The sequence below is a fragment of the Saccopteryx leptura genome, chromosome X (assembly GCF_036850995.1).
Source record: "Saccopteryx leptura isolate mSacLep1 chromosome X, mSacLep1_pri_phased_curated, whole genome shotgun sequence".
Lineage (NCBI taxonomy): Eukaryota > Metazoa > Chordata > Mammalia > Chiroptera > Emballonuridae > Saccopteryx > Saccopteryx leptura.
The window spans coordinates 76,976,726-77,265,083 of NC_089516.1; the positions used below are offsets into that span (position 1 = coordinate 76,976,726).

A 288,358-nucleotide genomic window follows, 5' to 3' on the forward strand; every position below is an offset into this window, starting at 1 on the left:
CTAATGAAGATGAGCATCTTTTTATATATCTGTTGGCCATTTGTACTTCCTCCTGGGAGAAGTGTCTGTTCATGTCCTCTTCTCATTTTTTTATTGGATGTTTGTTTGTTTGTTGTTGAGTTTTATGAGTTCTTTGTAATATTTTGGATATTAAGCCCTTATCTGAGCTGTTGTTTGAAAATATCATAAGTAAATCAGAAAAAACTAAGAACTGCATGGTTCCATACATAGGTGGGACATAAAACGAGACTAAGTGACATGGACAAGAGTGTGGTCATTAGGGGGGGAGGTGAGGGAGGAAGAGGGGAAGGGGAGGGTGAGGGGCACAATGAAAACCAGATAGAAGGTGACGGAGGACAATCTGACTTTGGGTGATGGGTATGCAACATAATAGAATGACAAGATAACCTGGAGATGTTTTCTTTGAACATATGTACCCTGATTTATTGATGTTACCCCATTAAAATTAATAAAAATTTATAAAAAATAAAGAAAAAAGAGGACTCAAATAAACAAAATTAGAAATGAAAGTGGAGAAGTAACAACTGATACTGCAGAAATACAAAAGATTATAAGAAAATCCTATGAAGATTTGTATGCCAAAAAATTGGCCAACCTAGGTGAAGAAGATAAATTTCTAGAAACATATAATCTTCCAAAATTCAATATGGAAGAATCAGATATCCTAAACAGACCAATTACAACAAATGAAACTGAAACAGTTATCAAAAAAAACTCCCAGCAAACAAAAGTCCTGGTCTGGATGGCTTCACAGGTTAATTTTACCAAATATTCAAAAAGCTAACACCTATCTTTCTCAAGATATTTCAAAAAATTCAAGAGGAGGGAAGACTTCGAGACTCCTTTTATGATGCAAGCATAATCCTCATTCCAAAACCAGGTAAAGCCTGATCAGGCAGTGGTGCACTGTGTAGAGCTTCAGACTGGGATGTGGAGGACCCAGGTTTGAAACCCCAAGGTGCCAGCTTGAGCACAGACTCACCTGGTTTGAGCAAGGCTCATCTGCTTGAGCACAAGGTCATTGGCTTGAGCAAGGGGCCACTCTGCCCGCTTTAGTCCCCTGGTCAAGGCACATATGAGAAACTGATTAATGAAAAACTAAGGTGCCACAACAAAGAATTATTGCTTCTTATCTCTCTCCCTTCTAGTCTGTCTGTTCCTATCTGTCCCTCTCTCTGTCTGTCTCTGTCACAAAAACAAAATAAAACAAAAACAAAAACAATAAAGACACTACAAAGAAAGAAAACTATAGGCCAATATCCCTGATGAATTTAGATGCTAAAATTCTCAACAAAATATTAGCAAACCAGATCCAGCAATACATAAAAAAAATCATACATCATGATAAAATGTGATTTATTCTGGGGAGGCAAGATTGGTATAATATTTGCAAATCAAGCAATGTGATTCATCACATAAACTAAAGGAAGGACAAAAATCACATGATCATATCAATAGATGCAGAAAAATCATTTGATAAAATCCAGCACCCATTCATGATCAAAACTCTCTGCAAAGTGGGAATACAGGGAACATACCTCAACATGATAAAGGCTATATATGAAAAACCTACAGCCAACATCATACTCAATGTGCAAAATTTTAAAGCAATCCCCTTAAGATCAGGAACAAGGCAGGGGTGCCTCCTTTCACCACTCTTATTCAACATAGTTCAGGAAGTCCTAGCCACAACAATCAGACAAGAAGAAGAAATAAAATACTACTCAGCCATAAGAAATGATGACATTGGATCATTTACAATAACATGGATGGACCTTGATAACATTATATGGAGTGAAATAAATAAATCAGAAAAAACTAAGAACTATATGAACCCATACATAGATGGGACATAAAAATGAGACTCAGAGACATGGACAAGAATGTGATGGTAACAGGGGGTAGGGTGGGGGGTGGAGAGGGGGCAAGGAAGGAGGGGGGGTGGCGAGAAGGGAGGGGCACAAAGAAAACCAGATAGAAGGTGACGGAAGACAATTTGACTTTGGGTGAGGGGTATGCAACATAATCAAATGTCAAAATAATCTGGAGATGTTTTCTCAGAACATATGTACCCTGATTTATCAATGTCACTGCATTAAAATTAATAAAAATTAAAAAAAGGCATCCACATTGGAAAAGAAGTAAAACTGTCATTATTTGCTGATGACATGATATTGTACCTAGAAAACCCTAAAGTCTCAGTCAAAAAACTACTAAACCTGATAAATCAATTTGGTAAGGTGGCAGGATAAGAAATTAATATTCAGAAATCAGTGGTATTTTTATACACCAACAATAAACCGTCTGAAAGAGAAATTAAGGAAACAATCCCATTCACTATTACAACAAATAAATAAGGTACCTAGGAGTAAATTTAACCAAGGAGGTGACAGACTTCTACTCATAAAATTATAAAACATTGATAAAAGAAATCAAGGAAGATACAAACAAGTGGAAGCATATACTGTGTTCATGGATAGAAAAAATAAACATCATTAAAATGTCTATATTACCCAAAGCAATCTATAAATTCAATGCAATTCCTATTGAAATACCAATGACATACTTCAACAACATAGAACAGATATTCCAAAAATTTATATGGAACCAAAAATGAACACGAAAAGCCTCAGCAATCTTGAAAATGAAGAATACAGTGGAAGGTATAACACTTCCTGATATAATGTTATACTACAAGGCCATTGTACTCAAAACAGCTTGGTACTGGCATAAGAACAGGCATACAGATCAATGGAACACAACAGAGAACCCAGAAATAAAAACCCACACCTTTATGGTCATTTGATATTTGACAAAGGAGGTAAGAGCATACAATGGAGTAAAGACAGTTTCTTTAATAAATGGTGTTGGGAAAATTGGATAGATACATGCAAAAAAAAAAAAAAATGAAACTAGATCACCAACCTACACCATTCACAAAAATCAACTCAAAATGAATAGAAGACTTAAATGGAAGTCATGAAACCATAAACATCTTGCAAGAAAACATAGGCAGTAAGCTCTCCAACATCTCTCACAGCAATATTTTTTCTGATTTATCTCCACAGGCAAGGGAAATAAAGGACAGGATAAACAAGTGGAACTATATCAAAATAAAAAGCTTTTGCACAGCTAAAGACAATATGAACAAAATAAAAAGACAACCCACACAATGGGAGAATATATTTGCCAGCATGTCTGATAAGGAGTTAATAACCAAATATTTATAAAGAACTTCTAAAACTTAACACCAAGAAGGTAAACAATCCGACTTTAAAATGAGCTAAAGAACTGAATAGATACTTCTCCAGAGAGGACATACAGATGGCCAATAGGCATATGAAAAGATGTTCAGCCATCACTAATCATCAGAGAAATGCAAATTAAAACCACAATGAGATATCACCTCACACCTGTCAGAATGCAGTTCATTAACAAATCAACGCACAATAAGTGCTGGTGAGGATGTGGAGAAAAGGGAATCCTCCTGCACTGCTGGTGGGAATGCAAACTTGTGCAGCCACTGTGGAAAACAGTATGGTGTTTTCTCAAAAAATTAAAAATGCAACTGCCTTTTAACCCAGCTATCCTACTATTAGGAATATATCCTAAGAATACCAAATCACGGATTCAAAAGAAGATATACACTCCCATGTTTATTGCAGCATTGTTTACAATAGCCAAGATCTAAAAACAGTCTGAGTGTCCAACAGTGGATGAGTGGGTTAAAAAGCAGTGGTATATAGCCTGACCAGGCGGTGGCACAGTGGATAGAGCATCGGACTGGGATGCGGAAGGGCCCAGGTTCGAGACCCCAGGATAACCAGCTTGAGCACGGGCTCATCTGGCTTGAGCAAAAAAGCTCACCAGCTTGAACCCAAGGTCACTGGCTCGAGCGGGGGGTTATTCAGTCTGCTGAAGGCTTGTAGTCATGGCACATATGAGAAAGCAATCAATGAACAACTACGGTGTCACAATGAAAAACTGATGATTGATGCTTCTCATCTCTCTCCGTTCCTGTCTGTCTGTCCCTATCTATCCCTCTATCTGACTCTCTCTGTCCCTGTAAAAAAAAAACAAAACAAAAAAAACAGCGGTATATATACATAATGGAATACTACACAGCTGTGAAAAAGAAGGAAATCTTACCTTTTGCAATGGTATGGATGGATCTGGAGACTATTATGCTAAGTGAAATAAGCCAGGCAGAGAAAGACAAATATCATATGATCTCACTTATATGTGAAATCTAAGGAACAATGTGAACTGGGGAACAAAATAGAGGCAGAAGTGGGGTCACAAGGACCAGAGGGAGAGCTGTCAGAGGGAAGGGGGATAAGGGGACGGGGCCTTAGAAAGTGAAGGGATTAGTGAAATTATATATACATAACACAGAGATACAGACAGCAGACCCTATGTCCCAGAGGGAAGGGGGACAGAAGTTGGGGGAGGGGAGTGAAGGGAGTAAAATAGGGATGGGGGTGGGTGTTGAATTCAGTGGGATGCTTGAATCCATGTTAACACAATATATTAAAATTAATTTTAAAAAATAAAAAAAACCTTTAATATAATGTACAAGGCCCTCCAAGATTCCAAGAACTAGGGTCTCTGTTTGTGTCTCTGTATCTATCTTTTTATTATACTTATCCTTTTATCTATCTATAACATGTACCTATCACCTATCAATATGTATATCTTGTGTGTGTTAATGTGTAATATTTATAAAGTACTAAGATGTAAATGAAAAATATTTTATATGCATTATCTTATGTGGTCCTCACAGAGTCTCTATGAGGTGATATTATTTTTCCCATTTTACAAAGAAGGAAATTGTGGTTTTAAGTAGTTTAGTAACTTTCCCAAGGCCACACCATTAATATCAGAGCCAGGATCCAAATACAACCAGCCTAAACCCAAAGTCGGGAACTGCTACACTATATTCTTTCTAGTTTCCTTACACACCATTCTCTCTTGTTCTCTGCTCTCATCATACTGGACTTTTAGTTTCTCTTTTATGGCCTGTCACACTTATTCTTCCTCTATCTGGATAACCTAATCACTTCTTCTGTGGAAAATATGGCTCTCTCCAAGAAAATACAATGAGGTCAATACAGTCTCTTTTAAAATGGTGTTGAGAAAGCTGGACAGGTATACTCAAAAAAATGAAATGTTTACAACATACACAAAAATAAACTTTGGCCCTGGCTGGTTGGCTCAGGTGCAGAGTGTTGGCTCTGTGTATTGAAGTCCCAGGTTCAATTCCTGGCCAGGGCACACAGGGGAAGCGACCATCTATTTCTCCACCTCTTCCCCTTGTCTCTCTCTCTCTCTCACTCATCCTCTCCCATAGCCATAGCTCAAATGGTTTGAGCAATTTGGCCCCAGGCACTGAGGATGACTGCATGGCCTTGCCTCAGGCGATGAAATAGCTCAGTTGCTGAGCAATAGAACAAGGGCCCCAGATGGGCAGAGTATCACTTGGTAGGGGGCTTGCCAGGTAGATCCCAGTCAGGGCACATGTCGGAGTCTGTTTCTGCCTCCATGCCTCCCACCTCTCACTTAATAATAAATAAAAAAACTTAAATGGATTAAGGATTTAAATATAAGATGTGTACCATCATCTGGAAAAACCAACTTCGGACTAAACTAAGAGGACTCTTCAACCAAGGAACACTAAAGAAGCTACACCGAGACTGGTAGGAAAAGCAGAAACGCGGAGAGGGCTGCCCAGCTCCCCAGAGCGAACGGCAGCAGGGAGAGACTCGCATGGCGGGAAGCAGAGGAGAACAGAAGCTCCATATCCACGCATGCTGCAAATGGCTTTTCCAGTCTACCTGAATCATTACCAGCTAGAAGCAGCGGTCATTGGGACTTGGACATGAGCTGCAAAGTATAGAATGGTGACAACTCCAGTGCCATGCGGACTTTTCCTGGATGTGGACTTTTCCTGGACTCCTGCTCCCTGTGACAGCTCCTAACAGACTGAACTGTGGTTGGGTTGCATTTTTCAGGGATTTGGCATGGTGATGGGGCCAACTTGGACTTGGTGAACATGTTAAGGACACTACTCTTTTATGGATTCTTGCTGTATTGGCCAAGAGTTTGCTTAAAGGCTTTTAATCACGGTAAAAAAAATAGAAGACTGGATAAAGAAGATGGGGCACATATACACCATGGTATACTATTCAGCTAGAAGAAATGATGACATCGGATCACTTACAGCAGAATGGTGGAATCTTGATAACATTATGCGGAGTGAAATAAGTGAATCAGAAAAAAACAAGAACTGCAGGATTCCATACATTGGTGGGACATAAAAACGAGACTAAGAGACATGGACAGAAGTGTGGTGGTTACGGGGGGTGGAGGGAGGGAAGGAGTAAGAGGGGGAGGGAGAGGGGTACAAAGAAAACTGGATAGAGGGTGACGGAGGACGATCTCTCTTTGGATGATGGGTATGCAACAGAACTAAATGACAAGATAACCTGGAAATGTTTTCTTTGAATATAGGTACCCTGATTTATTGATGTCACCCCATTAAAATAAAAATTTATTTATAAAAAAAAAAACCCGTGAAACTATTGGAAGAAAAAATAGGCATTAAACTCTTTGATGTTGCTCTTGGTAATATTTTTTCTTGACTATGTCTCCTTAGACAAGGGAAAGAAAAGAAAAGATGAACAAATGAGACTACATCAAACTAAAAAGTTTTTGCACAGCAAAGGAAACCATCAACAACATGAACAGGTAATTTGCTAAATGGGAGAAGATATTTGCCAATAACAAGGGATTAATGTCCAAAATATTTAAATATCTCACCCAACTTAACAAGAAAAAAAAACAAAACAGTCTGATTTAAAAATGAGTAGAGGACCTGAATAGACACATGGCAGAGAACCAATAGACATGAAAAGATGCTCACCATTACTAATCATCACAGAAATGCAAGTTAAAACCACAGTGAAATGTCACTACATACTTGTCAGAATGACTATCAATATATCAACAAACAAATTTTGGTGAGGGTGTGGAGAAAGAGAACCCTTGTGCGCTTTTGGTGAGATTACAAATTAGTGCCGCTACTATGAAAAAATGTATGAAAGTTTCTCAAAAAATTAAAAATAGAACTACCATATGACCCATGAACCCCATTCTTAGGTATTTGGCCAAGAAAATCCAAAACACTAATCCAAAAAGATATATGCATCCCTATTTCACTGCAGTATTATTTCCAATAGCCAAGATATGGAAGCAAACTAAGTGTCCACCAATAGATTTTGGATAAAGAATATGTGCTACATATATGCGGTGGACTATTACTTGACCATAAAAATAATGAAATCCTACCATTTGTAACAGCATAGATATACCTAGAGGGTGTTATGCTAAGTGAAGTCAGATAAAGAAAGATAAATACCATATGATTTCACTTCTATGTGTAATATAAAAAGCAATATAAATGAACAAACAGAAACAGTCATAGATACAGAGAACAAACTGATGATTAACAGATGGGAGGGTTTGGGAGGCTGGATGAAAAAGGTAAAGGGATTAAGAAGTACAAATTGGTAGCTGCAAAATAGCTATGGAAATGTCAAGTACAGCATAGGGAACTGAGTCAATAATATTATAATAACTATGTATGGTGCCAGGGGTACTAGACTTATTGGGGCATCACTTAGTAAATTATATAAATGGATCATCCCTATGCTCTACATACACCTGAAATTAATATCATATTGATTGTCAACATAATTGGAAATTTTATTTTTTTAATTGACCATCAGAAAAAGAAACATAAGCTTCTAAATTAGGCTGGCCCTGAAAGATTTCTTGGATGTGTGCAAGTTTTATACAAAATGCCACATAGTCCAAAACAGGAACAGACTTCTGGTTGTAGAAAGCTCTCTTTAATCATCCTGAATCATGTAAGACCAGACCCTATAGTCTGATTTCTGTAGGTATTTAATACAACATAGGATCAAGCTCTAGTTAGCTCCTATAGGTCTAAACAGAAATATATATTGTGGGCCCTGGCCTGCTGGCTCATTGGTAGAGCATCAACCCAGTGTGTGGGTGTCCTGTATTTGATTCCTGGTCAGGGCACACAGGAGAAGCAACCATCTGCTTCTCTTTACCTTCCCCTCCCCTCTCTCTTTCTTCCTCTCCCAGAGCTATGGTTCAATTGATTTGAGCATGTAGGCCCGGGCGCTGAGGATAGCTCCCTCGAGCCTCTGCCTGAGGTGCTAAAAATAGTTCAGTTGCAAGCATAACCCCAAATGGGCAGAGCATTGACCCCAGACAGGGGTTGCCAATGGATCCCAGTCAGGGCACATGCAGGAGTCTGTCTCTGTCTCCCTTCCTCTCACTTAAAAGGAAAAAAAGAAAAGAAAATTAATATACATTGTATTGAGTGTCAGTTTATTCATGATGAGGCTGGCATAAAAACATCATCTGGATTCTTATAGAGTTTGTTTATATACATTGAAGCATTCCCAAATTGGCAGTTAACTTTACTCTAAGTTCTCGAGTCAGAGCAACAAAAGATCAGGTTGATCAAAAGCATACTTTGTGTATGGGAGATAATGCAGCACAGTGGGTAACAGCCTAGATAATTCTGTAGTCAGTCTGCTGCATTAAAATCCCAGCTTCTCCACTTACTAGCTGTGGGACATTGGCACATTACTTACCCTTCATGTTCTCAAACTACAAGGAACAAATATCACATTTGAACTTACAGTATATGCTTGATTACACATTCCTTAGTTGACTTTTCCAAACACACACACACACACACACACACACACACACACACACAAATGGTTTACTTCCAATGCTGTCTATTCCTTTTATGTATGCCAATTGGATTGCCTGATTTAACTGCTCAATTATAAAATTATGATCAGGTCTGTTTTGTTGACTCTTAACATCTATCTCACAGTGACAAAGGCAATTTGTTTTTTAATTGCTTCCTGTTAGGCACAGGAATGATTTTGCTTTGCCTTCTTGACACTGTCAAGCAACCATCATAAGTCCTTAAATCCTTGGCTCCATGTGACTAAAAGAGACAGGAAATAACACAGATAACAACAGTTTAAGAGGATAACAGGGAAGAATTTTTTAGTGAACTTGTAAAAAAAAAGATTCAACTTTGTGTTACTTTTCTAAATAGAAGACTCTAAGGTTACTTTTAAGTTTACACACAATAGTTCTTGTTTTAGCTATCACTGAAATAAATACAACTTCAATGTTTTCTATGCAAAGTTGCTCATGCTGTTCTTAGAAAGGAAGTTTCATCCCTTTTGGGAGTCTTTTTAATCAGTTTCAGAAGAAATTTCTATTTTTCTTTTACTATTAAACTTTTATCTTAACAGATGTTTAATTACATTGTATATTTAGTTATTCTTGCTCTAGGTAGTACATGTTCAAGGTCTGTGCCTTCATACCATGTTTGAGATACTGTCACAGTAGAGAAATTTTATCTTGGGCATTATCCCATGTCCTTGTCCACAACGTTTGGTAACACTTGTAATTTAGAGACTTGGAAAGATTAGGTATGTGCTGCGCTAAGATTTCTATTCAACTGGAAGAGGGATAATACTTTGAGGCACAAAAGAGAATTTCAGGGAAGGCAGCTAAGACAAAGAGAAACAGGCAGATATGACAGGTCCAGAGAGAAAAGAGAGGTCAAGTTTTTTTGTTTCTTCTTCTGTAAAATGAAGAGGTTAAAGGTGAGGACCTCTCAGCTTTCCTGTAGCTATGGTTATGTTGCATCATACAAATGCTGCAGGGTGAGCTGAGATAAGGAGCCTAGGTTCAGACAGTGGGTAAGAGTTAGGAAGACAAGCAGCAGATCAGAAACCCTGGCTTACTGATGGGGGAATAAATTCTCTGGGTCAAACAAGAACAAGGGCCACAAAACGTTGCTATCTAATTATGGGATCTGAGTGATAGGCACAGGGTAGCAGCAACAAAGAGCCTATTGATACAGAAGCAAACACCTTTCTAGGCAGGAAGTTCCTACATTCCTCTTGCTCAGGGTCACCCAGAATAGTTTTCAACATACGTGTAGGCTTGAGTGTATAGACAGAAAAGTGGGAGCAGACCATTTGAAGTAATGGACTAAAGCAGCAGAGGAAAGGGACGTTCTAGGCAATGACCATCAGAGCAAATTACCTTTGTCAGAGCTTGGGGATAAATTCAAATGAAAAATTCTTCCCTAAACATTATGCCCCGAGTGAGTTCTGCAAAGCCTGAAAACTCACTAGATCTTATTTCTGGAATGAAAACTATTTTCTTTAACAATAACTTTCTATTGAGATACATTACAAGATATTTTACATTGTCATGCATTCAATTTCGTAGTAGGCCATTATAAATGGATTTGAAAAATCTGGAGCTCTTAACATGTAAAAAAATCCAAGAACGTTTTGTCCTTTTCAAAATTTCTTGAAAATCTGAAGTCTTGATAAGCTTACCAGTCTTTCCATTTTGTGTTAAGTCAGACAAAGCTCCAGTTATGGTTCCTAAATGAGAGAGGGAAAAAAATCTCTGTTTGTCAGAAGCCTGCAATTCACAGAATTTTCCTTTTACAATAAGAAAGCTGACAGTTGGCAATAGCATGCTCACTTTTCAAACGCAGGACTAGTGTATATATTATGATATTTGATGGGAACCTCAAATTTTAAGTGTTGAATATCTGTTTAGGTAGATCGATTTAGAGTCAGCTATAATACAGTTACCGGTACATTACCTATTTTTGAATCATATAATTAAAATAAAGTATTATACTATATATTAAATTAATTTTTTACCCAGACTTCCTTGCAGCAATACTACCACCCACTGGTATCCCATAAATTAACAATATTATGGGATAGCTTTGGGAGCTGTAATAGGCTAGTATTTCAATGCCTAGAGTCTTCGCTTAAAAGATATAATATATCTGTCACTACGTTAACATTATGATATTTTCCCTGTCAATATTGAAAGACCATGTATTCAGATATAGAGGAAAATAATGTATCCTTAAATGTAGGAATGAAAGAGGCATTATATACTTTTATGTCCCTGGAAGTAGAAGACAAACGCAGGCACAAATCACAGTAGGAAGTATGGGAGTATACTGCCTACTGCTTTCAGATCAAAAAAACAAAAGTGAGCTGTTCTTTATGGAAATGATAACACTGTGAAAGAGATAGATAGAGAGAGAGATTATATACTAATGCCAGTGCTTTTCTTGCTTTCCTTTGTAGTTTCGCCTCTCTTAATAACACTAATGGCTAAAAGCTAGTAAGTGATTACTATGTGTCAGGCACTGTGCTAAATTTTTTTTTTTTAAGATTGTGCTGCCATTTCAAAGATGAGGAAATTCAAATATCGAAAATTTCAGTCACTTCTCCAAGATCATAGTCCTAAATAGTTGAGAAAGGCCTTGAATCTAGATCTGACTCTAATATCAATACTCAACAATTGTGTTAGTTTCCTACGACTGCCATAACAAATTACCAAAAATTGGGAGACATAACGATAAGGTATTTATTTTTTCACAGATATGAAATACAAAACCCTAAATTCGAAGTATCAGCCCTGGTTGCATAGCTCAGTTGGTTAGAGCATTGTAGCAAAGCACAGGGATTGCCAGTTCGATCCCCAGTCAGGGCACACACAGGAACAGCTTGGCATATAGATCAATGGAACAAAATAGAGAACTCAGAAAGAAACCTGCCTATATAGTCAATTAATATTTGACAAAAGTCTGACCTGTGGTGGCGCAGTGGATAAAGCATAGACATGGAAGTGCTGAGGTCGCCGGTTTGAAACCCTGGGCTTGCCTGGTCAAGGCACATATGGGAGTTGATGCTTCCTGCTCCTCCCCCTTCTCAATCTCTGTCTCACTCTCTCCTCTCTCTCTCTCTCTCCTTTCTAAAATGAATAAATAAAATAAAAATAAAAAAATAAAAAAAATGTTTGACAAAAGATGTAAGAAAATACAATGGAATAAAGATAGTTTATTCAATAAATGGTGTTAGTAAAATTGGGCAGATGTGTGCAAAAAAAAATGAAACTAGCCCAACTTCTTAGAAACACCATGCACAAGAATAAACTCAAAATGGATTAATGAGCCTGACCTGTGGTGTCACAGTGGATAAAGCATCGACCTGGAATGCTGAGGTCGCCGGTTTGAAACCCTGGGCTTGTCCAGTCAAGGCACGTATGGGAGTTGATGCTTCCTGCTCCTCCCCCCTCCCCTTCTCTAAAATGAATAAATAAAACCTTTAAAAAATGGATTAATGACTTAAATGTCATCTCAAAACCATAAAAATGTTGATACATCTCCTGAAGAACAAGGTGCTCTGTGTCTGGTTCCCTGGTTTTTTGAGACATGGAGAGTAGTGTTCAGAAAAGGAAAAAATAAAATAAAAAAATAGGAATACATCAAAATAAACATTCAAAGGAAAGCATCTGTAAAATGAAAAGAAAACTCAGTAAAGCAGAGAATGTGTTTGCCAATAATACATCTGATAAGGGAATAATATCCAAAATTTATAAAGACCTTATACAACTCAATGACAACAACATAAAAAGAAACAAACAATTCATTTAAAAGATAGGCTAAGAACCTGAATAGACACTTCTCCAAGGAGGCCATACAGATGGCCAATAGACATATGAAAAGATGCTCAAAGTCACTCATCATCAGAGAAATGCAAAGTAAAGCTACAATGAGATATCACCTCACACCAGTCAGAATTGCTATCATTATAAAGCAACAAACAAGGGTTGTTGAGGATGCAGAGAAAAGGGAACCCTTCTGGACTGTTGGAGGGAATAAAGAATGGTGCAGCCACTGTAGAAAACAGTATGGAGTTCCCTCAAAAACGTTAAAAATGAAACTGCCTTATGAACCAACAAATTCAATTCTGGGAATTTATCTGAAGAATCCTAAAACACTAATTCCAAAGAATGTATGCACCACTAAGTTCATTGCAGCATTATATACAATAGCAAAGATCTAGAAAGAGTACATGTACCCATTGATAGATGAGTGAATAAAAAAGCTGTGGTACATTTACATAGTGGAGTACTATTCAGCCATTAAAAGGAAGGAAATCTTACCCTTTGCGGCAGCATTGATGGATCTGTAAAGTATTATTCTAAATGAATAAGCCAGTCAGAGAAAGACAAGTATCATATGATTTTACTCATATATGTAATCTAATGAACAAAATGAACTAACAAGCAAAGTAGAGATAGATTTGTAGATAGAAAGCAGCTTGATATTTGTCAGGGGGATGATGAGGGAGATGGAGGCATTGATCAAAAAAGAAAATAGCCCTGGCCGGTTGGCTCAGCGGTAGAGCGTCGGCCTAGCGTGCGGAGGACCCGGGTTCGATTCCCGGCCAGGGCACACAGGAGAAGCGCCCATTTGCTTCTCCACCCCTCCACCGCGCTTTCCTCTCTGTCTCTCTCTTCCCCTCCCGCAGCCGAGGCTCCATTGGAGCAAAGATGACCCGGGCGCTGGGGATGGCTCTGTGGCCTCTGCCTCAGGCGCTAGAGTGGCTCTGGTCGCAACATGGCGACGCCCAGGATGGGCAGAGCATCACCCCCTGGTGGGCAGAGCGTCGCCCCATGGTGGGCGTGCCGGGTGGATCCTAGTCGGGCGCATGCGGGAGTCTGTCTGACTGTCTCTCCCTGTTTCCAGCTTCAGAAAAATGAAAAAAAAAAAAAAAAAGAAAAAGAAAAAAAAAAAGAAAAAAAAGAAAATAAAGTATATACTCACGGACACCGACAACAATGTGTTAACTTCCAGGGGGTGAGTGGGAGAAGGTGGAGGATGGTAAAGGGGGATAAATGGTGATGGACAGAGACTTGACTTGGGGTGGTGAACACACAATACAATATACAGATGATATATTGTGTGATTGTGCATCTGAAACCTATATAATTTTGTTAACCAGTGTCATTCCAATGAATTCAATGAAAAAGGAATATATATATATACATATATATCTACATATATATACATATATACATATATATACATATATATACATATATATTCATATATATATACATATATATGGGAAAAGAGAGCTTCTTCAATAATTGGTGTTGAGAAAACTGAATAGCTACATGCAAAAGAATAAAAGTGAGATGACGTCAGAGTAATGGCGGGGTAGGAAGCGATACCGATAAATCTCCCCCAAAACTCAACAAGATCTTCAACCAGAAACAGAAAAACCTATACTTGGAGCTTCCAGATGCTTCGCAATACACCCAAAGGTATGATTGAGTGAAAAATTGGCTAAATATATAACCAAACCCCGAAGGAAATAGGGAGTAAGAAATGCTCCGCTTTCCTCACTAACCTAAACAGGGCGGCTTTCTCTGGTAACTGTGAATATAGAAACTGAGGCGGGCAAAGGGGGTGAATACATCCAGGCCGCGACACAAACGGCCGAACCAGGCTGTGGCATGGAGATCCAAGCCAAGGAAAATCTGATCCTGTGGCAACCCGGGCAATACAAGCTAACACTCGTGCCAAACCCAAACAAAGAAAGACAAGTGGCGCGGCCATTTTACCCGGTCTCCTGGCTGGTGCGCAGTTAGTGGGCGAGAGATTTCTTCCTAGGCCCCGGGAGTCAGTGCCCGTGTTGCCCCACGGAGAGGCAGGGTCAGAGGCCTTTCTGTGGGCTGAGGGCAGAGTCTCTGGGCAGCCCCAGCGCCCTGGGAAAGCCACGCATGGGAGGGAGTGAGAACTAATTCCAACGGTGGAGATTTTCCATGCCGGAGGGTGTTTCACTCAGAGGGAAAGCGGCCGGCCTCATATCCTGGTTTGCGCGCGCAGATAAGGAGTGAGCGATTCCTCCGAGTGCCTCGGCAGTGCGCGCCCGTGTTATCGCATAGAGGAGCAGAGTCAGGGGCCTTTGTGTGGGCCAAAGCGGAATCTCGGGCCGCCCCAGCGCCTTGCAAAAGCCGCGCACGGGGACGGAGCGAGACTCAATTCCAACGCTGCAACTTTTCCCTGCGGTTGGGGGTTTCACTCAGAGCGTGAGACTGCTGGCCGGATATCCTGGTCTGCGCGCGCAGCCAGTGAGTGAGAGTTTCCTCCAAGCGCCCCGGAAGTGGGCACCCGCTTGTGTTACCGGACAGAGTGGCAGAGCCAGAGGTCTTTGAATGGCCGGAAAGCCCGCCTGATTATGCTAGCAGCTCTGACTGACTGAGCCTTACCCAGAGCCCTGTGCTGAGTGGAAATAGAGTGGGGAGTTGCCAGCTCTTTGAGCCTCTTACTATCCAGGCAGAGGCAGCAGCAACCCCATAGCTGGATTATCAGGCTACTAATTGAGGAAGGAAAGACTAGAAGAAAGGCTCTAGGAACACGGACTCTCTCACTGTCGGAGCCTATAAATGCTAATAGCCTAGACTGCCAACGAGACTAAAGCACAATACATGACATTGCCATAGAGACTTATCAACTGCAAACCTCCACCTGAGCGTGGCAAAGGGGCAAAACCCGGGGTACAGAGTCACCGACCAGGAAGAGGGAGAGAAAAGAAAAAGCAAGAAGATAACCTCTCAAAATCAAGAATAATCTGCAGACTTTATAACCTATCCCATTTTATTATATTTGTTCGTTTGTTTCTCTTATCTTCATTCTTGATACTTTTTTTTTCCTCCTCCAATTTGGCCGATTAACTCTCTGCCGGTCTTACTCTCTCCTCTCCTTGAACTACACTACCCATAAGTGTTACATCTCCCATTATCTTTTCTCTTCTCTTCCTTTCTCTCTATGAGGGTTGCACTCCAAAACCCTTAACTCTCTCTCTTTCTCTCCTTTCTTTTTTCTTCTTTTAGTGGTTCCCTCTTTTTTTTTCTCTCTCTCTCTCTTTCTTTTCTCCCTCTATATTAGTTTCTTCCTTGCTCCTTTACATCTCCTCTCACTCAAACCTCAATAACAAACAAATTATCTTATCTGGGACTCAAACTTATGTTTCTGGCATTCTGGGGGGTTTTTACTTCACCTTTTTAACTCACTAGCAGTGCTCCCATCCCTGGCTCTCCATATTATCTAGTTCTTGTTCCACTAAATACAATAGTAATTTTTTAATTTGTCCCCCCATTTTTCCGTTTTCCTCTTAATCCTCTCATCATAACTCTTAGACAACCAACACCTAAAAGCAAATCATTTTATTCTTGACCCAAATTTTTTCCTTATTTGCTTTCTGTGGGTCCATATGCTCTTTTTTTTTGTTTGTTTGTTTGTTTGCCCCTTTATTACTTTTCCCCAATTCAGGCCCTCCATCACAGGCATTGTTTGTTATAATTCACAGTCCACCACAAGATTTTATCAAGAAAGAGGGGAGAGGAGAGGAGAGGAAAAAAGGAGGGGGGGAATAATTTCCTTTTTTTTTTTTTTTAATTTTTATTTTATTTTATTTTTCTTTATTTCATTATTAATTTTTTTTTAAAAAAAAACAACTTTTTTTGATTTTTTTTTATTATTTTTTTAAACTTTTTATTCTTTATTAAATCTCATTAATACTATCAACAAAACCACCCTCAGATGCCATTAAGGAAGAGAAAATCGAATATCATGGATACAAAAGAAAGAGAGGTAACACAGCTAGATGAGGAAAAATCTATGGAGAAAAAATTTAATATATTGGAAACCTTGGAGCTAAATGACAGAGAATTCAAGATAGAAATCCTAAAAATCCTCCGAGATATACAAGAAAACACAGAAAGGCAATTTAGGGAGCTCAGAAAACAACTCAATGAACACAAAGAATATATGTCCAAGGAAATTGAAACTATAAAAACAAATCAAACAGAGATGAAAAACTCAATTCACGAGCTGAAAAACGAAGTAACAAGCTTAGCTAATAGAACAGGTCAGATAGAAGAGAGGATTAGTGAAATAGAAGACAAGCAACTTGAGGCACAACAGAGAGAAGAAGAAAGAGACTCAAAAATTAAAAAAAATGAGATAGCCCTACAAGAATTATTTGACTGCATCAAAAAGAATAACATAAGAATAATAGGTATATCAGAGGGAGAAGAGAGAGAAAATGGAATGGAGAACATACTCAAACAAATAATAGATGAGAACTTCCCAAGCCTGTGGAAAGAACTAAAGCCTCAAGTTCAAGAAGGAAACAGAACTCCAAGTTTTCTTAACCCCAACAAACCTACTCCAAGGCATATCATAATGAAATTGACACAAACCAACAGCAAAGAAAAAATTCTCAAGGCAGCCAGGGAAAAGAAGAATACAACATATAAAGGAAGGCCCATTAGATTATCATCAGATTTCTCAGCAGAAACTCTACAAGCTAGAAGAGAATGGACCCCAATATTTAAAGTCCTGAAAGAGAGGAACTTTCAGCCACGAATACTATACCCATCAAAGCTATCCTTCAAATATGAAGGAGAAATAAAAACATTCACAGATACAGAAAAGATGAGGGAATTTATCATCAGAAAACACCCACTCCAGGAATTACTAAAGGGGGTTCTCCAATCAGATACAAAGAACAAAAAAAAACAGAGCCACAAGTAAAAGCTCCAAGAAGAACACAATAAAACCAAATTTAAACTGTGACAACAACAAAAAGAAAGAGGGGGAGAAGATGGAGATTAACAGTAGCAAAGGACGATGGAGTGCAAAAGTACTCACAAAATAGTTCGCTACAATGAACAGGGTAGGGACCCTTTTCATTATTCAAAGGTAACCACCATTGAAAAAACCACCACAGAAGCACATGAGATAAAAAAGATAGCAACAGTGGAAAGATGTATGGAATACAACCAAATAAAAACAAAAGATAGAAAAACAAAAGAGAAGGATCAAACAAGACACAAAACTAACAGAAAGTAAGATATAAAATGGCAATAGGGAACCCACAAGTATCAATAATTACACTAAATGTAAACGGATTAAACTCACCAATAAAAAGCCACAGAGTAGCAGAATGGATTAAAAAAGAAAATCCAACTGTATGCTGCCTACAGGAAACTCATCTAAGTAACAAGGATAAAAACAAATTCAAAGTGAAAGGCTGGAAAACAATACTCCAAGCAAATAACATCCAAAAAAAAGCAGGTGTAGCAATACTCATATCGGATAATGCTGACTACAAGACAGGAAAAGTACTCAGAGACAAAAATGGCCATTTCATAATGGCTAAGGGGACACTGAATCAAGAAGACATAACAATTCTTAATACATATGCACCAAACCAAGGAGCACCAAAATATATAAGACAGCTACTTATTGATCTTAAAACAAAAACTGACAAAAACACAATCATACTTGGAGACCTCAATACACCGCTGACGGCTCTAGATCGGTCATCCAAACAGAGAATCAACAAAGACATAGTGGCCTTAATCAAAACACTAGAGCACCTGGATATGATAGACATCTACAGGACATTTCATCCCAAAGTAACTGAGTATACATTTTTCTCCAGTGTACATGGATCATTCTCAAGAATTGACCATATGTTGGGCCACAAAAATAACATCAGCAAATTCAGAAAAATTGAAGTTGTACCAAGCAAATTTTCTGATCATAAAGCCTTGAAACTAGAATTCAACTGCAAAAAAGAGGAAAAAAATCCCACAAAAATGTGGAAACTAAACAACATACTTTTAAAAAATGAATGGGTCAAAGAAGAAATAAGTGCAGAGATCAAAAGATATATACAGACTAATGAAAATGACAATACGACATATCAGAATCTATGGGATGCAGCAAAAGCAGTGATAAGAGGGAAGTTCATATCACTTCAGGCATATATGAACAAACAAGAGAGAGCCCAAGTGAACCACTTAACTTCCCACCTTAAGGAACTAGAAAAAGAAGAACAAAGACAACCCAAAACCAGCCGAAGAAAGGAGATAATAAAAATCAGAGCAGAAATAAATGAATTAGAGAACAGAAAAACTATAGAAAAAATTAATAGAACAAGGAGCTGGTTCTTTGAAAAGATCAACAAAATTGACAAACCCTTGGCAAGACTTACCAAGGAAAAAAGAGAAAGAACTCATATAAACAAAATCCAAAATGAAAGAGGAGAAATCACCACGGACACCGTAGATATACAAAGAATTATTGTAGAATACTATGAAAAACTTTATGCCACTAAATTCAACAACCTAGAAGAAATGGATAAATTCCTAGAAAAATACAACCTTCCTAGACTGAGTCAAGAAGAAGCAGAAAGCCTAAACAGACCTATCAGTAGAGAAGAAATAGAAAAAACCATTAAAAACCTCCCCAAAAATAAAAGTCCAGGCCCTGACGGCTATACCAGCGAATTTTATCAAACATTCAAAGAAGACTTGGTTCCTATTCTACTCAAAGTCTTCCAAAAAATTGAAGAAGAAGCAATACTTCCAAACACATTTTACGAAGCCAACATAACCCTCATACCAAAACCAGGCAAGGATGGCACAAAAAAAGAAAACTACAGACCAATATCTCTAATGAATACAGATGCTAAAATACTAAACAAAATACTAGCAAATCGAATACAACAACATATTAAAAAAAATACATCATGATCAAGTGGGATTCATCCCAGAATCTCAAGGATGGTTCAACATACGTAAAACGGTTAACGTAATACACCATATCAACAAAACAAAGAACAAAAACCACATGATCTTATCAATAGACGCAGAAAAGGCTTTCGATAAAATACAACACAATTTTATGTTTAAGACTCTCAACAAAATGGGTATAGAAGGAAAATATCTCAACATGATAAAGGCCATATATGATAAACCATCAGCTAACATCATATTAAATGGCACTAAACTGAAGGCTTTCCCCCTTAAATCAGGAACAAGACAGGGTTGTCCACTCTCTCCACTCTTATTTAATGTGGTACTAGAGGTTCTAGCCAGAGCAATCAGACAAGACAAAGAAATAAAAGGCATCCATATCGGAAAAGAAGAAGTAAAGGTATCACTTTTTGCAGATGATATGATACTATACATCGAAAACCCCAAAGAATCCACAAAAAGACTACTAGAAACAATAAGCCAATACAGTAAGGTCGCAGGATACAAAATTAACATACAGAAGTCAATAGCCTTTCTATATGCCAACAATGAAACAACTGAGAAGGAACTCAAAAGAAAAATCCCCTTCACGATTGCAACAAAAAAAATAAAATACTTAGGAATAAACATAACAAAGAATGTAAAGGACTTATATAATGAAAACTATAAACCATTGTTAAGGGAAATCGAAAAAGATATAATGAGATGGAAGAATATACCTTGTTCTTGGCTAGGAAGAATAAATATAATCAAGATGGCTATATTACCCAAAGCAATATACAAATTTAATGCAATTCCCATCAAACTTCCAATGACATTTTTTAAAGAAATAGAGCAAAAAATCATCAGATTTATATGGAACTATAAAAAACCCCGAATAGCCAAAGCAATCCTAAAGAAAAAGAATGAAGCTGGGGGCATTTCAATACCTGACTTCAAACTCTATTATAGGGCCACGACAATCAAAACAGCATGGAATTGGCAGAAAAATAGACACTCAGACCAATGGAACAGAATAGAAAGTCCAGAAATAAAACCACATATATATAGTCAAATAATTTTTGATAAAGGGGCCAACAACACACAATGGAGAAAAGAAAGCCTCTTCAATAAATGGTGCTGGGAAAACTGGAAAGCCACATGCAAAAGAATGAAACTGGACTACAGTCTCTCCCCCTGTACAAAAATTAACTCAAAATGGATCAAAGATCTAAACATAAGACCTGAAACAATTAAGTACATAGAAGAAGACATAGGTACTCAACTCAGGGACCTGGGTTTTAAAGAGCATTTTATGAATTTGACTCCACAGGCAAGAGAAGTGAAGGCAAAAATTAATGAATGGGACTACATCAGACTAAGAAGTTTTTGCTCAGCAAGAGAAACTGATAACAAAATAAACAGAAAGCCAACTAAATGGGAAATGATTTTTTCAAACGACAGCTCAGATAAGGGCCTAATATCCAAAATATACAAAGAACTCATAAAACTCAACAACAAACAAACAAACAATCCAATAAAAAAATGGGAAGAGGATATGAATAGACACTTCTCCCAGGAAGAAATACAAATGGCCAACAGATATATGAAAAGATGCTCATCTTCTTTAGCTATTAGAGAAATGCAAATCAAAACGGCAATGAGATACCACCTCACACCTGTTCGATTAGCTGTTATTAGCAAGTCAGGTAACAGCAAATGTTGGAGAGGCTGTGGAGAAAAAGGAACCCTCATACACTGTTGTTGGGAATGTAAAGTAGTACAACCATTATGGAAGAAAGTATGGTGGTTCCTCAAAAAACTGAAAATAGAACTACCTTATGACCCAGCAATCCCTCTACTGGGTATATACCCCAAAAACTCAGAAACATTGATACGTAAAGACACATGCAGCCCCATGTTTATTGCAGCATTGTTCACAGTGGCCAGGACATGGAAACAACCAAAAAGCCCATCAATAGATGACTGGATAAAGAAGATGTGGCACATATACACTATGGAATACTACTCAGCCATAAGAAATGATGACATCGGAACATTTACAGCAAAATGGTGGGATCTTGATAACATGATATGAAGCGAAATAAGTAAATCAGAAAAAAACAGGAACTGTATTATTCCATACGTAGGTGGGACATAATAGTGAAACTAAGAGACATTTATAAGAGTGTGGTGGTTACGGGGGGGAAGGGGGGAATGGGAGAGGGATAGGGGGTGGGGAGGGGCACAAAGAAAACAAGATAGAAGGTGACAGAGGACAATCTGACTTTGGGTGGTGGGTATGCAACATAATTGAACGACAAGATAACCTGGACTTATCTTTGAATATATGTATCCTGATTTATTGATGTCACCCCATTAAAAAAAATAAAATTATATAAAAAAAAAAAAGAATAAAAGTGAATGCTGTGTTACACCATATACAAAAATAAATTCAAAATCAATTAAGGAGTTAAATGTAAGACTTAAAATGATAAAACTCCTATAAGAAAACATAGTGCATAAATTCTTTGACATACTTGTTAGCAATATTTTTCTGACTAGTCTCTTCTGTCAAGGGCAATAAAGCCAAAATAAACAAAAGAGATCACATCAAATAAAAAAGCTTTTGCACAGTTAGGGAAACCATTGCCAAAATGAAAGGCAACCTACTAAATAGGAAATAATATTTGCAAATCATAGTTTGATAAGGGGATAATATACAAGATATATTTAAAAAAAAAAAACATTCAAAACTCAATAGCAAGAATACTAACATGCCAATTAAAAATGGGTGAAGAACTTGAATAGACATTTTTCCTAACAAGGCATACAGATGGTCGTCAGGCACAATAAAAGATGTTCAACATGGCGAATCATCGAGAAAAGCAAATAAAAGCCCCAATGAGACATCACCTCACACCTGTCAAAATGGCTATTATCAGAAAGACAAAAAAATAATAAGTGTTGGCAAGGATGTAAAGAAAAGAGAATCCTTGCACACTGTTTGTGGGAATGTAAAATGGTGCAGCCACTATGGAAAACAATTCAAAATTAAAATATAGAAATCAAAAAATTAAAGTAAAACTACCACATGACCCAGTAATTCTACTCCTGGGTATTTACCCAATGAAACCAAAAACATTAATTTTAACAGATATATGCAGCCCTATGGTCATTGCAGCATTATATAAAATAACCAAGATATGAAAGCAATCAAAGTGTTCATAATAAATAATAGATAATAAATAAAATGTCTGTATATATACATACCATTAAAAAATGAAATCTTGCCATTTGCAACAACAGAGATGAACTTTGAAGGCATTATGCTAAGTGAAACATCAGACATAGAAAGACAAGTACTGTATGACTTCAATTTATGCATGAAATCTATAGAATAAAAGAGATGAAGAAACAAAATGGAAACAGCCTCATAGATACAGGAAATCGGAAGGAGTAGCGGTTGGTTCACAGGTGAAACAGGTGAAGGAGTCTGAGAGGTACAAAATTCCAGTTGTAAAGTAAATAAGTCATGAGGGTGTAAAGTACAGCATATGTAGTATTGTCACTAATATTGTAATAACTTTGTATGGTGACAGTAACTAGACTTATGGACATCATTTCATAATGTACATAAATATTGAATCACTATGATGAACACGTAAAACTAAGAGGATATTGTATGTCAGCTATACCTCAATTTAAAAAATATATAACTTCCTTTGGATAAGCTAAGACTGGTCATATACTTAACAATATTTGGCAACAGTTGGCTTTTTGTTATATTTTAAAATATTTCACTGTTTTATCATATTTCATTTTGATACTGATCCATATTCCTTCAATTTAGTCAAAGTTAAATCAGTGAATTTCATTTACAAAATCTATAATGAAGTAAAAATTATTTGTTTCATAGGATTCAGAAATAAACAATGCTGTTAAAATATCAAAAATAAAATAAAATCAGAAGGAAAAAGAAATAATAAATATATAATAATGCATGCAGTCTGAATTATATCAGTTTTCTACCAACACAGTCGCAAAATATAATTTTTAGCATATTCTCATGGAAGAAGGTAAAAGTGTGTAAAGCTCACGAAAGTCATGATGCACACTACATTTTACAGGACTAATTAAGGAGTTGAACTTTATTTTGTGGAATAAAATGGAACTATTGAGTAAAGTTTAAAAATTTTAAAAAACTCAGAGAAGGCCCAGCAGAAGAGCAGGCCAGGTTTGCCTAGCTCTCTGGGGGCTGGGCCTGAAAAATGCCTGGAATTGTGAGAAAAATAAATAAATAAAGAGAGAGCAGAGTGAGTCTATTTGTGTTTTTAAAAGATCTCTTAGATGGAAAGAAAGGGACAGAACCAGTTAACAAACCTGTTAGGGAACTTTTGAAATAATGAGAAATGGTTTGAGCTCTAGGGATGGAGAACGCAAATAATATTTAGAAGGTAGAATCAATAGGATCTTTCAACAACTTCTTATGTTGAGAAATAAAATCCAAACTCATTACAAGGCTCGGAATGACCTGGGCTCTGCCTGCCTTTAACTCCATCTTCTGTTGTTCTTCCGTTCACCTACCACGACCCAATCACACTGGCCTTCTTTTAATTTTTTAAATACACAAGCATTTTTCTTCTGGACTCAGGGACTTCATGTGTGCTTCCCCTGACCCCCAGTGTTGCTTCTACTCCGAGTTTTCTGACTAAAATTTTCTCAAATTTTAGGTAGGTCTCAACCTAAATGTCACTTCCTCAGAGGGGCTGTACCTGAGCACTCACTCCTTTTCCTTCACAGCACTTTCTATATTTGCATGCTAAATTTAATTTAAAAAATTAAATTTAACAGGATGACATTGATCAATAAGAGTACATAGGTTTCAGGTAAATATTTTGTAGTATTTGAACTGTTGATTGTGTTGTATACCCATCACCCAAAGTAAAAATTTTTATTACTTAAGTTGTTTTGTTTATTATCTGTATTCCTCAACAGGAATGTAAGTTCCAAGAAGGCAGAGATACAGTAGAAATGTGTCTGGCATATAGTAGGCCCTCAAAGAATATGAATGAATGAATGAATGAATGGATGAATGAATGGATGAATGAATGAATGACTTCATAACATTTGTTTACAGTTTGGGGGTATTTCAAATTAATGTTTCTACAAATGTGTACATGGTTTTTTTTTTTTTTCGTTGTGCTTATGCATACATTATTGAGGGGTATACACTTATGAGAGGAATTGTTAGATATCAGGATATGTACATGTACAGCTTTTGTAGACACTACCAAAGTGTTTTCCAAAGTAGTTGTAACATAACAGCAAGTAGTACTTAGATGGTCACAGGTTGCTTAAATTTTACTTGGTTTGAAGTGAGTTGGATTCCCATTATAGAAGTTCAGGAAATAGTGAGGGTATTTCAGTGGTATATGAGAGCCAGCTGGGTACATCTCTTTTCAAGTCCACATTCAATGATGTAAATTTGGTAGCTAAAAATTGCCCGTGATGGGAGTATTTACGCCATGGAAATCAGAAAACACCATTCATCAAGGTTTCAGTCTTCACTAAGACTGTTTAGCAGCATGCCACTGGATAATTCTAAAGCACACAGAAAAAAGTTAAGCTAGTGTACAGCTACTCACAAATATTCAGCCATGGGTAAAGCATTTCAGATTTCCAGCAGAGACTATAGGAAAGGGACATATTCAAGTTGTTCTGTTAGTAAAGATGATAATAAGGTTAATAAAAATAGCTAATATTTATTGAGTTTTTACTAGGTACTAAGCATTGGACTATGTTTATAAGAACAATCACTTTAATTCTCACACCAATGTGCACAATGCTTTGGGTAAAGAATCCTTTAAATTCCCATTTTACAAAGTTTAAAATATTTGTCCATGGTCCCTAACGTGGTAAGTGGTTCATGTGAGTTCACACTTCCTGTAGCTTAAATAGATCTTTCTAAGCATGCAAGTTCCATGGGGGCAGAAACTGTCTTGTTCACATCTCTATTGTCAGTGTCTACAAACATCTCGTTCAAAATCTTTATTGGCCCTGGCCGGTTGGCTCAGCGGTAGAGCGTCGGCCTGGCGTGCGGGGGACCCGGGTTCGATTCCCGGCCAAGGCACATAGGAGAAGCGCCCACTTGCTTCTCCATCCCCTCCCCTTACTCTCTGTCTCTCTCTTCCCCTCCCGCAGCCGAGGCTCCATTGGAGCAAAGATGGCTCGGGCGCTGGGGATGGCTCCTTGGCCTCTGCCCCAGGCGCTAGAGTGGCTCTGGTCACGGCAGAGCGACGCCCCGGAGGGGCAGAGCATCGCCCCCTGGTGGGCAGAGCGTCGCCCCTGGTGGGCGTGCCGGGTGGATCCCGGTCGGGCGCATGCGGGAGTCTGTCTGACTGTCTCTCCCCATTTCCAGCTTCAGAAAAATACAAAAAAAAAAATCTTTATGGAATGAATATGAGGATGAATGAGTGAATGACTGCTTGACTGAATGAATAATGATAGGCCTTTGGGACTCAGGTCTCTAAAGTTTTAACTAATTAATTCAAGTTGTTTCTAGTCGTTATATTTACATTTCTCATCCAATTCTGTCTTGAACTTATTCCAACCAAGCTTTTGTCCCTACCACTCTCCAAAATGTTGTTTGGTCAAGACTGTCTTCCCTAATGATCAATTATTTGCTCTTATCATAGTCAAACTGTTTGTCAAGAGCTTTTGATATAGGTGATCATTCTTTGCACTTCTGGTTTCAAAAGCTTTTTAAATATGATTTTTTTAATAAATTACAAACAATTTAATATGTTTCCTTTGCAACTTCTGCTTCCAGGTAAGATTGAGTAAACATATGCTTCTCTTTACCTCCTACTGAATTCAAGTACAAAATCTGAACAGATTGTATGGAAAGCTGTTTGAGAACTCTGAAAAGTAAACATCAGCAGGAGGCTCAAAAGAGAAAACCAGAACTCAAAGTACCACTGAAGTAGCGGTACTTTCACCTTTGTTTCCCTCTCCAGGATCCCCTGACCTGAACTCCATGTAACTTGAAACCCAAAAGTGAGCACTGGGAGGCAGAGATACCCCTGCAGACTCCACTAATTCTGGCTGGAGGTGAGGAAAACAGAATTCTTGAAGCTCAAAGGGAGTAAAGAAAAGCACATTTTTTCTCTCTCTCATTTTCCCCCATCCATTTGACCTAACCAAATCCAGTGCCTGTTAAAATAAAAATCAATAATACTTAGCCTGGCCGGCCAGTGGCGCAGTGGATGGAGCTTCAGACTGGGATGCGGAGGACCCAGGTTTGGGGCCCTGGGGTTGCCAGCTTGGGCGCGGGCTCATCTGGTTTGAGCAAAGGCTCGCCAGCTTGGACCCAGGGTCGCTGGCCAGCTTGGACCCAGGGTCGCTGGCTCAGGCGGGGGGTTATTCAGTTTGCTGAAGGCTCGCGGTTGGGGCACATGTGAGAGGGCAATCGATGAGCAGCTAAAGTGTCACAACAAAAACCTAATGATTGGTGCTTCTTGTCTCTCTCCATTCCTGTCTGTCTGTCCCTATCTGTCCCTCTCTCTGACTCTCTCTCTGTCCCTGTAAAAATAATTTTTAAAAAATTAAAATAAAAGACTTAGAGATTCACTGTACTATTCAACATGGACAGGACACAATCCAAATTATTCAGCATGTGAAGAAGCATGAAAATTTCATTTAACATGGGAAATAACCAGCAGATGCTAATGGAGAGATGACAAATGTGTTGGAATTTTCTGATGAGGACTTTAAACCAGCTATGGGAAAAATGTAATCAAGAACATTCCTGAATCAAACATTAAAATAAATTACCAGTGGAATTAATGCTCCATTTTATAAAACAATGGTGTATTTATTAATCTTAAAGTAAATTAATTTCTTTTGTAAAAGGAGTACACAAGAAAAACAGTATGTAAACTATGTCTCTGTATAAAAAGTAAAACAAAGTATCAGTAAAATAACAGACTATACAGGAAGAACCAAATGCAAATCTTAGAAATGAACAATCTTCTAAACCTCTTTTAAACCTTTCTGGCTTCAAGAGAAGAATAGAAATGACAAAGGAAGGAGTCAGTGACCTTTGAAGTTAGACCAATAGAAATGATTAACTCTGAACAGCCAGAAAAATAAAAAAGATTGGAAAAACAAAATCTTAGAGACATGTGAGACAACATCAAAATGTCTTACCTTCAAGGCCCTGGGCAGTTGGCTCAGTGGTAGAGCATCCGCCTGGCATGTGGAAGTCCCTCCGGCCCAGGGCACACAGGAGAAGCGCCCAGCTGCTTCTCCACACATTCCCCCTCCTTTCTCTCTATCTCTTCCCCTCCCACAGCCAAGGCTCCACTGGAGCAAAGTTGGCCCGGGTGCTGAGGAGGGCTCCATGGCCTCTGCCTCAGGCACTAGAATGGCTCCAAGCACATCAGAGCAATGGTCCAGATGGGCAGAGCATCACCCCCTGGTGGGCTTGCAGGGTGGATCCCAGTCGGGCGCATGTGGGAGTCTGTTTCTCTGCCTCCCTGCTTCTCACTTCGAAAAAATACAAAAAAAAAAAAAGTCTTACCTTCATATAATCAAAGTCTCTGAAGAACTGGAGAAAGGTGATGGTGCTGAAAGAGTGTTCAAAGAAAAATGGCTGAAAATGCCACAAATTTGGCAAATAATCTGATATAAATACACAAATGAAAAGAAGCTGAGGCCCTGGCCAATTGGTTCAGCAGTAGAGTATCGGCCCAGCATGTGGAAGGCCAAGGTTCGATTCTTGAACAGGGCACACAGGATAGGTGACCATCTGCTTCTCCACCCCTCCCCCGTCCTCTGTCTCCCTCTGTCTCTTTCTGTCTCTCTCTTCCCCTCCCACAGCCATGGCTTGATTGGTTCCAGCAAAGTTAGCCCTGGGCGCTGTGGATGACTGCATGGCCTTGCCTCAGGCTCTAAAACAGCTCAGTTGCTAAGTAAGGGAGCAGCTGATGGGCAGAGGATAGCCTGGTAGGTGGCTTGCTGGGTGGACCCCAGTTGGGGTGCATGTGAAGTCTGTCTCTGTTTCCCTACCTCTAAATAATAATAATTAAAAATAGAAACTGAGTAGATCCCAAACACTATAAACCCCAAAAAATCCAGGCCCAGACATATTAGAATCAAACTCTTTAAAAGTAAACACAAAGAACAAATAGAAACAGAAAATTAATAAACAAAACATTTGGGCTCTGGCTGGTTGGCTCAGTGGTAGAGTGTCGGCCTGGCGTGCGGGAGTCCTGGGTTCGATTCCCGACCAGGGCACACAGGAGAAGTGCCCATCTGCTTCTCCACCCCTCTCCCTCTCCTTCCTCTCTGTCTCTCTCTTGCCCTCCCGCAGCCAAGGCTCCATTGGAGCAAAGTTGGCCCAGGCACTGAGGATGGCTTTGTGGCCTCTGCCTCAGGTGCTAGAATGGCTCTGGTTGCAGCAGAGCGATGCCCTGGATGGGCAGAGCATCACCCCCTGGTGGGTTAGCCTAGTGGATCCCGGTCGGGCGCATGTGGGAGTCTGTCTGACTGCCTCCCCATTTCCAGCTTCAGAAAAATACAAAACAAACAAACAAACAAACAAAAAAACATTTGCAATAGTCCCCCTCAAAAATGAAATACTTGGGTATAAATTTAACAAAATATGTATAGACTCTGAATGCTAAAAACTACAAAATGTTGATGAAATAATCTAAGAACACATAGATAAATAGACATACTGTGGTATATGAATCAAAATAATTCATATAAGTAAATATATCCATTTTCTTCAGCGATCTATAAATTCATACAATGTCAATAAAAATTTCAGTAGAATATTTTATGAATATAGGCAAGGTGCTACTAAAAGAAATGAAAATAGCTAACACCATTCTGGAAAAAAAAAATGTTGAAAGAATCACACTACCCAGTTTCAGAACTTGCTAAAAAGCTAAAGAAATCAAGTCAGTGTGGTTTTGTTGAAGGGATAGATACACACAGACCTATGGGACCTAATAAATAGCACAGATATAGACCCACATAAACATCATAAATATGAGCATTTGACTTTTTACAAAGGTGCAAAATCTCATTAGAGAAAGGATAGTTTTTATTTTTTTTAACAAATGCTAGAACCTCTCGTCAACCAGAAGTATAAAAAAGAACCAAACCTAAATCTCACATTTTATAGAGAATAACTCAAAATACTGTAGTGCAAAGATGTAAATATAAAGTCTAAAATAATAAACCTGTTAGAAAGAAAACATAGGAGAACTTGTTTGTGAGCTAAACATAGGCAAATAATTATTAGAATCCACACCAAAGCACAATCCATATAAGAAAAAAAATGATAAATTGGATTGCATCAAAATAGAAAACTTTTGCTCTGCCGAGGTCACCATAAAGAAAAAGACCAGGTGATGATGGGTACAAACGTATCTATTAGTTACACATCTGATAAATGACTTGTATCTATAATATGTATTTTTAAAACTCTGAAACTCAACAGTAAGGAGACAATCACATTAAAAGATGGGGGAAGAACTTGAACAAGCACTTAGCAAGAGAGGTTATGGCAAATAAACATATGAAAAGACATGCAACATAATTAGCTATCAGACACATGTAAATTAACACCACCTTCAGATAACACTACACATCTATTAGACGAGCTTAAGTAAAAAATAGCGATAATAACAAATACTGGTCAGGATGCCGAGAAACTGGTTAGAAGGTTCAGGTGTTGACAGGTTGAGAACCTTCGTAAAGTTTACATCTACGATTTCACCCGCTGATGATCACTACTAGATCTTTTGCTTCTTTAGAGGCTATAAAATTGTGATTTTCTATGTTTCTATCTATATTTTCTACACTTATTAATTGCATCCCTGTGCAAAGAAGAACTTGCTCTCATCAAATAAGAGCTATTTGGCAGTCCTGAAATAGTTTGGATAAGAAAAGCAGAATAAAATACTGAGTTCCTTTAATTGGTAATTGTCAGAATAAAGAGTTGGTCTTATTTGCTTCAAATAGTGTTTTCTTTGGGATTGGTGGAGTGGCTTTTTCACTATTTCCTTCTTTCAATATTCTTAAACTCGGGGTTTTGTTTTTTTAATATATTCAGTGTATTTCAATCACTTGCAGTTCGTATTATGTTTCGATGCTCTGTATATTTTGACAGGATCCCATTAGTCTGATTGTTTTCTTGCTCAATAACACAAAAACACAACACAATCTCATCTGATTTATTTCCTATCTCAAATCTGGAATTAACTATTCCTTCCATCAAGCGCTGATACTTTTTATGCAGGATAGTATTTAGAGACCTTTTTTTAAAAAAATATTAATTGTTTTTTTTTTAGAGAGAGTGGAAGGGAGAATGAGCAAGAGAGAAAAATGGGAACATAGATGTTTCCCTGTATGTGCCCTGACTGGGGATCAAACCGGTAACCTCTGTGCTTCAGGACAATGCTCTAACCAACTGAGCTATTTGGCCATGGCTAGAGACTTTTTGTGGATCATTCTGTATTGTTTATTACAGGCTAATGTAAAGGGGAAAAACTGTACCCTCAATGTTAATTTAAATAGTTTTATTATAATATTTTTAAACACAAACAAGAGTAGAGCTATAAATCAATGAGTGCCTTAGGTGTACAGTGCTTACCAATTAATTTTTTTTAATTTTTTGATTGATTTTCAGAAAGAGAGAGAAAGGAGAGAGAATTGGGAAGCCCGGAGCATCAACTCGTAGTAGTTGCAAAGATGTAAATATAAAGTCTAAAATAATAAACTTGTTAGAAAGAAAACATAGGAGAACGTGTTTGTGAGCTATACATAGGCAAATAATTATTAGAATCCACACCAAAGCACAATCCATATAAGAAAAAAAAATGATAAATTGGATTGCATCAAAATAGAAAACTTTTGCTCTGACCAGGCAAGCCCAGTGTTTCAAACTGGTGACCTCAGCATTCCAGGTTGATGCTTTATCCACTGTGCACCACAGGTCAGACGCTTATCAATTATAAAACCAAAACAATAAGAAACTAATAAATTAACAGCATTAATTAAATTTTATGCATTATACTGTTTTGCCAAAACTAAATCACAGTTCAGAACACGAATGGCATATTGAGTGCAGCTTTTCTTATTCTGCACTACGGGACGACTTACTTCCCCCACCAATTTATTATAACGACCAAGAAACTGTATTGTGTATAGCAGTGATTTTCAACCTTTTTTGAGCTGCGGCACATTTTTTACATTTACAAAATCCTGGGGCACACCACCTACCAGAATGACACAAAATGACACTCTAACACAGTACATATTATACATATAGTTAATAATATAGTTTTTAAATGTATTTATACTCACACCTGACCATGTCTCACGGCACACTAGTGTGCCGCGGCACATTGGTTGAAAAACACTGATGTATAGCACACCTGGTATCAGACCATGTAATTACAAAGTCTGACTCCATTTCAAATCAACCCAAAACAAGTAAAGTGATACTCTCTGGCGTCAGTGTGCATGTAAATACAAAAGCAACTGTTGATAATGTATGCCAGTGTTCAGCAATAAGGGGTTCTTCTAGATGACCCAGAATGTGCTTACGTTCATTTATTTTAGATTATTTGCTTGGCAGACGGTCAGGTGACTATTAAAGTAAAAAGGCTAAGGGTTTTCATAGAAGAGGTTGAGGTTAAAGAAAACAGAGCTCGCAGCAAACCGTGATTCCAGAAGCACGAGGAAGAAGAGACAGCAAAACATTGTTAGCCAAAATCACTGAGTGAGTAGAGGCAGTGAAGTGAGCAGGCTATGAAACAAAGCAAGATACAAGTTACAAAGGGTTTACTTCACCAAATAAATGTTATTGGTCTTGGGGCTAATATGAAATTGTAAAAATGCTGAAGCATAGATGTAAAATATATATATATATATATATTTAAAATAGTGGCACAAATAGCCATCCTTAACATACCATTCAATACACTTACTCCTTTACATAAATGTTGACCAAATATCTAATCAGCACATGTTGGCTGATCTTCCACAGTGTTGCCCAGCTGAGATTCCCAGAAGTCTCCTTCTGTTCTTGCCAGGATTTGAACCTTGACTTCTAATGGGAATTGACAGCAATGTTTAAGCAGGATAGTGAGATAATCAATTTTGTTTATTTTGTTGTGCAAGTAATCTGTGCGGTAGTGCACACTACACTACAAAAGACACTCAATAGAGTAAAGGGAGACCTGAAGCAGAGGAGTGAGTCAGTAGGCTATCGCACAACCCCATTTGTTGACGGCCTCAGCTGAAGTGAAATCAGAGTGAGGAGACTTGATTTGAGGTACTTTTCTGATTTTGGTGATTTCTGGGTTCAGGATCTGATGAGCAAATGGATAGAGAAACTAGTTTGGAAGGTGTCACAGCAATCCAGGTAGGAAGGGATGTGAACCTGAGGGAACAAATGCTAATAGGAATGAGAGGAAGGCGATGAATTCCACAGATATTAAGGAAGTGGAATTCTGAAGATGTTTGGAGAAAGAGGGGCGAGCACCGAGCACTGATGAGGTTGGAAATATTGTCTGCTACGATGTACCATTCACAAAGGTAATAGATGTCAAAACAGCACATCTTTCTTTGCTTTCTTCCATCAACGTCCTATTGAAATCGTTACGGGTAGATCTTTCAAGTGGTATTTGCCAGAGTATCCATCAGAGGAAAACGTCAGGTATAGGAATACACTCATGAAAACACCTTTCTTCATGTAGGATGGAAAGTAAAGGTGTAAATATATGACACGTACAACGGTCAGCAGAGTACAGCCCGCAGGGGAAATCTGGCTGGCTGGCTGGTTTTCTTCAATTCTTGTTTATACTTTATTTTTGTCTTTTTTAATGACCGAAGAAGCATGATTTTTACATTTTGAAATGTTTGAAAAATAGTCCAAGAAGAATTTTTCATGACACGCTAAAAGAACATAAAATTCAAATGCCAGTGTCCTTAAATAAAATTCTACTGGGACACAGCCATGCTTTTTGTGTACTTACTATCTATGGCTGCTTTTGTGCTACAATTGCATGCTTGCAGAGTTGTGATAGAGACCCTGCCGCTTACAAAGCCTGAAATATTGACTACCTGACCCCGTGCGGAGAAAGCTCCAGGATCTGTCCTCAACTAGGAGCCAGGTGCTATGCTAGGGCTTTAACATCGTGTCTCTATTTTTCTCAAAACCTTCCGTGGTGTATTGGGTTAAGAGACCTGGAGAAAGTCTCGCTAATGGAGAACAATAACATGCTTTATTTGTAAAATACTTAAATTATGTAGGCAGGGGTAGTGAGTTACGGTCTTTGTTTTTCCAAGGATCCTATCCCTTCCCTGCTTAAAGAATGCTATTTATTTCAAATGCTCCTAGCACGGAAGCTCAATTTCCAGAAAGCAGTGTGTGGCTCTTTGCAAATCGAACCTTTCCCTCGCGTTTCATCACTTTTTCTCCCCACCCGTAGCCACGGAATTGTTCCCTGTCCTCCCATTTTGTGCAGACACAAGTTGAAAGTGAGGCATTCGAGAGAGGTTTCGTGTTCACTTCATTTCGGTCCCTTGTCCACCTTTGCCTTGTATGCCTTTCTTCCCTCTACTGTCTTCAAAGAATCGTCTACCATTACGGTATAGAAAAGGAATGAGGGAGGGAGGGAAACTGCAAACACACTTGGGTCTGCTGCGGAGAGGCGCACCTCTCATCACTCTGGTCAGCCGAACAGGTCAGATTCTCGAGGGCAGGCTCGATTTTGTTTTAAACGAAGTCGGGCGGCTACTAGAGGTTCCGTGAGAAGCCCTGCAGTCACTGATTGCCCCCTCCCGCCGCGCCCCGCCCCGCCCCGTCTTTGCGCTCCCTCGGGAAACCTGGAAAACAGAAAAGCTTCCCCAGGAAAGTCCTCAGGGGCGCGCCGAGCTCAGGCGTGCGCACTCGGACTCGCCCGGCGCGGCGGGCTGGCGGGGGCCCCGCAGCCGGAGCCCGCGCGGGCTGCTCGGCTTCCAGCGCGCGCCTGCGCGCCCCTCCGGCCCCTCACCCTGCAGCATCGCCGGCGTGACGTAATGCAACCTCAGCAGTCAGCGGCGCTATAAAGCGGGACGAGGCGGCGCGCTCCCAGACGCAGAGCTGCCTGTGATTGGCTTTGCCCGCGGAACCTCGGAGAGCCGAGCGCGGGGATCCGGGCGAGCCCGGGCGGCTGCCCCCGGCGGACAGCCCGAGCGCGGTCCGGCTCGGCCGGCGGCGGCTGCCGCAGGTAAGGCGGCCCCGGGGGCCAGGGCGCAGAATGCGGGGCGGCCGTGCTCGGCGTCGCGCCCGCCAGGGGAGGAGAGGCTCGCACCCGGACTGTACCATGGGGCGAAGGGAACAATGGAAGTGACGTCTAGTCCCCGAGCCTCCCTCCCCCTCGGGCGCGCGGCTGCCCTCCCTGGCTGCGGCCGGCGGCCGGAGCACCCGCGGACAGGGGCTCCCCCGCAGAGACCCGGGCGCGCCGGAACCCCTGGGGCCGGCCGTCCTCGGCGAGGCCGTCGGTGCTTTGGGGTGACGGGAAAATGGCGGAAAACAAAACGGTGAAGTGAGGAAGGCGACGTCCTCCTGACATTTCTCCCTGCGACCCCCTCCCCCATATTCCTGCCATTCTCGCCCCCCTCGCCCCCGCCCGCACCCGCCGCGAATAGTCACCTTGGAATGCGCGAGGGAAGGCGGCGGTGGCGAGAAGGTGGCACGGAATCGGGCATTTTAGGGGCTAGGGAGCCATCGGGGGGGGGGGGGCGTGTGCTTCAAGTGTCGCCTCCGCGGATCTACCACCATTTTGGTTCTCGGCCGTCTGCCGAGCCGCGGGGCCGGGGGGCGCGGGGCTGGGTGTCTCGGCGGGCGCCAGCGGTGGCCACCGCTGCACCAAGTAGGAGAGGGGAGGAAGGGAGCTTGTCTTCTTGTCCCCTCGCTCTCGCCTGTCCACGGCGAAGGTGCCGTGTCTGGTTCGGTTCAAGATTCAGTCGGATGGGTCGTACAGGAGGGGACACGTGTGTGCGTGCTGCTGGGAATGATTGAAACTTGGTGTGGTCTCGGGGAAGGGAGACTTTTGCAGGAGGAGGGTTGCGTCCAAAGCTGCAATACTGCTACTTGCCAGGGCTCCTTTGTCTCCTGTTTCTGCAAATACTACTTTCGCATTCTCTTGCTCTGCCGCCTTAGGATGGATTTCTCTTCCATCCCTTGCCCTCTTCACATCACCGAGAAGCTGAGTCCTAAAGGAGCTGTGCTTAGAGGAGATTGCTGAGAGTAACGTGTGTGTGTGTGTGTGTGTGTGTGTGTGTGTGTGTGTGTGAGAGAGAGAGAGAGAGAGAGAGAGAGAGAGAGAGAGAGAGAGGGAGAGAGAGGGAGAGGGAGAGAGAGATTTCTGCTCCCCGTGCAATTGCTGGAAAAATGTTTACTTGGAGCGTACTTGGCGGTTACCTCCATTCAAAAAGGATGGGAGACAGACTCTTGGGAAGATTGAGAAGCCCGGCGATCTATTCGACATTGAATAGTTCACTGCTGTTCTGGTACCCTATTTATTATTGATCTTATTGAAACTTCCTATATGGCGAAAAATGGGGCTGCACATTTATTTATTTGGTATTCGTACAGCGTGGCACTTCTCATAATAATTGTACTACGTGTTCATTTTTTTTTTTTTACACTTCACCGAGCGCTAGTGCAGATTGTTCTCTGTGGATTTGGCAAGGATAAAGCTTGCCCTTGGTTGGTTCTCTTTCACTTTCCAAAACACAGTGTTGTTAGTGATTTTTACAATGTGCTTTAGAGAAGATTTTGGTTTAATCAAGTTGTCGGATTCAAAGTGTAGTAATGTTGCTTATGTCATAACTGGGTAGTTGTTTCTGTTGGGATCCCTTTGGTTGCTTTTTAGATGAACAGATTTGAGCATATCAGCCCAAAATAAAATTGTAAAGAAAAACTCTTAGTTGTGTAAGAGATTTGGTTTAAAATGTTGAATAATATCTAATTTTAAATGTTTTTACAATAGGTAAAGACAACATTTTTCCAAAGAAAATAATATAGTTCGGAGGGAGCAATATAAAGAAATTGCTGCAGATTTTATTTTACAGTATGTAAGAAAACCTACAGTTTCTTCAAGACTCTATATTAAGGTGATTAACAAATTATACTGCTTTATCTTTATTAACAAAATAAAATTAAGTGTTTAAAACCTTTAAAAGACAAGATTGTTCTATTAGTGATAAAGAGAGCAATTGCTCTGATTAAAGTTGAAACGGTATATTCTTTTTAATTTTAAAAACAAGTCCTCGTGGGATTCTAATTTGTTTCTAAACAAACAAGTAGTTTATTGTGAAATCAACTTCATTTTGAAGCCATAAAGCAATTTGCTATCTTTAAAAACAAAAAATACTCCCAAGAATTTCTAAAACTTTGTAATTTTGCTCATGAAATAAAATAATAATAATCTTGTCTGAAACCTTTGATACAAAGAAATATCACCTACTGCTGTAAGATTTTTATAAGCATGACTCAAATGGTTAGTAGAGGTTCCTGTCTGAGACGCTTCTGCATCCTGCACACCTATAGAACCTGAAGGCAAGGGAAAAAATTTTAGTGATCTCCCGTACTTAAGGATCAAGTTATTTTATATGGCAGCTTTCTAAAACGTTCATTAACCATGTAACCTCATCTTTTGGGCAGTATAGCCCCATTCAACACTGTTATCTAAAAATGAGATACACGTTTTATAAAATCCACAGATTTTTTTTAGTTGGTTTACTTACAATCTCATGTTTGAAGGGGAAATACGCTGAAGTAGTTATAAGAAATATGTTGAGTGACAGCATCTAACTAAAGTTTCATTCTATCTGGTGACCTTAAATATAGGATAAGTCATTTGAAATGAAAAATGTTGGATCTCTTGCTTCCAAAATTAGTGTCAGGTTACCATGACTTTATGAATCATTAATGGCAAAATCCATTGTACGATTACATCTATATCTGGAAGAAACAGTTTGCTAAAATGCTGGTATGTGATTGATCTTATCTCTACCATATTTAGGAACCAGTCATGTTTCATGAGTCCTCAAAACTGGGAGACAACAGAATGTCGTAGAGTGTGCTCAGAAATCTTGACTTGCTCCAAGAATTCCAGGGAAAGTGGGATAGAGCATTTTACATTATAAGTAGAACCCTGGAGCCAGAGGTAAAAAACAAGTTTATCTGCAGAGTTCTGCTGCAGGGCTGATGTGGATCTGGAACAAATGATTGAGAGCCACTGAATGAAATTCACTAATACTGGGCACCTGGGTCCTCTAGTAATGTATAAATGTCCCAACTATTGTCTGTTGTCATCTTGTTCTTCTTTTTCTTCTGCTTTTATAACCTATATTTTAACTGGAACTTCAACACTGGTTTTGTTCTTTTTGCTTGCTTCTTTCATTTCTCTATGGCTCATCACCCTTTCTGTTTTATTCCACATGTCTTTGGTTCACTTCCATTTGACCCTTTAATTATGGTTGTCGCATAAAATATCTAATAAGGTTTTTTGTTTTGTTTTCCTTTGTAATAAGATTTGCACATCTAGTTGAGAGGCACATACTCAGTTGCATTTCTTTTTCTCAAGACAACTGACTGGCCTCAATGTTTTAAAACTATTTTAAAAATCTTTTCTTTTACAGAGATTTGTGAATGAACTTTGCTAAGCATGGATGCAGGCGGAGGAGGCAGTCTGGGATTGCACACAGCAGACGCTAGAATGGCCCACACCATGATTATGCAGGATTTTGGTAAAGCATTTTCTTTGTTGTATTTTTTTTCCTTTTTTAAAAGTCAGAAATATCAGAACTACATTGAGGAAGGGGAGGGTTACAATGAAAAGAATGTGCTTTTTGCTAGGAAAATACATTTGTAGTATTTATTTCCTCAAAGTAAAGCTATATTTCTATAGTTTACTTGAAACCTTTCTTAAAATTTTGTAGGACAGTTGAGATAAGAAAACTTGTAATAATAGAGTGGTATTCTGTCATTGGAAACATAAAACTCAGTTTGCATAAATAACTATCATTTCTTACATATAGGATTATTAAATTAGCTTTTCTAAAATACGTTTTACTTTGAATTTTTAATAAAGCTGGACAAGGAATATTTCAGCCTTTTAAAAAAAGTTAGATGCTTATATAGCGATACAGGAAAATGATGCACTAAGTGATTAATTGTGTTCTGATACTATATTCTCAGAAAGTTGTTACTAATCACATTACATTTTTAAAAATAAATGAAATTATTCCCTGTTTTTGTGGACGTCTTTCAGTAGCTTCTTTTTTTCTTTTTTTTTTTAAGTGAGAGGAGGGGAGATAGACTCCCGCATGCACCCAGATCAGGATCCACATGGCAAGCACCTTCTGGGGTCTAAGCTCGAACCACCTGAGCTATACTCTATGTTGGGTCCACAGTTGAGCTTCGAGAGTGGAAGAGAGAGAAGGGGGAGACGGAAGGGAAGAGAAGGAAATGGTCAGATGGTCGCTTCTCATGTATGCCCTGACTGGGGATCAAACCCTCAGTAGCTTCTTAAAAGTATCAATTTGACGATGCTGAGAATCCAATGACAGTCCATAAAGAAACTGAATTTGGGCAAGGTCAACCTGAATTATAGAAGGTAGAGGTATCTGAAATAAGTAGAAGAGGCAGGAATAGGGTAGTAACAATTGAAGAAAAGAGCAGAGTGAGAATATGAGAGTAAAAAAGAAATGGTTTATTGGGATAAAAAGTAAACAAAAAACATGACATATTATGGAACTGTCAGAGGTGCAAATAAGGGTGAGGACTCTGCTCAATTAAAAAAAAATGCTACTATTGTTTTCAGAAACTATGGTTGAATACATTATTTTGTCCTGTTATAAAGCCCAGAAAAAATTGGATTCTAGTCTTGGCAGTCTTATTAGCTATCGGCGCAAGCTTGAGCCAATTACTTAATTCACTTTTATAAAGGGGTTGGATAAGATAATATTTAAGGTCCTCTCCAGTTCTTTCATTCCTTGACATATCTGCCTGATGAATAAAGGTATGGTGCGTGGTTCAAGATCAGATGTGCCCTGGCCAGATGGCTCTATTGGCTAGAGCGTTGCCCCTAGCACTCATGCTGCTGGTTTGATCCCCGGTCAGGACACGTATAGGAACGGGGGTCGATGTTCCTGCCTGTCTCTCTGCCTCTCTCTCTCTCTCCCTCTCTCTCTCCCCCTTCCTTTCTCTAGAATCAATAAAATAAACATTAAAAAGAAAAAAGGTCAAATGTGGTGGGGATCAAGATGATTGCGTAGTTAACTGATAAAATAGAAAGGGAGCATGGATTTATCCTGTTATGAGTCACAAGTGAGTTGTGTTTGTTATGAATGACTTAAAAGTGATTTGGGATAGTAAAAAAAAAAAAAAAAAGGAAAAGAACAGGAATAAATTTTAGTAGAAAAGCAAAGGGCTGAAGAATAAAAGATTTTACAAACAATTTTGTGAATTCTTTGCTAGAGATATTTTTTAAAATACTGGAATACTTGAACTTCAATATGTTCAGTAAGTTTTGCTTGAAGTGTTAACTTCAATTTCTTTACCTCTTAAAAATAGTTTAAAAATGGAAGAAATACAGTATTTTTTCCATTTAATACAGAATGCTACCTACATAGTAGCGTTTGGTCGAGCCCAGACCCCCCTTCATTCCTAAAGAAGTTGCCTGTTAGTAAGTAAAGCACGGTTCCTCCAAAGGTTGGAAAAAAATGTCTGATTGCTGTTGATGAATATTTATTCGGTGTGCTCTTAATTTCCTTTTCATCATTCCTCCTCGGTGTGTTTTATTTTTAGGGTTAATTAATCCTTTATTACAGCCAATACTTGATTTCCTTTTAGTTGCTAGGGAAATAGAACATGCATTATGGAAATATTTCATGTATTTTTCTTTATTTTTTGAGATATGATTAACATACTATAAAATTCACCCTTGTTAAAGAATATAATTCAATGGTTTTTATTATAGTTACAAAGTGCAATCATCATTATTACTTAATTTCAGGACATCTTGTCATTGTAAAAATAAACCTCATTCTCATTAACAGTTACTCCCTACTTCCCCCAACCCAACCCTGGACATAGGCAACTACTAATCTACCTGCTTATGGAGTTACCTACTTTGGACATTTCATATAAGTGGAATTATACAATATGTGGCCTTTTGTGTCTCGCTTCTTTCACTTAGCATAATGTAATCAAGTTTCATTCACGTTGTAGCGCATGTTAATACTTCATTCCTTATTACTGCCAAATAATACTCCACTGCACGGCTAAACTACATTTTGTTTATCCACTCATCAGTTGACAGACATTTGACTTGTTAAAATATTTTTAATGCATTAGATTTCTTTTGTGTTCAACCTAAAGCTCTGCATCTTAGACTGTAGTCTCAGTGCCCTGGAGGCATGTGGCAAGGTGCCAGCCTGTACCTGAAACCACAGGATAAACAACACATTTTGGAGTACCTTTCCTTTGAATAGGGGAGAACACACATAGACACAGTTATACTCCTGTAAACGTACTATGGGGTAGAAAGCAGCACTTTCGTTCACTATCCCCTTTCTTTTTCTGATTGATAAAATGGGAAAATTTAATAAGTACTTCCAAACTTTTAATTTAAATTCCATTCTAAAATGAATTTAATAAGATAAATCAACTTATTTATACCACAGAAAATTTAAAGCAACCGTTTTTTTTGTTGTACAGCTGTACATGATTCCATTTCCTAGTAGTATTTTGTGATTATTGGTTTTTGAAATGATACATTCTTTGAAAATTCATTTTTTATGCTACTTTAAATTTAGGCAAAAATGATGGCAACTAAATTGCTTTAACATTTTTGGTTAAAATTTTGCTGAATATTCAGTTAAATCAGAAATGGCTAATATGAGTAATGTTCACTCATTTTTGCTTAGGAATGATGTGGACCTGAAGTATAAGTTAGTTTTCCATTCGTCTTTAGTAAATAAATTCTGATGTCTTAGAAGATGGGGACTTTTTTATATTTTATTTTTATTTTTTTGATGTGCAGTTCTGAGCTCAACTTCATACATATATGTTTTTCATTTTTTGTATGATATTTTAAGAAATGTAGAGGTATCGAACAGGTCTAACTCTAAAGGAACCTCCATTTGGAGGGTTTTGGACAAGGACACTTTAGCCTTGGTAACTTAGGTTTCTGTCTGAAAGCAGCCTCCATCCAGTAAACTTTCCAAATTCTAAAATTTAATTAGAAATTAGATACATTCTCTTTAAAAATTTCGGCTAACATAAAAACTTAGATATTTGCAATTCCAGAAATTAATGGTATTTTTGAAAGAGTTTAGCAGACGTAGGTAGAGCTAAATAACCAAAAAAATACACTGTGTGGCACAGAAACTTGAAATTCTGTGGGAATTTCGGTTGGGATGGGATGGCTAATATAGTTAGAATCTAAAACATGAATGTAATTCAGAAATTCATTATGCTAGTTTTTTGGGGGAAGGATACTTGAGATTTAAATTTTTACAACATTATGTAATAATCTTGCTCATGTCTCAGTATGATGGTTCTGCTTGGAATCTGTGCCATTGAGTTTAATAGTTGTTTAAGATTTTATTGCTGCAAAAATACGTCTTGCTTTGAGATTTAAGAGGAAAAACAACATTAGATAGTGGCCCAAGACAGAACCAACAAATACTGAATTTTACAGTACCCCAAAGTGAAATTCCAAGTATTCACATTTAAATGAAATCACTTTAGTAAATAGAAAATGATTGAAATTATGACTTGGTTCTTACTGTTATCTGGTTATCTAATTGATTTCACACTTTTTAAATTATTTTTTCTTACTGTTCATAATTTTGTTACCTAATCAGAGATAAATTCAATACCTTTTAATACTGCTTGTTAAATGTTTTGAAATTTAAATGACTGTAATAGATCAAAATTTACTCTTAAGTTATTCTTTACTTGGTTACCCCTTTAAATCTCCTTTAGAAAGCAGTCTCTAAAATAAATTCTATTCTAGGTTTTTAGACAAGTGTTAAAAAAATCCAATCTACGGTCAAACAATGAGATCAGATCCCAGCTTAAGTCTAGGGTAAGCTTATTTAAACGTTCTAAACCATAGTTAATTTTAAAATGGAGATAATAGCAACTCACCTTATTATACAGTTGTTCTGAGGCTTAAATGGGACAATATGTGTAAAAGCATTAGCAAGTTGTTTGGATCTTGGTCTGAGTAATTTGCAGTACCCTGTGGAAAACTCATTGATTCTTGACCTAAACTCAGATTATTTAAGTCAGAGTAACCAAGCATATTTGGATTTCTTTTGGTTTAGATCTGATTTATCTGACCTGTCTATTCCTACTAGAGTAGGGGCTAGGTGAACTGGAAAAGTACTTATTTTGTCTTTTTTAGAATCTTCTCAACCAAGTTGATCTGAACCTGGGGCCAGTTCTCGCGTTATTCCATCTTTTCCTAGTGTTTTTACCCTCAGGAACCAAACTGACATCCAGCAGTCGAAAAAAATGGACTTTCCCATCATTTAAACCTGACTTGTGAGAAGGTTTACTAAAATACTAATTTCATTATTTATATACATAGCACTTCAATACTGTGAATTTTGTAGGTTTGACACTTGATTTTTCCCTGCTAGAAACCATATTGTCAATCTGGTTAAATGCTAAATGTGAACCCCCCTGCCCCATCCCCCTCCATCTCCAAAACGGCCAATGGAGGAACAAATGACGAGGAAGTGCTACTTGTATACACAGCCCCTTTGGCTACCAGATTTTCAAGATTGAGGCCATGTTCTTTTGGAATAATGCTGTAATTTAGGTGAGAGTTTGCAAACGGTGGGAAGGATACAGGAGGGTTGAAAGAAAGATAAACTTGAAAGGCAGCTTTCCCTTCACGCTTTGTTTTTTGATAGGTTAGGGTGTTAACAGTCTGCACTGGTCTCCATCCAAACTTAACTAACTTCCATAATGAATTGGTTAATAATAATAATGAACATTGTATAGCAATTGGCATTACTTTCAGGTATTACTTTATAGAAAGTGATCATTATATGGAGGATTTTTTATATAGATAATTTTGTTATAACCTGGTCCACAAACTATTAAATTGTTGACTGTACCACTTTAGGGAAGTATATTTTAATAGAGTTCTTTATGAAGGGATTTTGCACTCTCAAAATATTTGCAAAGGAAGTGGGAGCTGGTGTTTACCATGGTGCCCAATAAAATGTTATTTAAAACTTTTTTCCTACAAATTAATTTAGAATTTAATACAATTTAGAGTGCATATGTATTATTTTTTATCAAAAGAAATCTTTGTCTAAAAGGAGTTTGTTTTATTCCCCAATATCAGATGTTATAAGGTGCCTTCCACTTTTGAATGTAGTGGTTCTTATAAGATAAAGAAGTTCAGGGACTTCTATGCTTATACTACATATTTTATAATATATTAAGTTTATACTTTTTTTCTTTTTTTAAGTTTATAATTTTTAACTCACCTAATTAAAAAAATTAGCTAACACTCTGTTATGTTTATGTGTTTTGGGGTTTTTTGTTTTGTTTTGTTTTGTTTTTTTGTATTTTTCTGAAGTTGGAAACGGGGAGGCATCAGACAGACTCCCGCATGCGCCCGACCGGGATCCACCCAGCATGCCCACCAGGGGACGATGCTCTGCCCATCTGGGGCATTGCTCTGTTGCAACCAGAGCCATTCTAACGCCTGAGGCAGAGGCCACAGAGCCATCCTTGTCAATATGTGCCTTGTCAATATATTCACACACACACACACACCCTTGGCAACTGCTAATTTATTTTCCATCTGTATAGTTTTCTGAGTTTGTGAATGTTATAGAAGGGATTCCATTTATACATTCTATAGCATTGTCAACTCTGATAATTGGCTTTTTTCATTCAGCATAAATTTCTGGAGATTCATTCAGTGTGTTGAATGTTTCAATAGTTTGTCCCTTTTTTATTGTTGAGTGGTATTCCACGAGGTGGACACACCTGAGTTGGTTTAAGCGACCATTCCTGGCTGAGGGACATTTGGGTTAGTTTCAGTTTTTTGCTGCTATGAGTAATAGTTACTATGAGCTGTGATGAATATTCACGTGCAGTTTTTTTCATGTAAACGTGTTTTAATAACACGGAGGGGAATGCTGTAGAGTGCAGATATTAGGCTTTGTGATAAGTGCATGTTTAGTTTTGTAAGAAACTGCCAAACTGTTTTTCAGAGTGATTACTACATTTTACATTCCCACTAGTAACATATAAAAGATCAACTTTCTCCACATCCTCATCAACCTGTGCTGTTACTACTTTTTTTTTCTTATTTCAGCTGTTCTAACTGGTGTATAGTGATATATTACCGTTATGTTTTACTTGAAAATAAAGCACACTATTTTAAGGTCCTAATTTAGATTTTATTAACATTGTTTTCACCTGCTTTCTGGTTGGTGATGGTTTTTATTGCAAATTGTGATTTTTTTTTTCTAAATGATAGTTTGGCTAGGAAAATTTCATACTTACAAATATTTGATGTCATCTAATATATTAAATACAGTACTTTTAAATATTAAAATAACTTTATTTTTGGCTAATTGTTTGTGTTATAGTGGCCGGGATGGCTGGAACTGCACATATCGATGGAGACCATATTGTGGTTTCAGTCCCCGAGGCCGTGTTAGTTTCTGATGTTGTCACAGATGATGGCATAACTCTCGATCATGGCCTTGCAGCTGAAGTTGTTCATGGCCCTGATATCATCACCGAGACAGATGTAGTAACAGAAGGTGTAATTGTTCCTGAAGCTGTACTTGAAGCTGATGTCACCATTGAAGAAGATTTAGAGGAAGATGACGGTGATCACATCTTGACTTCTGAGCTAATTACAGAAACCGTTCGAGTCCCTGAGCAGGTTTTTGTGGCAGACATTGTCACTGGTCCTGATGGTCATTTAGAACATGTGGTCCAAGATTGTGTTTCAGGAGTTGACTCTCCCACCATGGTGTCAGAGGAAGTTCTTGTAACTAATTCAGATACAGAAACTGTGATTCAAACAGCTGGTGGTGTTCCTGGATCTACAGTTACTATTAAAACCGAAGATGACGATGATGATGATGATGAGGAGGAGGAGGAGGAGGATGTCAAGAGCACTTCTGAAGACTACTTAATGATATCATGTAAGTGAAACATAAAGTTCATAAGGACTCGAGAGATTGATTTGTATATAACCTGGAAAGGCTCTGTGTGCCATGGGGATAATATTTTTGAAAAATATTTTTTTCAAAGCTGTATTGCTGAGATGCTTTTTTGAATTAGGTCATTTTTAATTTACGCAATTGGAAATTCAGACCCAAAATCAAGTAAAAGAATGCAATTTAGTAATATCTTAGACAGAAATACAGATTTGGAAGGTTCGACAAGATTGTGTTCTGCAATTCTCTGTGTGGGTTTTTTTCTGTTTGTGTAAATATGTGTTTATTTCAGAGTGCTTTACAATCTCCTTAACACACTTTTATCTGAAGGAGGAAGATAAAAATATTTTGTTCTCGTTCTAAGTGGTGGGTTTGCCTGAACAACAACAATAACAAAAATCTAATGATAAGTTATTGATGGAGGTACAGATAAAAGTGAGCCTATACTTATAAAATTTGAGGGTATCATGCTGGAAGTATTAAAGATTAGGTAAGGCCTTAACTTTTCCATAGAGGATTTTTGCCCTTTTCTTTTCAAAATAAAAAATGGCTGATTGGGAACCAGAGCACGTGTAGGTAAGTATATATACAGTGATTGTAAGTTATATGTGTGTATCAGTAAATTTAAAGGGAAAAAAATAGATTCATTTAATTTATAAATAAAATTCTGAAGTCCAGTGTGTTAATTTTTCACTCTGTATGCAGTTTTGAAAGTGAATATTTACATTGTTTTTAAAACAATGATTTAAGCCACTAAAAGATTGTGCAAATGTTATTACTTCTTCTTAAATTAATGTGGATTACTAAAGCAACTCTATATTTACACCTTAACCTGATATGTAAAAAAAAAAAAAAAATCTACGGTTATTGATTGTATAAAATAGTGTGGCAAAGTTGGTAGTCTTTCTGTGCCAAAATAAATTCAATATGCCTTTAAAAAGGTACTTGTCAAATTAAACTCTTGGGTATTAACGTGGTAAAATTTAGACATATGTATTGTGAATAGTTATACCTTAACATAGCTTCTATGATTTGAGTCTATGAAAGTTTCTAGAATATTTTAATTTAAATTATTTATCTTGATATTACCATATATTTCAAAGAATACCATATATATTACTATATATTTTATGTCATACTCCAATAGATTGAAACTTATAAAGTACACTGTATTGCTTTAATAATATTGGAACTGCAGCAAGGTCATTCTAAGGGGAATTTAAATGGGGATTAATCAACTCCTTAATTATTAGTAAAGAAATAGCAACGATTTTTTTAAAATCCCCTTAAAACCTAAGCATTTTTAATTTAGGAAAATGGGTTATATAAATATATAAAAATTAAATATTTTTTAATATCATTCATTTTCCCACCATTCAGATCCTTGACTATTTTTTATAATGGTTATAATACTCAAATTTTGACTAGGTACTCAATCTTACTATTTTTATATATTTCATTCTATTTTAACATAGCTATTTTTTTCCACCTCTTAACCTTTACTTCATTTTCTTTACCGCTTTGTTTATATGACCGTTAAATCTTTCAGAAACTGGAGAATAAATTGCCTTGAAAGGATTCAGTGTTACCTTCAATAGTCCTCTTCTTTATTTATTTTTGTTGTTCTTTTGTTTTTTTTGTTCCAAGATATTTTTAAAATATCTAAGGCATAAAGTAGAGGTTTTTAAACAGACTTCCGTCTTCTTCTTGAATCACTGAATAATCCTCTAAGGAAATCTTGTCAGTAGCTGAATTTTAGAGGCAAAGAGTTTATCTTCTCTAAATATCTGAATTTTTTTTCTGTTTTCAGGCCAGACTTCACAAATTCTTTAGCCTAATAGATGGTTAGGCTCTCCCACGTATGCCGAGTAACTTAGATATTAATACAGGATAACTATCTGTCTAAAGTTACCCTAGATTATTTTTTTAATACCTAATACTTGGCCTGACATGGTTTCAAATGTTCTACTCAATATAACACCCTCTACACACCATATGCCCCATGCAAAGTCTTTCTCCAGCCCCGTTTCTCCCCCTTTGCATTGTAAAGCAATTTCTGATTTTTTTTTTTTTTTTTTTTTACCATTTTGAAAGGCAAAATGCCTACTTTTGAAAATTCATAGATCACATTTGAAAGTGAGGTAGGGAAAATCTAGACTTTGCCCCATTTAGACTTCTTGAACTTCATTTTTTAAGAGTTCTGGGTTAATAACTTGACAGTGTCACTTTTTATTCTGTTTTCAGTAACTCTGGAATTGTGTAGAGGTAGTCAGAATCTTCACAGTTTCATGATTCGTATATGGTACGATGATGTACATAAGAGCAGATTTTTTATTTTGATTACATTTCAGATTTTTAGGGACACACATTGATATAAAAATTGGTATGCATTTAATATTTGGGGAGAATATATTGTTTAATATTTATGATCAAAAAAGAAAGTTTATTAATATAGTCATTACATAATTTGTGCATAGTATTCATATGAAACTAAATATTATTATTAAAGACTATAGCAGAGAATCAAATTTTTAAGGTATACCTGAAAAGTAATATTCTCAAATAATCTTGCTTTACCTATTAATATGATTTTGAGGTGAAGCATACGTTGGTAAATCTAGAAGTGTACAAAATTTCTGGTTTGAAGTTGTTGTCCCTTGACCCAACAGAAATTAAAAGTATTAAGGTTTTATTTTTGTAATGATTTCTGAAAAGCCCTTTTATAAAAATTATTTAGGAGTTTTCTGTGTTTCTCTTTTTTTCATTCCTAGGTTTCATATATTAATTGGTTTTAGAAATACGTGTTTTTTTTTATTTGCAAATTGTTAATTTGAGCTTATTTTATGACCACTGTATATTTTATGTTCTACTCTTCATGTTATTAAGTTTGGTATTAAGATTTAGCTTAAAATGTTGAAAGTGGTAGATTATTTCATCTTTCCCCAAAGCATTTTAACTAAAGCTCTATGGTTATTAAATGTTATATATGTAAATGAAAATCAGTGAATAGTTTTTTATATAACTTTGATCATGTATATATGATTTTGTATATCGTTTCTTTTTTCATGAAACAAGCCACTTGTAACACAATAGGTCATTAAGTGAAATAGTGAGTAGGTGGTTAATGCATTATTTCATGCTGCACTTATGTTTACCACCCACTAAATGTTAATTGTCTTTTCTGACGGAAATTGTTGCCTCTTGGTGTCTTACAGTGGATGACGTTGGCGAAAAACTGGAACATATGGGGAACACACCATTAAAAATTGGTGGTGATGGTTCCCAAGAAGACGTTAAAGAAGATGGATTTGGTTCAGAAGTCATAAAAGTGTATATATTTAAAGCTGAGGCTGAAGATGATGTTGAAATAGGTACAAGAACTAATGGCAATTTTTTGCATTAACGTTAGGAATTAGAACTTACTCTCATCTTCTCTGGAGACTACTGAAATTGACTTAAAAGTGCAGACTTTTTAAAGGTTTCTTTGGGGAGGGAATATAAATAAATTGGGTGTGAATATAAAGCAAGAAGGCAGAATATGTCATTCTTAGATTCTTTCAAACATGAGTAGAATATTACAGTTGAAATATCAAAGCAAATGAGTGGCAAAGATTTAGTTTCGAGTGGGAAATTATAATAAGAAATTAAGGGCAGGCTAGGCTAGAAGCTACAGAAAGCCTACTTGCACTTTAATCCTAGTTCTGCCATTTAGCTGAGTGATCTTTGGTGGTTACTTAACCTCTTTCTGCCTCAGTTTTCTCACCCCTAAAGTCACCATAATTATAATAACTACCTCATAGGGCTGTTGTGAGGATTAAATGGGTAAATACGTATAAAAGATTTACCCAGTGCTTAGCATGTAAGTGTGATTGATGTATTAACACTTGTTATTTGTCAGTGATGAATAAAAAAAGTGTAAATTATAAGAAAATTCTCTTGACACTTAGAAACTTATATTGGAATATTGGGGGGAATACTTTTTGAAAGGACAGTATTTCTTGTATTTTCTTCTTTAGTAATTCAGGAAATTATTCCGTGATACTTTCCAGTTCTTGATATGTGTCTGAATTTTCCAGGCGGAACAGAAATTGTCACAGAAAGTGAGTACACCAACGGCCATGCCGTAACTGGAGTGCTTGACCAGGGCCGGATGCCACGGGAGAAGATGGTATACATGGCAGTGAAAGATTCTGCCCCCGAAGAAGATGATATCAGTAAGAAAACACAGGGTACTAGCATTCACTTACTAGCAGCTGTCATGTGTTCCTTTAAAAAATAAGCAATCTCAGAGATACAAGCACAATATAGGAACAACGGTCTCTGAAATAAGCTGGACCCTTGGCTGTAATTAATGTAAAAGGGAAGGGTCCTTTTGACCATTCATGCATAGATGTATTGTTCCAATCAGCAAACGTCAATACTATGTCTAGATACAGGGAGCCAGAGATCAGCCATGTCCTGTTGCTGACGTCATAGAGCCCACAAAGATAGAGCAAATTATGGAGAATGGAGAATCTGTTTTCTGTGTGTTAATGGGTGTGTCACATGTATATTATCTCATTTAATTCTCACAGCTCATCTCTGAGGTAGGTGATGTTATCCCTGTTTTATGCCGGAAAAAAGTGCTCAAGGAAGTTAAGTAATTGCCCAAGATCATTTTGTTGTTAAGTAAGGAAGGTAGGATTTGAACTCCTGTCTGCTAACTCTGCTGCCAGTGTTCTTTCCACATAGCAATTAACATTGTTGGTCTCTCTCTGGATTCAGCAGTGGAAAGGCAAACTGATTGTTTGCCTTCTGTTCCTGAGGGATTAGCTGAGTAAGTATCGCTCCAAGTCAAGCGGCGAGGATCCCTACTCATTCCGCCTCCGATGGTCTCCAAGTATTCACTGCTTAAGGCTTCTTAGGGCTGAGCGCCACAGTGTTGACAGCCTCAGATTTCCTTCCTGCTCTTTCCTTATCAAGACATTTTATTCTCCACCTGCCCTTTCTTTGCCTCTTTGGAGGGATGTGGCCCTTCCTAAAGGCTGCTTCTGTCTTGCCATGCTCACAGAAAGGGCTTTGTTTTGTCCTAGGAGAGCAAGGGCCTCCACCACGTGCATTACCGTGTAGTGCCCGTCTTTGCCTGACCTGTGCTCCCATCCTCTCCCCTCAAATTTCCTTTCCATGGAAACCATGGGGAACTGAACTCCAATCTCAGACATGACTAATATGCCACAGCTGAAAATACCAAAACAAATGAGCCCAAAGGATTTGATTGGAGAGGTAGAGAGCCAAATGAAATCACTTCTATTTGGTTCCTAGATTCTTTACTTTTATTTTTTTTAACCACTGGTAAACAAAAGGGCACAGTAGAAGGTGGGGGGCAGAAGCTTAGGTTAGCCAAGTCAGGAAGGCCATGGGGATGTGGAAAACACTGACTAGTGACTCTTTCTGGTTTGTTGAAGAATGGAAACTTAGACGAAGAGGAGCCCCTTCCACATTTTTCCCACATTCCTTCTACAGTGAATAGAGGAGCCCATTATGGGAATCAAGAGGAAAAGCATAAATCCAAACCAATTTTGTACTGTACAGGTTAAATCTAAATGCATTATTTCACATGAAATATATTAATTGATCCTCTAAGTTTGAACTTTTTAAATGTTTATTTTTATTGATTTTAGAGAGAGAGGAAGGGAGAGAGAGAGACAGGAACATCGATTCTGTTCCTGTATGTGCCCTGACCAGGGATCGAATCGCCAACCTCTGTGCTTCGGGACGATGCTCTGACCAACTGAGCAATCCGGCCAGGGCATAAGTTTTAACTTTTTTTTTTTTACATCAATGCTATATTTTTAAAAATGAGTCTCACTTACTGCTTTTTTCCTCAGTAAAGTTTCAGGAAATCTTGCCTCTTGAAGTCTACATGTTCTTGAGCACCAGCATTATATGTGTGTGTGTATAAATAACATGTAATATTGATATGATTTTAATAATCTTTATTTTAAAATTTTCCATTAGTAGTTTGACTATTTTTCACTGCATGTACAGTACTGCATTTAAGTTACAGTATGTGAGCTAGCATGGACCACTTTCTAGGATTGTTTCTATGAGAAATGCTTTCTTCGTTTCAAAGAACTATCAGGCAGAATTACGGAATACAACCTTTTAATAAAGCTGTAATGCCCAGTGCACTGTAAAATCAGTCAATATATTTCAAGGGCACATGTTTTATATAATCTAAAATTTGTTTTCATAGAACTAGGTTCTAAAAGGAGAAAAATAATTTTGATAAATGATTGTCTCCTAGTGGCACTAGCTTCCAAAGTGCCTAATGTCATTTTTAATTAACCAAATTGAAGTCTTGAAAGTTGAAAGAAAATTGTTTGGAATTTTTGCCCATTTCTTAAATATTTGGGGTTACAAATAAGCAATTATTTCTAAAATTTAGGTTGTGCTGAAATAGCAGATGAAGTTTACATGGAAGTCATTGTAGGGGAAGAGGAAGGAACTTCTCTCCCTGAGACTCAGCTTGAGGACTCTGATGTTAATAATACAATTGTCCCTGTTGTCTGGGCTGCGGCATATGGTAGGACACTGGCATTTTCTCACCTGCTAAGTACATAACGTATCGATTTGATCAGGCTTTAGGTCAGTAAATATGCTGTGCTAATGCCCTTTATTAGCTAGCTAATATAATAAAATGTTTTGCTGTGAACTGGTTCATCGCTAGTTGCCCACATGATTTTTCTATCATATATCTTGTGTTATCTAAAATAAACCTTGCTTAATGCATGGTGTTTCTCAAGTAGGATTTGTTTTAAATCCTACTTATATAAGCAAGTGCCATAAAAATTTTTGTTTTTCCAAAGTAGGAATATTTTTTTGCAAGTTGATCCTTCCCCTTTTGGAAAGTCATAGTTTTGTGTAGTAACACGATAAATAATAAGATTTTTGGGTTTTGAAAAGGAACAAAAATCCAGGTGGGTTTTTCTACAAAATACATAATAAAAGGTAAATGTATGAAGTTATTTTTTCCTTTATATTTTATCTCATTTCTGCTTAATTTAAAAGATGGTCCAGGTATATTCTTGACTTTACAAAATTTTGGTGTTCAGATGCATTAATTTATCTTAACTTGGTTTTTCTAAAGGTTTATTCATTCAAATCTTTTATTGAGTATCTTCAATTTTGAGAGTATGCTGCAAAGATATCTATCCAGTTTATTTAGAAAGTAAATTTTTGCTGCACATTAACAGTTCCAAGGATGTTGGCAGTAGGGTTTATTTTCAGTGTATGAAATTATCTAATCATTGGGAGTAGAACTTGACAAAAAATTTAATCAAAGCAATGGTGGGCAAAGTAAGATTATTTTAGATTAAGATGTGATCCATTAGTGATCATTATAATCAGCATATCAGTGTTTAATTAGTCTATTTTTTAGGAGATGAAAGAAGAGTTTCACGCAGGTATGAAGATTGTCAAGCATCAGGTGAGAGAGCTTTATATGTGAGTTCTAAGTGAAATGGCCAATTTTGTGCACTGCTTGGCAAATGAAGAGTTATTACTTTGTATGTATAGACACATTTGTCGGACCCTTATTGCCTGATCATATCTAATTCATTACATAGGAATTTGCCTCTTTTGGGGATTGATTAATCTATAGACAGACATCATTATGTGTTATTCTGTGAAGGCAGTTAATTTAAATCTACCTCGAAGTATAAATATCAAGCAACATACCACATGTTCCATAAATGGCTGCTATGGAAAAATATGAAATAGAAACTATTTTAACAGAAAGTGTAAAAGTTTTTATGATATCAGCTACTTCTTAATATCTTCCTTGGGGCGTAACTGTTTTCTCATTTTTTATTGCAGTCAGTAGATTTATGTAACATACATAAAACCCATGTGTCAGCTTTTTCTTTATTTTAATACACTTTATAAACTGTTACACCATGGTTAATAGTTCATTTTATTTTCTAAGCAAGGAGAATTTCTTATGATAAAATGTATGCCTGTTCTTTTTCTACCCTTAGGAGGTATTTGACATTCAAAATGAAATGTAGATTTCAGAAGAATTGATGAGAGGCAAAAATCACAGCATACAAGCTTAAAGGGTTTTGTAGGCCTACATTTTTAAACCAAATTGCATAACAACAGATTTGTAAGGACTGTGATTTTATTAAGGGCTGTATTCTGAATACACTGATTCTACTGAAATTGTAGTACATTGCCTGCCACACTGATCTTAAGATCCATCTTAATACTTTTCACGTCAAGTAAACTATTCTAAAGCATATATACAAGATATCTGTTGTTCCTTATGTGATACACATAGTCACCATGACTACGTAGGTTCCTGCCATGTCTATTTCTAAATCTCTTTAATTTCATCAGCCTTCACTAGTGATAAATTAAACTGATGCCAAGATTTTGTTTAGGGTCATAACAATTTTTCTTGTTACATTCACCTTATCAGTTTATTCCTTTAGGATGACTAAATTGGGTTATTTTTAAATTAATTTTATGTCATATCCTATTGAAAGTGTTTGCATAAATGTGTGTGTGTAAAATTATAGAAGAGAGTAATGTAGGTATAATCTGTGAAAGTTACTACCATGGTGTTCAATTCAGTACCATGATGGCAGCCTGATGCCATGTCACCTGTAGTAACTCACCTCGCCAAAATGAAAAATGTACAAATATATGTAGTATAATTGGGTAATAATTTTTTCAGCCAATACTTTGGACGCAACATTAGAAAACAGAAGTAACACAGCAGCACAGTACCTTCAAATCTGTGACAGCATTAACACGAATAAAGTACTTAAACAAAAGGCCAAGAAGAGGAGGAGGGGGGAAGCAAAACAGTGGCAGACAGGTAAACTAGTAACGCTTTGCCCTATGAATATTATCATGATTTGAAATGTGGCATTATATTTTGGTAACCAAAGGGTAAAATCAGTTGTTTATAGTATAGCTCTCTTTCCATATGCTCGTTTGTGTTTTTGTTTGATCAAAATAGTTTTGTGGTGTTGTTTTTTTAACGTGTTTGGTACTTATAAAGCAATGTTTATTTGCTCTTTACCCAAATAATATTTTAAAAGGGAATTTTCAGGTTGGTTTAGCAATAAAGGGTTCCTGGTTTTAGTTTACAAAGTCCATGTGATAGAGTATCTTGACAGATGGGTAATCTAATCTATAGTAGAGTGCTGCTCATTAATTTTTAGGGAGCTACTTTATCATAAATTACTTTGAATATTCATTCTATCTTACAAGGTTTTATTCACTAGTTTAGTTCTCACATTGTGAATATCAGTTCATTTTGTTGTAAAATCCTTTTAAACAGTCTGGCAAAATGTCATAACTTCCCTATTTTTTTTAACCTAGCTGTCATAATAGGCCCTGATGGACAGCCCCTGACAGTGTACCCTTGTCATATTTGCACGAAAAAGTTTAAATCAAGGGGATTCTTGAAAAGACACATGAAGAATCATCCTGATCATTTGATGAGAAAGAAATATCAGTGTACAGATTGCGACTTCACAACCAACAAGAAAGTGAGTTTCCATAACCACTTAGAAAGCCATAAGCTGATAAACAAAGTTGACAAAACCCATGAATTTACCGAATATACACGAAGATACAGAGAGGCTAGTCCACTGAGTTCAAATAAACTGATACTACGAGACAAGGAGCCGAAAATGCACAAGTGTAAATACTGCGACTATGAAACTGCAGAACAAGGACTATTAAACAGACATTTACTGGCTGTTCACAGCAAGAATTTCCCCCACGTTTGTGTCGAGTGTGGGAAGGGCTTTCGCCATCCTTCTGAACTCAAAAAACACATGAGAACCCATACTGGGGAGAAGCCATATCAGTGTCAGTTTTGCGTTTTCAGGTGTGCAGATCAATCCAACCTGAAAACACACATTAAGTCTAAGCATGGCAACAACTTGCCATATAAGTGTGAGCACTGTCCCCAAGCATTTGGCGATGAGAGGGAGCTTCAGCGTCATCTCGATTTGTTTCAAGGACATAAGACACACCAGTGTCCTCATTGTGACCATAAGAGCACCAACTCAAGTGACCTTAAGCGGCACATCATCTCTGTCCATACTAAGGACTTTCCTCACAAATGTGAGGTCTGTGATAAAGGTTTCCATCGCCCTTCTGAGCTCAAAAAGCACAGCGACATCCATAAGGGCAGGAAGATTCATCAGTGCAGGCACTGTGACTTCAAAACATCAGATCCATTTATTCTTAGTGGCCACATCCTTTCAGTTCATACTAAGGATCAGTCATTGAAGTGTAAAAGGTGCAAGAGAGGGTTCCGGCAACAAAATGAGCTGAAAAAGCATATGAAGACCCACACTGGAAGGAAGATTTACCAGTGTGAGTACTGCGAGTACAGCACTACAGATGCGTCTGGCTTTAAACGCCACGTGATATCCATCCATACAAAAGACTATCCACACAGATGTGAATTCTGCAAGAAAGGATTCCGAAGACCATCAGAAAAGAATCAGCATATTATGAGGCATCACAAGGAAGCTCTTATGTAATGAGACCAATACAAAGAAAGAAGCTAATTGGAAAATACAATATGCTACATGATGGGACAATTTCACAAACTATTTCATCTGATTACGAACTTGATCTTAAGTCATAACTTTACATTCTTTGTATTAAAGATATTTGAATTGACAAGGGATCTCATAGCCCTTTGAAAACTAAGAATTTGAGAAACACCATAGAATGGTTGTAGTAAAACTTATAAGTAGGACTATATGTATAAACTACAGAGGGGAAGAGCAAAGACAATGACTTTCTTTGGCTGGATATACTAGAATCATAATTCTGAAAAATATCCTACTTAACTAAGGAGGTGGGCAATGCTTTGCTATGACAAGCCTCACTTTTATGTGATTTTAGAAATGGATGGGAAATAAATGTAGTCATCCATCAGTCATTTAGTCATTGAGCCTTTTATATGGTACCTGGAAAATAAATTCCAGAAATACAAAATTTTATGTATTCATTAAAATAAATTTCACTAGAAAACAGGTTAAATTGATTCAGTAGTATTAAAAAGACTACAGACCTACTAACTTTTTGTCACAGGACAGGATGTTTGAGACACAGCATTCTGTGCTAAAGTCTAAGGTGAAGTCTGAGGGTTCAAGTTCCCTTTTCTCCGATGTTCAAGTTGCTTGCTGTTCAGCACGGCCTATGTGACAAACATGTATTTGAGTCACATACGGCTTACTAAAGCGGGGCAACCAGTAGTGTTGCAAACGAAGTTAGCACTATATTTCTTAACGATCTAAAGATGAAATCGAGAGAACAGTTTTCTTAAATATTTTAATGTTTAGAAGGTTTTTTTAGGACAGTCTTAGCAAGTATGATGGTTCTAGTCTTACTTGCTCTAATGTTTAAAGGTGCAATTTTATGTCATTATTGAAACTTTTGATTTTTAAAATCTATATACCATATAATTAACATGCATTTTCAATATGATGCAGTGTTTATGCAGTACTTAACACTGTGCTGCGAGTAGAGTTCAGAAGTGGATTTCAGTTTACAGTGTATAAATTGAAAATATGCATCCCTTTAACAACGCTTTGTGTTAGCATGCTGCAAATCAAAATGGCGCTTAATATAAAAAGCTGATTTAGGGAAATTTAATAAAATTCTGTTCATAAATGTAATGCATATGATGTGTACTTTTAAGTTTTAGTTGCTTCATGTTTACACTCAGCTGTTCAACATAATTAAAAAGTAATTTTACTTCATGCTATATTGTGGCTTTGTGTTTCAACTAATGTTCATCTTTCTGTTTTTGCACCAGATAAGAATCAGTTTCTTGAGAATAAATTTTTTATCTTTCTTAACTTCAGAATATTAAATTTGGAAAATCTAAAATTGTGTGTAATGTGGCTGTAAATGATGTATACGCTGTAAAATAAGATTGTCACTGTTACGTGGGATTATTATTTCTAAATGTTACTCATTGAAATGAGCATACAATAAAAAGCATTTATTGCACTTCAAGGCTGGGTGGATTTATTTAAGTTTTTGCTATAATGTTTATTCTTTATTAAGAGACTTTTCCCGTAAAATTGCTCTTTGGTAGTTTGGTCTGCAGTTTAACGTGTTGGAGAAGATTGTGCATTAACAACACAAGTTAAGAATTTAAACAATTATAATGACTGTGGCATGACTATTCCTCAAAAACATATAAGTTTTTGCTAAAACCATTACAGAATGCTCTAAAGGTGCCCATCTTAAGACTCGCCATTTATAGTATAGAGAAAACTAAAGAAGCTTACTCTGCTTCAGTAACATAAACCTGAGAAATGAATCCAAAATTATGTTCCTAATAGAGGAATATGTATTCAAAAGGAAAACAAATCAAGTATTTGTGAATGATTTCTGCAAATGAGAATAAAAATAATCTGCTACATTCAAACTAGTCATTTAGTAGAGTTCAGGTACCTAGATACTGTTTTTAGACTCTGTCATTTGCGTTCATTCTTTTTTAAAATTAATTATTTAATGATCACTGACAAGAGTGTTTTTTTAAGCTTTAATATCTGTAGATTTCACATCTCAGATCATTAAAATACATATTCTCATTCAGTAGACCTTTAATTTTGCATTTCTAATAAGGTCCCATGTGTTGCCACCATGAAAGTAATAAAATGTTAGACAAAAGTCCCAGTGTGATGCCACTACACTTTGGCAACTTTGCTTCAACAGCAGCTATGGGTGAGTTGACAGAGGCAGTCTGTACTAAGGTCCTGGCATTTGAGCTGAGAGTGGCAAGAAGGACCACTTCACATGAAGGTTTGAACCATTCATACGAAGGTTTTGGTGGAAGAGCATTCAGGGCAGAGAAACATGCAAATACAAATAACCTGAGATGGATCATGCTGAGGGGACTGATAAGAGATGAAACCTATGAGACTGAAATGGGAAGCCATTGGAAAGTTTTAAGGAAGGGGACCTGTGATATGATTTACATTTTGAAGATCACTCTGAAGGCTGTGTAGGGAAAGTATGGATGAGCTGAAGGAAGTAGGGAGCCATGTAAAGAGGTTATTCCCATTGGTCACGGTTATAGTGGAGCTGGAGAAAAGTAGATGGATTTTCTTCCTTTCACTTATAAATGGGTCTAGAAAACCTCATCCAAGACAGAACAAATAAAAATTTAGTCCACGTTAACAAAAAATTGTTTTAAAAAGACGCATTTTACTCGCCCAGGTTTGTCTTATGACAAAACATATTTCACCTAAAAAGTGTAGGTCAAAGTGCATTCATAAGATAGAGAAATAATTTGTTAATTATTTTAAAAGCATTTTCCACAACAGTTCAAGACCATTTTGTGGAAATGAATATTTCTGATTGTGACTTTTGAATGGCCTACACTGTGATGGAAAGGAAAGGATTGGTAGTCAGTTGGGATTCTTACAAGGATACAGCTCTCAAATTAAACTCATGTTGGTACAGGACAACCACCAGTTTAAAACTTGAACTGCCCTTAAAATATATATGATATAGCCCTGGCTGGGGGACTCAGCAGATAAAGCACTCGGCGCACTGAGGCCATGGGTTCAATCTCTGGTCCAGGCACATGTGAGAATCATTCACTGAATACACAACTAAATGGAACAACTAAGTGGAACGAGTTGGTGCTTTTCTCTCTCTCCCTTCCCCTCCCTTTTCCTCTTTTAATTGAATTTTTTAAAGTGAGAGACAGACAGGGACAGGCAGGAAGGGAAAGAGATGAGAAGTATCAACTCATAGTTACAGCACCTTAGTTGTTGTTCACTGATTGCCTTCTCATATGTGCCTTGACTGGGGGCGGGCAGTCCAGCCAGTGATCCCTTGCTCAAGCCAGTGACCTTGGGCTCAAACCAGTGACCACAGGGTCATGTCTATGATCCCACACAAAAGCTAGCAACCTCACGCTCAAGCTGATGAGCCTACACTCCACCTGGCAACCTCGGGGTTTGGAACTTGAGTCCTCATCTATCCACTGGGTGACCACCTGGTCAAACTTAATGAAAAAATTTTTTTAAAAATATGAAAAGATGCTCAGCTTCATTAGTTATTAGAGAAATGCAAATCAAAACTACAATGAGATACCACCTCACCCCTGTTAGATTAGCTATTATCAACGAGACGGGTAATAGCAAATGTTGGAGAGGCTGCGGAGAAAAGGGAACTCTCATCCACTGTTGGTGGGACTGTAAAGTAGTACAACCATTATGGAGGAAAGTATGGTGGTTCCTCAAAAAACTGAAAATAGAACTACCTTATGACCCAGCAATCCCTCTACTGGGTATATACCCCAAAACCTCAGAAACATTGATACGTAAAGACACATGTAGCCCCATGTTCATTGCAGCACTGTTCACAGTGGCCAAGACATGGAAACAACCAAAAAGCCCTTCAATAGAAGACTGGATAAAGAAGATGTGGCACATATACACTATGGAATACTACTCAGCCATAAGAAATGATGACATCAGATCATTTACAGCAAAATGGTGGGATCTTGATAACATTATACGGAGTGAAATAAGTAAATCAGAAAAAAACAAGAACTACATGATTCCATACATTGGTGGAACATAAAAACGAGACTAAGAGACATGGACAAGAGTGTGGTGGTTACCAGGGGTGGGGGGAGGGAGGACGAAGGAGGGAAGAAGGGAGAGAGTTAGGGGGAGGGGGAGGGGCACAGAGAAAACTAGATAGAGGGTGACGGAGGACAATCTGACTCTGGGCGAGGGGTATGCAACATAATTTAATGACAAGATAACCTAGACATGTTTTCTTTGAATATATGTACCCTGATTTATTAATGTCATCCCATTAACATTAATAAAAATTTATTTTAAAAAAACCAAAAAAACAAAAACAAACAAACAAAAAAAACAGAAGTGAACTTATTCTACCTGTCAAATGATCTGGTAGTTTTGGGGTAAGCAAAGGAGTTAAAAAGGTAAAATACTGCATCTATAATAATCTGTTCTCTCATTAAAATTATGAGGAAAAAAATAAAAATATGAGATATATATATCTATGTATAAGATCTAACTTTTATTGCAGAATACTTTCAAATCCATATAAACAGAAGAATATTAGGAAACCCTACAGCAGGGGTCCCCAAACTTTTACACAGGAGGCCAGTTCACTGTCCCTCAGACTGTTGGAGGGTCGGACTATAAAAAACCCTATGAACAAATCCCTATGCACACTGCACAGATCTTATTTTAAAGTAAAAAAAAAAAAATGGGAACAAATACAATATTTAAAATAAAGAACAAGTAAATTTCAATCAAGAAACTGACCAGCATTTCAATGGGAACTATGCTCCTCTCACTGACCACCAATGAAAGAGGTGCCCCTTCCGGAAGTGTGGCAGGGGCCGGATAAATGGCCTCAGGGGGCCGCATGTGGCCCGCGGGCCGTAGTTTGGGGACCCCTGCCCTACAGTATATAACCACCACCAAGGTTCAACAATCATCCTTTTGTGGCTGATCTTGTTCATTTATATTCTCCCTCACATCTCCCTGCACCCACCTACCCAATTGGTTTACTTCAAAATGCTCTAATCTCATTGGTTTAATATGAAGTAAATCCCAGACATCTTTTTAACAATTTTTGAAAAATATATAGCGAAGTTCTTAATCTTAAATATATCAACTTCCAGAAGAAAAAGACTCATCTCACATGAAGTCAGAGGAACAAAAGTATTCTCTTGTTCAGATCTCGTTGTGGTGATGATGATGATGATGATAATAGCGGGCCCTGGCCAGTGGGTCAGTGGTAGAGCGTCAACCAAGCGTGTGGATGATCCAGGTTTAATTCCCCGTCGGGGCACACAAGAGAAACGACTATGGGCTTCTCTATTCCTCCGTCTCCCCCTCCCCTCTCCCACTCCTGCAGCCATGGCTCAATTAGTTTGAGTGCATCTGCCCCAGGTGCGGACGATGGCTCTATAGAGCCTCTGCATCAGGCACTAAAAATATCTTGGTTGCGAGCATGGCCTTAGATGGGCATAGCATTGGCCACAGACGGGGGTTGAGCCCAGTTGGGGCACATGTGAGATTGTCTATTTCCCCTCTCTCCTAAAAAAAAAATGCTGGCTAGACTTAGAATTCTAATCAATAAGGTTTTTATGGCCAATAATGTTTCTTTTGGAGAAATGCAGAACTTGATTAGTACCCTAGAATATCACTGGATTAGAGAATGTTCCCAATTTTGTTCAGCTCCACCGTGTGCTTCCAAAATCGATTGTAAATTTTATACTGGTTTAAAAAGGTCTCTTAGAACCTTGGATCCTAGATAAGAATTGGCTAGTGTTATTGGCAGTTCAGAGGCCCTGGAAAAAATATTGGGACACTAGTAGGGTCAAGACTGCAGCACTAGATTACCCCAAATGAAAAATGTTTTCACCTGCCTTGTTCTAGTTGCTAAGCCTTTGCTTCTGAACATTACTTAAATAACTATTTCAAAGGGAACTCTACTTCATTTTAAATTTTGGACCAACTGGCAATATTTAAACTATCCCATAATGTCTCAGTCACCTGACATCTAACTCCAAAACCTTGTTATCCTAGATCCCAATGCCACCTACCCATTATAACATGGCTGATTCACTGGCCACCTTTAAGGAAATACCTCACAAAGCCTATATATTCTCTCATTTTAAGAAACTGGTCTGATTCATTATATCTTGGTACACATGAGCTAGGGGGTGTTCAACACTGACTACATGGCATTATATTGCAAAGGCTATCCCTTAACATGAAGGATCTCTGGAAAATAAAATTTAATAACAAAAAAAAATATTTTAATGGAATGGGAAGGGAAACCAAACCAAAGACCCTGGACTTCATCTTATCTACAAGAAAACAATCCAAGAAGATTACCAAGACCACCTGGCTACCATGTAATTTGTCTTAGAACAATTCCAGTGCACCTTTGTTGACTTAAAAGACATATGTCTTATCTTGTCACTATTATTGAAACAGCTGCATTTTTATTACATTATTTTTTAAATTATATTTGTCACTTTATCCTAGGATGAGCATAAAATATTTTGTATTTTTTGTTGGATAGAAAGTATTATGGAAATCCTGGCAAGAGAAGTGAAGGCAAAAATTAATGAATGGGACTACATCAGACTAAGAAGTTTTTGCTCAGCAAGAGAAACTGATAACAAAATAAACAGACAGCCAACTAAATGGGAAATAATATTTTCAAACAACAGCTCAGATAAGGGCCTAATATCCAAAATATACAAAGAACTCATAAAACTCAACAACAAACAAACAAACAATCCAATAAAAAAATGGGAAGAGGACATGAACAGACACTTCTCCCAGGAAGAAGTACAAATGGCCAACAGATATATGAAAAGATACTCATCTTCGTTAGTTATTAGAGAAATGCAAATAAAAACTGTAATGAGATACCACCTCACACCTGTTAGATTAGCTATTATTAACAAGACAGGTAATAACAAATGTTGGAGAGGCTGTGGAGAAAAAGGAACCCTCATACACTGTTGGTGGGAATGTAAAGTAGTACAACCATTATGGAAGAAAGTATGGTGGTTCCTCAAAAAACTGAAAATAGAACTACCTTATGACCCAGCAATCCCTCTACTGGGTATATACCCCAAAAACTCAGAAACATTGATACGTAAAGACACATGCAGCCCCATGTTCATTGCAGCATTGTTCACAGTGGCCAGGACATGGAAACAACCAAAAAGCCCGTCAATAGATGACTGGATAATAAAGAAGATGTGGCACATATACACTATGGAATACTACTCAGCCATAAGAAATGATGACATCGGATCATTTACAGCAAAATGGTGGGATCTTGATAACATTATACGAAGTGAAATAAGTAAATCAGAAAAAACCAGGAACTGCATTATTCCATATGTAAGTGGGACATAAAAGTGAAACTAAGAGATATTAATAAGAGTGTGGTGGTTATGGCGGGAGGGGGGAGAGGGAGAGGAAAAGGGGGAGGGGGAGGGGCACAAAGAAAACTAGATAGAAGGTGACAGAGGACAACCTGACTTTGGGTGATGGATATGCAACATAAGTGAACGACAAGATAACCTGGAGTTGTTATCTTTGAATATATGTATCCTGATTTATTGATGTCGCCCCATTAAAAATAAAATTATAAAAAAAAGTATTATGGATATCCAATAAATTTAATAATAGTGTGTAGCGGAGGGGGAGGTGCCTTGTAGGGAAATCTTACTTTCAAAAGAATTATGTCCACAAATCATCGTTGTAGATTACAATAATGAGGAAAAGTGGGAAAGGCTTCTTATTAAGGTAATCTAAGTAGGGGGGTGGATGAATTTTTTAAGCTTCATTTTGATCCTTTTGTACTGTTTGTGTTAAGAAAAGATGTTACAGCTAAAATACTATTACAGTGATGGGAAGAATGCTTTACAAAATCATGTTTGCAAGAGGTGAGTTATGGAAATTAGAAGACTAGATATGTAAGACTAGGTTTTTAAAGCAAAAACCTGTAGCAACCAGAGGTCCAACTATGTTAAATTGTCACTAGTAGTCCACACAGGCCTTTTTTAAAAAAAAAATTAGAAGGGTGTTTGTAGTTCTAACATAAATATTTCACATGATAATAACTTCCTGACAAAAATGTACATCTAAGCTAAAAATTCACCCTGCATGTTTCTTAGTAGAACTTCCATTAAAATCATACAGATACTTCACATACTTTATTTAGACACTTAAATAGATTGTTTTGCATTTCTTGCACAATCTCCATTTTATTCAACATCTAAAGTGAAACATACTGGAACAGAAGTTAGATAATCGTCATGTCTCACCTGACAACATCTTTGCAATTTTCAGATAAGCTATGTGAAACTTGCGAGAGAAAAATCAATACTATTTTTTTATTGATCTTAGTCACAAATTGTAAAAGAAATACATACACTTAAGTTTATTAAGTGTAATAAGTACCTTGTTATGACAATCCCATTCAGTCATTATACATGGACGCAGTGAGCCAATGATGTGCTGACTTCTTAACTACCCCATGTTACAGACTGTTATTTTGGATTGTTATTTGGGGGAAATTACACTTGTTCTAATTTTCAGACAGTTACAGTGATAGTTTTCTATTAGGCTACTAATAACTTACATTGATGTTACATGTATTGAGTAGATTACAATGACAATGTTAACAGTCACACATATGAGTAGTTAGCAGAGGAGAAATGGCCCTGTTGTTCCCACAGCAAGGGGGAAATGTAAAGAGTATATAGCTCATGGAAAATATTTACATTTTCTGTCACAAAATATTGATAAAATTGGAATTGTATCAATCCATATTATAGAGTTTAACATTTTAGTCAAAGTATTAAGATAACAAGTTAAGGCTTCCAGCTTCATATCAAAACTTATTTGAGAAGTTTGAGTATTAAAAGCACTTTTCTCATTGATGGCTTGATTTAGTGTAGTGCATCATTTGTACCTATCTTAACAGTGTCTCAGTATAATGAATAATTATTAAAGTATAGTTATAGAGTATGAAAGATTTCTATATAGATGTTTGCATACATATTTCGGTGTAAAATCTCATTCAAATGTAACCCAAATAAATTTGTTACCTTAAGTCTATACTTTCTCAAATGCAAACATTTTAATTTTTGCTAATTCTTAACATTAAGCAGAGGACTTGAAATTGAGATATTTTGTTCTTTTCTAATGCATTTAAAAATACTTTTGTTCACTTTGTAAGGTCATTAGAACCCAATCAATCAACCAACTTCTAAGTACATTAAATACTCTAATATAAAATGTCTTCCATGTAGGATACAGATATCAATAATGTGTTGTTGCTATTTTTATTTCTTAAGCTTTTATGCAATATTTCAATGATACATTATGTATTCTCCTATAAAAATGTTTACCTTCTTTCTATCCACTACTACAGTATACTGTGATATGTTTTTAAAGAAGTAGGTGGGCTCAATTGGGGCTGATATGCTTTGAAGGAACAGGTTCTCCAAGCCACTGAGATGTACTTAGAACCTTAATAGCATAATGTGCAAATTAATGGATTTAAGGAGACATTATCCCACTTCCCTACTTAATGAGGTTAACCATCACCCTTGATTTAGTTATGTCTGTAAGAGGTATAAATAGCATGTAAAGAAGTATCACTGGTAGTTATAAGGTTCAATGTGAGAGAAGCAAATATATGCTGAATATACCATGCAATAAACTTTTAAAAAAAATTCAATAGTCTTTTGCATAAGCATCTATCCTTGTAGCTGAATTGCATATTTTGTAATGGAATAATTTGTAAAGTCTCTATCCCAACAAATTACTTCAGTATATAAGAAGCATCCTATTGAAAAACAGTGAATTATGTCCTAAGTTGTCTACAATGGAAGTTTAAGCAGTATGTTGTTATATTGAATACAAAAATGTGACAGAAAGGATTTAGGCCTCATAAGTGGCTGGAGAGAGTCAGTTGCAGAACTAATTCATTCTATTCAATTCACTGGGTAGTGCCACGGTTCAAAATGTTGATTGGCCTTTAGTTACGGAAAGATAACGAAGTACCAGCGCAGACTCCCCAAAACCTTCTTTGACTTAGAGCGTCATTCATGGCTAGGAAAAAAAGAAAGCAAAAAGTTAGTTTACATAATCAATTTTAGACATTGTCATGGTATAAACATGGTTTTGAAAAATTATTTACATTGATAGATATAAAACCAAAGGCAATGTACTGCACTTTTGTGGTGCTCTTTTATATGCATATTCAATGAAACAATAGTTTGTCTGACTTATATTAAGGGATATATTTAAAATGACTTTAAGCAGTAGGGAGTAAGGATTCAGTATTTTTCTTCCTTGGTCTGTCATATTTAGAGGCTAAATATGTCCAAACATCTCTAATTTAATATATATATACATATTTCATTTGTGAATTTACTTAAATATATTTTGAACTTGTTATTAGTATCTATCCCTCTAAGATGTCCAGGTTGATACATTGCTCACAAAAATTAGGGGATATTTTATCACTTCATATTCATTTTGAAATATCCCCTAATTTGTGGGAGCTGTATATTTACTGCTGTACAGTTTTAATGGAAATGGTGATGACTGCCATTCTGTAGACCCTTGATCTGACAGACCTTCACTTGATGCCGCCTCTGGGTACATGTGGGTAGTAGCAGCAATAATTTTCAGTCTTAAATTTCAACATCAAATAATCTGAGTGACAAATTTTAAATCCTATACTGACTTTCCCTTGCTGCTCCTCTGGTTCATGGGCTATTGAGTACCCTTTATTACTTAACAATTAGTAATAAGCAATTCTCAACTAATAAGTGGCCTAGGAAACACAACATATGTCAATGCTCACATTATTTTTATTTTGGGGTTACTAAATGTTGGTTGCTTTTATTGACGATAGTCAACCATGTATACAGGATCAGTGGATTGATTGTAGTTAGAAAAGGGCTTCAGAGCTAAACACATTCTGAATTCTTTTTTTACTTATATACATTTGAGCTTGTTCAACTAAAAGGTAATTTTTAAGGTGAATTACTTCATAGAGTCTTAATTTTATTAACTATACATCTGCAATAATTTAATAACTACATACATCCATAATATTTTATTAACTATATATCTGTGATTCTAAATTTTCTTCAAACAGTTATGCAAATGATTGAATGGCATTTGTATATGTACCGGTTGCTCATTTTGCTTAAGCATTTTAACACTTTTATTGAAGTATGATAAACTTGTAGAAAAACGTGCACATATAAGTGTACAATTAACATGAATTTTCCCAAACTGAGCCACACAGACATCACCCAGATCAAAAAATCAGCATGCTAAGTACCCTAGCAGTCTTCCTGATGCTCCCTTCCAATACCTACCCTCCTTCAAGCCCTCAAGGGTAACCTCTTTCTGACTTCAATAACCATAGATTAGTTTTATCTGCTTTTAGTAAGCAGTTATTAACAAAACAGAGACTGTCATTTTCACAGTGGTAAAGTCAGATACTGTATTGTTTCAAAGCTAGAATTCTCAACCTTTTTCTGTCCATTGCAATTGGGGGATGTCATACATTCCCATCACTCTCAGTGGCTTACTGTTACAATTCCTTGGCAGTGCGATAGGAGAATATAATAGGAGAGAAAAGGAGCCCCAAGGTCGTTCTGTTATGTTCCAAGAGTTTCTCAACTCAGCACTATTTATTAACATTTTGGGGTAGATAATTCTTTGTTGTGGGGGATGTCTGCCCTGCACACTGATTGTTTCACAGCATTCCTGCCTTTCTCCACCAAACGCCAATAGTAACAAACTCTTAGTCGTGAGAACCAAAAAATGTTTCCAAACAGTGCTAAATGTCCCCAAAGGGGAAACATTGCCCCTGATATCGAACCACTGAGCTAGGAAAATGTATCCTCTGCCTGATGTTGATTATTTTGAAAGGTTAATGGTTCAATAAGTAGAAGTTTTAGGAGAGTAGCTCTCAGTCCTTTAGAAGAAAGTTTTAGTAATCAGTACCCCCTCTCCAATAATGTATTGGACTATTGAGAACGATGCTAAGGTCTATATCATCTTGTCATTCCTTGAGAATGATGTAGAAGGTAGTTATTAGAGTACATGACCTTTAAAGTACTCTTCATCAGCCTAACTATAACTATGGGACTTAAAGCTAGAGAATCTTATAATCTAGTTAGAAAGACAGACACACCTCCTGCCTTTCAAAAATCTTAATTTAAAATCTACAGGAATAAGTACTATGTACAAGATTGCAAGGAAATTATATTAAAATCTGCTTTTCTATCTTCCATTCCTCTTCATAATTGTGTATGACATTTTGTACCTGATTTAAAAATAATAGGTTTTTGAAAATTTGAATAGAATTGACTCAATAATTCCTCAGATGTGCAAGGAAATAAAATTAGTACATGGCCAATGTTAACTGTCTTCCTCTTTGGGGTAAAATCATATTTAATTTATTATAGTTTGATAATTATAACCCCCCTTGTATGAATCATTGCAAAGTTTCTTAATTCTTCCTATATCTCAGTAAGGGAAGTATGGAAAATTCTTGAGAGGAAAAAACAAATACTGTACGATTTTAGTTCATTCTGATATTTTATCAGAATTTTTTTAAGTTGTTATGTATAGGATCTGTATATATTTTAACACTACAAGGAGTAGATATGCCCAAGTGAACTTACACAATTCCATTTGTCTTCTTTTTTCTCAATCACAATCGTCTGTGTGTCACTACCCGGGGGTATGTATTCATAGTCATCATACAGGAGGCCTAAGATTGGATATTGTGTCCTGTACCTATACAGACAAAAAATTACTTTACAAGCTGAACAAGAAAATAACTTGCATTCCTATTTAGCCACTCCTAGGTTGATTTCCCTTATTAAATTAATTTGGTTCTGCATGACTCTGGGTCCTAGCCAGTGCAAGCATGTGAAAAAGTTACCTAGCACAGGGAAAAAGCACTGAAAGGGATTCGTGTGGTAATGGAATTCCTAGAGTCACATGGTAATGGAAATACCTGTGTTCTACCAACCAGAGTGGAAATAATTCTTCATATGGGAGAAAACAGGCAGAGCCCACCAAAAAGAACAGGCTTAGTTGACGGATGCACTAGTCTTAGACTGCAGGTTGTGATAATAGAGTTTAAAAGCAAGACTTGAAAGTAATAAACTGTTTCCAAAGAACTCTCTCTCAGAACAAAACTACAAAATACTTAGAGTGATATAAAAAATATTCACAGCTTTAGTATGTAAAGTTAAAATGTATGGCCTTCAGTGAAAAATGTGTACATGCAATGAAGCAGGGATATATGACTAATAACAAAGTGAAAAATAAATTAGCAGAAACAGGCCAAGAAAAGATAGATAAAAGAAACAAGTAAGCAAAGATACAACTATTAGAAGTATAAAAATATAAACTTTATGTTCAAAAATTAGAGGAAAGCATGAACAATATAGAGAACACTATAATATGAAGGATATCAAGGTATACAGTGAACTTCTATAGATGGAAAATACATTGTAATCATGGGATTAGCAACATTTCGGCACTGAAGAAGAAAATACTACTAAATTTGAAGACATCAAGAAAATTTGTCCAAAATAAAACATGAGAATAAAGAGACAAAAAAATATTTAGATTATGTGTTAGCTATGAAAAATACTAGATGCCAGCATTATATGTGTAATTGAATTCTTATAGGATGGACAAGAGACAAAAATAATTGAAGAAATAATGACCAATTGTTTCCAAAGTTGTTGAATACTGTAAACGCACAGATCCAAGAAGCACAATGAACATCACGGAAAAGAATATTAAGAAAGAAACCACACACAGAGATGCACATTATCATATTGTTGAAAACTAGTGATAAAGAATCTTACAAACAACCAGAGAAAAACATTATTAAAAGGGGGAAGATAATCATAAAATAAACAGCAAACTTCTTATCAGACAGTGAAAGTCAGAGGGCAGTAGACTGGCATCTTTAAAGTACTCATGGAAAAGATAACTATCAACTTACTACTCTATACACAGTAAAAATAACTTTGAATAATAAAGACAAAAGAAAAGATGGGTTTCAGACATAGAAAGCAAAGAGAAGTCTTCACCATCATAGCAGTGTGGCAAGAAATGTTAAGGGCAGTCCTTCTGGCAGAGAGAAGATGGTATCAGATGGAAATTTGGAGATAAGCAAAAGAATGCATAGCAACAGAAAAATTTAATATGTGGGTGAATTTAAAACAGTTTGGGTATTATTTTTCTCATTAATATTTCTTTAAAAATAATCGGCTATTAAAGGGAAAGCAATACTGCACTGGGGCTTTCTAATATATGTAAAAGTAAATATATACAGCAAAATTAGCAAATAGATCATGAAGGGGAAATGGAAATATGCTATCATAAAGTGTGTATGCACCTGAGTAGGTGGTGGTGCAGTGGTTAGAGCGTCAAACTGGGATGCCGAGGACCCAGGTTCGAGACCCTGAGGTCGCCAGCTTGAGCGAGGCTCATCTGGTTTGAGCAAAAGCTCACTAGCTTGGACCTAATGTCGCTGGCTGGAGCAAGGGGTTACTCAGTCTGCTGAAGGCCCGTGGTCAAGGCACATATGAGAAAGCAATCAATGAACAACTAAGATGTCACAATGCACAATGAAAAACTAATGATTGATGCTTCTCATCTCTCCATTCCTGTCTCTCTGTCCCTGTCTAACCCTCTCTCTGACTCTCTGTCTCTGTAAAAAAATAAAAAATAAAGTGTGTATGCTACATGTGGTGAAGTATAGTATAATAATACAATTTGGGAGTGACATCAGAGAAATGGCACAGTAAGGAGTGATACCGATAAATCTCCCCCAAAATTCAACAAGATATTCAACCAGAGATAGAAAAATCTATCCTTGGAGCCTCCAGCAGTTCCACACTAAACACAAAGGTATGATCGAGCGAAAAATTGACTAAATATATAATCAACCCTGAAGGAAATAAGACGGAGGAAGAAACACTCTGCCTTCCTCACTAACCTAAATAAGGGCTGCTTTCACTGGGAACTGAGAGTATAGGAACTAAGGCGGGCATAGGGTGTGAATAGTACCAGGCTGCGGCACAAACATCTGAACCAGGTTGTGGCACGGACATCAAAGCCGAAGAAAAACTGTGCTTTGTGCCAAATCCAGACAAAGAAAAACAAGTGGGGCAGCCATCCTCCCTGATCTCCTGGTCAGCGCGTGCAGATAATGTGAGAAAGATTCCTCCTAGAATCCCGGGAGTGGGCGCCCATGTTACTGGACAGAGGGGCAGAGTCAGAGGCCTTTGTGCGGGCTGAAACCGGAGTCTCAGGGTCGCCACTGCGCCCTGAAAAGCGGCGCACGGGGAGTGAGCAGGAGCGAAATTCCCTACGCTTGAATTTTTCCATGTGGGCGGGGTGCCTCACCTGGAGTGAGAGGTGGCTGGCCTGATATCCTGGTCAGCGAGCGCAGATAGTGGGTGAGAGATTCAACCAGGAGTGGGTGCCCGTGTTCACAGACAGAGGGGCAGAGTCAGAGGCTTTTGTGTGGGCTGTCACCAGAGTCTCAGTGTCACTGACCCTGTGCTCTGAAGAGCGACACATGAAAGCAAGATTCCCTATGCTTGAACCTCTCCAGGTGGGTGGGGCGCCTCACCCAGCCATACAAGCTAACAGACTCGTGAAGGATTAGCTTAACCCACAGTCTGCTCGCCTCCCAACTGACCTATGCGACCCTAATTGACAAGATCTCTCTCAGGTCAGTGATATAAGAAAAGAGGGGAGATATTTATAGTACTTCTTGTTATGCTATGCACATAGGGGTGGGGGCAACCTCTGATTGGCAGAGCTTGCATACTCAGGGCTATATGTTAAAAAAAAGGGATTCGGCAGCTTGTAAGTCCTCCTGCTTTGCAAACAGTGACTAGGGCATCTTCTACCCAGCCAAAACAGGTTAGGTTACAAAGTGCCAAAAGCCTGGGGAAAGGGGTCCCACAGAGTGCTGAGGCATTCGGGACGTCCTAGAGGCACATAGAAAGGCACCTTGAAAACAATCGGCTCCCAGCCCTGCCTGATTATGCTAGAGGCTCTGACTGATTGAGCCTTAGCCAGAGCCCTGCGCTGAGGGGGAATAGAGTAGGGATTTACCAGCTCTTTGAACCTCTTACTCTCCAGGCACAGGCATCAGCAACCCCATAGCTGGATTATCAGGTTGCTAATTCAGGAAGGAAAGACTAGGAGAGAGGCTCCGGGAAAATGGATTCTCTCATTGTCGGAGCCTACAAATGCTAATGAGCCTCGACTGCCAATGAGACTGAAATCCAATATATGACATCGCCATAGAGACTTATCAACTGCAAACCTCAACCTAAACATGCTACAGGGGCAGAACCTGGGGTACAGAGTCACCGACCAGGAAGGGGGTGAGAAAAGAAAGAGCAAGAAGATAACCTCTCAAAATCAAGAATAATCCACAGACTTTATAACCTATCCCATTTTATTATATTTGTTTGTTTATTTCTCTTATCTTCTTGTCTTAATTATTTTCTTCCTTTTCCAATTTGGTCGTTTAATTCTCTGCCGGTCTTACTCTCTCCTCTCCTTGAACTACACTACCCATAAGTGTTACATCTCTCATTATCTTTCCTTTCCTTTTCCTTTCTCTCTACGAGAGTTGCACTCCAAAACCCTTAACTCTCTCTCTCTCTCTCTACTTTTATTCTTTTTTCTTCTTTTTGTTTTCCTCTTTCTTTTTTTCTCCCTCTATATTAGTTTCTTCTTTTCTCCTTTACTTTTCCTCTCATTCAATCCTCAATCACGAACAAATTATTTTATTTGGGACTCAAATTTTTCTTTGTGGTGCTTTGGGGGTTTTTTACTTTGATTTTTTAACTCACTAGCAGTGCTCCCAATCCTGGCTCTCCATTTTATCTAGTTTTTGCTCCATTAAATACAATAGTAATTTTAATTTTTCCCCCATTTTTCCTGTTTCCTTCTTATTCCGCTCATTATATCTCTTAGTTAACCATCACCTAAAAGCAAATCATTTTATTCTTGACCCAAATTTTTTCCTTTTTTGCATTCTGTGGGTCCATACCCCTCCATACCCCTTTTTTTTGCCCCTTTATCACTTCTCCCCAACACAGGCCCTCCATTATAGGTAGTTTTTGTTCTATTTAGCACAATATAATTCACAGTTTACTACAAGATTTTCTCAAGAAGAGGGGGAGAGGAGAGGAGTGAAAGAAAAGGGAAATACTAATTTTTTTATTTTTTTAACTTTTTATTCTTTATTAATTATCATTAGTACTATCAACAAAACCACCCTCAGTTGCCATTAAGGAAAAGGAAATTGAATATCATGGATACAAAAGACAGAGTGGTAGCACAGATAGATGAGGAAAAATCTATGGAGAAAAAATTTAATATATTAGAAACCTTGGAGCTAAATGACAAAGAATTTAAAATAGAAATTCTAAAAATACTCAGAAATATACAAGAAAACACAGAAAGGTAATTTAGGGAGCTCAGAAAACAACTCAATGAACACAAAGAATATATTACCAAGGAAACTGAAACTATAAAAACAAATCAAACAGAGATGAAAAACTCAATTCACGAGCTGAAAAACGAGGTAACAAGCTTAGCTAATAGAACAGGCCAGATAGAAGGTAGGATTAGTGAAATAGAAGACAAGCAACTTGAGGCACAACAGAGAAAAAAAGAAAGAGACTCAGAAATTTTAAAAAAAAAAATGAGAAAGCCCTACAAGAATGGTCTGACTACATAAAAAAGAATAACATAAGAATAATAGGTATATCAGAGGGAGGAGAGAAAATGGAATGGAGAACATATTCAAACAAATAATAGATGAGAACTTCCCAAGCCTATGGAAAGAACTAAAGCCTCAAATTCAAGAAGCAAACAGAACTCCGAGTTTTCTTAACCCCAACAAACCTACAACAAGGCACATCATAATGAAATTAGCACAAACCAACAACAAAGAAAAAATTCTCAAGGCAGCCAGGGAAAAGAAGAATACAACATATAAAGGCAGGCCCATTAGATTATCATCGGATTTCTAAACAGAACTCTACAAGCTAGAAGAGAGTAGACCCCAATATGCAAAGTCTTGAAAGAGAGGAACTTTCAGCCAAGAATACTATACTCATCAAAGCTATCCTTCAAATAAGAAGGAGAAATAAAAACATTCACAGATACAGAAAAGAGGAGGGAATTTATCTTCAGAAAACCCCTACTCCAGGAATTACTAAAGGGGGTTTTCCAACCAGATACAAAGAACAAAACAAAACAAAACTACTAGTAAAAGCTCCACCAAGAAAACAATAAAACCAAATTTAAACAGTGACAAGAAAAACAGAAAAAAAGGGGGGGGAGAGGACTGAAATTAACAGTAGCAAAGGACGATGGAGTACAGAAGTACTCACAAGATAGTGCACTACAATGAACAGGGTAGGAACCCTTTTCATTACTTAATGGTAACCACCCTAGAAAAAACCACCACAGAAACACATGATTTAAAAAAGATAGCAACAGAGAAAAGAAGTATGAAATACAACCAAACAAAAACAATGATAGAAAAACAAAACAGAAGAATCAAACAAGACACAAAACTGACAGAAAGCAATGTATAAAATGGCAATAGGGAACCCACAAGTATCAATAATTACACTAAATGTAAATGGATTAAACTCGCCAATAAAAAGACACAGAGTAGCAGAATGGATTAAAAAAGAAAATCCAACTGTATGCTGCCTACAAAAAACACATCTAAGCAACAAGGATAAAAAAAAATTCAAAGTGAAAGACTGGAAAACAATACTCCAAGCAAATAACAACAACAACAAAAAAGCAGGCGTAGCAATACTCATATCTAATAATGCTGACTACAAGACAGCAAAAGTACTCAGAGACAAAAATAGTCATTTCATAATGATTAATAGGATGCTGAATCAAGAAGACATAACAATTCTAATATATATGGACCAAACCAAGGAGCATCAAAATATATAGGACAGCTACTTATTGACCTTAAAACAAAACTGACAAAAATACAATCATACTTGCAGACCTCAATACACTGCTGACGGCTCTCGATTGGTCATCCAAACAGAGAATCAATAAAGATATATTGGCCTTAAAGAAAACACTAGAGCACCTGGATATGATAGACAACTACAGGACATTTCATCCCAAAGTGACAGAGTATACATTTTTCTCCAGTGTACAAGGATCATTCTCAAGAATTGACCATATGTTGGGCCACAAAAATAACATCATCAAATTCAGAAAAATCAAAGTTGTACCAAGCATATTTTCTGATCATAAAGCCTTGAAACTAGAATTCAACTGCGAAAGAGAGGAAAAAAAACCCACAAAAATGTGGAAACTAAACAATGTACTTTTAAAAAATGAATGGGTCAAAGAAGAAATAAGCACAGAGATCAAAAGATATATATAGACAAATGAAAATGACAATACAACATATCAGAATCTATGGGATGCAGCAAAAGCAGTGATAAGAGGGAAGTTCATATCACTTCAGGTCTTTTTGAACAAACAATAGAGAGCCCAAGTGAACCACTTAACTTCACACCTTAAGGAACTGGAAAAAGAAGAACAAAGACAGCCCAAAACCAGCTGAAGAAAGGAGATAATAAAAATCAGAGCAGAAATAAATGAAATAGAGAACAGAAAAACTATAGAAAAAATTAATAGAACAAGGAGCTGGTTCTTTGAAAAGATCAACAAAATTGACAAACCCTTGTATGCTACTGGTGGGAATGTGAGTGGTGCAGCTACTTTGTAAAACAGTAGCAGTTACTCAAAAAGTGCAACACAGAGTTACCATTTGACCCAGCATTTCCACTTCTAGGTATATTAAAAAAAAAAGAAAGAAAAAAAAGACCATATATATCCACACTCATTTGTACACATTATTAATAATGGCCCCAAATTTTAAACAGCTTGAATGTCCATAAATTGATAAATGGATAAGTAAAATGTTGTATATCCATAAAATGGAATGTTATTTAGTAACATAAAGCAATGAAGTTCTGACACGTGCTCAAATATGGTTCAATCTACAAACATTATGCAAAGTGAAAGAATCCTGTCACATAACCCACATTTTGTATCATTCTATTTATGTGCAATATCCAAAATCGACTTTTGTTGAAAATATTTCTTGGGTAAAGAGTCACTTTCTATTTGGTTTTGCTAATTGTTGGGATATACTGTGGTCATATTTATGCCACGATGGGAGACTCTGCTGAAGAAGGACCTGAACACAGGAAGGAACACAGCCAAGAGACAAAGAAAACTTTCCAAAGATGCATTTTGAGAACAAGAGTCCATCTGGGCACCAAGCGATACCAATTAAATACACTAACTAACTTCCAACTTAAGCTGGGTTCTTGGCATATGCATGTGAAAGAGCCCTGACTCATATAGTTTGTTAAAAAACCAATGGTTTAGTTTTTACTTCCATTGTATTTAATATATTACAGATATAAGAAATGGGTTCTACAGAATTTTATTGATTGTAATAGTGATATCATTTTGTGAATATTTATTTTGTAGTAGAATTACTGATCAGCAAATGGCACTAGATTCTATCTAGGGATACACACACACATAAATTGTTACATAATTTTTTTTCTTGAGATGAGAAATTTTAATATACATATATTTTTAATATATATAAATATATAAATTATATATATAAACTATAATGCTATAACTTCAATTATATAATAATCAAAGTCATATTAAATTAAATACATATACATTGCATTGGAGTGATGTCAGAAGAATGGCAGAGTGAGAAATCCCTTTATCTCTGCCTTGGAAATTTCAACAATTTGAACAGCTATAATGCAGCAGAGGAACCCCAGCTGGGCTCACAGGTGTGCCTGAAAGATGCATGCACTGAAGCAACTACAGGCATGCAAGGAGTGGCTGGGGGCAGAGAGGGAAGGATAGCCAGGAGGAGCAGCAGAGAGATATGGGGATGCATGCTCAGGAGTGAAATACTAGAGCTGTGGCTGAGTGTGGAGACAGAGCAGGTGACATAACTTAGGGACTCTGCAGGGCCTCCTGCAGTCTGCCCACAGCCCGCACACTGGGGAAGAAAATGGAAATACAAAGTGTCACTAGCTCCCAGTTTCCCAGAATTTGCCTCCCTTCTCTCTTGGTGTCAGGGTACATTTGTGGCATACACAAGAGCTAACTGCACAGAACCAGTTTCCCCTGCACAAAGGGGGTTCTCTGTGTCTGGTCCTTAGTCTGCCAGGGCACAGGGGAGAAAATGCAGGGGGCCTAGGTCACCATTGCTGAGAGAAGAACAAAGAAGGTGACCTGGTCCCCTCAGTCCACCTCACCCCCAACATCATAGCATCACACTGAGAGCCAGCCAGGGATTTCACAGAGCTGAAATGAATAATCCAGCACTGCCTACTGGAAAACAATTTTAAAAATCTCTTGGAAATTAACTACTAAGAGCCACTCATAAACACCTACACAGAGAAAGAGTCCATCAAATACCATGAATAATCAAGAAAGAAATTCAGTTCAGAAAGAAAATGAAAATCTCCAGAAAGCAATCTTAAACACAAGGAAACTTGGGATATAAATGGCAGAGGACCCAAAACTGAAGCTTTGAAAATACTCAACAAAATACAGGAAAACATAGATAGTCAATTTAATGGACTCAGAGAATAAATTAATAAACAAAACAAGTACTTTACCAAAGAGATTGAAATTTTTAAAAAGAACCAAACAGAGCCTGACCAGGAGGTGGCACAGTGGATAGAGTGTTGGACTGGGACACAGAGGACCCACATTCAAAACCCCAAGGTCACCAGCTTGAGCACAGGGTTGCTGCCTTGAGCCCAAAGGTTGCTGGCTTAAAGCCCAAGGTCGTTGGCTTGAGCCCAAAGTCACTGGCTTGAGCAAGGGGTCACTTGCTCTGCTGGAGCTCCTCAGTCAAGGTACATATGAGAAAACAACCAATGAACAACTAAAGTGCTGCAACGAAGAATTGATGCTTCTCATCTCTCTCCCTTCCTGTCTGTCTGTTCCTATCTGTCCCTCTCTCTGACTCTCTCTCTGTCAAAAAAATAATAATAATAAAGGAACTAAACAGACATCCTCATTATCTAGAGGAAGAACTCAATAAGCAAAATGAAGAATGAACTCATAGGTATAGCTAATAAAACTTGCCAGGCAGAGGAAAAAATAAGTGATGTTGAAGATAGGCACTTAGAGATGATGCAGAGGAAAGAAAAGAAAGACTCAAAAAATTTTTTAAAAAAGAGCATTTCAAGAATTGTTTGACTCCATCAGAAAGAGCCATATAAGAATAATGAGTATATCAGAAGAAGAAGAGAGGGAGAAGGAATGAAGAGTCTATTCAAACAAATAATTGATGAAAACTGCCCAAACCTATGGAAAGAGCTAGCTCCTTGAATCCAAGAAGCAAACAGAACACCTAATTACCTCAATCCAAAGAGGCCCTCCTTTTCCAGGACACATGGTATTACAACTGTCAAAAATTAATGACAAAAATAATCCTCAAGAAAGCCATGGGAAATGAGAAAATAACAGAGGAAAGCCCATCAGGTTATCATAAGACTTCTTAGCAGAGACTCTACAAGTCAGAAAAGCATGGCCACAGACATTCAAAGTACTGTAAAAGAGGAATTACCAGCCAACAGTTCTATATTCATTGAAGTTATCCTTCAAATATGATGGAGAAATAAAACCTTTGCAGACATACAGGATCAGAGGGAATTTATCACCAGAAAAACCCCTTTTCAGGAAATACTAGAGCTGCAGCTGAGTGTGGTTATTCTACCTGATACAAAAGAAAAACATCACAAAACTATGAATAAGATTTTCAACAAATTTGCTAAGAAATGACTGGGTCAAAGAAAAATAAAAGCAGAGATCAAAAGATATATAGAGACAAATCAGAGTGACAACATGACATACCAAAACTTCTGGGATGCAGCGAAAGTAGTAATAAGAGGGAAGTTTATATCCTTACAGGCTTATATCAAGAAATAAGAGAGATCCTAAGTATACAATCTAACATCACACCTTAAGTAACTAGAAAAAGAAGAATGAAGACAACCCAAAGTCAGCAGAAGAAAAGAAATAGTAAAAATTAGAGCAGAATCAAATAAAATTGACAACAAGAACAACAACAACAACAAACCTATAGAAAAAATTAATACAACAACAAGCTGGTTCTAAGGAAAGCTTAATAAAATCAACAAACCTCTGGTTGGACTCACTTAGGAAAAAGAGAAATGACTCATAAAGAAAATGAGAAATGAAAGAGGAGGAGTTACCACAGACAGATATTCAAAGGACCACAGTAGAATACTATGGAAGATTATATGCCACCTAGAAGGAATGGATAACTTTTTAGAACTATACAATCCTCTTAGACTAAATCATGAAGTAGAAAACTTAAATAAACTGACAAACAGTAAGGAAATTGAAATAAATATAAAAAACCTCCCCCCAAAATAGAAGTCCAGAACCAGATGGCTACACTAGTGAATTCCACCACACATTCAAAAAAATTTGTTACCTATCCTTTTCAAAGTCTTCCAAAAAATTTAAGAAAAGGCAATACTCCCTAACTCATTTGATGAGGCTAACTTATATAACCCTGATACCAAAACCTGGCAAGGATAACAAACAAAAAAAGAAAATTACAGACCAATATCTCTGATGAATACAGATGAAAAATCCTAAACAAAATACTAGCAAATCAAATAAAACAAAACATTAAAAAAGTAATACATCACAATCAAGTGGGATTCATTCCAGGACCACAAGCATGGTTCAAAACATGCAAATTGATCAATGCTATATACCACATTAACAAAACAAAGGACAAAAATTATATGATCTTATTAATAGATGTTTTAAAAACATTCATTAAGATACAACATCCATTTATGATTTAAACAATCAGTAAAATGGGTATAGAAGGAAAATATTTCAACATAATAAGTACCATATATGACAAACCATTAGCCAATATCATAATGGTGAGAAGCTAAAAGCTTTTACTCTAAAATCAAAAACAAGAGAAGGATGACCACTCTTGCCACTCTTATTCAACATAGTTCTGGAAGTCCTAGCCAGAGCAATTAGTCAAGAGAAAGAAATAAAAGGCATCCATACTGGGAAAGAAGAAGTAAAGATATCACTTTCTGCAGATGACATGATTCTGTATATAGAAAATGCCAAAGACTCCACTGAAAAACTATTAGAAACAATAAACAAATACAGTAAAGTCTCAGGATACAGAATCAATATACAAAAATCTACTGTTTTCCTATATGACAACAATAAAACCTCAGAAAGTAAAATTAAAAAAAAAATTCTTTTACAGTTGTAACAACAACAAAATAGGAATAAACTTAACAAAGGATGTGAAAGACCTATGTATCCTGAAAACTATAAAGCTTTATTAAAAGAGATTTAAAAAAACAATTAAATGAGGCATTTTGTGTTGGTGGATTGGAAAAATCAACACAGTTAAAATGGCCATATTACCCAAAGCAATATGCAAAGTTAATGCAATCTCCATCAAAATCCCAAAGTCATTTTTTAAAGAACTAGAACAAAAAAATCACCAGGTTTATGTGGAACCATGGAAGACCCTGAATAGCCAAAGCAATCTTAAGAAAAAAATACAAAGCTTGAAGTAGCACACAACTGGACTTCTAAATTATACTTCAGATCCACAATAATCAAAACAGCATGGTGTTGGCAGAAAAACAGACATGCAGACCAATGGAACTGAGCCCAGAAATAAACCATATGTATATGTGCAAATAACTTTTGACAAAGGAGCCAAAAATATACGATGGAGAAAGAAAAATCTCTTAAATAAATGGTGCTGGGGAAATGAGAAAGCCTCATGCAAAAGAATAAAATTTGATTATAGATTGTCCTCATGCACAAAAATTAATTCAAAATTAATCAAAGGCCTTGGCCGGGTGGTTCAGTGGATATACTGTTGGCCCGGCATGTGGACATCCTGGGGTTTAATCCCCAGTCAGAGCACACATGAGAAGCGACCATCTGCTTCTCTCCCTGCTCCATCTCCCCATTCCCTTGCTCCTCCCCTCCCGCAGCTAGTGGCTCAATTGGTTTGGGCATCAGCCTCAGGTGCTGAAAATAGATAAGTGGATTCAAGCATCAGCCCCAGATGGGGGTTTCCAGGTGGATCCCGGTCAGGGTACATGCCAGAGTCTCTCACTATCTTCCCTCCATTCCCTTAGAAAAAAAAAGAACAAAAAACCTAAATATAAGATCTGAAACAATAAACTACATAGAAGAACACCTAGGTACCAATCTTAGGGAACTCAGTCACAGAGAACATTTTATGAATTTGAACTCAAAGGCAAGAGAAGTAAAGGCAAAAATAAGTGAATGGGACTTTATCTAACTAAAAAGCTTTTGCACAGCAAAAGGAACAGACAGCAAAACAAAAAAGCAGCCACCCAAGTAGGAGATATTATTTGCAAACAACAGCTCTGACAAGTGGTTAATATTCAATATCTATAAAGAACTCATAAAGTTCAACAACAAGCAAACAATCCAATTAAAAAATGGGGAGAGGACCTGAACGGACACCTCTCTCATGAAGACATACTAACAGCAAATAGATCGATAAAAAGATGCTCATCTTCCCTAGCTAATAGAGAAATGCAAATCAAAACTACAATGAGCTACCACCTCACACCTGTTAGATCAGCTAAAATAAGTCAATCAGAAAAAGCTAAGAACTGTATGATTTCACTCATATGTGGGATCTAAAACTGAGACTTATAGACAGAGGCAGAAATAAAGTGGTTACCAGGGGGAGAGGGAAGGGAAGAGGACTAAAGAGGGCCAAACATATAGTGATAGAAATTGTTTGACTTTGGGTGATGGGCATACAACACAATGAATAATTCACGTGCCATTGAAGATGAACACTTGACACTTATATGTTCCTATGGACCATTGTCTTTCCATTAAATTTAATTTCTAAATAAAAAAATGCATTACTTTTTAGTGGTAATTGTAGTCCTTCCACAACTGGAGGGTTGGTTATGAGATGAATATATTTCTTGTCTCAACTTCGATAGTTCCTTACAAATAAAAGGCATTATAATTATTTAACAGTAGAAACATGAGGTAAACTGTATGTCTGATCATTTAATAAAGTTACTAATAATAATTACTTGTCCTGCTTCCTTGTAAGCCTTAAAATAAAAATGTTCCAATCCCACTTGTTGATACTATACAGGGGTAAGCAAGAGTAGGTATAGAGTTATGAGTACAAAGGTTTATGCTTGTATTATCATTTATTAATTATTGTATTATTTTCCATATGAACAACTGTAAACCTACTTTTTCCCACCCCTGTATATTCTTACTTCGTGGTACCCAATAAGTTACATTATACATCTATGTAGGAATCCATGAACAACTCTAAAATTTCTATATTTGAGGGATAACATGAGATTGATTGGCATGGTTCTCAAGATGATGTGAAGGTTTTTGTCCTAAAAATCTTGACAAGTATTGCCATAGCAGAAGAGTTCTGAAACTTACATATGGAAACCGGTATTGTTTCCTAAAAGAAAGTCAATCACAGAACTACAATTACCATTTGTTCAGTGACAGCAATGTAACGTTACCACCATTGTTGGTAGTTCCTTCCTTCAGTGCTGATTTTGTAACAGATCCTGGCTTCATGGTACAGATACAGAGAGAAATAACAGTCCCTTGTTGAAGCAGCTAATAATCTACTAAGGTGCAACAATCTTATTGGGAGGTTTGCTGATAATGAGTTATAAAATCAATTATCCTAAAAATATTAAATGCACAGTGGCACTGATTTTTGCTTCAATTCTAGCTTTTGTTTGAATTATTTTCTCTGAAATAGAAATCTTCTACCTCTTCACATTCACATTCTACTTCATGAAGAAAATGAATCTCGGAAGTGTGTCTTCCTCTACTCTCCCTGGAAAGCATTCATCCCACAGGACTGAGTCCCACCCCACCCTTAGCCCTTTTGGCCTTACCTCGGACTGACGCTTTATAAGGGCATCTTTCTCTTCCAGCAAGCTTGTCAGTTCATGAAGCTTGAATTGGAAGTCACTGCAACTTCCTTCTCTTCTCGAAATATCTTTTTGGTATTGATTTAATTGAGTCTACAGATTTGAAAAGAAATGAAAATTATTTTGATTCTCATTCACAAAACAGGTAACTGAGTTCCAGAGAAGTTAAACGACATGAAGTCATATAGCCAACTATGAAATGAAGAGCAAAATACCGATAAACATTTATAGAGCTTTATGAGTATAAAATATGAATTCAAATGCAAATTTAACCATTTTTCATTTTAAGAAGTGCTTTTACTATTTCATAAAGGCATTACTTTATTCACAGTCTTAGGTCATAATAATTAAAATAAAGCTGAGAGAACAGGCACTTTGGATTCTTTCAAATTCTAATTAAGGAAAACTCGGTAATGATGACTGATATTAGATCACGATTTGCAGTTTACAAAATATCCTGCATGACTTATCTCAGGATTCACAGCAGCCTTGTGAGATGAGTATTATTATAATACTTATTTACAAAATAAACAGCTGAGATCCAGAGACATTAAATGACACCGTTATATACCTAATAAGAAACATAGCTGCATCTCACTCAAGACAAGTCGTCTAATACCCCTAATCTTGTCCGTTCTCCTCTGTAGTATATTATGTGCGCACAGATGGCTATTAGGTTGAAGAGTAATTAGTAATGTTGGGATGAAAAAGAAACTAATGGAGGAGATGTGCCGAAAAACCAGTAGGCTTTTGAACAAATTATATTTTGTTTTATTTCTATTTTTGTTCAGGATTTTACAGCAATATTTGGAGAGAACAATCTGTGTTCAGTTATGCCATTAAAATACATGTATTTAGCTACATATAGGAATTATTAAATTGAGTTAATCAATTTGATCTAAAATTTCAAGGTCAAGAAATGCATACTGACTCTCATATATATCACCCTTATTTGATGCCAGTTACACATACATAATTTAACATTGTTTTCCCTTTTATGTTTGACAATGGTCTCACTATGCATCACTCCTCTAAGTCAGGTGAGGATATTTATGAAACCAACTGTTGTTTTGCTGGGTAATCTCAAATGTTTCTCTTGCCTGCATAAACATGCCTTAGTTAAAATCATAAAGGGTCTCCCTGCTATCAAGTAAATAAATATGTAAATATTAAGAGCCAAACCCTAAGCTTAATGGGTTTTGTTATTCCTTAGAAAAGATTAAGCTAAATTTGAAGACAATGTAGCAATATCCTTATGTAGTCACATGTGTTCAAACAAAAGGTTCTATAGCATATTCTTAAAACTCTACCTTTACTTGATTTTTCCTTGTAGCTTTAAACTTGAAACCATTATTATCTTAGAAATGTTGTGCTAACCTGGGTATTTATGCAGTGTAGGATCAACATACCCTTAGCTTGCAGATCTCTCTATCTTTCTCCATTCTTAAGTTTTTTAGCATCTCCATGTAACGGCTGCCAATTTCATCCATTTTAGCCTGGAGCACTGGGCTCGTGCAAGTCTCAGAAACCTATACAAGACAGCATAACTTTCTGTAATTGGATTGTTATAAAGGAAACATAGTGTGTTATAAGATTTAATAGGTGAAAATCACATGATTTCATGAGAAATCGAAATAATGAGAGCAATTATTAAGAATGACATTATACAGCGCAAATGGCAGCAGGAAGACTTGCATGTGAGAACATCAAAAAGTTGTGCATGCATTTGCTCAAAATGAATAGGAACACATATACACACACATATATAGTTATACAATGAAACTACAAATGTATATATGTAAGTGTATATTTGTCAATCCTAAGATCACAATAGTTTAACTAAGGCAATAACATATATTTGAAACAAATTTTAATACCTGCATTCTAAGATTTTTATTTTCTTGCTCTAAATTATGTTTACAGTATTCCAGTTCCTTTAATCTATATTCCATGTCTGACAGTGTATGTCGAAAAGAGAGATTTTTTTCTTCTAACACTTGGCATTTTGAGGTTGAATCTTGAAGTCCTTGCTGTAAAGAAGACACAAATAAATAAAGACACATGTGTTCTACTTTTGGGAAAATAGTGCATTTTTTGGTGATTAGTTTTATAAAATAAAGCAAATATTTTTCCAGGCCAAGTTTTATTAAATATTGACCCCTTAAATTACAAGTTAAGTCAGCCATGTCAATATATGAGATCCATGCCATTAGTCTGACTTGCCTATCTAGACTGAGAAATAATCAGATCTAGATAAAGTTTCAATGCACCAAATTAGCAACATACTATTGATCATCTTTGACAATACTGTACCCTGCTTTCTATTATGCACCAAAATGACTCCATTCCTGATGATTTATGTGACAACTGGAAGCTGAGCAAAAACTTGCGACTTCTTTGGGAGGGAAAATTAGTAAGGGGTCAGCCTTAGAGACATATAACTATTCCCTAGGCATCAATTCTGCTCAGACACCTGTAGAATAACTGTAGAGTTCATTCTTTCACTTCTTCATTGAACAAACACATGTTAAGGTATATAAAAAAATTTTTCATGACATCATAGTAAATTAAATCAATGAGTGAACTTAGAGTTTCAATATTTATGTAATTCTTGTCACTCAACAGCACAGATAATATGGATTGTATAAACTTTATATCTAAAATATGTAAGGTTATCTTTTTCTGAGAGACTTTTCAGTTGTTAAAAATATTTAAGGTTACTCCATTCTCAAATGAATGAACTATCCCATCAGATTTTAACTATGTCTGGATTGTATCGCGTCAGTCCAATAAATACACCAATGATCCTGCAGAGGAAAGGTTGCCGATCTAGTTTATCATCAATGGAAATATCCAGTTACCTGCTGCTGACGATTATTGGCTCTCACTGATGCCAAGAGTTCTTCATATTCTTTTATTTGACTTTCTTTGAAAACCAGGTCTTTTTCAAGTCTTAACTTGTCATTTTCCAGGGACTGAAACAAAATTCTTTATTACAACTCAGAATTACAGAAACTTGCCCAAAGTCACGTAATACAAACATTGGTTTGCATTGGAAGGTTAACATAAGCACTTTTTATTTGCAGTTGCGTAATGAACAGAATTCTTAGAAGTTAAACAAAATATGAAATACAAATGTATAGACTCTTTAAAAACCTGCATATTGAAAGACACAACTTGATGGATTGACTAATTCAAAGTGCAATGAAGCAAAACCTTCTGAATGATTGGAATGTTTTGCGCCAATCTAGAAAGAGTTCTTGTTAATCCCAGCAGGTGGTAAATTTTTAAAGTAGAGTCTAAATGTGTTCATCAGAACCCAGAAACAAAACAAAACAAAAAATCCCACTCCAAAGTCCTCAACGAGTTATTCATTGTCCAAAAAACATTCTGAATGTAACTTGGCAATTGGAATCAAGAACACCAATTAAAACAGAAAGGGCAAATTCTTGGAGAAAGAAGTTTTCAAAGATTCAAAGAAATTCAGAGTATGCTTTATTATTCTGGAAAAGAAGGAAATTCTCATTTAATGAGTCAGATTAGCCTAATTTTACAAGATACTCCTTGGCTTTCAGAAGTAAATTATCTTCATGGCAAACTAATGAGAAAGTGCATTCCCAACTTTCTATCTACACAGTAGAGCTATTTTCTTCCTCTCAGCCTCAATTAACTGTTTCAAGGAAATAAGTATGTCTGGTTCAGTATAATGTTGTGTAGTACTAAATTTTAAAAAGGTGGACTGAATGCCTTGGCTTCTATGTCAGAAAGGCGGGAACTAGAAAGACTTTGGAAAAAAATAAAGATAAACATTACTGTCAAGTCATTTTGAAGATGTCCAAGCTCCTCCCGTATGTTGCTGAATGTGGACAGCACTAGCCGGAGTGACTTGTCAGACATAACCCTCATCTGAAGGAAGAAAACAATTAATAGTTTATTGTTACTAGCATTTAGAATTAGGTAATATCAATGGTAGTGATCTCATTTTTCTGTTTCTATAAGCAAACTTATTAACAGTTTTTATATTTGATGTGTTTATATTGTTAATAATGTACATACATAATTCAAGAAATTCTCCTGGGGATCATAGCTATGTAATTAGAACAAAATCTATTATTTTTTCCATGATGAAATGTCATCTTTTTCACAAGATAGAAATTAATCAGTAAATTCTCAGATTTACTTTTATTCTTTCTTAAAAGTTCAGAAGAGATAGGAAGTCAACCTTCAGATACTAAAATGCATCATCCTAAGTGTTCTACGAAATACATGAATTTCACCTCAGATGAGAAGCAAACGACACTACTTAAATTTAACCTTAAAGCATAGAAACATCTCATATTTTAAAGTGGGGAAAAAGCCATTTTACTAAGTTGAACTACCTTCTTCAAAGAAAATGTTTTTTTGTTGCTGTTCTTGTTGCTTTAGATAACTGTCATTTTTGGAAAGATGAAATAGAAATAATTTTCCCTATTTCTGCTAAAGTGTAATAAAAGCTCTGGGTGTTAACCCACAGTTATAAAAATACTCAAAAATGTAAAGAGAAAGAAGTCTGCTTTGTAATACTTCATATATCACACACTGGTGGTGTGGAAATCACTAACCCAGAAACACCAGTGGGTACAAATAATAAAAGTCCCTAGAAAAGCCTACTCTCTTGAGCCAAAGGACCATGAAAAGGGCAGCCTGACAGGCAGAGAACTTTTGGATAATACTGTATTTCCCCATGTATAAGACACACCTTTTTTCTGAAAAATTTGGGGTCTAAAAACTGGGTGAGTCTTATACAGTGATTGCAGATTTTTTTACTTGTATTTCCCACTTTCTTGTGCTTGTTTTTGCACTCATTGTTGAAGACAGTGATTCGTCATCAGACACAGATGAGCGCAAGCTAATGGATGGGAGCTTTGACAGTGATGAGGAGTTGTATGAATTTTATAATGAATAAAATTTGAGTTTAATAACTTTATGTAATATATTTTTTTCCAAATTTTGGGCCCCAAAATTAAGATGTGTCTTATACATGGGAACATCTTATACATGGGGAAATATGGTAATTACTATATTCCAGCTAAATACCACATTTAAAAATCCTGCAATTCTACTCCCCACCACAACCATCAAAGGCTAAAAAGGAAGCCTAGATTTTTCTCCTCACCAGGCTGTAAAAAGTTTCACCAACACCACTCACCACATTGGTGTTAGAAAAGGTCAGGTGGCCCTGGCTGGTTGGCTCAGCAGTAGAGCATCGGCCTGGCGTGCGGGGGGACCCGGGTTCGATTCCCGGCCAGGGCACATAGGAGAAGCGCCCATTTGCTTCTCCACCCCCCCTCCTTCCTCTCTGTCTCTCTCTTCCTCTCCCGCAGCCAAGGCTCCATTGATGGCCCGGGCGCTGGGGATGGCTCCTTGGCCTCTGCCCCAGGCGCTGGAGTGGCTCTGGTCGCAGCAGAGCGACGCCCCGGAGGGGCAGAGCATCGCCCCCTGGTGGGCGTGCCGGGTGGATCCCGGTCGGGCGCATGCGGGAGTCTGTCTGACTGTCTCTCCCCGTTTCCAGCTTCAGAAAAATACAACAAAAAAAAAAAAAAAAAGAAAAGGTCAGGTGGAGCGATGGGATTTTCATCCCCACTGGGCAAAAATTAGACCACAAATACCGTGCCATCAGTTGAGAATAAAAAAGGACACCACTCGGCCTCCCTGGTAGGGTGATGTCAGAGAACGCTTAGTGGAGTGTAAAGACTGTTATCACTGCCTGATGGAAATGAGACCACTCAACTTGCAGTGTCAGTGGAAGCCAAGTGGGGACAAGTAATGAGGTATTCCTTTCTATCTAAACCAGGCCCTGAAAAGGTGGGGGCCTAGTAGAGAGCCACAGTTCTTACCTCTGCTCAGGAAGAACAATAAGCTCTTTTCCTGATCAGTATCAACAAAGGCTAAGCAGGGAATGTGGCAAAACCAGATGGTGCCCTGCTCCCCCTGTTGTTTCAATATCAGCAGAGGCCCGCTAATAAAGAAGATCTGAAGAAGACCCAAAGTCATAACAGAATACTCGTAATGTCCAGGTGTTAAGTTTTAAAACATCACTCATCATTCCAAGAACCAGGAAAAACTCAACTTGATAAGAAAATATATGTTAATAGATGTTAACATCAAGATACCAGAAATGATAGAACTGACTAAAAAGAATTTTAAAGCAGACATCATAAAAATGCTTTAGCAAGAAATTACAGACTTAAAATAAATAAAAAAATAGGAAGTCTCAGCAGCAAAATGGAAAATCTTGAAAAGAAATAGAAGATATAAAAAATAAAAATGAATATTTTAGAATTGGAAAGCTCAGTAACAAAAACAAAAGCTTCAATGGACTAAAAAACAGAAAGGAAAGTACAAAGAATTAGTGAACTCGGAGACAAAACAATAGAAAGTACTCATTCTGAATATCAGAAAGAAAATAAATTGGAAAAAAATTGAACAGAGCCTCAGAGACTTGTGGGAGTATAAAACACATTTAACATTCATTTCATCAAAGTCCTAGAAAGAAAAAAGAAAGAGTGAAGCTGAAAAAGTATTTGAAGAAGTAATGACTGAAAACTTCCCCAAATTAGCAAAAGCCATAAACATACATATTTAAGAAGTTGAGCAAAGTCTAAATACAATGATCCAAAGAAAGCCATGCCCAGGCATATGGGTCAATTTCTTAAAACTAAAGATAAACTTAAAATCTTGAAAGCAGCAAGACAAATCTTAACTATTGAGAGTAACTTTCAAATTACAGCAGATTTGTCATAGAAACCATAGAGGTTAGAGGAAAGTAACACATCATTTTTAAATGCTGAGAAAGAAACAATTAACAACTACAAATTCTGCACCTAATGAAAATAGCCTTTAGGAATGAAGGGGAAATCACAATATTTTCAGATGAAGAAAAAATGAAAAGAATTTGTCACTAAAACCTACCCTAAATGAATAGTTAAAGGAAGTTCTCTGAAGAGAAAGAAAATGATAAAACAGATTTGGAGCACCAAGAAGGAAAAAAGAACACACACACACACACATATATACATACATACTTATTATATACATATTATATATATTGAAAGTAAAAGGTTGGAAAAGTTATACTGTGCAATTATTAAGCAAAAGAAAATAGGCATATTATATTTATATTAAATAAAAATTACTTCAGACCAAAGGAAATTACCATGGACAGAGAGGGTCCTTACATAATGATAAAAGGGTCAATCCACCAAAACAACATAGCAATCCTGAATATTTATGCATCAAACGACAGAGCTGCAAAATGTATGGAACAAAAACTGGTAGACAGAAAGGAGAAAGAGACAAATCCATAGTTATGACTGAAGAATTCTATACCCTTCCTTCAGCAAGTGATAAAGCTAGTTGGCAGAAAATGAGCAAGAATATAGAAGAACTCAACAACAGTATTAACCAAATAATCTAATCACCATTTATAGAAGACTCCATCCTACAACAGACACACGTTCCTTTCTTGTGCCCATGGAACATACAACAAGATAGACCATATCCTTTACTATACAACAAAACTTAACTGGGCCCTGGCCGGTTGGCTCAGTGGTAGAGCATCAGCCTGGCATGCAAGAGTCCCAGGTTCGATTCCCAGCCAGGGCACACAGGAGAAATGCCCATCTGCTTCTCCACCCCTCCCCCTCTCCTTCTTCTCTCTCTTCCCCTCCCGCAGCCAAGGCTCCATTGGAGCAAAGTTTGCCCGGGCGCTGAGGATGGCTCTGTGGCCTCTGCCTCAGGCACTAGAATGGCTCTGATTGTGGCAGAGCGACACCCCGATGGGCAGAGCATCGCCCCCTGGTGGGCATGCCGGGTGGATCCCGGTCGGCACATGCGAGAGTCTGTCTGACTGCTTCCCTGTTTCCAACTTAAGAAAAATACAAAAAAAAAAAAAAAAAAAAAACAACAAACAAAAACTTAACTAAATGGTCTCATATAGAATATGTGCTCTGACCACAATGGAATCAAACTAGAAACTGATAACAGAAAGACAACAGGAAAATATCGAAACACTTGGAAACTAAACAATACTCTTTAAATAATCCACCAGTCAAAGCAGAAATCTAAAGGGAAATAAACGCACCAGAGTGCAAGAGGGTGGGGAGGCAGAGGACAGTGAGGAAGTGATAAATACTGATGGAAGGAGACTTGACTTTAGGTGGTGAACACACAATACAATGTACAGATGATGTAATATAGAACTGTACACTTGAAACATATATAATTTTATTAACCAATGTCACCTCAATAAATCCAATAAAAATTTTTAAAAAGGTTGATAGAAAATGCATACAACTGAAAGAAAATGAAAATACATATCATAATTTGTGAGATGCAGCTAAAGCCATATGAGAGGGTATTTATAGCACTAATGCTTACATTAGAAAATAGGAAAGGTCTCAAATCAATAGTCTCACTTCCTATATCAAGATACTGGACAAAAAAGAGCAAAATAAACCAAAATCAAGCAAAGGAAGTAAATAATACAGACAAGAGCAAAAATCAATGGAAATGTAAACAGGAAAACAGCAGAAGGGATCAATAAAACTGAAATTTAGGTCTTTGGGAGAAAAATCAATAAGTATGATAAAACTCCAGCAAAGGCTGACAGGCAAAAAAGGAGAAGACACAAACTACAAGTATCAGTAATTAAATAAGAGTTAGTAATACAGATCCTGCAGACATCAAAGTGGTAATAAGAAAATGCTATGAACAACTGTAGTCATCTAAACTTGCCAATTTAGATGAAATAGACTACTTCCTTGATAGTCACAAGTAACCACAACTCACACAATAGGAAATAGATCATTTCAATAGAACTATAACCATTATGGCATTGAATTTGGAATTTCGAAAAACATCTACCAAAACAAATATCCAGGTCCAGATATTTTCACTGAAGAATTCTACCAAATGTTTAATAGAAGAAACAATACCAAGTATTCCAGAAAACAGAAAGGGAAGAACCATTTCTTATTTCATTTTATGAAGATAACTAATCTAAAGATAATACAAGAAAACCACAGACCAAAGTCTTTCATAGTCTTAGATGCAAAAATCTTTATAAGGAGTGAAGTTTTTTGTAAATACAGGTCATGAATGCACTTTGGATGAACATCCCACCTCCAGAGACAATATCAAGAATGTTTCCAAAAGTCAAGTTCTGCAGAGTGCATTTTTCCCCATACCGCTATCTCTAACACAGATGTGTGCGACTAAAAATAATAGTTCATTTAAGTTTTACAAATATGACACCAGGTTAAAAATTGTGATGATCAAATTGAAAGGTTTGAGACCAAATATAAAACTTAGAAATTGTCTTCACTAGACAACACAAGATTACCTTCAGAATCCTTCCTTGCAAGTACATGTATTCTTCTTAGTCATAGTCCCATGGCACCTACTGTGGCCTACCTCTCCCTTCTTTGTAGGGGAATTCACTGCCCCAGTGGTCTCAAACCATTCACAATTGAGGAAAAAAAGGTGCTTGCTTTTCCATCTCTCACCGCCAGGGTTAGAATGGGAAGGGGTAGAAATTAGGAGGGGAACAGATATAAGTTAGAGTCAGGTTTTGCTACAGCAGTGAGGGAAGACTAAAGACATTTAAAATTAAGGAATAATATTATTTCTGGAACGCTTGCCTGACTGCTAGTCGTGTAGTACTAGTGTTTGATGATCTGACCAAACTATAAGGCAACCTTTTTTTTCAATCAAAATATAATCGATTCTTGTAAAAAAGGATTTTTATTTGAAAAGTTCTGTTCTAAATTAAGGAAAACATTCTAACCTAACACTTTGTTACTGTTGTTCTTACACCCTCTCTCGCCACCCCCCCCCCCCACCACCTCACCTGCAGAATGTAGCGAATTTGCTGTTTTGTAAACTCTGACAACCCTTTAGGAATCAAGGATTCAATGTCTTCTGACTGTAAGAAAAGAGAGGCTTATCCATTGAGCAGTTAGTATTTTAAACTTGGTGTCAGCATTCCATAGACTTTTGTGCCTAGGGCTTATTTTTAGGGACAACAAAATACAGATGTCACTTTTCAGGCAATAGTTGCTACAAATTTCATTTCTAGCCTTATCAGTTCTTACTTTGAAAAAATGGATTATGCTACAGGCACTATGGAAAGAACCCTGAATTTCAGGCATTTTAGGGAAAAGCTTTGGGCAACCAATTTATGTTCTATTTGTAATTTTTTAAAAGAACAATTTAAAAACAAGATAGCCTCTTATATCCCATCAAGCACTTTATTTCAGTGTATCTTTTAACAACCAACTGGAAATTTTCTTGTATGGTACATATGACATTTTATTTAGAGGCTGATTTTACTGAAAATTTGGAGAAGTAAAACAATATTAAGCATCTATTGAAAATGTACATAGAACTCTGGTGGCTTGTGAAAGATGATGTTGCCACAGCAACATTGAGAAGCTTCAACCAATTTGAAGAACCTAAATTGAAGCCAGTGTTTTTTAAAGGCACTTGAGGGCTTACTGAATAATTGTAATAAATGCAGCACATCAAAACATTGGAAAGATAAAAATTAACACAAAAGAGACCACTGTGCTTTATTACATTAAAGTCCATCTTTATTTGATGACTTATTCCATTAAAATAATTATTAACAAAATGTGCATATGTAAAAGAATTAATACTTGAAAGAATACTTCAAGTTGCTGACTATTTGTCATGGGGCATACATGTTTCAAAATACGTTAAAGCTGACTTTGTTACTGATTTAGTTAATGTAGATTTCAGTTTTATGAAGCAGAGAATATGTGACCAATGAAATTTTAAATGTTCTGATAAGCAAAGAGAATTAAATCATAAAGTGGCAGCTGATAAAATATTTTTATGTGATGATTTAAGATTATTTCTTTTACAGCTTTTACAAAGATATAAATGGCTATATTATTTTAAAAACAAAATGATCATTATGTATTGTACCCAGTTCAATGAAAATATCAAATTAACCTGCTTCAGGTCTAATAAAGGTTCAAAACAAAAACAATACTATTAGTGCAAATATCAGAATTTGCTTTGCTATCAACTACATTTGTTTTTTAACTCTCTATACACTTACCTCATCTGCGGACTCAAAGTCCTGTTTGCTGCAAGAATAAAACAAAGATAAGACAAACTTAGGAAAAATGCATACCTTGATCATATGTGAATGCTAATATTCTAATTACTTTGTCTCAGTTTTCAATATATTATAATAACACAAGTTCAATTTATCATCCAAATGATAAAAATTAAAATAACTAAAATGGCCCTTCCAAAATATAAAGATAATTTTCCTGTAACTAGCATTTGTTAAAAATAAACAATATCCAAATAGAAAATTCGAAAGACTATGCAGAATCAGTTAGAACCATCCATTAACACCAGTGTGTCTGAGGCTAAATGTCAAAGTCCTCAGTGCCTGGCAATAAATGCTACTTGAGTGAATAAAAAAATAATAGTTGTTCTCTATTTACACCTCCTCCCTTTCTCCTTGTGATGCTCCTTTTCAAGGCTGGTTTCAACTTCGTTCTACAGTGCCTTCAAGTTTTATCAAAATCCAAGACTGAGTAACTCATCCAACCTACACAACTGTGTAAGTGGCAGAGACAAAGCTTACAGCGAATGTGAGTGTTTTGCATAAGGACAGACCTTAAGCAGCATGACCAAAATTTTCAGATAATAATAGAATTTCCAGCATCAAAATGAAGGTTTAGCAATGAGGGTTGGAGGCCAATTTTGAAGCCACGCTAAGTAGACAAATGAGGGAAGTGAATTGCTAGTGATTATGTCAGCCTGGCACTCGTTTCTTTGGAAAATGGTGAGAGCGGGAAGGATGCAGGGCTCGTGTTGTCCGTGGCAACAGACAGGCTTTTATTTTTACCTAAGTGCTCTCTCTGCACTTAGTGGATGAATTTGGCCCAACATACATGTAGGAAACAAGCTTCTCAAACAAAAAACCAGTACACACATTCTAACAAAAATATAGAATATTTTCAAGCAAGACAGTCATAGAATCAGAGGTATAGGATTTTGCCATAGCCTCAGTAAATAGAAAAGCATTTTAGAGGTATTAAGCTAGTACATTAGCTCTGGCATTTATCTTCTAAGTAAGTGCTTCTGAGTAATATATTGCTTATTGAAATAAATGGGCCACCCACTGTGCCTCAGCTCTTACCTCCATTTATAAAAATATGCCAGCTAATGTGGGGAGGAACCAAAGATACCATATCCCAAGACATGACTGCATGTGTGCAATCACATGTATGTGTGTATGTATGTATGTATGTATGTATGTGAGATTTCCTGTGTTGCCCCAAAGAATAGAAATTGTGGGGAGGCACTAGCAAAACAAAATGGAATATCTCCTACTTCTTTAATGTTTGACTAAAGTAACTGCATGCATATATTGGAAGGTGAAACAAGTTAACATGTGAATCACAATATAGATTTAGTAGTCTTGAATTACAGTTAACTGGAATCAGCACTGCATTAACAGGTCTTTTTGGTTTAAAATTCCAATTTCAATGCTGACCTGGTACACATGTCTCTAGTCTCTTACTTTTTTCTACAAAAAAAGTAAGCAATACAAAGAAACAAAACAAGAAACGGTCATAGCCCTTCATGTTGGAAGATTAAGCAATCACCAGAATGATTTTGTGAGCCAAGCTTCTCTAATTTTGACCCTGGAACCCACGCCTTGTTGAATTATAATGTGGACAGAAAAGTGGATACAAAGAGGGAGAGAGAGGGAGACGGAGGGAGGAAAAAGGAAGGAGAGCAGAGCAGGCGAGAAAGGTCAGTGTGGATTACATCCTCATTCAGCACCCGAGTGTCGGCTAGAATTACACCGGGGGAGATGGAGTGCCACTCACTTCATACAGTCTCCTCTCCTAGGAAGACAGAAATGTAATATGAAAAAATAAACAAAGAAATGAGGAAAAGAGGGAAGAAATGGAGAGAAAGAAACCCACAATCTTTTGACAAAGAGAAACATTTGAACACCAATTTTTTGAGATCCTTTTCGTCCTGCAGTGTTTACTGAAGCGGAGACACTAGCTTTTGAATTTTTTTTTGTATATTTAGCTACTCTAGAAATTAAATTCAGAGCTTTGCAGTGCTTAATTATACATTTAAGTCATCCATGTATATTTGTCAAAAGCCCTAAATGACAGGAAGTTATTGCAAAACCCCCAGATTACAGTTTTACCTGGATGGTTATTGTGAAATAAATGAACTTTCCTTGCTTGCTTACTTTGTCTACTTCTATTTAGTATGAGACTAACAAATTTAGAGTATATTGGCCTTTCTTTAAACTTTTATTGACTAGAGACTTTGCCAAGGTCACGTGCTCTGAACTGTTTTGCGGCAACACAAAACAAGGATTATAATGTCCTGTACTTTATACAACTTAATTGTTTCAGAAAAAAATTTACACAATATAAAACTGATCTAAATCTTGTGACATTTCAAATTATATGATTTAACATTTTGATAATTTCTGAAACTTGCTAGCAATATCTTAAACAATTTGGGGATATACCTAGTATAAAAATTTAAGCAATTTGCACAAGGATTAACCTTCTCAGAGTAGAGGTACTAGTCCAAGGGCCTGCCACTTTTGTCGCCCTGGCTAAGTGATTTTCAACCTTTTTCATCTCATGGCACACAAACTAATTACTAAAATTCAGTGGCACACCAAAAATATCTTTTTTTGCCAATCTGACAAAGAAGTAAGTATAATTTTAATCACTGGACAGTTATTGTGTTGGCTGTTGCCATTTTTTTTCTAATTTGACAATCTATGGGAAAAGACGTCAGTGCCCCTGACTCAAATAGTCAGGTAGTACATGTTTTAAAATTGCGTGTGTGACGCCAGTTGAAAATCGCTGCCCATAGTCAGCGCTGCCCTAACTTGAGAATGTATTGAAACCCTCTGAGGAGCTTGCTGCTGGGCTCAGCCCCCAGACCATCTCAGTAAGTGTGTTTCTAAGTTCTCACATGATGCTGATGCTGCTTGTAAATAAGTGTGTGGAATTATTCATCACTTATAAGAAATTTATGAGATAAGCATAATTATAACCCTTATTTTACAGATGAAGAAACCATGGAACAGAGAGGTTAAACTAATTACCTGATATTATACATCTAGTATGTAACAAAAGCTGGGATGTGAATTCAACATATGAACGCTGGATCTAGAATCAGGGAACTTTAGACTATGTCTCTCTATGCTCTTTTTTATATTTATTTATTCATTTTTAATTTTTATTTATTGATTTCAGTGAGAGAGGATGGAGGGAGAGAGAGAGAAAGAGAGAGAGAGAAAGAGAGGGGGGGAACATTCTTGTATGTGCCCTGACCGGGAATTGAAACAAACTGGCCACCTCTAGCTTCCGGATGGTGCTCTAACTAACCAAGTTATCGGGCCAGGGCTCTCTATGCTCTTGATTTTACAATGTAATACTGTGAGAGAAGTGGACATTATTAATGCACAGAAGAGGAGCATTGAGGCCAAAATGAATATCTAGGGAAGACTGCAGAAAAGCTACCTCATGGGTTGTAGCCAAAGAGTACTTAAAAATATTTGAATTCATCTCAAGCACTTAGAAGGTGTGTGATCTTGAGCTAATAATGTACTCTTTTGGCATCTTCATTTGAAACTTTGTTGGGTTACTGTGCAAATTAGAGACTACCATATTTCCCCATGTATAAGGCCCACATTAATTTTGGGGTCCGAAATTTGAAAAAGAATGTATTACATAAAGTTATTGAACTCAAGTTTTATTCGTCATAAAATTCAATACAACTTCTTACCCACACGAAAAAGCAGGAAATGCAAGTATAAAATCTAAAACCACTGTATAAGTCGCACCAGTTTTTAGACCCAAGGTTTTTGAGAAAAGGTGCGTCTTGTACATGGGGAAGTGCAGCATAAATAAAGCACAGAGTGTGGCACATAGTAGACACTCAATAAATAATTGACTACTTTGAGTGAGGGATATGATTTTAAGATAGTGATATAAACAAATGGATGAATCTGTGAAATAGTTGCTTGGGCAATCAGAGAAAGTGTTTATTAATATAAACAGTAATAAAGCCTTTGCTTCAAAGATAGGAATTATACATTTATAATGATCCCAATTCAAATAAGTGGCTGTGCTTTGCTGTAACAGTACTTAACTGTTCAGTGGATGTAGCAGTAAACAAAGCATGCATTCACTCATTCACCGAATATTTATTGAACACTGCACTAAACCAGTCACCAAGGAAACTAGGGTAAATACAATAGCCCTCATGGAACCCCGGGAAATCTAGGGGTAGTGGAGGTTGGGGACTGGATGGAGGAAATGGTGATAAAAAGAAACAATAAATAAGGCAAAGCACTAAACTAATCCAGAGTTGGGATTTTTCAAAGTGGGAAGGACAATAAGATAAGGAGGCAGGCAGTTGAGGGTGATGATAAGAGAACAGTTGCCTTCATGAAATAGAAAAGCAATAAAAGTCAGGGAGGAGGGAGCAAATAAATGGAGAAAGAAAAGTAATAAATGTAATAAATGGAAAGGAAAAGAGATACATGACAGATTGAAGATCTCTAAGAATCTTAAGAATCTAGCTAGTGAGTCAGAAGCAGAAAAAATTCTACTCCAGATCTTTATGACTTTGTGAAGCTTTCCTGGATTTTGCCTGCTAGATGACCACATACACAGGGTGGAGCTAAATTATATTGAGTTGTGAGTGTGTGAAACACAGTTTATTCTTGTATTATTATTTATGAATAATTGTATTATTTTTCTTACAAACAACTATAAACCTACTTTTACCCCACCCTATGTAGCAGAAGGCAACTTTTAGGGGGTGGCTTATGGAAATTCCTGACATAATATGCTTTCATCTATACATGAATAGTTGATAAATTGTTTATTTGGATATATAAATATATAATTATGCACTGTTTATTGTATATTACTGTGTAACACACATATTTCTATTTATATTACTTTATATTTATATAATTTTATTTTTGATATATTTTATGACATATATTAAAGTAATATATAATACTGAGTATATTGAACTCTGACCTTCATATGCTGAACACACGTCAGCAAAAGAGAAACGGTACTTGCTGGCCATGGAACTGTATCTTGCCTCATCAATGTAATAATATCTTAAAACAAATCAGAGTATATCATGCATTTTTTGAACTCCTGGCCCAAGAGGCTGCATTTGCCATCAAACTACCTTACAAAAGAAGGTATAGAAAATTCTTTACTGATTTTAAAAGGGCTGCTGTGATCTCTTTGATGATTATCTTTTTTTTTTCTTTTCCAAGTAAGAGGAGTAGAGATAGAGACAAAGACTCCCGCATGTGCTCCAACAAGGATCCACTCAGCAACCCCTGCCTCAGGCTGGAGCTCAAATCAACCAAGCCATCCTCAGTGCCCGGGGCCAATGTGCTCGAACCAACAGAGTCATAGCTGCAGGAGCAAAAGAGAGAGAGAGACAGAGAGAGAGAGAAAAAGAAGGAGGAGGGGGAGGATTGGAAAAGCAGATGGGCGCTTCTCCTATGTGCCCTGACCAGGAATCAAACCCTGGACATCCATATGCCAGAATAATGCTCTACCACTGAGCAACCAGCCAAGGCCTTCTTTGATGATTTTTATAAAGTGCATTAACTCTTAAAATGAGATGTTTGCTTATATCTGCTCAAATAGTTGTGCCATTTTCCCATTAAAACTACTAGAGTTTTGCTGTGAATCTAAAACTGTTCTAAAAATAGTACACTAAAAATACTCGAGTACTGTAAAATGTTTAGTAACTACACTGTTAAGGCAAGGGATATATTTACTGCACCTTCCTCCAATTCTCTGCAAATGTTCTAACAGGCAGTGATATAGGTCTGCATTTTTGCGGCTCAGATCAGCAAGTAATTCTCCAAAATACTTGGGGTCCAATTTTTCAGGGTCATCATCTTGAATTATCACCTGAAGAAAAATATCAACCTCAATTATAAACAATATTAACTGTTTCTAAAATCACAGATGTTTTTTAATATGAAATGAAAAAATGAAATAATCTATTAATACATATAACTCATTACAAAGTCATCACGTGAATCAAGCCACTAAATTTTTTTTGGAGTATATATTTTTCAATATGGGAGGAATTTAAAAGGAAGAACAACACTGTAATAACATTTTTTATTTCATTTCACATAAGTCTAAGTGACCTAATGAATGGCAAACTAGAGTAATTTATATAAAAGTTCTGGATTATAGATGCTTAAATTAAACAGTAAAACAAGCAAATCAAAGTCCCTGAATTTCACATTATTAGCATATGGCTTGCCCATCTGTCCCCTTTTGGAAAAGAAAATGTGAATTATTTGAATTATACTGACTATAAAATAATTCATTTCTTTTGGAATAATTTCTTTCTTCTCAGTGAAAGTCAGCTTGATTTATTAGTATATCTTAAAATTGGTTTAAATAAACCTCCTGAATTCAATGTATTTTTGAGTATTTCTTGTTAGATTCCCTTCATTTATTATTTGGACTGAATATGCCGTCTGACATTGGAAAAAGTATCTCAGGGCCAAATGTTGAAAATTCTTAGACTCCAGAGACTTTTGAAATCCTAAACACAAATTATTATAAATAGTGTACTAAATAAGACCGAGTCTATTATTCATATCCTTTGGTACCAATCTTTTCCATATTGTTACCCACCTTGTTTTGGGAGGTATCAAACAACACTACCTGGAGGTTAAGAACTTAGGTTGCATTTTATACCATCTTTGATATTGCACTTGGGACCAAATGTGCCCTACAAACACACATATTCCTAAATATGTGTATGATAAATGGACTTCAGATTTGACCAATGATACTTCATCTTCAAATTGTCCTCTGGAGGCTGACCTGAAGAAATCACACATGCTGAGGCAAATGCAAGGATTGTAAAGTAAACAAAGATGAGCTTTCAAAATTCCATCTGAGATGTTGCATTACATTTGTAAAATACAGATAAATGTAAAAAGCCACATTCAAGATACAGTATAGTGCCATCATGTTTTAATTTTTTTTTCACATTTAAAAAAGTCTAAATGAATACATCACAATGTTATCTTGTCCATGTACCCTTTCAATGTGCTATCTTAGAATGGTAATGATTGCATCCTAAACAGAGTAGTCTTCTATATGAAGGCTTAAATATATAGATAATCTGGTAAAGTCAATATTATTACACAGTTTATTTAAATGCCATAGAATTACTGTATTTCCCCACATATTGGACACTCCCATGTATAAGATGCACCTTAATTTGGGGGCCTGAATTTTGAAAGAAAAATGTATTATATAAAGTTACTGAACTCAAGTTTTATTCATCATAAAATTCATACAACTCCTCATCACTGTCAAAACTCCCATCCATTAGCTTGTCCTCATCTGTGTCTGATGACAAATCACTATCTACAACAGTGAGCACAAAACCAAGCTTGAAAAAGCAGGAAATGCAAGTAAAAAACCTGCAACCACTGTTTTTAGAAAAAAGGTGCATCTTATCCATGGGGAAATATGGTAATAAGTTATGTGTATTCAGTATAAAACCTTTGAATGCTTACATGAAGACATTCTATTTCTTAACAGGTTCTCTGTCTCAGCAATAGTAGATTTCACTTTCTGGGGCACAGATCACATTATCCTAGCCTCTAGACTTTGCTGACATTCTCATTGCTTCAAATACTCTGTAATTCCTGCTGTGTATCCAAATCTTACTTACCCTTTGAAATCCACCCTAAGATCTACCACCACCATGAAAACTGAAACCATTCTAGCTAATAGACTAATTTAATTTAGCTCTTTGGGCTCAATTATCTTGATTTTTTAAAATATTATTTACATATGTATATTGTGTTCTCTCAACATCTTCTTTCTCCCAAAAAGAAATAAACTTAAGAGTAAAAGAATGAGTCATACAACTTGGTCTATCACACATTATCTAGCACAATACTGATTGAACAACCTACAGTGGCTCATAAAGTACTTGATAAATTGAAATAAGTCATATACATTGTTAGAAGTAATCCTAGATGCTAGCTGATTCGGGAAATAGTTTGTTGGGTTTTTTTTTACAGGTTTCTCTTTTAGAGTAGTCACCCAAGAATAATTAATAAAGCCAAAAAGAGCATAGGCGACACTCAAGAAGACTGAGCCATTATATACCATTTCCCTAAGTTTGGACAAGTCTATTTGTAGCAACTAATCTGAACTCCTTGTGGAGTTGGAAACTGACATTTGAGTTCTCCTTAGATTTCTAGATCATAATATGCTTGTTTTGGCAGTACACATACTAGATTTCCAGATCTTGGCAGTCAGATCCTCAGTGGCAGACCCCTCTCAGGAAACAAAAGTCAAATTAAGCAAATTTGTATTCAGAATAATCACAGATACTTTTGATTTCATATCTCATTCATATATTTCTCCCTTATGGACCATCTATATATTCACCAAACTGGGACTGGCCTAAAAAACATGGTTTCAAAAACGGTTTTAAGAATTAAGATTGACTATAACTGTGGCAGTTATGGGAGGAAAAGGGAGGAGGGTGGTGGAAGAAAGTAAAAGGGTTTAATGGTGAGAGAAGGAGAGTTGACTTGGGGTGGTGAATGCATGGTGCATTATACAGATGATGTGTTATAAAGTGGTATGCCCAGAACCTATGCAATTTTATTAACCAATATCACCCCAATAAATTCAATTTTAAAAATCAGGATGAATTGTCACTCTGGTCCCTATGTATGAGTTGGTTGCAATTTTGTTTGGTGATTGCAAGAATAAAGAGGGCTTGGGGAACTGGGTGAAAAAAGTTCAGGGATCAAGAAGTACCAATTGGTAGTTACAAAAACAGTCACAGGGATATAAAGCACATCATAGAAAATACAGTAATTAATATTGTAATAACTATGTATTGTGCCAGGTGAATTCTGGAAATATCAGGGGGAACATTTTCATGATTGTCTAACCATTATTCTGTACACCAGAAACCAATACAAAATAATATTGAAAGTAAACTCATTATACTGAGTGAAATAAGTAAAATGAAAAAGCTAAGAACTGTATGATTTCACATATAGGTGGGATATAAAATTTAGACTCATGGACATAGAGAAAAGTGAGTGGTTACCTAGGGGAGGGGGGTGTGAGGGAGGAAATGTGGGGGAGGAGTGGGAGAAGGGTATAAAGAGGGACAAATATGAGGTGATAGAAAATTATTTGACTTTGGGTGATTGATATACAATCTAATCAACAGTTCAAATGCTATTAGAAATGTTTACCTGAAACATATGTACTCTTATCGATCAGTGTCACCTTGTTAAAATTAATTTTCTAAATAAAATTAATATATATATATATATAATAAACAGCCATTATAAAGAACTTTTTAAGAAAGCCAAGCTTAACTGGAAGAGGAAAATCTAGTTGTCCTGTCAATGTCATCCCATTGGTCTTTAGGTTATTTTTCTGCTGTAGCCGTCCAGGTAGGTACCATTTTCTGGCTTCGCCTCTCTATGTGTGCCCCTTCCAAAACAAAGTTTCCCAAGTAGAAGAACACAGTTATTTAGCTAAAAATGTTCAAGTACTGAGCTCCTGTTAGAATCTCCAAACAAAGAACTTGATATGCTTAGTGTTTTGCACATTTTTCTCATAGCTGATTATAGTACCCTCATCATACTGTGAAAATTATGGCTCTTTTTTCCTTCAAGTTTGATTCATTTGACCTAGTACTTTCATAGTTACAAATTGTCTTAAAATATTTATTTCTTTTTAATTTTTGCATACATATTTTCCTGTAATTGCACGGTATATCTAGTAGACCTTTTAGGTATGCAAGTCTTTACTCACATGAATCTTAACACCATTACTGAAACTTTTACTCATGTGATTTCTGAGGTGGAAAATTTAGGATGCCCACATGAATCACAGACTCCAAGACAAGGAATGATTTATATTAACACTGTGTTTGTTTTCATAGCTATAAAGAAGTGTTAAGTTACCCAAGGTAAGTAATTTTATTTTCAGAAATTAAAATAATAACCAATATTTATTAATCTCTCACTGTATGTCAGGCATTGAGCTATAAGCTTTATGTAAAGATTAAATGAAATACTGATGTCTTGTAACCTCTACATAATATTGCCTCTGCAGATGTCACTTCTGTTGCTTTTCTTAGTTATTTTGGAATTATACTGTTCCTAACCACACTATTTTGGAGGTTAGCTTTTGAGTTTCTTATTATGAAATGACATTAAGTATGCCTGAAGTTCAGATAGTAAATTTTAATCACCAGAGAAAAGTACAAGCGTTACAATTAAATAATTGTTTCTTTTGGCAAAACACATGTCACAGTGGAAAAGTAGGAAACAAAATCTCACTCCTCAGTGTATATATTCCCTCTTCGCTTTGTACAGCCTAAAATTCACAATAACTTATGAGTATTGCTCAGTAAAATTCAAAACCCAGTTGGGTTCAAAAGTTTGGAGGGGAGAGGAGTCAGCTTCTCACCCACTGTTTTCAATGACGGGACAATGTTCAACCAACACAAGATGAAATTTCTGTACCATAAATGGAATGTGCCACATTTAGCAATATTTTCTATTTCCTAAATCACAGGTCTTTAGAACTTTTTAGTTTTATTTTAACTGTTTGTAGGTGTGTTTTGAGATATCTTGTAGCATTGGCTTAAAACCATGTACTTGTTTTTATAATTTAATACTTTTTTTAAAATTCTTGAAGAGGAATAATGAGGGATAAAGCCATAATACAGTAACATAACCTTATGAAAATGTAATCTGCAAATGGAGCGTAATAAAAGTCATGCTCTTGTTGCCTTGAAAAAACAAATCGAGGGAGCCTCTCGAGCCAACATGAGTTTTAGGTCAGAATAACGGTAGCTCTAATGGACAGAATTTTTTTTTCCTGTTTGACAATAATAAGTTGAGAGCATACTTGAGATATACACATACTCCATATCTACTTTTCTGCCTGGTGAATGAGAGCTATTTTGAATGTCAATCTTGGATAATAGCTTTAACATTTTATATATAAAAAGGGCAGGTATACAAACTGTGCTTAAGAATAGTTGTTCCCAGATACACAATATGTGATATTTCTTTAAAAATTACAAAAAAATAAAAGATTCATTAGCATGCATTGATCAAGTACCTTTAATTAGATCATTCTTTGATTTTAATAGCCAAGCAGTCCAACACCTTGCCTCTAATTGCAGGTGAAAAAAAAAAAAAACAGGAAAACCTTGATTAAAATTGCTGCCACAAATGCAAGGCAAGGCAACAATGTTTAGGTGTAAAAGCAGAGGTAAATTAGTGATCATTCCTTAGAAAATTTGTAGAAAGAAAATGTTTTATAAAGGGAAACCATGGCCCTCACCTCACTACTGCTTTGAAAGTTCTTCTCTCAGTTCTAATTTTGAGTTTTGTTTCGTATTTGTGATCTATGAGATTCCAGGAGTGGAATTTTCTTGCTAACACTTACATTATATTAACTTTGTTATTCAAACATGATATTTTTGACCAACCATATTTACAAAGTTCAGTGGTAATACTTTTAGAGCCTTACAAATAGCAAGCACACAATAGTAATGGATTTTGGCTGTCTATATTTTCTTGCCAGTCCTTTCCCCACAAATGTAATGTCACATATTTGTGACAAATGTTGCTCAACTAGGGATAGTTTATGAGCAAGGTACAGTAACAGCCTAATAGTATATGTCACTGGATGAATTAAATTGATTCTCATTAGGTAACTGGCTTAAGTATGTGCGTTTTTCACCTGTTTAGAAGAGTTGCTTAGCACATGATAAAGTGCTTCAAATGCGATGTTATATAAAAGGGATTATACATAAATACCTAACCCTCTAAAAGGATATGAATATGTTAAGGAACAAAGTCTGCTCCACTTAGATCTTAGTGGGTAGTAACTCTTTGTTTCATGAAAACAAAACAATCACTATTAGTAGAAAGGTTACAATGTATAGATTGTTATCCTGCAAAGCTCATAATGATATGGTAATATTTTTAGATAAATCAAGTTATTGTTTCATTTATTTTTCCTTGCTTTGGGACATTTAATAGCTGTTAGACTGATTGAAACCACAGTTAATCATGTGGGTACTAATCTCTGTGAAATTAAATACATTTTAGGCATCATGTCATTTGCTTAACAGAGTGAAGAAGGAAAAAAAAACAAAAAACAATGGTGTTCTATTTTGTACCACAAGAAGAAATCTTAACAACAGAAAATGTTAGAATTTTAGGTTCTGAAAATTCTCATTATTTTAATCTCCATAGATGTTTTTGTTATAAATGCTACATTATACAGTACCTGGTACTGAGAAGATTTTCAATAAATGTCACTGAATTGATTATACACAATTTTACAATGAAGATTTTACACTTAATGATAGTGCTGTACTTGAAATAAAGGCTTAATTTAATTTTCTCTGCAGCTGCCGTGAAAAGGGAACAGACATTGGAGCCAGAGGCAGGGCTCTCACTCCCAGGTGCAGATAAAAGTAGATTGCCCAGACTCTCTGAATCTCACTTTCTCCCTAGAAAATGCAGGTAACTAAGTACCTACTTTATAAAGTTGTTATAGGCCTGGCCTGTGGTGGCGCAATGGACAGATCATTGGCCTGGGACACTAAGGTCACTGATTCGAAACCCTGGGCTTGCCTGGTCAAGGCACATATGGGAGATGCTTCCTGCTTCTCCCCACTTCTCTCTCTCTCTCTCTCTCTCTCTCTCTCTCTCTCTCTCTCTCTCTCCTCTAAAATAAACAAATAAAATCTTTTTTAAAATAGTTATATTAATACACGAAGCCAAATAGTACAAAATGGTTCAACGATAAATATTTTCATTGCAATAGTAATATAAACACTGAATATTGATATAGCCAAAAATGGGGATTTATGGAACTAAATTCTATGTAGCAGAATTATCAAGAGATAATATATAACATAAATGAATCAAGAAATAGCAGCACAAGTATGTGCACACTACTGAGGTAGACGAAGACAAGCACCATAAGGAAAGCTAAGCTGAGAATGCTAGCCTCTGGGGAGCAGGTGCCCGGGAGAACCGTAACAGGAAACTACTGTCTCTTAATACCTCTTAGTACTATTTGACCTTTTAAGCTATAAACATGCATTACTTTAATTAAAAAATGAAAAAACTTGTTTTAAAAGAGCTAATAAATATCAATTCTTTTTCTGCTACAAAAGTTCAAAAGGACACCCGAGCAGGTGGTGGTGGGAGGCGTACACGGGTGGTGTTGGGTGAAAATGGACCCAAAGCAGATACAAATTAAATTTTTGGAAGGGAGAGCAGGTGACAGAAATCTTCACAAAAGACCTTAATTTTCAATAATGGGAGCAAAGAAGGCAATAAAGAATGGAGAGAGGCATAAGCTATGGGTTAGTAAGGAAGAGACTAGGCATAGCTGCTAGTTTATTGAGCTGAGTAGCACAGAGACTCCGTCGTTAATGAAGGGCTTGTGTTAAATAAACACTGTGGCCAGCTTCCTACGTACTTGTCAAAAAGCCACCTGACACCAAGACCTCTGTTGTCCTGACACTGACTAAAATTAAATTTTCAAATGAAAAGCCTCGCAAGTTGGAGTATTTTCCTTTGGCAAGAACACTATCCAAGTAAGCAGAACTGTTCTTTTTGTATCTTCCCATGACTCCAAAAGGTTCCTTGGAAGCCTCAAGCCAAGTGGGAGAGTTGCACATACTATATACATCATTATTTAAGTCTTTCTTATAAACACCACCTGTATGACGACTTGAAAAATGAGTTCAGCTGAGTCTTTCCCTGTCACTAGCATATGTGAAATGATCTGTTCCTTGCTAATGGCAGCAGAATGATCACAGTGCGTCATTCTTATGTCCCTGGGAAAGAAATATCATCAGTGAGGTTTTGAATTCGAAACCAAAATAATGATGTTTCCAGGGAGAACATACATAAGTTAGTTTTCTGTCTTTTATGTAACTAGTTCTTTTTATTGAATTTATTTGAGTGACATTGATTAATAAAATTATACAGGTTTCAGGAGTGCAGCTTTATACCACACCATTTGTATATTGCATTGTGTGTTCACCACTACAAATCAAGTCTCTCCCCATCACCAGTTATCCTTTCAACCCTCCTCCCCTGCCCTTCATCCTTCCAGTATTGAACAAATCTCAAACTGATGAATAATAAAATAGAAAGCAATTTATTAAGTTACTCAACTCTACCCGTTTTCCAAATAGACAATATCTGCTCTGGTCGAATTTGTGATTAATTGTACTGAACTAATGAAAAAATATAGCATCAACTTTGACACTGGACAAGAATCTCAATCATATCATATTACTCCCATCTCTGATTATTGTTCCTCCCTCCATTCTTAGTTTAAGTTTTATACTTCAACTACTGAAAGAGCTTTTAATTATGTTCTTTCTGTAAATCCTTCTCCATAGCATTTTTTCATGTTGTAGATTTTATAGTTTATGAAGCACTTTCTCAACATGTATTTTTCACTTACATCAACCCTGTGAAGTAGATATTACCAAGTATGTTTTATGGATGAGGATGTTTCTGAGAAATTTAGCACATATTGAGAACAGACAGCTTGAAAGGGACAGAACTGGGACTGGAACATGGGTCCTGCTACCTTGCCACTAGTCCACTTTTTGTTATATCACCAGTCGCTCCCCGCTAGTAAATCCAAATCCAGTGCTCTGTTGACGTTCACACTATTGGTCATGGACTCTCCACATAACTGACTCAGCTTCAAGAAGGATGCTTAATAAGCTCTGGAGTCAGGCTACAGATATGGACTCCTGGTGCCGCCACACGCTACTTGTGCAAGATTTTGCAAGTAACTTAACCTCTCTAAACTTTAGTTTCCTTATCTGAACTGTAATGGTAAGAATGGCACCTTCTTCATCTGATCAGTGTAAGAAGAAAATTAATCAATATGCCAATCTATCTTGTACAAAGCTGCTAGGATTAACCTCTTAAAGCAGTGGTCCCCAACCTTTTTTGGGCCACGGACTGGTTTAATGTTGGAAAATATTTTCACGGACCGGCCTTTAGGGTGGGACGGATAAATGTATCACGTGACCGAGACAAGCGTCAAGAGTGAGTCTTACACGGATGTAACAGAGGAAATCTGGTCATTTTTTAAAAATAAAACATCATTCAGACTTAAATATAAATAAAACGGAAATAATGTAAGTTATTGATTCTTTCTCTGCGGACCGGTACCAAATGGCCCACGGACCGGTACCGGTCCGCGGACCAGGGTTAGGGGACCACTATCTTAAAGCACACCTATTCTTGATCTATGGTGGTGCACTGGATAAATCGTCAATCTGGAATGCTGAGGTCACTGGTTCGAAACCCTGGGCTTGCGCAGTCAAGGCACATGCGAGAAGCAACTACTACTAGTTGAGGCTTCCCATTCCTCTCCCCTTTCTCTCTCTCCTCTCTATAAAAAATAAACAAATAATGAATAAAATATTTAAAAAAAATAAAAACACACCTGTCCGTATTTTCTTACTTAATAACCTTCACTCACTCTTCATTATCTACCAAATAAAGTTGAATAGTTTAAACGTAACATTTGGACCTCATGATCTAGCACTCCTCATTCTATGTCTTCCTTTCCATACAAACCTAACCACTAACTGAAAACCTATTTCTAAAGCCCAAAATGTCAACTCCCAAACCTATAAAATTTTTCATGTACTTGTCTCTTAGGATGTCAACTCCATGCCACACCGCAATACCACACAGAAAAATGCGCTCACTCTTCAAATCCCAGTTCAATTCCTGCCTCCCCAGCAAAGCTTTCTTTGACCTCTTAGCTGAAATTAATTTCTTCTCTCCTCTGTTCCCAAAGCACATTGCTTGTTCCTCTTTTATGACAGACAACTCTTTGCTTTATATTATGTTTTATGTGTTTGCCAATTCTCCTTTTTGACAGTAAACACAGAAATGTGACAATGTTTTAGCCACTTTTGTATTTTTCATAGTATTTGGCATGAAGATTTAACGTTTAACATAATAATTAGTACTAAAAACTAATAATTACCATTTATTTGTTAAGTATTTACCATTGGCACTCAGCTATGATAAGTGCTTAATATACAAGATATAATTTCTTCTTAGAATAACTTATAAGAAATAGATGATAAATATTTTACAATGTGGAAACTGACACAAAGGATTAGATGGAACCGTATGAAATGGTTGCTATTTGACCAATTTTGGCATGTTAAAAAGATGACAATTTCAAATGACTTAACCTAATAAGGTGGTTTTTAATGATTTTTATTAACCCGTGTAATGTACTCAATTCAACACCATCTGGCTATGCCTTAGTATAATTCTACAGACCAACATTTCCATACATGATATTTAGAGAAAAGATCATTTTAGGCATTTTTAGATTGAAAAATGTGGATTTTTAAATCATTTGTGTTTCTTTTTGATGAATATGGCTAAAGTGTACATTTCAGATTCACAACTCTTAGAAGTAATCTCATGTACATTTAATATAAAATGATCAAATTCTTATATGATATAAACAGGCTTCTTTATTTCTTCTTATTCTTGTTCTTTTGTCTTTTAGGAAGAGCTGTCTATAAAAGGGTCAATTTGAGCAAGTTATTCTTTACCAGAAAAACATCTAAAAACATACATATCTTATTGATTCCTCATTGTTTGTTATTGTTGTTAGTTTTACCAAGATACAAGAAAAAGCTTTTTTCCTTTAACACTTGCATAGCAGATGTTGACAAGATTCCAAAGTCTTCAGAACATAAATTTGTCACTGACAATTGTATCTCAAGAGATTACTGCTTAGCAACTAAGTTTTAGTTTCTATTTTGTTGATGTAGTATACAATAAAATGTATGCATATTCTGACTAGATTTAATATACCATATTTTCAAAGAAGACAAACATATAAGAAGGATTTACCAGCCTGTGAAACGTGACCATTACAATCATCTTTGATAATATCATTTGTAATTCGCTGTTCATTTAAACACCATACATACCTCATGAAAATATTTAATTCTTTAATATTTTTAATATTTTACAACCATTAGGCCTAATTTAGAACTAGAGGCCACCTAGAAATTAGGTTTTTATTAATCAATTCATGACTTCCTTTATAGATTTAATGTATTAATAGACCTGAATTATTTTGCCTTTTGAGAGGAAATGAAAATTTATTTTTAAAATGCCATAACAAAATACAAATACCAGTGGTATAACTCTTCAATGTTTTGATGAAAATTTAATATGGGTACCTGTACAATGGAGTATGAAGGATTTAAGAGTATTATTTCAATTTTATAAGGTATGAGCTGATTGATCTTACCTGTTCATGTGTATGGCTTGGTTCCCCGTGGCACAGATCACTTCCGATGCTTGTAGAGATTGAGTCACTTCCTGTGATGGTTTGGATTTGCTGGCTCGAGTGGGATTGTTGACAGTGTGGAGAGTGGATGATCTGAGGCTGTTGGACAATGTGATGATGGCACTGAACCTGAGGATAGCATTCCTAAAGTACATGTCAAAAACAGCCACTGAGTATAAAAAAAATTACTAATCAAGAAAAACCTGCCTGATCTGTGGTGGTGCAGTGGATAAAAGCATCGACCTGGAACTCTGAGATCTCCAGTTTGAAACCCTGGGTTTGCCTGGCCATATGGGAGTTGATGCTTCCTGCTCCTCCCCTTTCCCTCTCTCTCTTTCTCTCTCTCAAATGAATAGATAAAATCTTTAAAAAAAGAAGAAAACCCAACTGAAACCATTATTTAATGTGTTCTTTCACAAGACAATTGAAACCCTAGGATTTGTAACTTTATGATGTGATAAATTTATTTTTCTTTATTTTTATTTTGTTCATTGGGGGTGGTATTTGTTAATAAAATTAAATAGGTTTAAAGAGTAAAGTTCTGTAATACACCATCTCTATGTGGTTTAGTGAGTTCACCACCCAAAGTCAAGTCTCTTTTCAACACAACTTAGCTCCATTACCCTCTTCTACCTGCCCCCCCTTTTCTTCTAGTGATCACCATGCTGTTGTCTGTGTCTACAAGTTTTTTCTTAATCACTTTAGCTTTTCACCCAGCCCCCCAACCTCCACCTCTCTAACAGTAGCTAATCTGCTCTTGGTATCAATGGGTCTGTTTCTATTTTGTTTATTTGTTTATTTTGACCAATTTCAATTTATTCTATTGGGGGAAATTTTATTGAATTCTATTTTTATTTGATCAGTTGATTGTGACCACCCAAATACTTACTTAAATTAGCCAGCATTTTAATGTTCTACTTACATTTATCACTAAAACTATAATGAATATTAACATTAAATTACCTTTCTTTGACAATTCAACAGGTACTTCAGCATCTAATTACATAATAATACTATAAAACTGAAGTTGTATATGGAGATAAAATTTGAAAATAATATAATGTAGTGATTTCCAATGTCAGGAATTACAGTGGGGATGTGCAAAGTTCTTACATTTATGAAAAGAGAGGATGAATTAAGACAAATATTCAAAATCAGTAATAGAAGATTCAAATCCAAAAAATATGGATTCTAACAATGACTATCACTTCCTGTGTGATCTTGGGAACATGTACATGCAATCTTTATAAGCTTCAGTTTTCTCATTTGTAAAAGTGGAAATAGTGTGTGTCTCATTGGGTTACCATGAGGAATAAATAAACTAATGGATGATTATCTTAAAATTACACAACTAATTAGTAGCACAATTAGGACTAGATCTCAGGATTTCTAGATCAGAGTTCTTTCAGAATATTAAGCTGAATTTGTGCTGTCTTTTAAATATTCTGGAACTTCTTTTTAAACTAAATCTTTCCTATCTTCTTTCTCATTTGTCATGGCATTTTTTCCCCTCATAAGTATAGAGAACATAATAAGAAAAGACATCTGGTGATTTCAGTTTGGGGACTTTCAAGTTTATTTGAATTTCTTACATTATGTTGTTATCATTCTACTTTGAGAACAGGCATCTGATAGCCAGTTTTCAAAGAAAATAATCGATTTGGAATCATAGTGCTACATTCATGCACATACAATTAACTGTAAAAGCATAAACTCAATGCTCTATTTCCTTTGACTGTGGAAGCTGACCTGTATTAACAAAGGAAAACACTTCAGACCGTCAATTTTGTATCTGGAACCACTTCAAACTATGTTAAATGGAGAAAGTAAGAGGCACAAGAATAAATATAGCGTGCTCCTTTTGTATTAAATATTTATAAATGTGTATGTGTGTGTATATATATATATATATATATATATATATATATATATGCTTTTAAATGCATAGAGTAAAAATCTTCCAAGAGTGACTGCCTCTGGGAAGAGTACAAGAGGATCAGGATAGAGAGACTATTATTTCACTGTATACATTTTTTTCTTTTTATACTCTTTTTGTACCTTTTTACACATTTTATGCTTTGAAATTTTTAACCATGTGTACGAATTACCTTTTCATGGATACAAAAATATTTTGAAAGAAGAAAAAACATGTAAAGAAACATTTAACAAATACAAACTGCCTTGGTAGACATATAAGCAGATAATAAAGGTCATAAAATTAGTTTGTAGAATTATTTTCTCTCACTCTTTTCTTACTTTCTTTTATCAAGTGAGAGGCAGGGAGGTGGAGAGACAGACTCCCACATGCGCCCCGATCGGGATCCACCCAGCAACCCCATATGGAGCCAATGCTCTGCCCGTCTGGGGCCGCTGCCCCATTTTTCAGCACCCGAGCTATTTTAGCAGCTGAAGCAGAGGCCATGGAGTCATCCTCAGCGCTCAGGGCCAGCTTGATCATTCTAGCCATGACTATTGGAGGGGAAAGGAGATGGGGAGGAGTAGAGAAGATGGTCACTTCTCCTGTGTGCCCTGACTGAGAATTGAACCCGGGACTTCCACATGCGGGGCCAATGCTCTAATGCTGAGCCAACTGGCCAGAGCTCTCTACTCCTTTCAAACAGGACGCACTTTACAAACATGTGAGCACTAAGATGTCTACAGTTTAGAAGTCTGACTGTATACTAATCCAGAACTCTTACACATAGTTTGGGTGTAAATGTGTTATCTGTTATTTTATCTTAAAAAACACCTCCATACAATGAATTAGGATAAAGTCAGAGTGAACATCTGAGAAAACTTTCACTTGGTGGGTAGCCTGTACACTACCGAAATAGAATTTCCACTGAAAATATATAATGTGTTTCTTAAAAAAAGTCAGAAAACAATAAAAGGACACAATAATATAGGACAAGAAAGAAAACAAAACCCATTTTTCAAGTATCTTCCTTTATGAAAGTATCAGTGGCCTCTTGAATAGAATGGGAACAGTCTCTCCATCTGGGGTGCCTTATGGCTCCCCAGAGCCCATTCGGCCTCTGACCCACTTATTGGTATCCGTGCCATGTTAGTAGGTTTGCAGTTTTCAAGTCTCACATCTGACTACCAACACTGTTTTACTCATACTTTTGAATCATATCACAAGATGCATTTTAAAGTACAGGAGATCCAACACTTCTGCTTTAATGTCTTTTTTTTTTTTTTGTAGAGAAAAAAATACAGAGTAAAATACATATGATTGGATACTATCTTACACCTGGTACCGCTTAAGCAACCTTTCATAACAAAACCTCTTTCTTGGACAGGTCTCATCTCCTAAGAGCTAGTCTTATTTCAATTAGTCTCTAATTTCACATTAAACAGGTTCATCCCGACCTTGGCTGCATCCTGCTCACCCTACAGTATTTCTATCACTGAGGAGACTCCACTATGTCAAAGCAGGTGTACTTTGGTCTGTACGCACAGCGCCTTTACTGGGGGCTATCTCCATGACGGTTCCAGAACACCCAAATCATTTAAGTCATTCACAAGAAAAGTGAAAAGAGAAATGCAAATACTTTAGTTAATAATAAGCAGCAGCAGCATTCTCATACAAGGGGTTCTTTAATTGTCCCAGATGCCAAGAAATCATAGTGTTCAGGATACTCAATATTTTCCTCTAGGGACCAAAATATGGAAAAGTTCTTTGTTCTCTTTGAAACAAGAAGTTGGATGCAGCATGAAATGACGTGCCTCAAACATTCCTTGTTGTTTAAAATGCACCAAATGTATTGTTTCGGCAGTCTAGTTGCTTGAGGAACGTGCCCCTTGAGCTGACATATTTGATGAAACGTTTCTGTTTGATATCATAATGCTCAGAAATATTTTCTGTTCCTCTGGAAGATTATATCGGTACTGTACCTTTCACACTATATCCAGCCTTCCAAGCAGCCTAGGATCTTCAAGATTTAAATGTTTATGATTCTGAGATTTTATTCCATTCCATTTTTATTGGGCAACATATAAGTAATATGCATTAGTTCCTATAAATCTGGTAACAACTGCTCACAAATACTTACAAAAATGAGACGTGTTTTCATGCCAAGAAAATTAAAATGGAAAATTTAGTATATTTTAATGTTTCCTTTGTCTATGACAAGTGATTTTGTGATCAAAATTTATTCAGTATTATTTAACTGCCTGATTTGGGTTAAACTGTGCTCCCTGCCCCCTCCAAAAGATATGCCAAAGACTTCACCCCCCAAATCTCAGAATGTGACCTTATTAAGACAGAGGTATAACCAAGTTAAAATGAGGTCATTAGGATGGGTCCTAATCCAATATAACTAGAGCTTCATAAAAATGGGAAACTTAGATACAGAAACAGGCATGCACAAAGGGAAAATGATGTGAAGGCACCTAGGGGAGAGGTGATTTAAAGATGGAGGATTAAACTTAGGCATCCACAAGTTAAGGAACACACTTACAGTCACCAGAAACTAGAGGATAGGTATGGAAAAGTTTCTTCCCAAAAGCCTCCAAAGGGAGTATGGCCCTGCCAACAGTGATGTCATAATTCATACCTTCAGAACTGTGAGGCAATAAGTTTCTGTTTGTTTGTTTTTTAAGCCACTCAGACTGTAGTCCTTTGTTACATCAGCCCTAGTAAACTAATACACTGTCTAGTTCAAGACATAACTCCCAGGCTTTGTCTGAGCTGGAAATGCTTGAATCCACTGAGCAGATCATGTGCAGACCTCTGCTGGTTACAGTAACAACTCTGCTCCAAAAGACTGGGGTTCCAGACGCCACGGGATGACCATTGCTCCTCTTCAGCTTTGTACCCTGTTCTTGGTCTCTCAATAGCTTAATGGAATTCTAAAATGTGACTTGAAGCTTTTGTTTTCTAGATATTTTGCAGTATACAGTACTTTACATGTCTGTTCACACATATTCATTTAACATTTTATTTTATATTAAATTAGATAAAATTGTAATGTTTTAAATTATGATTTTTATGAGACCACTTTAAAGGAAGCATACTAGATTAAGTTCAGATTCTACCATTAATTCTCTTTCTTTATTTCTTTCCTTTGTCTACTTTCTTTCTTTCTTTCTTTTTTTTTTTAGGTGTGAGGAGGGGAGATACTTAGGTAGATTCCTGCATGTACCCTGACCAGGATCCACCTGGCAACCCCATCTTGGGCTGATGCTCGAGTACCAAGCTATTTTTAGCACCTAAGGTTGTGTGCTCCAACAGCACTATCCTCAGTGCTGGGGGCCACACTTGAATCAATAGAGCCACTGGCTGTGAAAAGGGAAGAGGGAAAGAAGGGAGAGGGGGAGAAGCAGATGGTCACTTCTGTGAGCCCTGACTGGGATGCAAATGCAAACCCAAGCATCTAAACACTAGGCCAACACTCTATCCACTGAGCCACCGGTCAGGGCTCCTTACCATTAGTTTTCTTTTTTTAAAAAATTATTTTAATTTATTTATTCTTTTTTTATAAATTTTTATTAATGTTAATTGGGTGACATCAATAAATCAGGGTACATATATTCAAAGAAAACATGTCCAGATTATCTTGTCATTCAATTCTGTTGCATACCCATCACCCAAAGTCAGATTGTCCTCTGTCACCTTCTATCTAGTTTTCTTTGTGCCCCTCCTCCTCCCCCTCCCCCTCCCCCTCTCCTCCTTCCCTCCTACGCCGCCCCTCCCCCCCCCCCCCCGTAACCACCACACTCTTGTCCATGTCTCTTAGTCTCGTTTTTATGTCCCACCTACGTATGGAATCATGTAGTTCTTGGTTTTTTCTGATTTACTAATTTCACTCTGTATAATGTTATCAAGATCCAGTTGATGCTTCCTGCTCCTCCACCCCTTTTCTCTCTCTCTCTCTCTCTCTCTTTCTGTTTAAATTTTAAAAGAGAGAGAGAGAGAAAAGGGGTGGAGGAGTAGGAAGCATCAACTCCCATATGTGCCTTGACCAGGTAAGCCCAGGGTTTCGAACCGGCGGCGACCTCTGCGTTTCCAGGTCAACGCTTTATCCACTGCACCACCACAGGTCAGGCCTACCATTAGTTTTCTATGTGAGCTGATATCTTTTTTTTTTTTTGAGTTGATATATCTTTACTTCACTTTCCCATTCAGTGTAACAGAGACAATAATACCTCACATGAGAAAATGCATATGGATGCGTTAAGGATGATATGAAGGGATGTAGACATAATAAAGTATTATTATGACTCATAGTAGGCTTGCCTAGCCCTTGACATTTGAAAGTCATGTTAGGTCTACCAAAATATTCAGAATTCAAAAGTGCTTACAAAATAAGCATTAAAAATTTTACATACCTGATCCAGATTTAGCTTCTCCACTTTTCTTATTGTTTTTTCATAGATAACATTGTTTCCTGGGAAGAAATGGCCTCCTCTTAGGAATGGAGACAGTGGTTCCTACAAAGACAGTAAAAACTATGTTGTGCTCTGAAAGGCAACTTTTCAGGGAAAAGTTAACTGACACAAATATCCAATCTCTAATAAACTCTGTGGTAGTGGCAAACTGTAGGCGAAGAGTGGAATGATATCCCAATAAGGTCTGAAGGAAATAGTAATAAAGATAGACTATTTTCTCAAATAGAAAAATCTGTATCTCTTCTAACACATTTAACTTGGCTTAACAAAGTGTTTTGGGGAAATTAGAAGAGGGGTGGGAAAGATAATTCATTTCTGTTCCTAAGGCAAGATGTAATGAGTTTCTCTGAGGTAGTCAGGCACGAGGTCAACCCCATTTAAATTGGGTGTACTGGCAGGTTTCTCTCTCTGCAAAAATCTCATTGGAGAAATGCAAAATAAACAAAATTTGGCACCAATGAGCCAGAAAATAGGTAGAACTATATTAATTTTTTTTTCCTGGGGCTCAATTTGGGTACCCTGAGTGTACAGTTCTTACTTGTGATTATAATCAAAGCTAAAGCTCATGGGACAACATATATTTTAAATACTGAGAACAAAGATGAGGTTTTAAGAGCAACTGTATCTCCATATAGCCATCTAAGTAGATGTAGTATTATCTAGATGTCACCAATGAAATAAAGGCTGGTGACACATCCAAAATCTGAAAGGAACCCAGAAAGAGTTAGTAAGAATCAGAATAAGAGTCTAAAATCAATTTAACATCTACTATATTATTGTCCCCTCTCTTGGTTTTCGTGAGTCTTGAACTTTTAGAGGGGGAATTAAAGTTGTTTTGTTACAAAACAAAAATTTCATTCATCTGTTTTAATGATACAGGTGGATAATTTAGAAAGGGACTTACCAAGCCTGTTACCAGTTAATGTGTTTAAGACCATTTCACATCAACAAAAGGATCTAGCGCCCTGGCCAGTTGGCTCAGTGGTAGAGCATCGGCCTGGCGTGCAAGGGGTTCCGGGTTCAATTCCCGACCAGGGCACACAGGAGAAGCGCCCATCTGCTTCTCCACCCCTCCCCCTCTCCTTCCTCTCTGTCTCTCTCTTCCCCTCCCGCAGCTGAGGCTCCATTGGAACAAAGATGGCACGGGCTCTAGGAATGGCTCCTTGGCCTCTGCCCCAGGCGCTAGAGTGGCTCTGGTCGCAGCAGAGCATCGCCCCCTGGTGGGCGTGCCGGGTGGATCCCGGTCGGGCGCATGCGGGAGTCTGTCTGACTGTCTCTCCCCGTTTCCAGCTTCGGAAAAATACAAAAAAAAAAAAAAAAAGGATCTAGCATTTTTGCAGCCTGTTACTGTAAACTATCTTAGAACAACGAACCAAAACACTGGTTGTTCACAACACAAGAAACTCTTAAACCCAAAGCTATGTACTGCTTGAATTTTTTATTTTTTTTAGATTTTATTTACTGATTTTTAGAGAGATGAGAGAGAGAAAGAGAGAGAGTGGGTGGGAAGCATCAACTCATACTAGTTGCTTCCTGTATGTGCCTTGACCAGGCAAGGCCATGGTTTCAGACTGGCAATCTCAGCATTCCAGGTCGATGCATTATCCACTGTGCCACTACAGGCCTATTTACTTCTTATATTTATATTTGAAAAAGGGGTGCTTTAACTAAATATTTCTGAGGTACTTAGGTAACAAAACATGTAAGTGATTCAATTGGATTTGTTGGTGAATTATTAAATGTAAAGATGGACATATTTAGAAAATTCCCCTAGAAGTTATTTCATACTTGTTTGTTTTGGAAAAAAAAAACTCTTTGGCAGTTATTTGCACTTATGTGACATGTTTAAGAGGTTGTTATGCACAACATACTTTGCTCAGTGTTGTAAAACATGAATCAAACTTAGATCATTCCAGGAGCACTGGTCAGTATCAGGGTTTATCATGTGCGTAGCCAGCAGCTGTTTTTGTGATGTCCTCAAGCTAAGAATGGGATTTAGATTTTTAAAGAACTATAAGTAAAAGGAAGGTCCAAGTCCCTATGAGGATAAGAAAACCTAAAATATTTACAATATGACCCTTTACAGAAAATTTTTGCTAATCAGTGGTCTAGAATCTATGATAGATGAACATAAATATCTATAGTACAAGGTAGAAAGTCGCAAGAGGTACAACGACATAACATAAGGGATGGAACTCAGAAAAAAAAACAACTGAGTTTTGGCCCTGGCTGGTGACTCAGTGGATAGATAGAACGTCGGACCAGCATATGGATGTCCTGGGTTCAATCCCAGTCAGGGCACACAGTGGAAACAAACATCTGCTTCTCCCTCCTTCCCCATTTTCCCCTCCTCCCCTCCCTTAGTCAGTGGCTTGATTAGTTCGAGTGTGGCCCCGGGCACTGAGGATTGCTTTGTGGGAGTGCATCAGCCTCAGTTGCTAAAAATAGCTTGGTACTCCAGCACTGGCCCCAGATGGAGTTGTCAGGTGGATCTGGTTTGGGTGCATGCGGGACTATGCCTCACTATCTTCCTGCCTCTCACCTAAAAAACAACAAAACAACAACAACAACAAACAACCCTGAGTTTCATCTAGAAATGGTTTGGGTAGGTTACTTGGATCAGATGGCATTTGAGAGAAGGTTAAGGAAGCTTTGGGTATTATTAGGATATGGAATAAAATAGTATAACAAGTGAAGGAAACAAAATAAATCAAGACACCTACTTTGGAAAAGTGTAAGTTCTGTGTAGGAAACATACTTGGCAAATGGAGCTTGTTTCTGCTAGCAGGGAGAAGCCTTTGAATGCTTTTAAACAGGATGCGAGATAAACTTCAGGAAGAGTAATTGGAGAATGGAAAGAGTCCAAGTGAGGAGAATAGTTAGCAGATTTTCCTAAATCATTAAGGACAGTACTTTCAAAGCTGACTCAGATTTTAAACATGAGGAATATATTACATGACCAGTAACATCAAACACAAAATAGGAAGAAAAAATGTTGAGACATTGAGTTTTACACACTCCTGGTAAGAATTTAGGTTTTACTCACATTTTTATTCCTCATAGCACTTAGCAAGGTATACAATGCATATTAATCACTTAAACATGTGTTAAATTATTGCAAATAACTATCAAAGATACTCTTTTACAAAAACGTGCTGGTGGGCATTGACACATAGCTGTCAGATACAGAGCAGAAAAAAATGTCTGAAACGAAGTAAGGATCTCACTGAGATAGTCCTAGATTTCAGACTCATGTGCTGATAAGTTCTAGCAAAACCATGCAATTGCTGAAAAGGCAAGTGAAGATCAAATACAGAGCTAGAGAAGTCTTAAGAGGTTTGAGAATCAGAAAAGAAAAATGTCCTAAAAATCAAGAGAAGAGAATGTACGATGCAGATGACATACCATAGACATATCCACTTGAAACCTATATAATCTTATACACCAATGCTACCCCAATGCATTTAAACAAAATATAAAAAAAAGCATGGGAAAGTGAATGAAGATAGAAATGATTCAGAGAATTCAACAGATGAGAATTTCAAAGTAGATTGAATTTGGGCTACAATAAATCCATTGAATTTGACTAAGATTAGTGGAAGCAAGTGTAATGGAAAAACATTCTGGAGTCATAAAACTCTATTCAGTTCTGCCTTTACTATGTGCCTGCTGTGCAAACAGAGGCAAGTTATTTACCTTCTCTGAGGCTCACTTTCCTTATCATACATTTAGTAATGCAGGGTACTTTGTATCAAGCAAAATAATATAGTTCATCCATAATATTAATGTACAGATGGTATTGGTTTTTAAAAATATAGAGCAATGGAGCAGATGATTGGGTGAGAAGGGATGAGTTCAACCTTAATCTTAAGGGTATGTGGCCTGACCAGGAGGTGGCACAGTGGATAGAGCATTGGCCTGGTATACTGAGGACCCAGGTTTGAAACTGTGAGATAATCGGCTTGAGCGCAGGGTTGCCAGCTTGAGCATGGGATCATTGACATGAACCCATAGTCGCTGCTTTAAGCCCAAAGGTCGCTGGCTTGAAGCCCAAGGTTGCTAGCTTGAGCCCAAGGTCACTGGCTTGAGCCAGTGAACTTCTAATAAGATTCCAATAAGACTTCCAATAAGTCAAATTCCAATAAGATTCACTTGGTCTGCTGTAGCTACCCTGGTCAGGGAACATATGAGAAGCAATCAATGAACAACTAAGGTGCCACAACTATGAGTTGATGCTTCTCATTTCTCTCCCTTCCTGTCTGTCTGTTCCTGTCTGTTCCTGTCTCTCTTGTGCTTAAAAACAATAATAATAAGGATATATGTATCTTATCAGAGATTTACAAAAGGAATGAAATTGTCTTCTCTGTGAACTAAAGTTCACTGTAAATGCTGAACTGTTATTACTTTTAAGAAGAAAAATGGTTTAGGTCATGACATCGATTCTCTGAAATGAGTATTGGACTTATTATTTTAAATGACATACTGAAAAAAAAAGCTTTCAAATTTAGGGGACTATTATTTTCCCACAACTGATAACAAGGTAAAACCAAACAGTATTATGAAATCATTCTGAGTAAAACAGGTTAACAAAATAAATGTATTCAGAAGGCTTAGTTTTCTCACAAATGGGCCTCTGGACAGTTTTATGATTTTGGAAGTTTATTTCTTTCCAAATGAAGCTCTGTACATTTGAACTGGTGTCAGATCCACCCTTAAAATTAACAGGTGTTTTCAAAGATGGTTGATCTTATATGATAATTATAATTGTTACTTTTAGAACCTCTGGCAATCGTTCTCACATCTAACCAAGTCTGTAATACCTAACATCTACTTTACTGTTCCAAGGCCATGAAACCTTTCTGGAAAGAGAGGGAAAAAATAAAAAGATTGACTAATTTGGTTTAGTACAAATTCAACTTATCCAAATGTAAGAGGCCCTCCCAACCTTCATGCTCATGCTTATAGCCATCAAATTCTCTATAATTCTGGTCACAAACATTTTAATTTTCCTCAACCCTCTATGCTCATGTTCCCTCATTCTCCTTCTACTTATTGAGTAAACTAAAATAATCTTTCCAATAAGATTCCATCATTTTTCTCCCTACCTTATAAATCTCTCTTTAGTTTCTGCTCCTTCCATCTCATTACCATGAAAGACACACTCCTCTTTTTTTTTCTTTCCCAGAGGTCGCTTCTCTACCTGTACCCAGAATTCTAGCCTCTCATGTCTCTTCCAGAATCATATCCAACTGTCCCCATTTTCTGATGCATCTATAGTCTTCCTTATTTACTGGTTCTTTCCCTCTGTCTACAAATCTCTTAGATCTCCAAAATACTGTTTTCTTCTTTAGTTACTAATCCATCTCTTCTTTCTTTGACCAATACCTTTTTGAAAAGAGTAATTCTCACTTATTTTACTCCTTGATCTATTCAGCCAGTAACTTTTTTTGCACCTGGATTTTGCCTCCACACGTATACCAAAAATGCTTTCTCAGTGTCACCATTGTTTTCTTAATGGTCAAGTTCTTTCTCCTCCTCCTCCTCTTCTTCCTTCTCCTCCTCCTCCTCCTCCTCCTCCTCCTCTTCTTCTTCTTCCTCCTTCTCCTTCTCTTTCTCCTCCTTCTCCTCCTTCTCCTCCTCCTCCTCCTTCTTCTTTTTCTCCTCCTCCTCCTCCTTCTTTTTCTCCTTCTCCTTTTCCTTCTTCTTCTTCTCCTTCCCCTTCTCCTTCTTCTTCTTCTTCTCCAAGTGAGAGGAGCGGAAATAGAGAGACAGACTCTCACATGTGCCCTGATTGGGACCCACCCAACAACCCCCATCTGAGGCCAATGCTGTGTTCATCTGGGGTCATGTTCACAACTGAGCTATTTTTAGCACCTGAGGCAGAGGGTCCATGGAGCCATCCTCAATGCCCAAGGCCAATGCTTGAACCAACTGAGCCATGGTTGTGGACAAGGAAGAAAGGGGGAGAGAGTGGGAGAGATGTAGAAGCAGGTGGTTGCTTCTTCTGTGTGCTCTGACCGGGAATTGAACCTGAGACTTCCACACACTGGGTCAATGCTCTACCACTGAGCCAACCCACTAGGGTTTAATGGTCAAAATCTATTCCCAAACATCCTGCTTGGCCTTTTTGTCATTTGAGACAGTTGGCCACCCTCTTTCTGAATTTGGTTTGGTTACTCTTCATTCCAATCCCCCTGTAGTAGAGCCTGTGCCTGTATATGTGGTTTCTTCCTTCTCTTCCCTTAAAGGAAGAATTTCTCAAGGTTGTAACTGCAACCCAGTTCAATACCCTTTAGTTATCTCACCCATTCCCACAGCCACAACGGTAATTTTAAAAGAAATAAGTACTATGGTCTCTATGGCAAGTGTGACCTTTCTCTGAGTCATTTTAAACTGCCTGTTGGGCATCTTCCTTTCTATGAGCCTCAAACAGCACTGGCTTAAACAAATATCAAATCTCCCCTTTTCCCAAACCAGATTCTTCTCTTTCACGTCTTTGTCCTTTTAATTGGGCTACCATATTTCTACTACCTCAAACTGAAAAGCTTAGAGTGACATTTGACTGTTCTTCTTGTAACCCTCTATTCAACATAAATGATCAAATATTGTCAGAACAACTCCCTGAAAACCTGTGAGATAAGATAAAGAGTGGCAGATTTGGAGTCAGAATACCTGAGCAAGTCACATTTATTTAAGCTTTAGTTTCCTCAATAGTAAAATAATACTAATAACAATGTTAACTGTAAAAATGCCTTATATGTCACCATAAAGCCTTCTCTGATTTCCTCCAAACAAATTTGGTATCTCCCCCCTCTAAATTTCAATGAGATTTCATCTGCATTTTTCTCATGGCATCTCCTAGCCACCTCACTATGCACTCTACGTAGCGATTTGTGGCTATATCTTATTGCCCTTCCTGAGAGGAACTGTAAGCTCCTTTGGTTTGGAAAGAATGCCCTATTTCCTTTTGTAAATTTTTATTTAAAGGCTATATGTTGCCTTCTCAACAGCAGGAACTCCACACTGGAAAATGAATGAGACTGATTAGTCAATTGAACTCCATCTACTTGAATGACCAAAAATATTTCCCTCATTCCTGGGTCAAGTAGTTTGTATGCCCATAATGCACAAATCCTGTGACTAAAATGACAATGAATGAAAAATAATGAAGGTCAGGGACAACCAAATATATAAAGGCTGAACAGAGTTTGAAAGAAATTATAATGAGAGAAATGGAGAAAGATCAGTTTAATTACAGGGAGGAGAAGAAAAGATTAGAGAAGCTGGAGGGGGGAGTGCAAGAGGATAAAGTTGCCACTTAGGAGGCTCAGCTTATTATAAATATTGTAATTAAGCTAGAATCTTCTCCGGGGGACATTTAAAAGAACAAACAAAAAGGCATATACTTAGATACATAAAATGGAAAATATATCTAAGACCGGAGTTGCAAGCTGCTCTGTAAAACTTTAGATTATTTTTGTTTACAAAGCACAGGGTTGCAATTTGTTTTATTCCTCAGTGATGGAAAGTGAAGAGCATTTTCTTTAACCCTCTGTTGGGTCTTGTTCCACAGAAATGATTTGCTTGTTTGTAGTTGAACACAGCCATGATAATATACAGGTACAGTGGACACACTTGCATACATTCTCTTAATTTCTCTGAGCTTCTGTTTTCTCACCTTTTTAAGATTAAATGGGATAAACTATGTAAATTGCCTTGCACAGAGTATATCCAATAAATATTAATTCTTCCTTTTCCCTATTAACTAAAGAATAATAATTCATCCAAAGTCACATAAGACTCGCTAGCAAAGTGGGTTGGAATTCAAATGATTTGATATTTTAAATCTCTCTGTGGGTATATCCAAGGCAAACATAGCAATTCTCACATTATGAAAAAAAATCACTCTCTTGAATTAATTACTTGAAAGCCAAGGTTATCATATAAAATATGCATCCAAATATTCACATGTTCCAGTGTGCATGAGACGGAGGCACTCCCCCTCTCCAGGCTCTACTCATGGCCTCTGCACGGCCTCTGTCCCCACACACTTTTCAGACTTGTTGCTTAAACATTTGATTCTGCAAAGGAAGGAGCAAGCAGCACTTGGCTGGAATCATATTCTCTTTTGATATTTACAAAGATCTATGAAAACTTAAGCAAATATCTGAAACAATCACTCCAACGCAGAGACCACATGCTCACAGGTTCATACACACACATAAATACAACTAGCAGCCTCCTTAGCTAAGAGAACATGAGAAAATGATTTTAAAATAAAGAAAAAGAAGAAGAAAGAAGTTAGGTACAAGCAAAGCAAGAATACACTCTCCCCATCCACTTCGAAGAGTACCAAGTGTGTGTTACCCTAATTTAACTCTTTGGTTTTCACAACTAAAGCAAATGATGAAATGTACTTTGTGAGAAAAAGAAGGATTGTTTTTTGCAATAGTGAACATATATAATACAGAATAAAGCAAAGAACTTCTGTGTTATTATCTGGGGCACACTGGTTCTATTTGTGAAATATTTGTCCTTATAACCCCTTAGAAGGACCTCCTCTTGCTGCTAATGGAGGGCCGTGTGTGTGCACATGCTCACATGTGTGCTGCATTTTTGAGAAAGACACTAGAATCTATGTAAACATAATAAATTAAAATCAATAATAAAAAAGAAAGACTTATTACTGTGGGGCATAGTTTTCTTAATTGTATTCTCAAAATTAGACAGATAATAACATCCTAGTTTATAAAATATAAGGTTATACATTTTATTTAAAAATATAATTATGAACCTTACCAGGCGGTGGCACAGCAGATAGATAATCAGCCTGGGCTGCAGAGGACCCAGGTTCAAAACCTCAAGGACACTGGCTTGAATGGGAGCTCACCAGCTTGAGTGCAGAGTCTCTGGCTTGAACCCAAAAGTAACTGGCTTGAAGCCTAAGGTCATGGTTTGAGCCTAAGGTCGCTGGCTTGAGCAAGAGGTCACTGGCTTGGCTGGAGCCCCCCAGTCAAGGCACATGTGAGAAAGCAACCAATGAATAACTAAGGTGACACAATGAAGAATTGATGTTTCTCATCTCTCTCCCTCTCTGTCTGTCTGTCTGTCTCCCTTTGTCTTGCTAATATATGTGTAATTTTCAAAAGAGCTCATTGACAGGTACAAAAGTTTATACCATATGGAACAAAGTTGTGGGGACACTTTGGAACTTTTAACTTTCCATTTTCTTCTTCTTAACCTGTATCTTAGTGGCCTATCTACGTAGAGTAAAGATTCCAGCCCCTGATATAACAACTGATAGTTTTTATGTGAAGCCTTTAGAAGAACTTTGTCCCTTTTTCCTTTGGTTCAAAGTACATAAAAATCCTTTGAGCACAGGGGTGGAGCAACAGGGAAGAGAAAGACTTTATAGTTCAAGGATTTCCATGATGCTTGGAAGCGCTGCAGTTCTGAGTCAGAATGTATAGGCACAGGGTTGTCTTGTATTAAAGACGATTAGAAGTTAACTTATAACCAGAAGAAAGTCCAATAATCTAATTTTAGGGACATAGTAACTGACTCACATATGCTGTTTAAGTTATCAACTTCTAAGAAATTATAGGTTGGGACAAGCGTTTGCGTGACAGATTACCTGTTCAGGATTTTGTACTATATATCTTCTAATAGTGGTCTGTGGATATGTAGTGACTTTCACTGTTGGAGAAAGGATTTCCTGTGAAGAAAAGATACAAAATACATATAATAGTTTTTCAGTGACCTTGGAGCCAACAGTAATATTAGGGAGCAATTTTCAGAGTAAAAATTTTAGTCATTTGCATAAATGATGACATCTGAATTTGTATTTTAGTTAGTTTCAGGCTTAAAAACATATAAAAGTCTATAGTTCTATGCTCAGCACGGTGCTAGGTATTTCTAGTACATTCATTTCATGATGAATTCATCGCACATTCTAAATCATAGCTGATGAAAGTTTCAAAATAGTTTTCATTGTAAATGCTCTCACATGATTAGAAAAATATAGCTTAGTATTTATTAATTAGATCTTTGGTTCTAAAAACCCATTCTATTTTTGAAGAGAAATAAATGTATGTATTAAATATGTAAATCTTCAGTGTAGTAGTGAGGAGGGCCACAAATAACATTAAAAGGGAGATAAAAGACTAAAACAAAGATATTTGCAAACTTTTGATGAAAAAAAGAGTTAATATAAATACGGTAGGAATTATGCCTCAATAAGAAAAAATCTCCACATTAATAGAAGTATAAGCAAAAGACATGAACTAATTTATAGTAAAAGAAAAGCAAATGGGAAAAAAGAAAATGGTTATTTAATAACAGAAAGTATTCAACCAAACTAAGAATCAAATAAATATAAAAGAGTACCATATTTTAACTAGAGAATTTTTTAAACACTAATGCTAATAAGGCAAGTAAGATTACTTTACTACAGAGAAAGGAAAGATTAAATAATAACATATAGCCTGACCAGGCAGTGGCATAGTGAGTATAGCATCAGCTTGAGACACTGAGGACCCAGGTTTGGAACCCTGAGGTAGCCAGCTTGAGCGTCAGTTCATCCGGCTTGAGTGTGCGTTCACCAGCTTGAGTGCAGGATTACCGGCTTGAGTGTGGGATCATAGACATGACCCCATGGTCACTGGTTTGAGCTCAAAGGTCGCTGGCTTGAAGCCCAAGGTCACTGGCTTGAGCAAGGGGTCACTGGTTCAATTTGAGCCCCCCAGTCAAGGCACAGATGAGAAAGCAGTTAATGAACAACTAAGGTGCCCAATGAAGAATAGGTGCCTTCTCTCATGTCTCTCCCTTCCTATCTGTCTGTCCCTCTCTTTCATGTGCACGCACGCTGAAATAAAATAATAATAATAATAATAATAATAATAGTCACATATAAACAGAAATATGTAACCATCAAAATCACCCTCTTGAGTAATACAAATTTACATGAAAAAAGCTCTTCTTATATAAGGTTAAGTAGAAAATGAAACTATAAAACTGCACATATAGTGTGACTGCAATTTTGTATTTGAATAAAATAAAACAAAATGCTAAGAGTAGTTAGTATCTCTGGGTAGGGCAAGGGATCATGAGTGAGTTTTATTTTTTTTCTTTATATATTTTTATAGTGCCTGGATTCTACAATAAACACTAATTTTTATTGTGAGATACAAAATATACAATAAACCCAATTTTAAAACCTTTTTATTATATAGAAAAAAACAGTTAACGCAATTTTCTGACTGGATTTGAGTATAGTGAACAGCACTGTGATTTGAGTGGGCTCACCTTTCCTAGGGAATTCCATCTTGGTAGGCCTCTAGGACTCTATTCTTAACTCAACTGTAGCTTTTTCTCTACTGTCTTATGTTTTGCCATGCATGTGACCCATTCTAGTCTGTGAGCTCTTTGAGAATAATGATTGACTCTAATTCATCTTTTTGCAATATTTGGTACATGCTCAGTACTAAGCAAATTTTGCTGACTAAATGCATGACTTTAATTGATCTAGCTCTAGGTTAAGTCAAATTTAGAAGAGGTAGGCAAACTTTTCTTTGCTAATCTTATTTGTTCAACATAATATAGGGAGTCCTCAGGCTACAACACAGTTCCATTCCTACGACAGTGACATAACCCAAATTTTGGTTTAAGTTGAAACATACCCTAAGCCTAGCCTAAGTCACTTACCTATCCTAATACAGGTGTAAAACCATAATCTAGAATATAAAAGCCTAACTGAACCACAGAAAAAAAAGGATATAAATATACTGTAGTGTACACTATACTGTAGTAACAGAAAAAATGACAAAAAAAATGAGTGTAAAAAAAAGTACAACGCACCTGACCTGTGGTGACAATGAATAGTGTTGACTAGGAATGCTGAGGTCACGAGTTTGAAACCATGGACTTGCCTGGTCAAGGCACATATGGGAGCTGATGGTCCCTGCTCCTCCCCCTTCTTTCTCTCTCTCTCCTCTCTAAAATAAATAAATTCTTTAAAAATTAAGTTAAATAAAAAAGTACAATGCTAACAGCATAAGTCAAAACACTCACATCTCAATTTTTTAAGGTTTTATGGGAGTGAGCACCGTAAACTTGAAACGTTGTATGTCAAGACTGTTGTAACCCAAGGACTGCCTGTATCACCTTTTCCTTACTGTATCCAAGTTCTAAAGACCAGTCTTTGTCCATCTGTCCCTATACTGTCCAAGCTTACACTCTGGCACCTCCTCTGGGCAGTGCTGTTTCCTTAGAACAGAGTCTTTCTCTTATTTTCCAAATCCCATATACTTTATACTCCCCTCCTATGTAGTAACAACTTTGGATGTTTTAAATTTTAAGTTCTTAGAATTTACTTTTTGAGATATGGTGATTAGCTCATTAAGCATGTGTTTGTTAATATGGTATTTAATTGTGATTATAGTACCTTTTAAAGATATACTGTGTAGGTTCAAGAATAATCTTTAAAGTGGAATTGTTAGCTCATAAATACTAAGGAATCTAAAACCTTGTGTCTTTTAAATTATGACCTTTTGAGAAAGTCGGATTCTTACCCTGCAAATTATTCCCTCTGAATGTAAAATGATAGTACTATCTCTCTCACAGTTAGACACGCAATCAATTCAAAATCTGTGTACTTCATTTGCGCTCAAATTTAAGATTCTTAAAATATACATAATCACAAGGAGATCCTTGGCTAAAAATAAACTGCACTCAAACTAAAAGCAATCAGACTGGGTAGACAATGTAACTGAAAAATCTCGGGTCCCAGCAATTATTTCAGCACTTGCTTCCCATTCCCTGTTGGGGTGAGCTGACATGTGAGAAATGGTTTTTGAGTTCTTTGTCCCTGACATTTTAGAATGTGTGTATAGCCTTATGAGGGCTAGAGATGCACTGCTCATAAAAATTAGAGGATATTTCAAAATGAATAAGAAGTGATTAAAAAAAAGCAAAAAAAGCATTTTTTTATTAAGGAAGAACATCAGAAAAGCAAACGACAAGTCAAAGAAAGTTGTTCATTATGCAAATTAGATGCAAAACCAATTGTTATTTCATTGGTGGAAATGCACTATCCAAAAATTGAAAGTAGTAGAGTATCTGCACGTTCCCTGATTCTCTAAATTTTGTGAGCAGTATAGTTTAAACAAATGAGCAAGGCTTACATAACAAGAAAATAATCAAGCTAATCTATAAAACCTTTTACCTGGTCAGTATTTGGGGTTATGTGTAGAGTGCTTGGGGCACAAGTAGAAATTTTCAGTGTTGGAGAATGGAGTTCCTGTTGAGAGAAACAAAAAAGCATTCAGAAATTGCTACAGTGCAGTGTCATGTGAATATCTATGTTCTTGAAGTGTTTTCTTTATTTTTATAATAACCCAATTTATTAGAAAAAAATCTTATTTTATGTTTTCCTAGATGATGTCTATCTATCCAAAGAGCACATTACCGAATTGCTTTGTCAGCTTTGCAAGTAGCCTAATGATAAAATAATTTCAAAAGTGTTTTTATGATAATGCATCCTTTCTGTACTTTTAGGTGGTTGCATCCCCTTTTTTTCTTATTTGACAAATCTGCTAATATACACCCCAATGTATAATATGTCTGCAATTAATAGGATGCAGAATTTATTGATCAAAAACTTTGAATGTAGCCTGACCAGGTGGTGGTGCAGTAGACAGAGCATTGACCCGGAACGCTGAGGACCAGGTTTGGTACCTCAGGGTCGTCAGCTTGAGCACCGATTTGCTGGCTTGAGCAAGGGGTCACTGGCTTGGCTGGAGTCCACCCCCCCACCGGTCAAAGCACATATGAGAAGCAATCAATTAATAACTAAGGTGCCACAACTACCAGTTGATACTTCTCATCTCTCTCCCTTCCTGTGTGTCTGTCCCTCTTTCTCTCTTTCTATTAAAAAAGAATTGAATGTAAATATTCTTGAATCACTATAGGAAACTCCCTTTGAAAATTCAACTAAGAGTACTGCCCTTAGATTCCTTTAAGCTGACTCTTAATTATGCTTCCTCTGGCCTTCTTCTGGTTTAATTTCAAAGAGTAGTTTTTGATGTTTTGAAACGATCCACAAAAGTGAGAGTATGATTTTAGTAATGAAAGGATAAAAGTCACTCTATTGATTACCTTGGCATTCTTTATTTTTTCTCAAATGAGCAAAGATTCCTAGCTTTACTAGTGTGCATAGAGTTGATAGCATTATTTAATCTCTTCATACATCACTATAATTTACAACCAATAATACCACTACAGGATGTACTCTCCCATAACAATAAAGGTATTTTTTCTTTAAAACAAGGAGACTATTAAAAATCAGAATACAGGCCTACTTGTGGTGGCGCAGTGGATAAAGTGTCGACCTGGAAATGCTGAGGTCGCTGGTTTGAAACCCTGGGCTTGCCTGGTCAAGGCACATATGGGAGTTGATGCTTCCAGCTCCTCCCCCATCTCTCTCTCTCCTCTCTCTCTCTCTCTCTTCCCCCCCTCTCCTCTCTAAAATGAATAAATAAAATTAAATTAAATTTTAAAAAAATCAGAATACAGGCATACAAAAGAAACATTGGTAGACTCCCATGGAAGTCCAGCTGCAAGGTAGGTGCAATGCAGTGTTCTTAAAACAGGAGGATGCATTTACTCAAATTGCCAAATATTCTGCACACTGTGTTTTTTCTTTTGATTTTCCTTTGGTTCAACTTGTAACGTGTTCATTCCCCCTCTCCCTGTACATCAGGAGCAATAATGTGAGCTTAATGTTGCAAGGAAGCCTTGAATGTGTTCCCAGATTTCCTGTTGGTAGCTGAGCAAATTGCTTGACAAATGCAGAGAATTCAAGATAACAGACTAAACAGATACGTGTTCTTCAGTTTGGGAAAATGGTTACAAACACAACCAAGTTCAGGAAGGTTTAGCCCTTAGATCCAGCAGGAGCAGGTTCCGAGAGCTCAGAAAAACCAGGGTGTGCTTTTAGTCATGAAATAGCAGAGGAACATGTTCTAACCTGGATTGTTTTACAGATCTCCCCCCCCCCCATGAGGTCAAACACCTTCCTTAACCATCCTCCCTCCAGCGAAATTTGTTAATCCAAAATATCCATCATTGACAGGTGTATCTTTACATGCACATGTATGTATAAATAATTGTTTCATTACTCTGCAATGTGAACCAAACAATATCTTTTGTATTATAGATTAGATATGTCTTAATTCATTATTAAAAAATAAGTACCGGTAAATCAGATAAGGACCATATGATTTCACACATAGGTGGGATATAAAACTGAGACTCAAGGACATAGGCAAAAGTGAAATGATGGCCCTGGCTGGTTTACTCCATGGATAGAGTGTTGTCTGGGGCATGGAAGTCCTGGGTTTCATCCCTGGTCAGGATAAACAGGAGAAGTGACCATCTGCTTCTCTCCCCCTACCTTTCCTCTTTCTCTCTCTCGGTTGGTTCAAGCATCGGCCCCAGAAAGGGGTTCCTGAGTGGATCCCAGTCAGGGCGCATGCAGGACTTTGTCTCTCTATCTCCCCTTCTCTCATGTAAAAAAAAAAAAAGAAAAAAGTGAAGCAAAGTGGTTACCAGGGAGAGAGGAAGAGGGGGAGGGAATTAAAGGGAGCCAAATATCTGGTGTCAGAAAGTGGTTTGACTTTGGGTGATGGGTACACAATGCATTGAATAGTTCACGTGCTATGGAGATGTTCACCTGAAACTTATGTGTTCTTAGAGACCAATGTCACCCTGTTATACATTTAATATCTGAAAGAGATAAAAAACATTTTAAAAACACATAATGTTCCCTAATGCTTATTTGTTACCCTATTTATCAAAGTTTAAATTGTTTGCGGGTTTTCTCTATAGTACAATGAGCATTCTGGTGCATGTGATTATTTCTCTAAAATCCTGCAAAATGGCACTGCTGGGGCACAGAGTACATGTGCTATTTGTTTTAACATACACTGCAAATTAATTCCCAAATGATTATGCCAGTGTTCATCCACCAGCAGGACATGAAGCTACTCACGTCTGGGGGGTGCTTTTCCTCAGCCTTTTAGCCTTTGTTGACTGGGGCTACTAGTACTAGGATTATTTTGAGAAGACAGTTCGTGTATACTGCCTAGTGCCTGGTAGGTGCTCTATATATGATAGTTCTTCCTTCCGCTCTTTAACCAATTCAGATTATATGACATGAGCAAGTTAAACAGAATTAAACTTACTAACCAAATAGACTTGCTTTTAAGATAAGAGTGCATTGCTGAGTTATATAAACTTGCAGAAAGTAACACAAGTAGGACTATACACACACACACAAACAAACAAAACACGCACATATCTGCACTTATATCCACATCTGTATATATTTATATGTCATAGCTGTAGGATATTTACTTATCATAGTATAGGCAGGGTTACTTTATTCAGATGCCAAGATAGTAAATATTTAAAAAGGCAACTTGGTACATTTGCAAAAAGACTAGTCTTATTCTAAAATAAAAATTCACATTTCCTATATTTAGAAAGTTGTTACATTAATTACATAAATTATAATTTTCCTATTTGGAGTCTTCATTATTTAAATCGACTTAGACAAATGTGTCTGACAACTGTCATAAAAAAAGGCAAACAGGATAGCTACAATATGTAAAATACTAAGGTGGCAGCTTAATTAATATGTGTTGAAGACAGTAAGGCATACACTGCTGACTGGCATGAACTGGAATTGTAGCAGTGTTAGACTGGTTATAAGGTGGGAAAAAACTATCTGAATGTAAAGTCCATTAATTTCAGGAAGACTTGCTATAGAAAATCCTTTTTCTCTCTCTGGAAGTCTACAGAATTAGGTAAGGTAGTTTGAGTAATTGTCCAAAATGAACATCTTATATAATGATGATAGAAGGTACTTTGGTGGTATCTAGCTCTAGGCTGGATTACAGCAAGTTATCCCCTAACTAACCATTGACTTGTCCATAAGAAGTAACCGAAAATGTTTGAGAATAAAGAGGATGCCTTGGTTTTAAGGGCACCCCAGAAATACGAGCCTAACTTCCCTCTTGATCACCTGTATTGGTGTTTAATTTTCAGTGTCGCTGATCTATATATGGCTTACCTAAATCCTTCATGCTGAAATCATTACATTCAATGAATAGCTACATCTTTTGTTGTTATGCCCTCTGTGCCACAACTGCACGTTCTTTATAACAAATTACAAGTTGGGAAGGAGTGGTGGTGATTATAGTAGTGGAGTGGAAAGAGACAGGGCATGGAATCAGAAGCCCTGTGGCCCACTTCAAGTTATACTGCCAGTCAGTTGTAGGGTATCAGACAACTTATGTCACCCCCTTGAGCCTTGGTTTCCCGAGTGAAAAATAGGATGTGGGTATGTGGATTATAGGATCTTAAACTCTCCTTTCTATTTCTAACATTCTGTGAAGACAAGAAATCATTCCCAAAGTTTTTTCCACAGAGACAAAACATTTGGATAATACTTTGAACTTGCTAGTCTTGTTTTCCTTTGATGATGATGATATCTAACACCTATTAAAAGTTCCCTATGCCAAAGACGGTACACAGATTATCTTAACATCCAAAATAACTCTATGAGGAAGATACTGCTCTACCCCTACTTTACATTTGAATAGAATTAGATAAAGAGGGGTTAAAAAACTAGATGAAAATCACAGTTAATGCTAAGGTGTTAGAGCTAAAACTCAAGTACCATGACTCCAGAAGTCATATTAAAAAATATATTTTATTAATTTTATGAGGAGTGGGGGAGCAAGAAGCCATCAACTTCTAGCTACTTCATTTAAGTTGTTCATTGATTGTCTGTTGTATGTGCCTCAACCAGGCAAGCCCAGGGCCTCGAACCAGCGACCTCAGCATTCCAGGTCAATGCTATATCCACTGCGCTAGCACAGGTGAGGCTAGAACTCATACTCTTAATCACTATTCTTTGCCACCTATATAGCATATGTCATTATATTTTCTGCTTTCCAAGTTGTGGAACATAATTCTAGTGTTAAATATGACTACTCCTCATAATAGGAGGCTAGATATTTGTCCTTGTTGATATTTACTGTCAAAGACAACTTTTGGGTGCCTGAAAACAAGAGATCCCCCGAGAGTGGCTGTGTCACAGAATGGCTCTGATTCAATAACTTAAACTTCTACAAATCCAATAGATTTTTTTTATAAACTGCATACTATATTTATAAAGTGTACTTTGAAGCCTCTAAACTAAAACATAATTTTTTCTTATTCCTCATATCACTTCAGCACTTCTGTTTTGCAGAAAAGCCCTAGCGTTTCTGCTCAAACATTCAGCATAAGATCGAGTCATTTACTCCTGTGGCACAGATTTGCTACGTCCATAAATATCATCTCACTGGCAACTTTATTTAGGCTGAGGTATGGTGAAAAATAATTTTATATGTAATTTGGTGGGCTCAGGTTTCCTTTCTCACATTGCCTAAAGTAATGATTTTCAACTTTAGGAAAGCTGTGACAGCCCCCCCTTCTCCTCTTCCTCCTCCTCCTCTTCCTTTTCCTTTTTCTCCTCTTCCTCTATAAAAAACTTATTGTGGAAGTTTTGAGGACTAAGAGCAAGCTTCCCCCTGGGAGAATCTGAAATTCCATCACAAGGTTACACTTGAGGAAGGTCTTGAAAATTTGAAAAGATTTCAACACATCTAGATAGTGAGACTGGGGAATAGGGTCCTTTCAGGGTTTACAAGAGCAAAGTCATCATTGTGGAAAAGTAAGGCTACATTTAGAGAACAACAGTTTACATTTTGGCTGAAACATATAACACCAAAAGTCCATAAAAGCCGGATAGTGAAGGGTGTTGAAAGTCAGAGGAAGAAATTCAAAGATACTAAGTGTTTTTGAGAGTTTTGAATAGAAGAGAAATATGATATATTTGTAGGGGATTTAAACAACTCTGTAGTAGGCCCTGGCTGGTTGACTCAGTGGTAGAGTGTTGGCCCAGCATGTGGCTGTCCCGGGTTTGATTCCCAGTCAGGGCACACAGGAGAAGCACTTATCTGCTTCTCCACCCCTCCCTCTTCTCCTTCTTTCTCTCTCTTTCTCTCTCACTCTCCTGCAGCCATGTCTCAACTGATTTGAGCAAGTTGGCCCCAGGCGCTGAGGACAGTTCCATGGCCTTTGCCTCGGGCACTAAGAACAGCTAGGTTGGTGAGCAATGGAGCAATACCCCAGATGGGCAGAGCATTGCCCCCTAGTGGGCTTGCTTGGTGGATCCCGGTCAGGCTGCATGCAGGAGTCTGTCTCCCTCCCCTCCTCTCACTGAATAAAACATAAAAAAATAAATAAACAACTTCATAGAGAACTATTCTTAGATGTCACTACATTTGTGAAAATTTAAAAATAATTTTATGCAGGAACCTACGCATCCAAGCTGAAGTTTCTGTTAGAAGAGAAATGAGTAAATACTATGTTTGAGTACAAAAATATTTTTTGTAAAATTCTAAATCTACTTTGGTGTGTGGATGAGTACTGAACAGTACTAGTAGTTTTTATGAGGGAGTTTTGGGACACATAACTAAACCAATTCCAGAATAACTGAGTAAGATTCAATAAATAAAATCACTTCACCTAGACAGATTTCAATACCAGGGGAGGCAGAAGGACTAACTTTATAAGCAAATTAACACCTTCAAGCTAATTTGCTTAAAGGAAGTATCATAACAAATCCCAGGGAAATTATAAAATGATACCTCAGAATCACTAATCTTTTAGTAGCAGTTGACATAATAAATAATCATAAGCATTTGTCCATAGGGAGAAAAGTATAAATCAAATATAAACAAGTCAGATCCAGATGCTTAATGGGACACAGAACCAGAATGGAAAACTAATTGACTTATAAAATGGTTCCTTATAGTTAATGTGTTGCTCACTTTTCTAAAGAGGCAATTTGTGTCTTACTATTCATTTTCAGTTCAAAAGGAGGGCATAAAAGAGTGAAACTCACAAACAAATTCTTGTCATAAATCTTTATTAAAGGCAATGCTGACAGCCACATTCAGGTTTACAGTCCATAATCACAGAGAGAGAGAGCACAGAGAAGGGGAGGGGACAGAGCAGCCTGAGAGAAAGAGGATTTCCATTCCCCAAAACATTTATGTTGATTCGTGTTTGAGGCTTGATTAAAAAAAAACACCCTCAACCTTCAACAGTTCATGGTGGGGAAGAAGGAAAACAGAAGTAATATATTTTATATGAGTACGTATAGTTAAATAATCAAAAGAGATGCTCGCTGTAAAAGGAGACCACATCTGGAATGGATTTAGGAGTGTAGCCCTGAACTGAGGAAAGGTCAGAAAGGTTTACAGTTCGAGAAGGTGTTTCAAAGCAGATAACCTGCCAGATGGACTTTGAGGAATAGGTAGAATTCCAGCAAAAATGTGAGGAAAGTCTGACCAGGCAGTGGCACAGTGGATAGAGCGTTGACCTGGGATGCTGAGGACCTAGGTTCAAAATGCTGAGTTGGCCAGCTTGAGTGCAGGGTCATCCAGCTTGAGCACAGGGTCTCTGGCTTGAGCAACGGGTCATAAATATGACCCTATGGTCTCTGGCTTGAGCTCAAGGTCACTGGTCTGAGCAAAGGGTCACTGGCTGAGCTGGAGTCCCCCAATCAACACATATGAGAAAGCCATCAGTGAACAACTAAGGTGCTGCAACTATGAATTGATGCTTCTCATCTTTCTCCCTTTCTTCCTCTTTCTCTCTCTCTCTCTATCTCTGGTTAAAAAAAGGAAAAAAAAAAGAAATGTGAGGAAAGGGTGAATGTAGCTAGAGTAGGAAATGGAATGAACAAAGCAGATGGGTTGGGAGGGAAGAGAAATGCTCAAGATTTTTTTTGTGAAACGGAGAGCAGTACAGTGTGCCTAGAACACATGGTGGAAGAGAGCAGGGGGACATGAGATAGTCAAAGTAAAATGGGGCCACCCTCAAGAGGCCCTTTGACATCGAGGCAAGGGGTCTGAACTTAACTTTGGAACTTGATAGTCAAAGATTTTTATAAGGTTCCAAATTACAAATTAAATGCCATTTTACTGCTGAGATCATAATTCCCACAATAAGGTATAAGCCAATTTTATTTCTCCATAATATATCCATCAAAGTTCTGCCAAAGCATTTATGAGCTTTAAACAACTAAAAATTAATCAACGTATTACCTAGTGATGGAGCCTTATATATTTTTAGACAAAAGAATCAATAAAATTTATGAGAAAATGAAAACAGTTCTGAACAGCAACAAACAGTATCTGCTTTCTTGATAAAGTATTTTAAAAGCATTGAGATGCTCATTTACATTATTTATTTATGCCCTGGCTTATGTGCCAAGAGAGTTTAGGTGGTTCATAATAGGAGCACCTATAAGAAAATGATCACAGCCTGACCAGGCAGTGGCACAGTGGATAGAGTGTCAACCTGGGATGCTCAGGACCCAGGTTTGAAACTCCAAGGTCTCTGGCTTGAGTGCGGGCTCACTAGCTTGAGTGTGGGATCCTAGACATAACCTCATGGTCACTGGTTTGAGCCCAAGGTCACTGGCTTGAAGCCCAAGGTCATTGGCTTGAGCAAGGGGTCACTGACTCAGTTGGAACCCCCTAGTCAAGGAACATATGAAAAAGAAATCAATGAACAACTAAGGAGCTGCAACTATGAGTTGATGCTTCTCATCTCTCTTCCTTCCTGTCTATCCCTGTCTGTCTCTCTATCTGTCTCTCTCTTTTGCTTAAAAAAAATCATAGATTACAAATAGGAATCAAATATTTGAGACTGTGTAACATAATTAAGAGTCAAACATGTAGACCAGGAATACACAGCATCTTGTGGTGGTTACAAACATGGACCCACAGCTAGACTGCAAGATTTAAATCTTAGTTCTACCATGTACTAGCTGTATGAACTTGAGCAAGTCACATAACATCTCTGTGCCTTGGTTAACTCTTCTTAAAAATGGTTATGATATCCAAACTTTCCTTATTAAAGTTTAAAAATTCAGTAAATTAAAGTAGATAGGCAGTTCCAGAGAGACTATGAAATCCAGATCATGGGACCAAAAGAAAGAAAGATATGTTTTAAGAAGGGGGGGTATTGTTCATCTTGTTACTCTTCTTAACCCTTGATCTGTCAAAAAGTAGGGTTCTAGAAAAATTACACAGACTAAAAGATAAAGAAATGCATACATACATAAAAATCTTTCATTCAAGTTCTTTTTATTAAATGTTAAATTAATTCTTCTACTAAAAAAATCATTCTAAACTCATACTGTGAGAATTTGTGGCTTTTTTTGTTTTACTCCTATATGCTCACTATAGCTGACCATGTAAATTGGCTGTGCTTTGATCACCCATTTGAAGTCTTATATTTAAATAAGCAGCTTGAATACAGAGATCTGCCATGTCCAATAGACCTCTCCACAGTTTTCCTTCCCTGCACTGTCTAATGCAGTACCCATTAGCCATATGCGGCCTGGCCGTTGAGTACTGAAAATGTAGCTAGTGTCACTGAAGAATTGAATATGTATTTAAGTGTAATTGATGTTAATTAACTTCATTGTAAATAGATACATGCTACCCTGTTGGGAGTACAATTCTACAGGGAACATTAGGGAAGAGACAGACTGCAAGCAAACTTTCATTCATAGTGTCACTATGTTTCAAAAAGGAAAAAAAGAAAAACTACCTACCAAAAAAAATTATATTTCAAATATTTAACTGCAACTTCAAAGACTCTAAAGAGAATGAGACCTTCCAAATAACTCTTTCTAAAGGATATTTATGCCAGTAAACATTATAAATACATTCTTGCTGTTCCAGTCTTTTGATCATATACCATGAGTTAGAAAATTGCTATAATACTTTTCCTCATTAATCTTTCTTAGATATAGAGCCCTAGGAAGTTTTTCAAGCCTATGTGTTTGCCCAATCTTTCCAATGTGAAAGGAACTTCTACTTTGTAGTCTATTTATTCAGTTTATTAAATTTTTTGGTCTGTGCAGCTAGGGACTTTTGTTGGCTGTATTTTTCTAACAATACCAATGGAAAAAATACCGAGTGCTAATCCTGTGCCAGTCATCGTGTTGGGTACCTTCATATGTTATCTTATTCAATACTCACTGAAACCCTGAAGGAAGGTATTATTGTTCTCCCTTTACTAATGATGACACTGAGGTTATGCTCAGGTCCCAAAAGCTCAAGTAGTTTATTCCAGAAAATGCAACAGTAACACTTATTATGCTTTGTGTTTCCCACAATACATTATTGCATTTCCTTCTAACAGCAATCCTGGGTCAGGTGTTGTTGCTCCATATTACAGATGAGTCAACTGAGGCATATAGTTAGCAAGTCCTTGAACTAGGGATTAAACCCAAGAAGTTTAGTCCTGGTCAGTTTGCTCAGTGGTAGAGCACCGGCCTGGCATGTGGATGCCCTGGGTTCAATTCCCAGTCAGCGCACACAGGAGAAGCAACCATCTCATCTGCTTCTCTGCCTCTCCACCTCTTCTCTCTCTCTCTCTCTCTCTCTCTCTCTCTCTCTCTCTCTCTCTCTCTCTCTTTCTCTCTCTCTTCCCCTCCTATAGCCATGCCTTATTGGTTTGAGCACATTGGCCTCAGGCACCCAGGATGGCTCCGTGGAGCCTCTATATCAGGTGCTAAAAGTAGCTTGGTTGATATCATGGACCCGGAGGTTGCTGGGTAGATCCCAGTTGAGGTGCATGCAGGAGTCTGTCTCTCTACCTCCCCTCCTCTCACTTGGAAAATTAAAAAAAAAATCCAAGAAATTTAAAACCTAAGCCTACAGTCTTAACCATTACACTAAACAAGTTCATAGTTCAGGTCTGCCAAAGTCATCACCGCACATTTATTATCTGCAACTCTGCAGAGACACGGATGGAGGCATTCCACACAGACTCACTTGGATGGGCATTTTCTACACAGAGTGTTCTCTGCAAATGATCTTTAGACCCTGCAGAAGACGAACATCTTCATTAAATACCTATTGGCTTTTATTTTCCTACTGATAGCTCTGATCAAAGAACTCAGGACCGTGGTGCAATAAATACAGGAGAGACAGGGAGATGGCTGGAAATGAGAATTAGATAAGAATGAGAATTAGATAATATACAGGACTACATACATAGGACAGAACTTTGTTCTCTAAATATTTGGAAGCTTGGTGAAATGAACATGGAACTTTTTATGTTGTCTAATGTAAAATTTAAAACGGTGCTTGAAAACTAATAAATAATGTAATGTCTAAAAAAATAAAAATCCACAGGAGCTTTGTGCATGCTCTGTCTGTCCCAATGATTGCGAGACTCACTGTAAGTAATAATAGGACCATGAAAGGCTGAACAGTTTTCAAAGAAGCAGTATCATTAAAACCACCTGACACTTATGCTGACAAAATTTGCCAAGGCAAACTTCCATTTGAATAAATTCCCTGAATAGTATGAAAGATGCTTTTGTTAGACCCTTTCAAAGCCAGTGACTTGGTTAAACACCTGCCTTAAGTTATTGTTAAGATGTTGTTCTGAACTTTGTACAAGAACAAACATGTAAATTATAATGATGTCTCTTTAGATGAAACAAACATTTTCTTAATTAAAGTCTGTGGTTCTGTTCTCATGAAAAGAAAGCAATAGAAATTATTAGAATGTCCTAGTAATAGAACTACTTCCCCTCATCCCTTTTCTCTAACTGCAAGTCTCACTTAAGAGACTCATTTTAGGATAATTTCTCTTCTTTTCTTACAGAAAACTAGAAAATAAAAGAAAATATACAGTCTCTTTGCAGTACTTGCTTTTCGTCCTTAAAAAATGGGAAGTATATATGCTCCACTGGACGTCAAAAAGGGATTGCTACTGAAATCGCTACTGGTATGAAGGGGAAAAAGTAATGCAAATAGACTTGTTTAGAAAGGTTTTCACTTTTGAATGGGGTTTAAGAGCATGGCGAATCTCCCAGCTGTTTTATCAGGAATTGTCAAGGAAAGCAACTTGAATTAGGACATTAAAGAACAAGTTCAGACCCTTTCTTTTTGCCCCAAGCCTCCACCTTAACACACACACACACACACACACACACACACACACCCCACACACACACCCATACACACACAAACACACAACAGCTTGTGTGCCAGTGCCACTGACGGAAAACAGCCCCAGGGAATGTATCAGACTTCCCTTAAATAAGAGACAAAGACAATTGGCATGGGCAATTTCACCCAGCAATTAGGTGCACTCACAATTTCCCTACCTTTATTTCATTGGGCACACAAATGGGATGACCAAAGCTGAATATGTGCCTCTTTATCCTATGACCTCATTCCTTTTTCAGGCAACCTACTTCCCTGAACAATCATTCACTTTAGTGGCCACGCCTTTGAACAACAAGTTATCAAAGCACCACATCCTCCCCACAGAGCAGGGACATTTCTCACAGAGTATAGAAAACCTGGCACAGTACGGAAGCTACCCATAATCTTTGTAACAAAAGAAAAAAAAGGGGCAAAATCATGTAACAAAGATAAGCCCATGCTGAATAAGTACTGAGGGCAGAAGCCATCTACAAACACCCACTCTCTCTTGGACTGCCATCTAGGGTTGAATTTGATTCCAAGTTTCAAATTCAAAACAGTGGCAATCCATGGAACACATACATTAAGAGGTTCTTTCTTTCACCAAAACTTGTTGGATTCAATATGACTGACGGCCAAAGCACAAAATATTTTAAAATGAAATATAGACATATGGGATACCTGCAAGCTAGGTCTGGTATATCTGTCCTCAGTGTAGCCTCTCCCTAGATAAGGAAATAATATTTATCCAGATAATCACAGTGCTTCCTATATAATAGGCAATAAATAACTGTTTAATGAATGGCTAGTATTAAAATTTTTTATTTTGATCTCTTTCTCAGACCACAGAGCTCCTCCGAATACATGGAAAATAGCTTGACCTTCACGAAAAGCTAAATTAAAGGAGTGGAAAAATACATGCGCACTAATTCACATCAATGCTATTCATTTAAGATGGTATGTAATTTTGAATTGTGATGGTAAGCTAATATTTAAGCTTTTTAAAAGTTTGACCCATTCAGTCTTTTATCTGTTTTATGTAGTTTCTAGAACTACATTTATTCACAAAACTGCATTCAATTCTAAAATTTATCCATGACCTTGATTACAACTGTGCTTGTGTTTACTTGTTCATATGAATAAACCTATTAATTTTAACTTTACTATCAATGTAGGCTATTTCGCCAGCAACTGGTTTCTATATTAAATTTTCTCTGAGGAACAGTCTATCAATCCGACAAAATAATAACCAAGAGAATCATAAACTATATTTGCTCAGTTATAGACAAGAAAGAAAGCAACATTGTATCTTGAGAACTTGAAAACACATTGACGTCTATTAACACCATTTTAGTGCATAAGAAGGCAATAGAGGAAAATTATCTACTAAAAAGACAGAAAATATTAAAGTGCTGCAGAAAGCATTTGGTTAAATCTAAAATTAAAAACAGAAACCAAAATTAAGATTCAGGAAGCAAAGTAGGGTAGCATCAATTTCAGGTCTCAAGGGGAACATATTTTACTTCTGGCAATTATATGGTTTTAAAATTCTTATGAATTCTCTGAATGTCATCCAAGCACCAAAATGTTAAAAGCAATTAAATGAAAAGTTTAATTGAATTCATAATGACTAACTATTTTCCTAGGTGACATGGTCACAAATTCTGGCATCAAAACAATTGCTACATATCAACTCAAACATATCATCTTAAGGAGAGAATTTAAGGCATGAGACAAACAAGCCAAAAAAAAACAACAACAAGGATTTTAAATAATATGTACTGCTTGCTTGTGCTTGGTATAAGGCATAACCACTTACCCAGGCACATCTAAACCATTTTGTTAACATGAAGGTAATTTCAGATCAAATCTAGATCCTACACAATGCCATCCTGCCAAGAAACAGAGAGCAAGGAAAATAAAGTCTAAGAGTCCCCTAGTTACATTTTTTGTATGAGTTATTGAAAACTTTCTTTACAAATTAATCTTTTAGTGGATTTGTGAATGCCTTTTGATATCTAACTCAATTTGAAATGTTATAGTTAAATGTTCTATCCTCTTTTTTAACTAAGGGAATGAGCTGTTTATTATTATTTTTTTTCTTTTTCTTTTACTTTACCACATATCTGGAATCTCATTTCAATCATTTTCAGTCAGCCCTTACATTTTTTCTTTTCAATTACCAATAACGTCAGATTTCACAACACCCTCCATTCTGATCTCTTATCCTCATTTCTGTAGCTATATACTTTTGGTACCTAAGGTTCTTTATAGAATCTTCTATGAAGAACTACATTTCCTGATGAAGATGTTCCTGTAAGGATTACTTAAACAAATATCAGGTGGAAAGAGTCTTGTGAAAAGCTCAGCCATCTTGGCTTGGGGATTATTAAGAAGCAAAATTGAGCTAAGAAGCATACCATAACATGAGGTCTTAAAAATTGTTCTGTAGCCAATATTTATGCTTCACCAACTTTCAGCTATTTAATGTTTATCTACTCATCTTTCTTTTTTTTTCTAGCAAGTTGAAAAGTAAAGAGGTTAATTTTTTAAATAACTATGACAAGTAGGGTGGTTTTAGCATTCTTATGATAATGGTAACTGTTGTTTTGACCTCATTGTTTTGGGACTACTAAGAAACAGAGGTGACACCCACTTCCTTGTTCATTAGCAACTAGTATACAGATTGGAATGTACATTTGCATTATTGTCACTTACACAAACTAGTATTTTTAATCTCTATATTTTTTCCCTTTGACATCAATATAGGCACAGTTTTTCTCAACTAAGAAATTACTAACAGTAAATCATGGTTTTTTTCTTCATATTTTTTCCTCAAATTAAGCTAGGGGTGAAAGAAAAGAGTGTGAGTGTGGTGGACTTGGTAGTTGTTGGGTTATTCATATCTTTTTAATTCTTTAAAAACAGTTTTATTATAAACTTGAGAAATGTTATTTTATATCCTACTTTAAATTGAGGTTTTGGGGAAAATAATCCATAATATTCCAGATTGATATAATACAACAATGGCTGTATTCTCTTTTTATTTATTTATTTATATATTTTTTTGAGCTCTTTACCTTCAAATTTTTATGTTGAAAACATAATTTGTTTGGACAGTTTTATCCAGAAAGTTAAATACATCAAAATTTAATGTAAAGAGTCAAAGAATGAAAACACAGAGCTGTTGATGTTACATAGTCTCTCAACGTTCCTTCACATTCAACGGCATGAATATTAGCACTAATTCTGAGGCTGAAATAACCCCTTTAAAAAACAGATTTATTTCATTTAAAGGATGTTTTAGAGTTCTACCCTTTGTTGCTTTCGTATGAGCAATTGCTTACATTTTGCCTTCCTTAATCCTCTATCCACTCTTTCAATACTCTCTTACCAATATTCATAAATTATTCACCTTAGTTATACAAGAGCCATTGTGGCATATTCAGAAGCTAAGACACACATGGCAGTTCAAACAGGGCTTTGTGCCTTCATTCATCCCAGAATGGCACACTATTTGCTGAGTACAAATATTTGCTCGTCACTCCATTCATGCTATCGTCCCTGAACCATCATATTTGACACCACAAAAATCTGTTTACTTCTGATATAAAGTGAATCAATGAGAACCTATTCTATAAAAATGACTATATTCAAGATGAGGATTGTTTTAGGGTAGGGGCATCTAAAGACTACCTCAGATCAGACATTCCAATCACTCCAGCAAATAATCAGCTCTCCTATGCTCTAGTTAGATGATGAAAATCATCGCAACTCATAACAACCACAGGCGCTAGTCAATGAAAGAACAGTCAAGAAATGAAATTTGGGTTCCTATGGAGCTGGGTTCCCCTGAGAGATAACATCCTTTCTAACAGAGGCAGAGAAACAGGAAGCAAAGAAAGGAGGCTCGAGGTTTTCCCTCTCTATTAGCCTGGCACAGCGCCAGCGAGGTACCTGGGAGTGGTCGCTCCACACCAAATTTTGGTAGGAGGCGGCAGTTTTGAGGGGGGTGAGCACTTCCCGTGAGCCGATGGGATCCAAGGCCTGAACCACCTTATTCATGGGCCCACTGTAGGTCCTCACTCGCTCATACACTACATTTTTTTCTGGCAGCTGCTGGGCTTGACCGGCCTGATGGTAGCAGTGGTAATGCTGGGGCGGACCCTGCAGCCCCTCCGACAGCGGCTGAGGCCCGCAGCTGCTGCTGCTCAGCTCGTGCCAATAGCTCGAACTCATCGTCTTCTCGGTGGTCAGTGAGGGACACTCCAGGTACTCTCCTAGGGAAACGAGAGAGCGAGGGGAGACAGAGATCAGGTAAGGAAGGGCTAGGAAGGCAGACAAGCAGGCACACGCACGGCCTTTTCTCAGCCACCTCTGTCTCTAGTGGTGCCAGGGGGAAATGAGTTACCTGAGCAGCGGCAGGAGCAGGTCTGGCAGCTGCAGAGGAGGCAGCAAAGTATTTGAACAGGAGGGAAAAAGTGGAGCCACCCTGGGAGCTGGCTCCAGGAAATAGTGCTGACACGCCTCTGAGGGGCGGATTTGCAGGACAGGTTTACCTGCCTGGAGAGAACCGGAATTATTACGGAGCTGGCCACCAGGCTGCCCAGCAGGTTAGGGAGTCTGGGAAGAGCAGAAATGAGGCATTTTAGGGCTGACGTCCGAGCTTCCAAGTCCACGGGCTCGGGAATTCACTTTTACTAGAAATAGGCAGACAAGGACATGCCCGTGCCAAAAGTTATTAGAGAAGAAAAAGTCACAAACATGACAGAGAAGTGGTTTGGGCCTGGCTCTTTTGAGGCTTAGTGAAGGCATGATGATTATCATTCCACAGTTCCAGACCAAAGTACGGTATTAGCCTAGGGACATACTAATTCATAGATAAATTCGCATTCTTTGCAAAACCCAGATGATAATTGCAGTCAAAAGAGATTACTATGGGGTCTCCTTCTGGCACTCTCTCTAATTTAGTGACCTGTTTGTCATGCTCCAAAGCCTAATGTGGCTTTCTCAGTACTTTTTTTTTTTTTTTTAGAGAGAGAGAGAGAGAGACAGAGAGAGAAAGAGGGGGGTGGGGAAGAAGTAGGAAGCATCAGATCACAGTAGTTGCTTCCCATATGTGGCTTGACTGGACAAGCCCAGGGTTTCAAACTGGCAGCCTCAGCATTCTAGGTCAACACTTTATCCACTGCTCCACCAAAGGTCAGGCTAGTATGGCTTTCTAACTTACACTGAAGCAGATTTGTCTACATGATTGAATGCCTGTTTGTATATGCGGATTGGTTAAAAAAAATAATCTAACATGTTTTACATGTTAGCATTTAGATTTATTCTTTTCTATTTTTTTTCCATAAAAGAATATACCTCAATTTTCTTTGTACCCTAGGAAGCACTGAGTTTGACTACGTTTTTAATATTGAGTTGTTGAGCGTTCTGCAGGTCATGAAGGGTACCTTACCTGATATGAGATTTAAATGTGCTCCACGCTTATATGTATTACTTCTCCAAATTACAATCATAATGCCTACTCACCCACCAGATCTGGCCTTGCAAGACATATCAGCACCATTAAACACTAGAGTACCCTCGGAGGTCGTCTTCAGGAAAGGGATGTCTTTCTAGTATGTATATCCACCATTGAATCTAGCTTACTTCCACCATTCTGGAGACAAGTGAGTGTTGTCTATTTGGCTAGCCAGTTTTTACCTACCGAGTGAACAAGATAGTGATTTACTACTGGTCACTTAGCATGACCACATACTCTGCAAGAAGGTTTACGTGGATTAACTGCCATGCTCACAACTCTATGAGGGTTTTTAGGCAACAAACTGAGGCACAGACACAGAGGGGTTGAAAAAACTACCAAAGTCAAACAATGAATAAGTGGTGGGCCTGGGATTTGAACTTAGGGCAACTCATTTTAGAGTCTATGCTCTTATCTATATTATGCTGCTAGATAAATTTTAAATCATATTCTGCATCTGGCCATCTAATAAATCTTCTAGATGGAAAAATCAAAAACAGTTTTGTAAGTAACTGTAGAAGGAATGTTTGGATATTTTCTGGGGTAGAAGTAATCAAAATGCTGAAAATCGACCTTAAAAATTCTTTAAAATAATTTATCGTACATTTACATTTAATTTTGTGTGTTTTGTACAGAGTTTTCAAATCTAATCTTTATTTTAATGCTTGTTCTTCAAGAATCAATGCAACTTTAATTAGAAACACATGACCTGCCAAACAGCCTGGTAAAATATTAGATCAATAAATTGTTAATATCATCAGCAGTAGCACTTTGAATAAGTTTTATGTATGACCAGGATATGGGTGTAAAGCAGGGTCATCCAGTTAGCTCTAATTGTTGCCATTAAATGTAAAACACACACAACACTTGAACACAGAGATATTGTGCTATTAATATCTGTAACCAAGAGGTGACTTAGTAAAGATACTGAAATAAAAAAATAAAAGTTCCATCATCCATTAAATGGTGACCACACCTTCCCTCCATATTTCCTTGTCGTATGGTATTTTAAAGAGAGCCATAGATGCAGTTGGGTAAAAATTAATATGTGAAACTGACATCCTCATCTAATCTTTCAACCTGATCCATCACTATTCCTCATTGCTGTGTATGAGACAGAGAGATAGAGAGTTTGAAGTTCATGTAGTACATAAGAAATGAGATTAGGCACTATCAGGAAGACATGCTACATCTAACTATGAAGCACACATATGTTGAACAACCTTCTTTACCTCAGAGAGTTTTATCAATCATTCTCACCAAAATTTCTGCTCCTTCTCTGAGAATTCATGTATGCCTTCATTGACCTGCATCACTACTTGTTTCTCCTTTATACAGATGATGCTAATAGTCACCTATTTTTATGAACAAATACATATAAATATATTTGTCTGTTTTATAATGGTACCTGTCCTGTCTTCTACTGAAAAACCTAATGGATTGGCAGTGTGCATTCTGCCAACTTTATGATTATGTTACCCTTCCGACATTGGTGAACGGGATAGTAAGAGTTGATTCCTTATTCTTAACTTCACACTTGTTCAGAGAAATTTCAATTATATTTCTGGCATTTCTTTTGTTTCACTCAATAATATAGATATTTTCTATTAAGTACTGAAAAATCCTCATTTATGACTAATTTCATTTCCTCTTAGCACTGATACCCATTGAGAAGCTAACTCAGTTCTAATAGTTTTTTTAATATTTATTATTTCTGATTTTAAAAATAATTCATTCTTTAAAAATTCAAATAACTACTTTTCATATTATTAAACCAATCTGTATTCCCAAACAAGAGTGGACAGGTGTTCCCCTTCTTCCATATCCTCACCAGCATTTGTTGTCTATTGATTTATTAATGATAGCCATCTGACAGGTGTGAGGTGACATCTAATTGATCAAAATTGATGCACAGAACTAATTTGCATTGCTTTGATGATTAATGATGTTAAGCATCTTTTGATATGTCTATAGGCCATCTGTATGTCCTCTTTGGAGAAGTGTCTACTCAGGACATTTGTCCATTTTTAAATTGGATTGTTTGTTATTTTGGTGCTGAGTTGTATGAGTTCTTTATATATTTTGGATATTAACCCCTTATAAGATATGTCATTGATGATTATGTTCTCCCATTTACTGGGTTGGCTTTTTGTTTTGTTGATTGATTCCTTTGCTGTGCAAAAATCTTTCAGCTTGATGTTGTCTTATTTGTCTTTCTTTTGTTTCCCTTGGCCAAGGAGATATATCAGAAAAATATATTACTAAGAGAAATGTTTGAGATTTTACTCCCTATGTTTTTTTCTAGTTTTATGGTTTTGAGTCTTACATTTAATTTTTGCATCCATTTTAAGTTTATTCTTGGTTATTCTGTAAGAAGGTGGTCTAGTTTCACTTTTTGCAATTTATCTGACAAATTTTCCCATTACCATTTATTGAATAGACTGCCTTTACCCCATTGTATGTTTTTGGCTCCTTTGTCAGATATTAATTAAGCATATAGGTGTAGGTTTATTGCTGAGCTGTCTATTCTGTTCCATTGATTTATGTGTCTGTTTTTTAAGGCAAGATCATGCTGTTTTCATTACTATAGCCTTGTCCAACCACTATTCTGAATACCTAAAACTAATACAAAACAATATTGAATGTAAACTGTAATTTAAAAAAATCATTAAAAGTTCAAGTGACTAAACACATGAATAAAGTAGAATGTGAAACTTCCCATATTGATGGTGAGAGTAAGGGTTGGAACAAGGATCAGACATGTCTGCCGTACACATATTAGTAATAAAAACATAAACAGTGATTTACTTTTTGACTAAGCTGTGTCTATACCCATATAAAAAAGCCTTGATTTTTACCTACCTCATAAAATTGTAATTAGGATCAAATATGAAAATGCCTACTGATTGCAATATATAATCCAAATATAATACATTTAAATATATTATTTCCAGATGGTGTGCTATCATTTTTGTGAAATAACAGACAAAAAAAGCAAATCTGTCCCTGGAGACTCTAGGCCCTGTTTCTGAAAAGCTTAGCTACATAAAACCATTAAGGCAAACAGATCAGCAATTAATTGATCAAAATTGATGCACAGAACTATATTAGAATATGAAGCAATATAAGTAATTATACATTTAACACTCAATGAATTTCATCAGCACCAGCAGTGGCATTTGTAGGTGTAGAACTAATCCTGTGCTCCACCTCCTGTTTTATGAGATGATGCTCAAATCTGTCTAGTCCTGGCCCACTGCTTGAGGCTGATGGCATAATGGCAAAGGATACTTCAAGTGGTTATTCAAGTTTTTCTTCTTCTGCCTTTTCTAGGATAAAGAAGAAGCATGTTCATACAGAAAGGGGCAATGGGCATTGGTCAAAGGGAGTGAAGCCTATTGTAGTAAGATGATTGTAGAAAAGCACTTATGTTTTATTAAATGGGTCCGAATTACTTGATCTAGCAGAACACTTCATTCCATTCTTCTGATGAAATTTAAAGTTGAGTTTGTTTAACGCTCTTGGGAAACTTTCGACTGGACAATATTTCAGAATATCAGATACGAAAAAAACATTGTCTTGATTAAAAAAAAAAAAAAACCCAAATGGCAAAGTTTAACACTGTTTAGTCTGACATCACTTGAAGTCAAAGGTCTGGATCAGATTATCAGATGTGTGGTTATGCTCATGCTTAGAAGACAGCTAGGCAATCCCTGAAAAGGCATTGGGCATCCTGTCTTGGTTTCTGCCTCTGTCCTTCGGTAAAGTTTACCTGTGGCATAATTTTGCTCAGAAATAGAACCAATGTTGTAAGAGCCCTACTAGAGGAAACCAGGCCTAGATTTTGGGCAGAGTAAATAACTCTTCGGTATTGTTTGAATGCAGCTGAACAGGCACCAAGCCTTGATGTTCCAGCTGCTCCCTAGGGAAGCCTGACCTTCCAGCAAAAAGATGATTTAGAGCAGCATGTCTCACAGTGGGTCCTGAAGGACAGCAGTCTGCATTGTATTCTACACAGAAAGGAAAGCATTTTGTGGCTAAATTGTTTAACAAATTCTTGGTTAGACTGACCTGTGATGGTGCAGTGAATAAAGCATCGACCTGCAATGCTGAGGTTGCTGGTTCGAAACCATGGGCTTGCCCAGTCAAAGCACATATGGGAAGCAACTATTATGAGTTGATGCTTTCCGCTTCTCCCCTCTTTCTCTCTCTCTGTCTCTCAAAATAAAAAAAATGAAAAATAAAAATAAATAAAAAAGGAAATTCTTCATTAAATATATTTTGATAAGTAGCTTTATTAAGAAAATTCTTTATAGCTTTTAATAAGCTAAGGTATATTGTGACCTTCAGAATGGGTCAATGATGTGTTGAGTTGTTAAAGCTTTGGTGGCAATGGAATATATTTTATGTGGAATAACTTCAGTGTCTTATGATATTCAGATTTTATTTTCACATTTATCCTTTTTCCCTCCATATGCTTTAAATTAATCTCATGTAAAAAGTGGGAAATCATATCTAGTTTATAATCTTAACACAATCATAGAAACATACCAAAGATCATTCAATCAACCACAAAATTTGATACCTGAACCAGCAGCATCAGCTATAACTGGAAGTTTTAAAAAATAGAAATATACTAAATGAGAAACTCTGGGCCCACCAACCTGTTTGACAAGCCCTCCTGGTGATTCTTATGCATACTAAAGTTTTAAAATTCCCAATTTATGCCAGTATGATGGGGGCAGGCTTGAGTAGAAGAGGAAGATGGTAGTGCCAGAAAGATAAGACTTCCAGTGCATTGGGTAAAAAGTTGTAAGCATCTCAAGAGTACGTCATTAAAAGGTTATAAGTGCCCCTGGCTGATTGGTTCAGTGGTAGATTGTCAGCCTGGTGTGTAGATGTTCCAGGTTCGATTGATTCCCACTCAGGGCACACAGGAGAAGTGACCCATCTGCTTCTTCACCCTTCCCCACCTCTTCTCTCTTTTTCTCTCTCTCTCTTCCCTTCCCACAGTCATGGCTCAATTGCTTTGAATGCATCAGCCCTGGGCACTGAGGCTGGCTTAATGGAGCCTCAGCCTCAGGCACTAAAAATAGTCCCAGATGGGAGGAGCATCAGCCCTAGACAGGAGTTGACTGGTGGGTCTCAGTTGGGTCATATGCAAAAATCTGTCTTTCTATCTCCCCTTCTCTCACTTGGAAAAGGAGAAAAATAAGCTTATAAGTAACTAAAACTGAGCTACAACCTGGAATAAAAGTCAAACTTTTTTACATACATGGAAAAGTTAGAATGAGAACAAACTATACAGTGATACATTAGTAATAGGTACCTAATTTATTCTAAAATTAAAAATCTCTTTATTTTAATAAAAAGGAAATTTTGTAGTATAATCAGAAGGCTACGGAGCATGGTGTTGATGGGTGCAGGTTTGCAACCAGACAGACCTGGATTGAAACTTTGGCTCTACCATATATTAGTTCTCCTATAAATCATGTAACTTCTCTGAGCTTCTGTTATTCTTAGTGAAATGGGTAATAACTGCTAACAAAGGACGTGTTGTATAGATTAGATAAAACTCATGTAAAGTATTTAGCAAAAGTCTTGTTCCCAGTAGCTACAAAATAAATAACAATTCTTAATAGTATGCTCTAGATTTGATTAGGAATAAAAGAAGAAAGGGCTTGTAATGGTTTTGCACATACAAATCAACTTATAGTAGAAAGTATTATATGAGGCAACAGAAGTGGGAAGATTCCAGATGACATATTCAGAGAAAGCTCAAACAACTTAATGAAAAGGAGAAAGTAGAATGAAGCTTGATCTTAAAAGTCATTTATAATTTTAAAAGCTTGGCTAGGATGGCCCTGGCCAGTTGGCTCAGTGGTAGAGCATAAGCCTGGTGTGTGGATGTCCTGGATTCAATTCCCAGTTAGGGCACACAGGAGAAGTACCCATCTGCTTCTCCATCCTTCCTCCCTCTCCTTCCTCTCTGTCTCTCTCTTCCCCTCCCACAGCCAAGGCTCCATTAGAACAAAGTTGGCCTGGGTGCTGTGGATGGCTCCATGGCCTCTGCCTCAGATGCTAGAATGGCTCTGGTTGCAACGAAGCAACACCCCAGATAAACAGAGCATTGCCCTCTAGTGGGCATGCTGGGTGAATCCTGGACGGGCACATGCAAGAGTCTGTCTGCCTCCCCCCTTCTCACTTCAGAAAAAAAATAAAAATAAATAAACAAAAATCTTGGCTAGGATGGAAGAGCTTAGTTAAAAGGCAAAGTCCTTTGATGTATGTTTGAAATATCCATGTTCTAATGTCATGAAATTATAAAGAATCATTTTAATGTAATCTAATTATTTAAAACATGTACACAAAATTACCCAAAGCAAACAAAAAAGAAATGATAGATATAACTAAAATCAATGAGATAAAGAACCAAAAAATAGATTAAATCAATAAAACCATACGATGATTATTTGAAAACAAATTAATAAAATTGATAATCCTTTAACAAGATAGAGAAAAAAAAGAAAGCACAGATAACTAAATCATGAATGAAAGAGGAGATATCACTACTGACTACACAAACATTAATAAGATAATGAGTAGCCTAAGAACAACCCTATGCACACACATTCTCCAACTTCCATGAAATATATCAGTTCCTTGAAAACCAAAAACGTCCACAACTCCCCCAAGATTAAATAGATAAAATGATTAACCTTGTATCTATAAAAGAACTAGAATCCTTAATAATTAACCTTTGAAAAAGAAAAATGCTAAATTTCACCAAACATTATTGAAAAAAATCAATATATTTTCTATACAATCTTTTTCAGAAAATAGAACACTTCCTAATATATTTTATGAGGCTAGCATTACACTGATACTAAAAATAGACAAAGACAATACAATACAAGAAAAGAAAAGAAAAGTGCACAATACACTCAAGAACATCAAAATATTAACAATTCAATAAAAATGTTAGAAAGTATATTATGAACAACTAGGCTTTATCCCAGGAATGGCACAGTAGATAGAGCATTGACCTGGAATGCTGAGGTCCCTGGTTCAAAACCCCAAGGTTACTGGCTTGAGCATGAGACAGCCACTTCAGCATGGGTCACAGGCTTAAGCATGGGACCATTGGCTTGACACAGGGTCACTGGCTCGCCTTAAGCCCCTGGTCCAGGCACGGATGAGAAAGTAATCAAGGAACAACAAAAGTGAAGCTACTATGAGTTGAGGCTTCTCATCTGTGTCCTCCACTCTCTCCTCCCTGTTTCTATCTCAAATCAATAAATTAAAAAAAGTTGAATTCAACTTAAAAAAATAATCAGTTTCAATATTTTTTTAAATCATCCCATGTAATTCACTATATTAACAAACCAAAAAAGAAAATAAAACTACACATAGTCATCTCAGTAGGTGTAATAAAGAAACACAAAATCCTCTATTTATGCCTGATGAAAAGTCTTAGTAAAGAAGTGAAAAATTTTTCCCTCAATATGATAAAGGGTATCTACAAAAATAAAAACAACTATAGCAAATATCATATTTCATAAGGAAAGACTTGATGCTTCTCCCTTATGGCCAGAAACTAGCAAGGATGTCTACTCTCATTAAGTATCACATATGAAGCCCTTGATAGTGAAAAATGGGAAGAAAATGAAATAAAAGAATTATAAATTTGAATGAAAAATAAAATAAATCTACCCCTATTTATAAATGATATAATTGTTTTTGTATATTAACCCAAAACGTCTATTAAAAATTTTTTTGGAATTAATATGTGAATTTGGGAAGACTGCAAGATACAACATCAACATAAAAAGCAACAGTACTGTACATTAACAATGAATAACTAGAATTTAAAAACAGTAACATTCACAACACCCCCACTGAAATATTAAAATGTATATTAATATTTGAATTGTATGCTGAAAGCTACAAGATATTTATGAAAGCAATCAAGTAAAACCTAAATAAATGGACAGCTATCTTGTGTTCATATTTTTGTTCAGAATTGCCTTACATTTGAAACAGCCCAAAGCCCTTCAACTATGTACATCTATATAATGGAATATTATTCAACAGTAAAAAAGGAATGAATTTTAAATATGTAACAATATGAATGGATCTTAAGTGCATTTTACTAGTAAAATAATGTGGACCCAAAATGATACATATTGTATCAATTCCATTTATGAGATTTTGGAAAAGATAAAAATCTGCAGGTATGATAAATGTCAGGGATTTGTGCTGGGAAGAGGGTCTGAATACAAAGAGGATAACAGGAGGGAATTCTTCAGGGCATTGGATTTATTCTTTACCCTATCAGTGGTGGTGATGAAAAGAACTCCTGTATAAATTAACTCAACTGTGAAGTTAATTTTACTGTATGACAACTAATAATAACTATTTTCAAAAATCCAGATAATCATTAGCACAGGGACTTGAACTTCCTGATAGGTGGTATGGGAATGAGCGGCCCAGAGGAACCTGTGGTGAATGCTTTCATGAGATCTTCTTGAAGGAGAGCATTGGTGTAAACTATCAGTCCATGAATTACTCCAGGTTATATCCCCCCAAAATCTGTATCATTAAGTGTCACTTACAGTGAGAATAGGATGAAGTTATTGTAGACCATTTTCCCTGCTTTTCTGTCCTTTCCAGACCTTTCTTCAAGTCCTACCAAATGTGCATTTGTGTAGCTATATAAATAGGTTGATCTTTGTCAATATTTTTATTTAGAGGAAATCAATCACTTGTAAGTAGAAAAACCATGACTACATTTCTATGTTCTCCTTCCTTCCCTTTAAAAACAAATATAAGCCCTGGCCGGTTGGCTCAGTGGTAGAGGGTTGGTCTGGTGTGTAGTTGTTCTGGGTTCAATTCCCATTCGAGGCACACGGGAGAAGTGCCCATCTGCTTCTCCACCCCTCCCCACCTTTCTGTCTCTCGCACTCTCTCTCTCTTTTTCGCTCCCGCAGCCATGGCTCAATTGGCTCGTGTGAGTTGGCCCTGGGCACTGAGGATGGCTCCATTGCCTCTGCCTCAGGCACTAAAAAATGGCTCCAGTTGCAACAGAGCAAGGTCCAAGATGGGTAGAGCATCTCCCCCTAGTGGGCTTGTTGGGTGGATCCCAGATGGGGTACATGTAGAAGTCTCTGCCTCCCCTCCTTTCACTAAAATAAATAAATAAATAAATAAATAAATAAATAAATAAATAAATAAATAAATAAATAAATAAATAAATAAATACAAAATGTAAAAACTCTCATGTGCTTCAGAATAGGTAATTTGGCAACAGATTAGAAATGACTATAAATGTACACATGAATCAGAGGTTAGTGCTACAATTTATCTATAGAATATCTTGTTCATTTTTATAATTTAAACTATAAAATACGGTAATTAGTCACTTTCATTTTCTGGCAATGTTTCATAAAACAGGTTAGTTAGGGTTCTTAAAGTTTTTAAGAATTTAGAGCTAGTGCTCAACTTACGACCACGATTGGTTCCGACAGACCGGTCATAACACGATTTGGTTGTAAGTTGAGTAGGCTATATGTACAGTACTGTAAAATGATGTTATAAAAATCTTTGTCATATTTTATCATAATTTTCTTTCATTATTGTTATATATCATAATTTTCTTTGTTCATTTTATGCCATTTGTATCATCTCTACACCATTTTGTTTCTTATTTTTACATTCAACAGGTTTAAGTAAAACACTGCATTACCAGTACAACTGGTTTAATATTTGCAAAACATACAAAATTATAAAATACAGGTGTAAAAAATACCATAAGAAACATTTTCTCAATTTCAAAACATATCAAAATATATAAACATGTACGAAACATTTTATTGGCCAGCACTGTCGTACGCCCAGCAGGGCAATGCTTGCGCTGCCAGACATGGAGCAGTGCTGGCTAGTGATTGTGGTCGTAAAGTCGAATGGTCATAAGTTGCATAGGTCGTAAGTTGATCAATACCTGTATTTTATTATATCTGTTAAAATGCTTCAAAGTCAAATGGACAATCCAAGTGGGCAACACCTTACTTTCTAAGCATTGCATTTGTAACACCAAAATCTTCCATGTGAGGCCCTGGCCTGTTGGCTCAGTGGTAGAGCATTGGCCCAGCATGTGGACGTCCCAGGCTTGATTGCCAGTCATGGCATGCAAGAGAAGCACCTATCTGCTTCTCCACCCTTTCCCCATCCTTTCTCTCTTTCTCTTCCCCTCCTGCAGCCAAAGCTCCACTGGAGCAAAGTTGGCCCAGGCACTGAGGATGACTCCATGGCCTCCGCCTCAGGCACTAGAATGGCTCTGGTTGGAGCAGAGCAATGCCCCAGCTGGGCAGAGCATCACCCCGTGGTGGGCATGCCGGGTGGAATCCGGTTGGGCACATGCGGCAGTCTGTCTCCGCCTCCCTGCTTCTCACTTAAGAAAAATAAAAAAATAAAAAATATATAAAAAAGAAAATCGTCCATCAGCTAAGCTTATTTATAGTCAACTTTTATGATTTTCGAAGTGACTTACTTAGAAAAGACAGTTTTTCTAAAGCGACTATTTTTACTAAAATACTAAATAGTAAACAATTTGCGATTCTCAGGCCACTGAGTCTCTTTCTCAACTACTCAACTTTCCCATGTGGTAAAAAGCAGCCAAAAGTCATCTACACAGTTAAGATCATGGCTATGTTCCAATAAGATTTTACTTATCAAAAAAAAAAAAAAGAAAGAAAAAAAGAAAAGAAAGGAGGGAAGGATGGAGAGGGGAGGGGGGGAAGAGAGATAAGGAAGGAAGGATGGATGGAAGGAAGGAAGGAAGGAAGGAAGGAAGGAAGGAAGGAAGGAAGGAAGGAAGGAAGGAAGGAAGGAAAGAAGGAAGGAAGGAAGGAAAGAAACATAGGGTATAGTTTGCTAGACTCTGCTATAGGTGACAATGAGGGGTTTGTTTGTTTGTTTTTTAATATGGCTGCACGTTTTCTTTTTCACTTTTGAAACTTTCATATTAGAGATTATTTTAAGGAAAGCAAAAATTTAAGCTAAGTTTTCACACATTGTAAATCTGAAGAGATTAAAAATCCATGGTCATTTTCTGAGTTTATGTCCTTATTTACCCTTTTTTAGAGTAATATGTATTTATTTTCTCCCAATTATAACCATGGCCTCACAGGATAAGGGAGGCATACATCAAAGGAGGCCTACTCATATTAAGTTGGGGTCCCCAAAGGGCTACGTTTTCTGAATAACAGTGAACCAGAGATAAATATTCTACTTCCCCAATCCCAAGATATTGCTAAATGATTGCTTCCATGCAAAACAGAGAGAAAAAAAGAAAAATTATTTTCTTAAATTGGAGTTGCATCTCAAATTTTTAGCAGTAGTATGATACAAGGAACTACAACCTGTGAAACAAGTTTAAGATGGTTCTAGACTGGTGGTATTCCCAGGAATTTGGAAGAAGTAAACCACAGCCTCTATGGAAGAAGATATTAGGCCTGCAGGAATCTCTTTAAATAAATTTTCCGGGGACAACGAACACCACAGACAATGGTAATCAACTACATGAGGAACAAGACTACACGAGTAAACTCAATAGGAAACATAATCTGACTGTCTAATATTCCCAATGAAGTTCTAAAGCATTTATAAAACATATACCTTTATTTGTGTGTATATATTTGCAATGTCTATATTGATAACATTGGAATTACTGAATACAATAAAAACAGCCATGGTAATTATTTTTAAAGAAATAAATGACAAGCTTGAAAATATCTTCAGAGAAAAGGAACTGTAAAAAAACGATCTATCAAACTTGAAGAAGAACCAAATAAATTTTAGAAATGAAACATCAATAAAATTTAAATTTCAGTGAATTAATTTATTAGCAGATTGACTACAACTCTAGAGAGAACTAATAAACTAGGATATATAAAAACAGAAGTTTCCCAGAATAAATCATAAAGATTCAATTTACATTTATTCAAATGTGAAAATTATGGATACAAGGTTAAATAATGCAGTAGACAATGTGAGAAGACTTTAATAAACATCTACCTGGAGCTCCAAAAGGAGAAAAGAGAAAGAACGAAGCAGAAGGAATATTACAAAGATAATGACTTAGAATTTTCCAAAGCTAATTTAGGACATGAATCCACTGAATCAAAAACACCCAACCCGGGAAATGAAACCAAGTAAATACTGAGACACATCTTAGTGAAAGTGCAGAAAATCTAAAAGACTGGAAAATTTAAATTTAGTCAGAAAAAAACAATATATTTAAAACAGTAACAGTTAGATTGGCCATTGTCCTCTATACAGCCATATGGTAAAAGGAAGAAGTAAATGAAATTATACCTTTAATATTCTCAAAGAAAATCAGTCAACCTGAAATTGTATTAGCAGTCAAAATGTCTTTGAAGAATGAAAGAGGCTTATTTCAGTTATGAAGAATGAAGGAGGCTTATTTCAGTTATGCATTGATGTGTAACAAATTACCCCTAAATATAAGATATTAAAATCACAATAATTTTTATCTTTCAGTTTCTGTAGAACAAACATAGTGGGGTAGTTCCGCACTGAGATCCTACTCTTTGGTATGGCTGAGAGTGGCAGGATGGAGAAGTGAGATGTGGGAGCAGATCAGGCTGAATCTGCATCTCCCTTCATGAAGCAGCAGGATTCCTGCATGTGATTTCTCCACGTGGATAATTTGAGGTCCCTTAAAGCAAAGAGTTCTCAGGATAGTTACACTATTTTCCTCATGGCTAAAGGCTTCATGAGTAAGAATTCCACCTGACCAGGCAGTGGTACAATGGGTAGAGTATTGGGCAAGGAAGCTGAGGGCCCAGGTTCGAAACCCCAAGGTCACTGGCTTGAGTGCGGGCTCACCAGCTTGAGCAGTAAGATTGACATCTTGAGCATGAGATCAAAGACACCAAGGTCGTTGGCTTAAACAAAGGGGCATGGGCTTGACTGGAGCCACCTGGGTCAAGGCACATATGAGAAAGCAATCAATGAACAACTAAGGTGCCACATCTGCAAGCTGATGTTTCTCATCTCTCTCCCTTTCTGTCTGTCTGTCCCTCTCTTTCCTTTGCTAAAAAAAAAAGAGTAAGAATTCCTTGGTACAAAATAAAGAAAGTAGTATCCACTTTTACAACTTAATCTGAGTCACAAAGTGTCACGTCAACCACACTCCTTGGATCACACAAAAGTTGGCCAATGTTTAATGTAGAAAGTAAACAATACACTTCTGAACAACCAATGGATTGAGGAGGAAAACTAATGGAAAAAATTAAAATTCTAAAATCAAATGAAAATGGAAACAAAATACAAAATTATATGGAATGTTGCAAACGGAGTACTGAAGAAAAGTTCATAGTGCATAAATTAAGAAATTAGAAATATATTACATAACATAATACTATACCTCAATGAACCAGCAAAAGAAGCACAAATTAAGCCCAAAGTTAGCAAAAAGAAGGAAATTAAATTATCAGAGTGGTAATACATGAATAGAGAACAAATAAACTATAGAAAGGTTTAACAAAATTAAAAGTTGATTCTTTGAAAAGATTTTTTAAAATGAGAAAACTTTAGAATCATGAACAAAAAAGAGGACTAAATAAATGCATTAAAAATAAAAAAAATATTACAGCTGGTAATACAGAAATACATAGGATCATAAGAGACTAGAATGAAGAAGAATATGCTAACAAATTCGGTAATCTAGAAGAAATGAATAAATTTCTAGAAATATACAATATACACAGACTGAATCAGGAAGAAACATAAAATCAGGAAGAAACATAAAATCTGAACAAACCAATAACAAGTAAAGACATTCAGTGAGTATTCAAAAACACCCTGACAGAAAACACTAGGACCAGGTGGATTCATTGGCAAATATTACCAAACACTTAAAGAAGAATAGTCACCAACACATTCCAAACTTCTAAAAAATTAGAGGAATACTTCCACATTCATTTTATGAAGGCAACATTACCCTCATACCAAAGCCAGATAAAGACACTACAAGGAAAGAAAGCTATAGATCAGGGGTCTGGAACCTTTCTGGCTGAGAGAGCCATGAACGCCACATATTTTAAAACGTAATTCCGTGAGAGCCATACAATATGTTTAACATTAAATACAAGTAAATGTGTGCATTTTATGTAAGACCAACACTTTTAAAGTACAATAAGTCTCTGAATTCTTTTTAATAACGTTGTTATGCTGTTGCTAAACAATGATGAATAAAGTATTTCTTACCATTAATGTGACTTCTGGTGCTGCATGATTTTGCTGATGGCTTTGCAGTCTGGTTGATACGTGATGAGGTTAAGCTTCATGCAGGCGTTGAGACTTCCATACGTTAAACATGATTGTAGGTTGGTCTTAACGTTATTTAGATGTGAGAAAGACTGCTCACATGCATATGTAGAGCCAAACACTGTCAGTACAGCAATATTCACACACTGCAGTGTGTGGTATGTGATGGGAAGTGCGTTCCAAGTTTTGACAATCAGCTGATCCGTGGGTTGAAGTTTTTTCACTTCTCCCCAATTGTGTTTGCTCGCCAACTCTGCTTGCTGTCGTGAAAGTCTTTACAAATCTTCATTCAGTGACTTGAACTTATTCATCCACATGTCTGAGGCCTTCAGGTCAGCAGCTTGTAGCTCAAAATCTCTGACGGAGACACAAGTGATGTAACTCTTAAAAAGACGAGTGCGCTCACGAAATTCTCCAAAGTGCACTTTGAACGACTGCAGGAGATTAGATGTGATGCCCGCTAGCTGCTGGAGATCAAGATGTTGAGCAGGGTCACTTGCTGTGCATGCATCTTTAAACTCTCCCAGTTTTTCAAAGTGTAGTAAACGACCTGTTTCAGTGTTGGCGATGAAGAGTTCCAGCTTGTTTTCAAATGCAAACACTGCTTGTTCAAGGGATAAGACTGTAATTTCCAATGCCTTGCATTTTCACATTGAGCTGATTCAGATGTTCAGTCATGGCCATGAGATAGTAGAACTTCAGGAGCCACTCATTGTTAGCTAACTCAGGATGCTCAACGTTTTTCATTTCAAGAAAAGTCCGGATTTCGCTCAGACAAGCTGCAAAACGGCTGAGCACCTTCCCTCTTGACAACCAATGCACACTGTTGTGCAGAAGCAGACCAAGATAATTATTCCCAACTTCATCCAGCAGTGTTTTAAATTGATGATCATTTAAAGCTCGGGCAACAATGAAGTTGACCACCCGAATGACCAGCGACATCACCTCACCAAGCTGCTCACCACACATCTGAGCACAAAGCGCCTCCTGATGTAGGATGCAGTGAAACCTTAGGATGGGTCTCTTTTCATGTTCACGGGGAAGCGCTAGGAATCCGAATCCTGTTTTTCCCCACCATGCATGGAGCACCATCAGTACACACCGAAATAAGTTTATCCATCGGTAGATTTTTTTCTTTAGCGAACTCAGTGAAAGACTTGAATAAATCCTCCCCTCTTGTTGTCTCTTTCATAGGCAAAACAGCAAGACTTTCCTCACGTAGTGTGTCACCGACAGCATACCTTGCAATCATGCTGAAATTGGATAAATGGCTTACGTCTGTTGACTCATCCAAAGCGAGAGAAAAGAATAGTGCTGCATTTATGTCCTTCACTTGTGTTGCCTCAATTTGATTTGCCATAATGATGGTACAATCATGAACAGTTTTTTCCAACAAAGGCATGTCTTTTATTCCTTTTATTATTTTGTCTTTATCTGAAAAGTCGTCAATAAGTTTATTGGCAACATCAAGCGTGAATGTTTTGGCATACTCCCCAAAACATGAGTGGCTTTCCATTTCTCACAATTGCTAAAGCAACAGCAAAGCTAGCCGAATTCCAGTCACCTTGTTGGGTCCAAACACAGAGTTCCTGCTGACTAGCTTGCACTCTGCACAGTAGTTTTTGACATGCTTTCTTCCTGCTGTCCCCCTATGGATATTTCGAGGCAAATGTAGTATGGCGTGTGTAGAAGTGCCGCTCTATATTTGACTATTTCATTGATGGAATTTTATCACTGCATATTAAACACACTGCAGAACCTGCTCTCTCCACAAGGCAAATTCCTCTGTCCATTCCTGCTGAAAATTACGATACCCCTCATCTTTTTTTCTTTTAGCCATCTTCTTCATCAAAAGGGTTTCTGGCCTGGCCTGTGGTGGCGCAGTGGATAAAGTGTCGACCTGGAATACTGAGGTCGCCAGTTCAAAACCCTGCACTTGTCTGGTCAAGGCACATATGGGAGTTGATGCTTCCTAATCCTCCCCCCTTTCTCTCTCTCTCTGTCTCTGTCTCTCTCTCTCTCATGCTTACTCTCTCTCCTCTCTAAAATGAATGAATGAATAAATAAATAAATAAATAAATAAATAAAAAGACAATTGGTGATTTCTTTATTTCTAAAATAAAAATAATTTTTTTTTTAAATTTAAAAAAAGGGTTTCTGCAATTAGCTAGCTAACTACTTGATTAAAAGGAGGGAAGTGAACTTCCTGACCTCACAATGACTCATGTACGTTATGCATTATCCCATAAAAATTTGTTGTTTTCCCAAAGGACAGCTGTGATTGGCTCCAGCCACCCGCAACCATGAACATGAGCCGTAGGAAATGAATGGATTGTAATACATGAGAATATTTTCTATTTCTAACATTATTTTTTTATTAAAGATTTGTCTGTGAGCCAGATGCAGCCATCAAAAGAGCCACATCTGGCTTGCGAGCCATAGGTTCCCGACTCCGGCTATAGATGAATATCTTTGATAAATATAGATGCTAAATTCTTACCAAAACATTAACAGACTGAATGCAGATTGCTGTGTGTTTAGTCAATCTTACGTAAAATTGGATTCCTAGTTCATTTTTGTTATTTTTTTTAAGAGACATGTGAAACATTGTGGTGTTGAAAATATCAAGTGATTTAATCATAATACCTGGGCTTTGTCTAAGGAATTGGATGATCTTGGTAAAGTAGTAACCACCCTGTGTCTTGTGTTTTCAGCTGCAAAATGTAAATAATAACAGTATGTATCTCAAAGCATTATTGGGGGATTAAAAGAGATAAATGATAGAAACAGAGGCTATACAGAGAGGCATAGATTTGATGTAAGAGACAAACAGAAACAAATTATAAAGAGACAGAAAGAATTGTAAGAAACAAGGGGGAGACAGAAGCTACAGTTACAAAACATTCCTTTTACATCTTCTCCCAAATACACACACAGTGCAATACAGTGTATGAACAAACACAAAGAGAATAAAAGAGTGATATGAAATCAAGAACAAATATTTCTGTCTTGCACTTTATTGAAATATAACACCCAAGACATCTTACTGAATTAGTTTGTAATATGGGCATTTAAAAAAACTCCAGTATTGTCTTTGGTTAAGTAAATGTTTCTCATCCTCAATCCACTTTTAAATTTAGCTAAAAGCTCATGAACCTTCCTCAGAAGAACATAAGCTCTGCAAGGACATAAATTTTTGTTTGCTTTGTTCACTGATACATGCCAACTTCCTGGCATATTGCCTGGCACTTGTTTGGCTCTCTCTGAAATGTTTGTTGAATGCATGAGTAACTCAGGATCTCTTAATTTAGACATTTTTGTGAAATAACCTTTGATTAAGCTTATTTCGGATGTTTATAGAGGAAATTTTTTCCTACGCACATTAATAATGTTAATACATTTTTTGAACAATGTGTAAGCTGCCCTCAGAGAACAAAAAGATATTTAAAAGCACCAACTACCTTTCAAACATTGGCTATGCTAAAATTATTTAGGGGAGATAATGAGGCAGATTCCCACATTTGCCCCAACTGGGATTCACCCAGCAACCCCATCTGGGGCCAATGGTTGAGTACCAAGCTATTTTTAGCACCAAAGGCTGATGCACTCTAAGGGAGTTATCCTCACCTCCTGGGGTTACACTCAAACCAATTAAGCCACTGGTTGTGGTTGTGAAAGAGAGAGAGAAGGAGAAAAGGGAGAGAAACGAGAAGCAGATGGTCACTTCTCCTGTGTGCCCTGATCGAGAAGCAAACATGGAACGTCCATACACCAAGCCGACACTCTATTCACTGAGTCACATGCCAGGGCCTTGGCTCTGCTAATTTAAAACTTTCTTTAAAAAATCTAATCACTAAGTCAAATCTTATATGAAATCTTTTATAATTTGTAGTTATGTTTAATAGCTATAAAATTGAAAGTTAAAAACTGCATTTCTTTTTAAATGATTTATAAACCTTTTTAGATCTTCATATTCACATCTCCATCTAGTCCAGAGAAAAGCTGGTTCATCGTCTGTTAAAAGAAAAATATTATTTTCTTTTTATTAATTTGAGAGAGGGGGAGGAGGAGAGAGATGAGAAGCATCAACTTGTGGTTGTTTCACTTTAGTCATTTATTGATTGTTTCTCCTAAGTGCTTTGACTGGGGGTGGGGGGGAGGCTTATGAGCAGGGCTAGTGACCTTAGGCTGAAGCCAGCAACCTTGGGATCAATTCCACACTCAACCTGGTGATCTCGAGATTTCAAACCAGGGACCTCAGCATTCTGGGTCGACACTATCCACTGCGCCACCATCCGTCAGATAGAAAAAAATATTGACTGCACTTCAGTTATAGTGGCAAAATGTAGCATGATTTAATGTTTATGTGAATATGCAAATACATTTAATTCATTGATCATGTAAATAATTAAATGTTCCATTTACTCAAAACTACTCAAAACTCTTAATAATACTTAGTATATTTAGCTTGTGAAATTTAATTTTATACCTATAATAGTCTCCACTTACCCATGATTTCGCTTTCCATGGTATTTGTTACCTATGGCCAATCGCAGTTCAAAAATGTTAAATAGGAATTCCAGAAATAGACAATTCATAAAATTTTAATTGCTTGCTGTTCTGACCAACATGAAATCTTGAGCCGTTCCAGTCCACCCCTCATGGGCGCATGGACCCGCCCTCTCTGCAGTGTGTCCACAACATGTATGATGCCGCCTGACAGCCTCCTAGAGGCAGGCTCAGTTCTGCTGGCATGATATCTTACTGCCTGTGGTCAAGTGACCCCAAAGCACAAGAGTAGTGATGCTGGCCATTCGAATATGCCAAGAGAAGCCGTGAAGTGCTTCCTTTGAGTGAAAATATGAATACAGTACAATAGATATTTTGAGAAAAAGAAATTACATTATATAAATTTTATTACACTATATTGTTATAATAGTTCTGTTTATTAGTAGTTATTGTTGTTAATATTTTACTATACTTAATTTATAAATTAAGTGGTATCATAGGTATGTATGTACAGGAAAAAACAATATACAGGAGTGGGAAAAAGTAGATTTATACTGTAGCTGTAATACAAATAAATAACACAATAATTAACAAATAATAATATAAAAATAATCTCTGCTTTGCGTACTCAAAATTGCAAAGCTAGCTTTGCCTACCCTGTACATAGGGTTTGGTACTATCCATCCACAGTTTCAGGCATCCACTGGGGGTCTTGGAATACAGGGATCCTCGGGTTATGACAGTCTCAACATATGACGTTTTGAGTTTACAATGCTCACTCACATAAAAACTTAAAAAATTGAGACGTGAATGTTTCAGCTTATGCTGTTAGCATACTATGTGGGCGAACTAGTTTGGTTGCCATGGCCATTAATGCAACTGAGAAGGACAAGAGCCTGACAAAGACTGTTGGAAGTCTTATGACATTTACAATGCTGTATGAAACACTTCTTTTGCTTGGGATGAAGTGAGGTAAACAAACTTAAATGGTGTGTGGAAAAAACCGTGTCCCCAGTTTGTGTATGACTTCTGTGGCTTCGAGGAGTCAGTGGAGGCTGTAACAGAGAAGGTTTTTGCCATGGGTAAATGGCTTAATTTGGAGGTGGAGGCTGAGGATATCACAGAGCTACTGGCATCACATGGAGAGGAGCTGTCTGCTGAGGGCCTCATTCACCTGGAGAAGCAGCTGATTGAAGAGGAACAGATAGAAACCCCAGAACTTAAGAGATTTACCACCAAGGGTTTGGAAGAAGGGTTTTCTATGGTAGAGGATGGGTTGGCAAAATTTCAGGCTGAGGACCCCAGCGATGACAGATTCAGTAAGGTCTACAGAGCTGTTATGGATGCCTTACAATGCGGTAGGCAGATTTTGGAAGAGAAGAAGTCATCAACCTTCCAGACTAGCCTGGAGCAATTCTTTAAGAAGGTAGCGAGGCCTGCAACAAATCCAGTACCCTCTGTCAGCTGCTTCTCGAGATAAAACGTCTGTAGCACAGGTAGAATCATCTCCAGCGTCTCTTGCATGTCCCTGATTCACCTGGCCCAGTGTCTCCAGCACCTTCTGCAGGTTCTCCTGCCTCTCCAACTTCCTCCTCCCAATAAGTCACTCTCTCCCTCCTTATAATGCCCCTTCCAGGGTACAAGCCAATCACAGGGATAAAGGTAAGGAATTTTTTATACTCATTTTTTCTGTTACTACAGTACAGTATATTTATGTCCTTTTCCTTTTTCTGTGGCTTAGTTGTATTTTTTTGTTCTAGATTATGATTTTACAACTGTGTTAGGATAGGTAAGTGACTTAGGCTAGGGTGTGCTTTCACTTACACCAAAATTCAGGTTATAGCATTGTCATAGGAATGGAACTGTGTCATAACCTGAGGACCCCTGTATATTCCAAGAGAATAAGGGATGGCTACTGTAATCATATAATGCTTTGGATTTTGTTAATAAATTATTTGAAATTGTTCTGACCAGGTGGTGATACAGTGGATCGAGTATTAGCCTGGGTAGCTGAGGACCCACATTTGAAACCCTGAGGTTGCTGGCTTAAAGCCTGGGGTCTCCAGCTTGAGTGTGAGATCATAGACATGACCCCATAGTCACTGGCTTGAGCCCAAGGTCTCTGGCTTGATCATGGGGTCACTCGCTCTGCTGTAGCCCCCTGGTCAAGGCACATATGAGAAGCAATGAATGAACAACTAAGGTGCCACAACAAAGAATTGATGCTTCTCATCTCTCTCCCTTCCTGTCTGTCTGTCCCTGTCTCTCTCTCTCTCTTTCAAATAAATAAATAAATTGAAATTATGTTGATTTTTTTCTACCCAAGCTAGTTTTTAAATTCTCTTATTGTCTGTCCCTGTCTCTCTCTCTCTCTCTCTCAAATAAATAAATAAATTGAAATTGTATTGATTTTTTTCTACCCAAGCTAGTTTTTAAATTCTCTTATAAAATGGATCCAGTCATTTTTCTCTCTTGAGTCTCCCATAAGACCTCTTCCAAAACTTGGCTCAAAGTAGTCTTTCAATTAAATATATATTCACTGATCAAACCAAACAACATGTATTTACTGAAGATTTTCAACTTTATGCCAGGTAATTTTCTAGGTACTGGAAAAAAATTAGAGATCAGAGTCCTGCAAAAATGTGAATGGTTCAGTAATAGACCTTTACACAGAAAACACAGACTTGCATGGTATTAATAGAATGAAAGCAAACTGTAATTTCACCTAGCTAAAAAGAAATTAGAAGGTTCTTGTTTTTCACTACTCCAAAAAGGGTAGAACATATTCAGAGAGCAGAAAAGAATAAATAAATTTGTAAGAAAATTACCAAAAGTCCAAAACGTTAGATAAAAACCATGATATGGGATTGGAAACTCAGTATGGACAGATAGATGTCATCAAGAAATGTGTTAGAAGCAACCTAAATGTCCATACATAAATGAATGAATAAAGAAAGTATAACATGTTCACACACACACACATAATTGAATATTATTCATCTATAAAAAAGAAGAAAATGTTTACATTTTTATGATATGAATTAACTCTGAGGTCAGTGAAACAAATCATATTTAAAAGATAAAATACTATATATTCTCACTTTTATGTGAAATCTAAGAAAAAGCAATGAACTCATACAGAGAACAGGTAAGTGGTTGCCAGAAATGGGGGATGAGAGAAATGGGTAAAAGGCATGAAAAAGTTCAAATATCCAGTTATAAAATAAGTAAGTCATGGGAACATAATGTATAGCATGGTGACTATGGTTAGTAATACTGTATTTATATATTTGAAAGTTGCTAAGAGAGATATTTAAAGTTCCCATCACAGAAAAATACATTTTGTAACTATGGTGATAGATGTTGACTAGACTTATTGTGGTGACCATTTTGTAATATATGAAAATATCACATCATTCTAATATAATATCAATTATATCTCAATTCAAAATGAGAATGGGTTGTCTTAAAAAATAAGAAATGTATTTTAAGAAGGACAAAATATTAACATTGTCTAATACAAAACCATAATGAACATACCCAAAACACTGTGTCTAATGTTAGTCATTCTGTGTCAAAATATAAGAATAGAAATGTCCAGAAAAAGTTATAGGAAAGATAAAATAAAAATATCTAAGGAATTAATACTTCCATAAAAACATCATTCCATGGTAAGAAAATACATAGTGATGAAAATAAGACAAATATTTATTACATTTTATGAGTTTATGATTTAGGCAAAAATGTTCTATTAGAACTGCAAACTTGAAAGGTGTCATTTTTTAAGACTCCTTTTTTTTTTAACCAGAGATTTAACATGTTGAATAAATTATTTATTGGCCCCATATACACTGTCCTCGATTCAATCCCCTCAGGGGCCCTGGCATGTACATCAAAGACTTGAAACGTTGTCTGCTTTAAGGAACCACCACAGTAATGAAAAGAATAACACGAGGTGGAAAAATACCATTTGGAGGGTCAGAGAATTAGAGACGTTTCCTGATTTTCACACTCGAATCCTTCTGTCCAACACATGATATATGAATGTGGATTTTATGATGTGATACATGTATCATGTGGCTAAAATTGTTAGACTTATTGATTACACCAATGTAACAGTGTTCAGCTTTTACCTTCTATCACACTGAAAATGGGATTTTCACATTCTCATAGAACTAAAGTGTGATTTACATTAAGCGTGTGATATCAAGTACTTTTGACAAGTCCATCACATTCTCAGAAGTTATACAACTTTAGTGCTGGGAAATCTGGGGGGTGGATCTTAAAGTGCTGTGTGCCCACCTCTCCTTCCTGTGCTAAGGGTAAGAGAAGTAATAGAATTATAAAAAGCTTTCTTCCTCTTTTACTGCCTTGATTCATTCGGCGGCAACACAGAGAGAGGCAGATTGGGTAACCTAAACTTTAGTCTGTCCAGTAAGTGCCTTTAACTGTCCAGAATTGGGAGGGAGGGACCCAAGTGAAAAGAAAGCAGGGATCTTTTTTTGAGAGAGACAAAGAGAGAGATAGACAGACAGGAATGGAGAGAGATGAGAAACATCAATCATTAGTTTTTCGTTGCAACACCTTAGTTGTTCACTGATTGCTTTCTCATATGTGCCTTGACCATGGGGCTACAGCAGACTGAGTAAGCCCTTGCTCGAGCCAGCGACCTTGGGTCCAAGCTGGTGAGCTTTTCTCAAACCAGATGAGCCCATGCTCAAGCTGGCGGCCTCGGGGTCTCGAACCTGGGTCCTCCGCATTCTAGTCCAACACTATCCACTGTACCACCGCCTGGTCAGACAAAAGTAGGGCTTTCTTGCTAGAGCTGTAGAGCTGTCCTGAAGTGCTAGAAGTATAAGGAAGAGCAGCAGAGGGCATTTATTGACCAGCTCAGCAAAGGTCGGTACCAGGGTCACACTGTCCAGGAATGGAGTGCATTTGGTAGGGGCGTAGCCAGTGAGTCATTTCTCAGGAGTCTGGCTTGAATATGGAAATCAGAAATGCAGTGTAGCTAGCTACCTTCCACAGAAATATAGGAATGCAAATAGCTTTGTTTCACTTCCTCTTCCCATTCCACCAAAGGTACATTGACACCCTTTATAAAGGATAGGAAGGGAATGTGGAGAATCGGAAGGCTGGAATAAAACCCCTTCTGGGTATCTTCCATGGCCATGATTTCATTAGTAAAACATACAAATTGCTATTTCTGTTCCCCTCTAATTTTTAAAAATAATACACACTTATTGAAGAAGACTGGGAAAACATGGAAAGGAAAAAAATAACGTAAAGCATCTGTAATTCCACTACTTACAGATAAATGTCATTCCAGTCTTCTTTTATGAATATGGACAGAAAACTAAAAGCAAATACATTGTATCCGTAAAGTCGTGGTGCACTGTCGTGGTGCACTTTTGACCAGTCACAGGAAAGCAACAAAAGACAACAGAAATGTGAAATCTGCACCAAATAAAAGGAAAACTCTCCCAGTTTCATACCTATTCAGTGCACTTTGATGTGGGCTCATGCACAGATTTTTTAGGGCTCCTTAGGTAGCTATCCCGTATAGCCTCTATAGACTCGTCACTGACTAATGGCCTACCAGAACCGGGTTTCTCCACCAAACTGCTGGTTTCCTTCAACTGCTTATCCCACCGAGTAATGTTATTCCTATGTGGTGGCGCTTCGTTATAAACGCGCCAATATTCATGTTACACTTTGGTCATGGATTCAAATTTAGCGAGCCACAGAACACACTGAACTTTCCTCTGTACTGTCCACATCTCCGCTGACATGGCCGTGGGCTGCTCCGCTGTATACACGGTGTTACGTCATCATCTGTGCATGCGCACATGCTGCCACATCATCCTACAGAAACTGGGAGGGTTTTCCTTTTATTTGGTGCAGATTTCACATTTCTAACGTCTTTTGATGCTTTCCTGTGACCGGTCAAAAGTGCACCATGACTTTACAGACACACTGTAGTATCATCTGAACATGCTGTCTTATTACTTGTTTGTGCAACTATTAATATTTCATATTTTGATGCCAATACATATTACATTTCAATATTTTAATAGCCACCATGAAAGAAACGTATAGTATAGTTTAATCAGGAGAACTCCTATTCCTAAATAGTTTATTTAATATTATTGAAACAACTTTGATAAATATTCCTGTGAAGAAGTGTTGGTGGTTTTTTATAATTATGTCTTTAGAATAAATTAGCTGAACTGAGTAAAAAGGTATATGTTATTTTGTTAAACATATTTTTGATTTCCACAACTACATCAAAATAAGCTACAGAATAAGCAGCTCACAGAGCAGCTGATATCTAGGTGAATGGAAATCCTACCACTAGGGATTTAAAGAAACCACATCAACACTAGTAGAGGGGTGAGGACATGAAACGGGCTGGTCCCACACCCTCATTTGGCAGGTAAAAATTGGGAGGGTTATCTTGGCTGTGGAGGTCTCCCCTGAGGAGCCAGGCCCCCCATCCCAGGGTTCCAGTGCCAGGAAGCTCAGTCCCAGTAAATCTGGGCAGTAAATGCAGCAGGGATTGTAGCTGAGTGGGATGGAAGCAGCTGGAGTCCCAGTAGTTCCTCTTAAAGCGCCTGTAAATGGACTTATTGGACTCACTTGCTCTGAGCTCCAGTACAGGGGCAGCAGCTCGAAACGCATCAGGGAAATAGGGGGAGGAACCAAATTTTATAGCATCCCAGTGAGAGATTGGGGGAAGCAGCTTTCTGCCAGACAAGTGCTGGGAGAGGCCGTTGTTGTTGATTTTGTTATTTGAGACCCCTTTACCACAAAGCCAGCAGGCAGGCAGCATGTCTGAGTCTCCACCAACCTGGGTGACAAGGTTTGCCCTACCCTGGTGATTCCCTGAGCCCCCGCTCCCCAACCTGCAGGCCCACTGAAGCTGTTTCCAGTGGCTTTTCCATAGGAATGGCCTGTCTTGGCTCATGGTTCATACTCTTCTAAAATCTCTCAAATGAGCAGCATCTGGCCTCATCTTACCTCTTACCTCACAATACGTGGCCCCAGGCCTGGCACTAGCAGCAGTTGGCCTTGGTTCACAGCTTGGCCTCTCCTAGGAATCTCTAAGCCCAGCACAAGTAACAGCCATCTGCAGATTCCTTTGTAGCTCACGCCGGTGGAGCTCAGGCTAGAAGACAGATAACAACTGATGTTGGCCTGCACTTCATAGAGGCCCTGGAGGCAGCACACCTGGTGGATTGCTAAAGACCACATTGAAGCACAACCCAACCACCTCCATAAATGACACATGCAAGCAGCAGACTCAGGAGGCACCAGTGCCCCACTGAAGTAAGCCCCACTCCATGGGGTGAACCCCCGCAGAGCTGAACCTCCACAGGTCAGTGATCATAGCCAATCATTGCAGCCAACCAGCCTGGGGGTAAATTTCTCCCAATGACATTCCAACAGCAATCAAGGCTCCACTACCACAGGAGTATGCATACAGCACACATGGTGGAGTGCACCTGGAATACCCAGCTTAGGTGATTAGGGAGGCTGTGTCATTGGACCCTACAGAACGCCTACTATTACATTAGGCCACTCTACCAAGATCAGAAGATGTAGCAGCTCTACCTAATTCATATAAACAAATACAAGGTGGTTGCCAAAATGAGAAGACAAACATACACCTCCCAAATGAAATAAAATAACAAAACTCTAGAAGAAAAAAACTCAACAACATGGAGACAAGCAATGCACTAGATGTATAGTCCAAAACACTGGTTATAAGAATGTTGAACGAATTTAGTGAGAATCTCAATAGCATAAAAAATACATGGAAATTATTTTTTTTAAAGTCAGAAATGAAGGATATACTAACTAAAATGAAGAATAATTTGCAGGCAATCAACAGTACAGTAGATGAAACCAAGGATCAAGTCAGTGATTTGGAATATAGCAAAGATAAAAACACCCAATTAGAACAGAATAAAAAAGAATCCATAAAACTAAGGATAGTTTAAAAAGCCTCTGGGACAACTACAAGCACACCAACATTCTCATAATGAGGATGATGGAAGGAGAAGAGAGAGAGCAAAAATGGAAAACCTATTTGAAAAAAATAATAATGAAAACTTCCCTAACCTGGTGAAGGAAACAGATATACAAGTCCAGACAGTGCAGACAGTTTCAAGCAAGATGAACCCAAAGAGGCCCACACCAAGACACATCATAATTAAAATACCAAAGGTTAAAGACAAAGAGAGAATCTTAAAAGAAAAGCAGTCAGTTACCTACAGGAAGCTCCCATAAGACTGTCAGCTGATTTCTTGAGAAACTTTGCAGGTAAAAAGTGATTGACAAGTAATAAAGTGATGAAAAACAAGAACCTACAACCAAGATTACTGTACCCAGCAAAGCTATCATTTAGAATCAAATGTCATGTAAACATTTTTCCCAACAAGAAAAAGCTAAAGGAGTTCATCACTACCAAACAAGTATTACATGAAATGTTAAAGGGTCTTGTTTAATAAGAAAAGACAAAAAATATAAACACTAAAATGGCAATAAATGCATATCAAGCAACAATTGAATCTAAAAAACAAAACAAAACAAGATAAACGATTAAGCAGAACAGAAAAATTCATAGACACAGAGAACATTTTGATGGTTGGTGGAGGGCAGGTGGGTGTATGAAAAAGGTAAAGACATTAAGAAGTGCAAATTGATTGTTACAGAATAGTCATGGGGATGTATAATGCAGCATAGAGAATATAGTCAATAGCGTTCTAACCACCTATGGTATCTGATGGGTATGAGATTTATCCAGATGCTCACTTAGTAAGTTATATAATGTCTAATCACTGGGGTGTACACCTGACACTAATACAATATTGTATGTCCACTGTAATTGAAAAATAACTTACATTTTTTTTAAATCCCACATTTTAATTGTGAGCTTTGTCTCCAACCAGCTCGGCGACCAGAAGAAAGTTATTCACAGTCTCAGGATTTCAACTTCTCTATTTATGAGATAAGAATGAGAGGTTGTATCTCCAAGTGTTTTAAAGGCTTAATCTCAAACTATTGTATAGTATCTTCCATGTTATATACTTTTTTTCATAAAAGAAATTGCATTTGGTTGAGAAAAAAATTTTTGAGCAAGAGAGACAGGGACAGAGAAACAAGAAGGGAGAGAGATGAGAAGCGTCAACTCATAGTTGTGGCACCTTAGTTGTTCATTGATTGCTGTTTCATATATGCCTTGACCGGGGGCTCCAGCCAAGGCAGTGACCCCTTACTCAAGCCAGCAACCATGGGCTCATGTCTATGATCCCATGCTCACACCAGCAACTCCACACTTAAGCCAATGATCTCTGGATTTTGAACCTGGGTCTCCAGAATCCCAGACCGATGCTCTGTCCACTGTGCCACCACCTGGTCCAGCTCTTTGTTTAAATTTTAAAAATTATCATAAAAGAGAACAGAAGACAAATAAATGTGATATTATGATGCACATATATGTAGAGGAAAACCTATATAGTAACCCATGCTAATTATCTGTGTTCACTGGCAGAAATGGCCTAAGATGAAAGTTGAGTTGAAGGTCACTGCAGGGAAAGCTTCCTGCATAAGTAATAGTCATTATTACCATCTTTACCTAAGTGGCCACCAGGCTGTTGAATTAAGTGCTTCATGTGCTTTACTTAATGAGAAAGGAAATAAATGACTATTAATTCTTCCTCATCATGGCTGTTGCTGTTTTTCAGTATTGCTGAAAGAACTCAATTCTATAGACAGTATTTATCTAGCCTCTCCTTTTTCCTAGTGCCTTATCTCTAGCTTGGTTTTATTAGGTTCTCAAAATCACTGCAAAGGCAATTATTTCGAAAGAGATCAAGGGCCTATTTCATTCATTTTAGCACTGACATACAGATTAAAGGCACAAATGTAATCAAATGTGGCTAGTCAGAACAAGCTCGAAAAAAATGTATTCTAAAAACTAAAATTCAGTCTCACAGATGGGTAAAATGTGATTTATTTTTAATTAGTGTTTCAGTTTGGTTTGAAAAAGGAAGCTGACTGCAGGGTGTCTGGAATGATTCATGTTTGTTACAGTGGCATGGATCGAGTACAATAATTACCCATAAGAATATATAAAATTAGATATTAAAAATTATATTTGAGTCAGATACTATTAAAGGCCATTACATTTCTTCTATATGTTTAAGCATTATCTCATTTCTTTCAATTTTGTCCTAAAACAAAATATTTCTTCAATGTTTAGTTAGTGTAGCTCTTAGAACATTTCACCAAAAAAATTTTTTTAATTTATGTTATTTTATTAGTCAAAACATTAACACATACCTTCCATAGAAAATAACAAATAATCTTTTACTAAGGAACTATCTAGGCCACTATTCTTTAGGGTGAATTCCTAAATGTCAGAACTGTTTTTGTCCTAGCAAAGATTTCATTAGAAATGTGTTTCCAGTTTGCATATTCTACCCTAGTAAGAGAGACTTCCCAACGAAAATGTCAGTAATTAGCTAATGGTGTGTCACACCCAAACATGTTCTCAGCCGGTTTTTACTAGGTTCCTGCAAACAGTAACACATCGGACATTTATCTCAGACAGGCACAACCATAATCATGTATTTTATAAAAGGTGATGCCAAGTCTCTCTTTTTATACTTTATCAGATCTGATGGCTCAGCAGAAAGGTCTTGTGAAAGTACAGCAACCTTAGATGGAAGAAAACAAAGCTAGGTGGGTAGTTAAAATATTGTTGTCAGCTCTCAAATATTCACGTTCATTGGAAAAATGATCCAGATTCCACAACAGAAGATAATCAAAGTTGATCTCCATTATTGTGAATAACTTAGGGTTCAGATAATTTAAAGAAACTGGTCAGGAGGTTGGTTAAACCGCAGTTAATTTCAAGTAGGGTCTTGTATCTGAGACCAGAAGGTGATCGGACCCTGGAAGTCAGAAAAAAATAGTAGTATATGCATGTGTTCATATTGTGTTTTAGAAAGATTAAGACACCATTAACTTGGTTGTCACAGGTGGTCTGGGCCAAATGGAATAGAACTGCCTGCTCCCTAACTTTGGGACCCACCTTCTCACAATATACTACTTCTTCATGGTCCTGTCTTTATGTATTATGACACTCTCCCTAATACTACCACATTCTTGTTTGGTTTTGACCCTTTTGCAGATAAATTAATTACAAGATACATAAAATCATTTCCAAATACAGAACATTAATCACCACTTTAGAACTTAAAGAGTGAGATTACATGGGGAAAATGTTAGAGTCACTACTGTGGAAATTGAATGTCCAAGAAGTAACTTCTAAATTTCTTTCAATTCCCATAAAATTTTACCTCCACTGTTTTTAAATTTGTCATTTTCATTTCTGAAATGTATAATACATCAATTATTTTTTTACTCTTAATTCTTTTAAGATTTGCTCTTTCCAGTGTCTATTCATCAACAAGTAGAATATCATTATCTCTATTGAATCTCACAATGTTTTCTTGCTTGCTTTTGAGAGTTTTGTTATTTTACTGGATTTACTTCATAGTCACTTTTTCTTTTGATGCCTTTCCCCTACTTCAATGCTTTCCTCTCTTGTAAACACAGTAGATTTTGATTTACAATGATTTCAAGAATTAAATTTGTTTAATATGTGATTAAATGACATTAGTTTTATTTTATCTTGATTGCAAATAAAAGTGAGAGATGATACCACTAAGTACCAAAAAAAATAATAATTACTCTTGTATTGAGAGCATTTTAGTTTAGAAGCAATTTTTGTTCAGATAATTGCCAATGTCATATTTGTCTTGTCCAAAATATGACATTGGCAATTATCTGAACAAAAATTGCTTCTAAAAGGAATTTAGAAGCAAGAAAGAAAACTAGGCTCTCAATACAAAAAATCAGATTATATCTTTGAAGTAAAGAAAGAAATGAAGCTTAAGAAAGAGGAAACAATAACAAGATATCACTGAGTCTCCTTTTGTAGATTTAACACTTAAATTCTGATAAATTACAGAGAATTTACTGATTGGGTTGCTGAACCAGTATCAGTTACCTTGAGCAAATCATAAAAATCTGTAAAGATGCCAAAAGACTGGAGAGTTAGATTCCAGGACTATCAACAAGTAGATTTAATCTTGAGTCTGAAAAAAATAGAAGAATAAAATTGTGGCTGATTTATGCATACTAGAAGAGATTTAGAAACAGCTTAATGTCTTTTGGGAACAATTCATACCGAATGAGTCTCATGTCTTTTCTTTTTAAAAATTAATTTATTTTTTATTTATTGAATTTATTGGGGTACAGGCTTCGAGTGTACATGTAGCTCAATAAAACATCATCTGCACACCACATCGTGTGTCCATCATCTCACGCAAAGTCTCCTTCGTACCCCATTTCTCCCCTTTTTCCACCACCCTCTCCCTCACTCCATTTCACACTGGTTATCACCAAACTGCTGTCTGTGCCTGTGTGTTATATGTCATATCCTTTCTTTATGAAGTGTCTAGATAGGTAGAAAAGGGAATGTCTCAGATATAGTATATCTTATTCTCAACAAGTTATTTGACAGTCTCTCATAATGTCCTAGTCAATAAGATGATAAACTGAGGCTGAAGAGTAGTTAGGTGGATTGAAAAACTGAACCTGAACAGTATTAATTTTGGTTATTCTGGAAAGAGCTATTACATCTACTACCGAACTCTATTTATGACCTGTTCTCTTTAGCATTTTCATTATTTGCATAAGGATGCAGAGGCAAGTTCATCACACATGAAAAAGAAGCAAAGCTGGGAAAGGTAGTTAACATTGTGAGTGATAAACTGAATATTGTAAAAGATATTGAGTATTTATTTAGATCAAATTATAATTTTATGAAAATGCTAAAAAAAATACACCCCCAACCTGAAAATAAAGAAGAGAAAGAAAAACAGTATGAAACTGGTAAGAAATTTAATAGGTACAAATATAAAGTTCTGCATTTAATTTAGAAAGTCAGAGAACTGAGAAGGAAAACTGACAGAATTAATGGGGAAAAGACCTATAATTTCACTGATCACAAGCATCCTTTGAATTAACTAAAACAACAAAATAAAACAAAACAAAACAAAAAAAAACCGTGAATACAACCTTAGGTGGGACTAGTAAGAGCTTTAGCATCGAGATCTGTAAAATCAAGGTAATACCAATAATACCTTTCTCATAAGACTCTTGCAAGTATTAAATGAGAACAATCCATGTAAAGTACTTAGCATTGGGTTGAATGAAAACATTCACAACACTAATTATTATTGTTAATAAAAATATGAAAGTCCTACTTTACTTATGTCAAATCACATCTGGAAAACTATTGCCCATATGGAGTATACTGCAGAGGGTGGAATATTGTAGGCAATATAACTGGAGAAAACTTGAAGTGGGGAAGCCAAGATAATTATACTATTCTAAAATATTATGGGCTGGTAAGAAGAATTAGATTTCCTCTTCATGACTCTGAGCATTACCATTAGGAGAAATAAATAAGTGAAAGCCACAAGGAGACTCATCTTAGTTTTCTTAGGACAAACTTTCTAATCATCAGAGCTATTCAAAGTTGGAACAGGTTACTCGGGTGCTGTTGAGTTTCTTGTCACTTGAGGTGTTCGGGCAGAGGCTGGATGACTACCTGGCAGAAAACTGTAGAAGTGTTCCTGCATGTGGTGTATTTATGCATTCATCCATTTACCAAGTCCATCATGAGATAGATAGTTAAGGAATCCCTGTGATGGGTCAGCACTCTGATCAACCTTAGTGGACATCCACAGTTCTCTCCAAGTCAAGGATCACATGATTTTGAAGAACTAGGACATCTTAAACATTCTCAGAGGGAAACCTAAGCTCCACATAAAGGCTGTTTTTCTTAGAACTGACCTCTGCTCCCCATCCTCAACACACCCTAATGTCACTTACCACACAAAAAAATACCTGATATCCTATTGCACGGTCTGCACCTGAAAACACTGCCTATGAAATCACGTTAAGTTGAAGCCTTTGCCATTTCATCAGCATGACTGCTATTTTCAACTCAGCATAGCCAGAGGCGCCAACCATAGTTTCCAGTTCAGGTTTTGCTGCTGCTGTGTGATGCTTCACGTTGAAATGACATTTTCTCTTCATTGTGAACATTTTTATAAATGCTGTGAGGAGATTTCAATGTAACAAATGTACCAGAGTACCTATGCTTAGCTGACTGGGTAAAATCCTTTTTTTTTCTTTGAAACAATATTAGAACAACAACAAAAAAATCACTCCCTGTAAAAGGAGAGCTAGGTTGGAAATCATCTAAACAATATCCACACTCTGTGTTCCAGATGAAGTACTCTCCCTGGTGCTGTCAGCAACATTAGCTGCCAAATTCACTGAGTTACCTTGACCTTCAGCAGAGAAACAATATGGGGTGGGCAAAAGAAAGTTTACAGCTCCTGGTCTTCTCTGCCTTCCGGTATTACACTGGGGAACAAAATTTCTGTTGCATCCACAAAAGCACTTGTTCTTACCTAATTCGAGTGTGCTGATCTCAAAAACCTGACATTAGTTTTTCTCTGTAAGCTACAGTTCTTTTGCAATTCAAGATTTTAGGTTTTCATCTTATTGTAAAATTTTCAACATTTAGTTTAACATAATGAAGTAGAATGTCTTCTTGGGCATCATCTCTGTGAAAATATAATTTATATAATGCAGTAAATACACTAAAAGGTATGATTGCATCAGAATTTGTCTACAATTTTGAAATAGAACATATTAAAACACATATTAATCATAAAATTTGTGCAAAACTTATTTAAATTCTATTCAGGCAAAAATTTGTGTTTGTAGCTCTTGCATTTGTGTACTTGTTGAGGACAATCTCGTTTGATTATCCAGCAGTAGTATGCCATTGTTTAGAGCTGTCAAGAAATAGCTGCCATTCTGTTGGACTGTATGTGGTAACACCTAGCTGGCTGAGAAGACTATTGATATCATGACAGTAAACAAAGTGTTTGTCTTCGGAAAAAAGTCCACAAAAATTTTTTCACGCTTCCTGAAATGGGATACTTTAGCTGACTGGTGAAGTACATTCTTTTATTGAAGTCTGGAGGCTAATAACTCAGCTGCTTTCTTTGATAGGCCCAAATCTCTTACTAAGTCATTCAATTCCATTTGGGTAAACTGCTGAGGGGTTAATGACTGCTTGGCATCAGAAGACCCTTCAGATTCTACAACCATTTCCTCATGCATCTTATCAAAATATACTTGATCACCATGTCCACTTTTTTGTCCTTAGAAAAAATAAAACCATTGAGAATTGGAACCAGGAGTGTCTCAGAGTGTAGGATAGGTCATATTGCTGAAGGAATATTAGGATATGTGATCATATGCTGTTTTTTCTTGCTGATGCCCTTTGTATGGATCAGACAGAAATAACAGTCACTGTTGTGGTCCTTAGGTTCATGCCAAAGCATGGGAATACCAAAAGGCATTCCTTTGCATTTTCTTTTTGTCCAGTCATGAAGCATTTTCTCGCAATTATGACACACAATCTGAGGAGTCCAATTCCTGCCTGTATTGCCAAGAGGAACTTGAAAATAGGCAATATATGCACGTATCACAGATGATGAAATATTGCGCCTTTGACATTGAAGTGTGTAACAGTCACATATGTAACAGAAGGTGTCAGGACTATTCTTACATTTACACCTACTCGAAGAAGCCATGATTCAATCTTAAAACAAAATAAAAGGGTATTTTTTATCAGATAATAATTTTTTACATTTAAAACAACTACAATTATGTAAAAGTGATGTTTGTAAAACATTAATTGCCTTGTGCTTATGTTCAATCAAAGGGTTGTTGCCCTTTAATTCCAATTTAAAAACCAATGCATGCCATTAACTGTAACAAAAAGAAATTAAAATTGCATAAAAACTCATGCATGCACCAAAAAATAGATTTCAGATTTGGAATCAGCGATGTAGAAATATATAGAAAAAGTTCTAAAACCTCATGCAACAGAAAATGAAAACAAAAATTGTTCCCCAGTGTTACTGTTTCTTTGGTAGCTGCATCATTACCTAAAAGATAAATCAGAAGTAAAGATATGAAAAAATAAAAAGAATAACATGACAAATATTATAATAATATGATAGTTAATAAATAAAACAAGAATAAACTGTTTCATGTACTCACAACTGTAAACCTACTTTGCCCACCCATCTCTGCACTGTCTTCCACACCACACCTCCCAGACCACTGCCAGTCAAAGAGGACATGCCTTGTTCATAATTAAATCACCAAAGCATCTTGCTGCACTAGAACAGCAAAGCGCTTCAGTGCACACATCACTTATCTAAGGCTTTCCGGCCAACTAAACAAAATAACTCCTCTCAAAGACAAAACACACAAGAGAAGAATGAAGCACTGGGCAACCAGTGAGCACAGCTTAAACATATTCCAAAACACTTCAGAAATAGCAGGATATAGCGGGGAGGTGAGAATGTTGTGACAGAAATAATCAGTGGAAAAAAGAAGAAGCAGTTGGAAAGGCATCTTATTCCCAAGAAGAGACACTTGGATGTAGTATAAATGTTGGTGCATCTTCTTTCTTAAAGAGAGTCAACTAAGAAATTTAACAGAATTAAAACAAAAAACATTAAAATATATATAAAATATTGTGAACAGTTTATATCCCTTCTTACCATACCCCCAGACCATTTTCTGTCGAGCACACACATAAGTAGTAAAGTAATGGCAACTGACATTTTTCTCTACTTGGTTGGAATAAGTTGTCACTTGTCCTGGTTGAGTGGCTCTTTGCAAGTCTATTTTAATACATTTTAAAAACTGGGTATATATTTGTGTCCACTCAGCAATATCTGTAATGTGATTATTTCTAAAACAGGAAGCAGTAGGAAAGGTTATCAGTTTAGAAGTATTTAAATGGGTCAATGAAACAGAACTTTGTAGCATCACAGAAAATAAAAGGGCTTAGCACTACCCCTTATTCTGTCCCTTGTATGAAGGACCAAATGATGTAATTGTTCTGCTCCAGGAGGAATACTATGATGATATACCAGAACTGTCCCTGGTGAGGGTGGCATTGCTGGGATAGCTCTGCTTCCTTGGGTGAATCCTCAACAAGAATGGAGTTCACAGCTATCCGGAGTTTCTTAGACAGTAGGCGTCAGGAAGGTCAATGGCTGAAAGGTTATAAAATGGCACATAACATGAAGCTTAGCAGACACTATAAAAACAAGTTATGAGTCTTAAAGTGTTGGTGATAAGGTTTTTATTTTTATTTTTTTTTTATTTTTTTTATTTTTATTTTTTTCTGAAGCTGGAAACGGGGAGAGACAGTCAGACAGACTCCCGCATGCACCCGTCTGGGATCCACCCGGCATGCCCACCAGGGGGCAACGCTCTGCCCACCAGGGGGCGATGCTCTGCCCCTCCGGGGCATCGCTCTATTGCGACCAGAGCCACTCTAGCGCCTGGGGCAGAGGCCGAGGAGCCATCCCCAGTGCCCGGGCCATCTTTGCTCCAATGGAGCCTCGGCTGCGGGAGGGGAAGAGAGAGACAGAGAGGAAGGAGAGGGGGAGGGGTGGAGAAGCAGATGGATGCTTCTCCTGTGTGCCCTGGCTGAGAATCGAACCCGGGACTTCTGCACGCCAGGCTGACGCTCTACCACTGAGCCAACCGGCTAGGGCAGTTTTTAAAAAGGGCCTTGTTCTAAAACCCTCTATGAATATGGCAATACTCATTTAAAAGGAGTAATGTAGTGGGACAAATACAGAAATACAAATAGTGAATATCTTTTTTTTTTAATAATTTTATTTTTTTAATGTGGCGACATCAATAAATCAGGATACATATATTCAAAGATAACAAGTCCAGGTTATCTTGTCGTTCAATTATGTTGCATATCCATCACCCAAAGTCAGATTGTCCTCTGTCACCTTCTATCTAGTTTTCCTTGTGCCCCTCCCCCTCCCCCTTTCCCTCTCCCTTTCTTTAGTTATTAGAGAAATGCAAATCAAAACTGCAATGAGATACCACCTCATACCTGTTAGATTAGCTATTATCAACAAGACAGGTAATAGCAAATGTTGGAGAGGCTGTGGAGAAAAAGGAACCCTCATACACTGTTGGTGGGAATGTAAAGTAGTGAATATCTTAAAAAGGAAACAATCCTCACTAGAAGTCAGAGGTGAAATTTATGTCAAAAACAAGATATTGTTTTTCACACAATGACTTAACAAACGAAAAAAAAATGATAGCACCTTGTACTGATAATGATGCTGTCAAATGGACACAGATAAGCTGCTTATGTACACACATTCTGGAGAGAAAAATGATGGTGAATCCACCAATATGTTGACTGTGGTTTCTGTGGTTGGTGGAGCTATAAGTGATTTTAATTTTCTTTATATTTTCTCTGTTTCCTAAATGTTATAGAATGAACATGTTTTGTAATTTCACAAAAAAGAACTTTAAAAATATTTTAAAATGTGAATTACGTAAGTACTAAATACCTTCTGAATTTAAAAATATTGCAGCTTCCCCCTCCCCAAGGTTTTCTGAACTTAAATGTTTAGGTATTGCCTCACCAGATGGTGGCACAGGATAGAGTGTAAGCCTGGGATGCTGAGGACTCAAGTTCAAAACCCCGAGGTTGCTGGCTTGAGAATGGGATTATAGACATGACCCCATGTTCGCTGGCTTGAGCCAAAGGTCACTGGCTTGAGTCCAAGGTCGATGGCTTGAGCAAGAGGTCACTTAGTCTGCTGTAGTCCCCCAGTCAAGGCACATATGATAAAGCAATCAATGAACAACTAAGGAGCTGCAATTAAAAATTGATGCTTCTCATCTCTCTCCCTTCCTGTCTGTTTGTGTGTCTCTATCTCTAGTTAAAAAAAGAAAAAGTTTAGGTGTTTAGTTTACAGTATTCAATGGTGGGAATCAGCTGGTTCACACCAGTTTGGCAGAACGGATACCTAACTCTTTGTTGAATTCAGCAGATCGATTGTTAAAATGATACTTGTTATCAGGGTTCTCTCTAAGGAGGGTGCCTGGGCAGCCACCAAAAGTGGAAATCACACATAGACTTTCCTTACTCTTTTTGAATGTTCATCTGCCAATAGCATGTTCTGAGCACCCATAGTAATGTTCACTCTGTCCATAGGGGAAAATAATTGCAAGTGAGGACACCCATCAAGAAGCAATATAGAAATATCTTAACAGTTTTATTGTTTTTTTGTCAGGTATTATTTAATATTTTTCATTAATATTTTAAAACTTATAATTTAGTTTTGTGTACCTCTTTTATTGTTCTTATTTAAGTATTAAATGTATGAGATAACAAACTACCTTTTGGTATATCATTTTTTGTACTTAAAATGGTCATTAGGGCTGAGAACCTATTGTTAAATTATTTTAATCCCACCCCTGGATGTATTCTTTTATGAATTGTAGCATTTATCCAACTAGATTGCAAAACTCTCGAAGGCACAGAACATTGACTTTGTACCATATTCATATCCTCACACCAATGTCTAGCTCACACAGTAAATAAATGCATGTTAGTTGTATTTTCAAAAACCAAATTGATCTTCTTTTTCCCTGAACCAATTCTCCACCACTCCTCCCCAATAATGCTCGTGTCACTATCATTATCTTAGCCACTCAGTCTTTAAAAGTGTTAGAATCCCACTGATTTTTCTCTTTTCCTTCCCTCCAATAAATAATCACCAAGTCTTTTTGATTCTTTGAAGTGCTTTATTATCTTTTTCATCCCCATGGCAACCATCTTATTTAAAGACTTAGAATCTCACTTCTGGACTAATGCAGTTGCCCCTTAATTAGTTTTTCTACCTCTAAATCTATTCTATACAACACTCGCACATCAAGTTTTCAAAAGCACTGATTTACATGGCACACTGTCCTGCTTAAGGAAGAAAGTTTCATGAACTAAGGAACAAAGTAAAAGCCACCTTAGCATTTAGAATCATCTAGAATCCTGCTTTGATCAATGTTCCCTTATCTCCCTTCCTCCCTAATAATCGATAACAACAAAAGTACTTATTTAGTGCTTATTATGGGTCAGAGATACACACGTACACCCTCACCCACACACAATAATTTATTTATTTACTTATCTATTTATTTGTTTTCTCATCAACTCTATGAGATAAAGAGTCCAATAACCCTCTTTTACAGGTAAAATAGAAGCTCAAGATCACACAGTGAGAAAGTGGTAAAGCTATGTCTTAAACATTACACTTGCATTACGTATTTCTAGTCCCAGTTCCCTGAACACAGAACATACATCCCTGCTGTGGAATCGTTGTTTACTCCATATTTTCTGCCAAAAATGACCATTCCTTTACTCTAATGGACAAAATTCCATCAGTCTTTTGGGACCAAGTTGAAGCTTTCTGTGACCATCAACCCCAGACTACTATTTCCTTCTTCATTGCCTTTCCTCATTTATAGTTCTTAGCACCTGTCCTGTCGCCCATTCAGCATTTAATGCAGGATGCCCTATGTTGTTGCATATCTGTATCTTTTTTAAAAAAAATCCATTCTGTTACCTTAACTACATAGGAAGCTTCTTGTGGGTCAAAACCCTGTCATAAATTTTGTTTGACTTACCCTGTACCTGCCACAGGGTCAGAGAATAGTAGAGCCTGAATAAATGTTTATTGATAATAACTGTTCATTTAATTATTCATCAATATTTACTAAACATCAAATATGTGTTGTTCTAATTGCTGAGGAAAAAAAGATACCATATTTCCTCATGTATAAGACTCACCTTAATTTTGGGGCCTGCTATTTGAAAAAAAATGTGTTATGGAAAGTTATTGAACTCAAGTTCTATTCATCATAAAATTCATACAACTCCTCATCACTCTCAAAACTCCCATCCATTAGCTTGTCCTCATCTGTGTCTGATGATGAATCACTGTCTTCATATATTGCTTCATCCTCAGTTTCTTCTATGACATTTGAAAGCCACAACCACTATATAAGATGCACCTAGTTTTTAGACCCCAAAATTTTCAAAAAAAAATGTGTGTCTTATATATAGAAAAATATAGTAACTAGAATGTTGCCTCCTCCCTGCCCTCAGGGTCTCACAACCTGGAGAAGGAGAACAACTTATGAATGAAGTATTAAATGATACATTAGTACTATATGTATGAGGCATTATGATAGAACACAATAGAATGTGATCATCATTGACTAGGGAGACCTGGTAAAGTTTCCTCTGGTTAAGACATTAAATCTAGTCTTGAAACAAAAGTTTATCAGTTTATAAACACAAGACATTTCCAGTAACAAAAAACATATACAAAAGTGTTGGGGCAAAAACAAAAAAACATAACATTGTACACTCCTGAATTGTAAATTATTGAACATGTTTGGAGAGTAGGGTGTATAGAGAGAAAGGGAGATGAACCTAAAAATGTAACTAAAGGCCACATCAATGAAGAGCTTGTATGCTGGACAAAGGAAGTATGGTTTTATTTTTAATTTAAACACTAAAATTTCTCCCTTCAGCTTGTCAACTGGCATTGTAACTCTAGCAAAAGAAATTTCAGTGAAGTGATGAAGTGGAAGCCAAATCAAAAGAGAATGAAGAATGTACAGACAATGAGAGAGAAACGGTGGTGAATCTAAACTAAAATTTCCTGGCCCTGGCCGGTTGGCTCAGTGGTAGAGCATCGGCCTGGCGTGCAGAAGTCCCGGGTTCGATTCCCGGCCAGGGCACACAGGAGAAGCGCCCATCTGCTTCTCCACCTCTCCCCCTCTCCTTCCTCTCTGTCTCTCTCTTCCCCTCCCGCAGCAAGGCTCCATTGGAGCAAGGATGGCCCGGGCACTGGGGATGGCTCCTTGGCCTCTGCCCCAGGCACTAGAGTGGCTCTGGTCACGACAGAGCAATGCCCAGGATGGGCATAGCATCGCCCCCTGGTGGGCAGAGTGTCACCCTCTGGTGGGCGTGCCGGGTGGATCCCGGTCGGGTGCATGCGGGAGTCTGTCTGACTGTCTCTCCCCATTTCCAGCTTCAGAAAAATACAAAAAAAATAAATAAACTAAAATTTCCTCACAAAGAATATAAAGTTAGACATGGTAGATGGGACTGAGGATTGAGCAGGAAACTATTTTGGGAAACTCAAAGGAAGGAATACGTGATGAACTTTGGATCTAACGAAATGGGAGAGGATAATATACAGAACACAGGCAAAGGGATTTTTTGGACTGGAAAGGGGAAGGGGAGAGAAAGAAGGAAATCCAGGAAAAACGGGTATAAGTACAGATAAACTTATGCAGAGTGATGGTGGTCATGACTCTTCCCCCTCCTTTGTCACATGTGCCATGGTTATGGATCTTAACCTCCAGCTCTGAGATAAAAGGTAAAACTGGAACTAATGTCTTACTAAGAGCAATGAAACTGAGTCACCAGCTATGTATCAAGGAGGGACAATACAGAATGGTATATACCTCCTGCTCACCTGCTTGCTTGCAAGTAGACAAAAATTTTGCTTCAAAAACCACCCAGGGCTTAGCTATTTAAACCACAACCCCACCCAGCATGGCATGGAACGTTCATTGACTGGCCACCATCAGTGTTGCCCCTGTATATAAGTAATGAAGGCTATATCCTTTCCATCTGGTTCTCTTTATGGTTTCTTTGAGATCTCGCAACAACACCAGATCCATTTTCCAAGGCTAGTCCTCCTGTATTACAACTTGTCAGTAGAGAATAATATGTTTAGAGATTCTAGCCTAATCCCTTGTGAAGAAGATGAAATTATTTGCTGACATTGTATGCATGGGATTTTCTAGGTGACTTGAAAAGATAGGTAAATAGAAGAACAGTCTTATGGAAGTATGTCAAATGAGATGGTGCATGATGCAGTCTAGGTTGATTGATGGAAGAAGGAAAGACCAGAGGCTTCCGGTAACGTGACAGGGAAGCTATGGAGTCAAAAGACCAGAAATATTCATAAGGTGGAATATGAGTGCAATATAATAAAGATGCCAATAACGTTCAAAATATATCTTATATGAGACCATTTCTCACCAATTCTATTGCAACCACTTAGTCCAAGCCACCATCAGTTTTTTAAATTATTTATTTATTCATTTTAGAGGGGAGAAAGAGTGAGAGAGAGAAAAGGAGAAAGAGAGAGAGAGAAAGGAAGGAAGAGCAGGAACATCAACTCCCATATGTGCCTTGACCAAACAACTGCAGGGTTTTGAACTAGCAACCTCAGTGTTCCAGGTCACTGCTTTATCCACTGCACCACCACAGGTCAGGCATAAGCCACCATCAGTTTTTGTACTAGCTTCCCACTTGATATCTGGGATTCCCCTTATGCCTACACCCCATCTCCCAACCCAGACCATAAGTTAGATGAGATGCTGCTCGATCTCTCCTTTTCTCAAAACTGAATATTACATTGCCTTCCCATTATACTTATGCATCTATAAGTCCTTACATGACCTGACTCCCACCTTTTCAACCTTATGAACTCATAATTTTCCTATCGTCATTATGCTTCAGCAACACTGGGCTCCCTGCTGTTCTAGCAACAGACTAAACATGTTTTAGGGCCTTTGGACCTTTGGACTTGTTCCTTTACCTACAGTGCAGCCTCACTACCATCTCTGCAAATCTTTGCATGACTCCTCCCCTTACTTCATTCAACTCTATGCCAAAATTTCTCCTCAGAGAGTACTTTCCCTTTATTATCTTACCTAAAATTATAAGGCTCTATCTCTCCCCCAATTTCCTGCATTATTTTTCTTATAACACATCACTAATTGAGATATTTTAAATTTGTTTGTTAGTTGCTCCTGCTCCACTCTCCACCTAGAATTTATGCTTTGGGGGAGCAATGCCTTTGTCTGTCTTATCCCCTGTTTTATCTTAAAACATCCAGAAAAAAATCCTGGCATAAAGTAGGACTTGAGACAAATAGTAGAACACTTGCTCAAGGCAGGGCTCTGTTTTAAATGCTGGAGATACAAAGATAAATAAGGTGTGGTTCCTACTATAAGCATTAGCAACTTCTGAAGAACCAAAAGTAGCACAGAGCCAAGGACAAGGACATTGCCTGGGGAATGGAAGAAAATGAAGCATATGGTGGAAGTTTTAACTCTTCAAGTCTTCCTTTGGATTTTCTTCTGCTTTGACAACCTGCATTGAATCCAGTATCCTCGTTATTCAAAGATCACCCTAAACAGATCTTTGTAAACCTGTTAAAATCTGGGCCATGTGTAGGCTATTATCTTGGCATTTAATAATAACAACAGACTCCAGACAAGGTGGTAGCACAGTGGATAGAGCATCAGCCTGGGATGCTGAGGACCCAGGTTCAGAACCCTGAGATTGCCGGCTTGAGCAAAGGGTCGCCAGCTTGAGCATGGGATTATAGACATGACCCTATGGTCACTGGCTTGATCCCAAGGTCGCTGGCTTTAGCAATGGGTCGCTGGTTCGGCTAGAGCCCCCCCCATCAAGGCACGTATGAGAAGCAATCAATGAACAACCTAAGTGACACGACTATGAGTTGATGCTTCTCATCTCTCTCCCTCCCTGTCTGTCTGTCTCTGTCTGTCTGTCTGTTTCTCTCTCTCACACACACACAAACATAATAATAATAATAATAATAATAATAATAATAATAATAATTATAATATCAATAGGCAATGAAAATAAGATAGGAAGTTAGGTGATAAGAATATTTCAAAATATTAGAAAAGAATGGCAAGATTTCTACTTTGTATCAATACTGCTTTTCCTCAAAGAGTTAAAGCTGCAGAAATGCTTTTCAAACACATATAAAATAATCTTTTTTGCAGGATTTCTTTAATCCTTCCAGTAGGATGACTTAACCTTTCCAAGATCTTTTCCCCAAGGAATATATCCACATTCTGAATGTTGTGTTATCTGCACTCATTTTCCAAGCCACAAAAAAAAAAAGAAAAAAAGAAAGAAAAAAAGAAAGAAAAGCATAGAATTAATTGCAGTTGTTTGCAGTCATCTTAAAAAGTTTTCCATTTTCATTGACCTTTCCCCTACTGGTTTTGCTTAAGACTTCTGAACCTTTTTATTTAAACAGAAACAATAGTATGGTGATTATAAGAAGGAAGTGGGGTGTGAGGAGGTAGAAGAGGGTAAAGGGGGGAAAATGGTTAGAGAAGGAGACTTGACTTGACATGGTGGACACACAATACAACATACAGATGATGAAGTATAGAATTGTACACCTGAGACCTATATAATTTTATCAACCAATGTCACCCCAACAAATCCAATTATAATTTTTAATTAAAAAATAAAATAGCAACTAAAAAATAAGCCATGGCTACTAAGTAAAGACGGTTATCAGAGAAACAAATTAGGGGTGCCTGGTGTTATGATAACATTTCCCAAGCCTTTATACCCACCCTTTAGCACACTTTCCTCAAGGGGAAAACAAAAAACCACGCCCTTGGTGCAGAGGTACTGCAACATTCTTCCCAGCCTCAATCTCTTGAAATGTATCTGTTACCCTCAGGCATCTATAAATCTGTACATTCCAAGAGGTTATATAATCTATTTCAACACACTAAAGCATTTTTTAGTACACTTTAGTTTTATTATTGCTCTCTTTGTTAGAGATATCTTCACATGCATCCATATTTGTCTGCACCATGACATGAATGAGGGAGAAAAGAGGCAAAGTTGAAGCAGCAAATTTGCTTCCCACAGGAAATGGTTAAGTTGCCACGAAAGCCACTGAGAAAATAAAAAAAGTGGAATGGTGCTTAATGGAACGCCTGCTCCATCTAATTGGTGTAGTTCCCAACCTCTTGCTCAAGCCGCGCTTCCCTTTTGGTTCCATGATCTCATGTGCTTGACTGAATGAGTGACAGGCTTTATTGTTCCAGTTTCCTGGGTGAGCTTATTGTGAACCTGGATAATTGCAATAGGACTGTGTGAGCTACCTGGTTGCTAATTTCTAGTTTTTCCCCCTAACAAAGGCAGTGAAATTAAATTGGTAAGTATATTTGAAAAAAAACTAAATATACCATTCATTTCTGTTTTGTGATCTTAAAAATATGAAATGACAAATTTTTAAATTCATTCTGCACAATACAACTCTAATTTTTAGATCTTTATCGAGAGGAAAACAAATTATGCCTTTTCATTAATCCTACTTTCACAAACCTTTCTGGAAATACTGCATTACCTCCACCTCGTCCTTAAATAAATGATCATTTTTTATCCCCTTGGGTATTTTGGCAAGATGTTAATTTATATTAATTCATAATCAATTTTAAAAAAATTTTTATTTGTGAACTTTCTTAACTTTGTCCTGCAGACATATGTTGCACTATAGTACAAATTCCATTTTAGGTTTCCTGATTGGCCATGCCTTTTATTATCATATTTTTTGTATGTACCTCATGGTTCTTATCTCAAGTGTACCATAGAGGAGTTGCTTATTTAATATATCACCATCCTTGGCCTCACACCCTGGCTGCCAGACTCATATATTCAACTACCTACGAAAGCACTGCCTAGAGGCAACTTAAATGTAATGTGACCAAAATAGAACATTTCAGTCTCCCCTTCCCAACTGGTACTTCCCTTATCAATAAATGTCACTACCATATGACCCAGCAATACCTCTCCTGAGCCAAAAAACTTGAAAACATTGGTATGTTCATTGCAGCATTATATATGGTGGCAGGACATAGAAACAACCAAAGTGTCCCTCGATAGAGGATTGGATAAAGAAGATGCGGTATATACAGTGTGTCCGTAAAGTCATGGTGCACTTTTGACCAACAGAAATGTGAAATCAGCACCAAATAAAAGGAAAACTCTCCCAGTTTCATACTTATTCAGTGCAGTTCGATGTGGGCTCACACACAGATTTGTTAGGTAGCTATCCTGTATAGCCCCTACAGACTCGTCACTGACTGATGGCCTACCAGAATGGGGTTTCTCCACCAAACTGCCGGTTTCCTTCAACTGCTTATCCCACTGAATAATGTTATTCCTATGTGGCGGCGTTTCGTTATGAACGCGCTGATATTCACGTTGCACTTTGGTCACAGATTCGAATTTAGCAAGCCACAGAACACACTGAACTTTCCTCTGTACCGTCCACATCTCTACTGGCATGGCCATGGGCTGCTCCCCTGTATACACGGTGTTACGTCATCATCTGCACATGCGCACATGCTGCCACATCATCCTACAGAAACTGGGAGGGTTTTTCTTTTATTTGGTGCAGATTTCACATTTCTATCATCTTTTGTTGCTTTCCTGTGACTGGTCAAAAGTGCACAATGACTTTACGGACACACTGTATATACAGTGGAACACTACTCAGCCATAAGAAATGATGACATCGGATGGATCTTGAGAACATTATAGTGAGTGAAATAAGTAAATCAGAAAAGCTAACTATGTAATTTCACATATAGGTGGGATATAAAATTGAGACTCATGGACATAGATATAAGGAAGTAGTTACATGGCAGAGAAAGATGTGGGGGAGAGGTGGGAGAAAAAGAGTAAAAAGGAACAAATATACTGTGACAGAAAATGATTTGACTTTGGGTGATGGGTACACAACATAATGAACAGTTCAAATGCTATAGAAATGTTTACCTGAAACCTATGTACTCATGCTGATCAATGTCACCCCATTTTAATTTTCTAAATAAGATTATAAAAAATGTAAATAGGGAAAAAAGATGGCAGTGGAGTAGGCCGACGCACAGACACCCAGCTCTCACCACCAAATTGGAATACAAATCAGCATGAAAAACCAACTCTGAACTACAAGAACAGCTCTCAAAAACCAAGGAACAAAGAAGAAGCCACAAAAAATCTGGTAGAAAGTGCCTGAATCTCCCCTGCTTACAGAAACGGAGGGGGGGAGGGTGAGGCTGAGAGCCCAGAGGGGATCTCACCCAAGAGAAAAGAGCAGAAAATACTGCTCACAGCCACTTGCCTGGCAACCAGAGAGCGAGGTGTGTTGAAAAGACCAGCTTATCTCCCAAGTGGAAAGGACAGAGAGAGGGACAGACTGTGAGGGGCTAGAAATGCAGGAGATGAACTAAAAAAGCTGACTCATCCATGCTGGAGGCAGGCATAGCTGGGGGAGGGACTGAACCTTTCACAAAACAGAGCTGAATTGCTTCCGGATCAGAGATCTCCGGACATCTATCCAGCTTCAATCAGCACAACAAGACACAGCTGAAAACAAGAAGTGGGGAGGAGAGGCAGTAACTCAGGTCTCCATGGAGATCTGAGATACACCTCCCCTTACTGAAGCTGAGAAAACACCCTGCCCCCAGAGAGATTAATTGGCTAAAGAGGCCTTCAGAGTCTCAGGTTACACCCACCGCATTCCTGGATACAGTTTCAAGGAAGCCCCCTGCTGAGATCAGTAAAAAGACTATCACCTGTTAAGAAAACAAACAAATCAAGACTTCAAAGCTGCCCAAATCTGAAAGTGGATTACAGATAACAGCTGATACCAACCCAAGAAGACCTAGAAATAACTGAAAACTGGAGGCAGACAACACCAAGCCTAGACTCAACCAACTCTACAAATAAAAAACCCAAAAACAGACAATGAGAAAACAAAGAAGTGCAATCCAAATGAAACCACAAGAGACACCTTCAAAAGATGAACTGAGTGATATGGAAATAATCAAACTTCCAGATGCGGAGTTCAAAATAATGATTGTAAGGATGCTTAGGGATCTTAGAATAACAATGGATGGTCATTATGAACACCTAAATAAAGAAATAGCAAGTATAAAAAAGAATCAGTTGGAGATGACAAATACAATATCAGAAATAAAGACCACAATGGAAGGAATTAAAAACAGGATAGATAGAGCTGAGGATAAAATCAGCGAGTTGGAGGACAACTGGAATGAAGGCATGAAAGCAGAGAAGAAAAGAGAAAAGAGACTCAAAAAGTCAGAGGAAACCCTTAGAGAGCTCTGTGACAACATGAAGAGAAATAACATCCGCATCATAGGGGTTCCTGAAGAAGAAGAAAAAGAACAAGGGAAAGAGACTTTATTCAATCATATCATAGCTGAAAACTTCCCTAAATTAATGCAAGAGAAACTCTCACAAGTCCAAGAAACACAGAGGACTCCATTAAAGAGAAACCCAAAGAAACCTACACCAAGACACATCATAATTAAAATACCAAAGCTAAGTGGTAAAGAGAAAATATTAAAAGCTGCAAGAGAAAAAAAAAGTTATCACCTACAAAGGAGCCCCCATAAGGATGACATCCAACTTCTCAACAGAAACACTTGAGGCCAGAAGGGAATGGCAAGAAATATTCAAAGTAATGCAGAACAAGAACCTACAACCAAGACTACTTTATCCAGCAAGGCTATCGTTTAAAATTGAAGGAGAAATAAAAAGCTTCCCAGACAAAGAAGAACTCAAGGAATTCATTACAACCAAACCAATGCTGCAGGAAATGTTAAGGGGCCTGTTGTAAACAGATCAAAGTGGGAAAAGAATATAGCAAAAAAGGAATACACCTTTAAAGAAGAAAATGGCAATAAACAACTTCATATCAATAATAACCTTAAATGTAAATGGACTAAATGATCCAATCAAAAGACATAGGGTAGCTGTGTGGATAAGAAAACAGGACCCATACATATGCTGTCTACAAGAGGCACACCTTAGAACAAAAGATACACATAGATTGAAGGTAAAAGGATGGAAAAAAACATTTCATGCAAATGAAAATGAAAAAAAAGCTGGGGTAGCAATACTTATATCAGACAAATTGGACTTTAAAACAAAGGATATAGTAAGAGATAAAGAAGGCCACTACATAATAATAAAGGGAGTAATCCAACAGGAAGATATAAATATTATAAATATCTATGCACGTAATATAGGAGCACCTAAATATATAAAGCAGACTTTGATGGATTTAAAGGGTGAGATCAACAGCAATACTATAATAGTAGGGGATTTCAATACCCCACTAACATCACTAGATAGATCCTCAAGAAAGAAAATTAACAAAGAAACAGCAGACTTATTGGAAACACTAGATCAACTCGATTTAATAGATATCTTCAGAACCTTTCACCCTAAAGCAGCAGAATATACATTCTTTTCAAGTGCTCATGGTACATTCTCTAGGATAGACCACATGTTAGGGCACAAAAGTGCTCTCAACAAATTTAAGAAGACTGAAATCATATCAAGCACTTTCTCCTATCATAATGGCATGAAACTAGAAATGAACCACAACAGAAAAGCTCAAAAATTCTCAAATACATGGAAACTAAAGAGCAGGTTGTTAAATAATGAATGGATTAAGAATGAGAACAAAGAAGAAATAAAAAAATTCCTAGAAACGAATGACAATGAGCATACAACAACTCGAAATTTATGGGACACAGAAAAAGCAGTACTGAGAGGGAAGTTCATAGCACTACAGGCACACTTTCAGAAGCTAGAAAAAGCTCAAATAAACAACTTAACCCTGCATCTAAAAGAATTAGAAAAAGAACAGCAAGTAAAGCCCAAATGTAGTAGAAGGAAGGAAATAATAAAGGTCAGAGCAGAAATAAATGACATAGAGGCTAAAGAAACAATACAGAGGATCAATGAAACTAGGAGCTGGTTCTTTGAAAAGGTAAACAAGATTGATGAACCTTTAACTAGACTCACCAAGAAAAAGAGAGAGAGGACTCAAATAAATAAAATTAGCAATGAGAGAGGAGAAATAACAACTGACACAACAGAAATACAAAATATTTTAAGAAAAATACAATGAAGAACTGTATGCCAAAAAACTAGACAACCTAGATGAAATGGACAAATTCCTTGAAACATGCTATCTTCCAAAAATCAATCTGGAAGAATCAGAAAACCTAAACAGACTGATTACAACAAAGGAGATCGAAACAGTTATCAAAAAACTCCCAACAAAGAAAAGTCTGGGGCCCGATGGCTTCACAACGGAATTCTACCAAATATTCAAAGAAGAACTAACTCCTATTCTTCTCAAGCTATTTCAAGAAATTCAAGAGGAAGGAAGACTTCTAAGCTCCTTTTATGAGGCGAGCATAATTCTGATTCCAAAACCAGGCAAAGACAACACAAAGAAAGAAAATTATAGGCCAATATCTCTGATGAATATAGATGCGAAAATCCTCAACAAAATATTAGCAAACCGGATCCAACAATATATGGAAAAAATCATACACCATGATCAAGTAGGATTTATTCTGGGGAGGCAAGGATGGTACAATCTTCATAAATCAATCAATGTGATTCATCACATAAACAAAAAGGAGAAAAACTATATGATAATTTCAATAGATGCAGAAAAAGCATTTGATAAAATCCAGCACCCATTCATGATCAAAACTCTCTGCAAAGTGGGAATACAGGGAACATACCTCAACATGATAAAAGCCATCTATGAGATACCCACAGCCAACATCATACTCAATGGGCAAAAATTAAAAGCAATACCCTTAAGATCAGGAACAAGGCAGGGGTGCCCCCTTTCACCACTCTTATTTAACATAGTCCTGGAAGTCCTAGCCACAGCAATCAGACAAGAAGAAGAAATAAAAGGCATTCAAGTTGGAAAAGAAGTAAAACTATCATTATTTGCAGATGATATGATATTGTATATAGAAAACCCTAAAGTCTCAGTCAAAAAGCTACTGGACCTGATAAATAAATTCAGCAAAGTGGCAGGATATAAAATCAATACTCAGAAATCAGAGGCATTTTTTTACACCAAAAATGAACAGTCAGAAAGAGAAATTAAGGAAACAATCCCCTTCACAATTACAACCAAAAAAATAAAGTACCTAGGAGTAAACTGAACCAAGGAGACTAAAGACTTGTACTCGGAAAATTACAAAGTATTGATAAAAGAAATCAAGGAAGATACAAACAAGTGGAAGCATATACCGTGCTCATGGTTAGGAAGAATAAACATCATTAAAATGTCTATTTTACCCAAAGCAATCTATAAATTCAATTCAATACCAATTAAAATACCAATGACATACTTCAAAGATATAGACCACATATTCCAAAAATTTATACGGAACCAAAAGAGAACATGAATAGCGTCAGCAATCTTAAAAAAGAATAAAGTGTGAGGTATCACACTTCCTGATATCAAGTTATACTACAAGACCATTGTACTCGAAACAGCCTGGTACTGGCATAAGAACAGGCATATAGATCAATGGAACAGAACAGAGAACCCAGAAATAAACCCACAGTTCTTTGGACAACTGATATTTGACAAAGGAGGTAAGGAAATACAATGGAGTAAAGACAGCCTCTTTAACAAATGGTGTTGGGAAAATTGGACAGCTACCTCCAAAAAAATGAAACTAGATCACCAGCTTACACCACTCACAAAAATAAACTCAAAATGGATAAAAGACTTAAATGTAGGCCGTGAAACCATAAGCATCTTAGAAGAAAACATAGGCAGTAAGCTATCCGACATCTCTCGGAGCAATATATTTGCTAATTTATATCCACAGGGAAGTGAAATAAAAGACAGGATAAAAAAATGGGACTATATCAAACTAAAAAGCTTTTGCCCAGCTAAAGACAACAAGAACAGAATAAGAAGACAAACTACACATTGGGAAAACATATTTGACAATACGTCTGATAAGGGGTTAATAACCAAAATTTATAAAGAACTTGTAAATCTCAACACCAGGAAGACAAACAATCCAATCCAAAAATGGGCAAAAGAGATGAATAGACACTTCTCCAAAGATGACATACAGATGACCAATAGGCATATGAAATAATGCTCAACATCACTAATCATTAGAGAATTGCAAATTAAAACCACAATGAGATATCACCTCACGCCAGCCAGAATGGCGCTCATCAACAAAACAACACAGAATAAGTGCTTGCGAGGATGTGGAGAAAAGGGAACCCTCCTGCGCTGCTGGTGGGTATGCAGACTGGTGCAGCCACTGTGGAAAACAGTATGGAGTTTTCTCAAAATACTGAAAATCGAACTGCCTTTTGACCCAGCTATTCCACTTTTAGGAATATACCCCTAGGACACCATAGAAAGGCTCCAAAAGGAGAAATGCACCCCCATGTTTGTGGCAGCATTGTTCACAATAGCAAAGATCTGGAAACAGCCCAAGTGTCCGTCAGAGGACGAGTGGTTTAAAAAGCTTTAATACATATATACTATGGAATACTACTCAGCCATAAGAAATGATGACATCGGATCATTTACAATAACATGGATGGACCTTGATAACACTATACGGAGTGAAATAAGTAAATCAGAAAAAAACTAAGAACTATATGAATCCATACATAGAAGGGACATAAAAATGAGACTCAGAGACATGAACAAGAATGGGATGGCAACAGGGGTGGGGGGTGGGGGGAAGGGGGATGGGGCAAAGAAGGAGAGAGGGGTTGGGGGAGGGGAGGGGCACAAGAAAACCAGATAGAAGGTGACAGAAGACAATTTACCTTTGGGGGAGGGGTACACAGCACAATCAAATGTCAAAATAATCTAGAGATGTTTTCTTTCAACATATGTACCCTGATTTATCAATGTCACTGCATTAAATTTAATAAATAAATTTAAAAAATGTAAATAATAAAAGTCACTATGATTTATTCAACTGCTGGAGTAAAAAATCTAGGAGTCATTTTTGGCCCTTCTTTTCCTCATACCCTTAGATCAATCTATCATCAAGACATGTCACTTTTACCTACAAAATTTTACCCAAATCAAAACATGTTTTACCATCTCCACTATTGTATTCCCAGCCCAAGCCACTATGAACTTTTGCCTGGACTTGCCTACATACTTGCAGTAGGCCTTCACTGGCCTCCCTGCTTCTACTCTTGACCGCCTACAGCTCGCTGAGCTCACAGCAGCTATACTGATTGTTAAACACAAACACATTATCATGACACCCTCCTTCTTTGAATATTCCAATGGTGGCCCTGGCCAGGAGGCTTAGTGGTAGTGTTTCAGCCCAGCATTTGGAAGTCCCGGGTTCAATTCCTGGTCAGGGCACACAGGAGAAGCGCCCATCTGCTTCTCCACTCTTCCCCATTTTCTCTCCCTCTCCCTCTCTTCCCTTCATGCAGCCATGGCTTGAATGGTTCAAGTGCATCAGCCTAGACACTGAGGATGGTTTCATGGGGCCTCTGCCTCACACACTAAAAATAGCTTGGTAGTGAGCATGGCCCCAGATGGGCAGAGCATTGGCTCCAGATGGGGGTTGACAGGTGGATCTTGGTTGGGGTGCATGCAGGAGTCTGTTTCCCCTCCACTCACTTGGAAAAGAAGAAAATAAATAAATAAATAAATAAATAAATACAATAAATAAATATATTCCAACGGTTTCCCATTACACTAAGAATAAACTCCATACTCATTTACCAGGGCTTATAAAACAAAACATTATTTAGCTCTGGCCAGTTGGCTCAGTAGTAGAGCATCAGCCTGGTGTGCGGGAGTCCTGGGTTTGATTCCCAGACAGGGCACACAGGAGAAGCACCCATCTGCTTCTCCACCCCTCCCCCTCTCCTTCCTCTCTGTCTCTCTCTTCCCCTCCCAAAGCCGAGGCTCCATTGGAGCAAAGTTGGCCCAGGCGCTGAGGATGGCTCTGTGGCCTCTGCCTCAGGCACTAGAATGGCTCTGGTCGCAACAGAGCGACGGCCCAGATGGGCACAGCATCGCCCCCTGGTGGGCATGCCGGGTGGATCCCGGTCAGGTGCATGCGGGAGTCTGTGTGACTGCCTCTCCGTTTCCAACTTCAGAAAAATACAAAAAAAAAGAGAAAAAAAAAACATTATTTAATCTCTCTGACCTATTTTCCTATTACTCTTCCCTCCACTCACTCTTCTCCAACCACCATGGCATTCTTTTTATTTATTTATTTATTTATTTATTTATTTTTATTTTAGTAAGAGGAGGGGAGGCAGAGAGACAAACTCCCACATGAACCCCGACTGGAATCTACCCAGCAAGCCCACTAGGGGACGATACTCTGTCCATCTTGGGGCCTTTGCATTGTTGCTCAGCAACTGAGCCTTTTTTTTTTTTAGCACCCGAAGCAGAGGCCACCAAGTCATCCTCAGTGGCCAAGGCAACTTGCTCAAACAAATCGAGCCATGGCTGCAGAAGGGGCACAGGGAGAGAGAGAGAAGGGGATGGAGTGCAGAAGCAGATGGTCACTTCTCTTGTGTGCCCTGACTGAGAATTGAACCCAGGATTTCCACATGCCGGGAAGATGCTCTACCACTGAGCCAACTGGCCAGAGCCCACCATAGCATTGTTAATTTTCAGAGATCACAAGAACTCATTGGATTCAAACCCTTTTCACTTGCTCTCTGGTGTTGTGACGGCTCTCTCCTCAGACCTTGCATGGTTTGCTGACTCTCAGTTACTACTCTTTTCTTTCAGTTATTACTTCCTCAAAAAGGCCTTTCCCTGACCACTTTTATTTTTTATTTCTTTGTTTTTATTTATTTCCCCCAGATTTATTGGAGTATGACTGACAAACAAAAATTGTGTCTCACTATGAGATACAATGTGATGTTTGGGTAGACACTATATATTCACATGTACACAGTGACATACTTATCACAATCATCTTAATTAACTAGTTATATATCACATTAAATAGTTACTATTATTTTGCAATGAGAAAAATTAAGATCGGGTCTCTTAGCAAATTTCGATTACACAGTACAGTATTATTAAGGACAGTCACCACAGTGTACGTTATATACCAAATTTATTCGTTCTGCATAATTAAAACATTGCACCCTTTGACTAACATCTCCTCATTTCCCCCGCACCTAACCCCTGGCAGCTGCCATTCTATGCTCCGTTTTTATGAGTTTTAAACAGCCAGTGGGAAGGAAATTAAACACAGCTGCATGTCTACAGATGTTTCCCATTGGGTTTAGAAGCTAGTGCAATGTTAGGTTCCACATTTATTTATCTTTTCAGCATAGTGACTTTAAGTTTTGTCTCTTCCTAGAGTGAAATCTGGAGAGAGGGACTAGGAGAGATGCAAAGATGTCAACAGAGAGGGATAGTCAAAGAGACATAAAACGTGATCAAAGATCGGACTGGAAAGGTTCATACAGACTCTTACCAGAAAACTCTCAAAATAGATGGCCTGCATAACATAATGGATGTTGAGAGAGAGAAATAAGGGGCATGGGAAAGATTCCTGAGGAACAATCACTGAATTATGTTCCTGTGTATCCCCCACTCGGAGTCTTAGATACAGATCAGAACTAACATGACGCTGTTTCCCAGAACTGCAGTAACAGCAGAGCTACTAATTTTATAACCTTCAGTAACTTTGTCTTCTTGAGCTTTAGTTTCCTTATCTGTAAAATATGCATATGCCCATCTCCCTCGTACACTAACACACTGCCTGGTAAAAAATACTTGCTCCAATCAAAACTGCAATGAAGGATGACGTCAGAGTAATGGCGGGGTAGGAAGCGATACCGATAAATCTCCCCCAAAACTCAACAAGATCTTCAACCAGAAACAGAAAAACCTATACTTGGAGCTTCCAGATGCTTCGCAATACACCCAAAGGTATGATTGAGTGAAAAATTGGCTAAATATATAACCAAACCCCGAAGGAAATAGGGAGTAAGAAATGCTCCGCCTTCCTCACTAACCTAAACAGGGCGGCTTTCTCTGGTAACTGTGAATATAGAAACTGAGGCGGGCAAAGGGGGTGAATACATCCAGGCCGCGACACAAACGGCCGAACCAGGCTGTGGCACGGAGATCCAAGCCAAGGAAAATCTGATCCTGTGGCAACCCGGGCAATACAAGCTAACACTCGCGCCAAACCCAAAGAAAGAAAGACAAGCGGCACGGACATTTTACCCGGTCTCCTGGTTGGTGCGCAGTTAGTGGGCGAGAGATTTCTTCCTAAGCCCCGGAAGTGGGTGCCCGTGTTGCCCCACGGAGAGGCAGGGTCAGAGGCCTTTCTGTGGGCCGAGGGCAGAGTCTCTGGGCAGCCCCATAGCCCTGGGAAAGCCACGCACGGGAGGGAGTGAGAACTAATTCCAACGGTGGAGATTTTCCGTACTGGAGGGTGTTTCACTCAGAGGGAAACGCGGCCGGCCTCATATCCTGGTTTGCACGTGCAGATAAGGAGTGAGCGATTCCTCCGAGTGCCTCTGCAGTGTGCGCCCGTGTTATCGCACAGAGGGGCAGAGTCAGGGGCCTTTGTGTGGGCCAAAGCGGAATCTTGGGCCGCCCCAGCGCCTTGCAAAAGCCGCGCACGGGGACGGAGCGAGACTCAATTCCAACGCTGCAACTTTTCCCTGCGGTTGGGGGTTTCACTCAGAGCGTGAGACTGCTTGCCGGATATCCTGGTCTGCGCGTGCAGCCAGTGAGTGAGAGTTTCCTCCAAGCGCCCCAGAAGTGGGCGCCCGCCTGTGTTACCGGACAGAGTGGCAGAGCCAGAGGTCTTTGAATGGCCGGAAAGCCCGCCTGATTATGCTCGCAGCTCTGACTGACTGAGCCTTACCCAGAGCCCTGTGCTGAGTGGAAATAGAGTGGGGAGTTGCCAGCTCTTTGAGCCTCTTACTATTCAGGCAGAGGCAGCAGCAACCCCATAGCTGGATTATCAGGCTACTAATTGAGAAAGGAAAGACTAGGAGAAAGGCTCCAGGAACACGGACTCTCTCACTGTCGGAGCCTATAAATGCTAATAGCCTCGACTGCCAACGAGACTAAAGCACAATACATGGCATTGCCATAGAGACTTATCAACTGCAAACCTCCACCTGAGCGTGGCAAAGGGGCAAAACCCGGGGTACAGAGTCACCGACCAGGAAGAGGGAGAGAAAAGAAAAAGCAAGAAGATAACCTCTCAAAATCAAGAATAATCTGCAGACTTTATAACCTATCCCATTTTATTATATTTGTTCGTTTGTTTCTCTTATCTTCATTCTTGATACCTTTTTTTTCCTCCTCCAATTTGGCCGATTAACTCTCTACCGGTCTTACTCTCTCCTCTCCTTGAACTACACTACCCATAAGTGTTACATCTCCCATTATCTTTTCTCTTCTCTTCCTTTCTCTCTATGAGGGTTGCACTCCAAAACCTTTAACTCTCTCTCTCTCTCTCTCCTTTCTTTTTTCTTCTTTTAGTGGTTCACTCTCTTTTTTTCTCTCTCTCTCTTTCTTTTCTCCCTCTATGTTAGTTTCTTCCTTTCTCCTTTACATCTCCTCTCATTCAAACCTCAATAACAAACAAATTATCTTATCTGGGACTCAAACTTATGTTTGTGGCATTTTGGGGGGTTTTTACTTCACCTTTTTAACTCACTAGCAGTGCTCCCATCCCTGGCTCTCCATATTATCTAGTTCTTGTTCCACTAAATACAATAGTAATTTTTTAATTTGTCCCCGCATTTTTCCGTTTTCCTCTTAATCCTCTCATCATAACTCTTAGACAACCAACACCTAAAAGCAAATCATTTTATTCTTGACCCAAATTTTTTCCTTATTTGCTTTTTGTGGTTCCATACGCTCTTTTTTTTTTTTTTTTTTTGCCCCTTTATTACTTTTCCCCAATTCAGGCCCTCCATCACAGGCATTGTTTCTTATAATTCACAGTCCACCACAAGATTTTATCAAGAAAGAGGGGAGAGGAGAGGAGAGGAAAAAAGGAGGGGGGGAATAATTTCCTTTTTTTTTTTTAATTTTTATTTTATTTTATTTTTCTTTATTTCATTATTAATTTTTTTTAAAAAAACAACTCTTTTCGATTTTTTTTTATTATTTTTTAAACTTTTTATTCTTTATTAAATCTCATTAATACTATCAACAAAACCACCCTTAGATGCCATTAAGGAAGAGAAAATCGAATATCATGGATACAAAAGAAAGAGAGGTAACACAGCTAGATGAGGAAAAATCTATGGAGAAAAAATTTAATATATTGGAAACCTTGGAGCTAAATGACAGAGAATTCAAGATAGAAATCCTAAAAATCCTCCGAGATATACAAGAAAACACAGAAAGGCAATTTAGGGAGCTCAGAAAACAACTCAATGAACACAAAGAATATATGTCCAAGGAAATTGAAACTATAAAAACAAATCAAACAGAGATGAAAAACTCAATTCACGAGCTGAAAAACGAAGTAACAAGCTTAGCTAATAGAACAGGTCAGATACAAGAGAGGATTAGTGAAATAGAAGACAAGCAACTTGAGGCACAACAGAGAGAAGAAGAAAGAGACTCAAAAATTAAAAAAAAGGAGATAGCCCTACAAGAATTATCTGACTCCATCAAAAAGAATAACATAAGAATAATAGGTATATCAGAGGGAGAAGAGAGAGAAAATGGAATGGAGAACATACTCAAACAAATAATAGATGAGAACTTCCCAAGCCTGTGGAAAGAACTAAAGCCTCAAGTTCAAGAAGCAAACAGAACTCCAAGTTTTCTTAACCCCAACAAACCTACTCCAAGGCATATCATAATGAAATTGACACAAACCAACAGCAAAGAAAAAATTCTCAAGGCAGCCAGGGAAAAGAAGAATACAACATATAAAGGAAGGCCCATTAGATTATCATCAGATTTCTCAGCAGAAACTCTACAAGCTAGAAGAGAGTGGACCCCAATATTTAAAGTCCTGAAAGAGAGGAACTTTCAGCCACGAATACTATACCCATCAAAGCTATCCTTCAAATATGAAGGAGAAATAAAAACATTCACAGATACAGAAAAGATGAGGGAATTTATCATCAGAAAACCCCCACTCCAGGAATTACTAAAGGGGGTTCTCCAATCAGATACAAAGAACAAAAAAAAACAGAGCCACAAGTAAAAGCTCCAAGAAGAACACAATAAAACCAAATTTAAACTGTGACAACAACAAAAAGAAAGAGGGGGAGAAGATGGAGATTAACAGTAGCAAAGGACGATGGAGTGCAAAAGTACTCACAAAATAGTTCGCTACAATGAACAGGGTAGGGACCCTTTTCATTATTCAAAGGTAACCACCATTGAAAAAACCACCACAGAAGCACATGAGATAAAAAAGATAGCAACAGTGGAAAGATGTATGGAATACAACCAAATAAAAACAAAAGATAGAAAAACAAAAGAGAAGGATCAAACAAGACACAAAACTAACGGAAAGCAAGATATAAAATGGCAATAGGGAACTCACAAGTATCAATAATTACACTAAATGTAAACGGATTAAACTCACCAATAAAAAGGCACAGAGTAGCAGAATGGATTAAAAAAGAAAATCCAACTGTATGCTGCCTACAGGAAACTCATCTAAGTAACAAGGATAAAAACAAATTCAAAGTGAAAGGCTGGAAAACAATACTCCAAGCAAATAACATCCAAAAAAAACCAGGTGTAGCAATACTCATATCGGATAATGCTGACTACAAGACAGGAAAAGTACTCAGAGACAAAAATGGCCATTTCATAATGGCTAAGGGGACACTGAATCAAGAAGACATAACAATTCTTAATATATATGCACCAAACCAAGGAGCACCAAAATATATAAAACAGCTACTTATTGACCTTAAAACAAAAACTGAGAAAAATACAATCATACTTGGAGACCTCAATACACCGCTGACGGCTCTAGATCGGTCATCCAAACAGAGAATCAACAAAGACATAGTGGCCTTAAACAAAACACTAGAGCACCTGGATATGATAGACATCTACAGGACATTTCATCCCAAAGTGACTGAGTATACATTTTTCTCCAGTGTACATGGATCATTCTCAAGAATTGACCATATGTTGGGCCACAAAAACAACATCAGCAAATTCAGAAAAATTGAAGTTGTACCAAGCATATTTTCTGATCATAATGCCTTGAAACTAGAATTCAACTGCAAAAAAGAGGAAAAAAATCCCACAAAAATGTGGAAACTAAACAACATACTTTTAAAAAATGAATGGGTCAAAGAAGAAATAAGTGCAGAGATCAAAAGATATATACAGACTAATGAAAATGACAATACGACATATCAGAATCTATGGGATGCAGCAAAAGCAGTGATAAGAGGGAAGTTCATATCACTTCAGGCATATATGAACAAACAAGAGAGAGCCCAAGTGAACCACTTAACTTCCCACCTTAAGGAACTAGAAAAAGAAGAACAAAGACAACCCAAAACCAGCCAAAGAAAGGAGATAATAAAAATCAGAGCAGAAATAAATGAATTAGAGAACAGAAAAACTATAGAAAAAATTAATAGAACAAGGAGCTGGTTCTTTGAAAAGATCAACAAAATTGACAAACCCTTGGCAAGACTTACCAAGGAAAAAAGAGAAAGAACTCATATAAACAAAATCCAAAATGAAAGAGGAGAAATCACCACGGACACCGTAGATATACAAAGAATTATTGTAGAATACTATGAAAAACTTTATGCCACTAAATTCAACAACCTAGAAGAAATGGATAAATTCCTAGAAAAATACAACCTTCCTAGACTGAGTCAAGAAGAAGCAGAAAGCCTAAACAGACCTATCAGTAGAGAAGAAATAGAAAAAACTATTAAAAACCTCCCCAAAAATAAAAGTCCAGGCCCTGACGGCTATACCAGTGAATTTTATCAAACATTCAAAGAAGACTTGGTTCCTATTCTACTCAAAGTCTTCCAAAAAATTGAAGAAGAAGCAATACTTCCAAACACATTTTACGAAGCCAACATAACCCTCATACCAAAACCAGGCAAGGATGGCACAAAAAAAGAAAACTACAGACCAATATCTCTAATGAATACAGATGCTAAAATACTAAACAAAATACTAGCAAATCGAATACAACAACATATTAAAAAAATAATACATCATGATCAAGTGGGATTCATCCCAGAATCTCAAGGATGGTTCAACATACGTAAAACGGTTAATGTAATACACCATATCAACAAAACAAAGAACAAAAACCACATGATCTTATCAATAGACGCAGAAAAGGCTTTCGATAAAATACAACACAATTTTATGTTTAAGACTCTCAACAAAATGGGTATAGAAGGAAAATATCTCAACATGATAAAGGCCATATATGATAAACCATCAGCTAACATCATATTAAATGGCACTAAACTGAAGGCTTTCCCCCTTAAATCAGGAACAAGACAGGGTTGTCCACTCTCTCCACTCTTATTTAATGTGGTACTAGAGGTTCTAGCCAGAGCAATCAGACAAGACAAAGAAATAAAAGGCATCCATATCGGAAAAGAAGAAGTAAAGGTATCATTTTTTGCAGATGATATGATACTATACATCGAAAACCCCAAAGAATCCACAAAAAAACTACTAGAAACAATAAGCCAATACAGTAAGGTCGCAGGATACAAAATTAACATACAGAAGTCAATAGCCTTTCTATATGCCAACAATGAAACAACTGAGAAGGAACTCAAAAGAATAATCCCCTTCACGATTGCAACAAAAAAAATAAAATACTTAGGAATAAACATAACAAAGAATGTAAAGGACTTATATAATGAAAACTATAAACCATTGTTAAGGGAAATCGAAAAAGATATAATGAGATGGAAGAATATACCTTGTTCTTGGCTAGGAAGAATAAATATAATCAAGATGGCTATATTACCCAAAGCAATATACATATTTAATGCAATTCCCATCAAACTTCCAATGACATTTTTTAAAGAAATAGAGCAAAAAATCATCAGATTTATATGGAACTATAAAAAACCCTGAATAGCCAAAGCAATCCTAAAGAAAAAGAATGAAGCTGGGGGCATTTCAATACCTGACTTCAAACTCTATTATAGGGCCACGACAATCAAAACAGCATGGTATTGGCAGAAAAATAGACACTCAGACCAATGGAACAGAATAGAAAGTCCAGAAATAAAACCACATATATATAGTCAAATAATTTTTGATAAAGGGGCCAACAACACACAATGGAGAAAAGAAAGCCTCTTCAATAAATGGTGCTGGGAAAACTGGAAAGCCACATGCAAAAGAATGAAACTGGACTACAGTCTCTCCCCCTGTACAAAAATTAACTCAAAATGGATCAAAGATCTAAACATAAGACCTGAAACAATTAAGTACATAGAAGAAGACATAGGTACTCAACTCAGGGACCTGGGTTTTAAAGAGCATTTTATGAATTTGACTCCAATGGCAAGAGAAGTGAAGGCAAAAATTAATGAATGGGACTACATCAGACTAAGAAGTTTTTGCTCAGCAAGAGAAACTGATAACAAAATAAACAGAAAGCCAACTAAATGGGAAATGATTTTTTCAAACGACAGCTCAGATAAGGGCCTAATATCCAAAATATACAAAGAACTCATAAAACTCAACAACAAACAAACAAACAATCCAATAAAAAAATGGGAAGAGGATATGAATAGACACTTCTCCCAGGAAGAAATACAAATGGCCAACAGATATATGAAAAGATGCTCATCTTCTTTAGCTATTAGAGAAATGCAAATCAAAACTGCAATGAGATACCACCTCACACCTGTTCGATTAGCTGTTATTAGCAAGTCAGGTAACAGCAAATGTTGGAGAGGCTGTGGAGAAAAAGGAACCCTCATACACTGTTGTTGGGAATGTAAAGTAGTACAACCATTATGGAAGAAAGTATGGTGGTTCCTCAAAAAACTGAAAATAGAACTACCTTATGACCCAGCAATCCCTCTACTGGGTATATATCCCAAAAACTCAGAAACATTGATACGTAAAGACACATGCAGCCCCATGTTTATTGCAGCATTGTTCACAGTGGCCAGGACATGGAAACAACCAAAAAGCCCATCAATAGATGACTGGATAAAGAAGATGTGGCACATATACACTATGGAATACTACTCAGCCATAAGAAATGATGACATCAGATCATTTACAGCAAAATGGTGGGATCTTGATAACATTATATGAAGTGAAATAAGTAAATCAGAAAAAAACAGGAACTGCACTATTCCATACGTAGGTGGGACATAAAAGTGAAACTAAGAGACATTGATAAGAGTGTGGTGGTTACGGGGGGAGAGGGGAAATGGAGAGGGAAAGGGGGAGGGGGAGGGGCACAAAGAAAACTAGATAGAAGGTGACAGAGGACAATCTGACTTTGGGTGATGGGTATGCAACATAATTGAAAGACAAGATAACCTGGACTTGTTGATCTTTGAATATATGTATCCTGATTTATTGATGTCACCCCATTAAAAAAATAAAATTATTAAAAAAAAAAAAACACACAGAGTAAAACCAGTAAAAGAAACATTAAAAAGTATATTTACTACCTTAAGGTGGGGAAGGCTTTCAAAAAAAAAAAAAATACTTGCTCCATGAAAGGTAGTTGCTATCACCATCATCAACCAGGTACATAGATTGCAGTCTATGCCAGCCAATTATGACAGCCACGTTGTCTTTACAACCACAGTTCTTTTCTAACATGAAATAAAAAGTGTGTTGGATGAAAACTGTGGCACAAGTGTAAAGTATCTGTTGATTAGCTATCTAAGGAATAGATTCTTGTTACATTTGTTAGCTGTTGTAATTCATATTTGTGAGCATGTGTTTGTTTGTTTGTTTTGTGAGTTATTTAATCAAGAGTGTCTGAATGGATGGTTATTATTACTGAGTTTGCTGAGATATGGTACTATTTAACTCTGCAGAGCAATTGTCTGTTTTGCAGATTCATTTATTCAGAATATGAGCCTTACTTACTTCATAATTAAGCAACTAAGTGGGCTTTCAATTCTTTATATCCCCCATTGTTTAATGTATCTTTTATGCATAGGGGGGAAAATAGAAACCTAGAAATAAAACTACAGTAAACAAGCGAGGCAAATAAACACCAGTGAATCCTGGAAACTTTAGTCTGAAGGAAACATAGTAATTATCAAAACTGTCTACCTGTAGAGGAAAGAAATGAAGTCTATAGAAAAATTAAGAGTATTTTTTCCCAGTCAAACCAGGTTTCAAATCCAAGGTTTCTGATGTCTATTATAGTGCTCCTCCCCCTACCTAGCCTTCTGGTGAAAGGCATGAAACAGAGCGATAATGAGGGTTCTGCAAAAGGACTGACTATTCATGAGAGAGCACTTAGGTCCACTTCAGGTTGCAGAACAAATGAAAAGAAGAGAGCACGATGGGAAAGGGGAGACTGTAGACCTGGAGTGGAGATGGCGCAGGCACATTCACGCTCCGCATTGTGAGCAGTGGGCTCTGGCTTCTTGAGTTTGAGGATTAGGGGAGGAGAAGCAGCCTCCCTGGGTGAGCTCTCCAAGTTTAAATTGTGGCGTTTAACTTGCAAGATGGACACATGCACATTTGACTTTATTTTCTTCAATGTTTATCAAAGTTTCAGTTATTTTATGCGTCTCCCCTGGAGTTGGAAAAATATAAGTATGGATTAAAAAGAATCTTTCCCTTTCATTCTCCCTGGACTACGTATAGTTCTATTAATAGTTGTGGTATGTGTGAGAGAGTAATAGAATTAGTAAAGCAATTACAATCCACAGCATAGTCTGAGGAGAGATTTTTTTTTCTTATCCTAAATGATCAGGAATATTGAAGATTTTACTTAGAGGGATTGAAAGATAAAGTTTTACAGAAAGCTCAGCCTAGCTTTTTTGTTTATCCTTCCTTTCCCCCAGACTGAGCCCTAACGGTTACTAGATGGCTGACCAGTTATGATGATATCTAAGTGACCCCTGCTATGTTGGAAAAGAGTAGGAAATTAAAGAGAAATTATGTGCCTGGGGTAGGGAGGGAAATGCCTTTTCAATGTATTCTGGTTTTGCTAGTCATGACAAGATGGTATTTTGGGAAGACCACAGCATAGAGAGAAATCGGTACTCACTTACTCTGAGACAAAATAGCCTTTTGTTTTGCTTCACTTTGTTTTTAAAGAAATTCATTTTTATACAACATAAGCTCAACTTCATCCTATCATTTTTGGGACTGAAGTGGAGACAGGTACTGAGAAATAACCGGGCCACTCAGACCCTCTGTGGAGCCCTACTTGACTGTGTAATGCAGGGTTTTTTCGAAGCTGCTCATTTCTCCTTGATAACTATGTTCATGGCTGTGGTTAACATGCTAGCTTGGTCTACTCAGGGTTGCTTGATTTGATCTGATTTGACCCAAGTCCCTATATTTTTAAAAAGAAGTCACTTAAAAGGCAACCACTAGAAGATTGTTGCTGGTGAATAATAAAACCATTTCCTCCAAAAGAAGCTTAAGTCATTAAAAAGTTACTCAAGGAATGACTCATTACTTGACATATTAACTGTTATGATTACATATTTTATAGCTATATTTGGATTATTAGTGGAACAATAGGAAAAGCAAAGTATGAAAGACTTGGATCTCGATGTGCTTGTTACAATAGACAATTTACAAATTAAGGATTCTACTTTGGGTTCTGAGTCTCATTTCTCTCACTGAGATAAATTTTCTATTTTAGTTATGGTGTGACTTTGAAAGAACTCTATAAACAGAATTTGAATCAATAATAATACCATTTAAAACAAGCTTTTCAATCAGAAAAGGCCTTTTTTCTTTGTGTTGGTTGTATTGCTAATAAGTGGTACAAAATTTACAATATTGAAACAAGTAAATGAACTGAAAGGAGAATCATAACAACATAAACAATTTATGGAAACCACAGTCACTTGAAAATTCTACAAATGAAGATAAAGCCCAATGGACTATTATAAAACTGAATTGAATTAGATAATTTCTCCAAGATATTTGGAATTTCAATTTAGGCTGGTAATTGAAATTAGTATTAGAGTGGGGAAAATAAAAAAATAATTAATTGTTTACTCTCATCTGTAATCAAAATGTTGGCAATTATGAAAGGCATGGAATTAGGGCAATTTTAAATGTCATCAAAACCAAACTCTGGTGCCCACCAGTGTTTCAGCTTTTAGAACTGTAATGGAAATGGAAAGTAAAATAAATAAGTACAGCACAAGTACTATAGGACTCAAATTATGGACATATCCATATAAATATTAAAATAGAACACTCAATACCCTCTTGATTAAAGCTGAAAAATTGTTTTGTAGGGGGTACATACCACAGAGACTTAAAAGACTCCCAAGTATTTTCCATGTTCCATCGTTGACCCACTGGGTTTTCAACTTGACTTTCCTACCTTAGAGTAACTATGATAATGCTGTTTCCCTCACATTAATCATAGCCTGAGGTGGAGACTCTGGGAAGCAAGAAGACCTAATCAGTATAGTAGCCCTTTCTCTGAGATCTACACTATGAGTAGAGAGAAGGCTCTTTAGTTTCCTATGGTAAAGTCTCTGGCAGGAGTAGAGGACTGCAGAGGACACATCTGGATTTTCACCCTGACTACATCCTCAGGAAAATGGTAGGGAGGGAGAGAGAGAGAACAAATGTGGCTGAAGCATCTGCTGAGTGAGACCAGGAGAGTTAAGAAACTGAGACTCATGAACATAGATAAAATTGAAGTGGTTACAGGGGGAGGGGGATGTGGGGAAGGGTAGTAAAGAGGGACAAATGTATGGTGATGAAAGATTATTTGACTTTGGGTGGTGAGCACACAACTTAATCAACAGTTCAAATGCTATAGAAATGTGTACCTGAAACCTATGTACTATGGGTCACCCTGTTAAATTTAATTTTCTGAATAAAATTTAGAAAAAAAAAGAAGAGACTCAATGTTCTTTTGCTCACAAAAATTAGGGGATATTTCATCCCTGATGAATTTAGATGCTAAAATCCTCAACAAAATATTAGCAAACCAGATCCAGCAATATATGAAAAAAATCATACATCATGATCAAGTGGGACTTATTCTAGGGAGGCAAGGCTGGTACAATATTTGCAAATCAATCAATGTGATTCATCACATAAACAAAAAGAAGAAGAAAAACCACATGATAATTTCAATAGATGCAGAAAAAGCATTTGATAAAATCCAGCACCCATTCATGATCAAAACTCTCAGCAAAGTGGGAATACAGGGAACATACCTCAACATGATAAAGGCCATCTATGACAAACCCACAGCTAACATCATACTTAATGGGCAAAAATTAAAAGTAATCTCCTTAAGATCAGGAACAAGGCAGGGGTGCCCCCTTTCACCACTCTTAATCAACATAATTCTGGAAATCCTAGCCACAGCAATCAGACAAGAAGAAGAAATAAAAGGCATTCAAGTTGGAAAAGAAGAAGTAAAACTATCATTATTTGCAGATGATATGATATTGCATATAAAAAACCCTAAAGTCTCAGTCAAAAAATTACTGGCCCTGGCCCTGGCCAGTTGGCTCAGCGGTAGAGCATTGGCCTGGCATGCGGGGGACCCGGGTTCGATTCCCGGCCAGGGCACATAAGAGAAGCACCCATTTGCTTCTCCACCCCCCCTCCTTCCTCTCTGTCTCTCTCTTCCCCTCACGCAGCCAAGGCTCCATTGGAGCAAAGATGGCCCGGGTGCTGGGGATGGCTCCTTGGCCTCTGCCCCAGGCGTTAGAGTGGCTCTGGTCGTGGCAGAGCGATGCCCCAAAGGGGCAGAGCATCGCCCCCTGGTGGGCAGAGTGGCGCCCCTGGTGGGCGTGCCGGGTGGATCCCGGTCGGACACATGCGGGAGTCTGTCTGACTGTCTCTCCCTGTTTCCAGCTTCAGAAAAATACAAAAAAAACAACAACAAAAAAAAACAAAAAAAATCTACTGGACCTGATAAATGAATTCAGCAAGATGGCAGGATATAAAATTAATACTCAGAAATCAGAGGCATTTTTATACACTAACAATGAACTGTCAGAAAGAGAAATTAAGGAAGCAATCCTCTTCACCATTGCAACCAAAAAAAATAAAGTACCTAGGAATAAATTTAACCAGGGAGATTAAAGACTTGCACTCAGAAAATTATAAAACATTGATAAAAGAAATCAGGAAAGATACAAACAAGTGGAAGCATATACCGCGCTCATGGTTAGGAAGAATAAACATCATTAAGATGTCTATATTACCCAAAGCAATTGATAAATTCAATTCAATACCGATTAAAATACCAATGACTTACTTCAAAGATATAGAACACATATTCCAAAAATTTATACGGAACCAAAAGAGAACATGAATAGCCTCAGCAATCTTGAAAAGGAAGAATAAAGTGGGAGATATCACACTTCCTGATATCAAGTTATACTACAAGACCATTGTACTCGAAACAGCCTGGTACTGGCATAAGAACAGGCATATAGATCAATGAAACAGAACTGAGAACCCAGAATAAACCCACACTTTTATGGACAACTGATGTTTGACAAAGGAGGTAAGAGCATACATTGGAGTAAAGACAGCCTCTTCAACAAATGGTGTTGGGAAAATTGGACAGCTACCTGCTAAAAAATGAAACTAGACCACCAACTTACACCATTCACAAAAATAAACTCAAAATGGATAAAAGACTTAAATATAGGCTGTAAAACCATGAGCATCTTCGAAGAAAACATAGGCAGTAAGCTCTCTGACATCTCTCGCAGCAAAATATTTGCCGATTTATCTCCACGGGCTAGTAAAATAAAAGACAGAATAAACAAATGGGACTATATCAAATTAAAAAGCTTTTGCACAGCTAAAGACAATAAGAACAGAACAAAAAGACAAACTACACAATGGGAGAATATATTTGACAATACATCTGATAAGGGGTTAATAACCAAAATTTATAAAGAACTTGTAAAACTTAATGCCAGGAAGACAAACAATCCAATCAAAAAATGGGCAAAAGCAATGAATAGACACTTCTCCAGAGAGGACATACAGATGGCCAATGGGCATATGAAAAAATGCTCAACATCACTAATCATTAGAGAAATGCAAATTAAAACCACAATGAGATATCACCTCATACCAGTCAGAATGGCGCTCATCAACAAAACAACACAGAATAAGTGCTGGCAAGGATGTGGAGAAAAGGGAACCCTCCTGCGCTGCTGGTGGGAATGCAGACTGGTGCAGCCACTGTGGAAAACAGTATGGAGATTCCTCACAAAATTAAAAATTGAACTGCTTTCTGACCCAGCTATCCCACTTTTAGGAATATACCCCAAGAACACCATAGCACTGTTTGAAAAGAAGAAATGCACCCTCATGTTTATGGCAGCATTGTCCACAATGGCGAAGATCTGGAAACAGCCCAAGTGTCCGTCAGTGGACGAGTGGATTAAAAAGCTTTGGTACATATATTCTATGGAATACTACTCAGCCATAAGAAATGATGACATCGGATCATTTACAACAACATGGATGGACCTTGATAACATTATACTGAGCAAAATAAGTAAATCAAAAAAAACTAAGAACTATATGAATCCATACATAGATGGGACATAAAAATGAGACTCAGAGACATGGACAAGAGTGTGGGGGTTACGGGGTGAGGGGGAGGACAGGGAGGTGGTTAGGGGAAGGGAGGGGCACAAAGAAAACCAATTAGAAGGTGACGGAAGACAATTGGACTTTGGGTGATGGGAATGCAGCTTAATTAAATGTCAGAATAACCTAGAGATGTTTTCTCTGAACATATGTACCCTGATTTATCAATGTCACCCCATTAAAATTAATTTTTTAAAAAACTAGGGGATACTTCAAAATGAATATGAAGCAATTAATAAAAGAAGCATTTGATTTTTTTTTATTAAACAAGAACATCAGAAAAGCAAATGACAAGTCAAAGAAAGCTGTTCAATTATGCAAATGAGATGTAAAACCAACTTTTGTTTCATTGGTAAAAATGCACTATACAAATACCTGAAAGTACTGGAGTATCTCTGCACCCCTGATCCCCTAAGTTTTATGAGCAGCGTTTAACAGCTCAAAAAAATAAAATAAAAAGACTGAAAAATACCCAGGCACTATCTTTAATAGGAAGTATGAGTGACTCGAGGGATGTCAATTCAATGACATCTCTGTCCAGAATACATTCTCTTCAGCAGCTTGCCACCATTCATACTAGAGATTACTCCTTTGGCTTACACCATTACATTTTCTAGAAGTCTTCTTTGACAAGTCATTATTTCATGGTTGTATTCACAATGGTTCTCAAACAGAGCTGTCCAATAGAAACACCTGGGAAATCTGTTTAAAAAACAGATTTCTAGACTCTGCCCTAAGATCTTCTGATTATAGTATCTGTCATGAATCTGTATACTTGTCAGATTACCCAAGTGATTGATGCTGTGTGCTAGCATTTCAGTAGCAGACATTAACAATTATTGGTAAATGATTTCATTTTTCTCATTGGCTATGGTTCCAGAGGAAGAGTAAAGAATAAAGGCTTTGATGAATGATTTTGTTGGGAAGATGGAGAGGTTTAGAGCTGAGAGACACGTTGGAAAAGAAAGACGCATTCAGGAGTATAAAAAGTCAAAAGGCTAAAAGTCCTGAGCTACCTGACTGTGGGAAAAAGTTTTCCAAGGGGGAAAGAACAGGCTATGAATTCTAACACAGAAGTTACATGCATCATCATTTTGTCCCAATAGACTTCAAGTTTCTTCAGCATCTAATCAATGGACTTCCACAGGCAGAGCTTCCTGCTCAGACCTTATTAGTAAATGAGATGCAATGAAGAAAACAAGGACATCAAGGGCGTGTCTGGATCAAGCATTTGGAAATAATTAATTACTGATTATTTGGTGATCATGAGAATTACAGGTGACATTTATGCCAGCTCAGTAAAACTCAGACTGTGACATTTAGCTATTTGAGCTACCTTTACCCAAGGATCATTTTTCCCTCACCTCTCCCCCAAAACACCAAAAAACTAATTACAAAAAGCCCTAACATTTTCTTAGAGCTTTAGAGTCTCCATTAGATGTTCCTTTATTCACCATGGATTTTCTAATTAAAATATATATATGGTCCAATTGTCAAATGTATTTCATGATGAGAGTGCTTGAAAAAGATTGAATAGAGGCAACAACTGGGAATATTGAGAATGTGTCATAAATTTAACACTTGAGAGTAAGAACAAGTCTAGGAATCAGAGAGCATCAAACCAATTCATTTTCTGTGCTAAGTTACTTGATTTGGGGCTTAGGACTGTAGGATCTTACTTTATTTTAGAAGGAGATTGTGTTTTGTAGAAATGATAAATTACTGATTGAACCTCTGCCGACTCTCTCAGAAATCTTGGCTGCCTGAAAAAAGAAATGACAGAGATCACAGTTGATCATATAAAAATTTACAGGAACTAGTGCTTACCATAACCCAGGCTCTTTTGCTGTACCTCATTAGTCCTATAAACAATTAGATAATTGCACTTTACAAATAAAGAAACTGAGTTTAAGCAAGGTTAAATTAATTGGTCAAGATCACACAACTACAAGTACCAGAGCTTGGATACAAACCAAATTTCATCTGAGACTTGGGGCAATATACTGAAAAAGTAGACATCATAAAACAGCATAATTCAATTAAAAGTTACTGCTTGCCTATGGTGATATTATAAGTGGACCCCAAAGAGGTCATCTTCTTAGCATAACAGTCACAACAAGTGATGAAATTACAGAGCATGGAAACCTAACGCAGACTACCCACTCAGAAGTCAGACATTGCTGACCACCATAGTCCACTCTTCAGAGCACTAAATACTGAAGTTGTACCCTACATCATAAACTTTCTTTTGCCTTTTGTAAGTATACATATTAGATTTTTATAGAGACCTCATTATAAAACTTTGTTTATTCTATTTGTTCCCCTTCCTTTTTAGGAGAAAATTTATCTAGGAAATGATTAAGGTGCAAACCAAAAGAACTCCAAAATTCTTACACTAAAGTGTCTAAATCAACAACAATGTGTATCTTTCATTAAGTTAAGGCTGTATTTATATTTTTTTAAAGTGTTATTAAAATAATCTGTTTATACTTCTGTTACCAATTCTACTTATTAACTTGAACTAAGCTCTTTGTTTTCCTTAGAATCACTAATATTTATAATGAAATTTATCATGTTTTTAAAACTTGCACACGCAGTTAGATTTTTAGTTTTTCTATTTCTGACATTTTTTATAGCAGAACAAGTTTTATAATTAAGGTTCAATGTAATATTTATGTTCACACATGGTAATGTCTAGTAAACTGTGTATTCACTAGTTTACTGTAGATTTTCAAATAGATATAAAAATCTTAAATGATATATTGAATATTGTTGGCAATAGTTTCCAGATATCTTTTTTTTTTAGCTCTAACAGTATATATTTTAGCTAATAAAAAAGACTAACTTTTCTAAACATAGTTTAAGGTTCAGTATGCAGAGGTTTTTAGACTTGATTAATATAATTTATTTTATTAATTTGTCTAAATTGTAATTAGACAAATTTGTAATTGTAATTGACAGAGATGTAACCCTTTAAAAATAAAAGCCTGACCAGGTAGTGGCAAAGTGGATGGGGCGTGGACCTGTGATGCTGAGGACCCAGGTTTGTAAGACAATTTGTAATTGAAGGTCAAATTATGATGATCGTCATCACTGTGTAAAGGTTCCAGAAAACTTCTTGAAGAATAGTGCATAATTAGCGTGGATGAATTCCTCAAACCCTCTCAGAGACAACCTGACAGAGGCGATGAGCAGAGCCAGACACAATCTGATGCCAGAACAGAGCGACACTGCATTTTCTCTAGTTATTCTGATAAAAAAAACCTCTTTCAAATTTTGTCTTTTACAAATGAGTATATCGTGAAATCTCTAATATTCCACTGAAAGCAAGGTGACAAAATATTTGTTTTCATTTTCTTTATTAGTTATGATAAAAGAATTGGATTACAACATTTGATTTTCTTTTTTTTTTTTTAGGGAGAAAGGGGGGAGACAGACAGACAGACAGAGACAGACAAGAAGGGAGACAGATGAGAAGCATCAACTCGTAGTTGTATCACTTCAGTTGTTCATTGATTGCTTTCCTATATGTGCCTTGACTGGGGGGGGGGCTCCAGCTGAGCCAGTGACCCTTTGCTCAAGCCAGCAACCTTTGGGCCATGTCTATGAACCCGTGCTCAAGCCAACGACCCTGGTGCTCACGCCAGAGACCTCAGGGTTCCAAACCCGGGTCCTCAGCATCACAGGTCCACGCCCCATCCACTTTGCCACTACCTGGTCAGGCTTTTATTTTTAAAGGGTTATTTGAGGATAGTTTTCAAGTACTTTTGCAGATGGGCAATTTTATGACAGCTCTTGGTTTCATTTTCTCAGTACCCATGAGTTCTGTCATGGTGACAGCAAGTATATTTTTTATACTTGTATATATATGGCCCATAGTAAGCACTTGATACATTCTCATTGAATGTATGGATAATAAACATTCGGATATACATATATATTATAGTAGATGTTTCATCTCTGTAAATTGGCTAGTCAATTAGTTGGTTCCATGATGGTATCTTGAGTCTTCTTTTCCTGTTGTACATGCCGTTCCTAGATTATCATAAACTCTCATGATTGGAATAACTCTCTGCATTGATGACTCTCAAATGTCTATCACTTATCCCAGCTCATTCTAGATTACACACTAGATATCCATTTGCTTACTGAAAATTTCCACCTGGATGCTTCTCAGTCATCTCAAGTAAAACACATTCATATCTGAACTCATTTCCATTCTCGGTCTCAAATCTGTACTCCTGTGTTCCCTGTCTCAGCAAATGCCAACACCACCTATCACATTGCCCAATTCATAGTCTGGATGTCATGGATTCCTCCTTCTCCCTCATATTTGGCATTTAATCAACTGCTGAATCAAGTTGATTCTATCTTCTTAATAAGTCTTCAATTTATCAGCTTCTTTTTGTACCAGTTGTTATTAGCTTAAATCAATTACCATTATTTCTTACAAGAATATTGCAACAATATTTTAACAGGTTGCCTTTCTTACAGATCACCCCTCCCCAAATTCATTTTCCATTCTGTAGCTAAGCAGAAACACTAATTTAAGAAGCTCAAAAAGGATTTTACCATACAATAAAATATAGACCAGCTCATTTTTAGCCATGCGGTTTCAGCTTTATTTTCTTCTTCTCTGACTTTAGATAAATATACTTTTCATGCTTATGGAACATCCCTCATTTTACCTATCTTGGTACTTATCACACTGTATCGAAATAATAGATTTACTCCAGATGCCCTCATACACTGATAGTTTCTGAGAGTCAGGGGCTTGGTCTGTTTTATATACCTGTCACCCAGCCAGTGCTTGACACATAGTAAGTACTTAATAAATATTTGCTATATGAAGAAAAGAAAGAAGAAAGAATGAAGAAGAAAAGACAGGAGGAAAGAAGGAAAGGAGGGTGAGGGAGGAAGGGAAGGAAGGAAGGAGAGAGGAAGAGAGGGAGGGAGAAAAAATTCATCTGATTATTCTAGTTGTACTGGAGCCTGAGAGATTAAGTAGTGAAGTCCTCGAAAGTCAGGGACTCCAGCAGGTGCTTGCTCAGAGTGTGTGCTTTATTGAAATACATGAGTTGGAGATAAGAAAAAAGGTGATTGGTAATGTCTTCAGAACAGACATAACGTTGTGCTCTCCAGTATAAATGTGAGTGGGACTGGGATGAGACTTGAGTATTTTAAAGAAAAGGACATCTTTAGAGACACATGTTCTATTCATTGTTGTTCTTGTGTTTTGTTTTTAATTTAGTGTTTTTTCAAGTAACAGCTACGAAGTCTTACATTGCAAGCAAACCTTTACCATGTAGATGTATCATGCTAGTCTTCCTTCTGGACTGGAAAGATAAATGTGGTTGCTCTTTTACTCCCTCCAGCAAGGGATGAAAAGTCTTAGCTGGGTTCCTAACTTTCCTAATCCAGGATGTCATTATGTTGATTGGTATCAAGGTATTTTGAATGATTCAGTGTGAGTTACAATGGCCTACATTTGTAGTTGTATCATTTTATATAGCTATTCTGTGATTGGCATTTCTTATACTTTTACGTTTATGAAAACTAATATTTAAAGTAAGTTTCCTAAGTGAGGAACCCTGATATTCTTATTAAACATGACTAAAGGTCTTATCTAAGAGCCTGACAAACAAAACCCATAGTATGTCACAATACCCTTTACGGGCAGGTCATCGACGAAGTGGGAATGAGAGGGAGAGGGAATGATGATTCTATAGCTTTTATTTCTAGGAAGCAAATAAAACAGAGATACTTGTGTATCTTATTCAGGGAAAGGGAAGTTCAAATTATGCGGCTTTGTTACAATAAGAATGGTCGTGTTTCTCTCTTTTTTTTTTCTTTTTTTCATTACTCCTAGCTACATCACTTCTGTAGTAGGAACATCTGAAAATAATCAACTGATAGTCTCAAGTTGGATTTGTGCCACAGCCCAACAGACCTTGAAGTGAGGAAGTCTTACAAAACCACATAGAACGTATTCACTAGGTGCTAGAAAAAGGAAGATCATATCTGTCCATAAAAATAGTTTATCCAGAGAAGACCAATCAATATGAATAACTATGTTTGAAAATAAAAATGATAGAAACTTGGCATCTTGATTACTCTAATAGTACAGAGGAGCTACCTATTATTTTTTTTTTTTCTGTCAGGAAACAAAACTAAGAAGTTACTTTCTTAATTTTTACTTGAAAAAAATTCTGATTCTTTTTCTGGCTGTGAATCTTTAAAGGTTTTTAATTTTTAATTTATTTTACTTAGGAGAGAGAGAGAGCAAGAGAAGTGGGAGAGGAGCAGGAAGCATCAACTCCTACATGTGTCTTGACCAGGCAAATCCAGGGTTTCAAACTGGCGACCTCAGTGTTCCAGGTTGACACTTTATCCACTGTGACACCACAGGTCAGGCTCTGGCTGTATATCTCAATTTATATTAACACCTTTTTTTTTTCAAGCTCAAAATGTAACCCATTGAATAATAATCACTGTTAAATTTTGGGTTCAATTGAAAAGCTCAACCATTTAACCAGCCAGCCCTTGTCTTGCAAAATCTGTCTTGATTCTGTTTTCCAAAACTAGGGAGAATCTGGATGGAGGGGCTGAGAAGGGGGGTTGTTTAAAGAAGAAGAAAAGAGAGATTGACAAATGACAAACTGGGTTTCTCTTCACATTCTTCTAGCATTACCTTCTACTTACTTTTCATCAAAAACTATCATCATTTAAAATAATCACAAAGCTAGAAATTTCCTTGTTTAGTTTCAGTGACTGTTTTATCTTTCAAGGTTACACAAATAATGTATGAACACATTCTTATTGTAGACAATTTAAACACCACAGAAGTATATGTAGTAAAAAGAGACAGGTTTGTGAGACATGCCCATCCTTATCCCAGTCTACCCCCCAGCAGTAGCTATTTCTAACAATTTTTATTTTATTATTTTTTTTGTCTTTTCCAAGTGGTAGGAGGAGAGATAGAGAGATAGACTCTTGCATGAGCCCCGACTGGGATCCATCTGGCAACCCTTGTCTGGGGTTGAAGCTGTGCCCATCTGGGGCCATGTTCACAATAGAGCTATTTTTATTGTCTGAGGCGGACGGTCCACAGAGCCACCCTCAATGCCCAAGGCCAATGCTTGAACCAATTGAGCCATGGCTGCGAAAGGGAAAGAGAGAGAGAGAAAAAGAGACAGAGGAGGGGGACGGGGAGGGATAGAGAAGCAGATGGTTATTTTTTCTGTGTGCCCTGACCAAGAATCAAACCCAGGACATCCACATGCTGAGCCAACAGTCTACCACTGAGCCAACTGGCCAGGGACTATTACTAATAATTTGATGTTTATCTTTGTCCTTTCCCATCCATGTTAGAAAACTTCTTTAACCTTAAAAACATAATCACCTCCAAAGAGCAAGGACCATGTTTACACGTCTCTTTTACATGTCTTTCTATTTTTATGCAGAACTTCTTGCACTGCAATCTCATTATGAAACTTTGTTTCATTTTCCAGAGAAATTCTGTATAATATATGATTATTTCAGTTTCTCAGGCAGTGGAGTACCAAGAGAACCTCCATAAGGGGTTGATTCAATGAAATCATTTCAATTATTAAGTCATCTAATTTGAATCAAGAAGAACAGTGGCTTTAAGAACAGGTCAGCTTTAAGCCTGACCTGTGGTGGCGCAGTGGCTAAAGCAGCAATCTGGAATGCTGAGGTTGCTGGTTCAAAACCCTGGGCTTGCCTGGTCAAGGCACATATAGGAAGCAATTACTATGAGTGGATGTTTCCCACTCACCCCCCCTTTCTCTCTCTCTCTTTCTCTCCTTTCCCTAAAATCAATAAGAAAAATCTTAAATGTGTGTGTGTGTGTGTTGCATGAAGTAGGCACACAACATATTTGATTGGTAGCAGAAATATATTCTTGGTAGGTCAACTCAGACAAAGTGTAGAAGAGCAATTATCTAATTTAATCAATGTCACAATCTAAGTTGGTCCTCAAATTAAATGTTTTAATCCCTCAACTGCTGTGCCTTTGGCATGAGGAATATACAAAACTGACTCACTTCTCTTCTTTACTGTTGCTGTATAGCTAGATTGTACATTTTTAATAGTGAATTTTCCTGGAGAGTCAATTAATAAACATGTATTTATTAGGTATATGTTTGATCATGCACTAACCACTGTGGAGGTTACAAAAGAATGATTTATACCCCAATAAATTCAGTAAAAAAGAAAAAAAAAAGACTGACTTATTCTCCTTGTCCTCAATGAGTCTAGCTAGTAAAATGACACACAAATACATAAAAAGAAGCTAAAAACAAACCTATGTGACATTGAGTATTAATGCAAAAGTGGTACCTGGAGATAGCTTCACTGACGTAGTGGTGCATGGGTTGGGTCTTAAAATTGTGGAAAATTTAATGACCGCATTATAAATTTTAAGAGCAAGGTGCCTGAAATCAAACTACCTGGGTGACAAACTCTGCCTTCCAATCTCCCCGGCCACATGGGATTTTAGGAAAGTATTTAATCCATTTACCTCAGTTACCTCATGGCAAAATGGAGATGTTACTAATACTACTTTACTCATAAGATTGAGGTGAGTATAACTTGAAATAACACCTATGGAACACTTAGAATAAGACTAAGTATATAGTATATAAGTCATGATGCTTAGCTATTTCTATTTAGATTATTGCTATCATGTAAAGAACTTTTCAATTGACTAATCTCTGTGTAACAGCATTATATGACAATACTGTATTTTTCTTCTTAAGGCTTTTGTTGAATTAATTTAATTAAAATTAATTTTGTTCTTAAAGATCTCAGTTTACTTCACCTTAAATGCTGCCTTTTATTTTTTACTCGGTATTATTTTGTATAATTTGGATATTTTATGTTTAATCCATTTTTATGCAGCTTCATTGAGATATAATTTACATAATATAAATTTGCTTATTTTAAGTATATGATTAAGTATGTCTTAATAAATTTATAGTTATACAATCATAACCACAATCTAACTCTACAATATTTCCATCACACCTAAAATAAACCTCATATCTGTTATAGTTTGTATTTCTAGCTGCATATTTTATTTGTTTGATTGTTAAAAGATCAATAGACAAAAGATAATGAGAGACTCTGGCAGCAAACCTAGGAGACAATCAATAAACTATGACTGTTTCCTTCCAAAACAATGCTGCCACCCAGAATTACACTTTTAAGACTTGTCTGCCTCTGTCAAATGATATTGCTTCAGCAGGACATTTGTGTCCATTTCTGAAAACGCTTCCAGAGTTTAAAATGAACCCATTATCTAGTTTTTTTAAATGTTTATTTTATTTATTTTTAGAGAGAGAAAGGGAGATAGTGAGAGAGAGGGAGAGACAGGAACATGGATTTGTTCCTGTATGTGCCGTGACGGGATCAAATCGGCAACCTCCACGCTTCGGGATGATGCTCTAACCCAGGGGTCCCCAACCTTTTTTGGGCCATGGACCAATTTAATGTCAGAAAATATTTTCACGGACCGGCCTTTAGGGTGGGACGGATAAATGTATCATGTGACCGAGACAAGCGTCAAGAGTGAGTCTTAGACAAATGTAACAGAGGGAATCTGGTCATTTTTTAAAAAATAAAACATCGTTCAGACTTAAATATAAATAAAACAGAAATAATGTAAGTTATTTATTCTTTTTATGTGGACCAGTACCAAATGGCCCATGGACTGGTACCGGTCCATGGCCTGGGGATTGGGGACCACTGCTCTAACCAACCAAGTTATCCGGCCAGGGCTTTTATATCTATGTTTTTTAACATTTATTTTGTTTTTTTTATTTTTATTTATTCATTTTAGAGAGAAGAGAGAGAGAAAAAAAAAAGAGAAAAAGGTAGGGAGCAAGAAGCATCAACTCCCATATGTGCCTTGACCGGACAAGTGCAGGGTTTCAAACTGGTGACCTCAGCACTCCAGGTCGATGCTTTACCCACTGCGCCACCACAGGTCAGACGCCTATATCTATTCTTAAAGTACACCTGGGTAGAGGGGAAGGCAATTAGAGGATGCACGGTGAAAAGGGAAGGGGGATATAGTCAATAATATTGTAATAAGTTGCATTGTGACAGAGGATTACGGTAATTAATGGAGTGACACATTATAATGTCTAAAAATGTCAAACCACTACATTGCACACCTGAGACTCATATAACTGATATAATATTGCATGGCAATTATGCTTAAAAGTAAAAAAAGAAAAAAAAACCTGCTTAAGTTATTCTAAAATATGTCAGGCTATTGGCCCTATCGATGGGGCAAAGGAATTGATGGACCACCTACTCCACTTGCTCCTGCCTTTCTAGAGAAAACTCCAACAAATCTTCCCACAGTTGGGGAAAGCCCTATTTTTGATGAGATGCACTGAGGTTATGTCTGCATATTTATTAAAAACAGAAATTTTGAATTATTAACAGGTATTAAAGAATAGACAATGCTATATTATTTTAATGAATGGTATAAGATAGCCTGTGGGTGACCTGTAGGGCCCACAGTGCTGCCACCCACCAAAGTATGACACCCTAGAACGATCACATATGGGTATGGAATCAGGCAAACCTAGGCTTGCACTCTGACTGATCGACCTAAAATCTGCAAGACTTTATCCAAATCACTTAAAATTTCAAATTTGAAATCCTCAAATTTCCCCAGTGGCACCTGACCTATGGTGGCACGGTGGATATAGCATTGACTTGGAATGCTGAGGTCGCCGGTTCAAAACCCTGGGCTTGCCCAGTCAAAGCACATACAACAAGCAATCAATGAACAACTAAAGTGAAGCAACTATGACTTGATACTTCTTGTTCTCCTCCCTCCTCTCTTTGTAAAATCAATAAATAAAATCTTTAAAAAAAAGTTTCCCCTTCTCAAAATAAAGGAATAATACCTAACTTGCTGCGTTGTTGTGAACACTAAGTGGGAATGTATGAAATACACCTAGCATTGAACAGAAAATAAATATTACTCATTTTCCTCTGCCTCCTTCTTTCTTCCCTCCCTCTTTCCCTACTTTATTTTTTCATCCTTTCCTTCCCTTCCTTCCCTCCTTCCTTCCTTCCTTCCTTCCTTTCCTTTTTTCTTTTCTTTTTTCTTTTCTCTCTCTCTCTCTCTCTTTCTTTCTTTCTTTTTCTTTCGTCCTAGTATTTGTACTCTAACTGGCTCTGAGAAACTTGTAAAATATCCCTCTTAAAAGATTTACACCCAATAAATCCATTCCTGAACACAAAGAGCCACAAAAATGTAATCATACCATTCGAGATGGCTCCCTCCCTGCCTGTCCCTTCTCTCATCATCACCTGCCGCGACTTTTTCCCTTAAGTATAGCTGAGCTTTGATGATTCAAATCAAGTCTCAAGTAAAAACAGGTTACTCAAAATTGTGTCGTTACATATATTCTTGGGTTTTCCAACCACTCCCTCTTCATTTTTTTTTCCACTTTATGTTACATTACATTTTTTGATTGGCTTTTGTAAGGCACTCGGTACAGTACATTATGGGAGAGGTGTAGCTGATTTGACATTTGAATACCTGACAATTTCTCTCTGAGATAACAATCATGTACTTGGAAAATGACTGAAATCTCGATTTTAGTATGCATGTAATGGTAGCACAGATGTTAATGAAAAGAATTTGTTCAGAAGTTTCTATCTCACACTTCCCTGTGTTGTAGTAAATACGATTTAGCATGAACTCACGCTGTTACTGGAACCGTGCCTACAGAAACTGCCCTGGTAATGCGTTTGCATGGCACATAATTAACTGCAGGTTGTAACCTGTTCCTAACTATTATACACTCCAGTTTGAACAATGTGCAAAATTAACACCTGTGTTATTCATTATGTCTGTCACATTTTAGCAATTTTAAGAGTGGTTGTGACGCTCAAATCATAAAACAATAAAAATCAAAGGTACCTAGGAAATACTACATAAAACAAACAGGTGAGACTTGCTCGTTGATTTTTACCACTACTTGGTTACCTGAGAAGTCAGATTCACTTCTAGTCAATCCATAGCAAATAGAACTTCCTTATCAAAGTGTTCATGCCCAGCCCTGAGAGTGAGCTGCTGCATTTTGGGGGTGCACTCACCTGTTCAGACCACTCTAACTTATTGCAGGGTAGCCACAGAGCACCGGAAGCACAAAGTAATGAGTCCCTCCTGGAAACTTTAGTTCCAGAAATAGAGGCAGACACAGAATAAATGCACGGACCAAGGGGAGGAAAAGAGTAATACAACAGAAATGGAGGAGGACAGGGGAAATTATGTGAGACAACCACCAGAAGACTTCGATGTCACTTTGAATAGTATGAGATGTCACTGGAGAGGTGTGAGAAGTGGGGTGACATGATCTGCTTTGTCTTAAAGAGATTAATCTGGCTTTTGTGTTGAGACTATATTTATAGTAAGGACATTTGCAGAAAAAAGGAAATCAATTTGGAAACTTGTATTATTACAGGCAAGAGATCATGGTAGCTTGGACCAGAGTAGGAAGTGAGAATTAGTCATATTCTATACACATTTTTAAAAGGATGAGGGGCAGAAATATAATACAGATTTTCTATCACAAGCTCCTCAAAGGCGAGTACAAATATAATTAACTGGCTTTATTCTATCCACAACTCAGGACCATAAGACAATACACGTACATGAGAATTATGAAGATAATAATACACTCCTTTTAGAAACCACTTTTCTATCGAAGCTCCCACCTTCCCTCGATTAGCTTCTTAGATGAAAATATACTCAAACTGGTTTTACATGATTAATCAGATCAATTGTATTATGAGTCAATCATTACACAGCCAAATGGATCACAGGTAATCAGTCCTATTCTGTCCTTATGACTAAATAAGACATGGCTTGAATAACAATTTCATAGACTTTTCAAGCTCAAAGGTGTTTTTTGAATCATCTTGATTAGAGATTTCTAACCTTTCCCCATATAGAGACCCTTTTTGACATTGCAAAATGCAACAGCACTCCCAAGATAATGGTGGCACTTTTAGTAGCCAGTTTGAGAAAATATGTAATAACAAAAAGCTACAATGGATTCATCATCAGTTTTGAGTGGATATGCATTTTATTAATCTGCACAGAATTTACCCACACATATGTACAATATATGCTATATATGTGCTGGAAAGACTATGTTCAATTGACATATGAATTTATGTACTCTTTGTAATATTTTTTGAATGCTCCTCCACTCTTACCCCAAAGAATCCTTGTTTTACAGATTTCAACTGCTGAGATTCAATCCTTACTTTCCATACCCCATGACCAATTTTGCAGTTTATAGAAAATAGATTCAAAGGGGCTAAGTGATTTAAGGAAGTTAACATCAGTACCAGGATAGGAAGGTAGTGCTACTGTAGGATAAGGGACAAAATGTTAGCTTGGTGTTAGGAAAACTGAGCTTTTTTAATTGTTTTAAAAATTTTTTATATTTAGATGAGAGGAGGAGAGAGAGTGAGGCAGTCTCCTACATGCACCCCAACTGGGATCCAGCTGGTGACCCCATTTTGGGCTTATGCTCAAGTACCAAGCTATTTTTAGTGCCTAAGGCTGATGCTCAGACCAATAAAGCTATCCTCAGTGCCCAGGGCCACGCTCAAACCACTGGAGCCACTGGCTGTGGGAGGGGAAGAGGAAAAGAATGAGGAGAGGGAAGGAGAGAGAAGCAGATGGTCACTTCTCCTGTGTGTCCTGATCAGGAATCAAACCCGGGACGTCCATACTCCAGGCCAACACTCTATCCACTGAGACACTGGCCAGGGCCAGAAAACTGAGCTTAAAGAATACCTCTCTTTGAGCCTCAGTTTTGTTTTGTTTTTTCCATAAAAGGAAGATAGACAAACTTTAGATAATCGTGCTGAGAATAAAAAGGGAGAGATAATGTACATAAATGTTTTCTGTTTCACTGAAATGTGCTTATACAATGGGAATATTTTACAATTATTAGAATATGACTCTCATTTGAATACCCCTTGAATTATTTCTATCCTTTTTATGACAACACCTAGCCATGTCATTTCAATGATTCTGAGGCTGGAATCAAATAAAAGACATGACATCAATTTGCTCAACAAAGATAAGAATACCCCAAACTACTATTCAAAAGGAAAAAGACTGAATGAGTGTTACTATGTGGACATCATCTAAGTTAATGATCAATATTTATAATCTATTTTTTTCTGTCTTGTTGTGTCTGTTCCTATATTCAAGAAGACTCAATGATGTTCCTCTCAGAATTAGAATTGTTCTTCTTGGATGTTTTTGGTAGGAGCTGTTTCTGTTGCATACTGGACATTAAGTTGTATGCATTGTGGGTATCTTTATTATAAATAATTTATGGTAGAAGCAACTTCAAGTGGTGTTTTTCTTTGCTTGTGATGATCACATGACATGGTATTGTGTTAGTAGCCATTTTTATTAACATACATGAGTCAAATCACCAGATTATACCTTAGATTTTTCTAAAGTGAATTTAAAACAATATTTTCATAACTCAGAGCAGATCATATGAAATGTAGACACTTTGTTTTAGTCATACTCTCAAAACAGGCACATCAAGTTTTCTAGGCTATTATACTTTACTGTGCAAACTGAAATTTTAAATATATAGATATGCATTCTAATGACTTCCTGGTGATTGTGCATATTGGGAGTACTTAAAGTGGGAAATAATGGGCCAATTGCTTTAAATGATTCCTTGATTATGTTTACAGCATGTAATACACAAATATATTAATGACTTTACAACGTGAAATGAGTCATTAGATGCCATGGTAGCATGCAAAAGCTATTTCTCTAGATTGCGGACAAGAATCCTGAAGTCTGAAGGGGGTAACAGGCGGTGGGTATGTTGGAGAACATGGTGAGTGAATACAGGAATAAACTTACTGAGGAAGTTACAGGATACGACTTTCTGTTGCTTGTGGCTTGATTGCTGCTTCAGCTTTTGTACTAGTCGCCGATGAAGACTGTGCATGTTCTTTTGAGGGTTTAGCTAACTTGAAGGTTATTGAGTGTGAGGAAAAAAGTCCCTTGGAATATGTGTTCCAAAGAAATAGAAATCTTGCCTTAGTCATGCCTCAACATTAACTATGAACATATCAACCCTTTGACATCCACCCCATATTTCTTACACAACTCAATGGTTAAAAATGAGAAGATTCTTTGGCTTGCTATGGAGAGAGAGAGAAGAATTCATAGCAATTTCTCTAAAAACTTAATCTCAACAAGGATAGTTCCGATGTCATTTCTTATCTTCCCATACTTCTTGATATATACTGAAAAGTATCCCTATTATATGGTGTTGAAAATGTCATTGATAGAGTTTCATTTTTTTAAAATTTAAGGTTTATTCCTTTAAAATAGAAATTCTCTGAGATGAGGTAGCATTATAAATTGTTAACTATACTTTATACTTGGCTATTTTAGGTACTGCATACTTGAGAAGATGTTGCTATTTGAAGGGGAAAAAAGCAAAATATCAAAACTAGAGCTCTCCCCTTACAATTTTACACTAAAATATGTTTCAATTTGGGATTATTTTTTCCTTGTCTGCTTCCTTAGACCTGTAATTAAACACCCATTTCATGAGGCTATCTTGGGAATAGGTGAGATAATGCATTTGAAGCACCAAGCACAATGTTTGGCAAAGAGTAAGTTCTCAGTAAATGTTAGCTATAGCCTGACCAGGTGGTGGCACAGTGGATAGAGTGTCAGACTGGGATGCGAAAGATCCAGGTTTGGGACCCCGAGGTCGCCAGCTTGATCAAGGGCTCATCTGGTTTGAGCAAAAGCTCACCAGCTTGAGCCCAAGGTCGCTGGCTCAAGCAAGGGGTTATTCAGTCTGCTGAAGGCCCACGGTCAAGGCACGTATGAGAAAGCAATCAATGAACAATTAAGGTGTTGCAACACGGAAAGAAAAACTAATAATTGATACTTCTCATCTCTCTGTTCCTGTCTGTCTGTCTGTCCCTGTCTATCCCTCTCTCTGACTCTCTCTCTGTCTCTGTAAAAAAACAAAAAACAACAACAACAACAAAAACAATGTTAGCTATAAAAATCCTGAGCAATCCACCAACCAATAGCAACTGAGAACCAGCTGGCTGTGCTTTATGGAGTTGAGAGAAAGGAGAAAATAATATTTAACCTATGCATTCATTGGATACTTTCCCCAAAGATCTTTGCAACACTTTCTGTTTTAATTAGTGAGACATCACATGAGGTAAGTAACAGGATTTTGCTTTCAAACTACAAAAAAAAGCCTAGCTAGGCAAATTACTTAAGGCTGTAGAATAAAACTTTGTCAAAGTCTGAAGACATTCATACCTTGTAACTCTTTTATTTATTTAATTTTTTTAAAATTTCTTGTGTTGACATGGTTTCAAGTGTCCCACTCAATAAACACCCTCTATACACTGGCAATTCCCATGCCCTATTCCTCAGGCTAAACAGCTCTACTGAGCCAAACCCTGAACATATATGGACTCCTATTTAGCGTCAGTTTTGTGAAAATAAACTGGGCATCATGATACAATCAGCAAATGGTTTTATCCACTGTAAGAATGAAAGAAATAGAAATACTAAATGGAATGAATTAACAGCCGGTTTTAAGTAATAACATTTTTAAAGGCAAACATAACACTTTATCTAGAATTGGACGCAATCAATGCTGAGATGGAGGATACTGAGTAGGAAAGGAGAATAAGTGCTTATTATTTTGGTTGCCTGAGGCCGTCACTGGGAAGGAATTATTTCCTAGGAACCCTGGTGTTCTTTTTTCAAAAAATTTTATGTTTGAGCAATTTGTAGATTTATTTATTTATTTATTTATTTATTTATTTATTTATTTATGCAAGGATTTGGGGGAACAGACAGGGAGAGAAAGACAGGAAGGGAGAGAAATGAGAAGCATCAATTCTTTATTGCAGCTCCTTAGTTGCTCATTGATTGCTTTCTCATACGTGCCTTGATGGGGGGGAGGCTACAGCAGAGCTAGTGACCTTTTGCTTAAGCCAGTGACCTTGGGGTCATGTCTATGAGCCTGTGCTTAAGCCAGCAACCTCAGGGTTTCGAACCTGGGTCTTCAGAGTCCCAGGCCAATGCTCTATCCACTGTGCCACCGCCTGGTCAGACAAACAATTTGTAGACTGATTTAGTGATGTGGTCTCAAAAACATGATTCTCTATTATTTATATATATATATATTTTACCATTAACTAACTGGACAAATTGTTGTCTCATTATAGCAATGTAAAGTGATCTCAGGATTGAAAAGATCACAAAGAGTGACCACTATGAAGAATTAGGGCTTCTCAGAACTTTGAAAACTTCATCCTCTCATTTTCAGTTAGATAAACTTGCAGCATTAGACTGGAAATTTTCGTAATGCTTTCCAGAGGTCTGCTGTTTGGAACAAAGCCTGTAATGTTCAAATACAACCTTGTGCAGCCCAGCTGTTCTGGACATAGGGCTGTAATTGTAGCATTCAATGAGATAGTTGATTAATGGCCCGAGCACTTGCCAAGTACTCCTCCCCAAAAAGCATATTTACTAAGCAGAGAGTCACTCTTTGCACTAGTGTCTTTCCTACGCAGGGAACCCCAACAGTCATCAGTATATTGGTTCATATCTTTCTCATTTCTCCAACGTACTCACTATTGTAATTCACTCTCAGCTCAGTGTTTACTAACTAATGCATTTTTCTTGTATTGCAAACATATTCAAAATAAGTTCTAAAGTATTACATTTTACAATGTTAATTTGTCATTATTATCTTTCTCTAAGGAGCCATTTTATTGAGACAAGAAGTCAACAGTTTTAGTCAAGAGTAAATAAAATGGTGAAAGGATTCCTGTGTTTTGTTTTTGGCCTACTCAGGGAACCAACTGCATTGCTTCAAAAATAAACATATATCTCAAAAGAGGCACAATTAGACTTCTGTTGCACATCAAACACCAACACTAGGTTTCAACTCTTTTCAACTGGATGTTATCCAGATGTTTAGATGAAGAAAGTGTTTTGGAAAAGTGCCTAAAATTTGATATTTTGTTCAAGAGCTAGTTCAAGAGGAGAAAAAAAACTTTCAAGTGGTAATATTATTTTCCATATGCTTATAACCGTACACACTCAGGTCACTCTGACACTGCTCCTTTCTGTTTCCAGGAAGAGCTTAGGGTAACACCTAAAGGAAACAATGGTATTACATCCAATTTCAGCTGTTAAAATAAAGATAGACATTAATTTATAACCGTCAAATTCAAAATATGCATTGATTCACATGGAGGCTGGACCAAAATTTATTTATGAAGAAAATATTTGCCTGGGAATATAGGTGAAGAAAATATGAATTCTCTGATTCGTCTTGACAATTTTCAAGAAATCATTTACTAACTTATCATTTAAAATACTGGTCACTCACTCTCCTTTTTCCTTAGCACTTTATACTTAATTTAACTATGACTTTTATTTCATTTTATGAACACTGTTGTCATAAACGTCTCCCTGGTAGATTAATGAGCTTCTTGTCAACAGGACTCTGTACTTTATTTTTATTTTATATTTTGAGTTAAAATTTAGTGAGTGCTTACATTGTGCCAGATGTAGTCCTAAATGCTTTGACATTTATCATCTCATTTTTAAGCTTTGCAATAAAATGTATCTAGTAGATATTATCAAGATCCCTATTTTTCAGATAGAAAAATGAAGCTTGAAGAATTTAAATAAAGAGCTGATTTTAAGCCTCAACAGTCTGCCCCCAGTGCCTTAGTTTATAATCATGCTACTTTTCACAAGCTTTGCAGCCTCCCTTTTTCTTTTTTTTATTATGTAAATTTCAGGTGTACAACATTATAACTCTACATCAATACTACAAAACAGTCACTTCGAAATGTCTAGTTACTATCCATCACCATACAAGTGACCACCTTCCATCCACTTCTCAAACCCCTTCCCCTCTGGTAACCACTGATCTGTATGTAGGAGTTTGCTTTTGTTTGTTTGTATCATACATATTTGTCTTTCTCCTTCTCTTATTTCACTTAGCATTACATCCTTAAGTTCCATCCAGGTGTCACAAATGGCAAGATTTTCTTTTTTTTTTTTATAGCTGGGTATTATATACTGTATATGCATATACCCCTAGGGGGCCCTTGGGTTATGACACAGTTCCGTTCCTATGACAGTGAGTAACTCAAATTTTGGTGTAAGTCAAAACGCACCCCAGCCTAAGTCACTTACCTCCTAACATTTGTAAAATCATAACCGATAATATAAAAACACAACTAAGCCACAGAAAAAGGAAAAGGACAAAAATATACTGTACTTACTGTACACTGTACTGTATATTCTTCTGCCAATCACAACCAAACCAGTTTTCCCACATGGTCTGTAAGTATAACACTAACAGCATAAGCTGAAACACTCACATATCAATTTTTTAAAGACTGTATTTATTAATTTTAGAGAGAGAATAGAGAGAAAGAAAGGGGGGGGAAGAAGCAGGAAACATCAACCCCTAATTGCTTCCTGTGTGTGCCTTGATCGGGCAAGCCAGGGCTTCAAACCCATGACTTCAGCATTCCAGGTGGACACTCTACCCATTGTACCACAACAGGTCAGGAACATTTCAATTTTTAAAAGTTTTTAAAGGAGTGAGTTTTGTAAACTCAATGCGTTGTATTTCGAGACTGTCATAACCCTATGACCTCCTCTATATGCATGCCACATCTCTCTCTATTTGGTAATTAATGGACACTTAGTTTCCATATCTTGGTTATTGCAAATAATGCTGCCATTGACATAGGGCTGCATATATCTCTTCCAATTAGTGTTTTCTTATTTTTATTTTATTTTATTTTATTTTTACAGAGACAGAGAGAGAGTCAGAGAGAGGGATAGACAGGGACAGACAGACAGGAACAGAGAGATGAGAAGTATCAATCATCAGTTTTTCGTTGCAACACCTTAGTTGTTCATTGATTGCTTTCTCATATGTGCCTTGACCATGGGGCTACAGCAGACCAAGTAACCCCTTGCTTGAACCAGAGATCTTGGGTCCAAGCTGGTGAGCTTTGCTCAAACCAGATGAGCCTGCGCTCAAGCTGGCGACCTCGGGGTCTCAAACCTGGGTCCTCGGCATCCCAGTCCGACGCTCTATCCACTGTGCCACCGCCTGGTCAGGCTGTTTTCTTATTTTTAGATAAGTACCAAAATTGGAATAGCTGGATCATATGGTAGTTCTATTCTTAATTTTTTGAGAAATCTCCATACTGTTTTCCATAATGGCTGCACCAACTTAAAATCCCCTCAACAGTGCATGATGTTTCCCTTTTCTGTACATTCTCTCCAACACTTATTATTTCTTGTCTTTTTGTTAATAGCTATTATAACAGGTGTGAAGCTATCTATCATTGTGGGTTTCCTTGGTATTTCCCTAATAATTAGTGAATACCTTTTCATATGCATGTTGGCCACCTGTGTGTCTTTGTTGAAAAAATACCTATTCAGTTCCTCTGCCCATTTTTGTTGAAATTTTTATTTATTAATTTTGGAGTGGGGGAGGGGGAAGCATGAACTCATATTAGTGACTTCTCGGATGTGCCTTGACCAGACAAGCCCAGGGTTTCAAACCGGCAACATCAGTATTCAAGGTTGACACTTTATCCACTGGCGCGAACAAAGGCCAAGTTCTGCCCATTTTTAAACTTTTTTTTTAAACAGCCCAATTTGTTTAAATTTGCTTTTGTTTCACTTCTCTTTTGAGTTTGATCCAGAAAATCATCACCAAGAATAATGTCAAGGACCTTCCTGCTTATCCTGCTTATGTTTTCTTCTTACAATTTTATGGTTCTAGGTCTTACGTTTAAGTATTTAATTTATATTGAGTTAACTTTTGTGTATAGAATAAGATAGCAGTCTAGTTTTATTCATTTGCATGAGCCTGTACAGTTTTTCCAACACCATTTATTAAAGAGATTGTCTTTTCTCCACTGTATATTCTTGGCTTTTTTTTTCTTTTTTCTTTTTTCTTTTTTCTTTTTAGTGTCAGAGAGAGACAGATAGGAAGGGAAAGAGATAAGAAGCATCAACTCGTAGTTGTATCACTTTAGTTGTTCATTGATCGCTTCTCATGTGTCTTGATGTGGGGGGGGCAGTTCCAGCAGAGCCAGTGACCTCTTGCTCAAGCCAGCTACCATGGGGTCTTGTCTATGATCCCACACTCAAGATGGTGAGCCCACGCTCAAGCCATCGACCTCAGGATTTCCAACCTGGGTCCTCTACATCCCAGATCAATGCTCTATCTACTGCGCCACTGCCTGCTCAGGCTGTTCTTGGCTTCTTTGTTGTAAATTGAATGTCCATATATGTATAAGGTTATTTCTAGGCTTTCACTACTGTACCATGGATCTGTGAGTCTGTTTTTATAGCCAATACCATATAGTTTTGATTATCATAGCCTTGTAGTATAGTTTGAAATCAGGGAATGTGACACCTCCAGCTTTGTTCTTCTTTCTCAAGATTGCTTTGGCGGCCCTGGCCGGTTGGCTCAGTGGTAGAGCATTGGCCTGGCGTGCAGGAGTCCCGGGTTCGATTCCCGGCCAGGGCACACAGGAGAAGCACCCATCTGCTTCTCCACCCCTCCCCCTCTCCTTCCTCTCTGTCTCTCTCTCTTCCCCTCCCACAGCCGAGGCTCCATTGGAGCAAAGTTGGCCCGGGCGCTGAGGGTGGCTCTGTGGCCTCTGCCTCAGGCACTAGAATGGCTCTGGTTGCAACAGAGCGATGCCTCAGATGGGCAGAGCATCGTCTCCTGATGGGTGTGCCGGGTGGATCCCAGTCGGGTGCATGCGGGAGTCTGTCTGACTGCCTCCCCGTTTCCAGCTTCAGAAAAATGAAAAAAAAAAAAAAAAAAGATTGCTTTGGCTATTTTCCTTTTGTGGTTTCATATAAATTTTAAAATTATTTGTTCTAGTTTTGTAAAATATGTTATTGGAATTTTGATAGGGATTGTATTAAATCTGTTGATTGGTTTGGGTAGTATGGACATTTTAACAATATTAATTCTTCTATATTTTATATATAATGTTACATTAATATCTTTCCATTTACTTGTGTCTTCTTCAATTACTTTCAACAGTGTCCTATAGTTTTCAGAGTACAGGCTATTTACCTCCATGATTCCATTGATTTCTAGGCATTTTATCCTTTTTTAATTTTGTAGCCTCTCTTAATTGGGAAGGCAAGGATGCATTGGGAGAGAAGGTTACCTGTTAAGCAGCATCCAAATAAGAGCCACCCAAGAATACTAACGGTCTTACAAAACCAGAAAGTATCTTATCCCTACTTAGCAAGTAGTAATCATTTTCATTCACTTGCAAACACTTCAGGTAAAGGGAACAGGAAGAGTAAGTTATTTCGGTGGAGAGACCAAAGCTTCAATATTAAAGTGCTTCAGAATTCCCATAGAAATATTTGGGAAGGGGAAAGGACAGCTATCTATTTTCCTTACCCTTGAATGTAGTAGATTGTGAGGATTGCCTATAGCCTATTTTCTAATCTGAGACATGAAAATTGACAGGTTGTTTAACAGAGTTACTAAAAGAAGTTTCCCATTATTCAGTTTTATTTTTAAAATCTTATATTTTATAATTATCTGTATCATGTGAAGTGCTTTAGCATGCATTAGTTCGTTTAACTTAATTGAATGAATGAGAATATTTTATAATTAGTCCAAGTATTTTATATGTAAATGAGTACTTTTATGTGCTTGAATATTTTGTGTTCTTAATTGGCATAATTAAAATTGCAAGGGGGAACATTTTCTTTATTAATATTCTTATTATATTTTTCTTTTATACTGTAACTAAAAACCAATGTAAATGATCATAGATTTTATATTGTGAGGCTTGAGGTATTCTCTTTTTATTTCTTGTGCAATCTCACCAAGTGTCTGGTGCTTTGATTATAGCATATTTCACTAAATAATCCTAATGTTCAATAACTCCACCTAATTTTTGAAAGGAAAACTTTTCTTTTCAGAAACTTTTAGATACATGGAAAATGAAAACATTAATATCTTGCTTTTTAAAAACATACAATTCCACGTCCTCATGATCAAATGTCATTTTGGGAGAAGATAATATTTCCTTTGGTCATGATTTTTATTTTCACAATTTATGGTGTAAAACAGTGGTAGTCAACCTGGTCCCTACTGCCCACTAGAGGGCGTTCCAGCTTTCATGGTGGGTAGTAGTGGAGCAACCAAAGTATAAATAAAAAGATAGATTTAACTATAGTAAGTTGTTTTATAAAAATTGAGTCTGCCAAACTTAGCGAAAATCCAACATAAAGTACTTGGTAAGTAATTATTATTATATGCTTTAAGTTGCTGTAACTCTGCTTTATAAATTTATAATGTAAAGTTACTTCCCTACTTTATAAATCACCATTACTGTGGAACACGTGGGTGGTTAGAAAATTTTACTACTAACAGAGATACAAAAGTGGGCAGTAGGTATAAAAAGGTTGACTACCCGTGGTGTAAAGGAACATTTCTATATAAATTTATTTTTTCATTTATTATGAAAGCTCAGCATATTAGAAAGTGGAATAGAAATAAAGGTTAGTTTCTTCCCATCTCTACTTTATTCACATAAGTTATTAAACACGAAAGTACTAGAGATAGGTTAAGTATAATTTTGAGTGCCACCAGTTATGAGCTGTGTAACAATACTATTACCTAATTGCATAAAAACGTATGTGAGAATTAACCAACTTAGGCAGTAAGACATACGGAATAGTGCCTAACACACAGTAAACATTTGATAAACGTTGGCTGTTATTATGTTACTCAAGTGGACGTATGCACATTGTGGTGGTAGACAGTGGGCATATTAAGCTAGTTAAGGACCTCAGAACCAAAGGTCAGATGACTGCTAAATGATTTTTAGTCCTTATGTCCACCTTTTCTTGGGGACCAAAATCTTGGTTATTGATTTTAAATCAAATTATTTAATCAAATTGAAATTTTTTATAGCAGTTAATGGGAAAACACCTCTTATTGTACAGCCTACTTTTATTGTTCCCATTTCCAGTTTAAGAAAAATATTTTGTTTTGCATAGGCATTGCTGGCCACAAGACCATTCATTCTCTTTCTCTCTCTCTCTCTCTCTCTCTCTCTCTCCCTCTCTCTCTCTCCTTCTCTGAGAAATTCTCAGTAAAAAGCACTTATCCCAGCTCTGGCTGGTTGGCTCAGTGGTAGAGCGTCGGCCTGGCGTGCAGAAGTCCCGGATTCGATTCCCGGCCAGGGCACACAGGAGAAGCGCCCATCTGCTTCTCCACCCCTCCCCCTCTCCTTCCTCTCTGTTTCTCCCTTCCCCTCCTGCAGCCAAGGCTCCATTGGAGCCGCATTTGCCCGGGCACTGAAGATGGCTCTGTGGCCTCTGCCTCAGGTGCTAGAATGGCTCTGATTGTGGCAGAGCGATGCCCCAAGATGGGCAGAGCGATGCCCCAAGATGGGCAGAGCATCGCCCCCTGGTGGGCCTGCCAGGTGGATCCCGGTCGGGTGCATGCGGTAGTCTGTCTGACTGCCTCCCCGTTTCCAACTTCAGAGAAATTAAAAAAAAAAAATTTTTAAAAAGCACTTATCCCAGTAATTATGTAATTGCATTAGTGGGTTATTTTGTAGCTAATCATAAATTCCTAATTACAACATGTACTTAATTTTATAATCATCTTTTAAAACCAATATTGATAGAATACTGCCTTTGTTAACTGTCATATGAGAAATTCAGTACATGAATATATTCACACAGGCATGAACCTTGGCAAGGCACTCCGTCTCTTTATACCTCAGTTTCTCCATTTGGAAAATGAGAAAATTTTAACTAAAATAACCTTCAATTATTTTTTCAACTTCAAAATTTCTAAAATGTAACTATTCAATTGATTCATAGATATTTGAGAGCCAACTGCATGCAAGGAATTGGTCTGGCTGCTATAGATATGTATATATTTTTAAGATTTCCTGTCAATATTTAACTTACAAAAGTAGAAATCAAGCTTCTTTAGTAAATCTCAGTTTAAAATACATGGTCAACATTTTAATCAAAATATTTTTCTTATTTAATACAAATTTTTACTTTTCTTCCTCTCTGTCTGGCCTTCAAAACAAGTGCAACTTAAATAAAGAGAAAAAAATATCCCCAACTCCTATCAGACTAGATTATTTTCTGAGATCGTGCTACTATTCTTTTAATATATTTTCATGAGGATAATTGGTCAGTTTTAACTTGTGCTATTTTGTTCTTGTTTTGAAGAAACAAATATTTCATCCTGTTTTCTATCATTTACTAACTGTAGCCAAGGACTACATTTTTTGTTCCTACAGACAATTCTGCTATCAAGTTCTAATTGTGGTTAATGGCGCCCTCAAATGTGGTAGCTGAATGACGGCCGGTAGGGGTGCTGTTCTTTGTTGCTTTATCACTGAACCTACTGTGTGCTCCTGAGAAATGGGGTGGAAGGAGAGAGACAAAAGGGAGGATAGATGAGGGAGAAAGAGGAACTTTTATCACTCAAATCTGGGTGCCAGGCCCTGGCGGGTTGGCTCAGTGGTAGAGCGTCAGCCTGGCGTGCGGGAGTCCCAGGTTCAATTCCCGACCAGGGCACACAGGAGAAGCGCCCATCTGCTTCTCCCCCCCTCCCCCCCTCCTTCCTCTCTGTCTCTCTCTTCCCCTTCCGCAGCCATGGCTCCATTGGAGTAAAGTTGGCCCGGGCGCTGAGGATGGCTCTGTGGCCTCTGCCTCAGGTGCTAGAATGGCTCTGGTTGCAACAGTGTGGCACACCAGATGGTCAGAGCATCACCCCCTGGTGGGCGTGCCGGGTGGATCCCAGTCCGGTGCATGCGGGAGTCTGCCTCCCCATTTCCAACTTTAGAAAAATACAAAAAAAAATGTGGGTGCCAAATCGCATATGAGGTGTGTGTGTGAGATGAAGTATAAATCTAGAATGACATCAGCATTTCCTTAGTGGTTGCTGGAAGAAAGGGTAAGAGATGGTATTTGTTTAACAAACTAGAAATAGGTTTGCCTTCACTATTCATCCTCTCATACCCATATCTAGAATAACAAAGGATTTAATTTTTTTAATTTTTAATTTTTTTCCTTCTTTTTCAAGTGAGAGTAGGAAAGAGAGAGAGAGAGAGAGAGAGAGAGAGAGAGAGAGAGAGAGACTCCTGCATGCGCCCTGACTGGGATCCACCCAGCAACCCCCATTCGCAACAGAGCTGTTTTTAGCACCTGAGGCAGAGGCTACATGGAGCCTTCCTCAGAGTCAATGTACTTGAACCAATTAAGCCATGGCTGTGGGAGGGGAAGAGAGAGAGAGAAAGAGAGAGAAAGAGAGAGAGAGAGAAAGGGGAGGGCTGGAGAAGCAGATGGTTGCCTCTCCTGTGTGCCGTGACTGGGAATGGGACCCCGGACTTCCACACCGGTGCTGACGCTGTACCACTGAGACAACCTACCAGGGCCATCAAAGGATTTAAATGAGGCAAAACTGTGTGGAAATTTTAGTTACCTAGAATTAAATTGCAATGCCATATTCTATATAAATTGAAAGAAAGCAATGTTTGTCCTTTAAACTATCTTTTGCCTCACTAGCCATTCTTAAGACAGAAACCTCCTCTAAGGTTTTACAAAACATGGCAAAGTCCTTCTTCATTTAATGTTTAATGAACAATTAGAGCAATTCAAGTACTCAGAAATGAAGTAAATGGATGAGTCCATCAGATCCAGAAGGAATCATAAAGATAAGTTTGTCCGATTCTGTCATTTTTATAGATTCAGACCCACTGAAGCCAAGCCACCCAAATAGGAGTGGCCCAAACTCACCCAGCTGATTAGTGGCAATACTAGGACTTAAACCCAGCATTCTTGGCTCCCATTCAGTGTTTTTTTATACCACAATTTGCTATCTCATAGCTATTCAATTTTGCAGTGTGAAGTTTCTTCCAAAATTCATTTTCTTATATTGTTTCTCAACTCTCGTTTCTGAGGCCATCTTTATGTAAGCTGCACAGTTATTTGGCCGTTAGCTCTTAAGCATTCACTGTGTCAAGGGAACTTTCAAATTTTAAGTCAGATAGTGTTGGTACAATTTGACTGTCTAGGACAATGATTTTCAGTCTCTTACATTTCATGGCACACATAACTAATTAGTAAAATTCTGTGGCACAACAAAAAACATCATTTTTTGACAATCTGACAGAAAAGATATAATTTTGATTCATTCACAGTGGACAGCCATTGTTGTGTTGGCCATTGTTATTTTTTTTATTTGACCATAGAATGGGAAAGAAGTCAGTGCTCTTGACTCAATAGTCCAGTATTGTATGTTTTAAATTTTTTATGTTATTGAATTTATTATGATGAAACTGGTTAACATAATTATACAGGTTTCAGGTGCCTAATTCTACAACATATCTCTGTACATGGTATGCCAGTGTGCCTCTTGTGGCATATCAGATAAAAATTGCTGGTGTAAAGCCCTGGCCAGATAACTCAGCTGCTTGGAGTGTCATCTCAGAGCACGGAGGTTGCCAGTTCGATTCCTGTGTCAGGGCACATACAGGAATAGCTCAATGTTCCTGTCTCTCTCTCTCTTCCTGACTCTCTTAAAAAAATCAGTAGTCTATGGAAATATCTCTGTATCACTATAGTAGAAGGTGTTATTATAATGATTTGTGTAGAAGCAGAAACTTGATTACTTGTTCATGTTATTAAACTCTTCATTCAAGTTCTCACAAAGAAAAAATTGTCTTTGTTTCATAAGACTGATTCTAACTAAATTCACTGTACTCTAACAACCCCTCCAAACAAAGCCTGCAAAACCCAAGCTGTATATTTTTTCCTTTCAAACTTGCTTCAACATTTAGCATTGTCTTAAAAATACATAAGGAATGTGAAAGCCAAATTAAATACACACACTCATAATATAAATACAAAACCAGGAAACAAAATGTAAAATAACTCCTATAAAAACTTGGGTCCCCTAAAGTGTCCTCACAATACCCACAGAGCCTTCCCAGATGGTCCCAGTTTATGGCAAAAGGAATTCCATTTATAGCATCTGCTTCCTTTCCTGGAGAATCCGAACAGTCCAGAACAAGATTTTTTTAATGGAAAGTAACTAAAGTAGCTGGTGTTTTATTACTGAAAGAGGGGGTGTTTTGTGAGAAGATGCTGGGAGGACCAAGAATTATCTTGTGAAAACAGAGCCATTAATGTGGCTTTCACTCCAGGCACTCAGAGTCACAGAAACCATGTGGTAGAAGAATTCAAGATTTAGGGGGAACATTCCTGAGGCTAAGGCTGGGTGGGACTCCCGCTGATGCTAACATTTAATGAGTATCATTCATGTAAACATATAGTACATGTTTTTATCAGTGAAATAGCGCATGGAGCAATATTTCATCTTCCGAAGAAAACAGCCATAGATTCTGCCATAGATACACCTTATAGTATGACTCAGATTTAACAATTTTGCACACTTGTGTTAAAGGCTCTCCTTGTCATCTGTTCGTTCAGCCTCTTCTCCTAAGCCATTCTGAAGCTATTTGAAAGCTAACATGGCCGAAATTGGAAGTGATTAGACAAGTGGAAGAGGCTATCTTATCAGTCATTTGAAATTTGTTGGAAGCAGTACTAGATAAGGAAACCAAGAGGATTAAAAATGGCCTGGTTAATATCGCATCTAACAAGTCAGCTTCTCTGATGGAACCCAATTTTACACACTCCTGCACATCCTGCAGAACTCATTGGAATGGGAGGCCTGGTGAGGACTATGCATTTCACAAAGGCTGGTTTCTTCTCTTAGAAAACTTTCTCTGTATCTGGTATTTACAGACATTTTGTTGCAATTGCATTTTCATTTTGAGGTTAAAACAACAACAAATACAGTTACCCAACTGAGCTTTGTTAAAAGAAAAGAGGAGAAGGGTTTTCGCATTATTAGAGACTACAAATATGTGGAGAAAAACCAGGGAATACTGAATTCTCTGTCTCAAAATCATTTCCTATAGTCCTTTGTATATACTGCTTGCCCCCTCCATCTGAAAACACCCAATTTATTTCAATTCTCATGGCTTTACATCTAACCTTAGATGTCACTTTCCTTTTAAGATACTTTTCCTGCCTGACCAGTGGTGGCACAGTGGATAAAGCATTGACCTGGGACACTGAGGACCCAAGTTTAAAACCCTGAGATTGCAGGCTTCAGCGTGGGGTCGCATGCTTGAGCATGGGATCACAGACATGACCCCAAGGTCGCTGGCTCGAGCAAGGAGTAACTCGGTCTGCTGTAGCCCCCCGGTCAAGGCACATATGAGAAACAATCAATGAACAACTAAGGTGCCACAACTATCAGCTGATGCTTCTCATTTCTCTCCCTTCTTGTCTGTCTCTGTCTCTCTCTCAAAAGAAAGAAACAACAAAAAGATAACTTTCTTCATGTTAACATAATAAATTAAAATTAATAAAAAATAATAAAATAAAAAAAAACCTTTCCTGACTTTTCAAGACTGGGTTAAGTGCTGCATGCTTCAAAGACAAACAAACAAATATATTTAAACACATTGCAACATTTCACTCGCTGCACTAGAACGGTGTTAGGTTGGTGCTGCCAATGCCCTGGACAGGGACAGGGAAAGACACAGAGATGGAGCACGGATGTGTTGGCTGCATAAATAAATAAACGAGCCCTGGCCAGTTGACTCAGTGGTAGAGCATCGGCCTGGCGTGCAGGAGTCCCAGGTTCGATTCCCGGCCAGGGCACACAGGAGAAGCACCCATCTGCTTCTCCACCCCTCCCCCTCTCCTTCCTCTCTGTCTCTCTCTTCCTTCCCACAGCCAAGGCTCCATTGGAGCAAACTTGGCCTGGGCGCTGAGGATGGCTCCATGGCCTCTGCTTCAGGTGCTAGAATGGCTCTGGTTGCAACAGAGCAACACCCCAGATGGGCAGAGCATCGCCCCCTAGTGGGCATGCCGGGTGGATCCTGGTCAGGTGCATGTGGGAGTCTGTCTGACTGCCTCCCCGTTTCCAACTTCAGAAAAATACAAAAAAATTTTTAAAAAAATGATAATAAATAAATGAATGAATAGATGGAGTGTGACCACACCTTTGGGGAGGATTATCCCATTATTTTGTGCTATCTTTTTTTCTTTCAGTAAAAATTAATAGATAATCATTTCAACAATGGGCTCCAATACATTTTCCTTTGCAAAACAACTTGATGAACAAAAACCTGTGAAGTGTTCATTTTTTCAAATCCTCTTGCTTTCCTTGATGTACTCTCAGGTCTCAGAATGTTAACTTGAACTGGGTGGTTTGGAGGGTTTGAGTTTCAAAAGTGGCTGCTTAGTTTAACAATGTAGTGCATTTTTTTGTAGAGGTTAAGGGTGACATCTACATCTACTATTGGAATCAATTTTTCCACTTAATTGTAACCATTTGGCACTGTGGGAGATAAAAAGCATTTTATTTCTTACTGGGTAGCATACTTGAAAGTAGTGTAATTCATGATAAAATGGGAAGCAATTTTCAGCGATCTCCATTTTTAAAATAATTTATGTTTCTTTTCTAGTTATTGTTAGTGTTGACAAGGTAGATTTCTAAAATTATTTCTCAAAAAAATTGAATGACTCACAAATGTGCTAAGGACTATGTAGCATGTTGCAACTTGTGAATCTGAGCGATGCAAGTGTATACAAATTTAAAACTGGTTTACTTGGGTGTGCCTAACATTCATGAAAATTTAGTTTTACTCACATGCTGAGCAATGAAATTAAGATCTTTAGTCCAAATATCTTGTGATGGGAACACGTACTGGGAATTAGTTCTAGTCAACTGTCTTCGTTACAAATAAAAAGCTGTTTCTCTTACCAATAATAACTGAAGTTCCGCTATAACACAAGAAAGAAAACTATAGATACAACTTAGGAAATATTTCCAGATTTATAAAAAAATTAAATCTTTACCTCTTCATCTAATTCAAAAAATAATATGCAAAATCCACTGTAATGTTTTATAGAATTTATTATTTTTTTACTTAGGACATTGCTAAATGAAAACACCCATGGGGAATTTGGTCAGGGCATTATAAACCAACCTATCAAGGTAAAGTTTGTGTTTTAACACATAAACCCAACTGTACAGATTCAATATCAAATTTTATGAGTAATATGTAATATATAACAGAAATAAAATAGCATAATGAGCCTACAGAACTAACTTCTAATATATAAAATATGGGTCTATAATACTCCTGTATGGTGTAATTGCAGGCACTAAATTGCTATGAGGAAATATAAATCTTTTAAGAATTTAAATATCTTCAGGAAGATTAAAACAATGATTTCTGAAATTTTGTAATTTATACTTTAGGCAGAGAATATCTGGAAAAAATCTAGGCAGTAATGAATAAACTTATTAAAAAATAATATGTACATCTATCTATCTATCTACACATCTATCTATTGAGACAGAAAGAAACGGCGGGGGGGGGGAGTCTTGAAGCAATGCAGTTCTTTTCTATTTGATTGTTCCTACCACAATAGATATGTACATACACACTACAAAAACATCTTGATGTTTCCAATAAGCCAGGCATGAAAAATATAATGCTGTGGTCTTCATTTAGTCTTCGATACTAAGTAGTGCTATGTTGACCCACAAAAATGGCAATCTAGTAATGAACCATCTTAAAATATTTTCATATGTAGGGTTTTCTTATATTTTTTGGTAACATTCCTAGAGTCAGTTTAGAGTTTAAGATAGGTGATTTGTTTATGGATTCAGCATTTCTATTTCTAATATTTCTAGATTGACCTTGAGTAGATAGAAATACTTTGGCCTTATATAATTTATTTGTCTATGTAAATATCAGGAAAAAACCTTGTGGATCATGGATGGCTTCATAGAAATTGTTATAATATTTTATATTTCTTTCAATGTCTGCCCATATCGAGCAACACCTGAGAGCAAGTGACTGACACTCCCATAATCTGGTTGTCATTTGACAAAACATTTTTCCATCTAGAAAATTCCAAAATAGACCCCCTTCTTGTTTCCTGCTAAGCCAAATGAAACATTTTGAATAAATGTATAAGTAAATAAGTGGAATGAAGGAAGACTGGCTCCCTTAAGTAAGACGTATGTCAGGGGCAGATGTTAGATTTGTGTTGGAAGTTCTTGACATTTCTTTATTATAAGAATTCAAAGCTTATAGTAAATATCTATGAAGCTCGAGAGGACAATGAGATGTGTATAAAATTAACATGAAATCTTACTTTGTCAAAGTCTATACACCTGAATATTTGCCTTCAAGAAATATACTACTCATGAAAATTAGGGGATCAGGGAACATGCAGATACTCGGTACTTTTAGCCTTTTATCAATATATAGTGCATTTTCATCAATGAAATAAAAGTTAGTTTTGTATCTCATTTGCAGAATCGAACAACTTTCTTTGAGTTGTTTGCTTTTCTGATGTTTTTGTTTAATAAAAAATAATCAAATGCTTCTTTATTTTTAATTACTTTATATTCATTTTGAAATGTCCCCTAATTTTTTTTTGAGCAGTCTATTTCAAGAACTAAAAGAAAGAGACCTGGTCTTTGTGTGTGAAACCATAAAACAACACGTCTCTGTTGTAGGTATAATAAAAAAAATTATCAGTAGTAACAACAACAATGTAATGGCATCACGAGCTCCACCTCAGCCGAAACCATCCCTAACCAGTTGGGGAGGTTCAAGAGAATGACCTTTGTTACAAAAGGTTTATTTCAGTGTTATTTCTGCTGCTGCAGAATTCCTGCTCTGATTCAGGGAGCCTCCCTGTTCCTCTCAGTCTTCACTCTGGCAAGAGCTGACTGCCAGTCAGCTGCAAACTCTCTTGTCTCTGTTAATCCTTTATCATTGAAAGCTTTGTAGGCATCAGGATAAAGGCATAGAAAGCTTGCTATCAATTAAAAGAAAAAAATAAAGGCTGAGAAACCTTACATAACACATCCAATTCAAACATTGGAAAATACGTTTCTACAGTAGCATATCTGCTCCATACAAATCTCAGAGAAATCATAAGCACAGCCACTCCTAATACAATGTGTCTCCAGAAACATAGATGTTGCAACACATCCAAATGTCTGTGTAGTATGAGAGGGCCCTAAAAATATACCTGGATGTATGAAAAAAAATTCTAGAAACTGGAAGGACACTCTTTTGTAAAATCTTACTTGGAGACTTGATTTAGCCATACTCATTTATTTAGATGTTGAGAATTCATGGCTCTGGGCTGAGCAATGTAGGTGGACATCAGTAGTTTTATTTAGAAGTCACAAAATCTTGTGATGTGTATTACTCAGTACTCAGATCACCACCACTCCTGCTGTGACAGCACAGTTTGCAACTGTTTTAGTCAGATGCTAGCTTCATGTTCTTTGTTGTTGTTAATTACTATCTAGAGCACTACAGCTTTGAGTCCAATTTTCACTGAATGAAAGGATGGTTTTGAGGTTCTTTAGAATCATTCTTAGGTTTTAGGAGATGACAATGAAAAATAACTGATGAATTTGGGGGGAGGGTCCCAATCATTGATTCATTAAGAAAATATCTAATAATTCAAATAAATATGTTTACGCTTATTAGCAAAACACTGATTTACCGGCTAAATTTTTAAATGATTTTCCTCTACTTGTGATAGAAGCACAATTTCATATCTCTAAAGGCAATATATTTTTGCTGGTATGATTCCAGGAACCCAATACTGTAAATTTACTTTCACACATTCATTCACTTATTTACTTATTCTTGAGGAAAGAAATGACATGAACAAAGTTTCAAAGGTAGATAAATACAAGGAATAACTCAAGAAAAGGTAAGTGAAACAGGTTGGCAGTGGCATTGAGCATGTATGAAAGCAGAGAGATACATGTCTATAAAGTATATCTGAACTAAAGTATATCTGAACTATATGAGAATATCCTTTGTAGTGGGCATTTATTGTGTGGAACTGTCCAGTATGCATTTCGTCTTCCAGAAATTCTATGGCAAAATTAATTTTCCTTTAACATGGACAGTCTTGATAGATAGGTAAATCCAAATTTCCTGCCCTCCTGTGCTAAGCTAGGTCTGTTTGATGTTCTCCTGGACACTGGATTTTTTGTTTTTGTTTTTAAGTGAGAAGAGGGGAGATAGAGAGACAGATTCCCGCAAGCACCCTGACTGGGATCCACACAGCAAACCCCATCTGGGGCCAATGCTCTGCCCATCTGGGGCCATGCTTGCAACTGAGCTATTTTTAGCACCAGAGGCAGAGACTCCATGGAGCCATCCTCAGCGCCCAAGGCCGATGAGCTCAAACCAATAGAACCATGGCTTTAGGAGGAAAAGAGAGGGAGAGAAAGAGAAGGGGAAGGGGAGGGTGGAGAAGCAGATGATTGCTTCTCCTGTGTGCCCTGACCAGAAATTGAACCCAGGACTTCTACACATTGGGCTGATACTCTACCACTGAGCCAACCAGCCAGGGCCAGACCTTGAGTTTTGAGCAGAGTAAAATAATGAGAGAAAAACACTTGTCTGGTTCATTCATCTTCTTCTACTTGGAATCTGGGAACTTTACTAGTTTATGTTCCTTCTAAGCCTGGCTCTCTTCAGCTGGTCCTCTAATCCTATCAGTTACCAGTAAGTATTTCACTTTCTTTATTTTTCCTTCAGTTAGCAAGCCAATTTGGTTGCTTACTCCAAAAAACCTGATAAAACCCTGAAGGCAAACTCGTTTTACACCTGACAAGACTTTGAAGGCATAGTTAGCAGGGGGAATCATTTAATCCAATGATGCATTAGAAGCAGTATCTCAGAAACACTCTGTTGAACAGATTGGAAGGGAGAGAGACTGAGTTGAAAGACACAAGTTTGGAGGTTGTAGTAGTTTCAGAACCAGGCATTGAGGACCTGGATAAAGGTGGTGGCAGTGATAATGAGAAGAAATATGTATGGGAGACATTTTTAATAAAAACTAATTAACAGATCCCGGAAACTGATTTGACATCGGCTTTGTAGGAGATGAAAAAGCCAAAGATGAGTCTGAGGTTTCAAACCTGAAGGATAAGGTGATGAACGAGAAGCCTGTGTGAGAGATGGAGGAGAAGCACTACAGAAATGTGATGAGAATCAAGGTGTTGCCATATCCTGTGAGCCAGTGCAGAAGAGAGAGAGAGGCAAGTCATAGGGAATAATCAACAGTGTCAAAGGCTTAGAAAGAAAATGTTCTAGAAATAAGAAAAGAATAAATCGTCATCATTCTTCAACTTAGTGGAAATATCAGAAGGGCAAGAATAGTTTTCATTACTGAGTGCAAGAAAAAGCCATTGGGAGAAAAAAAAATGAGAAAGGGCAGCATTACTTGTGACCCTCCAGAGCAGGGGTTTTCAACCCTTTTTTATTCCAGTGGGCCCTTTGGCAGTCTCATAGGTTCTGTGATCTCCTTCAGAATAATGTATTTAATACATAAAGTAAAACATGTGAGCTTTAAAAAAGAAACCAATTGTGTAGAAATGTAGTTATACGTTTTTTTAAAAGCTTAGTGACATAGAAACATAAATCTAATTTATCAATGTCCCAAATAACCAGACAATGCTTTTAAAGGACAAACCATTTAAAATTAGGTTTTATTTTTCAAGACATACCAGTGTGAAGGTTGTGGCTGCTTAGACTAGGTGAAACCACTGAACTCCAAAGTGGTCTTTGGCTCGCCTCCTTCTGGGAATTGATTAATGATTGATTATAGATATGGAATATCAAAAGGTAACTTATAAGCCCGGGGCAACAACCAACGTGAGAACATGTGACTTTGCTTTTTGGTAGCTGAATGACCAATAGGTGCAGAATTGTCTAACATTTGGCTGTTTATGTGGACTGACAATCTGTAGACAGGAAGACTGTCAACATGTACAATCTAGTGACTATCCTAATTGCAAAGTAGTGATGAGTGTGAATGACATTGTGAGATATATTCAATAGTATTTATGTGATATGAAATAACCGTGATTTCTAGTGGTGACAGGGTCACAGGTACTGCTAATACTACTGTGGCTTGCTTCCTGTATTCATAATAGAAGGAAATGTCAAATTTTAGTAGTTAGAGGTTAGTGAAAATCAACATTTCATTTTTCCTGATGCAGGTTGTTAGAACCCTAATTTCTTGTGAGTGAATAAGAGGTGAGGAACCCTGCTTAGAATAGAGTTTCAGCTGCAAGGCAGAAGTTGAAGCCAAATGAAGCGGATGGCAACCAAACTGCAGAACAGCAAATGTAGATTACTGAGAAGTTTAACTAAGGGAGCAAAAAGAAAAAAAAGAAAGAGAGAGAGAGAGAAATAAAATTCAAAGAAGTCAGAGGATAAAGAAAAAACTGTTTGTATTTTTTTTTTAATTTGAGAATAAAGAAACCAGAGCATGCATGTAGGTCAAGAGAAAGGAAGAAGTAGAAAAGATGAAATTAAAGACCACACACAGAGAGAAGGGACAAATTATAGAGCAAGGCCCGAGAGCTGTGGAGAAGAAATGGGGTCAAGATCCCAAGTGAAGGCCTTTACCGGGTAGCTGGGTTGGTGAGAGCATCATCCTGATACAGTAAGGTTGCAGGTTCAATCCCCGGTCAGGGCACATACAAGAATCAACCAATGACCCCATGAATAAGTACAACAGCAAATTGATCTCTCTCTCTCTCTCTCTCTTTCTCTCTCTAAAATTCAATCAATAAATAAAATTACCTAAAAAAGAGCATAAACAGAAAAATCATGGAAAAGAGGAAACACCACTTTCTCAGATAGAGTGGAAAAAGAGTAAATGATGTTTTTGTGAGTGTTTGTAGATTTGGAAGAATGAAATATATATTTCCCTGCAGTTTCCTTTGCAAAGAAGTGGTCTCTTATGGACACAGATAAAAGTGAAGTGGTTACTAGGGGGAGTAAATAGGGACAAATATACAGTGAGGGAAAATGGTTAGACTTTGGGTGATGGGCACACAATACAATCAGCAGTTTAAATGCTATAGAGATGTACACCTGAAACCTATGCACTCTTATTGATTGACGTAACCCATTAAATTTAATTTCTAAATTAAAAATGAAAGAAGCGGTCTTTATTAATGAGACACTTTCTAAAATCAATTTTGGAAAAATATTGTACATAACTGATTTTACAGTATACCACCACCTTAAAATAAATTTTTCTATGACAATGACTTTTTAAATTTTCTACTTCATCAGTATGAACAAATATTAGACTTTCCTTAATTACATGACTGGGATCCCCACCATACCTACAATACAAGACTCCTCTCCCACCCAGATCCTGCTTACTCTCTAAGAAAGCCATTCCGTCCTGTAGCTGTACTTTCTTCATGATATCTATTTCCCATCTCCATATAGGTTTGCTCCTATGAGCTTGTCTTGATCTCGAAATATTATTTTTTAGTATCATCTATTAATGCAGCCTCTTTGATTATTCTCTTAGATTAATTTGCAAAGCACAATAAGAATAACAGCATAATCTTATTGACATCTCAAGCGATCCCTAGGGTTTTTGTTTTTTTTTGTGATGAAAAATGGCCATCTTCAAAAAGAATGGTAGTCTTGGAAAGCTTGGTTTCAATTTGGCTTTTCCTGATAAGCCTTCTCTGGAAAATTACTATAGCTCTTCTGCTCAATAACCAGACACGAACTGGGTTTTCAACACTGATGTTTAGGTGTTTCAGAAAGAGCAATAAATTTTAATGTCTTGTCATTTGTTCCATTTGCCTATGTTTGACCTCACTGTACAGCATGAGGAATTTTGGGGGAGATATTATTATTTCTGGGATATTCACCATTTAATAAAAATAAATCTGCCTGATCAGGTGGTGGCACAGTGGACAGAGTGTCTGCCTGGGATGATGAGGACCCATGTTCGAACCCTGAGGTCACCAGCTTGAGCGCAGGATCATAGACATGACCTCATGGTTGCTGGCTTGAAGCCCAAGGTCTCTGGCTTGAACAAGGGGTCACTGGCTTAGCTTGAGCCCTCCGTCAAGGCACATATGAGAAAGCAATCAATGAACAACTAAGGTGCCACAACGAAGAATTGATGCTTCTCATCTCTCTCCCTTCCTTTCTCTCTGTTCCTATCTGTACCTCTCCCTCTCCCTTTACTCTCTCGCTAAAAATAAAATAAAATAAAATAAAATAAAATAAAATAAAATAAAATAAAATAAAAATTTCCCTAAGAGGGTAGTATGTAAACTTTTTTCTCCCTAAATCTTTCTAAGAATACCCCTTACTGTGATAATCCACTCCTAATTTGTTTAAGCTCGGGCACTGCCTGCTAAAACATAAAAACTGAGAGAGCTGCAGTAACTACTTGGTGGGGTCTGAGAGCTGCGCCATCACTGGAACCAGCCGACTCCCTCCCAGAGGGCAACACCCTGGAATGATACCTAGCATTTAAATATTTAAATAGTAGGTCACTTGACTCAGTAAAAGGATCATTTTTCATTCCCTCAAAGTTTCTGATTGTCCAACTGCTTCTCATTGTGTTGCAGGTCATCTTGATGCTACAAAGATATTATTATCATCAGCATATGTTTGCTGAGCATGTACTTGGTGCAGATTACTATGTTAGGCAATATGGGATTACAGCCCACAAATTAAAAATTGCCCTTGCCCTCTAGGAGTTTATAGCCCCAAGAATCCTGAAATGACACCTGCCTTAGCCAGTTGGTTTTGGCCTCCCATTTCTCTCCTACGTTCTGGAACATTTCAGTGCTGCCCTTCCTACTACAAGGCTGAGCCAAGAATTCACACAAATAAGAAGGTGTTACAGATTTGGGTTTTGCAACAAGCAAAATTTTCTGTCAAAGGCACTTGCCATTACCCCTTTGTTAGGTGTACCCTGGACACTTACAGGGCCAGCCCTGGCTATTCTAGTAAAACTTGTAGCCTGGACACCAACCAGGTATCAGCCACAATCATTACATTCTCTAATTGTTACTGAAACTTAAAATGAAAGGCCTGACACAAATAAGCTTCAGTTTAGTAAAAAAAAAAACCCTTAGAGCTTAATTGACTTATGATTAAGAAAGGATGAGACATAATTTCACAATTTAAGTGGCATTTACATGGTGACTTCACAATAGAGAATGTTATTCCTTGTCATCTCCACCTATGTTTAACTATACGCACAAGCATGCCAGAGAACGCCATGGCTATAAAGACATTTTGATTTTGTTAATTTTTTTTTGTACTGTTTCACAAACCTTTCCTTGGTTCCCTAACACCCCAGCTCATTCTACTCGATTTTTGTGAGTTTGATTTTATTTTACTATTATTTTTTTTACATTTCACGTATAAGTGATACCATACAGTATTTCTCTGGCTTATTTCACTTACCATAATGTCTTCCAGGTATGTCCATGTTGTCACAAATGGCAAAACTTTCTCGTTTCTAAGACTGAGTAACATTCCACATAATATACTATCTTCTATACCTTGGCTATTGTGAATAAATAATGCTGAGATGAACACGGGAATGCAGATATACCCAGAAGCGGGATTGTTAGATCATATGGTACTTCCATTTTTAATTTCTTGTGGAACTTAAATACTGTTTTCTATAGTGGCTGTACGAGTTTACATTCTCATCAACAGTGCACAGGGTTCCTTTTCCTCCACACATTCACCAGTATTTGTTTATCTCTTGTCTTTTTGATAATAGACATCTTAATAGGTGTGAGATAATATCTCATTGTGGTTTTGATTTGCATTCCTCTGATGATTAGTGATGATGAGCACCTTTTTATGTGCCTACTATTTGACTATTTTCCTTGTAAAAATGTCTGTTCAGGTCCTTTGCCCACTTTTAATTGGTTTATTTGTAGGGTTTGTTTTTACTATTGAGTTATATGAGTTTCTTGTATATTTTAGATATGAATCCTTTATCAGATATATAAATTTCAAAATTTTCTATTCCATAAGTTGCTTTTTCATTTTGTTAATGATTTATTTATTTTGCTGCAAAGAAGCTTTTTAGTATGATGTTTATTTTTTCTTTTGTTGCCTTTGCTTTTGCTGTTATATCCGAAATAATTTCCAAGGCCAGTGTCAAGGAGCCTATGTTTTTTGCTGGCAGTTCTATGGTTTCAGGTCTTACCTTAAAGTCTTTTATCCAATTTGAGTTGATTTTTGTGTAGGGTGTAAGGTAGGGATTCAGTTTCATTCTTTTACATGAGGATATCCAGTTTTCTCAATACCATTTGTTGAAGAGACTCTTCTTCATTGACTGTAAATACATGAATTAACTCCTGGGATCTCTATTCTCTTCAAATGATCTCTATTTTTATACTAATACCATACTGTTTTAAATAATGTAGGTTTTTGCCTGACCAGATGGTGGTACAGTGGATAAAGCATTGACCTGGAATGCTGAGGACTCAGGCTCGAAACCCCAATGTTGCTGGCTTGAGCATGGGCTCATTATCTTGAGCGTGGAATCATAGACATGACCCCCTGGTTGCTGGCTTGAGCCTAAGAACACTGGCTTGAACAAGGGATCACTAGCTTGGCTGGAGCCCCCCAGTCAAGGCACATATGAGAAGCAATAAATGAACAACTAAGGTGCTGCAACTATGAGTTGATGCTTCTCATCTCTCTCCATTCCTGTCTGTCTTTTCTCTGTCTCTAATAAATAAATAAGTAAATACATACATACATACATACATACTGTGGCTCTGTGATATAGTTTAAAATCAGAACATGTGTTACCTCCAGCTTTCTTCTTTCTCAAGATTGTTTTGGTTATTTTGGGTCTTTTGTGATTCCACATAAATTTTAGAATTGTTTTCTCTACTTGTGTAAAAACTGCCATTGGAATTTTATAGGGACTGCATTGAATCTGTAGATTGTTTGAGTATGGCATCTTAATGACATTTTGAAATGTATGCATTCATGTTTCGCTTAATGTCATTGACCTAGCTTAAAATACTGGCCTAAATTAAAAATAGCCCTTCTGCAAATGTTCCCATACCTATGCATATATATATATGATTATATATATATATATATATATATATAGGTTATTATATATATATATATATATGTATGTATGGTTATTATTATTTCTCCTTTTCCCCCTTTACTTATTAAATCCAGATCAACAGCACTTGCACTAAGGGAAAAGGAGAATTGTGTTATGGTTCTATTATATCATTTGCTTTGGTTAAATTCAATGTTGTATTCCATTAACCAGAGATAAGGCTGTACACTAAAGTACTGTCATAAAATTTTGTTGTTGTCGTTTCCCTAGAGAGAGTGCGTGAGAGAGACAGGAACAGACAGACAGGAGGGGAGAGAGATGAGAAACATGAACTTGTTCTTGTGGCACCTTAGTTGTTCATTGATTGCCTGCTCACATGTGCCTTGATGGGGGTGAGGGGGCTCCAGCTGATCCAGTGACCACTTGCTCAAGCCAGCGAACTTGGGCTCAAGCCAGTGACAATGGGTCATGTCTCTGATCACTCGCTGAAGCCAGCGACCCCGAGCTCAAGCTGGATGAGCCCGTGCTCAAGCTGGTGACCTTGAGGTTTTGAACCTGGGTCCTCTGCATCCAAGTCTGATGCTCTATCCACTGCATCACCACCAGCCTGGTGTGTGGATGTCCCGGGTTCAATTCCCAGTCAGGGCACACAGGAGAAGCATCTGTTTCTCCACACCTCCCCCTCTTGCTTTTTTCTCTCTCTCCCTTCCTGCAGCCTAAGTAAATAATTATATTAAAATCTTCTTAGTCAAACCACCAAACAGTAATGCACTGAGCTCCATATGACAGAAACTGGATAAATATTCCTGCTCTGAGTTACATTTCCAATAAGAGAATGGAGAGATAATAATCTGAAATAAGTGAGTTTTCACTGTTTTAAACACAATAGTCAGGTTTTCAAGGTGGAAAAAATTAGAGCATTCAATCCTGATAGAATATTCACATAAAACTTTATCCATTATTCTCGGAACAAGAGAAATTAGACACTTAGTTTATGTCACTTCACATTATAATTCAGGGTAATTTCAAAAATTAGTGTGGAATCAAGGGTTTCAGGTAATGCAGTTAGAAAAACACAAGGCAAAGAAAGTATTCTAATTAAATCATTATGTTGGTTTCTGTAATGGTAAATTAAAATAAATTACATGCAACACCTCCCAAATTCATTATTCTTTCCATTTGGGCTTAGGGGTTTATTTTCCAAAGTGCCTGAGAGGAGAGCTTTCATTTTGCAAATAATGCAAAATGCTTAGGAAGAAAAGATGGCATTCTCCGAGTTTTGTAAATTTGAATGTTTCACTTTGCCAGGGTAAAAACAGTCTTAGGGTCCTGACAAATTATGTCCTTACGGTTTTTCCAATTATGTGGGAAAAGCTTTAGTGATATTTTCACAAATCAAGATAACTTACAGGATGTGAATTTCTTTGACTGCTTAGACTTGCTTGCTTACAAAAACTAAATTCAGTGAGACAACTAGTTCTTGGCAGAGGAGTGACTAGTCAATGTTAATAAACTTGTGTAAATATATTCGTTCATATTTTTCCTCTCAAAAGAATTACAATATTTGTAGATAGGCAAATATCAACTTAGAATAGTTTCCATAAGCGTGCCTTATGGAGATGTGGATGGGAGTTTGATAAGCTACAAACATTTCAAGGGTACATGTTTAAAACTCTGTTTCTTTAAAGCTTTACTGGATAGTTTTGATGCAATTCACATACTGCTTTCATGGAGACACATTATTTCAGTTCTCCCTGGGGGGACAAAACGGTTCAACTTTAAAATGCTGACAAACACTGGGACAAAATAATGATCATTTTGTGTATCTCTATCTCCTCTCCCAACCTAGATTAGCTCAGACTCCCCAGGACCACATGTGTTTTAATTTCGCAATGCATTGAGAAACCCAGTTTCCAAGAACATCAGTAAAACTGAAACGGGAAGAGTGAGATTAGTTGTAATTTATGACCCTATTCAAATAAATTTGAGCCAAAAAATATTTTCAGAAACAATCACCAAATGGTAACTTTGCAGCCATTATGACATTAGCACATAAACTGAATGCATTATAAATTCCAAAGAGTTCCTTTTTTTTCCATGTGGTACATTCTCATGGAAATTTCACAATTTTTAAACAGGTTATCCCTGAGGCTAATAAATAGAAATTACATTTTGTTAGCCATTATGCTCGAAACAAAACAAAACAAAAAAACCAACAACAACAACAAAAAAATCGTAGGTTGCTTATTTCTCAGTGGCTTTATTTCTTCTATTCAGAACAATGCTAACGATTTGAATGCACTCTTTCCAACATCCCACAAAGAGCCCTCTGGGCAGTTACCTTAGCAATCATCTAAAAGCTCTTTTCGCTATAAAAAAAAATAGTAAGGAAATTTATATTTAGAACCATATTTTACCTCAAAAGTATTTTCATAGCATTTTCAGGTATAAGGTAGCCTTGATGAGCAAAGGGATTTGATATGGCACTTCTGGTTGCAGTCCAAGTAATAAAGGTTGATGTTTCAACCCATTAAATTAGTATTTTAACCTTATTTCCTTTTAAAATACTCAAACTGGGACATCTGTTCCAATTGTGGCGTTCATATTTTTCCCCCATTTTGTAGTAAAGGGTGAAATTACTTTGTTAGAAAGTCACTAGCACCATCTACTGTTGGTATTTGGAAGTATTTGAAATATTGTTTTAAAAATAGTTTATTTTTCTCTTTTCTCCTTCTTATTGAATTTATTGGAGTGATATTGGTTAAAAAAATTATACAGGTTTCAGGTGCCCAATTCCACAACATATCTCTGTACACTGTATTGTGTGTCCACCACCCCAAGTCAAGTCTTTCCATCACCATTTATCCCCCCCCCTTACTCTCCTCGACCTTCCCACACCCCAACCCCTGGCAACCACTACAATGTTGTCCGTGTCCATGAGCTTTGTCTCTCTGTTTTTGTCCTGTTTTGCTCAATCCTTCTGCACTCACCCAGCCTCCCAATGCCCCACCACAGCTGCCAGCCTGCTCTCTATGAGTCTGTTTCTACTTTGCCTGTTAGCTCATTTTGCTCATTATACAGTACTGTCATGCTCTGACTGGCTTATTTCACTTAGCAAACAACCCAGTTGTACAATGATTCCAAGACACTTGGAATTTACAGAGACTGAAAGAGATTTGGAATTTTAGTCAAACAGAACAGGAACAAGCGAAATAGTAAATAAAGCATAAGTTTGAGGAAACAACTATAAGAAAATAACTATTTGCACGTAAGGGTACAAATAAATCAATAATAAGAATGTAGTTATCTTCAAGAATCCAAAGGAAAAAAAAATAATGTTCTCAAAAGTCATGTGAATGTAGTTTTCAGAAATGGTCTTGAGATTTTGTGATTTCATGGACCAGTAAATTCCTCCTCCTCCAAATTATAGTGACCAGTGAAGGGGTTCAGAACAGGCTTCCCCAAGATATTGCACTTTGGCGTGTGAAGTTTTTTGAGCTTAAGGCAAGAGAGCTGGTCCCTGCAGGCTCACAAGAATCTCTCACTGCCTGACCTGTGGTGGCACAGTAGATACAGTGTTGACCTAGAATGCTGAAGTCTCCGGTTTGAAACCCCAGGCTTCCTGGTCAGGGCACATACAGGAAGTGGGTTGATGCTTCCCGCTCCTCCACTACCCCCTTTCTCTCTCTAAATTCCATAAGTAGATGGCTGAAGGAAGTCAAAAGATACAAACTTCCAGTTATTAAATACATGAACTAGGGGGATGTAAATATACAATTAACATGGTGATGATAGTTAATAATGTTGTAGTGTATATTTTAAAACTACAAAGACAGTGTATGTTTACAGTTCTCATCACAAGAAAAAAATATGTAAATATGTGGTGACAGATACTAACTAGACTTATTGTGGTGATCATTTTACAATACATACAAATATCAAATCATTATGTTGTACAACTGAAACTAAGATAATGTTGCATGTCAATTATATCTCAATTAAAATAACATTAAAGAACAAACCAACAATTGAGAACAATTTAAAAAGAAAAAATGACATCAGGAGTCTCATTAGCTCCCTGAAACATTAGTATAAAATACAAAGTATATTAACAAAGTGATTTATTGGAAAACACTGAACAATCTAGCAACAATAAAATATATATATTCAATGATATAAAAAATATTCTGAACTAAATAAGTTCTTTGTCTTTTACTGACACAAGTAAAATCTCTTTCCAAGAAAATGAGAATTGTGTATGTGGTTCAATTTTGTTCCCTAACTGGATTTTCACTAAATCTTCTGGTGTTGTGGGAATCCTATTTTGATTAGATTTTACTATTGTGTAAATTAATCTGTGACTCCTTTTAGTTTCCTAGAAAATTTTGATAGTAGTCCAGAAAGAAAGATAATAAACTGAAAAATAAGAAATGGTAGGATTTGACCATTCAATTAATATGTAGTTGACTTCCCTGACCTCCATGACCCTGCAAAGGTTCATGCACTGTTCTTTTCTCACTCCTCATTGTACCTTTCAGCAGGAGTGAGACTCAAATAATTTAACAACCAGTTCTCTGCCTTAATGACCGTTTATAGTATAAAAAATACTATACCAAAAGGTAGTTTATTATACTGCTCACAAAAATTAGGGGATACTTTATTGTTTCATATTCATTTTAAAATGTCCCCTAATTTTAGTGAGCAGTATATTTCATGCATTTAATATTTAAATAAGAATAAAAGAAGTACACAAATCTAGATTGTTATAAGAGTTTTAAAGTATTAATGAAAATATATTAAATAATACCTGACAAAAACCAATAAAACTGTTACTGAAGATATTTCCATATTGCTTCTCGACGGGCATCCTCACTTGCAATTTTTTCCGCCTATGCATGGAATGAACATGACTACGGGAGCTTAGAATACACTGCTGTGCAGATGAACGTTAAAAAGGAGTAAGGAATATCAATTTGTGATTTCTACATTGGGAGGCTGCCCAGGCGCCCTCCTTAGAGAGAGCCCTGATGACAAGTGCCATTTTAACAACCGGTTTGCCAAGCCCAACAAAAAATTAGGTATCAGTTTTGCTGAACCGGTGCGAACTGGCTGAATCCCACCACTGCCTCTCAGAAACCACCAATTCTACATCGTACTGTGTGTGTCCTGTAACTACACTATTTCACTTAGCATCATGTCTACAAGATCCATACATGATGTAACGTGTCAGGATTCCCTTCCTTCTCAAGGTTGAATAACATTCTATTATATGTAAATGCCACTCTGTGTATCCATGCAGCCATCAGTTGACATTTCAGCTGGGTCTGCTACTTCCTGTGGCTTTCTCTATCCTGAGATTTAAGTTTTGTTACACAGAGACTAATCTCTCAGTCCCGCCACAAACAGGTTAGAAAGTTGCAAATCTGGTCTGTGCTGTACACTCTGGTCCTGGGAAAGAGATAGGGGATCAGTGTTGAGGAAAGCGTGGACAAGCACAAGCAACCCTGCAAAAAAAAAACCCTCTGACTGGAAGTTTAAAGCCAAAGTAAAACACCTCAGTAAAAGCTGTGGGTCAACAATGTTAGGATTAGAATGCCAAAAGAGTAGTTGTGGTGGTGTTAAAGCTCTTAAAATACATTGGTCTAGAGCAGGGGTCGGGAACCTTTTTGGCTGAGAGAGCCATGAACGCCACATATTTTAAAATGTAATTCCATGAGAGTCATACAACTATCCATGTACATTACGCGTTATCCAATAAAAATTTGGTGTTGTCCCGGAGGACAGCTGTGATTGGCTCCAGCCACCCGCAACCATGAACATGACCCATAGGAAATGAATGGATTGTAATACATGAGAATGTTTTATATTTTTAACATTATTATTTTTTTATTAAAGATTTGTCTGCGAGCCAGATACAGCCATCTAAAGAGCCACATCTGGCTCGCGAGCCATAGGTTCCTGACCCCTGGTCTAGAGAAACAGGGTCAATAGCGGGGCCACTGGCTTCCCCAGGGCTGGAGAGAGGCAGGGAATGGCCGTCCCTATCCAAGAGGGAGCAGTGGCCCCTTCCTTCGGAGCTGTTAACACAGATCTTAATATACACAGGTGCCATTAAGGGAGGGAGGCTTCTGGGAAGCATTGGGTTCTGGGATGAAACTCCCTTTAGGCTGAACTGGGTTGATGGGAGCTGTGTCCTTCTGTCCAGGTCTGGATTTTGTTACAAGAACAAATAAGAATTCAACCCCATTTTAAAAGCAGAGCATTTTCTTAGACAAAGGCTACAAATGTAAACAGTGTCAATGTGAACAACTCCCATCTACCCACACACATCTTCATGGTTAGCTTCTGTATGACTCTGGTGTGTGCGTGTGCTTGTGCGTGTATGTGCATGTGTCTGCAGAAATTGTCCCATGCTTTAGAATCTTTGCAGAGCTAAGTACGTGCAGAATCTGTTCTCCAGTTAGCATCTGTGTGTGCCATGTGCAGGGCCTCTCGTCAAGGGCTTTCTTTTCCCCATTTAGTGCACAAAGTGCTGGAAATGGAAATTATTTACTATGGTAACCCTGGCTCTCTTAAGGTTAAGTTATTTGCATGAGAAGCATAACGCTGGAACACAGCACCAAGTGTTTGTGGCATCTCTTTGTCTATAGGCTTTTTAAATAAAGAAAACACAATTGTGTTAGCTTTTCCAGATAATTCTGCTCTAATCCTAGCTGGAGATTGAAAGGTGAACCAGATGCCTTTCAAAGTCCAATCTAACCGCTAAACCCTTTATTCGTTGTGCTTGGCACAATTGGTCATATGGACATTTGCATAGATTTACATATATTATAAACTTATCTCTACTCCTCTGTAAGTGCTAACCCACGCTGCTCGCCCCAGCGTGTTTGGACCCTGAGAGAGGTCTGCATTAACCTCCCAGAAGCGACATGTTGTATGCAGCTTGGGCTTTCACCACACTTATTATGTACTTGGACTGGTGAGCACTGTTTCTCTGACATTTTCCCCATCTGTATATAATTTTATCGAAGCAATACTCTGGCTGAGGTAGGGACCCTCTCTGACAGAAAGACTTTTTTTGACAGAGACAGAGAGTCAGAGAGAGAGATAGACATGAAGGGAGAGAGATAAGAAACATCAATTCTTTGTTGTGGCACCTTAGTTGTTCATTGATTGCTTTCTCATATGTGCCTTGACTGGGGGCAAATTTTTTAACCTATAAGGACTGAAACCTTTCCAACCCTACCTCCTCCCACCCTTAAACCACAATGTACATTACATGACTGTTGGCTGTTTGTGTTAACTTAGTTAGCAATCACAAGTAAAACCTGGACTGAGCAGGGGAGAAACAGGCTTTGAACAAACAGCATTTTTAGTAGAGCAAAACCTGTGGTAGTTTAAGCCCATGTTATATCATGTAGGGCAACTAAGGGGCCCAAGGAGGAATGGGATTGGGGAGAGAATGTAATTAGAGTATATAGGGTAAGTAAGGTATGGCTTGCTTCAGATTCAAACCTGATGAATGAATGAATGAATGAATTAATTAATTAATTAGAAGTTTCAAATGGTTCTTGCCACTTATGATGGTGCTTTTTTTTTATCAACATACAACATTAAATACAGCAGCTTTTAGCTTCATTTGTTTGCCTTATATTAAACAGCAGGAGCAGCCAAGAGTTGTTACTTTACAAATCTATACCTCAGCTGACAACAGGTAATTGCACTGCTACATGGCGATGGTAATCAAAACAGCGTGGTACTTGCATAAAATCAGACATATAGATCAATAGAACAGAAGAGAGGGCCCAGAAATAAACCCACAACTATATGGCCAATTAATATCTGACAAAGAGAGGAAGAACATACTATGATGTAAAGGCAGTCCATTCAGTAAATGCTGTTGGGAAAATTGGGACAGATATGTGCTAAAATGAAACTAGACTACCTTCTTACACCACACAAAAGAATAAACTTAAAATGGGTTAAAGATTTAAATGTTAGATTCAAAACAATAAAACTGTTAGGAAAAAATGTAGGCAGTAAATACTTCGACATTGTTCTTAGTAATATATTTTTGTAATATGTTTCCTTGGGCAAAGAAAACAAAAGACAAAAATAAACATATGAGACAACATAAAAGTAAAAAGTTTTACACAGCAAAGGAAATCATCAACAAAATGAAAACACAACCTACCAAAGTGCAGAAAATACTCACCAATGATATATCTTATAAGGAATTAATATCTAAAATATATAAAGAACTCATATAACTTAACACTAAAAAAAATCTGATTATAAAATGGGCAGAGGACCTGAATAGACATTTCTCTAACTAGGACATATAGATGACCAATAGACATACGAAAAGATGCCCAATATCACTATTCACCACAGAAATGCAAATTAAAAACACAATGAGATACCACCTCACACATGTCAGAGTGGCTAGTGTGAAAAAATCAACAAACAAGTGTTGGCAAGGATGTGGACAAAAAGGAACCTTCATGCACTGTTGGTGGGATTGTAAATTGGCACCAACACTATGAAAAACTTTATAAATGTTCCTCAAAACCTTAAAAATTTAACTCCCATATGACCCAGAAATTCCACTTCTAAGCGTTTATGCAAAGAAATCCAAAACACTAATTTGAAAAGATACATGCATCCTTATGTTTTTTGAAGTATTATTTACTATAGGCAAGATATGGAAGCAACCCAATTGTTTTCTGAGAGATAACTGAATAAAGATGTGGCACTATATACAATACCACTCAGCCATAAAAAGAATGAAATCTTACCATTTTTGACAACATGAATGGACCTAGAAGGTATTATACTATGTGAAATAACCCAGACAGACAAATACTATTATATCATCTCACTTATATGTGGAATCAAAAGAACAAAATAAATTGACAAAACAGAAACAAACTCATAGATACAGAGAACAAACTGTTAATAGTTGCCAGGTGGGAAGGGTTTTAGGGGGCTAGATGAAGTGAAGAAATATAACTTGGAAACTGACCTGTGGTAGTGCAGTAGAGCTTTGACCTGGGATGCTGATGTCCCAGGTTCGAAACCCTGAGGTTGCTGGCGTGAGCGTGGAATCATCGATATGATCCCAAGGTCACTGGCTTGAGCCCAAGGTTTTTGGGTTAAGCAAGGGGTCACTTGCTCTGCTGTAGCCCCCCAGTCAAAGCACATATGAGAAAGCAATCAATGAGCAACTAAGGTGCTGCAACTGTGAGTTGATGCTTCTCATCTCTCTCCCTTCTTATCTCTCCCTCTTTTCTCTCCCTCTCACTAATATAACTACTAATCTATTATAATATGAATAACCTGTGCTCATTGTTTAAAATATTAAAAATACAACTAAGCAAAAAATTCTACACTTGATCTTAGCCAAAAGGCCAAGAAGCGATAAAAGATTCTAATTACCTAACCAAGATATTACCCTTGTCAGTAATTTGGTATATGTTCTTCCAGGCATTTTGTGTGCAAGTGTGTACATGTATGTACATGCTGAATAAATAAATATATATTTTCAACAAAATTAACTTATTATTCATGGTTCCATATTTTTTTACACATATCTTGAGTATCTTTCGATGATAAAAGTTATAAGCATCTTTAAAGCTTTTTCTTTGTATTTTTCTGAAGTGAGAAGTGGAGAGGCAGACAGACAGACTCTCACATGCGCCCAACCAGGATCCACCAGGCAAGCCCACTAGGGGGCGATGGTCTGCCCGTCTGGGGCGTTGCTCTGTTGCAAGCAGAGCCATTCTAGTACCTGAGGTGGAGGCCATGGAGCCATCCTCAGAGTCTGGGCCAACTTTGCTCCAATGGAGCCTTGGCTGTGGGAGAGGGAGAGAGAGAAAGAGAGAGAGAGAGGGGGGAGAGAGGGGGAAGGGTGGAGAAGCAGATGGGTGCTTCTCCTGTGTGCTCTGGCCAGGACTTCCACACTCCAGGCCGATGCTCTACCACTGAGGCAACCGGCCAGGGACAAAGCTTATTTTTATAAAGTTATTTTTCAACGCAACTTTTGCATGCATCATCTCAGTCTGGAGGAGTTCTTTCATAATGCCTATTGGAAAATTCATTCTTGTGTCAGTTGTATTACCTGCAATCAGTCAATTATGCTACTTCACTAGGGGCCACTATAGAACTGATTTTACTCAATTGAAAAATCTAAGTATGATAAAGGTATGAGCTTCCCAAGTCTAACGGGCTTCTTTCTGCTTCCCTCAGCAGTCTTGTAATGATTTTCAAAAGTAAGCATAAAGAAATAGAATTTGCTTCACCCCTTCAGGGAAAAATGACTCAGTTAAGAAACTTCTCTCTCAATAGTTATGCTGGAAGGGTTCATCATAATTTTCTGCTCTGTAATAAAAGTTTACTTAAGAGTAGCTGGGAGGATTTCCACTTCTGTGGAGATAGTGATGGGTTGAAGACAAACCTTGCTGGTCGGAGAAGTGTGAAGTGACACCCATGTAACTGAACAAAGAGGACATAGGCTCGAAGGACTTCATTACCTGGACTACTAACATTTCTTGGAGTTTGGGGCATGCTGGCTGTGATTCCCCAAATTCTTCTAGAGAAACAGATAGGCCCCCACATCCTGGCCTATCATTCTTCATATGAGATACTGCACAAGTCTTCCAATTCCAAAGAATTCTAGAAATACCTGAGGCTTCTGGAATCTGTTATTAACTTCCACATCATGTGGTGCTTCATGGCTGCTAAACTTCAAAAAGTCTAAATGAATGTGATTGGCTTAGATCATTGTTTTCAGAAAAACATTTTTATTTGTGATGGTGAGGAGAGGCAAGACAAAAGGAAAAGGCCTTGGAATAGGTGAACTGTTTCCTGAGATTTTCTAGAAGGGAGCACTTACAAGTCACTTTGGATTTTTCAGTTAGCATAAGATTATATCTGGATCACTCCATCAGCTCATCTATCTCCATACTTGAGAGCCAAAGAAACCATCAGCAGTATGAACTCCGTAAGACCTCAGAAAAAGTAGGACCTCCGTAAGATCCTCAATGGCTGAAGGCTATATACAGGTTCCAACAGAAATTTTGTTCCTACAGTTATTTCTAATTATATATACATATATGTATTAGCTCTGCAACTTCTCAGTGGTTGACAGATGACAGCCTATGTCTTTCCACCTTCATTCTGAAACCCACAGTGATTACCCAATGCACAACACCTCATGAACTGTCCCCTCTTGGATTCTTACATTTCTTATCTTCTTGGACCAACTCTTTTTTTATTAAATTTATTGGGGTGATGTTGTTTAATAACATTATATAGCAGCACTGGACGGATGGCTCAGTTGTAGGGCATCAGTCTGGTGTGTTGATGTTCTGGATTTGATTCCCGGTCAGGGCACACAGGAGAAGCAACCATCTGCTTATCCACCCCTACCCTCACCCTCCCCCTTCTCTCTCCCTCTTCTCCTCCCATCCATGGCTCAATTGGTTCAAGCAAGTTGGCCCTGGGTGCTGAGAATGGCTCACTGGAGCCTCCAGCCTCAAGCACTAAAAATAACTCTATTGCCAAGCAACTGAAAAACTGGCCCCAGATGGGCAGAGTATCCCCAGTAGGGGCCTTGATGGGTGGATTTCATTTGGGGCACATGCAAGATTCTGTTTCTCTGTCTCCCCTCCTCTCACTTAAAAAAATTAATTAATTTTAAAAAAAGAAAAAAATTATATAGGTCTCAACTGTGTATTTCTATGATGCATGATCTATATGTTGTATTATGTGTTCATCACCCAAAGTCAAATAATCTTCTGTCAACATATATTTGACCCCATTTACCCTTTACTATCCTTGAACCACCCCTTCCCTCTGGTAACTGATATCATTTTTTTTTATATAATTTTATTTTTTTAATGGGGTGACATCAATAAATCAGGATACATATATTCAAAGATAACAAGTCCAGGTTATCTTGTCGTTCAATTATGTTGCATACCCACCACCCAAAGTCAGATTGTCCTCTGTCACCTTCTATCTTGTTTTCTTTGTGCCCCTCCCCACCCCCTATCCCTCTCCCATTCCCCCCTCCCCCCCCGTAACCACCACACTCTTATAAATGTCTCTTAGTTTCACTATTATGTCCCACCTACGTATGGAATAATACAGTTCCTGGTTTTTTCTGATTTACTTATTTCGCTTCGTATCATGTTATCAAGATCCCACCATTTTGCTGTAAATGTTCCGATGTCATCATTTCTTATGGCTGAGTAGTATTCCATAGTGTATATGTGCCACATCTTCTTTATCCAGTCATCTATTGATGGGCTTTTTGGTTGTTTCCATGTCCTGGCCACTGTGAACAATGCTGCAATAAACATGGGGCTGCATGTGTCTTTACGTATCAATGTTTCTGAGTTTTTGGGATATATACCCAGTAGAGGGATTGCTGGGTCATAAGGTAGTTCTATTTTCAGTTTTTTGAGGAACCACCATACTTTCTTCCATAATGGTTGTACTACTTTACATTCCCACCAACAGTGGATGAGGGTTCCTTTTTCTCCACAGCCTCTCCAACATTTGCTGTTACCTGACTTGCTAATAACAGCTAATCGAACAGGTGTGAGGTGGTATCTCATTGCCGTTTTGATTTGCATTTCTCTAATAGCTAAAGAAGATGAGCATCTTTTCATATATCTGTTGGCCATTTGTATTTCTTCCTGGGAGAAGTGTCTATTCATATCCTCTTCCCATTTTTTTATTGGATTGTTTGTTTGTTTGTTGTTGAGTTTTATGAGTTCTTTGTATATTTTGGATATTAGGCCCTTATCTGAGCTGTCGTTTGAAAAAATCATTTCCCATTTAGTTGGCTTTCTGTTTATTTTGTTATCAGTTTCTCTTGCTGAGCAAAAACTTCTTAGTCTGATGTAGTCCCATTCATTAATTTTTGCCTTCACTTCTCTTGCCATTGGAGTCAAATTCATAAAATGCTCTTTAAAACCCAGGTCCATGAGTTGAGTACCTATGTCTTCTTCTATGTACTTAATTGTTTCAGGTCTTATGTTTAGATCTTTGATCCATTTTGAGTTAATTTTTGTACAGGGGGAGAGACTGTAGTCCAGTTTCATTCTTTTGCATGTGGCTTTCCAGTTTTCCCAGCACCATTTATTGAAGAGGCTTTCTTTTCTCCATTGTGTGTTGTTGGCCCCTTTATCAAAAATTATTTGACTATATATATGTGGTTTTATTTCTGGACTTTCTATTCTGTTCCATTGGTCTGAGTGTCTATTTTTTCTGCCAATACCATGCTGTTTTGATTGTCGTGGCCCTATAATATAGTTTGAAGTCAGGTATTGAAATGCCCCCAGCTTCATTCTTTTTCTTTAGGATTGCTTTGGCTATTCGGGGTTTTTTATAGTTCCATATAAATCTGATGATATTTTGCTCTATTTCTTTAAAAAACGTCATTGGAAGTTTGATGGGAATTGCATTAAATTTGTATATTGCTTTGGGTAATATGGCCATCTTGATTATATTTATTCTTCCTAGCCAAGAACAAGGTATATTCTTCCATCTCATTATATCTTTTTCGATTTCCCTTAACAATGGTTTATAGTTTTCATTATATAAGTCCTTTACATTCTTTGTTATGTTTATTCCTAAGTATTTTATTTTTTTTGTTGCAATCGTGAAGGGGATTGTTCTTTTGAGTTCCTTCTCAGTTGTTTCATTGTTGGCATATAGAAAGGCTATTGACTTCTGCATGTTAATTTTGTATCCTGCGACCTTACTGTATTGGCTTATTGTTTCTAGTAGTCTTTTTGTGGATTCTTTGGGGTTTTCGATGTATAGTATCATATCAACTGCAAAAAGTGATACCTTTACTTCTTCTTTTCCGATATGGATGCCTTTTATTTCTTTGTCTTGTCTGATTGCTCTGGCTAGAACCTCTAGTACCACATTAAATAAGAGTGGAGAGAGTGGACAACCCTGTCTTGTTCCTGATTTAAGGGGGAAAGCCTTCAGTTTAGTGCCATTTAATATGATGTTAGCTGATGGTTTATCATATATGGCCTTTATCATGTTGAGATATTTTCCTTCTATACCCATTTTGTTGAGAGTCTTAAACATAAAATTGTGTTGTATTTTATCGAAAGCCTTTTCTGCGTCTATTGATAAGATCATGTGGTTTTTGTTCTTTGTTTTGTTGATATGGTGTATTACATTAACCGTTTTACGTATGTTGAACCATCCTTGAGATTCTGGGATGAATCCCACTTGATCATGATGTATTATTTTTTTAATATGTTGTTGTATTCGATTTGCTAGTATTTTGTTTAGTATTTTAGCATCTGTATTCATTAGAGATATTGGTCTGTAGTTTTCTTTTTTTGTGCCATCCTTGCCTGGTTTTGGTATGAGGGTTATGTTGGCTTCGTAAAATGTATTTGGAAGTATTGCTTCTTCTTCAATTTTTTGGAAGACTTTGAGTAGAATAGGAACCAAGTCTTCTTTGAATGTTTGATAAAATTCGCTGGTATAGCCGTCAGGGCCTGGACTTTTATTTTTGGGGAGGTTTTTAATGGTTTTTTCTATTTCTTCTCTACTGATAGGTCTGTTTAGGCTTTCTGCTTCTTCTTGACTCAGTCTAGGAAGGTTGTATTTTTCTAGGAATTTATCCATTTCTTCTAGGTTGTTGAATTTAGTGGCATAAAGTTTTTTCATAGTATTCTACAATAATTCTTTGTATATCTACGGTGTCCGTGGTGATTTCTCCTCTTTCATTTTGGATTTTGTTTATATGAGTTCTTTCTCTTTTTTCCTTGGTAAGTCTTGCCAAGGGTTTGTCAATTTTGTTGATCTTTTCAAAGAACCAGCTCCTTGTTCTATTAATTTTTTCTATAGTTTTTCTGTTCTCTAATTCATTTATTTCTGCTCTGATTTTTATTATCTCCTTTCTTCGGCTGGTTTTGGGTTGTCTTTGTTCTTCTTTTTCTAGTTCCTTAAGGTGGGAAGTTAAGTGGTTCACTTGGGCTCTCTCTTGTTTGTTCATATATGCCTGAAGTGATATGAACTTCCCTCTTATCACTGCTTTTGCTGCATCCCATAGATTCTGATATGTCGTATTGTCATTTTCATTAGTCTGTATATATCTTTTGATCTCTGCACTTATTTCTTCTTTGACCCATTCATTTTTTAAAAGTATGTTGTTTAGTTTCCACATTTTTGTGGGATTTTTTTCCTCTTTTTTGCAGTTGAATTCTAGTTTCAAGGCTTTATGATCAGAAAATATGCTTGGTACAACTTCAATTTTTCTGAATTTGCTGATGTTGTTTTTGTGGCCCAACATATGGTCAATTCTTGAGAATGATCCATGTACACTGGAGAAAAATGTATACTCAGTCACTTTGGGATGAAATGTCCTGTAGATGTCTATCATATCCAGGTGCTCTAGTGTTTTGTTTAAGGCCACTATGTCTTTGTTGATTCTCTGTTTGGATGACCGATCTAGAGCCGTCAGCAGTGTATTGAGGTCTCCAAGTATGATTGTGTTTTTGTCAGTTTTTGTTTTAAGATCAATAAGTAGCTGTCTTATATATTTTGGTGCTCCTTGGTTTGGTGCATATATATTAAGAATTGTTATGTCTTCTTGATTCAGTGTCCCCTTAGCCATTATGAAATGGCCATTTTTGTCTCTGAGTACTTTTCCTGTCTTGTAGTCAGCATTATCCGATATGAGTATTGCTACACCTGGTTTTTTTTGGATGTTATTTGCTTGGAGTATTGTTTTCCAGCCTTTCACTTTGAATTTGTTTTTATCCTTGTTACTTAGATGAGTTTCCTGTAGGCAGCATACAGTTGGATTTTCTTTTTTAATCCATTCTGCTACTCTGTGCCTTTTTATTGGTGAGTTTAATCCGTTTACATTTAGTGTAATTATTGATACTTGTGGGTTCCCTATTGCCATTTTATATCTTGCTTTCTGTTAGTTTTGTGTCTTGTTTGATCCTTCTCTTTTGTTTTTCTATCTTTTGTTTTTATTTGGTTGTATTCCATACATCTTTCCACTGTTGCTATCTTTTTTATCTCATGTGCTTCTGTGGTGGTTTTTTCAATGGTGGTTACCTTTGAATAATGAAAAGGGTCCCTACCCTGTTCATTGTAGCGAACTATTTTGTGAGTACTTTTGCACTCCATCGTCCTTTGCTACTGTTAATCTCCATCTTCTCCCCCTCTTTCTTTTTGTTGTTGTCACAGTTTAAATTTGGTTTTATTGTGTTCTTCTTGGAGCTTTTACTTGTGGCTCTGTTTTTTATTGTTCTTTGTATCTGATTGGAGAACCCCCTTTAGTAATTCCTGGAGTGGGGGTTTTCTGATGATAAATTCCCTCATCTTTTCTGTATCTGTGAATGTTTTTATTTCTCCTTCATATTTGAAGGATAGCTTTGATGGGTATAGTATTCCTGGCTGAAAGTTCCTCTCTTTCAGGACTTTAAATATTGGGGTCCATTCTCTTCTAGCTTGTAGAGTTTCTGCTGAGAAATCTGATGATAATCTAATGGGCCTTCCTTTATATGTTGTATTCTTCTTTTCCCTGGCTGCCTTGAGAATTTTTTCTTTGCTGTTGGTTTGTGTCAATTTCATTATGATATGCCTTGGAGTAGGTTTGTTGGGGTTAAGAAAACTTGGAGTTCTGTTTGCTTCTTGAACTTGAGGCTTTAGTTCTTTCCACAGGCTTGGGAAGTTCTCATCTATTATTTGTTTGAGTATGTTCTCCATTCCATTTTCTCTCTCTTCTCCCTCTGATATACCTATTATTCTTATGTTATTCTTTTTGATGGAGTCAGATAATTCTTGTAGGGCTATCTCATTTTTTTTAATTTTTGAGTCTCTTTCTTCTTCTCTCTGTTGTGCCTCAAGTTGCTTGTCTTCTATTTCACTAATCCTCTCTTCTATCTGACCTGTTCTATTAGCTAAGCTTGTTACTTCGTTTTTCAGCTCGTGAATTGAGTTTTTCATCTCTGTTTGATTTGTTTTTAAAGTTTCAATTTCCTTGGACATATATTCTTTGTGTTCATTGAGTTGTTTTCTGAGCTCCCTAAATTGCCTTTCTGTGTTTTCTTGTATATCTCGGAGGATTTTTAGGATTTCTATCTTGAATTCTCTGTCATTTAGCTCCAAGGTTTCCAATATATTAAATTTTTTCTCCATAGATTTTTCCTCATCTAGCTGTGTTACCTCTCTTTCTTTTGTATCCATGATATTTGATTTTCTCTTCCTTAATGGCATCTGAGGGTGGTTTTGTTGATAGTATTAATGAGATTTAATAAAGAATAAAAAGTTTAAAAAAATAATAAAAAAAATCGAAAAAAGTTGTTTTTTTAAAAAAAATTAATAATGTAATAAAGAATAATAAAATAAAATAAAAATTAAAAAAAAAAAAGGAAATTATTCCCCCCCCTCCTTTTTTCCTCTCCTCTTCTCTCCCCTCTTTCTTGATAAAATCTTGTGGTGGACTGTGAATTATAACAAACAATGCCTGTGATGGAGGGCCTGAATTGGGGAAAAGTAATAAGGGGGCAAAAAAAAAAAAAAAAAAGAAAGAAGAAGAAGAAAAAAAAAGAGCGTATGGACCCACAAAAAGCAAATAAGGAAAAAATTTGGGTCAAGAATAAAATGATTTGCTTTTAGGTGTTGGTTGTCTAAGAGTTATGATGAGAGGATTAAGAGGAAAACGAGGGGACAAATTAAAAAATTACTATTGTGTTTAGTGGAACAAGAACTAGATAATATGGAGAGCCAGGGATGGGAGCACTGCTAGTGAGTTAAAAAGGTGAAGTAAAAAACCCCCAGAATGCCACAAACATAAGTTTGAGTCCCAGATAAGATAATTTGTTTGTTATTGAGGTTTGAGTGAGAGGAGATGTAAAGGAGAAAGGAAGAAACTAATATAGAGGGAGAAAAGAAAGAGAGAGAGAGAGAAAAAAGAGGGAACCACTAAAAGAAGAAAAAAGAAAGGAGAGAGAGAGAGAGAGAGTTAAGGGTTTTGGAGTGCAACCCTCATAGAGAGAAAGGAAGAGAAGAGAAAAGATAATGGGAGATGTAACACTTATGGGTAGTGTAGTTCAAGGAGAGGAGAGAGTAAGACCGGTAGAGAGTTAATCGGCCAAATTGGAGGAGGAAAAAAAAAGTATCAAGAATGAAGATAAGAGAAACAAACGAACAAATATAATAAAATGGGATAGGTTATAAAGTCTGCAGATTATTCTTGATTTTGAGAGGTTATCTTCTTGCTTTTTCTTTTCTCTCCCTCTTCCTGGTCGGTGACTCTGTACCCCGGGTTTTGCCCCTTTGCCACGCTCAGGTGGAGGTTTGCAGTTGATAAGTCTCTATGGCAATGTCATGTATTGTGCTTTAGTCTTGTTGGCAGTCTAGGCTATTAGCATTTATAGGCTCCGACAGTGAGAGAGTACGTGTTCCTAGAGCCTTTCTCCTAGTCTTTCCTTCCTCAATTAGTAGCCTGATAATCCAGCTATGGGGTTGCTGCTGCCTCTGCCTGGATAGTAAGAGGCTCAAAGAGCTGGCAACTCCCCACTCTATTTCCACTCAGCACAGGGCTCTGGGTAAGGCTCAGTCAGTCAGAGCTGCTAGCATAATCAGGTGGGCTTTCCGGCCATTCAAAGACCTCTGGCTCTGCCACTCTGTCCGGTAACACAAGCGGGTGCCCACTTCCGGGGTGCTTGGAGGAAACTCTCACTCACTGGCTGCGCGCGCAGACCAGGATATCCGGCCAACAGTCTCACGCTCTGAGTGAAACCCCCAACCGCAGGGAAAAGTTGCAGCGTTGGAATTGAGTCTCGCTCCGTCTCCGTGCGCGGCTTTTGCAAGGCGCTGGGGCGGCCCGAGATTCCGCTTTGGCCCACACAAAGGCCCCTGACTCTGCTCCTCTATGCGATAACACGGGTGCGCACTGCCGAGGCACTCGGAGGAATCGCTCACTCCTTATCTGCGCGCGCAAACCAGGATATGAGGCCGGCCGCTTTCCCTCTGATTGAAACACCCTCAGGCACGGAAAATCTCCACCGTTGGAATTAGTTCTCACTCCCTCCCGTGCGTGGCTTTCCCAGGGCGCTGGGGCTGCCCAGAGACTCTGCCCTCGGCCCACAGAAAGGCCTCTGACCCTGCCTCTCCGTGAGGCAACACGGGCACTGACTCCCGGGGCCTAGGAAGAAATCTCTCGCCCACTAACTGCGCACCAGCCAGGAGACCGGGTAAAATGGCCGCGCCGCTTGTCTTTCTTTGTTTGGGTTTGGTGCGAGTGTTAGCTTGTATTGCCCGGGTTGCCACAGGATCAGATTTTCCTCGGCTTGGATCTCCGTGCCACAGCCTGGTTCGGCCGTTTGTTTCGCGGCCTGGATGTATTCACCCCCTTTGCCCGCCTCAGTTTCTATATTCACAGTTACCAGAGAAAGCCGCCCTGTTTAGGTTAGTGAGGAAGGTGGAGCATTTCTTACTCCCTAATTCCTTCGGGGTTTGGTTATATATTTAGCCAATTTTTCACTCAATCATACCTTTGGGTGTATTGCGAAGCATCTGGAAGCTCCAAGTATAGGTTTTTCTGTTTCTGGTTGAAGATCTTGTTGAGTTTGGGGGGAGATTTATCGGTATCGCTTCCTACCCCGCCATTACTCTGACGTCATCTCCCTGATATCATTTTTAAAGATGCCTCATGTTCAGCCAAATTAGGAAAAACTCATTCCTACTTCTTCCCTGCAGTACAGAGCTTGTGCTATTAAAAACAGAAAACCTAAAGAATATTCCAGTGATGGGCCTTCATTTTATGGTTTGGGGGTGATTTATAAATTTGGGTTTCCTAATTACCATACCAAAAAGGTGAGTATTATTATTTTTTCTCTAGTTTCCCTTAAATCCACAAAATATTCCCACTGCTCTTTTGGGGCCCCTGCAACTCACTCTTTTTATTTGTTTATAAATTTTTATTAATTTTAATGGGGTAACATCAATAAATCGGGGTACATATGTTCAAAGAAAACATGTCCAGATTATCTTGTCATTCAATTATGTTGCATACCCATCACCCAAAGTCAGATTGTCCTCCGTCACCTTCTATCTGGTTTTCTTTGTGCCCCTCCCCCCCTTCCCCTCTCCCTCCCTCTCCTCCCCACCTGCCTCCCCAGTAGCCACCACACACTTGTCCATGTCTCTTAGTCTTGTTTTTATGTCCCACCTATGTATGGAATCATGCAGTTCTTACTTTTTTTCTGATTTGCTTATTTTACTCCATATAATGTTATTAAAATCCAACCATTTTGTTGTAAATGATCCGATGTCATCATTTCTTATGGTTGAGTAGTATTTCATAGTGTATATGTGCCACATCTTCTTTATCCAGTCATCTATTGAAGGGCTTTTCGGTTGTTTCCATGTCTTGGCCACTGTGAACAATGCTGCAATGAACATGGGGCTACATGTGTCTTTACATATCAATGCCTCTGATTCACTGTTGGTGGGAATGTAAAGTAGTACAACCATTATGGAAGAAAGTATGGTGGTTCCTCAAAAAACTGAAAATAGAACTACCTTATGACCCAGCAATCCCTCTACTGGGTATATACCCCCAAAACTCAAAAACATTGTTACATAACTCACTCTTTTTAAATATAATGTTTCTTTAACCTTGTAAACGCCAGAGTATTAGAAATGCTACAAAGGATTACGCTGTTTTATTTCAAGTTTTAGACACACCCACTTATCATCATCAATAGCAAGATGAGAGAGGGGGAAAAATAAAGCATCATTTTTTGAGTATTAAACATCAGATACTACATAGGGAAATTTGCATATGCTACCCAGATGTCAGCAGATACTACCCTGTACTTTGAGATGTCCATAGTTTTGGCACAAGCCTTCCAGTACACATTGTGGAGAAGCCCGGTGCTCTCCCTGTGATTTCTGTGAATCCTCAAGGAATTATGGTCTTATAATCACATCTGGTTTGGAGTTCCTGCTTCTATTAATCTTTCTCTCTCCATTTTTCTTTTTCTTCGTTCTTTTCCGTTTGTTCCTTTGACACCACGCCAGATGGGAAACTCTGCTCCTTTCCATTCCTTTTCTCCTAAGCTGCTCATATAAGCAACATATAGCCAAGAGCACACAACCTGCAGTTTGGAAGTAAATATACTGCTCACAAAAATTAAGAGATATTTCGAAATGAATATGAAGCAATCAGAGAAAAGAAGCATTTGATTTGATTTTAATTAAACAAGAACATCAGAAAAGCAAACGACAAGTCAAAGAAAGTTGTTCGATTCTGCAAATGAGATGCAAAACCAACTTTTATTCCATTAGCAAAAATGCACTATACAAAAGGCTGCACGTACTGGATGGAGTATTTGCATGTTCCTTAATTCTCTAATTTTTGTGAGCAGTGTAGATTTTACAATGATGCAAAATGAGCAACTTGGAAATGAATTTTATTTTAGATATGCCTCTTCTCACAAGCCTTCTGGCCATACGACTGTGAGGAATTCCTCACTGGGCATCTTTCTCCACAGGCTGCAGCATATTTCCATATCACTGGGCCCTCACCCTCAAGAGCTGGGGTTACAGTTAGGGCCATGCTCCTCTGTTTGCCAGGCTCCTCCAGGGTCACTCTGTCCTAACTTAATTCTTCTCATTTCATTAAGCGATTTCATTTTCGATCCCTTAAGTCATTGTATTAGTCTGTTCCTGTCGTCATAACAATATACCACAGCCCGGATGGCTCAAACAACAAAAACTTATCTCCTCAGAGTTCTGGAAGTTTGAAGTACAAGATCAAGGTGCCAAAAGAGTTGGTCTCTCCTTGGCTTGCAAATGGCTGCCTTCTCTTTTTGTTTTCTCTTCTTAATGGACATTCATTCTATCATATTAGAGCACCATCCTCAAGGCCTCAAATTTTTAATTACCTCCTTAAAGGCCCTATTTCCAAATACAGTCACATTAGGTGTCACTCTCAAATGTCACCTTACCACATTCCATATGTACCCATCTCTGCTTGATTTTCTCCATAGGACTTAATTTATGATATACTGTCATTTGTTTATTTTTTAATTGTTCACTTTCTCTCACTGCGATGCAAGCTCTATGAGATTGTGGAATTTTATTTTCACTGTTATATCCAAAGTTCTTAGAATAGAGCTGACCATACAGTAGATACTTTTAAAAATGGTTTAATGGCTACCTTGGCTGGATAACTTGGTTCGAGCATCATCCCAGAGCACGGAGGTTGCAGGTTCAATTCCCCAGTCACGGCACATACAGGAGCTCAATGTTCCTGTCTCTCTCCCTCCCTGCCTCTCTCAAAATAATATTTTAATGACTAAATAAATGATCTATGATGGTATTTAGACTGGATAGAGATAGAAGTGTATCCAGATGTGCACTGACCAATGGGAACCCACGTCCAGGTAGTAGCTTAGATGAGGTGATAATACAGAAATAAAATAACAGGAAAAAAGAAGGATTGTGGTCAGGACCTTGAGTTCTGGAATTTAAATGATCAGAGATAAAGCATAGTAGGTTACAAGATTTAAGTTATAGTCATGGAAAGAAGTGAATAAGGAGTGGTAATAAAAGTCTATGGTGTTAGCCCTGGCCGGTTGGCTCAGTGGTAGAGCGTCGGCCTGGAGTGCAGGACTCCTGGGTTCGATTCCAGGCCAGGGCACACAGGAGAAGCACCCATCTGCTTCTCCACCCCCTCTCCTTCCTCTCTGTCTCTCTCTTCCCCTCCTGCAGCTGAGGCTCCATTGGAGCAAAGTTGGCCTGGGCGCTGAGGATGGCTCTGTGGCCTCTGCCTCAGGCGCTAGAGTGGCTCTGGTCACAACAGAGCGATGCCCCGGATGGGCAGAGCATCGCCCCCTGGTGGGCGTGCTGGGTGGATCTCCGTCAGGTGCATGTGGGAGTATGTCTGACTGCCTCTCTGTTTCTGGCTTCGGAAACATACAAAAAAAAAAAAAAGGAAAAGAAAAGTCTACAGTGTTGAAATGATGAAAGCTGAAAGGTCTACTTTAATTGGAATAAGCTAAATAGACATGGAGGTTACCCAGGATGATGTCAAGAAAAGATAAAGAGGGAAAGTTGATGTCCTCAATGAATGTTGGGAATGGCCTGGAAGTCTGGGGATGTCAGTAACAAGGACTCCCATGTTCACTGCAGCAATATATACAAAGCCAAGACACAACCTAAATATACATCAACAGATGAAAGGAAAATGAAAATGCAGTGTATACATACAATGGAATATTATTCAGTCATGAAAAAGGATATTATGCCATTTACAACAACATAGTGTAATTAGATAACATAGTCCTCAGAGGAAGTCTTTTTACATGAAAGTAGAGAAATAATAATAGCTTAAAATGGCCATTTCTTACATTTCTGCCATGGGTTTCAGGTAAAGTACTACATATTTTGCTTCTATTATCTCAGAAAATCCTTACAACTGTCTAAGGGTACCCAAGAGTTTCTCTTAAACTGTTGAGTAGGTATTCAGCCGACTTTCCTACATACTGACTAGCTGCTCTGTAATAATTGCTGTCAGGAATATGGAGGAAGCAAAAGAAGAACCCAGAGAGTGCTCTCAGTGAAGAAATATTGACAATTCTTACCCATGCATTTCTTTGTGGTTAGAGACATCAGCAGAGTATTTAGCATATGATATACAAGGAGTATTGTCAAGTGTCAGCTTGTTACACTGTGGGCATAGGTGTGTGGGTACTGAGTGGACTTTATGTGGACTTGGATTTTAGAAATTTGGATAGTGTTCTCCAGAACTAGAGTACAAACTGGGGATGTAGGTCAGATATTAGGTAAGTAGCGACTGTATTGACAAGTAGGATTGTGATGGTTAATGCAGACCAGGAGCCAGCTATCTGGGTAAAGGCATTCACCACCCTAGGGGAGAGATTTGAGGGATGTATGTGTTTGTGAGTGTGTGTGTGTGTGTGTGTGTGTGTGTGTGTGTGTGTGTGTGTGTAAGGGGATTGATAAAAGGTAGTGGACAAGTCAGAGATAAAATGTAGATCCAGAATATGTCCTAAGAACACAGAGAAGCAGAGAGATGAAACAAACCTTCCAGTGCATCAAATCAACTTGTATACTAAATATATGCAATTCTTAGTTGTCAATTATACCTCAGTAGAGCTGGCAAAAAGCCAACCTTCTGTTGCAAATGGTCTCCTATTGGTGGGTGACCTATTTGATATAGAGTGTAATGGGTTCAATTTTGTATCATCAAAGGACATGTTGAGATCTTAACCCTCAGTACTTCTCAGTGTGATCTTATGTAAAAATAAGGTCATTGCAGATATAATTAGTTAAGATGAGGTTGTAGTGGAATATGGCTGGCAATTAATCCAGTATGGCTAGCATCTTTATAAGAAAAGAGAGACACATGGGGAGAATGACATGTGATAACAATGGTATAAATTGGAGTAATGCAGCTGCAAGCCAAGAAACACAAAAGATTGATGCCACTATCAGAAGCTAAGAAGAGATGCATGATCAGGTGGTAACACAGTGGATAGAGCATCAGAGTGAGATGCAGAAGACTGGGACAGGTTCAAAATCCCAAGGTTCCTGTCTTGAGCTCGTGCTCATCAGGCTTCAGTGCAGGGTCCCTGGCTTGAGCGTGGGATCATAAACATGACGCCATTGTTGCTGGCTTGAGCCCAAAGGTTGCTGGCTTGAAGCTCAAGGTCACTGGCTTGAAGCCCATGGTCACTGGCTTGAGCAAGGTGTCACTCGGTCTGCTGTAGCCCCCTGGTCAAGGCACATATGAGAAAGCAATCAGTGAACAACTAAAGTGCTGCAAAGAAGAATTGATGCTTCTCATCTCTCTCTTTTCTGTCTGTCCGTCCCTACCTGTCCCTCTCTCTGTCTCTTTCTCTGTCTCTGTCACATACACACACAAAAGTAAGCAGCAGCTAGGAAGAGACAAGAAAAGATTATACCTGGAGTCTCAGAATTAAGCATGGCTCATCTGACATCTTGATTTTGGACTTCTAGCCTCCCTCTAGAACTGTAAGAAAATTTATTCCTATGGTTGTAAACCACACAGTTTGTGGCAATTTGTTATCAGAGTCCTAGGAAGCTGACCATTAAAACTCCTTGTGACTTGGGTTCAATTGTTTGAGTGAAGTGTAATGCAGACTGCAGAGACTATGCACCAGGGATGCAGCCGCAAAGCTCACTTGGACACAAAGAAACTCATTAATGTGGAGCACAAATCTTCTTACTGCTGCCCTCTGGTGGCTCTGGATCTTAGCTAGATAATCTTATGCACATTTATTGATCTCCTGCCAGGTTTCAACTTGGGGTTAGATGACTATAAAAGTCTTAGGGCCTGCTGACCTTTTTTAAATGTAGCTTTAAGGGTCACTGGCTTGAAGCCCAAGGTCACTGGCTTGAGCAAGGGGTCACTGGCTCGGCTGGAGCCCCCTGGTCAAAGCACATATGAGAAAGCAGTCAATGAACAACTAAGATGCCGCAACTATGAGTTGACGCTTCTCATCTCTCTCCCTTCATGTCTGTCTGTCCCTATCTGTCTCTCTCTCACACTAAATATTAATATTAATAATGGGCTTTATTGTTTCTGGCCCTCTGGCTTCTCTTTCCCTTCATACTTAAGCTTCATGACAGTTGTTTATACTCACATTCTTGACTCCTCCAACCTCCATAACTAGCTGATTCTGGGGTCATTTTTCTTTCCCTCTTGGCGCTGTTGCCCGGAACCACTCTTGTCCTTCTGCTGCTCTTAGACTTCATAGTTCAATGTTGCAATTCTTTTTTTTTTTTTTTTTTTTACAGAGACAGAGAGTGATTCAGAGAGGGATAGACAGGGACAGACAGACAGGAATGGAGAGAGATGAGAAGCATCAATCATTAGTTTTTCGTTGCAACACCTTAGTTGTTCATTGATTGCTTTCTCATATGTGCCTTGACCACGGGCCTCAGTAGACTGAGTAACCCCTTGCTGGAGCCAGCGACCTTGGGTTCACGCTGGTGGGCTTTGCTCAAACCAGATGAGCCCGTGCTCAAGCTGGTGACCTCAGGGTCTCGAACCTGCGTCTTCCGCATCCCAGTCCAACACTCTATCCACTGCGCCACCACCTGGTCAGGCCAATGTTTCAATTCTATTAGAACCCTCCTCTGTTAGGGAAGTGATAAACGATCTTAAATTAAGCCTTTAGTTACCCATAAAGACTTCATGTCCAAGATTGCAAGAATGTTTCATCAGGACCCAACAGAGTTTCAACCCAGAGGTGTCTTAGATCTGAGATCCCTGAATCTCGCCTCCTGATTGTCCATTAATGTATAAGCTGGGCTGTACTTAGAGAGCTGAATTGGAGCTCCCAATACTAGACTGCAACTAAAAAGGGTAGCAACATCTAAAGAGAACCAGAGAACCCATATTTGACATGACAGTCCAATTTCATACATACACTCATTATTATTAATATCCTTTCTTTCAATAGCAGTTATGGGTGAATCTATATGTACCACTTCCCCCATAACAGTCAGATTAAGCAATACCATTTTGATAAATCAGTCTCCTCTGACTGGATATAATTAATCACAGTGTCATCTTGACCTTTTATAAAACCACAGAAGGTGAGATCCCAGGCTGAATTTATAGAGAGCCTAATTCCACTCCTGTATTTTATTTTTTCTTATGGGTGTCATCCTTGTTTTTTTACATTTTCTTTTCATTCTCAAGTACAGTTTATACTCAATATTACTTTGTATTAGTTTCAGATGTACAGCACAGTTGTTAGTCCACTCTTTTATTTTAAAATATGTGGAACCTGAGGCCCAGAAATAGAAACTGTTTCAAAGCAATCCACAAATATTAAAGTTAAGACCTAGTATCACAGTCTCCTGACTTTGAGTCTTGATATTCTTCTACATTGCCACACTACTAGGGGTCCTTTATCTAAAAACAAGTCCCAATGGGAGCATTTCCCACTTTCATTGATTTTTCTCCTACTGATCCTCGAAGGAAATTTTCTATCATATTTTAGCTGCATTTGTTTTGATAACATATAAATTTCCATTTGTCTCAGTCAGCCATATAGACAGCAGAACTCACTATAGAAAACAAATATCAATCTTCATTGGCCATTTTTATTCACAAGCCTCTGTTAATCCCACTACAAAAGGATGAAGTTATTAGGTACTGTATAAAAGCTGTATTCTTATTGTCTAGTAATTATTGAGAGAGTGATTTAAAAAGAGAGAGAGAGAAAGAGAGAGACATTGGGGAGATCAAAATCAACATGTAGACTGGCAGCAAAATATCACTTAAAAAAATTGTTCAATTCCAGACACTTCCAGAAGATGGCAGCATAAGGCAGGTCTGCATTCAAACAATTGAAAATTGAAAAAAAACAACTTCATTTGATAGGAGCAGTTTTAAGATAGGATCATGCCACCAACTAAAACTCCTATAAATATATAGATGCTATTATCATAGAACTGAGCTCCAACTCAAGAACTAACAATGGCATTTTTCTGAGTTTCGATCCACTTGGGGTTTTACTTTTCTCTCACCTGCGCTTCTGGCCTCCAAACTGATGGAGCATCTGAGTGACAGACATAAAACAGCGAACACAAATGACATCTGTACACACACTGTGCTTGCTCTCTGGAAACTCACATGATGGGCCCTAAATGCAGTACTTCTTGTATTATCTTGCGCCAAACACTCTATTCTATGTACTGAAGTCCTGGGTTCCTCCTCCCTCTGTGTAGATCCTGATGAGCAGGGTCACTGGATTCAATGAATTATATACAATAGGAAGATGCACCCACATCTCCTTCATTTCATTTGTCCTTTTATTCTTTTTCTTGCTTCTATAATTTGAAGTGAAACAGAAAATTGTGTCAGGCCTTACCAGCACTTTTGGGCTGCCTAAGGACCTCAGTGATGGCATTTGTACAGAGAGTTGTCACAGTCTAGGTCTGAAAACCAGCATTTCAAGGCCAAACTTTCTTTTTTCTTTTTTTTTTTTTTTTTTTTGTATTTTTTTTTTTCCTGAAGCTGGAAACGGGGAGAGACAGTCAGACAGACTCCCGCATGCGCCCAACTGGGATCCACCCGGCACGCCCACCAGGGGGCGACGCTCTGCCCACCAGGGGGCGATGCTCTGCCCCTCCGGGGTGTCGCTCTGCTGCGACCAGAGCCACTCCAGCGCCTGGGGCAGAGGCCAAGGAGCCATCCCCAGCGCCCAGGCCATCTTTGCTCCAATGGAGCCTTGGCTGCGGGAGGGGAAGAGAGAGACAGAGAGGAAGGAGGGGGGGTGGAGAAGCAAATGGGCGCCTCTCCTATGTGCCCTGGCCAGGAATCGAACCCGGGTCCCCTGCACGCCAGGCCGACGCTCTACCGCTGAGCCAACCCGCTAGGGCCAAGGCCAAACTTTCAACTGTGTTTATACTCTAAAGTTCACTAGTCTTCAAAGAGTTC

The 288,358-nt window shown here is 37.4% G+C and overlaps 2 protein-coding genes and 1 pseudogene across 11 annotated transcripts; 1 reads left to right on the forward strand and 2 right to left on the reverse strand.

Moving 5' to 3' along the window:
• The first annotated feature begins 34,569 nt into the window (after positions 1-34,569).
• ZNF711 (zinc finger protein 711) lies at positions 34,570-57,892 on the forward strand. 10 transcript variants are annotated; one of them, XM_066356593.1, is made up of 11 exons: positions 34,570-34,868; positions 36,636-36,759; positions 37,671-37,814; positions 38,290-38,397; positions 45,283-45,849; positions 49,080-49,235; positions 49,941-50,093; positions 52,292-52,429; positions 53,285-53,332; positions 54,584-54,727; positions 55,237-57,892. In XM_066356593.1, exons 4-11 carry the CDS (start codon positions 38,316-38,318, stop codon positions 56,412-56,414), a joined length of 2,466 nt encoding a protein of 821 aa, XP_066212690.1. In that variant the 5' UTR covers positions 34,570-34,868; positions 36,636-36,759; positions 37,671-37,814; positions 38,290-38,315; the 3' UTR covers positions 56,415-57,892. The 10 variants fall into 10 exon arrangements, with proteins under 10 accessions (XP_066212690.1, XP_066212688.1, XP_066212686.1 ...); XM_066356591.1 differs by lacking the exon at positions 37,671-37,814; XM_066356592.1 differs by lacking the exons at positions 34,570-34,868; positions 37,671-37,814 and adding an exon at positions 35,074-35,186.
• Positions 57,893-64,655: 6,763 nt separating this feature from the next.
• On the reverse strand, positions 64,656-148,223 carry POF1B (POF1B actin binding protein). Its single transcript, XM_066356955.1, has 17 exons — positions 148,120-148,223; positions 147,666-147,988; positions 131,792-131,866; positions 128,204-128,284; positions 118,510-118,611; positions 112,138-112,320; positions 100,532-100,662; positions 94,755-94,782; positions 93,519-93,593; positions 87,443-87,535; positions 86,491-86,604; positions 85,507-85,659; positions 85,039-85,158; positions 83,594-83,722; positions 82,572-82,654; positions 69,146-69,260; positions 64,656-66,545 (listed from the first exon to the last, which is right to left on the reverse strand). The coding sequence occupies exons 2-17, from the start codon at positions 147,945-147,947 to the stop codon at positions 66,540-66,542; spliced, it is 1,770 nt and encodes a 589-aa protein (XP_066213052.1). The 5' UTR covers positions 147,948-147,988; positions 148,120-148,223; the 3' UTR covers positions 64,656-66,539.
• Positions 148,224-269,195: 120,972 nt separating this feature from the next.
• On the reverse strand, positions 269,196-269,270 carry LOC136386553 (U2 spliceosomal RNA; annotated as a pseudogene).
• Between the last annotated feature and the right edge of the window lie 19,088 nt (positions 269,271-288,358).

Excerpts from the sequence above, each read along its gene's own strand:
- ZNF711 (XM_066356593.1), top strand. The coding sequence starts at position 38,316 with ATGGATGCAGGCGGAGGAGGCAGTCTGGGATTGCACACAGCAGACGCT. Across the intron at positions 45,850-49,079 it reads AGACTACTTAATGATATCAT|TGGATGACGTTGGCGAAAAA; the intron begins GTAAGTGAAACA and ends GGTGTCTTACAG. Across the intron at positions 54,728-55,236 it reads AGCAAAACAGTGGCAGACAG|CTGTCATAATAGGCCCTGAT; the intron begins GTAAACTAGTAA and ends TTTTTAACCTAG.
- POF1B (XM_066356955.1), bottom strand. The coding sequence starts at position 147,947 with ATGAGTTCGAGCTATTGGCACGAGCTGAGCAGCAGCAGCTGCGGGCCT. Across the intron at positions 86,605-87,442 it reads ATCTTCAAAATGACTTGACA|TCCCTGGAAAATGACAAGTT; the intron begins GTAATGTTTATC and ends ATTTTGTTTCAG. Across the intron at positions 82,655-83,593 it reads TTATAAAGCGTCAGTCCGAG|GAACTATCGAAGTTGAGACA; the intron begins GTAAGGCCAAAA and ends TTTATTTGTAAG.